The sequence below is a fragment of the Malus sylvestris genome, chromosome 16, assembly GCF_916048215.2.
Source record: "Malus sylvestris chromosome 16, drMalSylv7.2, whole genome shotgun sequence".
Lineage (NCBI taxonomy): Eukaryota > Viridiplantae > Streptophyta > Magnoliopsida > Rosales > Rosaceae > Malus > Malus sylvestris.
In genome coordinates this window covers 6,703,014-6,971,596 of record NC_062275.1, presented here as the reverse complement: position 1 = coordinate 6,971,596, position 268,583 = coordinate 6,703,014, and the positions used below count along the sequence as shown (strand labels likewise).

At 38.0% G+C, this 268,583-nt stretch overlaps 23 protein-coding genes, 4 long non-coding RNA genes and 1 pseudogene across 38 annotated transcripts; 14 read left to right on the top strand and 14 right to left on the bottom strand.

The window, feature by feature from the left end:
- Window positions 1–4,577: 4,577 nt before the first annotated feature.
- On the bottom strand, window positions 4,578–17,427 carry LOC126608066 (glycosyl hydrolase 5 family protein-like). The gene is made up of 4 exons (XM_050275827.1): window positions 16,963–17,427; window positions 6,413–6,660; window positions 5,711–6,231; window positions 4,578–5,368 (listed from the first exon to the last, which is right to left on the bottom strand). The coding sequence occupies exons 1-4, from the start codon at window positions 17,410–17,412 to the stop codon at window positions 5,271–5,273; spliced, it is 1,317 nt and encodes a 438-aa protein (XP_050131784.1). The 5' UTR covers window positions 17,413–17,427; the 3' UTR covers window positions 4,578–5,270.
- A 7,832-nt stretch (window positions 17,428–25,259) lies between these two features.
- LOC126608065 (E3 ubiquitin-protein ligase RGLG5-like) lies at window positions 25,260–28,448 on the bottom strand. Its single transcript, XM_050275826.1, has 12 exons — window positions 28,381–28,448; window positions 27,919–28,282; window positions 27,687–27,771; window positions 27,447–27,587; window positions 27,245–27,358; window positions 27,062–27,159; window positions 26,858–26,937; window positions 26,661–26,766; window positions 26,432–26,559; window positions 26,119–26,344; window positions 25,822–25,878; window positions 25,260–25,699 (listed from the first exon to the last, which is right to left on the bottom strand). The coding sequence occupies exons 2-12, from the start codon at window positions 28,174–28,176 to the stop codon at window positions 25,619–25,621; spliced, it is 1,374 nt and encodes a 457-aa protein (XP_050131783.1). The 5' UTR covers window positions 28,177–28,282; window positions 28,381–28,448; the 3' UTR covers window positions 25,260–25,618.
- A 4,733-nt stretch (window positions 28,449–33,181) lies between these two features.
- On the top strand, window positions 33,182–36,820 carry LOC126607718 (uncharacterized). Its single transcript, XM_050275435.1, has 5 exons — window positions 33,182–35,009; window positions 35,113–35,189; window positions 35,356–35,467; window positions 35,567–35,683; window positions 36,364–36,820. The coding sequence occupies exons 1-5, from the start codon at window positions 33,609–33,611 to the stop codon at window positions 36,718–36,720; spliced, it is 2,064 nt and encodes a 687-aa protein (XP_050131392.1). The 5' UTR covers window positions 33,182–33,608; the 3' UTR covers window positions 36,721–36,820.
- A 566-nt stretch (window positions 36,821–37,386) lies between these two features.
- Window positions 37,387–41,173, bottom strand: LOC126607865 (cytochrome P450 71B26-like; annotated as a pseudogene).
- A 9,985-nt stretch (window positions 41,174–51,158) lies between these two features.
- Window positions 51,159–77,401, bottom strand: LOC126607864 (cytochrome P450 71B34-like). Its single transcript, XM_050275569.1, has 4 exons — window positions 77,028–77,401; window positions 76,476–76,659; window positions 59,982–60,288; window positions 51,159–51,499 (listed from the first exon to the last, which is right to left on the bottom strand). The coding sequence occupies exons 1-4, from the start codon at window positions 77,399–77,401 to the stop codon at window positions 51,159–51,161; spliced, it is 1,206 nt and encodes a 401-aa protein (XP_050131526.1).
- LOC126607719 (uncharacterized) lies at window positions 67,031–68,549 on the bottom strand. Its single transcript, XR_007617693.1, has 2 exons — window positions 68,406–68,549; window positions 67,031–67,962 (listed from the first exon to the last, which is right to left on the bottom strand). It is a non-coding gene; the product is annotated as an uncharacterized LOC126607719 (long non-coding RNA).
- Window positions 77,402–82,443: 5,042 nt separating the features above from the next.
- LOC126606508 (uncharacterized) lies at window positions 82,444–85,304 on the bottom strand. 2 transcript variants are annotated; one of them, XR_007617230.1, is made up of 4 exons: window positions 84,715–85,304; window positions 84,173–84,512; window positions 83,284–83,515; window positions 82,444–83,137 (listed from the first exon to the last, which is right to left on the bottom strand). It is a non-coding gene; the product is annotated as an uncharacterized LOC126606508 (long non-coding RNA). The 2 variants fall into 2 exon arrangements; XR_007617229.1 differs by having other exon boundaries at window positions 84,173–85,299.
- Window positions 85,305–95,942: 10,638 nt separating this feature from the next.
- Window positions 95,943–98,058, bottom strand: LOC126606620 (cytochrome P450 71B37-like). The gene is made up of 2 exons (XM_050274001.1): window positions 97,007–98,058; window positions 95,943–96,593 (listed from the first exon to the last, which is right to left on the bottom strand). Exons 1-2 carry the CDS (start codon window positions 97,934–97,936, stop codon window positions 95,973–95,975), a joined length of 1,551 nt encoding a protein of 516 aa, XP_050129958.1. The 5' UTR covers window positions 97,937–98,058; the 3' UTR covers window positions 95,943–95,972.
- Window positions 98,059–109,316: 11,258 nt separating this feature from the next.
- On the top strand, window positions 109,317–113,196 carry LOC126608711 (serine/threonine-protein kinase AFC1-like). Of its 6 annotated transcripts, none has more exons than XM_050276696.1 (12): window positions 109,317–109,515; window positions 110,109–110,295; window positions 110,731–110,757; window positions 110,849–111,002; window positions 111,098–111,146; window positions 111,237–111,351; window positions 111,600–111,691; window positions 111,835–111,991; window positions 112,095–112,159; window positions 112,262–112,359; window positions 112,465–112,567; window positions 112,700–113,196. In XM_050276696.1, exons 1-12 carry the CDS (start codon window positions 109,414–109,416, stop codon window positions 112,700–112,702), a joined length of 1,152 nt encoding a protein of 383 aa, XP_050132653.1. In that variant the 5' UTR covers window positions 109,317–109,413; the 3' UTR covers window positions 112,703–113,196. The 6 variants fall into 6 exon arrangements, with proteins under 6 accessions (XP_050132653.1, XP_050132652.1, XP_050132654.1 ...); XM_050276695.1 differs by having other exon boundaries at window positions 109,319–109,515; window positions 112,693–113,196; XM_050276697.1 differs by lacking the exon at window positions 110,109–110,295 and having other exon boundaries at window positions 109,359–109,515; window positions 112,693–113,196.
- Window positions 113,197–114,245: 1,049 nt separating this feature from the next.
- Window positions 114,246–115,641, bottom strand: LOC126608932 (uncharacterized). The gene has a single exon (XM_050276943.1). It carries the CDS (start codon window positions 115,607–115,609, stop codon window positions 114,407–114,409), a length of 1,203 nt encoding a protein of 400 aa, XP_050132900.1. The 5' UTR covers window positions 115,610–115,641; the 3' UTR covers window positions 114,246–114,406.
- Window positions 115,642–115,785: 144 nt separating this feature from the next.
- Window positions 115,786–119,767, bottom strand: LOC126608931 (pentatricopeptide repeat-containing protein At1g13040, mitochondrial-like). The gene is made up of 5 exons (XM_050276942.1): window positions 117,910–119,767; window positions 117,613–117,702; window positions 117,002–117,197; window positions 116,360–116,472; window positions 115,786–116,217 (listed from the first exon to the last, which is right to left on the bottom strand). Exon 1 carries the CDS (start codon window positions 119,467–119,469, stop codon window positions 117,922–117,924), a length of 1,548 nt encoding a protein of 515 aa, XP_050132899.1. The 5' UTR covers window positions 119,470–119,767; the 3' UTR covers window positions 115,786–116,217; window positions 116,360–116,472; window positions 117,002–117,197; window positions 117,613–117,702; window positions 117,910–117,921.
- Window positions 119,768–123,864: 4,097 nt separating this feature from the next.
- LOC126607574 (protein-tyrosine-phosphatase MKP1-like) lies at window positions 123,865–127,538 on the top strand. The gene is made up of 3 exons (XM_050275218.1): window positions 123,865–124,107; window positions 124,213–126,959; window positions 127,092–127,538. The coding sequence occupies exons 2-3, from the start codon at window positions 124,485–124,487 to the stop codon at window positions 127,161–127,163; spliced, it is 2,547 nt and encodes an 848-aa protein (XP_050131175.1). The 5' UTR covers window positions 123,865–124,107; window positions 124,213–124,484; the 3' UTR covers window positions 127,164–127,538.
- LOC126607575 (coilin-like) lies at window positions 127,387–131,976 on the bottom strand. The gene is made up of 13 exons (XM_050275219.1): window positions 131,678–131,976; window positions 131,536–131,600; window positions 131,155–131,436; window positions 130,589–130,825; window positions 130,318–130,387; window positions 130,131–130,208; window positions 129,531–129,798; window positions 129,287–129,327; window positions 128,899–129,096; window positions 128,525–128,596; window positions 128,298–128,444; window positions 127,931–128,072; window positions 127,387–127,850 (listed from the first exon to the last, which is right to left on the bottom strand). The coding sequence occupies exons 1-13, from the start codon at window positions 131,882–131,884 to the stop codon at window positions 127,663–127,665; spliced, it is 1,995 nt and encodes a 664-aa protein (XP_050131176.1). The 5' UTR covers window positions 131,885–131,976; the 3' UTR covers window positions 127,387–127,662.
- Window positions 131,977–132,849: 873 nt separating this feature from the next.
- LOC126608014 (glutamate--glyoxylate aminotransferase 2) lies at window positions 132,850–138,491 on the top strand. Of its 3 annotated transcripts, none has more exons than XM_050275753.1 (14): window positions 132,851–133,086; window positions 134,032–134,229; window positions 134,436–134,501; window positions 134,626–134,743; window positions 135,329–135,410; window positions 135,535–135,622; window positions 135,751–135,909; window positions 136,254–136,427; window positions 136,526–136,657; window positions 137,064–137,129; window positions 137,230–137,294; window positions 137,594–137,685; window positions 137,770–137,926; window positions 138,083–138,491. In XM_050275753.1, exons 2-14 carry the CDS (start codon window positions 134,113–134,115, stop codon window positions 138,210–138,212), a joined length of 1,446 nt encoding a protein of 481 aa, XP_050131710.1. In that variant the 5' UTR covers window positions 132,851–133,086; window positions 134,032–134,112; the 3' UTR covers window positions 138,213–138,491. The 3 variants fall into 3 exon arrangements, with proteins under 3 accessions (XP_050131711.1, XP_050131710.1, XP_050131709.1); XM_050275752.1 differs by having other exon boundaries at window positions 132,851–133,198; XM_050275754.1 differs by lacking the exon at window positions 138,083–138,491 and having other exon boundaries at window positions 132,850–133,198; window positions 137,770–137,930.
- Window positions 138,492–149,519: 11,028 nt separating this feature from the next.
- Window positions 149,520–150,444, top strand: LOC126608013 (cyclin-dependent protein kinase inhibitor SMR6-like). The gene has a single exon (XM_050275751.1). The coding sequence runs from the start codon at window positions 149,927–149,929 to the stop codon at window positions 150,254–150,256; it is 330 nt and encodes a 109-aa protein (XP_050131708.1). The 5' UTR covers window positions 149,520–149,926; the 3' UTR covers window positions 150,257–150,444.
- Window positions 150,445–155,913: 5,469 nt separating this feature from the next.
- On the bottom strand, window positions 155,914–158,310 carry LOC126608012 (uncharacterized). The gene has a single exon (XM_050275750.1). The coding sequence runs from the start codon at window positions 158,074–158,076 to the stop codon at window positions 156,208–156,210; it is 1,869 nt and encodes a 622-aa protein (XP_050131707.1). The 5' UTR covers window positions 158,077–158,310; the 3' UTR covers window positions 155,914–156,207.
- A 7,670-nt stretch (window positions 158,311–165,980) lies between these two features.
- Window positions 165,981–176,138, top strand: LOC126608007 (protein DETOXIFICATION 29-like). The gene is made up of 7 exons (XM_050275746.1): window positions 165,981–166,438; window positions 166,949–167,490; window positions 168,350–168,436; window positions 174,956–175,012; window positions 175,125–175,482; window positions 175,576–175,662; window positions 175,745–176,138. The coding sequence occupies exons 1-7, from the start codon at window positions 166,127–166,129 to the stop codon at window positions 175,904–175,906; spliced, it is 1,605 nt and encodes a 534-aa protein (XP_050131703.1). The 5' UTR covers window positions 165,981–166,126; the 3' UTR covers window positions 175,907–176,138.
- A 12,075-nt stretch (window positions 176,139–188,213) lies between these two features.
- On the top strand, window positions 188,214–193,496 carry LOC126608006 (protein DETOXIFICATION 29-like). Its single transcript, XM_050275745.1, has 7 exons — window positions 188,214–188,705; window positions 189,224–189,765; window positions 190,626–190,712; window positions 192,294–192,350; window positions 192,462–192,819; window positions 192,913–192,999; window positions 193,082–193,496. The coding sequence occupies exons 1-7, from the start codon at window positions 188,394–188,396 to the stop codon at window positions 193,241–193,243; spliced, it is 1,605 nt and encodes a 534-aa protein (XP_050131702.1). The 5' UTR covers window positions 188,214–188,393; the 3' UTR covers window positions 193,244–193,496.
- Window positions 193,497–199,074: 5,578 nt separating this feature from the next.
- On the bottom strand, window positions 199,075–199,752 carry LOC126608010 (60S ribosomal protein L27a-3-like). The gene has a single exon (XM_050275748.1). The coding sequence runs from the start codon at window positions 199,668–199,670 to the stop codon at window positions 199,230–199,232; it is 441 nt and encodes a 146-aa protein (XP_050131705.1). The 5' UTR covers window positions 199,671–199,752; the 3' UTR covers window positions 199,075–199,229.
- Window positions 199,753–200,255: 503 nt separating this feature from the next.
- Window positions 200,256–202,576, bottom strand: LOC126608009 (uncharacterized). The gene is made up of 4 exons (XM_050275747.1): window positions 201,971–202,576; window positions 201,449–201,601; window positions 201,137–201,342; window positions 200,256–200,561 (listed from the first exon to the last, which is right to left on the bottom strand). The coding sequence occupies exons 1-4, from the start codon at window positions 202,454–202,456 to the stop codon at window positions 200,354–200,356; spliced, it is 1,053 nt and encodes a 350-aa protein (XP_050131704.1). The 5' UTR covers window positions 202,457–202,576; the 3' UTR covers window positions 200,256–200,353.
- A 30-nt stretch (window positions 202,577–202,606) lies between these two features.
- LOC126608011 (uncharacterized) lies at window positions 202,607–203,782 on the top strand. Its single transcript, XR_007617741.1, has 2 exons — window positions 202,607–202,787; window positions 203,213–203,782. It is a non-coding gene; the product is annotated as an uncharacterized LOC126608011 (long non-coding RNA).
- A 1,151-nt stretch (window positions 203,783–204,933) lies between these two features.
- Window positions 204,934–206,064, top strand: LOC126607862 (uncharacterized). The gene is made up of 4 exons (XM_050275566.1): window positions 204,934–205,006; window positions 205,229–205,435; window positions 205,615–205,669; window positions 205,878–206,064. Exons 1-4 carry the CDS (start codon window positions 204,934–204,936, stop codon window positions 206,062–206,064), a joined length of 522 nt encoding a protein of 173 aa, XP_050131523.1.
- Window positions 206,065–206,566: 502 nt separating this feature from the next.
- On the top strand, window positions 206,567–213,397 carry LOC126608004 (uncharacterized). 4 transcript variants are annotated; one of them, XM_050275742.1, is made up of 12 exons: window positions 206,567–207,093; window positions 207,321–207,360; window positions 207,642–208,064; window positions 209,188–209,495; window positions 209,578–209,754; window positions 209,843–210,031; window positions 210,213–210,287; window positions 210,365–210,431; window positions 210,538–210,894; window positions 210,976–211,546; window positions 211,628–211,684; window positions 212,701–213,397. In XM_050275742.1, the coding sequence occupies exons 1-12, from the start codon at window positions 206,758–206,760 to the stop codon at window positions 212,849–212,851; spliced, it is 2,751 nt and encodes a 916-aa protein (XP_050131699.1). In that variant the 5' UTR covers window positions 206,567–206,757; the 3' UTR covers window positions 212,852–213,397. The 4 variants fall into 4 exon arrangements, with proteins under 4 accessions (XP_050131699.1, XP_050131698.1, XP_050131697.1 ...); XM_050275741.1 differs by having other exon boundaries at window positions 206,568–207,093; window positions 210,538–211,546; window positions 212,701–212,775; window positions 212,924–213,397; XM_050275740.1 differs by having other exon boundaries at window positions 206,568–207,093; window positions 210,538–211,546.
- Window positions 213,398–220,313: 6,916 nt separating this feature from the next.
- LOC126608005 (uncharacterized) lies at window positions 220,314–221,838 on the top strand. The gene has a single exon (XM_050275744.1). It carries the CDS (start codon window positions 220,792–220,794, stop codon window positions 221,446–221,448), a length of 657 nt encoding a protein of 218 aa, XP_050131701.1. The 5' UTR covers window positions 220,314–220,791; the 3' UTR covers window positions 221,449–221,838.
- A 554-nt stretch (window positions 221,839–222,392) lies between these two features.
- LOC126608003 (inorganic phosphate transporter 2-1, chloroplastic-like) lies at window positions 222,393–225,729 on the bottom strand. The gene is made up of 3 exons (XM_050275739.1): window positions 224,750–225,729; window positions 223,671–223,862; window positions 222,393–223,292 (listed from the first exon to the last, which is right to left on the bottom strand). The coding sequence occupies exons 1-3, from the start codon at window positions 225,500–225,502 to the stop codon at window positions 222,468–222,470; spliced, it is 1,770 nt and encodes a 589-aa protein (XP_050131696.1). The 5' UTR covers window positions 225,503–225,729; the 3' UTR covers window positions 222,393–222,467.
- A 13,281-nt stretch (window positions 225,730–239,010) lies between these two features.
- On the top strand, window positions 239,011–240,128 carry LOC126608002 (uncharacterized). The gene is made up of 2 exons (XM_050275737.1): window positions 239,011–239,258; window positions 239,352–240,128. The coding sequence occupies exons 1-2, from the start codon at window positions 239,102–239,104 to the stop codon at window positions 239,891–239,893; spliced, it is 699 nt and encodes a 232-aa protein (XP_050131694.1). The 5' UTR covers window positions 239,011–239,101; the 3' UTR covers window positions 239,894–240,128.
- Window positions 240,129–251,769: 11,641 nt separating this feature from the next.
- LOC126608001 (uncharacterized) lies at window positions 251,770–253,180 on the top strand. The gene is made up of 2 exons (XR_007617740.1): window positions 251,770–252,066; window positions 252,299–253,180. It is a non-coding gene; the product is annotated as an uncharacterized LOC126608001 (long non-coding RNA).
- A 947-nt stretch (window positions 253,181–254,127) lies between these two features.
- On the top strand, window positions 254,128–256,732 carry LOC126608000 (non-functional NADPH-dependent codeinone reductase 2-like). Its single transcript, XM_050275736.1, has 4 exons — window positions 254,128–254,556; window positions 255,424–255,661; window positions 255,769–255,948; window positions 256,339–256,732. The coding sequence occupies exons 1-4, from the start codon at window positions 254,231–254,233 to the stop codon at window positions 256,567–256,569; spliced, it is 975 nt and encodes a 324-aa protein (XP_050131693.1). The 5' UTR covers window positions 254,128–254,230; the 3' UTR covers window positions 256,570–256,732.
- Window positions 256,733–268,583: the final 11,851 nt, after the last annotated feature.

Here is a 268,583-nt window from a genome sequence, read left to right as displayed (position 1 = left end):
ACCTCCAAGAAATTCAAGTTGGCAAGAGAAGGGGAGAAAGTGCCTTTCATGTAATCAGGTTCAGAAGCTGGGCGCTGCAACTGCAATACAGTAACCCTACCACCTGGGTTGCACTCAACACCTTCCCAGCCAACGACGCAGCAGTCTCTACCCATCCACAAAGACAACATTTGTGTTGTGTCCTTGAAAATTCTGAATTTGAAGCTGAGAAATGAGGCTCTATCTACTTCTGAGCAAACAGCCGGAGATAACGACGACACTGAGGATGTAGAACACAATAGGATTGACAAAAACATGAGCAACAATAGGTTGGAATTGGAAATATGAACCCATCGCCATCGCCATCTTCATATGAGGAGGATGAGGAAGATGAGGAGGATCGACATCCTCATTTTTGGGGAATGAGGAGGAGGTCTAAGTCATAGCCTTTCCGATGGATGTGCGGAAGGTGACGACGAAGATCTCGTAGGCGTTGAGTCAGAGGTCCGAGTCGCTGAGTTGGGCTGAAAGCTGGCCGAGCGGGGATGAAAGATTGGTAAGGGCACTGGCGCCGGAGCTGAAACTTAAACCTGAATTCGCCTGGTGTGTGCCAAAAATCCAAGCAAGTCTCGAAGTCGAGATTATCCATGGAGAAGATGACCTTAGATTCTTGAAACTCGTAGTCGGCCATGGCTAGATTCTTAGAGCTAGAACTTTTATCGTCTATTCTGAAGATCAATTTCTTTGTTCTGGATTGACAAAACCAACTCCAGGTTCCGTCATAGACCAGCTTCTTCAAGATCGTGATTGGGTTCTCTCAGCTCGTGTTTTTCAGCTCATTTAACTTCAATCATGTCTTGCGGTTCAGTCTCTTTCTTTGAGAGATTAATACACTGCATTTTGGAAGGTCTTGGGAGCGCTCCAAGACTCTTCTGCTTTCTCTTTTTGTTCTTTGATCGTTGCGCTTTAGGGGTGGCTTCGGAGCCGGCCATTGTTGAACTCTTCTGTCAGTCATTGTGGTTTTTTTGGTTTTTTGGGTTGTGCAGATTCACGATGGTGAGATGAAAAATTGAAAGAGAACCTACACAGCTTTTCGTGTCGTTTCCCACAGACGGCGCCAAATGTTGATGCACAAAACCGGAAGGGTTTGGAATAATATAAATCCGACCATGAATTTGCAAGAAAGTAAAAAACACAAAATGTATCGTGGTTCACCCCAATGTTTGGGCTACGTCCACACTTAATGTTGATTGTATTTCTCTGTATGAATGTATAGATTACAAGTGTGAGGAGGAGTCCCTTAGAGAAAGAGAGTTTAAGAGAGTTTCTCTGTTTGTGAAAAGGTTGCTCTAAATATGAGAGCCTCTGTTTGGGGATGTGAGGCCTTAGGATTATGAGGGTGAGGAGTCCCTTTTATAGACTAAAAGCTCCTCCCATTTTACATAAATCATGGGCTCAATGTTGGGAAGCCCAACGAGGCCCAATATAATATGGTACCAACAAATTTAAATAAAAAAGCACACTTACCGATATCTCCTTCATCCTCACCTCATGCACCTTGTGGGCGAGCTTTCTCCATGTAAAGGCGAGCATAGATCATTTGGTACGGATGATGGCTTCCATGTCTTAGGTCAACAGGCTATTGACTTTGACTTTTGCTCGCCTATGTTGTGGTTTGTAAACAATCAGGATCTTGGCTTGCCTTATATATGCGAGCGATATGGTTCGAGGACAAGCCTCTACAGATCCCTCTCATTTTCAGTTTCTTCCCAAATTCGACTACGTTCTCCGTCTCTTGCCAGGCGCATTGTTGCCTAATTTACATTAGCCTATGTGGCTTCACCAGCGGGGGCTGAGGTTAGCACAGTGCCGTGCCCCTTTTGGTTGTGCATTCACCAGGCATATCAGGGTTCCCAAACGAGGAAAGCAGATGTAACGGGCCCAACCACCGACTCGGTGGCCACCTAGGTACTGTTGGTCTCCGCCGGTGGAATATCTGCCATCTCTGTCTCATGGTCGTTTTGACTCGAACTGGAGGCAAAGCAACAACTGCTGGTGACCTACCGGGGTGACATTTGTGTAAAAATAATCACAATAAAGAAACACTAATTTACAAAATATTTAAATTAATTCTAATAAATCATTGAATTTTTTAAAATTTTGTTAAATGCCATTATTTAAAAAAAGTAAAAAAAAATACAAAAAAATTATAAAAATTCTGATATTCCTAAAAATTAAATAATTCCTAAAATTTCTAATATTTCCTAAAAATCTCTAATCTAACATTATCTCATAAATTTCTACAAAATTAAAAAAAAATTCTAAAAATTCTATGATTCCTAAAAAATAAATAATTCCTATAACATTTTCATATTTCTAAAAATTTTCTTAAATTTTCTAATATATAAAATATTTCCTAAAAAAAATAATTGTTAAAAAATTTCCTAAAAATTTCTAATGTGACATTATATAAAAAAAAATTACAAAACATTTCCTAACCAGTTTGTCGAGGAAAGATTATACAGTAATATCTGCCTAGTTTAATTTTTTGGTGACATAAAATGGTGGGAAAATACCTTTGCCCAACGAATTTTACATTGTTTCGTTGGGCAAACCCTTTAATCTAGAGGAAAATTTGATGTTTTTGGAAAAAAAAAGTGAGAGAAATTTGAAAGTTTGCCCGTCAAATTTATAAATATGGCTCGACGAAATGTGTAAGTTGGCCGAACGAAATTTACCAATTTTGCCTTGCAAGGACTAAAAACTCAAAATTTCCCTAATTATTTATTTATTTTCAAACAATTAAAAGATCATCGAATTTGATGATCATGTCGATTCAGTGTATGATTTTGCCCTCGATTAAAGTCCTTGCAAAAAATTATCAAAATTAAAAGTGATATATCTGTTAAATCGTGATGATACGTTTGTAACCATCGAACCTTTCATCATGTTACCTAATCCTTGAAAGTTTGTTTTTGGTAAATTTTGGCATATGCGATATCATACTATATTCAAACAAGTTTGACGGTTGGATCGTTGAAATTAGTTTCGTAGACTTCCTATACCGTCAAAACAATAGATTCAACAAACTCTTAGAGTTCATTCTATGGTTCTATTAAGTAGAATGTAAGATTTTGCAGTAACCACTAGTGCAAATATTTTTAAATTGATGATCGAGTCCATTTATTGTATTAATCTAGATTAAAGGATTGTAATTGTAAAAAATGATCAAAATCATAACTAAAATAACCGATAAATCGTGATGATACGTTTTTAACCGTCGAGGGATTTGTCTCGTTACCTAATCCCTGAAAGTTCTTTTTGGTGATTTTTTATGTATGCGATTTCGTATTATATTTAAACAAGTTAGATGGTTGGATTGTGAAAATTAGTTTTGTACAACTTGTATATCATCAAAACAATATAGATTCAACAAATACTTGGAGTTTATTATATGGTTCTATTAAGTAGAACGTAAAATTTTGTAGTAACCACTAGTGTAAATATTTTAAATTGATGATCAGGTTTATTCATTGTATTCTTCTAGGGTCAAGCAGTGGAGTTGTAAAAAATCATCAAAATCAGAGCTAAAATGACTATTAAATTGTGATTTTTTTGTTTCTTACCGTCGAATGATTTCTTCCAGTTACCTAATTTCCAAAGTGTTTGTTTTTGGTATTTTGGGCATATGAGATCTTGAATTATATACAAACAAGTTTGACGGTTGGATCGTTGACACTGGTTTCGTAGAATACGTATCTCGTCAAAATAGTATATTCAACAAACACTTAGTTTATTCTATACATAAAATTTTGTGGTATCCACTAGTGTAAATATTTTAAATTTGATCGGGTTCCTTCATTGTATGGTTGTAGGATCGAGGAGTAGTAAAAAAAATCATCAAAATCATAACTAAAATGACCGTTAAATCATTATTATTTTTGTTTGAAACCGTCCAAGGATTTCGTCTCGTCACCTAATCTCCGAAAATTTATTTTTGGAATTTTTTGGCGTATGAAATCTAGGAGTATATACCAACTAGATTAACGGTTCGGATTGTTAAAATTAATTTCTTAGACTATGAAAATCATCAAAGGAATTGAATATGCGAAAAATCATTCATTTTTGCCCAATGAAATATTATATTTGGCCCGACCAACTGTAATCCCTAAATCATAAAGTAGACCTCTACCCTACGGAATTTGGAAGATTCGTCCGTGGGGTGAGGTTAATTTTTTTGAGTTCTTAATTTAATTTAATTTTTCATTAACTTAAAGAATTGGGGTTTTTCTGACGACATCCGTGGGGTGAGGTTAATTTTTTTTGAGTTCTTAATTTAATTTAATTTTTCATTAACTTAAAGAATTGGGGTTTGCCTGACGACGTATTTGTTGGTCCATCGGGCAAATTTGGCATAATGCTCGCCGATTTGTCCCTTGCCATGATCACTTTACCCGTCTAAATTATTCGTCGCCTAAAGTATCTGAAAATAAACTAAAGCAATGACCAATTTTGCCTGACCAAATTTTTATTTTTGTCGAGCAAATTAACTTTACCCGATTGTTCGTCGGACAAAGTTTAGTCGGGCAAATGGTAAGTTCTTGTAGTGAAAGCGAACTCTGACTTCAGAATTACATTACTTTCCAATCATCCTTTTTACGTCAACTAATGAATTTCATAATTTTACATAGCAACCTTAATTACTTGACCAACCCTATCACGTAATTAGTTTCTTAATCTGACATGACCAAACAGCTAGTTATTTCCTTACAAATATATATATATATATATATATATATATATATATATATATATATATATATATATATGCGTCATTTGATATTTATTAAGGAGCCTACATGATTTCCTACGATTGCCAGTCCGTTCTTCAGTAGCTTCAGTCTTTAGTTAGTTGCCTCAATCATATGCACGACTGAGGTGATCTCGAGAATGGGGCTTGTAGGTGTCGAATTTATCGTGCTGTCGACAAGTTTGAACCACTGGCTTGCTGGGTCGCAAGAATTATCTCTGCTCAAGCATTTGCAGGAACTTGTGACAACTGTATTGCTAGAGTCTACATCAAGGCAAACTTCAGTGCCATCCGTGGTCTTAGATTGAAGGTGCAACTTAGAATCCGAAATGATATCCCATTGCGAATTCGTGGTAGTACAAAGTATACCCACTGCTGCCGGCTTATTCAGTTCGTCAGCTTGTATGCAGAAATACGTTCCTTTCAGCGTTAGGACCTTCCTGGATGAATAGGTCCAGGCTCCAGACTGAGAGCATGGACCTCACTTCAAAGGGCCAAGGAATCCAACTTTTAGGAGGCAGAGGCCTGTGGCTGGATGAAATATGATCTTGTGCATTCTGGATTGAGATAAGCCTGGCCCTACAAACAACACAAACACACAATAAACCTTTCTGACACGAGCGATATTCTATCTTAAACTAATTTAAACTCCAAGGAGAAAGATTTGAATTCCTGTGTATATTGGGGTCTAGCTAATGTGGCTGCGGCACTGCACCATGTTTGTCACAAGCAAATTAGCGTTAGCCCTCCAAAAATGAAGTATATGATTCAGATCTCTCAATAAAACAAAGATTATGTGTTGCACTCAGTCAGCTATGTGGGCATGCAAGGTCGACGTCTCATCAACCGTTAGAAATCACTTGAGTGCATAGGCGACGGATATTAGCAAAATCAAACGAGGAAATTGAAACACGCTATTACCTTGCAAAGGCGATTGAAGGACAGAAAGTCTCTGAGTTAGGCTTGAATTCCTGATATCACTCCAATCCCAGTTCAAGATTCCATAATACTCTTCCATACCCACCACCCCTTCCCTAAAGTAATAACTCCCAACCAGAGTCCACAAAGCAAAATCCACATCAAGTTCAGCAGCAGCCGCCATGAAGCAGTTTAAGTACCTGTTATCATTTACATTGGTTCCCCTTTGGTCCGCCCCAAACTCACTCACAAACAATGGGAACCCTTCTTCAAGTAAAAATCCCGACTTTCTCTTCACGTTATTGTATACTTGGCCGCACACTTGGTTGGGATTGCCGCTCTGCCATGCCTGCCCGTCTGAAAATCCATACCAGTGCACTTCAAATACTGTTTTCTCGGCAAATGTGAGGTTCACCGGCCGTTTGGCGAGGAAAGATAAGTCCGTGTCAAAACTCAAGCCAGAGAGAATGACAAGCACGTCTGCGTTTGCCGAGTGCACTGCCTCAGCTCCTCTTTGCATGTACCTATAAAACGGATGGTTAATAAAAGTTTAAGGTAATTTTAGTATTAGTTCGTATTGATCAGTCGTTTGTACAGCTGGTTTTGGTTCGGTACTGGCCCAATGATTCACAATTTTGCTGCTCTCACTTTATATATAGAAATAAATGAATTCGTTCTCAGCTTGAAATGAAATAACGCACTTACTTGTACCAATCGTTAACATTCTGTTTGGGGCCTCGCAGCTCATTCCTCAAGCTCATGCCGACCACATTGCTGACGCCTTTGAACAATGTGGCCATTCGAGTTAGGCCAGTGATCCAAAGGTCAGGGTTGAAATACTGGTCGCCAAAGAAACCATTGCCGTCGGTGTTGCTGCAACACCACCCAGGCTTGCTTAAGTGATTGTCCAGTATAACCATCACATTGTTGCTCCCAAGGCTAGAAACCACTGCCTAAACATATGATAATAAAATTAGTCATTATCTTTTGTGAATATTTGGAAAAAATAATATGAAGGAGCTGTTATCGTATAAAATGAAATATTTAAAACCATATAATGTATAAAACCTAAATGTATTTCACATAGTTGAGAAAAACTTAGATTAACATACCGGCACGGTTATACACCCCTCTTAAACAGTGTGTATTTATGAGTTTGACGCTTGTAGTTTAGGTAGAACTCCACTTTAGCACTACTTAAGTTTTTGTAATTTACTAATTCTTGCAATTTGACTTGGTAAATTACATTTTGTGTAGTGAAATGATCTATGAATAGAGGATCGACAGATGCGAAACTCGAAATCACACCATTAGTAATAGGTCCAAGCACTCCTCTTTTGTGTAGTTGAGATTTAAGTATGTAATTTACCGATTCTTGCAATTTAAAGACAACAATTTAATTGTCAATTTATTTGACAAAATTAACAGGTGTGAGACATAGTGAGGAAAATTTGTTCCTGCTAGGTGTAAAAAATCATACATTCATCTCAATTGATAATTTAATACAACAACAACAACAAAGCCTTTTCCCACTAAGTGGGGTCGGCTATATGAATCCTAGAACGCCATTGCGCTCGGTTTTGTGTCATGCCCTCCGTTAGATCCAAGTACTCTAAGTCTTTTCTTAGAGTCTCTTCCAAAGTTTTCCTAGGTCTTCCTCTACCCCTTCGGCCCTGAACCTCTGTCCCGTAGTCACATCTTCGAACCGGACCGTCAGTCGGCCTTCTTTGCACATGTCCAAATCACCAGAGCCGATTTTCTCTCATCTTTCCTACAATTTCGGCTACTCCTACTTTACCTCGGATATCCTCATTCCCAATCTTATCCTTTCTCGTGTGCCCACACATCCCACGAAGCATCCTCATCTCCGCTACACCCATTTTGTGTACGTGTTGATGCTTCACCACCCAACATTCTCTGCCATACAACATCGCTGGCCTTATTGCCGTCCTATAAAATTTTCCCTTGAGCTTCAGTGGCCTACGACGGTCACACAACACGCCGGATGCACTCTTTCCATCCAGCTCGTATTCTATGGTTGAGATCTCCATCTAATTCTCCGTTCTCTTGCAAGATAGATCCTAGGTAACGAAAACGGTCGCTTTTTGTGATCCTCGCTAGATTGCTCCGGTCATTAGTGTGGATAAGTATATAAATGGATAGAGATAGGAAAGCAAACACAAGATGTACGTGGTTCACCCAGATTGGCTACGCCCACGGAATAGAAGAGTTCTCATTAATTGTGAAGGGTTTACACAAGTACATAGGTTCAAGCTCTCCTTTAGTGAGTACGAGTGAATGATTTAGTACAAATGACATTAGGAAATATTGTGGGATAATGATCTCGTAATCACGAAACTTCTAAGTATCGGAGTGTGGTGTCGTCTTGACTTGCCTTATCTGTCTCATAGGTAGATGTGGCATCTTCTCTGGAAGTACTCTTCCTCCATCCAGGGGTGGTATCTTTAACTGGTGGAGATGCACAAGGTAATGTATCAATTTCACTTGAAGCTTACTTGTAGTTTCAGGCTTGGTCAAGCGCGATACAAACCATGTAGTAGGAGTCCCCCAAGTCGCCGAGCTAGGGGGTCTGCTGAAAGAGGTGACAGACAAGGTAAGCAATCAGAGCTCCGACTGATTGTTCACCTTCTCCCCATCTTGCAGCAGCATGAAGGATAAAGAGAAGAAAAATGAGAAGAGATGATATGAGATACTTTTGCTTTTGAAGAAGTAACTTTCCACAGGCTTATTCTTGAACTGAGCTGGAGGGTTTTCTGGTTTCCTCCAGAGTATAAGGCCGACTGAAGAATTTGAGGGTCAAAACAAGTCCATCAAATCTAGAGTACGTTCCACCCTGCTGATATGGGATACTTTTGCTTTTGACAGAGTAATGGATGTATCGGCACGTGTGCTGTTACGCTTGTCTCCACATGCTTCCTTGTATCCTTCGCACTTGCCCTATCTGTTCCTCAAGCAGATGCGGAATCTTCCCTGGAAACATAAGATGATGAAGATGAGTACTCGAGAGCAACGCCAGGTAAGTAATCAGGTAAGGGGTTCCAGGCAGTCAGTTCCTGGCTGGAAGCTTGATTCCAAGTACTGACTGATTGCTCTCTTTCTCCTTGTCTTGCAGGTAAAAACAAGGCCAAAAGAAAAAACAGGGAAAAAGCATGATATGGGATACTCTTGCTTTTAACCCTGATGATATGAGATATTCTTGCTCTAGTATAGCTTGTTTGCAGAGGTATTATCGGGGGGAAAGAAAGCTGAATATTTCGAAAGGCTTTGTTGGGAGTGCCCTCTCAGATATGATGAAGGGTTGAGCATTTTTGCAGGTCTGCCTGTCCGTTGGGGATGGAGGTCGACATATATAGGAGTCTCCCTAACAACAAGTAGTAATGCTATTCCTTTACCCTGCTTGGTCATAGCACGGTAGTGGGAGCTGCCAGTTTCACATGTTTTAACTCTGTCAGAGCACTTTGAAAAAGTGGTCTGTGGTATCTGGCTCTCGAGATTCGGAGAACGATGCCTCTTCGATTTTTGAGAAAGCAATCATGCTGGGGGTCTGACTCTCGAGATTCGGAGAGCAGTGTCTCTTCGATTTTTGAGGAAGTAATCATGTTGGGAGTCTGGCTCTCGAGATTCGGAAGGCGGTGCCTCTTCGATTTTGGAGCAAGCAATCTTGTTGGGAGTGTTGTCTCGAATGTGAGTAAAGGTTGGACATGTTTGCTAGTCTACCTTGCCACGAAGCACAAAGGTTGACACACAGGGACTTTCCAATTATCCAGCAATGGTACTGTTCCTTTACCCTCTCTTCGATTTTGAGAAAGTAGTCATGTTGGGAGTCTGGCTCTCGAGATTCGGAGGACGGTGCCTCTTCGATTTTGGAGCAAGCAATCTTGTTGGGACTGTTTTCTCGAATGTGAGTAAAGGTTGGGCATGTTTGCTAGTCTACCTTGCCACGAAGCACAGAGGTTGACACACAGGGACTTTCCAATTATCCAGCAGTGGTACTGTTCCTTTACCCTTGTGGGTAATAATATGGTAGCTAGACCTTCAAAATTTATGTGTCTAAACTTTGTTAGTGCTGTTTCTTTGCTATTCTTTTACCTTTCTTGGTCAAAGCGATGTAGTGGGAGCTGCAAGCTTCACGTGCTCAACTTTGGCAGAGAACTTTGGCAAAGTGATCTGTGGTACCCATGAGTTATTGTTGCGTGTGGGAAGTGGGTGATTGAACAGTAAGATTCATGTGCTTTCTACTTCACCAGAAGTCTTCGACAAAATGCCCATAATTTCTGCAAAGCTGAGTGTGCGTGTGACAGGTGCTGACAAGGCTAGAAAAGTAGGTGCCTCTTCGATTTCTGAGATCGGCCCTCGTGGTCTCTGAGCAGCCCAGCTTTTGAGAAAGCGAGCGCCTCTTCGATTGATTCGGAGAACGGTGCCTCACCGATTTTTGAGAAAGCAATCATGCTGGGGGTCTGGCTCTCGAGATTCGGGGAGCAGTGTCTCTTCGATTTTTGAGAAAGTAATCATGTTGGGAGAGTGGCTCTCGAGATTCGGAGGGTGGTGCCTCTTCGATTTTGGAGCAAGCAATCTTGTTGGGAGTGTTTTCTCGAATGTGAGTAAAGGTTGGGCATGTTTGCTAGTCTACCTTGCCACAAAGCACAGAGGTTGACACACAGGGAAGTGGGTGATTGAACAGTAAGATTCATGTGTTTTCTACTTCCCCAGAAGTCTTTGACAGAATGCCCATAATTTCCGCAAAGCTGAGTGTGCGTGTGACAGGTGCTGACAAGGCTAGAAAAGTAGGTGCCTCTTCGATTTCTGAGATCGGCCCTCGTGGTCTCTAGGGAGCCCAGCTTTTGAGAAAGCGAGCGCCTCTTCGATTTCTGAGATCGGCCTTCGTGGTCTTTGAGCAGCCCAACTTTTGAGAAAGCAAACGGCTCTTCGATTTCTGAGATCAACCATCGTGATCTCTAAGCAGCCCAACTTTTGAGAAAGCAAACGCCTCTTCGATTTCTGAGCAGGCGCCTCTTTGATTTCTGAAGCTCCGTCGAGTGCAGATTTTTATAGAGGCTGGCATTAAGTTCCAAAGCACACTTGAATCTCCACCAGTAGAAGCTTCATTCTTGCACTTCTAATATCTTGATTTGTCCGACCTCTTCTCTCTTCAACACCTTTGAAAATGTCTGGCCCCTCCGACCGTCGTTTTGACTTGAACCTTGTTGAAGAGGCAGCCCCGCCTTCTCCAGACAACATATGGCGCCCATCCTTCGTCTCCCCAACTGGTCCTCTTACCGTTGGGGATTCCGTGATGAAGAATGATATGACCGCTGCGGTGGTGGCCAGGAACCTTCTCACTCCCAAAGATAACAGACTACTTTCCAAACGGTCTGATGAGTTAGCTGTTAAGGATTCGCTGGCTCTCAGTGTTCAGTGTGCAGGTTCTGTGTCTAATATGGCCCAACGCCTATTTGCTCGAACCCGCCAAGTTGAATCATTGGCGGCTGAAGTGATGAGTCTCAAACAGGAGATTAGAGGGCTCAAGCATGAGAATAAACAGTTGCACCGGCTCGCACATGACTATGCTACAAACATGAAGAGGAAGCTTGACCAGATGAAGGAAACTGATGGTCAGGTTTTACTTGATCATCAGAGATTTGTGGGTTTGTTCCAAAGGCATTTATTGCCTTCGTCTTCTGGGGCTGTACCGCGTAATGAAGCTCCAAATGATCAACCTCTGATGCCTCCTCCTCCTAGGGTTCTGTCCAGTACTGAGGCTCCAAATGATCCCCCTCCGGTGCCTTCTCTTTCTGGGGCTCTACCGACTGCTGAGACTTCTCCTAAGCAACCTTTGTGAAGGCTCCCTCTTGTGTGTTTATTTTGACTCATGTATATGTACATATTTGTAGCTTATCGGGGATATCAATAAATAAGCTTTCCTTCATTTCAACGTATTGTGTTAAATACACCAAAGCCTTCTTCGCTAAGTTCTTTGAATTTTCTTTTGTTGAAGCTTGTATGTTGAAGCTTTCTGAGTGGAGCATGTAGGTTGGGGTAGTGTTCCCTTAATTTCCCGTGTGAGGAAAACTTCTTGGTTGGAGACTTGGAAAATCCAAGTCACTGAGTGGGATCGGCTATATGAATCTTAGAACGCTATTGTGCTCGATCCTGTGTCATGTCCTTCGTTAGATCCAAGTACTCTAAGTCTTTTCTTAGAGTCTCTTCCAAAGTTTTCCTAGGTCTTCCTCTACCCCTTCGGCCCTGAACCTCTGTCCCATAGTCGCATCTTCTAATCGGAGCGTCAGTAGGCCTTCTTTGCACATGTCCAAACCACCGTAACCGATTTTCTCTCATCTTTCCTTCAATTTCGGCTACTCCTACTTTACCCCGGATATCCTCATTCCTAATCTTATCCTTTCTCGTGTGCCCACACATCCAACGAAGCATCCTCATCTCCGCTACACCCATTTTGTGTACGTGTTGATGTTTCACCGCCCAACATTCTGTGCCATACAGCATCGCCGGCCTTATTGTCGTCCTATAAAATTTTCCCTTGAGCTTCAGTGGCATACGGCGGTCACACAACACGCCGGATGCACTCTTCCACTTCATCCATCCAGCTTGTATTCTATGGTTGAGATCTCCATCTAATTCTCCGTTCTTTTGCAAGATAGATCCTAGGTAACGAAAACGGTCGCTCTTTGGTATTTCTTGATCTCCGATCCTCACCCCTAACTCGTTTTGGCCTCCATTTGCACTGAACTTGCACTCCATATATTCTGTCTTTGATCGGCTTAGGCGAAGACCTTTAGATTCCAACACTTCTCTCCAAAGGTTAAGCTTTGCATTTACCCCTTCCTGAGTTTCATCTATCAACACTATATCGTCTGCGAAAAGCATACACCAAGGAATATCATCTTGAATATGTCCTGTTAACTCATCCATTACCAACGCAAAAAGGTAAGGACTTAAGGATGAGCCTTGATGTAATCCTACAGTTATGGGAAAGCTTTCGGTTTGTCCTTCATGAGTTCTTACGGCAGTCTTTGCTCCTTCATACATATCCTTTATAGCTTGGATATATGCTACTCGTACTCCTTTCTTCTCTAAAATCCTCCAAAGAATGTCTCTTGGGACCCTATCATACGCTTTTTCCAAATCTATAAAGACCATGTGTAAATCCTTTTTCCCATCTCTATATCTTTCCATCAATCTTCGTAAGAGATAGATTGCCTCCATGGTTGAGCGCCCTGGCATGAACCCGAATTGGTTGTCCGAAACCCGTGTCTTTTGCCTCAATCTATGCTCAATGACTCTCTCCCAGAGCTTCATTGTATGACTCATTAGCTTAATACCCCTATAGTTCATGCAATTTTGTACGTCGCCCTTATTCTTGTAGATAGGCACCAAAGTGCTCGTTCGCCACTCATTTGGCATCTTCTTCGTTTTCAAAATCCTATTGAAAAGGTCAGTGAGCCATGTTATACCTGTCTCTCCCAAAACTTTCCACACTTCGATTGGTATATCGTCTGGGCCTATTGCTTTTCTATGCTTCATCTTCTTCAAAGCTACAACCACTTCTTCCTTCCGGATTCGACGATAAAATGAGTAGTTTCTACACTCTTCTGAGTTACTCAACTCCCCTAAAGAAGCACTCCTTTCATGTCCTTCATTGAAAAGATTATGAAAATAACCTCTCCATCTGTCTTTAACCGCGTTCTCTGTAGCAAGAACCTTTCCATCCTCATCCTTGATGCACCTCACTTGGTTTAGGTCCCTTGTCTTCTTTTCCCTTGCTCTAGCTAGTTTATAGATATCCAACTCTCCTTCTTTGGTATCTAGTCGTTTATACATATCGTCGTAAGCCGCTAACTTAGCTTCTCTGACAGCTTTCTTCGCCTCTTGCTTCGCTTTTCTATACCTTTCACCATTTTCATCGGTCCTCTCCTTGTATAAGGCTTTACAACATTCCTTCTTAGCCTTCACCTTTGTTTGTACCTCCTCATTCCACCACCAAGATTCCTTTTGGTGTGGGGCAAAGCCCTTGGACTCTCCTAATACCTCTTTTGCTACTTTTCGGATACAACTAGCCATGGAATCCCACATTTGGCTAGCTTCCCCCTCTCTATCCCACACACATTGGGTGATTACCTTCTCTTTGAAAATGGCTTGTTTTTCTTCTTTTAGATTCCACCATCTAGTTCTTGGGCACTTCCAAGTCTTGTTCTTTTGTCTTACTCTTTTGATATGTACATCCATCACCAACAAGCGATGTTGATTAGCCACGCTCTCTCCTGGTATAACTTTGCAATCCTTACAAGTTATACGATCCCCTTTCCTCATTAGAAGAAAATCTATTTGTGTTTTTGACGACCCACTCTTGTAGGTGATCACATGTTCTTCTCTCTTCTTAAAGAAGGTGTTGGCTAAGAAGAGATCATATGCCATTGCAAAATCCAAGATAGCTTCCCCATCCTCGTTTCTCTCCCCAAAACCATGGCCACCATGAAAACCTCCATAGTTGCCTGTCTCCCTGCCCACGTGTCCATTTAAATCTCCTCCTATAAATAACTTCTCCGTCTGAGCAATTCCTTGCACCAAGTCTCCAAGATCTTCCCAAAATTTCTCTTTCGAACTCGTATCCAACCCTACTTGAGGTGCGTACGCACTAATCACATTGATAAGTTCTTGTCCTATTACAATCTTGATTGCCATGATTCTATCTCCTACCCTCTTGATATGTACAACATCTTGTACCAAGGTCTTGTCCACGATGATGCCAACACCGTTTCTCGTTCTATTTGTGCCCGAATACCAAAGTTTAAACCCTGAGTTTTCTAGATCCTTTGCCTTACTACCAACACACTTAGTTTCTTGTAGGCACATAATATTTATCCTTCTCCTCACCATAACTTCCACTACTTCCATAGATTTTCCCGTTAAGGTTCCTATATTCCACGTTCCTAAACGCATTTTGCTCTCTTGAACTCTACCCTTCTGTCCTAGCTTCTTCACCCTCCCCCGTCTAATAGGATCAAAGTACTTCTTTTGTGTGTCCCGGGTAAAGTTGATAGGAGCATATGCTCCCAAACAACTTTGAGTGGAGTCGTTCGAAAAGAAGTTTCTATGGCCCCCTTGCTCATTTAACACTGCATCCGGGTGCCGATGGAGATACAGCGACCCTTGCTCACTTATCACTGTGCTCAGGCCACACAGCGCGCCACTTACGGGTGACGCCCTAGCTTTAGCGCGATTTTGTTCTGGATTCATTTTCATAAGGATTCGACGTGATCATGGAGTGCCGGCTGTCGACTACCTGACGCCCTCCCCCTCCTCCTTTATCCGGGCTTGGGACCGGCCATGTAAGACATAGGCGGAGTTTCAATTGATAATTTAATAATTTAATAAAATAAAACATAAAATTATCTCACTAGAATCATAGTCGTTGACAACATCTAATACTGTATGTACTACATCCATAATTGAGAGAGTTTTGAAGTATTTCAGGAACACGACTCAATACAATACAATTGATTAGAAATGAGAACTTATTCCCGGCACATTAAAAGATTTCTCTATATCTAAAACTATATGGACTAAAGTGTATCTTATCCAAAACTACAAGGACATAAAATCATACTTTTGGTTGTATTAATCTATTCTAAATCATGATATGTTATACCTAGATTAGTAATACTAGTACCACAAGATATTAATATTAATTATTAAGAGCTTGGGTTATGTAGTGGACCCACTTAAGTTCTAAGGGTTGCTAAGGCCATCTCCAACCATAGGTCCAAAAATAGCCCGAAATAACACGAAAATCGTTTCCAACTGAAAGTTAGGCTAAAGGGCTTGTGGCCCCATCGGACGAAAACCAGCCAATCAAGCCAGCGGGCTGGCCATCTCCAACCAGCTAGCTAGCTTGATAAGCCAGCCCTTTTTTTTTTTCTTTCTTTTTTTTGGAGGATCTTTTTTGCCCAACTTTTTTTTTTTAATTTCTAATTTTTTTCATACACCATTTCTCACATACTTTTCACCATTCCACACTATCTTACCTCATTTTATTTCAATTATTCACATTTCCTACCATGGTCCTTTGGCCCCCTCGATTGGAGATGATTTTTTGTCACATGACCCTTTGGTCTCTCGGTTGGAAATGGTATGAAATATGACATAACACTGTTTATTAAAATATTAATTTCTTGGAGAGCTATGGGTCTAAAACGAGTCATCTGGCCCTCCTTCGGTTGGAGATGGCCTAAGTGGCAGGTAGAATGGTGGTGTATAATTTGGGTCACCATCATACTAATTACTGTGTAATTTATTTGATTTTAGTAATTAAAAAAAACTATTCTTGATATTTCCATCATTAACTAAAGCAATAATATTTTGGAACAAGGATCCTCTCTAGATTCTCTTTGTAAGGATCCGAAGAATCAATCAATCTTGTCCATTCATTATATATCGTGCAGTTAGTTTTCGTTAGGTATTATTTATAGTCAATTTTAAATTTTAAATTTAAAATGATTTCTAACCGTACGATGTATGATGAACATATAAGATTGATTGATCATCCGGATCCCCACAAAGAGGATCTCAAGAGGATCCTTGTTCTAACTGTTCCATGAAGTTGAAAATTGATACATATCAGTAATTTTTTTATTGTGTTGAAAATATAGACCAATCACCAAATGTAATAACACAAGTGATTGAATTTTTTTTTTAAGGTTTCTAACTATTATATTATTACACATACTGTATTTGACCGTATTTTCATTACGCGAAAAAAATCTCTGGATAGCCGGGGGTGGACTGACATCCGACAGATAATCCATGCACAATAATTTACATATTCGATGATCATGAGTCAGGTACGTATATCAGATGTCGGTCATTTCACTGGAAAGTTACCCTTAGCTTAGCTTATACGTTAAACTAATCCATAAAATTAACTTAGAGAAAACCTAATTTTTGTGGGGTCCATACATATTATAATAAGAATAGAACTTAGCTGCTAGAAGAATCAGCCGCATATCACCAAACACTGCTAGACATGTGTCCAAATTGTATTAAAAAAATTAACAATTTAAATATGCATTTAGTTGTGATTGGTTATTAGCAAGTGCTGCTGACAGCAGCTAAGTCCCATTCATATAATAATTAAGCAAATGATATAAATAAATAAAATAACCAGCATAGTTTCTTTTCCTATTCTCTGTTTGTTTCACGGGAAGATCAGAGACTTGTACCTGGTAAGCTTTCAAGAGGGGGAGATCGACGAGGGCGGGATTGTTGGACTGGATACCGGATATAGAATCGAGCAGTCCGAGGCTCTGAAACGACTGCCGAACAGTGACAGCCGCCAGCGTCTCATTGGTGGCCAGGAAAAGCGGCCACGTGAGCCTGACGCAGTTGAATCCCAGCGACACGATGAGCTTGGCGATTGCGTCCACCGGCTGCTTGCTGAGGCCTTCGGCTACGACGGTGTCGAGATGCGACACCCAATTCACGCAGGCCAGCTTCACGCGCTGCCCGCTCTCGTCGACGATCCATCGGGAGGAGGTGGAGAGTGGGAGAGCTGAGACTGCGGGCGTGAGTGTGAGAAGGGAAAGGATCGAGAGAAAGGAGAAAAATGAGATGATTGACCTTGCCATGTTGGGAGGAGGAATATTGAGAGTATATGGAAACTCAATCTTCATTTTATATACTAGTGATTCAAAGGCTCACCACAAATTTAATTACAAAATGCTATTTTTACTATCTAGTTGTACCATTATTTGTATTATCTTGCTAATAGAGATGAGATTCACGTGCATTGGCGGACCCAACCTCTATTAGAAAGATGGTACAAATAGTGTTACAAATAGATAGTAAGTATAACACTACTCATTTAATTAATCATGAAGATATAAATTATTGAGGAAATTTTAGCAATGGTCCTTTAATTTAAACCCAATTGGAGTAATGGTCCATCAACTAATAATTTGTGACCATTAGTCTCTTAGCTCATCAAAAAGTGCAACTATGACATTTTTCGTTAACTCTGTTAGAATTTCCGTCAAAATAAGTCATGAGTCATGCACATAAGGCTAAATCAAGGGGCAAATATGAAACCAAATAAGAAAAATTGTATCAATGATCCCTCAACTTTAACCCAATTGGAGAGATGGTCCATCAACTCTAACCCAATTGGAGCAGTGATCCCTCAACTTTAACATAATTGTAGCAATTGTCAATCCAACATAACTCATTTTGATAGAAATTTTGATGGTGACGAAAAAGGCCATAACTAAACATTTTGATGAGTTAAGGGATCAATGATTGTGAATTTTTAGTTGATGGACTATTGTTCCAATTGGATTAAAATTGAGAAACCATTGCTACAATTTTTTATAAATTATTACAAGGCTTTATAAACTTAATAAACATCTTATTATGCTAAGTAACATGAAAAATAATTGTGTATTTATGAGAGGTCTTAGGTTCGATTCTTGCCAATGATGTATTTGAACTATATTATTGCTAGCTTATTGTAAGAATTAGCCCAATCTACCGCCTCCTTAGCGTAGATAATATCGTTTGTTCAAAAATCTTAATTTATTCGTGTTATGACATGTATTTAAGTATTAGTATTTTTCTTCAGGTTTATAAAATATAATTAGAACGCCGTCCACGTATATTATAAGACTTGAATTAGTAAAAAATATGACAATGCGATCATATATACTATAAGACGTCAATTAATAAGAATATGTGACGGGACAACCATCACAATTATTCTCTAGTTTCATCATTTTAATAGTTTGCATTACTTTATTTTATTTTTATTTTGATAATTAAGTAAATATGATGTAGATCAGTTGTCTGAATACGAAACTATATGAAGTAAAGTGGAGGTAGTTGAGATGAAGAATATTGTAAGTTGCCTATTGTGCGTAGGGCATTGAGAGATCACGATTGATGTGTTATCGGCTCCGTCCATGTTGGATTTGGAAACACGCCAAGTAATGAAAGTGGTCACGTTTGAGCAAGCAGTCACAAAAGCAAAAAGCAACGACAGGAAAAGGTAACAAGACAAAAACCCTTAACTTAACTTATGATATGACATATTTCCAATGGTGCTTGGACTTTTTGGTCTTTGACACACTTGCAAGGCATTCCACACATAATGCTTAGTATTCCATTCAAGATATCAAATTCTCGAATGAATTATCTTGGAATTTCTTCAACTGTGTGAGTGAGGTCTATCTCTATTGGTGGAGAAAGTATTCAATGAGTTTACGACATTAAACACAAAGAGTAAGGATCACGAGTAAGCAACATGATACATGAAGTGAGAGGGTTAGTTTTTTGTGCTTAGAGTCAAATGATACATGTGATTTATCGACTCACACAAAAAAATTCTTTGAATTTTAAATGGTATGCAAGGTAGAAAGTGAAATGTGGTACAAGTGTATTATTGTTTCACATTACACTATGCTTACCTTCTTGGAATGCGAGAAGACAATGCTTTGTTACCTTCTCCAAATCCAAAGCATGAAATATATTAGGTTAGGGGTGTGATATTTACATACCACTTTTTACTTCTCATGTACCCTTCTAATTTTCAGCCGTCGAATCGGATGAATTGAAGAAGATCAAATGACATAAATTAACAAATGATGTGGGAAAAATAAAAATGAGTGTGTAGTTAACACACCCCATAGATTATCTTCATCAAAGAAGGATAATGTTTTCCCGATAATTGAGATCTCTTGCTCGTAGGGATTTTGAGTACTTCCAATGTGATACAAGCTTTTCCAGTTAAACGACCTCAAACCTGTTAAACCCGAAAGAAAGGTGGAAACGAAGCTTAAGCATATTGCATTCCTTCAGATGATGTTATGTGACCAAAGAATTTCTTTGAATTAAGACAAGACTAACCCGTCCACTCATTGCTCTTTGTGAAGCCAATACCAACAAACAGATTAGAAGACTCTAGGCGAGTTTGTGCAAAAGCAGAAGTAACCTGTCAATAATATTTGGGAAAGTTAATAACGCAAATAAAACTAGTTACAAACTTTTAGCAAAAAAAATAGAACTAGATGGACAGTAAACAAAGAGGGGACGCTAAACCGTCATTATTATATACGAAGATGTTGAAAGCAGGCAGAAGCAGAACAAAGCCCTCATCCAAGGAACAGTATGCAAAATCCTATAAGAAACTGTATGGGGCACTGGTTCAGGTTTGACTCTACGATCTTACTGCTTGGATTTTTAATGTTTTCTTGGTATCTTTAAGTTAGGGTCACTATGATCATGTTTTGCTGCTATATTTGTTGAAAGTACAACACCAGCCCATAACTTAAAGTCCAGCCCATTATGAAATCTTGATGTTCTAGATGAATTATACATGGAATTTTGGTGGAAAGCTCTAGCAAGCATGTCGGTGGATCACTAGCTAGAAAGATCTAGCTATTTGTACAATTGTGAGGTTGTCATGCAAAGCCCATGTCGGTGAGCTGGTTGTAGAAAAGCCTAGAATAATGCTAGGATGAAATGAGCCATGTTAACCGACTTAGTAAGTCGGTAAATATCAACTATAAATATGTATGCATGTGTGTTCGTAAGCAATCAAGAAGAACCAACGAACCAAGTGAGAGTGAGAACTAAGAGTAGTCTTGTGAGGAGTGTGAGTGGTCTAGAGTTTGTCTCTAGAAAGTGAGTGAGTGTCATTGCTTCTACAGTGTCTTTGAGAGTTTTGAGTGTGTGTAATACAAGTAATTTGTTTACTTGTGTTGTCTCTCCAACACTTGTGTTAGAGTTGTGTACTCTAAATTTTTCCCAACAATTGGTATCAGAGGGGTACGATTAGGGACCGTCTCTAGTGAAGCTTCCAAGAATCATGAGAAGTTTAGTACTTTGCAAGATTGTTGACTAATCTTGTTCGGCTTATCGAAGTTCTGCTGACACGACGGGAGATCTTCAAGTTGTTGGAGCAATAAAAAAGTTGAACAACAAAAATTACAACACATGGGCGACGTGTATGGAGTCTTACCTACAAGGCCAAAATCTTTGGGATGTCGTCAGCAGTAATGAAATTACGCAATGAGAAGAAGACACCAGTGACATTTTGAGGAAGTGGAAGATCAAGGTAGGTAAGACCATGTTTGCCTTAAAAACCATAGTTGAAGATGACATGTTGGAGCACATACAGAAGGCCAAAACACCAAAAGAACCGTGGGACACCTTCGCCACACTCTTTTCAAAGAGGAACGATACAAGATTGCAGCTTCTTGAGAATAAGCTGTTATCGGTGGCCCAAGGGAACATGACAATTGCCCAGTATTTCCACAAGGTAAAGTCTATTTGTTGTGAAATTTCTGAGTTAAATCCTAGTGCTGCCATTGTAGAATCCAGGATAAAAAGAATAATTATCCATGGATTGAGACTCGAATATCAAGGCTTCGTTGCTGTTGTACAAGGATGGCCGACCTAACCATCACTTGTTGAGTTTGAGAATTTGCTTGTCAATCAAGAAGATTTGGCAAAGCAAATGGGAGGGGTCTCGTTAAGAGGTGATAAGGAAGCACTCTACACCAAAAGTAAAGGCAGCTTGAAGCAGCATGCTGATGAAGGATCGAAAAGAAATGGTGACAAGGAGAAAGGTCACCAGAAGGAAGGGAGTTCTTAACGAGGGGGAGTTCCAATGTATCATGGCAACCGTGGTCAGTCTCAGAACAATAAAAGGTTTGAGGGAAAATGTTACAATTATGGAAAGAAGAACCACATGGTGAATGAGTGTTGGTTAAAAAAACCCACAGTCACTAACTCAGAGAAGAAAAGTGAAGATAACTGGGACCCCGTAGCGTCTCTAGCTTTGGAGGAAGAATGAGACGCAGAAGCATCATCTTGTTGGTGCTTAGAAAATGAGGCATTGCACGATTCGAAAGAGATTGAAGATACGTTGCAGGGAAATTGGGAGACCAAGCTGCCCAAATCCAATCAAGTCCAGATGAGTCTGAAGATTTGCTTGCTGGAGACGATGTAAAGCAAGAAGTATCAACAAACAGGTCTGTGAAGTGGAATAATCAACTCCACAATCACAATTGAGGAGGTTAACAAGAGTACAAAAGCCAAATCCTAAATATGTCAATGCTACTATAGTTGATGAAGCAGTAAAAGAACCTGAGACGTTTGAAGATGCATCACAAAGTTCTGAATGGATAGGAGCTATGAAAGAAGAAATCATTGCACTTAAGCAGAATCAGAATTGGGATTTGGTGCCAAAGCCAAGGGATATGAAACCCATATCCTGCAAATGGGTGTACAAGGTAAAACATCGTCTTGATGGTTCAGTTGAAAGGTACAAGGCTCGGTTGGTGGCTCGAGGCTTCTCTCAGCAGTATGGACTAGACTATGATGAAACGTTTAGTCCAGTAGCAAAGCTTACAACTGTACAAGTCCTACTTGCATTTGCAGTTAACAAAGTTTGGAATCTATACCAGATGGATGTGAAGAATGCTTTCTTGCATGAAGAGTTAGATCGGGAGATCTACATGATGCAGCCAATGGGCTTTGAAAACAAAGCTCATTCCGAGTATGTGTGCAAGTTAAAGAAAGCACTCTATGGTCTGAAACAAGCACCAAGAGCGTGGTATGGTAATATTGCAAAGTTTCTCACACAAAGTGGTTACTTAGTGGCGCATGCAGACTCCAGCTTGTTCATTAAAGCTAATGGAGGAAAGTTAGTTGTTGTACTGGTGTACGTGGATAACCTAATCATCACAGGCGATGATGATACAGAAGTTCATCGAACAAAAGAGAATTTGGTAGTTCGGTTCAAGATGAAAGAACTTGGACAACTCAAGCACTTTCTTAGATTAGAGGTTGATCGCACACAAGAAAGGATATTTTTGTGTCAGCAAAAGTATGCAAAAGACTTGTTGCAGAAGTTTGGGATGCTTGAAGGCAAACCAGTCTCGACACCAATTGAACCTAATGCCAAGATGTGTGCACATGAAGGCAGAGACTTGGAAGATGCATCAATGTATCGACAATTGGTAGGTAGTCTGATCTATTTGACTCTGACTCGACCTGACATTTCTTATGCAGTTGGTGTGATGAGTCGGTACATACAAAATCCAAAGAAGCCTCATCTAGAAGCGATTCGATGAATATTGATATATGTAAAGAGTACAATTGACTATGGTCTCTTGTACAAGAAAGGTGAAGACGGTAAGTTGGTTGGCTATTGTGACGCAGATTTTGCAGGAGATCTAACACCAGGAGATCGACCACTGGGTATGTCTTTAGAATTGGTTCTGGAGTAATTTCGTGGTGCAGCAAAAGACAACCAACGGTGTCTTTGTTAACCACAGAAGCAGAGTATAGAGCAGCAGCAATGGCAGCTCAAGAGAATGCATGGCTGGTACTGTTGATGAGTGATCTATATCAACCAGTAGATTATCTAGTACCATTGTACTACGATAACCAATCGGCAATTCGCTTGGCGGAAAATCCAGTCTTTCATGCAAGAACTAAACATGTGGAGGTACATTATCATTTCATTAGAGAGAATGTCTTGCAAGAAGAGATTGAGATAAGATAAATCAATACAGATGAACAAGTTGCAGACTTGTTCACTAAAGGTTTGAGTACCGGCAAGTTTGAAAAGTTTCGTCGTCAACTCAGCATGGAGGAAAGAATGAGCTGGTGTTGAGGGGGAATGTTGAAGGTACAACACCATCCCATAACTTAAAGTCCAGCCCATTATGAAGTTTTGATGTTCTAGATGAATTATACATGGGATTTTGCTAGAAAGCTCTAGCAAGCATGTCGGTGGATCACTAGCTAGAAAGATCTAGCTATTTGTACAATTGTGAGGTTGTCATGCAAAACCCATGTCGGTGGGCTAATTGTAGAAAAGCCTAGAATAATGCTAGGATGAAATGAGTCATGTTAACCAACTTAGTAAGTCGGTAAATATCAACTATAAATATGTATGCATGTGTGTTGGTAAGCAATCAAGAAGAACCAACCAACCAAGTGAGTGAGAACTAAGAGTAGTCTTGTGAGGAGTAAGGGCTGGTTTGGTATTGCTGTGCTTTGAAAAAAAGCTGCTGTGAGAATAAGCGGCTGTGCTGTGAGAATAAGCGGCTGTGAAATAAAGCCAGTAGAGTGTTTGGTAAACTTTTTTGTGAAAGTGCTTTTGGAAAAAAAATCAGGATGATAGTGTGTCTTTTCATTAAAGGAGCACTGTAGCTCCGTGTGCTTTGAAAAAACTGGCTTTTTTTCAAAGCAGCAAATAGCAGCTTCAGTTTTTCCTTTGATTTTCAGCTTATTCTCACAGCAGCTTCCAAAATAAGCCCTTTTTTTTCAGTTTACCAAACACAAAAATGACCCTCAGCTTTTTTTCACAGTGGCTTTTTTTAAAATCACCTCAATCCCAAACGGGGCCTAAGAGTGGTCTAGAGTTTGTCTCTAGAAAGTGAGTGGGTGGCATTGCTTCTAAAAGTGTCTTTGAGAGATTTGAGTGTTGTAATATTTTGTATGTGTAATACAAGTAATTTGTTTACTTGTGTTGTCTCTCCAACACTTGTGTTAGAGTTGTGTACTCTAAATTTTTTTCCCAACAATATTTGCTTAGCATCTAACTCGGAAATGATTTTGCAGACGGAAATTTCTAGGGTCCAAAATGCGCAGGCCCAAAAGAAGGTTGTGCATGGCTGGCGAGGTTTTTAAATGCTCTCCCTGCCAACAGATACGCTGCTCTTGCGCTTACAGCATTCCTATATGTAAGTTGTTACAGAAGTTAAAATCTTTGTAGAAAAGAAATAGGAGAAAAATCGGAAGATGCTGAATATCATCTCAGACAACCTCCTGAAGGCACTAAAAGAACGACAAGATTCAAATCTGAACTCGGTCATTGCAGAAATCGAGGCCTACATAAAGGACAAAGAATTCGATCGTGAGCCTGAGGAAGGACCCTGTTGGGCTCTTTGGAATCAGATACTTACGTTCCTGAAGTTGATTACCAACATTCAAATCATTGTTTGCACGGCGGGTGCCGCTACTGATTGTATTTTTATGTGTTCTAGGTTTACTGTCTTCTGTGATTCCTGGAGAATCTGTTCAAGAATGTGTTGCCATCATACATGCTATAAGTCAAGCTATTTGTATTCTTGGTAGTTATGAAAAGTGTATAGGGAAAAGTGAATTTTGACGAAGGAAAGCATGATTTGCCGCAACATTCTGCGAATTTTGAACAGGATTTCAATCAGGGATTTGAATTTGGGTGTTTCTGAATTGACTCCTTTACTGATGGCTACCCCATCTTATTCTGAGCCAAGAACAAATAAAAAAGGACAGCCGCCTCCTCCACATCCCGGAAATCTTGGGATGACGCTGACCATCATTTCGGAACATTTCATTCCAGCACTAAAAGAATTAGGTTTGAAGATGAACCCAATCACGTGAATGAATGGGGGTTGGATGTGTGGCCAACGATCTTGGTTATACTATACACCAATGCATACTAGAAAACCGTCTCCAAACATCAATGGTATCTCACCACTGTCATCTAATCATTAATTAGGAAAAATATTGCAGAGATTCAACATTAAGTATCAAACGCTCAATCTCTTTCGGATCTCAAAATTACCGTCATACATACTACAAAACCTGAAGTTCCCCATATAAACAAGGCCATCAAGCATGGCGAATCAATCGGTTCATACACACAGAGGCTTCCAGGTGCAAGAGCACAAATCAACTGAGGTTGTCAGCTCCTGCACATCACATAAGTTTCCGGTTCAAACCCTATACATTAGAAAAACTCTTGATAGATGACGCCACGCCCGGAGTATATACAACTGAACATTTGATCCAGATTACAAATCTCAGAGATGTCCATCAAATACATGGCTAGTAGAGTCTTATTCTGGTTTGGATATTGCTCCGGCAAATCGGGCACGATTCAAGGTCCTTTCCGCAGTCACAACAAGTCTGCCACACAAAAACGAAGGCAGAAGAAGAAAAGTCTAGAATGTCAGTGCAACGGTTTACTTGTAACTTGCATGGATAGATCAAGGTCCTGAAAGATTGGATTCACAAAGGAAATGGTCTACCTGGTGCCCACAACCAAAGGCCATGTCCTTTGGATTAGTAAGACAAATAGGGCAAACCTGTACAAAAAATGAGAATAAGTTGAATGTATACAGAGGAGAAAGTAAACAAAATGCAAACTTAAAAGAGTAGGAGCTTTTTGGAAAAGCGCTAGAAAGCACTTGAATTTTAGTAAAAGTTTTGTCGTGCTTTTAAGTTTTTACAAAAAAAATTCCAACAAAAACGTTTACGAACAGTAGTGCTTCCTACATAAACATTCCCAAAACGTGAACTTGATTTCATGGAAACATAGTTGATACCTGACTATCATATCCTGTGTAAGGAGGTTTGCTGGCTTCTGCATTATATCGAGCATATCCTGTATGAGAAGGTGTGCTACCTCCTGTATTATATCCAGCATAAGGAGTCGACCTCTGCTGAAAACTATCGCTCGAGCCGAACTGCCTCGTGTTGCTGCCTACTGAGACTGCAACATTGTGGGGTGGGGGAAGGGGAACCCTATTTGGACAATTCCCACTGCGTCCTCTGCTTTTTCAGGCAAATGATTTTCATGTTATTAAAATGCTCCGGCGTAACTGGTATAAGTTAAAATATTAAGCTGCAAGTTTTTACCCCAATATTCCAAGCTCTAGGGTTGCTTTGTATTGAGAAGGTATTTCCATCAAGGCTGCAAGAGAAAACTCTGTCTGCTTTCTGGATAGATTCACATTCTTCGACATGATTTCCGTAAAATTCACAAACTGCATAGGTAAAGAAAACCGGTTCATTCAGAATCAAGTAAGCAAACTTCTAGCCAACGATGTTTTGGAGAACTAATTGATATTGAAATGTGTCTGATCACCTGAAAATTATCAAATGCTCGAGCAGGAATATTGTCGTCGAATTCCCTCATCATGTCCCAAGGGCCATCTCCGATTCCCACCAAGACTATAGACAATGGGTACTCGCTACAAACAAACAAGGTCAGAAACCAAATAAAAACAAAGTACAAAATATTCGCTGAAGCGTGTAAAATAATGTGTTTCTGTTAAAATTTACCTTGCTTTTACAATTGCATCAACTGTCCTTTGTTCTTGTGAGCTCAGATGACCACGTTGTGTATTGACACTTCTTGTCACCTAGGATAGGAAAAGATGGTCCATTATTTTAACAAAGAAACATGCTGCAGATTGGTTTCTTGATAATCTTGCTCATTTTCTCTGGGGATTCATCTTGTAATGAAATAGGTTAAAACCAAATTACCTGCCCATCGGCAATGATCAGTAAAACATGGTACTGGCCTCCGCTTTGCTCAACGACAGTCATCGCCATCTCAATAATGGGGGCAAAAGAAGTAGGTCCTGCAACAAGGAACCAAAAATTCAGACGAACCAAATATTGAAGCATATTTGGGAAAGCCCCTGTAATGACTAGAGGCTGCAGTACCTGCAAGTCGAAGATGGGGAACGATATCTCTGTATCGCGCCAATACTTCCTCAAATCCATTACAGTGTTGCTCATCCTCATAGAAGCTGAAGACATCTTGATCATGTGTAGATGCTACAAGAATATACATGAAAGTTGTCATTCACATCATCCAAATGGTAGTTCCACATAGAAATAATGCAGAAGACAATGATTTGTTTACCATCTCCGAATCCAAAGCATGGAATTAGGTTATCTTCATCAAAGACGGATAATGTTTTCCCGATAATTGAGATCGCTTGTTCGTAGGGATTTTGAGTATTTCCAATGTGATGCAAGCTTTTTTGTTTAAATGACATCGAACCTGTTAACAAGAAAGGTGGAAACAAAGCTTAAGCATATTGCATTCCTTCAAATGATGTTATGTGACCAAAGAATTTCTTTGAATTAAGACAAGACTAACCTGTCCACTCATTGCTCTTTGTGAAGTCAATACCAACAATCAGATTAGAAGACTCTAGGCCAGCTTGTGCAAGAGCAGAAGTAACCTGTCATCAATTATTATTCGGGAAAAATTAATAACGCAAATAAAACTGGTTACAAGCTTTTAGTAAAAAAAAATAGAAATGAACAAACAAGGGACACTAAACCGTCGTTTATATATGAATATGTTGAAAGCAGGGCAGAACAAACACCTCATCCAAGGAACAGTAATTATCAGCTATCCTTGAGTAACTTTTATGCCAACTACGTCGTTGCTGGGGAACTCTAACTGGCCGAGACACACCGTTAAAAGATGGCGAAGGAGTGTACCGATGCTGTGGTACTGTATGATACAGGTTTTGTGGAGGGTGTGGTTCTGAGTAGCCATGTTGGTTCCATGAAGAAGAAGCAGTTGATCCGCTGTGCGAAAACTGTCTCTCACTCCAATCTTTCGAGCTTTTTCCTCCCATCAGAAAGTAGTATAATCTGCAAAACGAAAAACCCTTTTGAATAATACAGCGAACTCTGTATTCTTCTTTCTTCCTCCAAACCTGAGGCAGTAGTTCAAATGTCAACCTGCATATGTATATATAGATATACATGAATAAAAAACCATGAGGACCCTGACATTAATATAATAGCCTCGTAAAAAGAAAAAAAGGCTTCTATTTTACCAATAATTGTGTAAAGCTGCTATCTCTTTGTTAATTTTTTTTTTCTTTTTTCTTTCTTTCTGAAAACTGAAAACTGAGTAATGCTTAAAAATTCCACAACTTTATAAAGTACATATGTAAATAAACTGTAAGGACGAGAATGTAGCGCGAAAATCCCCTAGGGAGAATAATCAAAAGAAATAAACAAAGACCAAAAACATTAGTATCATTAGGCAACAAAAGGGGACTTATTCAAACAAACGCCGACCATTTAGATCATTAAAAAAATCGACGTAAAGAAAATTATCGTTTACTTTTAATTTTCCACCAAAACCTACAGTCAAGTCTCAAGTTAGCTGCAGGAAGCCCATCAAGAGACTCCGAGGCAGTTCGTGGAAGAATGAATGAAAACCAAGGTTCTGATTTCTGATAGATGAACTATACACACACACACACACACACACACACATATATATATATATATATCAGAGTCCGATTCTTAATAAATAAGAATAAAATTTTCTTTTGCAAAGAAGTAACGCATAATGTATGAACTACATGTATTTACATAACCTGACCAGCAAGGAAACCGGATAAGGTCAGTCAACTTTTTTTTTCTTTTTATTTTAGACAAATTGATGTTCTATTTTATTCGAATTTATTAGTTTGTGTACGGTGGGCTCGATTTATTCTCTTCATATAATGTAAACTGGATTATTCAATTGTTAGAGACGAATTTCAGACTCGTATTCCGCATGAAGCGTTTTGAATTTGATTACTGACGCTGATGAATCATACGATGATGATGAGAAGAGATTGAAATGCTTGTCTTGATCTCCCAAAAAATAGACTGCCAGGACGGTTTAAAAAGATGTAAATATAACATTGTTTTAAAAAGTAAAATTACTCAAACTTAGGAGACGGATCATTACCGTCCCAACTCTTCCCAGCCACCAACTACTCTTTTATTCACTTTTTCCTTTTGGAACTTGAAATTAAATTATTATAATTGGGGAATGGGCAGGATTCTAGTGTCGTTGTCTTAATTTACTAAATTAATTACTAGCTGTTTGAACTAGGATACATGTGGAAGTGCCACCTAATTTTGCTAAACCCTGTGAAATTGTATAATAAATCAGAATGTGTCACGATTTTAAAAGTTAATTTCATTATTCTACTTGGAATTATGATTGATAATTTGATTCTAGTACACTGACCTATAAAGGTAAAATATGTAGGACGGAATAGTGACGTTTTTCCCTTGTGTGAAAGCACAACACTACGTCGGATTTACATTATATTTTTGGGAGCTTTAATGAAAAGAGCTTGGGTCAACATATATTTAACCAAAAATCATCCTAAAATGTTATTTACCAAAATGGCTCAAAATTTAATAAAAAACCATAAAAAAAACTATTGTCTACCTTTTTCATGCCTTTTTCCTCCTCTTCCTCGTCATCGTCCTCATCTTCTTATCTGCACCGCGAACAATTTATAGTGTTAGTATTTTATTCCAATCAGATCCAATAAGGACCTACGGTCCCAGTGATGTACGTACATGTCAAGCGTTTGTAAATAGGAAAGAAAAAAAAACCAAAACATAAAACTGTTTCTGGAGAACCCAAAACATAACACTATTTCTGAAGAAAAAAATCAGATACGGTGTTTGTTTTTTCTGTGCACAAACAAACACTATATCTAGAAAGAAAAGAACCAAAATCTAGAAACAGTGACTTAAATTCCAGAAACAGTGACTCAAATTCCATAAACAGTGACTTAAATTCCAGAATCAGTTTATATTTTAACCTTTGATTGTTTCTTTTTTTTTTCATGCATCGGTTGATTATATTTAAGAAACATGATGCTTATTTTGCTTTGAATCTAAATACAATGAATTTCATTATTTATTTTATAGCTTACATTTAAGAAACAGTGTGTCTATTTCATTTGGATCCAGAAACAGTGACTTAGATTCCAGAAACAGTGTTACTTCAAATCCAGAAGCAGTTTATTTTTACTGTCCAGAAACAGTGACCCATCGTTATTGTTGAATAACATGCAGATCTCAAATTTATTTTCTGGATAAAAAAACAATGAACTCTATTAACGAAGAAAAATTGAAAAACAGTACCTCGAATACTTTATGAATAATAATGACGATCACGTTTCAACAAAATAATACAAAATATAAATTAAATAGCATGATGATCTATATTTTTGTTTCAAAGAAAAAGAAGAAGGTCTGCAAAACAACGATGAACTCCATTAACGACGAAAATCTGGAACTCAACCTAAAAAAGTTAGGGGTAAAATCGACAAATCATAATTTATTATAATTAGGCCATTTTTAGTTGGATTACTTTAATATGGGCATTGTACTAATCATTAAATAAAACTTATAACATGGTTTTTTTATTAAAACTAAAACTTTTCAAGTCATTTTCATTAGTTTTCCTTATATTTTTTCATATGAAAGACATGATTAGTGAGGGTGACAAAAATTGTAGATATCTTACGATTGTCACACTGTCACGTTGCTTTTCAAATACTCCTTTTTATCTCTTTCACACTCTTGTTAATTTATTTTGTTGATCTTCTTCGATTCATTCAATCCGACAGCAGAAAAGAGATATGTGAGCCGTAAAATTGAATGTGTGGATCTCACAACTCTTACTAAATATACAATTTATCGTTTATTTATATCATAATATATATTAGTTATATTGTACGACGGTATGACAATCATTCATTCATATAACCGTCAATGATGATATTGTAGGCGTAGAATATTTATCTACTGATACTTGTGGAAAAAAAGGTTAAGAGTGTGGGAACATGAAGTTACGATTTGAACGAGTTATCGGGTAGTTTGGTCGGGGTCCCAGGTCGTTGAAGCGTGAGGTCAAACTCCTTTAAAAGTCTATTAACTTGGGGATTACGACCATTAAGAGTTTCGAAATTATAGAATTCCACACATCACAACTCTCGCTATCAAAATTAATATAAAAAAAAGGCGAAAAAGTTGCTTCTCCTGAAAAAAAATATGGGGGCCTTATTAAAAGTCTAGGTTTTTTTTATTAGCACCCTATTAAGTGTTGAATAAACCTCATATCATATTTTATTACTAAATAACTTGTTTGCCCTAATACAATTACTATTTAGGCCATATATGAATTAAAAAACAATAATTATTTTCTGAATACACCCCAACTATTTGTCAATATGTATTCTAAGATTGTTTTCTTTCAAGCTCTTGAAGATACTCTCACCTCCATTCTAAAACAAAACCTTAACTAAAAGCACAACATAGTTAATGAAAAAAGAGGTTAATTTTGACGAATGAAACATGAAATCAATGTTTTGGAGGCTTTGACGTCGTCCGTAGCTCTGTCACTTGGGTATTGACTACAACATCTGTATCATTTGTAACTTCGACATTGGTTCCAACATCTATATCATCTGTAAGTTTGAAACTAAAATGTCATCTCCAACTTTTGTATTATTAGAATTATAAAAAAAAAATGCACGTGCTTATATATTTCTTCATAAATACATCTATTGACATACAGTTTCTTTTGCATGAAAATCATTTAAAATCTCTAATTGATATGCAAAGGGAACTTTTGGGTGGAGCTTTAGATACCAGGCATGAATCGTAACATTAAAATTTCTTCTTTGATCCTACAGTTGCCCAGAAATATTCAAACATAAAATAAGCAAGAAAGACAATATGGGCATATACTTCTTCTCATAACGTGGTCCACATATTTGAGAAATCTATGACTATCTTCTCCCCCAAAACTCTAGCAAGTTCTTTGCAGAAAAACAAAACATCAAAAACTATTTGAATAATGTAATTAACGAAGAGTTTGATTGTAGGGTTTAAGTAGGGTGTTAGGTGTATGTAGAGGGGTGTGGGGTGTAAGGTAGTATTGGAAAATAAGTGGGGTGTATTAAGATAAATTTTTAGTTAAAAAGTAGATGTAGGGTGTATTAAGTATGTGGGGGTATAGTCAACAAAATATGGGATGTTAATAAAACAAGCCAAAGTCTATTAACTTGTTCTATCTACAGAATATATTGGGCCTCATTAAAAGAGACCAAGCAATATGGACCCAGTAATTGCTGAGCCCATTTCACTGTACTCTTACTCAAAACTGGCCCAACATGCAGGGGTAGGCAGTTTGGTGGATTCACCAATCAACCCAACCAATGGGTTAAGGGATTGTTATTTTTTTATTTCAAATAATGGGAGTAATTGTCAAGCTCACACTACATCAAACCTAAATAATCTAAACAATTTATTTTTTAAGTAGCATTTCACAGACTATCTTTGTAAAATATTAGCCAAATTAAAAAAATTTGAGACATCTAATTGAGTTCAAAGAAATTGACGAACATTTTGTTCTATAAAAAACAATAAAATTTCATCATGATGATTAAGTGAGAGGTGTTCGATTCTTGCCAAAAATGAATTTGAAATACATTATTGTTTGTCTATTGTGAGGCTTAACCTCATCTTCACTATTTATTATAAATAATATTGTTTGTTTAAAAGAAAAAAATAACATAGCACAAGCTAGAGATTATAAGTGATGTATTTTTCTTGTCGAATAAGTTAGATATTCTAACTCTTTCCAATCTCAATAATTTTTTAGACAAAAATATCGCATTTAGAAAAATAAGCGCCACTTATACTATAGTTTGAAGGTATTCATTTTCACATTAGGTTAGATTATTGCTAAAAATACATTTGTTTAATCCTAATCCTAATCCTAGATTGCATCAAACAAAAATTAAAAATAATTTTGACAAATAAAAGTAAAAAATAAAAATTCTTCCGGGAAAAGAAGAGAGGGAGACTGGTTGGTGGTCTCGTTGTCGTCACTGATACGCACCGTCGCTGGTACTCTCTCTCTGTCTCCTCCTCCTCCTCCTCCTCCATCTCGTTTTCAGGTACGAAATCCCTTTCCCAAATCCATCTCTTCGGATTAAGTTAACTTACAATTCCCACTTTCTTAATCTTTCTTCCACAAAGTTACCGCCCAAAATTCCCACCTTTCCAATCGCGTGAACTCGCCAATTCCCTTTCCAATCCGGTTAATCCTTGGGATTTCAAATTTTTTTTGTTCACGAATTACGAATTGTCGTTAAAATCGGTGATTTGATCGTACTCGGAATTACTCGGAATGAGAATTTGCTTGCACAATCGGCGATAGAAAGAGTTCGGCGATTGGCGTATATACTAAATGGCAAGCGCCGGCGACGAGGACAACGATGCGGTGCTCAGTGACGTGGAGAGCGATGATCCGGTGCCGATCGCGACAAAGACTCCGTCGCCCGACGAGATTTCACCGGAGCGGTTCCGCGAGCTGATCGCCGAGCTGGACCGCGAGCGGCAAGCTCGCGAGGTGGTGGAGAATTCGAAGTCGGATTTGCAGGTTCAGTTTAACCGGCTGAAGGCTCTGGCGCACGAGGCGATAAAGAAGCGGGAAGAGTGGGGGAGGCAGAGGGACGAGGCGCTGCGTGAAAAGGAAGAAGCTTGTAGAACCAACGAGCAGGTCACGGCGGAGTTGGCGGAGTCGAATAGGGCGAAAGAGGAGGCGTTACAGCAGAGGGAGGAGATTGCGAAGCAATTCGAGGAGGCGGTGAAGGAGAGGGACGGTTTGAGGGCTGAGATTGGGAATTCGACTCATATGCTCATGTCTGGAATGGACAAGATATCGGGGAAAGTTAGCAATTTCAAGAATTTTGGGGGTGCGGGATTGCCAAGGTCGCACAAATACACGGGATTTCCCGCGGTTGCCTACGGAGTGATTAAGCGGGCGAATGAGATTGTGGAAGAGCTTGTGAGGCAGATTGATACTGCAGTGAAGTCTAGGAATGAAACTAGAGAGCAGATGGATCAGAGAAATTATGAAATTGCCATTGAAATTTCTCAGCTGGAGGCCACGATCGGCGGTTTGAGAGATGAGGTTGCGAAGAAGGCATCCGCAGTTGAGAATTTGGAGAAGAGCATTGCGGAAAAGAGTGGGAAAGTTTCGGATATTGAGAAGGAGATGGTGGAAAAGTTGAGTAAGGCTGAGAGTGAGGTTTCCCAGTTGAAGCAGTTGGTTGGAGAGTATGATGATAAGTTGATGGATTTGGACTCAAAAACAGAAGTGCAGAGGGGGTTACTCTTTGATCAGTTGAATCTGGTTTCAAAAATACATGACCGGCTATATAATGTTATCGGAATCGTTGATGCCCATAATTTGGATCAGTCAGAGTTTTCCGAGTCCCTGTTTGTTCCTCAGGAAACGGACATAGAGGAGAACATACGTGCAACTTTGGCTGGGATGGAATCCATTTATGAATTAAGCAGGATTGTTGTCGAGAAGACAAGGGATTTGTCTGAGGAAAAGAATCGTGAGATAAAGCATTTGGATGAAACAGTGAATCGGTTAGTTGAAGAGAAAGAACAAATTGGATCGTTACTTAGGAGTGCATTGTCCAAGAGGATCACATCCAGTCCATCATCTAAGACAAATGAATTGTTTCAGGCTGCAGAAAATGGTTTAAGGGAGGCTGGGATAGATTTCAAGTTTAGTAAGCATGCTGGGGATGACAATGTGGATATCGAGACGGAGGAGGATGAAATATACGCATTAGTAAGTACCCTTACTGTTAGTTGTGTTGATTCTTATTTTGAATTTGTTTCGGTTTGAAACCCTATTTTTTCATTGCTGATGTAATTGGTAATATCTTATATAGGCGGGGGCTTTGGAGAACATTGTTAAGGCAGCTCAGCTTGAGATCATTGACCTGCAACATGCTTTGGAGGAATTAAGGTACTCTGTTTTGCCCAAACTTATTCAATTTCAAATCAGTTTTGGCGTTTGCATACACCTTAACTTGAAGTTTCGTTTGCACTAAATCAAATACTTGTGCTTTTATACTGTTAACTTTGTCCTGACACGGTATTGTTATGTTACATTTACTGTTTACCGTATTAAGGGCAGAGTTGAGTCTACTCAAACAGCATGTTGAGGCTCAAGCTAAGGAGCTCGACCACAGAATGCACAGAATCGAGGAACTTGAAGAGAAGGAGAGAATAGCAAATGAAAGTGTATGTTATACCTGTTCTATTTACAAATCAATGATCTATTGTAGCACTTACTGTTCGTAAACCAATTTGGGGACTTATGTAAAACCATTCTGTGTGTAGGTTGAAGGGCTAATGATGGACATTGCTGCCGCTGAAGAAGAAATTGCAAGATGGAAAGCTGCAGCAGAGCAAGAAGCTGCTGCGGGCACAGGTGTAGAACAAGAATTTGTGGCACAGGTAATCTTGCAAGTTTGACATGATGTCATTTTCTGCACTTGGTTTCCCAGTTTTTTGCATTCAAATGATATATATCTCAGTGGAAGAAATAAATATTTAGGGTCTGAGCTCATATAATTGTATAAAACAGATAGATTTGTCCTGCAGTCCTTTTTGGGGAGTAAAGGGACTATGGTGGGATTTGACTGAGTTATAGGTCCAACTTGTTACAGTGTCTGGCTGCGGCCTGATTGCGAAGGGAAAGATAGGATCATATCGTAAAGGAACAGATACTTGTGGCAGGGTGAAATATATTGTTAGTAATAGCTTTACTATTCAAAATCTTCAGACTGCATTCATTTCAAGTAAATAACTGATTCAAACACCTAAAAGTGACCCAGAATTTTTCATGGTATAACAAATAATTTGGAATCCATGTATTTCTTCTTTCCTCCCATACGAACAAGGACTTATGTTTCGGTAATATCCATTCAAGATCACTTTGGCATTTGGCTTTAACGAAAGATAATAAGTTTGAAATATCACACTCCAATGGACCCAAAGGTTTATCCTAACAACCAGGGCTTGATAGTTTGCATAAAAAAGTTTACGAAGCTCATTTCATATCACATATTCCATCTTCATTGTTCAACTAGCATGCTTCTAAGTCGTAGTTCATAATGACTGGTTGGAACATGCAGTTGTTGACACTTAAGAAGGAACTTGAAGAGGCTAAGCAGGCAATTGTGGAATCAGAGAAGAAACTCAAGTTCAAAGAAGAGACAGCCAATGCTGCCATGGCAGCTAGAGATGCTGCTGAGAAATCATTGAAATTGGCAGACTTGAGGGCAACCAGGCTCCGGGATAGATTAGAGGAGCTTACACGTCAGCTTGAAGAAATTGAAAATCGGGAAGACTCAAGAAGGGGACTGAGTGGACCTAGATATGTATGCTGGCCGTGGCAGTGGCTTGGGCTGGACTTTGTAGGTGTCAGTCGCACCGACACACAACAAGAGAGTACTTCAAATGAAATGGAGCTCTCCGAACCTCTTCTATGATTCACACCCTTTTTATCCTTTTCCTTTTGCTTACAGTTTTCTTTTGTGTATTTATTGTGATATTTCAAAATTAGAACAGTAAAAAAATGGCTTCTTTTAACTCTCTTACTTTTCAATGCCCTCTTGTTTGCAGTGGACATGTAATTGCTTGTTTTCGCATAGTAGCTACTTGCAGCGCAAGGTAACCTTTCGTATTCATGCTTTTCTTCCCCCGGGGGGGGGGGGGGGGGTGAGGTTTCTATAATTTTCTCACTGTGATGTATTTTCTGATAGAAACTTTTCGTGGAACTTTTTCTTTTCATTTTGTAACCCTACTAACTTACATTACTTATACCAAGGTTCGATTGAAGTTCAAATAAAAAGGAAAATTACTTCCAAGATTATATATTTGATGCGGTATCATGTTTTATTTACGATGTTATTTTTTCCTTTTACTCGTATCTTGTACTAGTTTCTAGAGTTGTATAATGCAAGAACATCCAGAAACACAAGAACTTGAACAAGCAGAGACATCGTATCACCAATCCACTCAACCTCACTCTGTAAAACTTTGTCATAATCTGTCATAACAAGAAAACTATACAATATGTAGAGCAGTTCTGTTTTTTATTCGGGCGATATTTATCGGGGAGTGGAAACTCACTATTCTACCTAGCTTGACTATGCCTAGGACAGCTCATAGAGAAGAACCTCTTTACTCTTTCTGAGAGAATTTGAGAGGTTGAGAGGAGTTTTCTTAGAGACAGTGAGGGAAGGGGAGCCGCTTGTTTCTTCCATGTCGAGATCTTCCACAATTCCATCAGGTAATTTCCAGTCGAACCAGTAGACAAGATTTGCAAGTCCAAGCTTCACCGTTGTCGTTCCCATATATATTCCTGGACAAACTCTTCGACCAGCTCCGAACGGCAGAAACTCAAAATGTTGTCCTTGGTAATCAACCGAGCTTCCATCAAACCTTTCAGGGATGAACTCTTCTGGGTCCTTCCAAAACCCGGGGTTGCGTGCGATTGCCCATGCATTAACAAGAACTAGGGTTTTGGGGTCAATGTCATAACCCTGGATTTTGCAACGGGACGTGGTTTCCCTGGGAAGGATCATTGGAGCTAGAGGATGCAGTCCTAGGGTTTCTTTGATTACCATCTTGAGGTATTGGAGCTGATCTGTTTCAGTTTCTGTGACTTTTCCTTTGTTTCCGATGTATTTTCTGACTTCTTCTTGTGCTTTCTTCATCAGTCCAGGGTTGTTAGCCAGCTCTGCCATCGCCCACACCATTGTAATTGCGCCTGTGTCTATTCCACCTAAAAATAGATTCTGGTTCACAATTGTAACATCATAGTAAGAAAAAAAAAATGATGGATACAAAATTAATTTATGAATTTCGCACTATTTTTCTCTTTTTGCCTACCTATATTTACTTTTGTTCTTTTATTCTCGTTTGTTTTCTTCTACCCAATTATCAAAAAGAATAAATGGTGTGCGAGTCTAAAAGAATGTGCGGAAATCACACCCCTCAACAAAATGGGACATGAACTATTTTTTCCTTCCATTTTTAACAAAACTAGACAATTATTATTTCCGGGGTTATAAAATAATAACTTTTAGTGTTTTGTGATTCAAACTTGTGTCTTCGTATAAAATAACTCTCTAACAAATAACAAATTAATCACAAAATCAATAACCACAAGAGGGGTTTTCTGAGAGATTAATTACCAAGAGGACTGCCTTGATATTGTTGTGACCAAGATGATTAGAAGCTCTTAACTCACTACGCTCCTTCACTATGTTCAGCAGGACGTCAACAATATCTTCATGAGTTTGTTCGTCAACTCTCCTCCTAGGTTTCAGATGATCGTCAATCACCTGCTGGAAAAAACCATCCAACTCCTTCGAAATCCTATCCAACTCCTTGTGCATACAGGAAACCCTGTCGATAACCCACCAGATCCAAGACGGAAAGTAGTCAGCTCCGTACATGCCTCCGAGCATGGCCTCAGTATCCTGAATCAACTCATAAATACTTTTAGCATGCTCAAATTTACTCCCTCGGTAACTTGTCCCCTACGCAATCCTAAAAATTATAATAGCTGCGAAAGCAAACAACTTTTCCGTGAGATCAACAGGAACACCAGAAGATGAAGGGGCAGAGATTGAATTGACCATTTTATCCACTTCTTCTTCCCGGATTGTCCCGTATGACTGGACTCTCTTCACACTGAAAAGCTCGCGCACGCATATTTTTCTCATCTCTCTCCAGTAATCACCGTAAGGCGAAAATCCAATGTCTAGGTAGTTGTAGGTGAGCCTGCGAGCACCGGTGGAGGAGGGTCTGCTGCAGCAGTAGAGATCATTGGTTTTTAAGACATCTTTGGCTGCTTCGGCGGAAGAGATTATGATCGTGGGGATGCGGCCGAGGTGGAGGAGCATGACTGGTCCGTACTTTTTGGAGAGCTGCCATAGAGATTGGTGTAATGAGGAGCCAAGTCGGTGTAAGTTGCCTATGAGGGGAAGTTTGGGAGGGCTTGATGGGAGGGGGTTTTGCTTTTGTGGCTTGTTAGGGAGATGTTGCTTCTTTTTGAGCTGAAGTAGAGGGATGAGGAGGAGGAGAAATGGAAGCCATATGAAGAAGGGAGCGATGAGAGCCACTTGAAGCTTTTATGATCAATGAATTTCCTAGCTAGATTTTGTCCATCTTATATAAGCTGTGGTGTTCTCTAAATATCTGCAGGCTGTACTACTGAAAGCCTACTTTTAAAATATTATGAATGCAGTTGGTCCTTATCCAACATTTAAAAAAAAAATATTATGAATGCAGCTAAATTGGTAATCTTGTTTGGGTTAAAACTTAAACTTTGGGCTTAGAAGGGAGTTGGCCCAAAAAGTTAGGAAAGCCCGAAACACAGCTCAAGTCCAGAAGGCAGAAAAGGCCTTTCCCGACTAGCTGCATATCATTTGCACCACTTGCTCACCTACCCAAGGGCCAAGTGGTATAGACCAGCCAGCTAATCAGCCCAAAAGTACTTTATGGTGGCAGTACAAGTAAATAGCTGATGAGTCACTATCCTTCAAACTGCATTCGGGCAAGATTATTGCTACAGGAGGCCAAGCCAAGGTGTCTATAAAAGGAGAAAGAGAAGTCAGAGTCAAGGACACTCAAACAAACAAATACAAGCACAAACTCTGCTCAAAGCCAGATTTGCCTTTAAAACGAAGCTGTAGTCAGCCCAAGCCTTTATCCCTTTCGGGATAAACCTTATTGTAATAGCTCCGCTACCCTGTTCAACTCTTGATGTAGTATCGATTTCTTTCTGTAAACTCACCTCCCAACCCCTGTTCTAAGCTTTCAAATCTTCTGATAAACCACAAAGATAGGAAGTTGCAAGACGATCAGCCTTGCCCGACCCTCTTTGTTTTTGTCTTTTCATTCATTAGCCTAGCAATATGTTGTATACTACAAGTTGTATCCAAGTTATTTATAGTAATATGGCTATTAAAAGGACTCTCTCTCAGCGCTTGAATCTGATTTGACTATGTCTTCACAGTTTAAGCCAGATCTAAGTTCTAAGCCCTCGGGCATATAAGATTTGATCATTCTAAAAAGTCCTTGGCCTCAAGGCATAAAAAAAGAACCTGATGTGGACTTAACCCATCCACGACAAGCTTTGATAACAAGAAGTCCGAAGTTACTTGAGGCGCAAGTAATTGACCTGTCACTTAGTTTTATTTCTATTATATTATGATTACCAGATAACATTCGAGTACGGGATGAATTCTGATGGGAAGCCTCAAGGCCTATTCAAGGCCCCACAAAGGCACCTATTTGGATTCATCCTATTTCTCGGGCGAGAACATTGAGTATAGAAGGAGTTCTGATGGGAAGCCTCAAGGCCTATTCAAGGCCCCACAAAGGCACCTATTTGGATTCATTCTGCTCTTTGGGCTCAGGTAATCAGAAGTATGATGGTTATAAGACTTATATAACCAAGAAAAGGAACCTATGTGTTCGAGTACTAAGTTAGTTATTTATGGGAAGCCTCAAGGCCTACACCTAAGGCCCCACAAAGGCACCTGTCAATAACTAACATAGTCTCTCGAATATATATAATTAAAACTCAAACATCCGTTCTACATCTGCCATGCTGAAGATGGCAGTGGCACGCCTAAGCACTTAAAAGTTAATCTTGATTGTGAGTCTCAAGGCCTACACCTAAGGCTTCACAAAGGCACCTTTCAAAGTTAACTCTGTCCTTCTCTTTCAGCCTTGCCCGACAGGCTTTGCCCAACAAGCCTTGCCCGACAGGCTTTGCCTGACAAGCCCGCCAGTAAAGCAGAAGCCCGACAGAAAGCATCAACCGGTGCTGACCTCTCGGGGAGCTGTGTGCTCGTCGGCCAGGAAGCATCCCCCACGGAAATTCCTGCCACGAACATAGTTTTGGCACGCTCGGTGGGACTTCATTTGTGTGGATCTTGCATGTCCAAGAAGAAAGGCCATAAACTGTGCAGAAAGAATACGAAGGACGGTTCTTCTCAACTTTTGCTACCAATGACAGATCAATCAGGAAATCATTCTTCCCCATCAGGAAAAGTGGTCCTAGAAAGCCCATCTTCATCCGGGAAGTCGGAAGGAAAAGGAACTAATGAGGAATTACAGGCTACCATGATACAAGTATTGAGAAGTATGGAAAAAATCTATTTGGAGACCAAGGGGGAAGTTAGTAGACTGTGTACTTTAACAGGGAATTTACAGATAAGGCTAGATCTGGAGTTTTCCACTCTAAAAGGTGCTCAAGAGAGTGGGATGAGCCAGGTTACCATCAGAAGTGAGCCAGTCATTCCCCTATTTCCACTATTAGAAGAAGAAACGGATAGGGGAAAGAAGAAAGCAGTTCCTGAAGGAAGTTAACCCGTGGTAGAGCCGGTCCTGGGGAAAGAGCTTCCTAGCTTCCTATTATTATCCTTTAATAACAGGAAGCAAGGCGAGTAGGAAATGACAATGTATGGGATGCCCATAATAACAGGAGAGTCCAGCAAAAAAGAAAGCTCCGCAACGTCGGACAAACCTCTTCCTTATAGGCCACCCCATTGGCTCATAAAGGAGGGGGAACCAACTGGAGAAAGCCTGAATCAAAGAAAGAAACATTCACAGGCAATGACCGAAGCCCGAAGAATGAGTCCGTTCTTCTCTTCCAGAATAATACAGCTACTCAACAACTAATGGATGAGTTGGCTGAATTGAGGAGGGCAGTGGTTCAAAATGCTCAACCACGAGCCCACCCGGGGTTTAGGATTACTTATCAAAAGCCAGATCCTGAATACATTGATGAACAAAATCCATTTCCTCTCAACTTCAAGATGCCCGCATTCCCAACATTCACAGGTGAAGATAGCAGTGTGTCATCCAGATATCACATTTTCAAATTCTCTAATCACTGTGTGGCATATGAAGACAACCCAAACTACAAGTTAAGGTTATTTGGGAATTCGTTGGCAGGACTTGCATCCTAGTGGTATTCTCTATTACCCCTTAACTCTATTGCCAACTGGGGGCAGATGGAGATGGCTTTCCATGAACAATTTTACAGAATAGAACCAGAAATGACTATTAATGATCTGGTTGAGGTCAAACAATACGAGCATGAGTCCACAGAAGACTTTATGATGAGGTTCAGGAAGACAAGGATGAGGTGCCAATTCCCTTTTAACCAAGCTCAACTCATATCAATTGCTCAAAGGGCTCTGAGATTACCTTTGAGGAAAAGATTTTATGATACATAATTTAATAAACTACAGGAATTAGTCATTGCTGCCACAAAATATGAAAGGCTATTGCTAGAAGAACAACAAGTGAATCATACTTTCAAAACTCCTCCCATTTACAAAAACAAAGCTGCAATTCATCATGTGGAGGTAGGAGAAATTGGACCAGAGCGGGAGGATGACCATGACAGAGAGGAAATCGAGGTGTGTGCTACTGAGATGACTACTCCTTTCAAACCATTGACGGTGAAAGGATTAGTTCAACCCATCAAAGACCAGAAGATTGTGATGAACGATGGAGGCTTTGTTCCGATGAAACATCCCAAGTACCAGAGCTATTCGTTCGATCTAGCCAAAGCACCTGAGATTTATGAAGAGCTAGTACGGTCGAGAGTGATTGTGCCCGACAATACGAAAAAGATGCCCAAACCAGAAGAGCTGAAGGGAAAGAAGTATTGCAAGTTACACTATACCTTCAACCATTCTATAACCAATTGTGTCCAGTTTAGGGACTGGGTACAAGACCTTATAGTGAAGGGAAAATTGTTACTTGACAAGCCACAAGCTAGTATGATGGTTGATACCAATCCTTTCACGGAAGCTCCTATCAACGCGATCCATCTGGTTTAGATGGAGAAGCCAGTGTCATCAGTTGGTATGACAAATGGGAAAGATGGATCTCAGGTCGTCACAACACCCTCGCTCAAATAAAGAGGAAAGTAAACAAGGGGGCAAAGAGTTGCCTGAAAGAAGTTCAGACAAGGGCCAGAAGCAAAGCAAGCAAAAGACCAAGTACATGTTCATTCCACTAAAAGAGGGATTACAAGTAATCCTAGTCTAATAATTTTACATCTTCACTCAGGGTGATATTCGGGAGTGATATGTCTGCATGATTGTAAAAATCCTACTAGGTTCAGCCAGAACGGTGTGGCTATTTGCAAGCTGAGATCTAGAATGCTTCAACTCCGAGTTTGTCTTCTTCACTTCTTCGATTTGATTTTCGAGGGTGTTAAGAAGAGTTGCTTGCTCAGCCTTGAGAACAACCAGTTGTTCCTCTAGTTTTTGGATTTCAGAAGTCACCACTCCAATTCTTTCTTTCGTTAATGACCCATCATTCATCAACTTGTCTACCTGAGCAGAAGTACTCGATTCCTTCTCCTGGAAACATCTTACACGATTGGCTTGTCTTTCTGCTCTCTTATATTGGTCCCGAAGAGCCCTCAAATTCTCAAAGAAAGAGAGAAAAGAATCATGTTGGGTTTTTGACAGCTGGCCGGCTTTGAAAGCTCACTCGTAACCTTTTCCAGATCATAAAGAGCCTTAAGGCTAAATGAAGCAGAGAAATCCTTCCTTGCCCATTCTTGGAAAACTTGTTTTTGCTCTGGAAAACTTGAAGGTGAAGAATGCTTCGAAGATTTCAGCCTTGTTTTTAGCTGCCCGAATTTTTCAAACAGTTCGGGCAACTTAGCAATTTTTGAAAATGGAGAAGCAGGAGGGGGATTTCGCACTTCAGTTTCCTCTAATGAAGTAGCACCTACTGATGAGGCAGTTTTTTAGCTCTCCGGCCTTCTCCATTCCAGGATGAACTATCCCGGCACTCCCAATAGTTAAATGAGGTCGGGGGAGCTTTGGCTTACGAACCAAGCGAGGAAGAGAGGTTTCTTCAAGAACTTGCTGCAAAGATCAAAAGAGATCAAATTGTTAAATATACAGTTTGAAGTGAAGGGAAGTTTTGGGAGGACATAAATATACCTAACTAAGCCTTGGAGTCTCACAAGGAAGAGTACCAATTCCTGGTTGAGGAGAAGACTCCCTACCACTGACAGGGGAAGAAAAAACTGCACCTGAACCTTCACCAATACCCTGGAAGTACCCAGGAATGGCAGCAATTGTTAGTAAGCAGATGGTAAGAAAAGAACAAGAAATATCTCCTTACCATAGTTCGACCCTGAGGAGATGAAGGAGGTTTATCAAGGGTAACTGTCGGGCAAGCAAACACCTGCAGAGTAGTTTCTTCTGAAGTCACAGAAATCTCAGGGACTATGGGTTCGTCACTTGTTGCTACTGATGGATGTTGTATTGAAGAAGGCTGAAGAGGAGGTAAATCGAAGTTAATATCAAAACAATGTACGGGAAATCACTGTAAGGATGGTTACTCACCAAATTACTGTCCTTATCCACGAAGTGCAACATTACTCCCGTGGATGGATCAAATTGAGAAGATGAAGTTGCCTCCAGGACAGAAGGAGAAATCAAAGGAGAACCTTGACTAGGTAAGGGGGCAGATACCCCGACCTGGATAAAGTCAGAAGAAGAAAAAGATCAGGCATTACCCCCAGAAATTATAAAAGTTACCTAAGGTTTAAGAAGAAAGGGAGTATACCTCCGAAGGATTAACCCGGAGGGGGAGAGAGGTTTGTTTCTTGGGCAAGTGGTGAAAAGACCTCGGGCGGATGGAGCTTTTCGCTTCTTGCAGCCTGACTCAAGTAACCATGCTCAGGGTTTTTGTGAAAACAGGAAAGACTATGCAGACATGAAAGTAAACCGTACCTCAAGTTCTTTAAGGGTGAGGTTTCGCAATTCTTCAGCCTTTTTATACATTTCAGCTCCTAAGGGTTCATCATTGGAAGCGATGGTTGGTTTCTTTGATGCTTGAGGTCCTGTGTTCAAGAAAAACATAGGTAACTAGATAAAGAAGAAAGGTGGCAACCTGACAAAAAAGGAACATAACTCACTTGAAGATTTTTGCTTCTTTCTGCCCGCCTCAGCAACTGGAGCAAGAGGATCTGGAAACTTGAGATTTTGGACGGTTCTGGTTCTCTTACTATTTCTAGTAGAGGTAGGAATTCGTCGTTTGGTCTTAGGTGGGGATGCAGGATCAGAATCTGAGTTCTCAATCACAACTGCTTTCCTTCGCTTAGTCACTTGGATGGTGGCTTCAGGCACTTCTTTTTCAGCTCCTGAATCTTCTGAAACATCCCCACCTTCTCCAGCTTCCCGCCTTTCAGCCTCTGCTGCAACTCTATGAAGAACTGTTGCATCAGCTGAGCCATCCTCGGACTCAGTAGGTACTGATTCAACATCCACTTGGGTTGCATGATTAAGTAGGGAAAAAGTTAAAAGGGTTTAAAAGAAGGGTTATGGAATCAAGACAAGAAGAAGAAATACCTATTAGAAGAACCCGATTCTTCTCTTGAATCATCTCCTTCCAATTTTCAAGTTCGCCCAAACTGGGGTATGATTTAAGAGAAAGTTGACTGAACAGGCGATCATGAGTCTCTCTCAAGTCTCCTCCATATTTCTTAGTCCATTTGTCTTCCCACCAAGAAGAGAAGAGTGAAGTGCATTCAAAATTAAGGATGATGGACTTTCGGGCAGCCTGACTCATGACTTCAAGACTGCGTCGGGCAGCTCTAAAGGTCTCCTCAGAGGGAGATACTAAACGAAAAGAAGTGCCACAATGAACAGAGTCAAAAAATAGGATAGGGATGGTTTGCCTAAAGCCTAATTGCCTGCCACAAAAGTTAGGGTGATAAACCTCCAACCCTCGATCGTATCGATTGCCCCGAACTCCCCAGGCCATGTCTCTCGATTGAATGCAACTAATAAATTTTTCCCTAGGAGGTGGCATCTTCTCCAGGAGCATTTTGAAAGGCTTGGTCAGAGAACCAATGACATCTTATCAAGACCGATGCACCCCATTCCAGGTCTGATCTAGTCCTACAAACCTTGAAGAAATAAAAGCAGGCAAATGTGGAGTGATCAGTAGGAGCAGCTTCAGTTAGAATTCGGGCAGGGGCCACACCTTCTGGGAACTCTAAGTTGGCAGCCCGAAACTCTGGAAAGTACCATTGGAGCCATGTTTGTATCATCCATATGGGTCCATTCAGGTTAGTCTCAAATGGCTCGCCCTGAGTCATTTTGAAGAGAAGATGGTAAAGATGAGAAAGAAAGAATGGACCTGTTGCTACATCATCGAAGTTATGAAGAGCTTCCACCAAGAGAATCCATTCAACCTTCACCCCTTTAGATTTATTGGGGAAGATATGTTTGTTGAGCCAGTATAAAAGGAAATACATGTGCTATTGATCTTTATCAGCATGGGAAGAACCTGCTCCAAAATTTTCTTTTACAAAATGGATGAATCCCTTGAACGAGGTCCCATAACTCTTGAAGGTTGCAGAGTTATATTCCAGGGAGAGGAAGGATGTGGATGAACCTGAGCTTTCAGCAATTGATGAGAGAGCCCAGTCTTGGGTAACGTCTACTATCCTGCCCGACGGCCTTAGCCCGAAGACTTGAGCCATATCTAGAATAGTCGGAGACATGGGACCCATGCGAAAGTCAAAAGTATTTGTGCCCGAATTCCAGAAAAGAAGAGAGGAAGCAAGCAGTTCGGGCTTGGGAATAATGGTGGTTTTTTAGAGCATTATCAACTCGTAAATACCATTATTCATCCATTTCTTCTTAAAAGTTGGCTCTAGTTCGTCAATCCATTGAGCCCAAGCTGGATCATTCATTAATGGAAAGCCTCGGCGATATGACGACCACTTAGATAAGGAAATGCCCGACTTAGCCAAATAGGGATTTGGAGAAAACCAGTTATCCTTGGGCATATTATCTTCTATCACTGCAGGGACCCAAGAAATCCACGCAGGACCTAAAGATTGTACTCCATGTGCTTCAAAGAAAAGCTCAGAATACAAACCTGCTCGAGGACGATGCATGCCGTTGAGTAAACGGCGCAAAGTGGCGATGCCTTCGCCAGATTCGTATGATAGTTGGATTTAGCTGGATCATGAAGCCATTTGATGAAGTTTGGAAATAAAACAACAAGGAAGAAACGACTGGAGGGTTAGGAAGTTTTCGATTACAGAGATAAGAAGAATGCAGGAGATTCGGAAGTGATGGGATTAACCGAAGAAAGGCGGTGATTGCTTTTGAAAAATGTGCAAATCCCGAGAATGAAAGGCGTGGGTATTAATAGAGACCTATTCAATCAATATTGGCGCCTGGAATTCCAGTATGAATATTGATTGAATGGGGCACTGTTTGGGTTAAAACTTAAACTTTGGGCTGAGAAGAGAGTTGGCCCAAAAAGAGGAGAAAAGCCCGAAGCACAGCCCAAGTCCAGAAGGCAGAAAAGGCCTTTCCCGACTAGGTGCAGATCATTTGCACCACTTGCTCACCTACCCAAAGGTCAAGTGGTATAGACCAGCCAGCTAATCAGCCCAAAAGTACTTTATGGTGGCAGTACAAGTAAATAGCTGATGAGTCACTATCCTTCAAACTGCATTCGGGTAAGATTATTGCTACATGAGGCCAAGCCAAGGTGTCTATAAAAGGAGAAAGAGAAGTCAGAGTCAATGACACTCAAACAAACAAATACAAGCACAAACTCTGCTCAAAGCCAGATTTGCCTTTAAAACGAAGCTGTAGTCAGCCCAAGCCTTCATCCCTTTCGGGATAAACCTTATTGTAATAGCTCTGCTACCCTGTTCAACTCTTGATGTAGTATCGATTTCTTTCTGTAAACTCACCTCCCAACCCATGTTCTAAGCTTTCAAATCTTCTGATAAACCACAAAGATAGGAAGTTGCAAGATGATCAGCCTTGCCCGACCCTCTTTGTTTTTGTCTTTTCATTCATTAGCCTAGCAATATGTTGTATACTACAAGTTGTATCCAAGTTATTTATAGTAATATGGCTATTAAAAGGACTCTCTCTCAGCGCTTGAATCCGATTTGAATATGTCTTCACAGTTTAAGCCAGATCTAAGTTCTAAGCCCTCGGGCATATAAGATTTGATCATTCTAAAAAGTCCTTGGCCTTAAGGCATAAAAAAAGAACCTGATGTGGACTTAACCCATCCACGACAAGCTTTGATAACAAGAAGTCCGAAGTTACTTGAGGCGTAAGTAATCGACCTGTCACTTAGTTTTATTTCTGTTATATTATGATTACCATATAACGTTCGCGTACGGGATGAATTCTGATGGGAAGCCTCAAGGCCTATTCAAGGCCCCACAAAGGCACCTATTTGGATTCATCCTATTTCTCGGGCGAGAACATTGAGTATAGAAAGAGTTCTGATGGGAAGCCTCAAAGCCTATTCAAGGCCCCACAAAGGCACCTATTTGGATTCATTCTGCTCTTTGGGCTTAGGTAATCAGAAGTATGATGGTTATAAGACTCATATAACCAAGAAAAGGAACCTATGTGTTTGAGTACTAAGTTAGTTATTTATGGGAAGCCTCAAGGCCTACACCTAAGGCCTCACAAAGGCACCTGTCAATAACTAACATAGTCTCTCGAATATATATAATTAAAACTCAAACATCCGTTCTACATCTACCATGCTGAAGATGGCAGTGGCACGCCTGAGCACTTAAAAGTTAATCTTGATTGTGAGCCTCAAGGCCTACACCTAAGGCCCCACAAAGGCACATTTCAAAGTTAACTCTGTCCTTCTCTTTCAGCCTTACCCGACAGGCTTTGCCCGACAAGCCCGCCAGTAAAGCAGAAGCTTGACAGAAAGCATCAACCGGCGCCGACCTCTCGGGGAGCTGTGTGCTCGTCGGCCAGGAAGCATCCCCCACGGAAATTCCTGCCATGAACAAATCTCATCATTTTAGTTAAAAATAAAAATTTAGATCCAAGAAGGATAAAACATATGGGATATATGTTCCCACTTAGGGAACGAGCTCATTCTTGGACTAGCAAATGATGTATCTTCACTGTATAAATTTTATTATCGGAACTATTCAATTTTTTAAGATTCATTTGAAGATCATTCGAACCGAAGTTTGTTTAGTTATCCGAATGTATTAAGCAAATCAATGATGTAGGTACAAAGTAATATTCTTGATGAACTATATATTTATTTGATATATTAGATGACTAAATGAATTCTGATTTGAATGCTTTTTTCTAGTAGTCATCTTTAAATGAATTTTAAGAAAATCAGTCGGTTTTTTTTGCAAATGAAGGATTAAGTTCATTCCCCGAAAGAGGAGCACAAGTATTAGGCACATTGTTACATATCCAGGCAACTTTGTGTTTATGCTTCATTGGATACTTGTTGGACAAACTCATGAATTTTATTGATCGGTTGTTGGACAAAGTCTTGCTTGGCAATGAACCTTGCTATCCAAGTTACATGCACTTCCACGTGAAGACAAAGATTTTTATTAAAGAAAAAATATTATCATAGTACTGGTGATTATCTGAAGGAGCTCGATCAATTGATAAATTTCAAGACCAACAAGTAAAAACGAAATCAAAGATATTTCTGTTAGATGCATACAAACTTGAAACAGCGATTGTTTATTACAAGTCTTGTCCAACACCTGTGACTCCATACCCTATGGCCTATGCCAAAAGATCTCAAAAGCTTTTCAAATTCTCTGCGGTTCTTTATGTTGTTCTTACTTTTTTGTTTGATTGAATGAGTTCTGGGTTCGCACAGTACTGCAGGAAAAGGAGAGGGACTGGCGATGAGATCGACCTATTTTTCTCTTGGATGACGACCGAGTCGATATCATGGCCAACAAATTTTGGGGTGTCGTCATCTGATGCGAGGTTAAGTTGCTTTAAACGGGAATTACACTTTTGGCCCCTCATGTTCTATGAACGTGTGTCCTTTTTACTGATAATTCAACGAATTATCTTGAATTATTCCTAAACACAAGAATCAATTCGCCAAAATGAAATCACGGATTAAATTTGCTGATTGGACGAAATACATGGACTAGTTTGATATTTAAAACAAAAATAAAATAAAACAAAGAATATGATTCATGTATTAATATCAGAGTGATTTATGCGCACTCCCTTTTAATTCTAGCCCTTATTTTTTCTTTGTTTTCTTACATGTCGATATCTTTGTCCTTCATTCCATCAGGAAATTTCCAATCGAATCAGTAGAGAAGATTTGCTAGTCCAAGCTCCACCGTTGTTGTTCCCATCTATATTCCAGGACAAACAATTAAAAACAGAACTAGTTATAAATGAACTTTTAGTATTTTCTAAATAAGCTCTACAAGAAAATGGATTCAAAGTTTCGCATAAAATAACAACTTTCAAACAAACAACAAATTAATTAGTTTAAAATATGTGTCAATTGTTGACTCGATATGGATGGAAGCATATTAAGAGGAGATCGACTTCTTGAAGAAGGGGTTGAGTTATTTTTCTTGTCAGTTGCAACGACGCAAAGGTAACATGGTGGCTCATGAATTTGCTAAACATGGACTCTATAATGGAGTTTTTAATACATGGATGGAGGAGGAACCACTTTGGCTATCCCCCTTCCTTCGGTTTGATTTGGAGAATGACACTAATTGTAAGTGGTGAGCAAGTTGGTGAAGCACTCTTTTTCCCTCTTCTTTGAGGTTTTTAATGAAGCTTCCCTTGCTCCCCCAAAACTCTTGTACTCTGTTTATTTAACAGTAATGAAAATATCAGTTATGATAAAAAAGAAAAAAGAAAAAAAAAAGAATGTGTCAATTGTGACTTGTAGTATTGTATTTAATATTTAATTTAGGATTAGAAGAGAGTAGAAGACTAGTAGTACACACATTCACACAGGGCTATACAATAATTAATTATATATCATAAAAACATGATATTAGACCAACTCAATTTTGTCCAATTGTAATCATAACAAGAAAACAAGGTCTTCCCTAATCCTCAATTAAATTATTTTCTAAATTTTGAGAAATTTTCTCGGGAATAAGGTTGAGAGGAGTTCTCTTAGAAACGGTGAGGGAAAGGGTGCCGCTTGTTTCCTCCATGTCGAGATCTTCCTCCTTCATTCCATCAGGCAATTTCCAATCGAACCAGTAGAGAAGATTTGCAAGTCCAAGCTCCACCGTTGTCGTTCCCATATATATTCCAGGACAAACTCTTCGACCAGCTCCAAACGACAAAAACTCAAAATGTTGTCCTTTGTAATCAACTGAGCTTCCATCAAATCTTTCAGGGATGAACTCTTCTGGGTCCTTCCAAAACTCGGGGTCCGTGCGATTGCTGTCATATTTTGTCCATGCCCCCACTACATTCTGAGTTCGATTCCACCATAGCACGATATTGTCCGCTTTGGGCCCCAACGACGCCCTCACGGTTTTGTCTCTGGGAACTCACACGAGAATTTCCCAGTGGGTCACCCATCCTGGGATTGCTCTCACGCGAACTCGTTTAACTTCGGAATTCCGATGGAACCTAAGGGCAGTGAACTCCCAAAAAACCTTGTGCTAAGTAGAGATGGGAATATAGGTTACATGATCCACTTCCTTGAACGATGTGGGATGTTACAACAAGTTTAATAGGCAAATCTCCTACTCAATCCTATGAAAATTCCAAGTCGCCAAATTATGAAACTCTCACTTTCCCTTTTTCCATTGTCTTCACCTTTTCTTTATACATATATCACCAAGAATGAATAATTGTGATTTTCATTCTCTCTAGGTCCTTTACTCTTTATTTTCCTCACCAAGCATCCTAAACAAAAAAAAATTCCTATTTCTTCCATGGATAATACCTTACTTCTTCCAGTTTTAGCACAACTATCATCTTTACTTTTTTTTTTTCAAGTCTAATTGTCAATATACAGTCTACAGTTTCAAGATCTTTGACGATTTCTTTTGAATTCCTTGACATTCAAACATGAATATAGGTACTCTCAAATTCTTTTGATCAGTATATCCACATACATGTTCAAACTTAGATATTATACGTAATCACATACTCTTGCATCAAAGTCCATGACTAACAAAATCTAAGCATAGTATCTGACTCTATAATCTAAATCCTTTACACAAAAATCCTTCTTACTATTCCACTACTCAAGATCAAGACAATACCATAACTTATGAAACTCTATATCATTTCAAAATTCTCGTCTCATTCAATTTTAACTCTAAAATAATTTATAATTCCTCAACAACTGATCAACTTTCTATATCCTTTATACCATAGAAATAAAAGGTCTCATATTCCCCTTCACTCTTAAAAAATCCAACTCCTTCTATATTAGATGCCAACTCCCATTATCTAGTCAATGGAGATAGCTGGCAACACAACAAATAATCTTATCTCTCTCTTTCCTTGGCGATTGATAACCACTGTCACACCATTCTAGTAATAGTTCAGCTTTGGTCTCCTATAATTCCTTTATGCACCAATTTCACTAAAAGAAGTCAGTCAAACACAAGTTTACATATACACACATTATTATTTTATTTTTATTTTTAGCAAGTTCCTTTGAAAGCATATATCATAATAAGTTGACTTTTACGTTCGAAACGACACCCAAAAAAAAATTATAAGTAATTCCCAAAATCCCGATTCTCCTTTTCATTATGGAAAACTTAACCAAAATTGTTCATCCACTCTTCAATCCCTACATCCATTCTCCATCACTTTAACTTCCTTCAGATTTCCCAAAGCATATTATATAACATAACCTTTCAAAGTACCCAGCATATATAAACGTAACTGCTAAGACCATGTGCAAAAACTGAATTCAAGAGCATTCCATAAACTCCACATATATCCACTTCTAAAAATCCACATGTCACAAACCTTTTCAAATTTCAACCCTATCTCATGACTCATCTCCCACACTTTCTTCTCAAGGGTGTCTAATTCCTATACTCTGATACCATTCTGTCACGCCCCGGACCAGGGGTCGGTAGTAAAAACTTGAACCCGAATCCGAAACGTGAGTTAGAAACTAAATAATTAAAGTAAAACTGAAATAATGGAGTGAAAAATAAAATTCCTCTTATAAAAAGAAATCCAGAATTCTTTACAAGACTAAAATAAATAAATACAAAATTCTATCCTTACACTTAATCCGATCTCATCTTGTCTACCCTCTTAGACTGTTTAGTTTGTAAACTCGCATAACAAGAGAGGGGTGAGCTTTTCCAAAGCTCAGTATGGACATAACCTTATCACAATAATTGACAATCCTAAATTATGTGTTATAAAATCATGTAATCAGGTACCAAATCATTATCAATAACAATGCATGAGTGCAATGCAATACTCTTCATCTCTACCCGTTAATTCATATAATAAAACATGCGGACCTGTACGTCCCATACTATGCATTTTACCTCTGCAGTGGTGGTTCGAATGTTTTAATATACAAATTAACCCCCTGTAACTCAATCATCCCAATTTCCCCTTTTGTTAGTCATCTTGCCAAAACCCTTCGTCGCCAATCCCGAATTACCCAAAAGAAACTGTGCACTGTGGGCTCGCCTGAGACTTGGTACCTACTAAGAGTTTGGCTCAACTACACAAAAGATATTTCCAACTACCCTCATTTCTAGAATTTCTTCCTCAATACCGAACTTCCAACTATTCTCACACATGAGTGATGCACAAATATTCTTATTTCATCATTCACATGTACCACAACATATTCTCAGCAAATAGCATTTCACCAATAATTCCATAACCAATAACAAGTAAACACCCAAGATAAACATTTATTCAATGACCATCAGATCACATTAATCAACCAATAAGATCGATAATGATAATATCACACTTCACGAAATTTAATAAAGCCAATCTCCGTAAAGGTTTGCCGTATTTCCCCTACCTAGACTCCAAAGCATTGCTCCAACTCTCTATTACAAGAGTTCACCACCTTGATAAAATCCTATTCACAAGTATAAGCAAATCACTATATGCAAGACATAGACTCTAACTAATCAAAGTACTTGGGTTACTAATTTACTACCACTCAAATCAAATATCAAATTGGTTGACCTATAATACTATGCAAAATAGTTTTGTGCACAGTAAACATATTATGGATACCAAAAGAAAGAATAAACTTAGATAGTCCTCTGCCTTCAAAACCTTATGTAATTTGTATAAAATAACCATACATAAAACCATTTACCAACATTGTTTATACCATACTTAGGGCCTCCGTATTTAGACCTCGTATAAATACTCGGGGGAATTAAATGTAATTATGTAATAAAGGAAGGGGCAAATATGTAATAAGTGAGGAGCCCTTATTCTATAAAAGGACTCCTCACCCTCACAATTAGGGGAGGCCATTTTCTTAGGCCATGGGAAGAGTTCTCTCACCCTCAGAAGCTCTCACCCTCACTCCCCTCACTTCTAAGAGAAATACAATATCAGTGTGAACGTAGCCCAAACCTTGGGGTGAACCACGATACATCTTGTGTTATTTACATTTCTTGTAGATTCACTGTCGAATTTACATTGTTCCAAGATCTTCGGTTTTGTGCATCAACATTTGGCGCCGTTTGTGGGAAATGATACGAAAAGTTGTGTCGGTTCTCTTTCATTTTTTCACCTCCGCCGTGATTCTGCAAAACCCAACTGAGAAATAAGGAGATACAAGGAGGAGAATGAGGGATAAGAAAATCCAAGATCCAAAACCCAAATCCGAAAAAAGTCTACTATTCCAGTAATTCACGACAACAATTTGCGGGGCTTCGCTTTTGGCTGCGTGTGATATCTTCCATGTCAGTGTCGCATTGTGAGAGTGGGACCACAGGGTTGCATGCGGGTGGTTGCGCATCTACAAGGTCGTACTTGATTTTGGGCTCGGCGACGGAGCCATGGCGGTTAAGAAGGCTTGCGCGTAGTTCTCAAAGAGCTTGTTCGACGAGGTGCAGAGATGGGGCTATATGAAGCAGAGTTCGGGTCCCGGCCCGTGCAGTGGAATTTCATAATCTTGGCACAGTTTTTGCATAAGGAGCTCCCCATTCGGATTGCTAGGCTGGCGACTGAGCTCGAGAGCCTACCTTACAGCTTGTCTGAGAAACCTGCCATTTTGAAAAGTAACTGCGAGCGATTTGCTTGCGGTTGATTATTCTTGTTGCAACCTGCTATGTGTTCGAGATTTGAAGAAGGGAGGAACATCAAATTTGAGACCACCGACAAATTTGAGGTCCGGTCGTCGAGACCACTGACAAATCTAAAGATTTGTGTGTCTTAGCCTCGAACACTCCTTCACCAGGCACAAGTTTCCACAGGTCTCCAGTGCATAGAACCAGCTATAGAAAGGGATAAGTGCCACGTCCATTAGGCCAAAACTCTCACCCCCAAAGTAAGTCTCGTCCCATAGCTCGTTTTCCATCAGCTTAAAGCACTCTATCAGTTCCTTCTTTGTTGCCTCTTGGACTTCACCTGTGGTTACCCACACCAACTTCCCTGTTGAATAAATCTACAACGACGAAAACCCGTCAGCCCAGAACCTTGGATGGGCTCTAGGGTAAGGATTAGAAAGCAGCAGCATCAGCAGCTCCATCACGTTTGTGGTTAGAGCTGCAGAAGGCGCCGTGGGTTATTCGTTGGCCAGTTACTACACATTCCTGGGTCTCTTCATCATCTCTGTTCCTGGCCTTTGGTCCCTCATCAAACGGTCTGTTGAATCCAAGGTAGTTCAAAAAACATTTATAGGTGAAGAGAAGAAGGCACCAAGCCAAGTCGCTGGTGAAATCTTATCCTTTTTCACTCGCAACAATTTTGTGGTCACTAACAGAGGGGAGACCATTACAAAGGCACCTCGAAGCTGCAGTGAGTGAAGTAGGTAAACAACAACTCAACCTTGCTCTACCTCATCTCCGGCTTCCTCTGGCCATGCCTTGGTACGGTGCTCTTCCAACTGTTTCTGAGTACATGGGTGAAAATGGTTGGGCAAAGTGCTTTGGTTCAAAATTCCAGGATCATGCGGAGAGCTTCAGCTTTTTTGTCTCTTTTGTCTCTCCAGGGGTTTAAAGGTAGTGGGAACATAATAGAAAAAGAAAAAGAAAAAGGGAGGAAAAGAATAGAAAAAAGGAAAAGGAAAATATGCTTTTACAAATAATATCGTTTTGCTTTTACAAACGAGAAGTGGATAAGCTGGCTACTTTCCAAAGTGGAAAGAAACAACGTCACCAAGTGGAAGCCAGATCTCTGGCAAGTCGGTACAGCCCGGCAATAAGATTCTGCAACAAACTGTAAAAAAGATATTAATGCTTAAGTGGTGCACCATGCATTACAGCAGCGCAGAGACAGAGAGAGAGATGCAGCAGAAAAGAGAAAAGAAAGAAAACAAAAGCAAAGCAAAAAAAATCGAGAAAAAGCAGAAAGCAAAAGAGAGGCACATGGGGACACTAGCAAGGAATAAACATCCCACCAGAATGATGTGATTTACTCTTCTTGTTTTTTAACGATGTAATTTATTTTTCGTATCTTTCGGAGACATCTGTATAAACCCCATCAGAGGGTAATAAAAAAAATAAAAAAAAAGGGCAAAGCCCAAAATAAATGGGTTGGAGTGTTGTGTGGAGGGCGAAAGCCCATAAACCCAAAATAGCACTAACCAGGTGATCAAAAGTACGCCAGTACTCCAAAAATTATTCGGCAACTTGCCGCTATTACCACCAACCAGGTGATCAAAAGTACGCCCAGTACTCCAAAATTATTCAGCAACCTGCCGCTATTACCACCAACCAGGTGATCAAAAGTACGCCTAGTACTTCAAATTATACATGAGCATTACTAATGTCAATCATACATAAACATTCATGAGCATCACTCATATCAATCATACATAAACATTCATGAGCATCACTCATGACAACATCCATGAGCATCACTCATGTCAATCAACATAAACATTTATGAGCATCACTCATGTCAATCAGCTTCAAAAGCTTCATTTACAGAGCTCTAGCTTCAAAGCTTCACTTGCAAAGCTTCACCTACAAAGCTTTAGTGCAGGGTATACAAATACCGCCTCCGAACAAACCGCCACTTCGGCCCATACATGGATTCAATTTGAAGTCTCCAGCCAACAGACTCTATTGACTGAAGACTTGGGGGACTACACTATACACCATATATTGGGCCTCAACTGGGCCTTATGAAAAATACTTGGGGGACTTAGCCCATTATTTATGTACTGAGGAGCGAGCCCTTATCTTATAAAAGGGACTCCCTCACTTTCATTAGAGAGCACCTATTATTCATGTACTAAGGAGCGAGTCCTTATTTTATAAAAGGGACTCCCTCACCTTCATTAGAGAGCATCGCCACCAGCTGAGCAACCGGCTCGCCGCGAGCATCAACTCTAGCCCATATTTATGTATTGAGGAGTGAGCCCTTATTTTATAAAAGGGACTCCCTCACCTCCAACGCCACAAGCCGAGCCAACCAAGGCAACATAAGCCACAAGCAGAGTAGCTTCGCAACATGTGCTACTTTTGGTTGAACATCATTTCGGATTGGGCACCGCCTCATAACGAGTATCAGTCCTAGACGACATCTAGTTACTTCGGCCCACACATGGACTGAATTTCAAGTCTCCAGCCAAAAGACTCTCTTGACTGAAGACTTAGGGACTACTGTTGATGTGGTTTTGTTCTAGTATATACTAATGTATATAAAAATAGCTATACATATACATCTACATATATTGATAGCGTAGCATATGTGTATATATATAAACTTCATTCTATTCTCAATCAAATTAACATAATATTGTATAAATATAAAGTAGTTTTGGAAAAGGAAATTGAATTGGATTTGTCAAACTAGGGTTTATCATAGTTCTTTCATATTTTATAATAAGACAGCCAAATCAAAGATATATACAGATTTGAACCCAAATTACATTAGATTTGATCAAGCGAAGAATTTGTATAAACTAACTTCGAATAGAAACTCCACGACAGATATAAACAAGGAAAATATATAATAGTTATGAAAAGATGAACAAGGTATAGAAATTGTTACTCATACAAAGAAAGCTACTAACTCCACAGTACTCCCTCCCTCACTCAATCGATCTCTTTCTCACTCTCAACTCTCTCTCTCTCTCTCTCTCATTATTTTTCCCTTCTTCCGTCTGTTTTCCTCTTTCAAATGAATGAAAAACACTCCTATTTATAGGAGGTTAAGAGATGGTTATAGCTATTCTCTTATTGGAAGGTGTAGCGGCAAGAGATAAGTTGAACCTATCTCCGTACTCCCATAATCTGCTACGGGTGTGTGTAAATAGGGAGGTGTTGTAAACAATAGCATTGACCTTGACCAGCCAATTATTTTAGACCAAAATAATTATAGTAAAGCTAAAATCAATAAATAAGGGTAAATTACATAGTAGCCCCTCAGGTTTGAGGTCTATTGCAATCTTATACAACATCTTTAAAACATTTCACTTTCATACCTCAACTACCATTTTATTTCAAAATAATACATCCGTTAGATTTTCCGTCCATTAATCCGTTAAATGCTGACGTGGCTGCCACATTTGTGCCACGTGGCTGCCAAATGTGAGCCACATGGCAAAAATAATAATTTTTTAATTTTTTTTAGAAACCTGTCTGCCACATATATTTTTTTTTTCTTTTTTTTTTTTCTTCTTCTCCTCCTCTTTCTTCTTCTCTTCCTCTTCTTCCTCATTCTTCTTCCTCCCATCTCCTCGCCCCCATACCTGCACCTTCAACCCAAAACCCAGAAAAAAAGAAAAAGAAGAAGAACCCCAATCCCATATCCCCCCCACACCCAAATCCCATTAACCCCCCTCCTTATCCTCTCCCCGTGAAACCCAGAATCCGCCCCTCCCCCCGCGCGAACCCAGATCCCCCCCTCCTACCCCTGCGCGAACCAAGATCTCATGCATCGTCTACCATCCTCCACCCCCGTGAACCCCCCAACCCAGAAAGAAAAAATCCACCCCTGCCCCTGCGAACCCCCCCAAACCCAGAAAGAAAAAACCCCCTCCCTCCCCTCGCGACTCAGCCCCCCTCCGCACCCACCCTCTTCCCTCCTCTATACACCCCCCACTCCTTAAATCCACACCCATTCCTCCCACCTCACGAACCCGGCGATGACGGGATCTGAGTTTTTTTTTTTTCCTGGGTTGCAGGTAGGGGGTCGGGGGAAGAATATGAAAATGGGGGAGAAGACAGGATGAGGATGAGGGGTGGGGAAGACAAACTGAAGGGCTTTTTTTTTTTCTTTCTTTCTCTCTCTCCTGGGTTGCAGGGAAAAAGATGAAGATGGTGGGGTTGAGGGGAAAAGAGAGTAGGAAGAGGAGGGATAAAGTTTCAGTTTTTTTTTTTTTTTTTTTTTTTTTAATTTAGAAGATTTAGGTTTAAAAAAAAATAAAAAATTATTATTTTTGCCACGTGGCTCACATTTGGCAGCCACATGGCACAAATGTGGCAGCCACGTCAGCATTTAACAGATTAATGAACTGAAAATCTAACGGATGTATTATTTTGAAATAAAATGGTACTTGAGGTATGAAAGTGAAATGTTTTAAAGATGTTGTATAAGATTGCAATAGACCTCAAACCTGAGGGGCTACTATGTAATTTACCCATAAAATAAATATAAACAGGTAATTAGACAAGGTTAATATATGGTAAACAAATAAATAATTAAATAAATACAAGGAACCCAAATATTATAATTATAGACGGTCTTATAAATATATTTTCTAAATTACAGGTTCACAATTGCCCGCTCATTAACAAGAACTAGCGCTTTGGAGTCAATGTCATAACCCTGGATTTTGCAATGGGACATGGTTTCCATGGGAAGAATCATTGGAGCTGGAGGATGGAGGCTTAGGGTTTCTTTGATTACCATCTTGAGGTATTGGAGCCGATCTGTTTCAGTTTCTGTGACTTTTCCTTTGTTTCCAACGCATTTTCTGACTTCTTCTTGTGCTTTCTTCATCAGTCTAGGGTTCTTAGATAGCTCTGTCATCGCCCACACCATTGTAATTGCGTCACTGTCTATTCCAGCTAAAAATAGATCCTAACTCACAATTGAAACATCATAGTAAGAAAAATAATTAAAAATTAAAATTAAAATATGATGCATAAACAAAGGGTGATTTTGTATAAAATCAATAAAAAGTTACAATATAACAATATATCAACTATAGTTATGTTACTAAATATGTCAATTATGTATTATGATATTTAAATGCATTAAAATAAACAAAAATTATAAAATCTGCCACTATAGCTGGCACCCACCTCAACCGACACATCCTTCTCATATTTTTTATATTTTAGAATAGGTCAATACGGATGAACGCAATATCTGTTTCCTGTTTCTGTTTTTATTTTTATTTTTAAATTTGGATTTAGACGCTGCGTTACAGTGTCCATTTCCCAGTTTTGTTTTTTTCTATCACTCACACGCCTCTTCCATTTTTACATTTGGAATTGGATTCAAATAATGGAATGCAATGTTCGTTTCCTGGTTCTATTTTTACTTTTGGCTTTAAGTTGCGTAGCAATGTCCGTATTTTGGTTTTTTTTTTTTTCATCACTTACATGCTTCCTACGCTTCACACCTCACGCAATTGCGACTCTTGATTTTACATTTGGAACTAGATACTGCGGTGTAGTAACTGTTTCCAGGTTTTGTTTTTTACATTTGAATTTAAACGCTGCAACGCAGTGTTTGTTTCTTAGTTCTATTTTTTTACATTTGGATTCAGACGCTACAACACGGTGTCTGTTTCCTAGTTTTGAATTGCTAACCGTAGAAATACGTGCTTTCTCATATCAACGTATCTCTCTCGGCAAGCTTTTATGATTAACTTGACCAGCTCTCATATTATCGTCTTTCTTTATCAATTTTATTTCACTGAAAACTTTGACTACTGGGTTTTGTGTTTTCATTTAAAGCTTGAAGCCTTCTTCAATGGATGGTAATTAGAGAGAGAAGAGAAGGCGAAAAGAAGAAAGCTAGGGGCTAGTGAGCCTAACTTGTTTAATATATAAATAAAATAAAAACCCTGTTTGATTTGAATGACCAAAATTAATTGATCCCTACAGTCTCACAAAAAGATTCAAAGAGAATCATGGTCTGAGAAAATAATAGAATAGTCAAATTCTAACTATTTAGGGTTTGGGTTCCTCGAAATAAGGAGATCTAGGGTTTGGGTTGCGACGAACTTCGGTGACCAAGGTTTTTGATGATTTTAAGTGTGATCTCAATTATTTGTCAAGTGTTGTGTAGCACTGGTGTGATCTGACACAGGCTTTGGCTTAGTTGTGCGAGTGAGTGTTTGTTATGCAGTGTTAAAGAGTTGTGTTTGTACTAGGGGAAGACTAGGGTTTTGGTGGAGTGTGGTTGGCTTAGAAAGGGTAAGACTTTGAGAAGGGCGTAACATGGATGAGTGTTCAGAGGGTTACGATTTCGTTGGCTTGGGAATGAGGTTTGGTGCTAAACTCTCCCTGTCAGAGAAGGCGTGGGAGAGGGTTACTGTTGGCCGAAGGGAAGTCGATGAGGCTTTGTTGGGGTTCCACCATTACTTGGTGGTGGAAGTCTTAACAGACAATGAAGTGAATAGAGATGCCTTCATTGGTTTTACTTCATTATGGAGATGAATGGAGGATGGCCCCATTAGAGAACTCGGTGATCGAAGGTTTTTGGCGAGATTTGTAGGGAAGCAGGATTTGCATCGAGTGTTGGAGATTGATATTCCATGGACGTTTAAGGGTGATCTGGTCATGATTGCGGACCGTACGACAAGGGGAAATCATTGTTGGGATTCCTTATCGTTAATGATGTTTTGGGTACAGTTCCACAATGTTCCCCCGTTGTGCATGACGAAAAGGGTGGCGTTAGCAATTGGTAGATGTATGGGAACTGTAATGAGAGTGGATAAATATTCCAATAGTGACACACCCCGATCGAAGTTGAGACGTGTTGGCCGTCATGTGAGTATGACGTAGCCTTGTGCGCAAAGCGGAAGCGATAAAGGGTAAGGAAATACGGACAATTAAAACCAAGCAACTAGCAATCCTAGATAAGAAAGGATGCTAGTGAGAGTCTAAGTGTATAAATACACTTTCAGAGCTATAAGAAAGTCTAGCTGCAGTCAAGTAGGACAATTACTAAGATATAACACCCGAAGGTGAATCCTACTTTTTCAGAATCTGTCAGAACACCGTTGGATTCCTCGTGGCCACCAAACTCTGCTACCTAAAACCTGGAGGGGCGAAAAACAAAGTTGAGTGGGTCAGTAAAAACATTCTTACACGAAAACCTTATTTTTTTTCTTTGAATATATTAACTCCTCGTCGTAAAACAAGTATATAGGTACTTTCCCAGAAAATAGAATACATAAATATGTATATATCTCAAATCATACTCAAATCATGCGTATGCCATGCCTAATAACATAAAAATACGAAAGTAAGCCAGGTGGTGCAATTCACAATAACCATCTGCTAGCCGAAGTCACCTGATGTGATCTATACGGTGGAATCTAGAGCTCATCTCAATCACAACATCAATCTCATATCTCATCATATAAATCATTATGTGTATAAGCCACATATCTCATCATGTATACACATATCTGCACACGAGTCGGAACCACCTCACGTGGTCTGGTTTACAAGACTGGGTGTAAAATAATAGTATGCTCTAATGTTACGATCACGTGAAGACTGTGTAATAAATCGCGGGTCACCTACGAGTCGGACCCACTCAAAGTGGTCTATACGACAGGACTATGCACCTAACTTGGATCCAAGATGAGCATGTGGTGCGGGATGTGAACATCAAGTGAAGGACTATGCCCCTAACTCTGGGCGGGAGCACTAACACCGAGGTACAGACTAATGAGCTCTAATATACATCTCAACATCATCATCATCATATCTCATAACCATTACCAACATAATGTACTCACCTGTAGCTTACCTGGGCCTTCACAACACCATGCAACAATATGCATAATTATGATAATGCATATACTAAAATATGAGGCATGCATGACATGGCATTTAAATCACATTTCCTTTAAATACGTTTTCTGGGAAAAACATCAAGTGTGTGTGTGTGTGTGTATATATATATATATATTGAAAATAACTGCCCACTTATAGATATGCAGCTGGGTCGTAACCCCCATGCCTAGCCTGGCTATGCTCGTCCTCCGGATAGGTCTCGCCTATAGGAGAAGTACTGAAATAATGTTATTTAAGCACATATACCAAACTATGTAATAACTTTTTATACATAGCTCAAAATGGGTATATGAATATACCAACGTGATCTACACAACTCCACGAACATCCCCATATTTTTAGATTAATTTTTGGAAGCTTCACGTGCCCACACGTGCCGGCAATGGCATGGCCAGACGCGCCCCCACACTCGGCCATGTGCCAGGCACATTGACGGTGTCAGTTGACACCGTCAGTCATATTCTGGAGAATATTCTGTTTAAACTGACGGATTCTGTTAAACTTAACCAACACCGTTGGAATATTCCATCCGACTGACGGAATATTCTGTCTTCGTCTACCTCTGAACTTCGGCGACCGTCGCCGTCGTCGGAAAACTAGGAAAACTTCTAACCGTCTATTCTCACTCATTTTTCAACCATTTTCTTCGAAATTTGAATCAAATGAAAGCTTAGAGTAAGAAGAATGGCGTTATACCTATTTGAAGCTTCAAATCTCACGAAATCACGTCGGAGAAAGTTCGAAAATCCGATGACCTCTGCAACTTCTCGTATTTGGGCTTCCTGACGTCCAATTTTTACCAACGATGCACTCCGAGCATTGTGGGAATGTCTTTAAGCTTGCTATGGTTCTGAAAATTAAAGAAACTCACGGGTTTAAAAGTTGGTGAACAGTGCCACCCTCGAAGGTTCGATTTCTATGGTTTCCTTACGTCTACGCTTAGTCAAAACTCATCCAGAACACTTAGGAGGGAGAGAATATACCTTTAGGAGTCTTGATATGGCTTGAAACCTTGAAAATCACCTCGGTGGTACTGTACCTCGACGGACCTCTCGGGTCTAGGGTTTTTCTATGGTTTCAAGGTCAAAAATGACATGGTTGAGTTCCTTGACCTTCAAGGATCTCAGATATGGTGACTGCAAGTTCGATCTATGAGAAATGGTTGGTTTTGGGGTGTGATCCGTACAATTGCAGAGAAAGGGAGAGTGTCTAACGGGAGAGAGAGAGTGTGTGTTGACTTGTGTGTGTGTGTGGTCCAAATTGTCCACTCAACCAACCAAAACAAAACCAAATCTCCTTTTTAGTTCACTTAGGTCCAAAACTTAGGGATTAATTCAATTATATAATCACTTAGTTCCCATCACATATACACCACAACACAAAATAACTCAACCTGTCCAAAGGCAAAACCGTCAATTCATGTCATCGAGAATAAAATAATACATATCTCCGGAACAGGCTGTGACAAATATGTGGATTATTGGGCCATGCAACACGGGTGTGCGAGGACAAACATATGGGTGTGAATGAATAAGGGAACCATGGTCGTAGGGATGAGTTTTATGCTTTTAAAAATTTGGATGCTGTAATTGATCTTAAAGGTAAGCATATGGATGTGGCTACTCGAAGATACGGTTCATCAGGATCTAATGGGGTGCGTGGAAATACAAAAAGATAAAGATTTGGAGGCATTGGGCAGAGAGATGGAAAAAAGTGTTATGAAGGGGTGAGATGGACTATGGGAATGCACAAGAATGTTCTGATACTCAGGAAGAATGGCAGCGTAAGGATATGGATGTGCAAGTTTTAGTGGGGACGGGAGAGCTCGAGGATACGGCGGTTTCACCGAGTAAACCAAGGAGGCAAGTGGGTGGGTGAGGGAGCAGATTGTTATGGTTATCTCGTTGAGAGACTCCGACTGCAGAAGGAGAGGGAAGATAATGAGCATCGAGCTTGGGATATGGCTTTTGATGCGGGTTTGATCGGCCCATGGGGTGTAGTTGCGGAATGTGTGAAGAATGTAGTCTTAAATGTGCATGTTGAGGAGGAAGATGGAGGTAAGACGGTTTGTGTATCACAGGAAAGTGGTGAGGCGATTGACTTAAACATTACAATGCCTGGAATGGATGAGACTACGTTACGGAATAGGGGGTTTGGGCAAGATAATGAACAAGATTCAAATCCATTTGATTTGGCTTTGATTATTGAATCCATTTTGAAGAAAATTAAAGGGAAAAAATGGATGAACACGGAGATAGAATGCGAGATAGGGGTGGTGGGAATAGCAAAAGTGGAGGAAAGACGAATGCGCTCACGGAATGTGACTTTGTATAATGAGGCGGATGAGACTTGCCTAGAGGGGTCTCCCAGGGCACTATGAGAATTATATGCTGGAACTATCAGGGAATTAGGTTCACCTGACAGTTGACGATCTTCTGGAGCAGAATAGGCTCCATACCCTTGACTAGGCCTGGTAAACGGGTTGTGTCTGTCGTGTTCGTGTTGTTTTCGTGTAACACCTGTTATCTTAGGGGGTCGTGTCGTGTCACACCCGTTATCTTAACAGGTCCTTAATAGGTCGGGTCACTTTACCCAACGGGTAAAGTGACCCAACCCGTTATGACCCGTTAAGAAAAATATTTTTTTTTCTTAAATTTGCACATACCACACATTACCACATAAATATTAGTTCAAAACATTAAAACACATTTGTCGTTTAAGTACTACATCTACACTCGTAAATAAGTGCCTAATAAAAAAAAAATACATACACTACTAATCTATTACAAATATTAAATGTGCAACGATATGCAAAATGAAAAAGTTTTTGTTTTCAAGGTTGTGAAGTCTTTCTCAAAAGTTAAAACCTCAATTTACAAAATTCTCGATTTACATCGATCATCGTGAAATTGTATTGGAACTTTGGCTTGATCTCAGCCGCTCCAATGGTCATCAATTTTTTAAATTTAATTTAATATATATATATATAATTATATAATTATTATAGTTTTTAGGGGTATAAAATTGTTAAATTAATATATATAATTATTATAGTTTAGATTTTGTGATATCCACTAGTGTAAATATTTTAAATTGAAGATCGAATTCATTCTTTGTATTCATATAGGGTCAAGGAGTGTACCTGTAAAAATTCATCAAAATCGGAGTTAAAATAACCGTTAAATCATGAATTTTCGTTTTATAACCGTCGAAAAGTTTTGTCCCGTTACTTGATCTCTGAATGTTTGTTTTTTGCAATTTTTGGCATATGCGATCTCAAAGTATAAACAAACATGTTTGACGGTTGGATCGTTGAAACTTGTTTCGTAGAATGCGTGTATCTCATCAAAACAATAGATTCACTAACACTTAAAAGTTTATTCATACTTTCATTAAGTATAACATAAGATTTTTTTGTATCCACTAGTGTAAATATTTTAAATTGAAGATTGAATTCAATCATTGTATTCATATAGGGTCAAGGAGTGTAGATGCAAAAAACCATCAAAATCGGAGTTAAAATGACCGTTAAATCGTGATTTTTCTTTTTATAACCGTCGAAAAGTTTTGTCCTGTTCCTTGATCTCTGAATGCTTGTTTTTTGCAATTTTTGGCGTATGCGATCTCGAAGTATATACAAACATTTTTTACGGTTGGATCATTGAAACTAGTTTCGTAGAATGAGTATCCCATCAAAACAATAGATTCACTAATACTTAAGAGTTTATTCATACTTTCATTAAGTATAAAATAAGATTTTGTGGTATCCACTAGTGTAAATATTTTAAATTGAAGATCAAATTCATTCATTGTATTCATATAGGGTCAAGGAGTGTAGCTGTAAAAAATTTGACTCTACACATACATAACTATCTCATTTCCATTAACTTTTAAATAGTCCTTAAACAGTTCATAATCTTTTCTTAAAGGACCTCGAGTTTTGTAGAAAAAAAAAAACATTTAAGTTTAGCAACATTTTTCACCTTAGGTTTAAGATGGTTAGATCCTCTAGAGGTTTCAAATATCTTAGCAGAAATACCAGTCTTATCAGAAGGTTTAAGGTACCTAAAGATCTTACCTGGATTGTTTCCAGCATTGTTGAACTTCTTTCTTTTCCCTCATTGCATAAGGTTCACAATTTCAGTGTATTTGCCCTTCTCTTGCCTCTGTCGAGTTTCTTGTGTGTTGTAGGACATCTTCAATTGAGAATACTTGTTTAGGAGCGCTTGCAAAATCATGGAAACCAACTGTCTTTCACCAATGTTGACATCCATGGAGTTTAACTTTTCTGCATCAACAGTTATCTTCATAATATGATCCCTAATTGAACCAGCATTATCAATTTTGTAGGTTATCAAAAGTGACATGTATTGACTGATCTCTGCTTTCTCTAACTCCTTGAACTTTTTCTCTATCGTATTCAAATATTCTGCTGCCAACTCATGCCTTTTAATCCCTCCACGAACTGTATCAATCATCCTACTTTCAAGAATAGAAAGTGCAACTTCATTTGCTCTTGTCCACCTCTCATAATCTTCCTTTTCTGTTATAGTGCTTTGTTCTGTGATCACTGGTCTTAGAGTATCAATGGCTATATCATACTCATTGATTGTCAACAGTAATCCAATCTCTCTCCTCCATTTCTTGTAGTTACTCGCTCCAGTGAGAATTGGTATATTGGCTGAGTTCAAAGTCTTGAGAGATATTGCAGATGCTGCAGATGAAATCACAAACATGAACCTATTAGGTTCTTGATTTCGCTTTGCAGTTTGCACATCACAACTTGCATCAATAATTCATACATATAGACTTAACAACATATAGTTGATAAGTATACATAGAAAAATCGACTTATCAATACCAAGATATGCAACAACAAACAACATAAATGTCTCATGCATGGTTACCATCATCCATTGTTCAATCAGAAAACACAAAGATGCATTAGAATTTGTCGATCACAAAATAATTGCATATTCGAACATGATCGAGCAATTATGGTATGAGATTACTAATCAATAGTTTCAATTAGATTTGATCTGTGCATATTTTGTTATCGTAATCTTATATCTAAAATCCAGCATAAATCTTCAACTCAATCTATGCATCGAAACATTAAGCAAACAAGGATAAAGCTGTGCAATTTTTCAAACATACCTTATACAGATCCTATTTTTGAAACAACGCAGCGGAAAAATCATTCAAATCGATCATATCAATCGCAAGGTTGATGAATTCATAACCCAGAAGCATATTTTGATGAGTGATGTTCTTAATCGAAAAGCCCCAATTTGGAAAGAAAACCCTTACCAATGGATTTGCAGGAAATCTAACGGTAACTAGCTTTTAAAACTCAACGGTTATATTTTCTTCAGGTTTTGTCGTTATTTGCAAAACCTATATGCCATAACCCGTGTTCGATTCCCCAACCCCGCAACAAGGGTATATTTTCTTAAATATTATTAATGCTTTTGAACCTATTGGTTTTAATCACAGAACTCATAAACTTATAATCTTAGCTCTGATACCACATGTTAGAATAAACATAAAACCAAGATCAAGCAATACGAATTTCTGTAATCAAAACACAAAACCATAATTCATCAATCAAAGCACAAAGAAGAACCATACATGTAGATGAACTTGAACCGGAAGCCATGCCTGATTTCTGCAAGAACTTTGCAGTGCACCTTCTCATCTCTTTAGTGTTCAAGGTTCTCAACTAATAATAGGTCTTAGTTTTGAGTAAAGCACACACACTGTGAGAGCAGAGGCCACCATATATATACTACATAATCCTAGCCAAATTCTATAAGGATTTCCCTTTTAAAATCCATATAGAAAACCAATTCCTTCTAAATAGTAGTTCAGTTACAATATGGATTCACAAATCCATTCTCAACAAGACTTCCTATTCGATCTCTAGTCCTATAACCAAGTTCACAGGTTCATACTCATGCTCATATTCTTACAATTACGAAAATTAGATGCTTGAAACAAATCCAAGAAAAAAAATGATAGGAAACGGATAGAATTCCAAACGCTAGCAGCTAGCCTAGTGTTTTGTCTTGCATTTTCTAGTCACCAGAACTCCATCAGGAGGTCTAGTGAACACAACTCTGCAGTCATCATGCCCGGAAGTACCCATTCACCTCAAATTCCACTCGATTGTTCTCCATCTGCTTCTTAAGCCTTTGGCTTTCCAACACTTCGAGACGAACCTAGCTAGCAACCATATGAACATTTGCAAACATAGACTGACTCCTTTCTACCAAGAAGGGTTCTACGTACTAGGTGGCAATTAGGGTATTTCCGTTATATAGATAAATGATCAAGTAGCTAAAGTCAACTCTCTACTCTACTCTTCAATGAACAGTAAAAATGGCTTCTTTTAACTCTCTACTCTTCAATACCCTCTTATTTGCAGTGGACATGCGTAGTAGCTACTTGCAGCGCAAGGTAACGTTTCGTATTCATGCTTCTTAGGGGGAAGGTTTCTATAATTTTCTCACTGTGATGTAGTTTCCGATCGAAATTTTTCGGGTAACTTTTTCTTTTCATTTTGTACCCCTACTAACTTACATTATTCATACCAAGGCTCGATTGAAGTTCAAATAAAAAGGAAAATTACTTCGAGATTATACATTTGATGTTGTATCATTTTTTATTTACGGTGTTGGTTCATTTTTTTCTTTTACTCGTATCTTGTATTAGTTTCTGGGGTTGTATAATGCAAGAACATCCAGAAACACGAGAACATGAACAAGCACAAACATTGTATAATCAATCCACTCAACCTCACTTTGTAAAACTTTGTCATAATCTGTCATAACAAGAAAAATATGTAATATGTAGAGCAGTTCCATATTTTATTCGAGCGATATTTACTAGGGATGAGAAACACACTACTCTAGCTAACTTGATATTTGCAAGTCCAAGCTCCACTGTTGTTGTTCCCATATATATTCCAGGACAAACTCTTCAACCAGCTCCAAACGGCAAATACTCAAAATGTTGTCATTTGCAATCAACTAAGCTTCCATCAAATCTTTCAGGGATGAACTTTTCTCGGTCCTTCCAAAGCCCAGGGTCACGTGCGGTTGCCCACGCATTAAAAAGAACTAGGGTTTTGGGATCAATGTCTTAATCCTAGATTTTGCAATGGGACGTGGTTTCCCTGGGAAGAATCATTGAAGCTGGAGGATGCAGTCTTAGGGTTTCTTTGGTTACCATCTTGAGGTATTAAGACCATCTCCAACCCTGGGCTAAAAGCCAAATTACCCCCCAAATTACCCCCCCCAAACACTCTCCAACCCATGCTAAAATTTTAGGCTAAATGTCAAATGCTATTTCTGGGCCAAATACCCCACAGCTTTCCCCCCGGGCTAAATGCGAAATGTTTATCGGAATTTAAATTTTTTTAGATCAAAATGTTCATAAAATTAATTTACAATAATCTACATATTTATTTTTAAAAAAAAAATTGATTTAAGAAAAAAATTTAGGCTAATTTCATTCTTTAATAATTCCGGGCTAAAATTTTAGGGTAGAAGGGTTGGAGCAGAAAATATGTTTCTGGGCTAAAAGCTAAATTTTCCGGGCTAAAAAATTTGGCTTTTAGCCCAAGGGTTGGAGATGGTCTAAAGCTGATATGTTTCAGTTTCTGTGACTTTTCCTTTGTTCCCGATGCATTTTCTGACTTCTTCCTATGCTTTCTTCATCAGTCTAAGGTTATTAGTTAGCTCTGCCATCACCCACACCATTGTAATTGCACCATTATCTGTGACAACCCGTCTTGATTAATGTTACGGATTTTAGAACGGAAGGGTATTTTGGTAATTCCATTGGGATTGGGCTAGATATTTTAAATGGTTTGTTTTTGGTCTTAATTGGTAAGCAATGTGGGGTCCACCCTAACAAGTTTGTCCCCCGACCTATTTTTCCATTTCCCTTTCTTTCTTCCCTCTCCCATGAAAACTCACAACTCTCTCTCTCTCAAAACTCTCTCAGCTCACCCTCTCTAACCTTCTCTTCATCTCCTGGAGCCACACACACCCACCCACCCACACATCAATGACAACAAACCCCCTTAACCCACCACCAGGGATGAGCTTCCTCTCTCCCTCCTTCTCTGTGAAGCACAGAGACGACACAAAAATCCCCTCTGACGAGTTCGATTTCGAGATCGACGATTCGAGGTAAACTTTATTTGATTCAAACCTATTATAGTCTCTCGTTATCTTCCCTAGCCTTGTGGGGTTTTTTTCGAACAAAAAATCGACAAACTTAACCTTGCTTTTCGATCCTTCGTTTTTCCAGTGAGCACCATGGGTTTCAAACTGTTTTTTGGCCAACTCCGGCCACTACTCGGGAAACCAAAGGTATAATCCTAATCTACTCTTGTTTATCTTCAATTTGGTGGGTAGATCGTAGGTTGTGGTTAAGGTTCGAGGTTGACCGGAGCTTGGGAAGCTCCGGCTTTCTTGTTCGTCGAAACCAGCCTGAAACCAAGTCGACCCGACCCCGTAATGTAACGACCCATCCCCAAAATTTAAGGTTTTTATAATTTTAAAATGTGAAATTACAAAAATGCCCTTTGAGGCAAATGAGTTGACTATGTTTGACCGCTTAGTCGTGTCACGTAAGATCCATTTTCTTGAAGTATTTTCGTAGTACTCATCACTACGAATGCATAGGTGCAAGCGAAATCGAAATTGGAGTTATAACGAAGAAGTTATAAACGAACAAATTTGAGGGCGAAATGGTTATTTGACCATTTTCTAGAAGGCTCTAGATTTTTAAAGAAAAAATCTAGGAAGCCACATATGTGGCTGTGATGGAAAGGTAAAAAGAGAAAGAAGAGAGATGGACGGTGGAGAGAAGGTAAAAGGAGAGAAATGAGGGGAGGATTGCCTAATCGGGGGGGGGGGGAGAGAAAAAGAGTGAACCAATGAGGATGAGAAGAAAGGAGGGGAAATGAGGGAAGAGAGAAGGAAGGGAACCCAGTCCCTTCCCTTCGACCCGTTTGCCTATCATGACCCGGCTCTCGGGTGATAAAATATATGTGAGTGGACCCCTTCTTAACTTATATGTTTTTATAAAATATTAGCCTAGCATGCATTCATATTTCATGCATTGAATATGTTTTATATTATGTGTTTTGGATTTCTATGATTATGGGTTACATAACATTCATGATTTAAATAAATTGTTTTACTAAATATTTATGATTTATCGAATTTACGTTTTAATAAAGGTTATTAATTATTGGATTTGCATATATGAATTTCTATGGCTCTCAAGTATGATTTACATTATGGATTTACGAGTATGATCTATCATGGGTTTACGAGATGACTTTTAGCTTTTGAGCTACGAATTGGATATGAGATTTTGAGGTATGTCTTCAGTACTTATCTAGTGGATTATCATACAACACATACACACAACACGGGTATATAGATGTCTATGGCCATAAGACACAATTGAGGATAATGATGTTATATATTTGCTTCTCCGGTGTAACCTGGAGTCGTACAGCTTCACCTTTGGGTGATAGGGCCTACCATGATTCTTCACCGGCGTAATACAATGTCGTACAACTTCACCTTCAGGCGATGGATAGAATTTTCCTTCGGGCGGATGAAGAGTTGGTGATATTTATGACATACCCCCAGCTTCACTGCCGAAAGCAGTGTCGGACAGCTTCATTAGCCACGACTAGTGTCAGTGTGTGATGTTATGCATTTCCTTCTCCGGTGTAATCCGGAGTCGTACAGCTTCACATTTGGGTGATGGGGCCTACCATGATTCTTCCCTAGCGTAACCCAGTGTCGTACAGCTTCACCTTCGAGTGATGGACAGGTACTGCTTTCGGACGACTATGATGATACCCCCAGCTTCACTAGCCCGAGGCTAGTGTCGGTGTGTGATGTTAAGCATTTCCTTCTCCGGCGTAACCTGGAGTCGTATAACTTCACTTTCGGGTGATGAGGCCTACCATGATTCTTCACTAGCGTAACCCAATGTCGTATAGCTTCACCTTTGGGTGATAGACAGGTACTGCCTTCGAGCGATTATGATACCCCTAGTTGAATACCTCACTAATGAGATTTACGAATTTACCTTTGGGTGTTATTACCATTTTCTAGCACTGGTTTTACATACATGTTTTACAGATGTTTTACATGACATGCTAGGGTTTTTCATAAAGCCTATATGTAGTATTATATATGTGTTTTCAAAACAGGGGGTTACTATGTTCAAAAAATAAAATGTTTATGAACTTTGGTCCACTCACCTTTTTTGTTTTTACACCCCCTTAGCAGTTAAATTTGAGGCACATGATCTCAGCGTCAGGACTCTACGATATAGGTATCCTCGGGTCTTCTTAGTATAGGTATCATTTCCTTGTTCGCATCTTTTTTTTAGTAATTCTTCCATATCATTCTTAGTAGTTGTATGCTCTAAAAACGTTCCTATAATGGCATATTCTTTATTTATATGCATGTTTAAAATGGCTTCATCACCCTCGGATGTCAGCCAACACGTGCCTACCCTGGTATGTGGGGATATCAGGGTTGGGGCATGTCAGGTAACCCAAAACCCAAACCCATTAACCTAAAGTTCAAACCCGATAAACCAGGAACCCAATCCAAGCCTTTGGGCCATGGAACCTAGCCCAAATTTTAGGCCCAAGACCCTAGGCCCAACCTTGCAACCCAGAGTCTCAGACTCTAAAACCTTACAGCCCATCCCAGAACCAAGCCCAGACCCAGACCTAGATCCGACCCGACCCGGTTGAATCCCAGAACCTTGGCTAGCGCGTGGGTGCTTGCCTTGGCCAGCGCGTGGAGCATCGGAGGTACTATGCTCCGTCGCCACCCATGGAAACACTGGCAACTGTTCCTGCCAACTTTCCGGTGACCTAAATCGGCGCGTGGTGGGGCGTACGGTGGCGTGCGGTGACGCATGGCAGTCCGACCGTTATCCAGTGACAGCGCATACGGCGACGCATATGGGTACCCGAGGTCACCCCCTATGATTTTCGACGTCCTAAATCTGTTTATGATGTCTGTTTCCCAAAATTCAATCGTTATAATATAGTTTTATTCATTTGTACCTTTATGTGCTTAAGTAATATTGTTTATGGCGTTTCCATCCTCTCTAGTTTGCACGGCTCTTTGACGACGAAGTATCTGTGAGTGAACCCCTTCCAAAACGCATGATTTTACTATTAGAAATGCATACATGAAAAACATGATTTAATGGCTACGTTTTATGAAACGTTTATGAGTAAATTGGTTTCACGCTACTGAATTTTTATGCTTTAACGGATTTACGTTCTTTGATGTATATATGATTGATAACTATATACATACTTATGAACGCAGTTTTACGATATGAAGTTTTAGTTACTGAGCTCCGATTTGAGATATATATATTAGAAATATTATGTTAATGTTTTTAGTACTTAGTGGTTATTCATACGGTCCTGCCTACGGGCGAATGGTTGTTATGCATTTAGAAACCTAAATATTAAGCTACTAATTGCACGTTTAAACTCACAAGTGCACAAGATCAAACACATAGTATAGAAAGCAAGTACAAGATCATTCCCACGAGGATTGCACTAAAATGTATCTAGAGTATGATTCCTAACAATTTAAATTAATTAGTTCACAAAACTAGCAAATATGCAAGTAAGGGTTTAACAAAATAGTTTGAGATGCGTTAAGTTTAAGTATAAAAACACATTATAAAGAACGTAGGCAAATAAAAGTAATTGGCAATAAGGGTTTTGAAAACGATGTTTGAATGATTAGGACTTTGACTTCCATCTCTAACCTTTTTCACCTAAGCAACTGATACACACTATGATACAAAACAAATTTTTTATGTTTTACATTTGTCAACCTAAAAGCATGGTATCTACTCTTTAAGCTATTGATTTCCCTAAACAATGAATTAGGCATGGGTGTCTACACTAACTCTTTCATTCTCGAAGTATTTAGCATGGTATCTACTAAGTTGCACTCCGAGAAAGCATAATACAATGGAAATCGACAAACACACGAATCCTAGAATATGGTATCTGTTCCAGTTATTCGTGATAATTAATTCCAAGAACCGTAACTATTCTCTTGTTACTCGGCATAGGTACAAGACTCGATCATCCAAATTTACCCATGTAACGAACTCAATTACAAAGCTATTCTATGGTGATCAATTATAAAATAACTCAATAAGATTGGAATTAAAACTTGAATTAATCACTAAAGCATCAACAAATTGTCTTGTAACAAAAGTGTGTCGAAAATACTCAAGGAAACATGATTAGGACTTCAACCAAGTCCCAACTATGAAATTTAGTTACTCATAATGTAAATAAACAAAACAGGAAGTAAAAGGAGAAGAAGAAACTCTTCGATGACGAATTGCAAAACGCTGCTCTGGTCCTTCCTTTTTCTCCCTTCTACCGTGGGTTGTTCTTTCTCTGTTTTTTATCTCTCACGCCCCATACTGGTCTGATTAGGGATCCCCCGTCATTCTCCTTCTAGTTGTAACCGACAAGGCAATTAGCCTTCTTTTTTCATTCTAATTCAATGGGCTTTAAAGTCCCATCTTATTAGTCTTCTTATTTATTTCCTTCCAGACTTTTTGGCTTCTTCCAACTGGTTAAAACTCCTAATAAATAGGAATTTTAACCCTCCCTTAATCTGCCAAGTTGATAACAATTGTAGAAAACTTTGTATTCACGGGTAGCCCGACATTCATGTACTAAAACTTCCATAACTCTCTCAAGAGAAATGATAGTCAAGAACCGTAAAATTCTACGGAAAATAGACATCTGTAGCTTTCCAAACATATATGGCACATCTCCTGGTTCTTCCCGAGTCAATACAGTTTAATCCACGAACTCGACTGCTTTGCAGAGGCTATGCTGATGACATAGGATTGTAAAAAGAATAAATGGTGAGCTAAGTCTAAAAAAATGCCCACCTCTCAACAAAATGGGACATGAATTAATGTTTTCTTTTCATTTTTAATAAAACAAGACAAATATTTTTTTGGTGTTATAAAAGAATTATCTTTTAGTGTTTTCTAAATTAATACCAAGGGGAAAGGGAAAAACTTTATGTCTCCATAGAAAATAACTCTCAAACAAATAACAAATTAATCACAAAATTAATATCCGCAAGAGGGGTTTTTTGAGAGATTAATTACCAAGAGGACTGCCTTGATGTTGTTGTGACCAAGATGAGAAGCTCCAAACTCACTTTGCTCCTTCACTATCTTAAGCAGAACGTCAACTATATCTTCATGAGCTTGTTCATCGTCAACTCTCCTCCCAGGGTTCAGATGATTATCAATCACCTGCTGGAAAAAATCATCCAACTCCTTCGAAATCCTATGGAACTCCTTGTGCACACCGGAAAACCTATCGATAACCCACCCAATCCAAGACGGAAAGTAGTCAGCTGCGGACATGTCTCCGAGCATGGCCTCAGTATCCTGAATCAATTCATCAATATTTTTAGCATGCTCAAATTTACTCCCTCGGAAACTTGTCCCGTACGCAATCCTAAATATAATACTAGCCGTGAGAGCAAACAACTTTTCTGTGAGATCAGGTTCACCAGAAGATGAAGAGGCCGAGATTGAATTACCATTTTATCTACTTCTTCTTCTCTGATTGACCTGTATGAATGGACCCTCTTCACGCTGAAAAGCTCGAGCACGCACACTTTTCAAATCTCTCTCCAGTAATCGCCGTACGGAGAAAAGGCAATATCAAGATAGTTGTACGTGAGCCTGCGGGCCCCGGCTGAGGAGGGTCTGCTGCAGCAGTGGAGGTCGTTGGTTTTTAATGCATCTTTGGCTGCTTCGGCGGAAGAGATGACGAGGGCGGGAACGTGACCGAAGTGGAGGAGCATGACTGGTCCGTACTTTTTAGAGAGTTGGCAGAGAGATTGGTGGGGTGGGGTGCCGAGTTGGTGCAAATTGCCCATGAGGAGAAGCTTGGGAGGGCTTGGTGGAAATTTCTTTAGCTGTGGGTTCTTATAGACATTTTTCTTCTTTTGGAGTAGAAGGAATAGGGGGAGAAGAAGGAGAAATGGAAGACATATGAGCAAGGAGGTGATGAGAGCCATTGGAGGTTTTATCAGTGATATGTTTAATTATTTCTCTGGAGATTTTGTCCATCTTATATAAGTTCTGGTGATCTGAATAACTGGCTATAGCGTATAATTGCGAGCCGACTTTGGAAAGAAACGACAGAGTACTACACTTCTCAACGTTCGATGAAAATTATTAAGGGCCCTATAGTTCAATGCCCTTTATTTATTTAGTTTTATAGGACAGTTATTTGCTGCTCGCCAAAAGTCTTAATACGCGTCTTCATAACATCAAAATGACACTGTATATATGTCCTGGAAGTATTCGTTCTCTCTCTCATCCATATTGTCACATACATGCGTACACAACATTCTATTTATGTCTCAAATCTATTGAATTCTGTTTTGACAAACTCATGATAATACTGTTATTGATTTTGATTGGTTGATAGATAAGCATTACGCATGCTGTGGTTGCGATTACTCACCATGATATAGCTAATGAAATACCAACACATGCTCAAAGACCACAGTATCTGGCTTTTGCAAGTTGGCAAGGCATAGTCTTTGCTTATTTTTCAACGTGATTGCGATTATCGTCTGTTGGATTAGAGGCGTAGGTGTTAAAATATTTTTGCTTGCAACGATCTATTATTCTTTATTGGGATGCCCTCTTTCATATGTCATTCGATACAGGCCTCTCTATCGTGCTATGAGAGCAGATGGTGCCCAGAAGTTTGGTTGATTTTTCATTTCCTACATGCTCCACATTGGATTTTGTATTTTTGCGTGGGAAATCATTGACGGGCATTCTTCCGGCAATTGATATTTTCTCTGACCATGTGATGGGGGAACAAGTGAGATTTGATCGTGGGATCGTGATTCGATTTGGATTCACAGTTGCACTACCTTTCTAGAGTACTGGTTTTAGTATACTCTTCTGGGGCCTATTATGTTTACCATTTCGTCGCGATAATTGCATTGCATGAGTTAGTAAAGAATGGTCAGAAAGCTATATATAAATGATTATGTATTGTTCTCTCAAAAAAAAAAAAAAAAAAAAGAAGAAAGATAATACTCTTATTGATCGGTTGATAGTAAGCATTATGCATGTTGTTCGGCTCAAACAACTTTCTATTTATGCCTCTAAACCATTAGATCATGTTTTGACAAATTCATGATAGTACTCTTCTTGATCGACATGTTGATGGCGTGGAGCCAAAAATAATCAAAAAAATTATGGAGGCGACATGTGGACTTTTGGGTAAAATGACAAAATTACCCTCGAGGCACTCTGGGATTCCCACTTGCAAGCAGCGAACAATAACAGCTCAATCAAGGTCAAAGGTGACCTATATGGTATTTATTCAAAACATATTTCATCAATCATCATCAAATCCTCCCCACAAGGTAACTCCTAATTATTCTTTTCAAATTGGGATTAATTAGTAAATTAATTGATTAATTACCCAATTAATTAATTGACTTATTGCCAATTACCACCATAAGTGGCCGGTCCCCATTTCTCCAAATCGGGCCGGCCACACCCGTATAAATACCTCCACATTTCTCCAAAAACTTGAGTCGAATTCCCTTCTAAAATTCTCCCAATTTCTCCACACACTTTCTCCCTCAAATTCTAACTTTGGCATTGTAGGTGCTTCAACCAAAGTCCCCTCCCAGTCATCGTGGGCACGTGAGGCTCTTGGCCTTGACCTAAAGTGTTAATTGTTTTGCGTGTGCATTTTCGTCCAAGAAGAAGACGGCGGAAATTTGCATCCACAAATTGGTGCTTTCATTGAGAGTCTTGATTCACACGCTCGAATAAGACTCTCACATTCAAGGTTTTTTGTTTTCTTGTTCATTTGTAGATTTTTCTTATGTTCTTATTCTTGGAATTTTTGTTTATAAAAATTCTTTGATAAAACGTAAAAGAAAAGTACAATGACTAGAAATTCAGAAACCACAACAAACGGAACTTCCAACATTCAAGAATTTGGACCACGGTGATCTACGAGGCTCAACACAATTACGAGTGGAGCGGCACCACCCCCATAGAGCACCACCATGACAACCACCATGGTAGTAGCCACGACAACAACTCTCAGCAAGCCCACTATCAACTGTGAGCAAGTCATTTCGCAGCAGCAAGCCTAAGCCCGTGCCACAAGGCAGCTAGCCCATATTCAAGCCCACGGTGCTGCACTGGCAGCTGACGCCTAAGCAGCTCCAACAATTGGAGCAACCCAGCACTCGCGAGCCCAAGGCCAACGCGAGCCCAACAAGCTCCAAACCCAAGACCAAGACTCGCAGACCCAAGTTGCACCAAGGACAACTCAGCACCCCGCGTCACACCAAACCACACGGGCTTAAGCCCAAAGCGAGCCGGCCCAAGCCGCGACCTGGTGCGAGCCCAAGACGATCCCGAGCTGATTTCAGGCCTAACACGCATGCGCGCCACACATGGAACAGCCCACTCCCGTGGCCTTCCAAGCTACTCAAATTAATCCAATATCAGTTCAACTGTCCCGGCTTCAGATTTCTAGACCGACGATTAAACCGGGGGTATTTTCACCCTAAGTTTCTTCGGATTTGACCTATCTCGGCTCAAATTTCGAACCCAGAGTCAACTACACCTCAACTGCCTATGGAGAACCCTACCATCCAAGCCATTTCATCTCTCATGGCGAACAACACTTTTCCCGACAAGTCATAGAGTTGACAAACGCCCTCGTGCAGCAAACGGCCTTGGTGAATCAGCTTTTGCAATGTACCGAGATGCAGTGTGCCCCAGACGAGGTGTCCCGAAGCAAGACAAGGGCAGCTGACGAACCTCTCTAGTAGCATCCCAGCAAGCAGCCCCTCAACTAGCCACGATTCGGGCATTCTGGCAGTTTACACTCCCGCTTGGGTCCTTGGGATAGCATATACTCTTGTCTTAGAGCGCGGAGAAGCGTGCACTTCCTATCAAACCCACAAACGAGCATACATTCAGAGTTGAGCCCACACTCCAATTATCAACATAGACAACCTTCTAGGCTAAGTATTCATTCACAACTAGGCTCGCAATGAGCATTTTCCACCTCATATCGGAGTAGGCAACACGGCAGATGGAGAGAAGCAGTCACTCAATCCGACTCAAGTTCAACCGACAGCCTGCGAACAGCCCGTTCGCTTGCTAAGAACAGGTCATATGCACCACAACCGCGGTGTAGATGAGTCGAGCATAGAGAAGAGCGACATAAACCAACAGGGCACAACCGAGGGCAGCCGAACGTTCCACTGCCCCAGCAGAGGCAAATTCAATAAGAAGTTGAGAGGTTCCCGACTGAACGAATGCGCAATTTCTAACGCAACGAGACTACTAACGATGCACTTTGACGAGACATGACCAACATAAGCATATCACCATTCACGGATGAGATCGAACGAATAGATCCACCTCGCGAGTTTACTATGTCTCACTTCATTCTATATAAGGGAGACGAAGATCCGGATCGACATCTCAAGCACTACCGTAGTACCATGATCCTCTATAGGAACAACAATGCTTTTATGTGCAAAAAAAAAAATTTCACAACTCTGCAAAATGACATCTGACCATCTATTCAGCATGGTAAAAGGACAAAATTATGGAGGCAAACATAATCAAGAAAATTATGGAGGCGACACGTAGACTTTTGGGTTAAAAGGACAAAATTACCCTCGAGGCACATCGGGATTCCCACGCGCAAGCAGCAAACAATAACGACTCAATCAAGGTCAAAGGTGACCTATATGGTATTTATTCAAAACCTATTTCATCAATCATCATCAAATCCTCCCCACAAGGTAACTCCCAATTATTCTTTTCAAATTGGGATTAATTAGTAAAGTAAATTAATTGATTAATTACCCAATTAATTAATTAATTGTCTAATTAATTGATTAATTGTCTAATTAATTGATTTATTGTCTAATTAATTGATTTATTGCCAATTACCACCATAAGTGGCCGGTCCCCATTTCTCCAAATAAGGCCGACCAAATTCTCCAAATTTCTTCAAACATTTTCTCCCTCAAATTCTAACTTTGGCATCGAAGGTTCTTCAGCCAAAGTCCCCTCCCCCCTCATTCATCGTAGGCGTGTGAGGCTCTTGGCCTTAACCTAAGGTGTTAATTGCTTTGCAGGTGCATTTTCATTCATGAAGAAGAAGTCGGAAATTTGCATCCACAGATTGCGCAAACAATTTCCTATTTATGTCTCCAATCTTCTAAATCTCGTTCTGACAAACTCATGATAATACTTATATTAATCAGTTGATAGATAAACAATATGCATGCATTGTTCTGTAAGAATCAGTTTTTCGAAATCCACAAGCTTTTTTTTCTTTGTGCACACATCTTTTATTAAAGTGGCATATGAGGGAATGTTCTTGATTGTATCAATTAACGGTAGATTAATCTAAACTTTAGCCAATGTCTTCATGAAATTTGTTAACTGATTATTCTTTGGTTAGGCTCTATCCTTTCGGGATATGGCATTGGGGGCACATAAACATGTTCTGAATTTTCTACAGTTTCTACATCAGGTAATGCAGTTTTTTTCGGATCTATCCAATGCCTGGGCAGATTCTGCAGAAATTTCAGAATCTGTTTGTGGCTGCACAGGTGCTGACAGCAAATTTTCAGTACTATTTTCTGCATTTTCTGCATCTCGGTTGTCATAACTTTTACCATAACGCAATGTTCTGACAGCATTACAATCTACGTTTCCGCGTGGATTCGGGACAGTTTGGCTGTGAAATTTTCCTAGTTCTCTGCCCGAACACTGAAGTGCAATCTACCCCATTTGCTGCTATAAATCTTTCTGGTTGCTTGCATGTTCTGAATATTTTGATTGGTTGCATCAAAACTTGACCAAGTGTGTTCTATCAATTTCTCAATTGCGACCTCCTAAGATGCTTTAGCTGGTGTAGCAAGTTGCTGTAATAACTGTTGAAATTGTGGTTTAGTATGTTGGTCTTTATCCCACTTAAGGTTTAGGTGATCTCTTCATTCGATGTTGTAAAAATTTGAATACGGATCATTCCTAGGCCTCTAATAATTATCAAATGCATTATCTTGTTCCGTATACACGTCCCTATATGGGCAGCCTATGAAATCATGCGTTGTGATGCCACAAATGGTACAAGCTGTTGCAGTAAGCTGTTGGACCTCAACCTACTGCACATGTGTTGTCATTCTTTGTAAAAGCATATCAAATTTTGCATCAAAAGTTTCTAACTTTTTCTCCATCTTTTCTATTTGTGGAGATCCACTAAACATCTCAAAAACACCCCTAGTCTGAGGTAGATCAATCGCCCATTGTTGAGATTATGTTGCCATTTTCTCAAATAATTGATACGCTTGCAGAGCATGTTTGTCTGAATACGTTCCTCCATAAGAAGCATTTACAAAAGTCTTAGTTGCCAAATTTAGCCCTCTGTAAAATAAATTCATTTGAGTGTCACCATTAATGCCTGAATGCAGACATTTCCGGAGCAAATCTTTGTAACGTTCCCATGCTTCATGAATTGCTTCATTAGGTTTCTGGGAAAATGTTAAATTTGTGTACTCATATCAAGCATCTTTGATGTTGGGTAATACTTGCTTAAAAACGCGAGTTAGGCCCACGAAGTAATGCTTCCGGATGGAAGTGTAAGTAACCATCTCATTGCCTCATCCTTCAAAGTGTAAGGAAAATGTATAAGTTTGATAAATTCGGCTGAAAATCCTTTTACCAAGATATTTCTGCATCCCATCAAAAATTCAGTAAGATGCATGTTAGGATCATCAGTTGATAAACCATGAAAAGAAGGTAAAATCTCCAACATGTGATGCCAAATTTCAAATGTGGACCCTTCCTCAACTTCAGAATAACTAATGCAACTAGGTACCTCGGTGGCATGAGCTACCAATGGCTCCTTCAACGATTATCCTGTTGTTGGTAGAACAAAAGCCATAGCCTCTTCGCTTTCCAAAAACCCAATAAACAGATTATGCAAAATTATTCCCTGCCGTGAGGGTTCCCACTGCAGATTCTGCTCCTTACTATTCGTTCAAGTTCTGGATCAAAATTTGTCAATTGCTACTTTTGTGATCTGGTACAGACCATGCAGTGCTCACAATCTGCAGAAATTAAAAAAAAAACGAAAATTAATGTTTTTTATAAATATATACGGGAATAATTAATTGAGAATATGATAAACAAAAATCTATTTAAAATCAATCTCTGGCAGGGGCGTCAATTTCTTGATATGTTTTTTACCACATGCACATAAATGGTTAAAAACACCTAAAATACTTGAAAAAGAAACAAGATTATCATAGTATAGTTGGCTCAAGTAAGGTCGTTCTCCATAGTGGTTAATTTAAATAAATTTACGCAAACCAAATCTCAACTAGTTAATTTAAATAAATTTACACAAACCAAATCTCAACTAATTATTAAGAACAAAGTTTTGGAAAAAGGTGATTTAGTGACCTAACTTAAGAAAAATGAATTCAAGTAAAAGGTTAACTAAAATCTGCAATTTCAAAGAAAGAGAAAGAAACAATTTTTTAGAATTCAAAGTGATAAAGCACTAGGGTTCCGCCGTCACCTTAACAATCCTATGTAGTTCTTCCAATTACTTATGAATTACACATGCATATTTTGAAGATTAGGTTTTCCTAATATATATCCTACTTGGAACCTCCAACATATAACGTATATCTAACATGCAACCCGTCCATGGTGTCCAGATAGAATGTGAACATGTAAGACTCATTAAGTTTTGTGAAAACCTTTTGAAAAACCATATAACCCTTAAGACGTGTCGTCCATCCTAAGAAGTTACATATATTAACCACAAGAAGCCTTAGTCAATTTCAGGGACAACCCTCCAGAAGGCTACGAACCCATCTAAGATCATCTTGGGCTCCAAAAACTGCAATTAAGCCCAAAAATGTCACTTTCCAACAACGCACACTGCTTCTTTATTTAATCACCAGAAAATAATCGCTTGGTAAAAATTACTGAAATTTTGATATGAACAAGCTAAGGAACACACGAACATCCTCCAATTTGAATTACTCCAAAATTCGTCCGTTTGATCACGTTTCGCTCCAGAGGAAGTCAAATGTCCTATGTTGAAAATATAAAGCAAAGTATCAACATTCTACCAAAATAATTATCAAATTATACTAAGAACAGGGTAAAATATATAAATATGAAATCAACTCATCACCAATCCTTCTATATTCTGCAATCTCATGTGCACACAATTGATGAGTTTGGCAAATGGTATAAGTGTTAGTCGAGAGCTATTAGGGGGCGTTTGTTTCACCTCTTTAGGAGGGACTGGACTGGACTGGACTGGACTGGACTACAGTCCCATGTTTGATAGGTGCTGGGACTAAGTTAAGTGGGACTAAAGGGGACTCGTGTGGACTAAAAGCCTCCCCAAACCACAGGACTTGCTAAGACCTGCTTCTTCCTCCTCCTTACGAGCCCATCTGTGAGTTCTGGGCTTCTTCCTCTGCTCCTATGTTTTCACAAACGCCAAGAGCCACCATCATTCCCCCTCGCCAATTCTGCATTCCCCTCTTCCTCTCTCCTCGCTTTCTTCTCTTTCTGCTCTACCGAGATCCGAGCTCGGCTCGAACTCGACCGCGTTTCAATTCGAACCTCCGAGATCATGCGGTGCAAAATCCATTGCAGGAAGAAGCTGCGATCGCAGTTTTGGATCTAATGGTTTCAGTGTGAGTCTGCGACTCTGTGTAGGTGTGGAGGAATTGTCGTTGCTTTTATAGACTTGGAGGTCTCTTAGCCTCATTGGTTAATCTTGTTATTCTTAATTGTTTTTGGCAGTTAATCAGAAAAAAAGAGGAAAGGGAAGGAGAGTGTGGGACAGAGAGAACGAGGAAGAAAAGGATGGAGGCTTCCAGAGAGAGAAGGAGAGTATTATTAGAAAGAAAGAAAAAATGATAGAATTATTAATATAATATTATTAGATATGAATTAAAAAATATAAAATATTGTAGTTTGTTATTATCCTTCTTTTTAGTCCGATACTGCACCAAACGCTTCACTAAATTAGTCTAGCTTAGTCTAGTCTAAGCCAGTCCAGCTTAGTCCATGAAGCTAATCTAGTCCGAGATAATCCGGTGCAACAAACGCACCCTTAAGGTTTTAGCCATAATGAGCGTAGGATAAACAAAGGGTGATGCTAGGGTCTAATTATTGTGTGTGAATTTATTGATAAATTTGAGTTTTATTATTAATTTCATTTTGTACTTAATAGTAATTACGCAATAGGGTAAAATAGACAACTAACATTTAAAATTTAAGTTGAGTATAGTAAGAAATTATATGGGTTCAAATAAAATTTCACTAGTCCATTCATCTGATTGATAGATAAGCATCATGCATGTTGTTGGCCTAAATAACTTTCTATACGTCTCCTTGCTTTCTAACTACTTGTGATATATTTCTTTGAAATCAGGATAGCAAGCGAAAAGGAAATCCATATAGGCCATAGCTAATCAAGCTGATAACGAAACGTTCCTGCCAAGATTTTCTTCGATCAATGATCATGACGTCCTTGCTTACCTTTTTCTTTACAAAAATCTTATCTGGAGGAGCTCTATATATATTGCCTTAGGTCGGCAAATATGTTAAATCCAATGATGAAACTTCAAGCCAACAACTCCCACTAGCGTAGTAAAAAATGTGGAAGAATAGTATGCACGAAAGTTGAAAGAGTGGTGTTATCCGCACATTTATATTTACCTCTCATACATTTTCTTAATTTTAAATTATCAGGTTGAATGAATCGAAAAATATCAAAAAATAAAAGTTTACAAAAAATGTGAAAAATAAAAATAAAAATAAATGTATAAATAGCACCACCAAAATTGAAATGGGAAACAAACATAGGTTTTGTCGTATCTGTAAACGCGTGGAAGAAAATATGCAGAACACTTGGGCACAGAAAAATCCGCATACTTTTAACCTTTTGATCATGCTAATTAAGCTTGGACCAAATTAAGGTCATGTCAAATCTAAATTCATTAAAAAACAAAGGCAATTACCGCTTTTCTTCTTACATTTTTAGCCTTTTCTTATCTAAACAAATAAATGGTGCATGCATGAATCACGATTATTAATAGTTGTCATGAATGGTTTGAATCATATTATTACTATCTGATTGTGAGTCCATCTTCTTTTCTTATTATATATTAGCATATGGGCACACATAAAGTGTGTGAGAAAATTTTTTATTTTTGTTTTTGAAATAGAAGGAGAGAGGAAGAGAGTGATAGAGAATGTGGGAGAGGGAAGGCTTTTTTTTTTTTTTAAATTAAAGATATGTTATGATTACATGTAGGTGAGGCTTTGAAAAAAAAAACAGCAAAATTTGGTTGTGTGAAACTACATTTATGTCCCATATTTCTTATTCAAATTTTTTTTTAATTAGAGGGTTAAACTAGTAATTTTATAGGATTTTGGTTAACAATGAGTATTTTATCAATTAGTAGAGATAATATCGTTTGTTTAAAAAAAAAATTTATCATGTACTACATCATTATTAATTAAAAAATATATCACATAACTCAAGTGAAAATAGCAATTTTATCTTTAAAAGTAAATGATTATTTTCAAATATGAACTTTTTTTAAGTCAAAGTGACCATCATTTATTAGTATCTAGATAATAAAAAATAAAATGCTGCTAAATAAATTAAATATATGATGCTTTTCTTGCCAAAAAAAAAATAATATACACTAATTTTTAGACATTTTAATTCACAAGGTAATATACAAAGAAAAATATAGTGAAAATTACATAAAAAAATTAAAGCTAAATACGGAATGTAATAGCTGACTTGGACATGAATAAAAAAACTGAATTAGTTTATTATCTTAGTGAAGGTTTTAGTTTGGGAGCTTTATATATAGAGACAAAAACATAAAAACAACTAAAGTCCAGCTAAAAAACATGGAGACAATGTTTTAAAATATCAGTTATACCCCTAAGGCTGGCTGTTAATAGAACCCAACTCTCACAACTTCAACAAAATTAATATGTGTCATAAGCTCAACTCATCCTTACCTATTTTTGCAGAATCAATTTTGAAACTATATACAGAATCAGTTCAACCCGCCCTCGACCATTTTGACAGAATCAGTTCAATCAGTCCTAGACCAATTTTTGCATAATCAATTCAACCCGTCTTCGACAATTTTTGCAGAATCAGTTCAATCTGTCCTCAACCATTTCTGCAGAATTAGTTCAACCTGTCCTCAACAATTTTTGCAGAATCAGTTCAATCAGTCTTCGACCATTGTTGCAGATCAATTCAACCCGTCATCAATCATTTTTGTAGGATTAGTTTAACCCATCTTTGACCATTTTTGCAGAATCAGTTTCAAATACATGTAGAATAAGTTTTGTATACTTTTTTAGTAGAATTAGTTTATAACAACATAATACCGACATGATTTGGAGAGTGAACAATATCAAGGGGAGAGTTCATTGCTTCCCATTGTGATTCTATCAAACTTAAGGTACATTGTGATGCAAAAAAGAAAACAAGGTGTCTCGAAAAGACAGGGGATAGAAACATGGGAATCGCTCAACTAGGGGCAACAGAACTCACTTGACGTTGCTAATTGTGGATTCGCTTACACGACCAAGTCAAATGCTTGATTTTAGAAGAAGAAACAACTTCAATTGCACAAAGCAAATAATATTTTAATTCATTCAAGTCTGCCAAATTGTTGTATTACATCATAATTTAAAGCAAAGATAAAGGAAGCATATATGAATTACAACTTCCTAAAAGCGTCTCACTATATTCTAAATGGACTTAACAAATTTATAAGTAATTAAAAGTGCATTGTCATTATTATTCCAATTCCAATGCATGTGAGCAATTTCTAAGGTGTATGCTTGCTCCCGCATCATTATACCTTTCTCGAAGAAAATTCGTCCTCGAATTTCATTTGGTCTTCCAAGATCTTTCGGATGCCCAACCAATGTTTCCCATAGTAGAGATTTTAGTAAGATAATCACAATTCGTACAACATTCCAAAGAGCACAAAATTCATAATACATTTTCTATTTCCATCGTGTATAGACTGATCCCCTTTTTCTTCCAAAAGAATTGTGATGCATATAGGCTTCCAAACTTATTGCTTCTGGGAGACTGTAAATACTCATGAACGAGAAAATAAAATAGGAAAATAGAGTCTAATCCTTGAATAAGATTAACTTTTGATGAATACCCGGTATAAGATTAAGAATTGAATTTAGTCCTTTGATCCGGTTTACATGTCATCATACATATTCCATGTCATATTTACCCATTTTACATTGATTTTATGGTTTTCTTTCTTCCAATTATATCCTTGTGAACAATAATTGATTTTATGAGGAATGTTGCAAAATTTATTACTCATTTGAAATCCAAATGTTTGCATTTAATTTAGTACTCATTTGAGAAATGTTGCAGAATTTGATATAAGGTGATGATCCTCTCTCTCTCGATCTCTCTCTCCCTCTCCCTCCCTCCCTCCTACCTGACAGCCACCCATAGTGCTCCATGGTGAATCGGTGATCACCACTCCTCTCCATGGCATCGGCCAAAGGCTCACATTATCTCCATCAGAAACACTCTCTTTCAGTCTCCGAAATAAAAACTTGGACTTTATGAATTTTGATTTTGCATCTTCTAGTTTGAATTGCCTCAAAAAATTCTATTAATCTGAATGGAACTTTCCATTTGGTGATTGTTATACCTAAATATATGAAGCCTTTTTTCCATTTGGTTTTCCATTTCACAACAATAGTGATCTCAACAAGAAGCATTTCAGTACATTTATATGCTTCGGTACACATACTTCGATGCACATCTTTGATGCACATACTTCGGTACACATACTTCGATACATATATTTAGGTACAATCATTTTATAATTATTTGGTATATACTCATGACTTTGCAACTTGCATAATGATAGACCATGGATTTTGCATTTTTTTTCTTAACGTTTCACTAATATTTTTTTGTTATGGTTTTCCATTCAACTGCATTTATTAATAAAGGAAGTCAAGGATGATGGCGAAAAATCTGAATCAAATCAATAAATCAAAATTTTTAGTTTGACAAAAAAAATCAAGTATTTAGGTCATCTCAAACCGAAGGGTCCAGAGGGCCAGAGGGCCGAAAATAGCCCTAAAACCGTCTCCAACCGAGGGCTAGGCCAGAGGGCTCTGGAATCTGGGAGGGCCCCACGGGATCGGAGAGGGCTGGAGGGCTGGCTGCTTTCAGCCAGCCAGCCAGCCCCGGGCTGGCTTATTTTTTTTTTATTGTTTTCTATTGCTGTCGGTTAAAACCGACAGCATTAAAGAGGTTTTATTTTTTTTTTAATAGTTCTACTATTAGTGTCGGTTATAACCGACACTAATAGTTTGAATGTTTTTTAATATAACGGCTAGTAGCCGTTGTATTATTAGGCTTTTTTTTTTTTTAATGAATTTAAACTTTTTTTTTCCCTTTTTTTTTCCTTTTCATATTAATCAAATTTTGTTTCATATTTTTTTTCAATTCTATTTTACAAAATTTGTTTCAATTTTTTTTTAAATTCTATTTTTTTTCCTATAACTTCTATTTTACAAAATTTGATTCATATTTTTTTTTCTATAACTTCTATTTCACAAAATTTGTTTCATAATTTTTTTCAATTCTATTTTTTTCCTAGGCCATTTATACAACATTAAATTAAATTAAGTAACATGAAACAACATTAAACAATATGAAATAACATTAAATAACATTAACCAACATACAAATTATACAACATAAAAAAACATTTAACAACATGAAACTAGTGTAGTTTTTAAATAATAAATTATGTTTGGCCCTATGGCCCTTTGGCCCTCGGTTGGAGACGGTTTTTTGTGACAGGGCTAAAACGAGCCATTTGGCCATCTGGCCCTCGGTTGGAGACGGAGGCAAATATGGCCCTGTACTGTTCATTAAAATATTAATATCTTGGGGAATCTTGGAGGGCCAGAGGGCTCAAACGAGCCCTCTGGCCAGCCCTCGGTTGGAGATAGCCTTAATATGGGCATTTTAGGAATGAAAAAAAACGTATTTAAGTATCTAATAACAATTAATTATGAATTTAAATATAAATGCTGATGTGGATATCTAGTCAAAGGACTATAATTAAAATTTGATCTTACATTAGATTTTAATTGAATTCCAATCTTATCAAAGGATTAAAATTCAATTGTTTCAAAAGAAAACTCCAATAATGAGCAAAAGGTAGTTCCTTCTCCAAGCATTTTCTCTTAACCAAAGCACGATCAATGAATACATCCCAAATATAATCATGAAAACAGAATGCAAGAGACTTCACATTCTTTATAAGTTGTCCACATCGTTGTTCAACCCATGAACTCTTACCTGCGTCTTCATTGGCAGTCAACAAAAATTGGGGAAGAATCCCAATATGGAGAACAAATGACCTCAAGCTGCTTACAACAATCTTGATTAGCCACCTTAATCACATACTTGTAATAATCATTTTTCTCGTCAAAGATTGGTGTAGAACTCCAATCAACAAAGTTCTCATTGACTTCTTCGTCGTCATCAACGTACTTGTCATAAATTGGTGGGGAATTCCAATCGACTGAGCTAGGCTCTTCAACCAATTGATTTTCAAACGGATGGAAAATCTCATCCATGATCTTCATACGCAACGGAAAACCTGTTCTGATGCCACTTGATGTAGAAAAGACCCAGGGGAGTCTCGGGGAGACGGGGACCTGGGAATCACTCAACCAGGGGCAAGGGAATCACTCATGTCGCTAATTGTGGAATCGCTCAACACAACCAAGTCTCACACTTGATTTTAAGGAGGAGATAACTCACACTCTTCAAATGCACAAGGCAAATAAACTATTTTTCATTAATCATGTCTACCCAAAGGCTTCTAATACATCAATATTTAAAGGAACTAAAAATAAAGAAACATAAATAGACTACAACTTCCTAAGAAACTCTCTAAAACTGACTTAACAAGTTCATGTGTCATTAAAAATAAATTACAATGCCTTTATTATTTGAATTCCAATGCCAACGAGAAGTTTTCAATTTGTTTTTTTTTTTAAGCCTTGGCTCTCACATCATTCTCCCATTCTCGAAGAAAACTCGTCTTTGAGTTTCATTCGATCTTCCTCAATCTTTGGGATGAACTTGCAGATTCTTCCACAACAACCACAATAATAAAATGACATTCACAGTGATCAAAGTGTTCCAAGCCAAAAAATATTCATGGAAACACCATTTCCCCATTCTTTCAAATGTTGTAGGCCCTAGTTCCTTCTTCTCGTTAGAATGTTTTCTGTGATAGATCTATAAATCCAACCTAGCTCTAAACCCCATTCAGTTTTGTCTTCATAACCACAACTTACCACATGAGTGGCCTCTTTAAGGATCACTGCTGGGCTTGAGGAATGAGGGACACCGCCTTGTTCCATCCATGTTGAAGTCACAAAAATTGTAAACTGTCTGAAATTCTTTTCAAAATTCATTTGGTAAATCAGTAGCACTTTGCCATCATCCATTTCTTGTAGGTTTGAAGCATCTCCATTTGCATCAAGCTTGGAGTACTTTGAAAGATTCTTGTAGCATCCAAAAGACGAATAGTAGTCACAGCTTACCATCTGACGCATGGAGGCTTGCTGCCATCCTCATTAACTTCATTCACAAAATGATATTGACTTCGTCTTCATCAACGTACTCATCGTAAATTGGTGGTAAATTCCAATCGACAAAACTAATTTCTTCGATAGTGTGCTCTTCAAACAGATTGTAAATCATAGCTATAGCCTCCAACTGCAGCGGAAAACCTACTCTGGTGCCATTTGACGCAAGAGAAGAGTCTCAAGGGATGATAACCTGGGAATCGCTCAACCAGGGACAACAGAACTCGCTCGACATTGCTAATCATGGATTCGCTCACACGACCAAGCCAAACGCTTGATTTTAGAAGGAGAAACAACTCACTTCAATTGCACAAAACAAATAATATTTTAATTCATTCAAGTTTGCCAAATTGTTGTATTACATCATAATATAAAGCAAAGATAAAGGAAGCGTAAATGAATTACAACTTCTTAAAAGACTCACCATATTCTAAATGGAGTTAAAAAAATTTCTAAGTAATTAAAAGTGCACTGTCATTATTATTCCAATTTCAATGCATGTGAGCAATTTCTAAGGTGTATGCTTGCTCCCGCATCACATTGGATCTTTTTTCTTGAAAGTAACTATAAACTCACGTGAATTGTGTCATTTTCCCCGTTATTAGAGCAAGTGGTCGAAGATTTTTTTTTTTCCTACTAAGGCTCTTCAACCACTTAAGGTGCCTTATAAAGAGGGAAATGATTTCAACTTGTGTATGCATATATCATTCCTTCCATGAAGAATAACGGTTTCTCTATTATGAAATGAAGATGTGAAGAACCTATACATCAAATTTTAAAATTCAATCAATTCAACAATAAAAAAAATAAATAAATAAATAAAACCTTGAAGATGCAGAACTATCTTAAAAAACACCGCAACACTTTAGAAGTGTGGATAAAAATGTCCCAAAAAACTGTCTACTTGCGTATCATTCGATCAAGTCAAAACCAAATAAAATATGAAATGTTTCTTCGAATACTTGCTACTCCCTTGAAATCCCTCTCCTTTGGAGCACGCTCTCAAGATATATACAATAACACAAGCACATCTTTGCCCTCCTCATCATTAACTACCATAACGAGAATTTTATCATTAATCCCCAAAATGTATGCAGTTTGACGAAAGTGCAGAGCAAATTCTTGGTCGTGTCCTATGTTTTCTTTAATCTATCTTACTTATGCAAGATTTTCATTATAAACTGGGAAGCAATTGTCGACAAAAATTCTTGCTCACCCAAAAGATTCATAAAATAATAACTACAAAATGAAGCAATTTGATATGGGTCTTTGTATTTTCAGATTTGGGATGAGGCTTTTGTTGCCAAACAATCATCTAAAATAAACTAACACATCCCAACCGAAGTGTGTCTTCCCTCCTTAGTCATTTCTTTGATATTAGCCTTTGGGGCCTCGTTTGGCAGCTCGGACTGTACTGACTATTTCTGTCGGATAGGATAAATAGCCACCGGATAGTACTGACTAAATTAGTCGGGCGTTTGGTGCAGTATCGGATTAATGACCGTATTATTTATACTGTGTTTAGTTTTATACCGGATAGGCTAAATCAAACTTAAAATTAAATTAAACTTATAAAAATAAAAATAAAATCTGAAACCATCCCTTCTTCTTCCCTGTTCTCTCCGCCGAACCCCTCAAACGCCCTCCTTCTCTCTCCCTTCTTCTTCCCCGCCTGCCTACACATTTGGTGAGCAACCATGAGTCATCAGATCCACATCAACCCAAATCAAGATGCAACAAACGAAACAAACTAACGATTTGTTGACAAGGTTACCTCCTGCACTGCAGCATCGCAAGTGGAATGGACTGGCGGCGGTTTGACAGAGAGAAGGAGAGTAGTTTGTTGGCGTTTTGAGAAGAGAGGTTTCCCAGACACCATGCCGGGCAAGAGAGTGCATGCTTCTTTGCAAGACCCAGTTGCAGGGGAGGACGACGACGGCGACGGGGAGGACGACGATGGTGAGAGAAGGTGACGGGGGGGGGGAGGACAACGACGCCTAGAGAGAGAGAGAGAGAGAGAGAGAGAGAGAAGGCCGAGAGAAGGCGAGAGAGAGAGAGGGCCGACTAATAATCCGGGCCTTTTGGTTGGTTTTATTAGTCCGGTGTATACCGTACTAAATAAGCACACCGGTTAATTTAATCCGGCGCTTATTTAGTACGAGTGAACGCCAAACACCCGCGTCCGTATAATTAGTCCTATCCGATCCTCTATCCGATCTGCCAAACAGGGCCTGGAGGTTTAAGATAACTAGACACACAAAGAGAGAAAGATAGGACATATAGAAAAATTAAGGCACTGAGAATGTGCGAGTCTCTCTGGGTTAGGCATATATGCTTAAAATGCCAGAAAACCAATTAACGAATCTATTTTTCGAATGACTCTATGTCTTTGTCTTGTACTTTAGAAAAATATGGTTATTAGATATAAGGGTATTTTTGTAACTTAAACTCCAGAGAAAAAAAAGGGAATAATGTCATCTTTCACATGTATAAAACTTTTGTCTCTCTTTGTAATGTTTAAAAAGTATTGTCTCAATATAAAATTAAGTAATTAAAGTGTATCTACGTGTAATTTTTCCTTTTAGTTTACAAGCGATGTTTTTCAAGGACTGAAATGTAGTTTTCTAATTATTTGATGCTAATGATTTCTACATTTCCTTCTTTTGTTATGGTCTTTTGTTAAACAAATCAACCGATAAAAACAATGAAACTGAATGTAGCAAAGGAGTATAAAAAGTATGAAAATCATTTTTTTTAAGAGAAATTAGGTTCACATCCTTTTTTTTACTACTCCATTGATTAAAATCCTATTCATTTTCAATTTTTGATCAAGGTCCTTGGTATTAATAACATCATTAATTATTTGAATAATAAAATATTTTTATTTTTAAATATATTCCTTTAGTGTTAAAAATGTTACAAATAGTATATTTATATTTATGGCTAAATTTTTATCATATATTTACCTATTTTTAATTTGTACCAATTTTTCTTTCATTTTTAATTTGTACACATATATTAGTTTCTTTTTGTACCCATCTTTTTAAAAAAAAAATATTTTTGTTTGTAACCATGTGCATACCATCACGTGACATTGTATATTTTATCAATGATAGAAAAATTACATATGGTATATTTATTATTTATGCCTAAACTTTGTATCATTTATTTATATTTTTAATTTATACCCACTTTTAATTTGCAAATTTTTTTTAAATTTGTAGTATTTTCTTTTTAGTTTTATTTTGTACCCATGTATTAATTTTTTTTAGCGCCTATATTTTTTAAAAATTCATTTGTACTCATAATTTTTTAATATTTTATTTGTACCCTAATTTATTTATAATGTACCCATTCTTCTTTATTAATGTACCGCTTTATTATATGTGAAATGTACTAATTTTTTTTGTAAAATGTACCAATTTTTTTAACACTATGGATATATTCTTTTGCCATTAATTATTTCTTATTTTTACATAGTTTTTATCCATTTATTCAATCAAAATATTTGAATTTTTTATTATAACCGTTTCTAATAGTATTATAATGAGGGATTTTAAATTTATAGGATTATAAATCTCATAAAGTATCTCAAAACTATAAAAATATAAATATTAATTGTAATATAATGAGGTGTACAAAGTTTGATCAAACTTTGAATATCATTAAGGTTTTAGTCAAAGAATGTTAAGGATTAGGGACAGCATCCAAAGTATCTCTTTTTTTTATTTAATTATAACATAAGAAGATGAAAACATATCAGTTTAACTCAATTCAATCTTAATCGTAAATTCATCTTCCCAAATCCTAATGATATTAGGATTCTTAATTCTGATAAAATTTCTGGGGTACAAGTAAGAGATGATTTTTCATAGGCACGGTGAGAGAAGCGTCAGCTGATTCTTCCATGTCCAAATCTTCCACCTTCATCCCATTAGGCAATTTCCAATCAAACCAGTAGAGAAGATTTGCAAGTCCAAACTGTAGTGTCGTTGTCGCCATGTATATCCCTGGACACATTCTTCGACCAGCTCCAAATGGCAAATATTCATAATGTTGTCCTTTAAAATCAACCGAGCTTCCATCAAACCTTTCTGGGAAAAACTCTTCTGGGTCGTTCCAAATCTTAGGGTCTCGTGCGATTGCCCCTTCATTCACAAGGATGAGTGTTTTGGGGTCCACATCATAGCCTTGGATTTTGAAGTGGGACATGGCTTCTCTTGGAAGAATCATTGGAGCTGGAGGATGCAGTCTTAGAGTTTCTTTAATTATCTTCTTTAGGTATTCAAGCTGCTCCGTATCACTTTCACTGACTAATCCTTTGTTTCCAATGCAATTTCTGACTTCTTGTTGCGCTTTCTTCATCACTCTAGGGTTCTTAACTATCTCTGCCATTGCCCACCACATTGTAATTGCACCAGTGTCTATTCCACCTAAAAATAAGTTCTGATTCACAAAAGATTTTTCAATGTGATTGGTATACGGAGTGGTACACCATGTATTACTATACAAATTGTGGAATATGTGTACTGAAAAGTTAATAATTTAAAAAAATAAAATTTTTCACCACTTCTATAAAAAACATGAAGTATCACTTGTGCTCCCATCACAATGAAATTTTTTTCCTGATTCACAAGTCTCGTAGTCAGCAACATAAAAGGGTATGCGTTTGAAAAAATTAGTAATTAAAAAATGTTGTTTAAAGTGATAAACACAACTTATTTTTATTAAATAGCATTGATATTGTCTTTTCTTTTAAAATAACTCAATATTGTCGGTGACTGATAAATAGCAGTTTTTATGAAAATTACTACAAAAAAAATTAATCATTCATTGGTCTGAATGAGTTTAATAATTACCATGAGGACAGCCTTGACGCTAGCATGACCAAGTTGTGCAACTCCAACCACGCCAGTTTGCTCCTTCAATGTTCTAAGCAACACATCAATTATGTCTTCATGTTCTTGTTTCCTCCCAGGCGTCAAATGATCATCAACGAGCTGCTGAAAAAACACATCCAACTCACTCGTAATCCGATCAAACTTCTTTTGCACACCAGTAACCCTGTCGGTAATCCACCCGATCCATGCCGGAAAGTACTCGGCTCCCGACATGCCTCCTAGCATGGTTTCGATGTCGTGAATGATCTTGTGAATAGCCTTACCGCTCTTGTAATTGCTGCTCTGCAAGCTCGTCCCAAACCCTACTCTAAACAGTATGCTTGCAACTAGGGCAAACAACATTTCGCTGACATCGACGGGAGCGACAGAGGATGAAGAGTGATCAGAGATTGATTTTACCATTTTAGCCACTTCTTCTTCACGGATTGACCGGTAAGACTGGACCCTTTTCACGCTGAAAAACTCGACCACGCATATTTTTCTAATCTCTCTCCAGTAGTCGCTGTAAGGTGAAAATGCCACGTCGAGATAGTTGTACGTGAGCCGACGGGACCCGGCGTAGGTGGGTCGGCTGCAGCAGTGGAGGTCATTGGTTTTGAAGACGTCTTTGGCGGCTTCGGCGGATGAGACTACGACGGTGGGGATGCGGCCGAGGTGGAGGAGCATGACGGGCCCGTATTTTTGGGAGAGTTGGAGGAGGGATCGGTGGGGTGCTGAGCCGAGTTGGTGTAAGTTGCCTATGAGGGGGAGCTTGGGAGGGCTTGGTGGAAGGTGCTTTTGCTTATTTTGTGGGGTTTTATTGACATGTTGCTTCTTTTTAAGCAGAAGAAGTAGAGGGATAAGTAGGAGAAGTAGAGGCCAGAAGATTTGGGGGGTCATGGTAGCCATTGTTGGAGCTTTCTATCAATGATATAATTTTTCTGAGGTCTTCGTCTATATATAAGAAGAGCTAGAGATTTCGAAAGGGGAGTCAAAATCCTAAAGGGGATGCATCATGTGTATGCCTTTCAATGCATATGAATATTTTAATCACATTATTGGCTATTATAGTAATTAATTGTAGAAAAGGAATTAGCTATCCAGGCCGCTGGAGAAAATAAAAAAAAATTATAACACTAGATATATTTCTGTTTTTTATTCTAACCCATCACAGTTGGAGAAGCATTACTGTCTACCTTTAGCCTTTAGGCCCTCTTTTCTTTTATTTTTGAGCTTTTATATTGGATCACTTCATGTTAAAATTCTGGAATTTGAAGCCTGGAATCTTGGCTAGTTTTTTTGGATAAAAAAATAATAAGTTTGTAAATTTGACAAAGCAACCAAATTCTTGCAAGCTTACCATGTTGCTGGTGCTTGTGGGTTTTAAGATGCTTCAAATTCTATAAAACTAATCTAAATTCCCATATGTTGTGTTGTACAAGAAATTTTTCATTGCAACCAGAACATGAGTGTTACACCACATGTTTTTATATAAGTAGTGAAATTTTTTATTTTTGAAGTTATTAACTTTTTAACACACATATCGCATCGTTTGTATAGTGACACGTGGTGTATCACCCCGTATTCCGGTCACACTGAAAAATCTCTCATGTTGTACAAGAAGAGGAGAAAAAGAAAAGGAAAAAGACGGGAGGAAGAGAATGCAGGAACATAGAAGAAGGGAGAGGGAGGGGGAAGATGAAAATGTAGGAAATTAATGTTAGAAAGTTAAAAAAGGAAGGTAAATGCTAGGGAGATTATGTTTTTAGACGTGACTGTTGATGATTGATTTCTTTCTTTAATGGTTTACAAAAGAAAGAGGAAATTATAGCAATGATCCCTCAACTTTAATCTTGTTTGTACCATACTTGACCAATCCCGAAACTACCGAGCACCGGCCAACGCTATACTGTCAAGGACCCAGAAGAGTTCCCCTCCGACCAGGAGGCCAATCACTACTCGACACGTGTCAAGATTAGAAGCCAATCAGAGCGCAGCACGTGTCGACATCAAGAACCAATCACAACATGACACATGTCAATGTGACAAAGCTACAAGTTTTTCTATAAATAGGGGTCATTCCCCCACAATATGGCCTAATGCCATTTTGTGTTAAATCATTCACAAGAACTCACTAAATTGAGAGCTTGATCCTTTGTACTTGTGTAAGCCCTTCACTACTAATAAGAACTCCTCTACTCCGTGGACGTAGCCAATCTGGGTGAACCACGTACATCCTGTGTTTGCTTCTCTGTCTCTATTCATTTACGTACTTATCCTCACTAGTGACTGAAGCAACCAAGCAACCAAGCGAAGGTCACAAAACCCTGACACTTTATGTTGTACCAAAGTCTTCGCTGATTTTGTGCATCAACATTTGGCGCCGTCTGTGGGAAACGACACTTATTCCTACTCTCTTCAGCTGTGTCAAGCTGGTTTCTATCATTCGTACACTTTCTTTTGATCAGGCATCCCTCTCCAGCATGGGAAGCGAAGGAAGCCATAGCACACAGAATGACACCCCCCTTGCACATAGTGCGAAACAACGAAAGAAGGAAGGAAAACGAGTTCTTCTTCAAGCTAAAGTCGATGAGTTGGAAGCTCAGAACAACAAGATAGCAATGAGGAATGAGGTCCTCCAGGAGCAATATGAGAAGCTCTTCGAGACACTCCACGAAGCTAGGCAAGCTCAGACACGCGAGCTTGTTGCCCCCGTGGAAGTCAACCATCAACTGGGTGCCCTCCAACATGGAGGGTCACATGCATTCGACATAGATATCCCTGATAGGGAACAGATTACCCCTCGACTTGATAATCAACATGAGGCTTCTCTTAACCCAGTTGCTTCGACCCGAACCATGAGAAGTGGAGGGAGACACCTCTTTGCTGAAGGGGCAAAAGGATCGAAAGCCGTCTTTCGCGATTGTCGGGATTTCCTGAAGCAACGTCGAGAGAATTCCATCCATATAAGCTCAAAGATTAATGACCCAAGGATTTCTGAGAGACTCGGTCCCCTGCCACGGCCCAAGCCGGCCACCAATTTGGGGAAGGGGCAACAAGTCCCAGAGAGACATGAGGGTACAGGGGACTCAGAGGTGTTCCGACAGACATACCCTGGAAGCCAGTACAGCGAGTCTAGGGAAAAATCACATGCCCTTGATCAAACCTTCCTAATTCCAAGAGGAGATGGAGATTTACGAAAGAAAGCTCCAGTGGCACATAATTCCGCTCAGGACCCCCTTGTCCTACAACTTATTGAGGAAGTAAACAAGTTGAAGGCTGAACGTCAGGCTGAAATACCTGACTGGAACCAACCCAGGCCTGGCCCTCTTACAAGGAGGATCCTCAACACCCCCCTTCAAGCAAAGACAAAGCAAAAGCTTGGCTTGCAACTTTATACTGGAAAAGAGGACCCGATTGAGCACCTTAACCTCTTTGAGTCCACCATGGCATACCGGATGCACACCGACGAAGAGCGATGTCTTCTCTTCCCCTCCACCCTCTCTGGCGGAGCTCTAAATTGGTATTGTCGTCTTACACCTGAGACGGTAGACTCATTTGAGGAATTGAGGAAACTATTTGTTTCCCAACACATTTTCCAAACCGATCGCTTGCACTCTGCAGATGACTTGTACACTATCCGCCAGAAGCCAGACGAGTCATTACGTATGTATGTTGGCCGCTTCAGCCATGAATACTCCCGGTGTGCCGAGGCAGACGACAAGACTGCCCTCAAAGCCTTCACGGCAGGCCTACGTGATTGTTTCTTTAAATACATGATCAATGCCAATACTTGGAAGACTTACTCTGAGGTGATGGCGCAGGCTTATAACCATGCCTCCGCCGAGGCAAAGACATATCAGGAGAAACCCCCTACAACCATCCTTTATCAACAAGTGGGAGGTGGAAGCCAGACTCACCTAAATGAGAAGACCTCGACTTTCCAAACAGCAGTGGCACCTCCCCATGCCTTGCATAATGCTTCACCGAATCAACAGACATATCAATTTCAAGGCAAGAGGAAGGATTTCCATCCTCACCACTCTCCTTTCAGTAAAAAGAGTAAGGGACATTATCCCGATAACCAAGGGTATCGCCACAATAGCGCTCGCCCCCAGGCAGTCAATGCAGTGGGTCAAACCCGCGTCAAGGGTATCGCCACAATAGCGAGGTTTTAGCCTGCCATACTTAAGGTGTCTTACGCCTGCCGAGGCGGAAATCGTCCTTCGGGAAATACATGAGGGAGTCTGTGGAGATCATGCTGGATCTCGGTCCCTAGCACACAAGACTTTTCGCCAAGGATATTACTGGCCAACACTCCACCAGGATGCCATCAAAGTATCCCGCTCATGTGACAAATGTCAACGATATGCGGCTATTCCTCATTCCCCTCCAGAGCCTCTTACTCCTATGATCAGCCCTTGGCCCTTCGCCCAGTGGGGACTTGATTTGATCGGCCCAATGCCGGCAGGGAAGGGCAAAGTCTGTTACGCAGTCGTTGCAGTGGACTACTTCACAAAGTGGGCCGAAGTAGAACCCTTGGCAACCATTACTGAGGCAAAGATAGAGGACTTCGTGTGGAAGAACATCCTTTGTAGATTCGGCATTCCCAATGCGATAGTCACTGACAATGGGCGACAGTTTGACAACAAGAGGTTCAGGTTGTTCTGCTCTAAGTTCAACATCAACTTATGCTTTGCCTCTCCAGCTCATCCCCAGTCTAATGGACAAGTTGAGGCCATCAACAAAATAATCAAGCGCACTTTGAAAACCAGCTTGGACAAAGCTAAAGGCTGTTGGCCAGAATTTGTACCCCAAGTTCTTTGGTCATATCGCACTTCATATCGGACTTCAACAGGAGAAACTCCATTCTCACTTGCCTTTGGCACAGAGGCGGTTGTCCCTGTTGAGCTCGAGCAAGCAACATTCTGAGTCCAGAACTACATTCAAAGTGAAAATGACAAACAACTCACCCTCAACTTGGATTTAGTCGAGGAACACAGAAACCAAGCTCACTTGAGGAATGTCGCCTACAAGCAGCGCATCTCCAACTATTATGACTCTAGGGTCAAGCCTCGTTCTTTCAAAATAGGAGACTGGGTCTTAAAGAAAAGATTACTCTGCGACAGAGTCCCGAGTGAAGGCACACTTAGTCCAAACTGGGATGGACCGTATGAAGTCATTGGCATCAGTCGCCCTGGCTCTTACACACTTAGAAGCTCCGATGGCAAGACCCTTGGCCATCCATGGAACGCTGATCACTTGAAGTACTACTACAAATAGACTCACGATGTACAAGTGTTGAGCTATAGCCGTTCGGCATCCTATGTAATGAAGGCCATTTGGCAATGAATTCAATAAAGAGGTAATTTAGCCAACTCAGCCCTCACTCTTTTACATTCATAGCAAGCGATGCCGGAACCCTTCTCAATCAGAAAGCAATCCGTCTTCCACAGTCACTACAAAACAAGCAAATGAAGACCGTGTCAAGCGCCAAAAAAAAAAAAAAAAAAAAAAAAAAACAGCTTCATCCAAAAAGCTTCACCCGAAAAGCTTCACCTCCAAAGCTTCACCCACAAAGCTTCACCTAAAAAGCTTCACCCAAAAAGCTTCACCCGAAAAGCTTCACCTCCAAAGCTTCACCCACAAAGCTTCACCTAAAAAGCTTCACCCACAAAGCTTCACCCAAAAAAAAAACTTCACCCGAAAAGCTTCACTTAAAAAAGCTTCACCTACAAAGCTTCACCTAAAAAAGCTTCACCTAGAAAGCTCCCTCTACATACTTTCACCATCAAAGCTTCACCATCAAAGCTTCACCTAGAAAGCTTCATCTACAAAGCTTCATCTACAAAGCTTCACCATCAAAGCTTCACCTAGAAAGCTTCAACACCAAAGCTTCACCTACAAAGCTTCAACATAAAACCTTGCTCCAAATAAACAAATTTTGTTCACAAAACCCAAGATGCCCTTGAACTTGTACAAAAACACTTGGGTAAACATAAACATTTTTTGTTTTACACCCACAAGGGCCCAAAATTTTCCTTCTTATTTATTCACTTATATATGTTCCCAAACATATTATAATAGATCCAACAACAAGCCAAAGTCCCAAGTTTCATAATGGACAAAAGTACAAGCAATTCATCAATAATGAAGGTGCTACAAAAATTGGAATCTGCCCCAAAATAGAAATCCAACCCAAGAGACTTTTTCTCTCTCTCCCTCTTCCGCCTCCTTTCATCTATCAAATTTCTGCAACCTCTGCTCTTCTCCAATGGAGCTGAATTTTGGACACCCTATAGTTCTTGAGCATATGAACAACTTTCAAGAAGGAACCATTTCTGTTTGAGCGACAGAAATTAAAGTGTTGAAGCTCCAAACATGATAGTCGGCTTCTTGCAGATTTCGAAGCTGTTGTGATGTTTCGAAGATCTGGAAATATTTAACCGTTAGTTCATCCTGAATTTTTGATATGTTATGAAAGAGTCGATGAGGAACAACTTCAATGAAGAAAGCATACCGATCTGAACAAGAGAAAATGGAGTTTCGAAGCTCACAACAAATCTGACGGGTTGACAGAAAAATAATAACCAGTCATTCATCATACCTGAGTTTCTTGAGTTATACAGCTCCGAGGGATCTCAAATTTGGATATGTTGTAGTTCACAAGCTGAGGAACAACTTCAATGAAGAAAGCATACCGATCTGAACAAGAGAAAATGGAGTTTCGAAGCTCACAACAAATCTGACGGGTTGACAGAAAAATAATAACCAGTCATTCATCATACCTGAGTTTCTTGAGTTATACAGCTCCGAGGGATCTCAAATTTGGATATGTTGTAGTTCACAAGCTGAGGAACAACTTCAATGAAGAAAGCATACCGATCTGAACAAGAGAAAATGGAGTTTCGAAGCTCACAACAAATCTGACGGGTTGACAGAAAAATAATAACCAGTCATTCATCATACCTGAGTTTCTTGAGTTATACAGCTCCGAGGGATCTCAAATTTGGATATGTTGTAGTTCACAAGCTGAGGAACAACTTCAATGAAGAAAGCATGCTGATCTGAGCAAGAGAAAATAGAGTTTCAAAGCTCACAACAAATCTGACGGGTTGACAGACAAATGATAAACAGTCACTCATCATACCTGGATTTCTGGAGTTGTACTGCTCCGATGGCTCTCCAATTTGGATATGTTGTAGTTAAGGAATTAACGAACAACTTTCATGAAGACAACTTTGTGATTCGACCTACAGATGATGGTGTTATGTTGAAAAACAATTCCGGTTGTTAGGGGAAATGAAAAACAATTCCACCAAAGAAACATCATTATGATGTTTCATCATTATGGTGTTTTCATCATTATGATGCTTTCATCATTGTGATGCTTCCATCATTGTGATGCTTCCATTATGATGTTAATGCACCAACGGTTACACCTTCTGCAATTCCACTTATTCGGGCCTAGCAACCTTCATCAACAAAATCTATGAAGAAAAAGTCCGGGGCTACCACTTAGAAAACAAAAGAATGAAGTTTTGGTACTTACGACATGGACTATTAGCAAGACACCTCATTCGTCAACTCCCTCGACTAGAGACTTGGGGGACTCCCACCATATGCTACTACGCCTTGGTACTCAAAAGTTCGTGACTACTCAGTGACTTGGATTTTTCAAGTCTCCAACCGAGAAGTTTTCCTCACTCGGGAAATTAAGGGAACACTACCTCAAACTACATGCTTCACTCACAAAGCTTCAACAATACAGGTTTCAACAAAAGCAAAAATTCAAAGAACTTTATGAAGAAGGCTTTGGTGTATTTAACACAATATGTTGAAATGAAGCAAAGCTTATTTATTAATATTTTCGATAAGCCACAAATATGTACATATACATGAGTCAAAATAAACAAACAAAAGGGAGCCTTCACAAAGGTTGCTTAGGGGAAGTCTCAGCAGTCGGTAGAGCCCCAGAAAGAGAAAGCACCGGAGGGTGGTTATCCGGAGCCTCAGTACTTGACAAAACCCCAGAAGGAGGAGGCATTGGAGGTTCATCATTTGAAGCTTCATTACCAGGTACAGCCCCAGAGGACGAAGGCAATAAATGCCTTTGGAACAAACCCACAAACCGCTGATGATCAAGTAAAACCTTACCATCAGATTCCTTCATCTGGTCAAGCTTCCTCTTCATGTTTGTAGCATAGTCATGGGCGAGCCGGTGCAACTGCTTATTCTCATGCTTGAGCCCTCTAATCTCCTGTTTGAGACTCATCACTTCAGCAGCCAATGATTCAACTTGGCGGGTTCTAGCAAATAGGCGTTGGGCCATATTAGACACAGAACCTGCACACTGAACACTAAGAGCCAGAGAGTCCTTAACAGCCAACTCATCAGACCGTTTGGAAAGTAGTCTATTATCTTTGGGAGTGAGAAGGTTCCTGGCCACCACTGCAGCGGTCATATCATTCTTCATCACAGAATCCCCAACGGTAAGAGGACCAGTAGGGGATATGAAGGATGGGCGCCATATGTTGTCTGGAGAAGGCGTGGCTGTCTCTTCTCCAAGGTTCAAGTCAAAACGACGGTCGGAGGGTCCAGACATTTTCAAATGTGTTGAAGAAGGAAGAGGTCAGACAAATCAAGATCTTAGAAGTGCAAGAAATGAGCTTCTACTGGTAGAGATTCAAGTGTGCTGTGGAACTTAATGCCAGCCTCTATAAAAATCTGCACTCGACGGAGCTTCAGAAATCGAAGAGGCGTTTGCTTTCTCAAAAGCTGGGCTGCTCAGAGACCACGAGGGCCGATCTCAGAAATCGAAGAGGCGTTTGCTTTCTCAAAAGCTGGGCTGCTCAGAGACCACGAGGGCCGATCTCAGAAATCGAAGAGGCGTTTGCTTTCTCAAAAGCTGGGCTGCTCAGAGACCACGAGGGCCGATCTCAGAAATCGAAGAGGCGTTTGCTTTCTCAAAAGCTGGGCTGCTCAGAGACCACGAGGGCCGATCTCAGAAATCGAAGAAGCACCTGCTTTTTCAGCCTCGTCAGCACCTGTCACATGCACACTCAGCTTTGCGGAAATTACGGGCAATCTGTCGAAGATTTCTGGTGAAGTAGAAAGCACGTGAATCTTACTGTTCAATCACCGCTCTCCATATGCACCATAAACTCCTCGGGTACCACATATAACTTTGTTAAAGATCTCTGACAAAGTTTAGGCACGAGAATTTCGAAAGTTCCAGCTACCCTACTATTACCCATAAGGGTAAAGGAACAGCACCACTGCTTGACAACTGGAAAGTCCCTATGTGTGTCGACCTCCGGGTTTTGCGGCAAGACAGGTTGGCAAGAACGTCCAACCTTTACTCACATTCGAGAAAAGACTCCCAACATAATTACTTTCTAAAAAACCGGAGTAGCACCGCTTTCCGAATCTCGAGAGTCAGATCCTCGACGGGATTACTTGTTCGAAAACCGAAGAGGCACAACTCTCAGAACTTCGAGAGCCAGATTTCCTTAGATAAAGCTTGTCTGTAATCTTCACACGTAACATCAGCTTTCCAGATACCACATACCACTTTTTCAAAGTGCTCTGACAAAATTAAAACACGTGAAGCTGGCAGCTCCCACTACATTGATGTGACCAAGAAGGGTAAAGGAATAGCATTACTACTTGTTATTGGGAAATCCCTATATACATTGACCTCCCTCCTCAACGGACAGGCAAACCTGCAAAAATGCTCAACCCTTTCTCGCATTCGAAAAGGCACCCTCAACATAACCTCTCGAAATACTCAGCTTTATTTCCCCCCGATAATACCTCAGCAAATAAGCCACACCAAGAACAAGAGTATCTCATATCATCAGGGTCGAAAGCAAGAGTATCCCATATCATGCTTTCTCCCTGTCTTTGTCTTTGTCCTTGTCCACACCTGCAGGACAAGGAGAAAGAAAGCAGTCAGTCGGAACCTGAAATCAAACCTCCAATTTGGAACTGACTGCCTGGAGCCTTTGCCTGGTTGCTTACTTAGCATTGCTCTCGAGTACTCATCCTCAACTGCTGTCAAGGTCACGAATTCCACCGGCAAATACCTCATGACAGTTGATCAGATATTGGCTCTTTACACTGAAGCTGCCAAGCGTGGATGAGTCACTATGAAGGAATGTTCTGAAGGACCATTTAAATGCAAAGGTTGCACACCACTTCTGCCATGCAAAAGATTGAAGCAGAAGGTTCAGCGGTGAGCTGAAACAGATCACTACAGCACGACACCTTTCCATACCACATTCATTATTCCGTCAACAGCAAAAGTATCCCATATCATCAAGGTCGAACGTACTCTAGATTTGATGGACTTGTTTTGACCCTCAAATTTTTGAGTCGGCCTTATACTCTGAAGGGCACCAGAAAACCCTCCAGCACAGTTCAAGAATAAGCCTGTGGAAAGTTACTTCTTCAAAAGCAAAAGTATCTCATATCATCTCTTATCCATTTGCTTCTCCTTATCCTGGCAGTTGAATGAGAGACAAGGAGAATGAGAACAATCAACCGGAAGCCGACGTCAAACCTCTGATCCTGGGTTGCTTACTTGGAAGTTTGACTGCTTACCTTGTCTGTCACCTCTTTCGGCAGATCTCCTAGCTCGGCGACTTGGGGGACTCCTACTATAGGGTTTGTATCACACTTGACTAAGCCCGAAACTACAACTAAGCTTCAAGTGAAATTGATACATTACCTTGTGCGTCAACATCAGCTAAGTACACCATTCCCGGATGGAGGAAAGGTACTTCCAGAGAAGGGCAGATGAAGATCAGACCACACTTCGGTACTTAGAAGTTTCGTGATTACTCAAGGGATTGGATCTTGCAAGTCCCCAACCGAGGAGTTTCCCTCACTCGGGAACTTAGGGGAGCACTGTTTGTACCATACTTGACCAATCCCGAAACTACCGAGCACCGGCCAACGCTATACTGTCAAGGACCCAGAAGAGTTCCCCTCCGACCAGGAGGCCAATCACTACTCGACACGTGTCAAGATTAGAAGCCAATCAGAGCGCAGCACGTGTCGACATCAAGAACCAATCACAACATGACACATGTCAATGTGACAAAGCTACAAGTTTTTCTATAAATAGGGGTCATTCCCCCACAATATGGCCTAATGCCATTTTGTGTTAAATCATTCACAAGAACTCACTAAATTGAGAGCTTGATCCTTTGTACTTGTGTAAGCCCTTCACTACTAATAAGAACTCCTCTACTCCGTGGACGTAGCCAATCTGGGTGAACCACGTACATCCTGTGTTTGCTTCTCTGTCTCTATTCATTTACGTACTTATCCTCACTAGTGACTGAAGCAACCAAGCAACCAAGCGAAGGTCACAAAACCCTGACACTTTATGTTGTACCAAAGTCTTCGCTGATTTTGTGCATCAACAAATCTAATTAGAAATGGTCCTTAAACTAAGGGAATTTTAACGAAAAGCACCTGGTACTGTTCACTTTAACAAAAAACCACATTTTTACACTAAAAAGTCAATCCTGGTACTATTCACTTTACCCTTTATTTTGTCCTTATCATTAAAACTCAAAGTTTTCAAGCCCTTTTCATTAGTTTTCCTTTAAACTAAACATTCATGATCAAATTTGCAAACCAAATGGGTTATTACATAATTATTTATTGATGTGCTTATGTGCTATTGGTGACATATCACTTGATTTGTAAATTTAAGTTAAAATTTAATCTCCCTAGCATTATCCAAATTGGATTATAGAGGCAATGATTAGGAAATGACACCACCTATGTGTAACTGACTCTCCACCTCCACGTACCTTAAAGAAACGATAGACTAACCATCTCCAAATATGCCACATCCTAATAATAGAGTTCAAATATTTTCTATGTGGCCTTTATTATTGTTTGATATGTTAATAGCGCTCCCTAAATTCATTACCGCAAATGTAACATATATCAACCAACAATAAAAGCCATAGAAAAGATACATACAAAATAAGCGCAGAAGATTTGATGTCGACTTGTTCACACGACATTACCCTACTTGCGCATCTTTTCACATTTGCATAAATTCCAAACCGACCCAAGTCCAATTACGGCCCACTTTTTTGGGCTGATGGGTAAAAAACACCCAACTCAACCAGGGTTTAAATCCTACACAATTAATATTGTGTGGTCAACGTAACAGCTCCACTTACCAACCAACCGTCCAGATTAATCCTCCCAATCACATCCGACGGTTCGCGGTGGCTCACAAAGAACAGGGGTTACTGGGTTAGGCCGTTTTCTCCGTATCTCGCGATCTCTTTTGTTTAATCAGAGCGAGCTCTGTTTCAATCGATGAATTTAGGGTTAGGGTTAGGGTTTTGAATTGTATGGAAATGGATTACGTGTCGGAGTTCCCTCTTTGGCACATTGATCGGCGTCCAAGAAAGCGCCCCAGGTTTGCTTGGGATCCCCCTCAGCCTCATCCAAAGGTACAATTTTTACGCTTTATTTCATCAAATTTCTCAAAATTGTGGATTTTTTTTTTTTTTTTTGTTTATTTAGGCTTTAATTTGTATACTTTTCATTAAAATTAGCTTTTCAATTTGAATTCATCCCAATTTACCTTCTTATGTGTGGTAAATTCGACTGGGTAGGATATAATGTTAAATTTTTAGGTAATCTGAAGGTAGAAATCGAAATGATTTCATTTTCCAAATTTCATGATCTACCAGTGTTCAGAAAATTTTGATCTTGTCCAAAATATTGCCTTAAACATGAAATTATATTTCTTGAGGAAATTCAGTTGTATATTAATAGTATATAAATAATTTGGAAGACTTGAATAACTGAATTGTTAGTATTTTGATGACCCCTTGGATATATCATAGGTGAGGCATATCGAAGCTGGATATGTTCAGTATTCGGGTGTTACATTTGTATGATTTATTTAATCTGCATACATTGATTTTGTATTTGGTTAATTAGAAAAGATAAGGGAAAATATGGAATGATAGATGGGTAAGGGGTGAAGTTTTTGTATTAATGTTTGTATAGTGGAGTATGAATAAATGGCTGTGTGTAGGCTCAGTCAGGAATATATTCCGAGCAAGATGTTGGAAGTGGGACAAGCTTTGGACCTATGAGAGCACTCCCAGACCGTCCTAGTCTTTTTTTAAAGGGGTTGACTCAAAAAGGATCTTCCCCGCGGCGAGATGATGACAAAGATGGACATTACATGTTTGTGCTTGGAGAAAATTTAACATCTCGCTGTAATTACGTTCATTCATCATTGAAGAGTTTTTTCTTTTACATTCTTCATGTGTCTTTCAATGCTGTATTTTAAACTCCCACAATCTAATAAATCACACCGATGTACTTCCAACTTTTTTTTTTTTTTTTGTTTGCTCGATGGTGTACTTCCAATGAATTTTTATATAAAGAAAATCTCCTTACAAGTAAAAACTTCTAGGACCTTATCTTTGGACTTTAGGGTTGCTCGAGAATTTAAAATATATATCTAGAGTGTTGAAAGTTTTATTTTTAGTTCATTTTTTTCGTTACAGTGTGCCTTCAAAATAATTTAGTCTGAGTAGTTCAGAATATTTATTTTCATTTAACACACACGCACATAGTTCTTTCTTGATATTTTAGGTTTGTAAAATATTTGTAGTTTTCTGCTCAAACTATTGTTTCTGTACTTGCAGATAAGATCCACAGAAAAATTGGTGAAGGTTAGGTTTTCACGGGATTTAGACCTATGTCTACATGGATTCCTGTACCTTTGATCTGTTTTCTCATATTTCTGCTCTTTGCATTGTGTAGGAACTTTTGGTCAGGTTTTGGAATGTTGGGATAGGGAAGCAAAAGAAATGGTAGCTATAAAAGTTGTCAGGAGTATCAAGAAATACCGTGAAGCAGCAATGATTGAAGTTGATGTGCTACAGTTGCTTGGGAAGTATGACAGAAATGGAAGTCGGTGAGTATACTTTTCCTGTCATGGTCATTTCTTTTGCTTCTTAGCAGTTGTAAAATGAAATTTGGGTCATTGTTAAGTGGCTTTATTCTTTGCAGTTGTGTTCAAATACGGAACTGGTTTGACTATCGTAACCATATATGTATAGTAAGTATAAGCTTGATTTTTGATAAAAATGATTCCCCAACTTCACATTTTGGGGGTTAAGACATTTTTGAATTTAAATGGTCTTAACAGGTATTTGAGATGCTTGGACCAAGCTTATACGATTTCCTCAGGAAAAATAATTATCGCGCATTTCCGGTTGATCTTGTCCGCGAACTTGGCAGGCAACTGTTGGAATGTGTAGCATGTGTGTAGTTGGACTTCTGTTGTTTCTCTTACCTCATTCAAAGTTTATAGCGGCAGTTGTACTATTCCATAAGTTTTTACCTTTCCTTCTTAAAAATTTACTGGTAGTTTCTGCTTTTTTTCTTTTTGGTAAAGCTTATTCCCATGACATGTGTGAATATATTCTGAGCATCTTTTCTTGGGTTGGACAATGACTTTAAAGTGAACACTAGTAGTTCTTATGTTTTCTGTGGCATGTAACTTTTGCAGTCATGCATGATATGCGTCTCATACATACCGACCTGAAGCCTGAGAACATACTTTTTGTTTCTTCAGAATACATTAAAGTACCTGACTACAAGGTATTTCTTCCTGTGATTATAGTTATATTGTTCTGCAGTTTGCCCTTTCAAATGAGACAGTTCACTTATTCTCTTTGCCTCTTACCTGCATCCAGTTCACTTATTGAAAATTGTCATTTTTTTTTATTTCTTTGCCGTCACAGTTTACATCCCGGCCGCCAAAAGATGGAACTGGTTATAAAAGGTTGCCAAAGTCTAGCGCTATCAAGGTTATTGATTTTGGTAGCACAGCCTATGAGCATCAAGAGCACAACTACATTGTGTCGACAAGGCACTACCGGGCACCTGAGGTTATTCTGGGTATGCTAATACTATGCTCTCTTTTCTCTTGCAAATCACTTGCATTTTGAATATTTGGTATCAATTTATATTTTAACATTCATAAGATTGTTAATATTTATAGGACTTGGATGGAGTTATCCATGTGACATATGGAGTGTTGGTTGCATCTTGATAGAGTTGTGTTCGGTATGTCTCTGAATTATACGGGTCCATCAGTCTCTGCCAGATTTCTGGATTTGGACTAACTGTATAGATTCTTACAAAAAAATAAAATAAAATTCTTTACAGGGAGAGGCTTTGTTTCAGACACACGAGAACTTGGAACACCTAGCTATGATGGAGAGGGTTTTAGGTCCAATGCCACAGCACATGTTGAAAAGAGCAGAGTATGTGCTTTCCTTAGGAATTTCATCGTATTTTAAGGTTCAGATCACATTTGTTTGCCTGTATTCATCACTGTCTCCTTTGCCACTTCTGTATTCTTGGTTCAGCCGTCATGCTGAGAAGTATGTCAGACGGGGTAGATTGGATTGGCCAGAAGGTGCAACTTCTCGAGAAAGTATTAAAGCCGTTTTAAAGCTACATCGTCTCCAGGTATATGGAATACCGTACTTTTACTCTTCTGTTTTGAAATACGTTCAGAAACATTGTTTAAATAAAACTTTATTAATTCAACCAAAAAAAAAAAAAACTTTATTAAATTATATCATCTTTGTCAGAATATAGTGATGCAGCATGTAGATCATTCAGCTGGTGATCTCATCGACCTCCTGCAAGGTCTCCTTAAATTTGACCCGTCCAGCAGGCTAACAGCTCCCGAAGCCCTTAGGCATCCCTTCTTTACCAGGGATCATTACAGGAGGTTTTAGCCAGTTGGAAAATTCATTCTTGTGTTGTTAGTAGGTTTTGGTTGGAGTGCATTACGGGGCATTAGCGTGCTGAAGAGCGGTGTTTGCTTGCTTTCCTAGATGTCATTTCTTGGCAATGGCATACACAAACATGAAGGGGCTCAACGGGAACCCTGGATTTCTGTAACTTCACTGTCTGCTGTTCGCATAAGTTTCTCCTTGTTCGATTTTGTACCATGAAATGAAATGTAACATGTTTTCAATACAATGAGTCGATACAATAAGGTGTGATGCGCTTTCTGAACAAGTTTAGCCTTCGCCCTGTGTATTTGTTTGTTTATGTTTTCTCAGATGAATGAATATGGCTGTTACAGACGTGCAACTGAGTAATATACTATTATTGTGTAACATATTTCACATATTGCAGTAAATTTCAGTCTTGTTGTCTCATAGATTTGTCAAAAAGTTGGGTTGGTTTTATTTTCTGCTGCATGAGAAATTACAGTGCATTACAACAAAAGATCAAACTCCGTCGTGATTGAGGCTACTTCTGTTCATAAGCTCTTTGGTTAGAAGTTTCACATATTAAATGGATGAAGGGCCACTTTGTGATTGACGTGCTTTTTGAAGGAAAAAAAAATGTTTTTGTTCTAATGATCATTTGTAAAATTGAAGCTGTTGAGCGTTGATAAACTGAGAGTATGAAAAGCAAGGAAAAGGCGTCGGTAAATTTTAATGTAAAAACGATATAATTGTATATAATGACAAATGGGCATGGGAGAGGGGATGGTGGTGATGGAGGGGCAGTGGTGGTTATAGCAGTGGCTGTGGTGGTAATTGTAGCATAAATGGTGGGGTATGGTGGTGGTGCCAATAGTTGAGTGTGGTGGTTGGGGTGCAGAGTTAACAATGGTGGTTGGGGTGCAGAGTTAACAATGGTGGTAGGGGCGTTAGTGGTGACGGTTGTGGTTGTGGTTGTGGTCGTGGTGGCAACGATGGTGGTGATCATGGCGGTTGTGGCAATGGTGACGGTCATTTTATTCTGCTAGGAATAAATATATGTAGAAAGACAAATAATGTGATTTCTAAACACTAAGCATATTAAAGAAATTGAAAGAAAAAAAAAATTGTAAATGGAATTAAAATTATTTTTTAAAAGTTCAACCCTGCATTTTATGAAAGTGGCTTTTAAAAGTTGTATGAAGGTCATTACTATTAAAAAAAAAAAAGGTCGTACCCAGTGCACAAGGCTCCCGCTTTACGCAGGGTCTAGGAAAGGTGAATGTCGGCTAGCCTTACCCCCATTTATGGAGAGGCTGCTCCCAAGTCTCGAACCCGAGACCTACCGCTCATGGACGAAGGCACTTGCTATCGCACCAAGTGCGACCTCTTATTTTTTATTGCTAAATTTTGAAGTGAAACAGTTTCTGGTGAAAAGAAACAATGCCCGATCAAGGTCTCAATATGAATACGAAAGTCAATGAAACAAATTTGGAAGTAACTTGCGAAAATTCGATGCTTGAAACACAATCCAAGAAAAAACAAAAGATGGAAAAAGAAAAAGGATGGAATTCCAAATGCTAGCTTAGTGTTTTGTCTTGCATTTTCTGGTCACCAGAACTCCATCAGGAGGTCTAGTGAGCACAACTCTGCAGTCACCGTGCAACCAGTACGAGTATCGGAGGATCTTTCCGAAGTTAGCTCGTGCCCGGAAATACCCCTTCACCTCAAACTCCGCCCGATTGTTCTCCATCTGCTTCTTAAGCCTTTGCCTTTCCAGCACTCCGAGACGCACCTGGCTGGCCACCATATGAACATTTGCAAACATGGACCGACTCCTCTCTGCCGAGAAGGGCTCGACGTACTGGGTGGCCATGAGGGTATTTCCGTAATATAGATCAATGATCAGGTAGCTAAAGTCGACGCTTACCTTCTTGTTTGGGTTGGTGAAGTTTGCCAGCACTGTAACGTCGGCATTGAGAAGATATCCCATGTCAAGATACGCTGCGTTGAGCGTGGCGGAAGAGACGTCGAATTTCGGAGTCCGGGGACGGAAAACAAGATAGATTATGAGAACCACTAGGCCGGTTATGATTATGAGAACCCAAAAAATTGCGCAGCAAATGGCTCCGGACCATGTGAAGACGTTGGTTTGTTGAGGGCGTGGTATGAGCAAGCCCTGCGGGTGAGTACGTCGGCTATGCGGCTGCCCTTGTGAACCGTGTGGCCAGGGATATTGTTTGTCTTCACGGTCATGGTACGGGGCAGGCCCGGTTGGAACTATAGGCGGGGTTTTCCGGCCTTTTTGCTTTTTCTTAGGATGTCGTTCGTCTTCTTGATCATGGTATGGAGCTGCCACGGGTGGAACTACAGGCTGGGTTTTCCGGCTTTGATGCTTTTTCCGAGGACGGTGGTCTTCATGATCAGGGTGCGGGGTTGGCACTGATGGAACTAGTGGTAGGGTTTGCTGGTCTGTCAGCGGATGTTGTTCTTCGAATTGTGGATGGAATGACACCAATGGACCCGCTGGGTTGGAATGCCGCCATTGATGCTTAGACCGGGGCCGGCGAACTTGCTCAAATTGTATTGGTTCTGGCTCGACTTCTGGTGGTTCAGGGTGATGCGGTCCAGGCCAGTCTGGTCTGAGGTTGGGTGGCGCGGGGTGTTGGCCATGGTGCTGTGGGAGTGGCACCAATGGACCGTGTGGAGATGTTTGGGGAAGTTGTTCTGGAGTTTGTGACGGATATGGCCGGACAAAATGTGGGTTGGTGTCACCAGGGCGAGGCATGGCGGTACGGAGTAGTACTGAGAAATGAAGAAGTGAAGCATGGAGGAGCGGATGCGGATGCGGAATAATAATACTCAGGAATTGGTGTTAGAGAATAACTTGAAGAGAACTTCAAGGATGATTTTATGAAAGGGAAAAGAATCAACGTGTAGGTGGCACAGGAGGCAAGCAATCTCTGGTGGCAACTTTTTGTCCAAGTGCTTCTGTGTATTTTAGAGTGGCAGGAAAATTACATATTTGCCCCTATATCCAGCTTGCCTAAAGCTAAATGCTACAGAAGATGCAGACTTCAACTGGATATAAACACTTTCTGCCAGATATACCATTCAACACTAACTTGCTCATGCCCAGAGAACATCTTTAACCGTTACCGGAGATGTTATGTGACTCGGAGTCTGGCTTATAACAAATGCCGCAAGTATTTGAAAAGCACCTTGTCAGCAGTTGTGTTATACTTGTGAAAACTAGCGGTGATTCCTTGGAAGTTCTCTTCGTTTTCTTCCATCCTCAAGACTCCGGCATGGCAAAGGAAACCCGGTCTTCATATTCTTTAATCTGCTTTTCTTCGGGACATGGCCAAAACATTTTGTTGTTCTTTCTGTTAGTCTCTACATGCAAAGGAAAAATACAAATAGCATCAATCAAAATTCTGCTAGAATATAATCCAATGCAAGTAAAAGAAAAAAAAGAGGGCAAGAGAATAGTGGCAGTAGATCCAAAAATCACTGCATTTCGAATAAGAAGTCATACTTCAGTAATTTTAATGCCCAAATTTGATTGATAGTACTCTCACGCTGGCGTTCTTGAAATAGATCTGCAGCCTCTGCATGTGAGCTATATGCCCATGAAGGTCATGGTGAACCCTAAGAAAATTTTTATAAAAAAAATTGTTGTAAGGGATTTAATGTAATTACTAATTAGCATAGAGTTATTCTCAAAATAAACAAATAACAACAACAACAACAACAACAATCACTGAGAGAGAGAGAGAGAGAGAGAGAGAGAGAGAGAGAGAGAGCTTGGTCAAACAGCTTATTCATATAAGGAATGCAGCAAAGATCTCAAGCAGAGACAACAGAAAACATGCGGTATTGTGCCCCATAAACGACATACTCAAATTAATAAAACATGAAGTCGAAAGCAAATTCTTGAGCAATCAGTTATCATCAATCACTTACATCATCTCATCTCACATCGAAAAAGAAAACAAGAATCAAAACTCTCAGCCACGCTTAATGTTGAATTCATTAGTCCAGAAACTAATAGGGAACCAAATCAATATGCAGTTCTGAAATCTTCATTAGGTTTCTCTTTAGTTTACCTTCCTTAGACAATTGGGGGTGATAGTCAATAATAATGTTCTCTGAGAAAAGAGTAAAGGTACGCAATTACCGTTAAGCAGTCTGGTTCTTGCAAAGCCCACTTGCATTACCTGTTGTTCCCCGGGTCAAAGAAAAGAACAAGGTAGGCTAAAGTACTTTTTGGCATTTTAAGCGGACTGCATGCATCAAGTTAGGGAGACAAATCATATATGGATAAGCATTGCCCTCTTAAAAACGTTGGGCTGAACAAATCCAAGGTCCCAATCCTGCATTAAATGAACACAAAGAACATTATTGACCAATGACAAGAATATGGTGAGAAGACATTGAAAACAATTATGAAGGCCATAGAAATTTAGAAACAAATAATAATGAAGCAACAATTCCTTCAAAGCTTGTGCCTAAAATACAGCATTGTACCAATGATTTTATTAATCAACCACCACAATACTCACATCCTTCTACTTTGATAGTTTCACTGTCAGTTTTTCATGACGGTGAAATATTGTCATAAGCACTGAACAAATGAATATATCCTGGGTATCTAATACTTATCCTGCCAAATCCCCTCATACGCACCCTGTATATTGTTTGACGACATTCACAAGCAGCAGAATACATGTACTTGTATTCACATCAAATGGAAATATATATACATAAATGAATCCTACAAGCTTGTACCTGAGTTGTTTGTAGCTTGCCAGAAAGAGGATAATGGACCAGGCTTGATGAGGTGAAATACTCGCTAAGAAGTGCCTCTAACTATGGACTCTGCAATAGACCATAGTCCATAAGTAAGATAGCATAATCATCACAACCAATAAACCATACTTAAAAATAAAAACAGGTCAGTAGCATCACAGGTTTAACAGTTTATCGATAATAAGCACCAAAACTTATACAACTGAACAATAAAACTGCAGCGACATTTATTGGTACATAAACATAAAAACTAAAGGGTTTGTATTCTATACTAACCATTTAGCATTTTCATGCAGCATCTTTTGAATTGATGGCATTAACCAGAGTCTCGGAGAAAGCTCCATCAAGAGTAAAGCCCTTTTCCATCATCTGATCCCATACCCTACAAGCGACTGAAACCTTATTCTCCCTTATGAGACCCCCAATTATCAATTTAAAAGTTACCTCGTCAGCGCTACATCCTCTAGTCTGCATTTCCTCATAAAGATGCATAGCGTCGCTCACTTTAGAAGCCTTGAGCAGCCCGTTAATGAGAGCATTATATGAAATCACATCAGGGGTGATTCCCTTCTCTAACATTTCACTGAAAACACTACAAGCCATTTCAATATTCCCACTCTTACATAAGTGATCAACTATTGTGGTGTAAAATATACGGTCAGGCAACAGACCCATTGCTGTCATCTGATCAAGAAGCTTCTTGACTATATCTGAACTACCTTCTCTTAAAAAGGCATTTATAAGAATAGTGAATGTAACCAAATCTGGCACAGTGCCCTTGTGACACATTTCCTCAAACAGTTTGTGAGCACTTCCAGTACGGCTTGCCTTGCAAAATGCTGTAATGATGGTATTATATGACACAACATTACACAACCCTTTTGGCTCCATCCTAGTTCGCATCAACAAATATGCCTTATCCGGTCTATTAGCTTTACAAAGGCCCATGAGAAGCTGATTATAACTATACACATCTGGTTCCATCCCACCCCTCTCCATTTTCTTCATCAACTTCTCAGCCTCCTCCAACATGAACGCATTACAGCAATAATTCAACAATACATTGTGAGAAACCAAATCCGGCTCGCACCCATTTCTCTTCATAAATGACTTGATTGCCTGTGCCTTATCAATCCTACCAGCACGACAAAACCCGCTAATCAACGCATTATAAATCAAACTACTGAAATTGACTCTACCCTTCATTTCATCAATGACAAGGTCATAAGCCAAATCAACCTTCCCACCCTTGCACAACCCAACAACCAGCGCTGTGCACGCAATGTTATCCGGCCTAAACCCTTTCCTAATCATACCATTCCAAATATCAACTGCCATATCAAATTGTCCAGCTTTACACAACCCATCGATAATTATAGTATACGATACAACATCCGGCTCTCTTCCTTTATCAACCATCCTATGAAACAATTCCAAAGCAAAATCCGTCCCGTTTTCTTGGCACAGAAGATTCAAATATATATTGAAAGCCCAGATGTCAGGCAATGCCCCAATCCTATCCATGTCTCGAAGAAGCTTCTCAATGAGGGTGAAATTTCTAATCTTACACAGGCCAGAAATGAACCTGGAGTAAGTAAAGGGGTCCAATGAGAATCCCTTCGGCACCATTTCGTAGTAGTAGTGCTCGGCGAGATCGTAACGCGAGTGCTTGACGAGTACGCCGATGAAGCGGTTGTAGTCGACGCTGAAAACGCGGCAGTCCGAGTGGGTCATTTCGTCGAACACCTGGAGTGCTTGATCGATGAGGCCAGTTTTCGCGTAGTACGCTATGCGGCTCCTGTATATGAGGCGGTGAACGCCAAGACTTCGATACATATCAGAGTGAATGCATAGCAGAGACGGTCGAGGAACCTAGTGCGTCGGAATGTATGGCATCCGGCGGAGAGGGAAATGGGAGGTTAGAACCCCAGAAATGGAGACGGAGGAAGGAAGAGTGGGTTTAGGTGTAGCCGCAGGTGAAACGACGTCGGTTCCAGAAAATGGTGGTATAGCTATAGCCATTCGATAGGAGGTACAGCTATGGCAGCTGCCAATGCCAAGGCCACCTGGTTTCAACAATGGCGATGACGAACGCAATGCGGCGCGGGGAAGGAGAGGGTGGGTGGATTTGGGTTTGGGTTTGTTCGGTTTAAGGATTTTTTGTTGGGCTTTGTATTTGGGCTGGGCTTACTTGGAAGTTAATTATGTTTCTGTTGGGTTTTAGTTGGGCTTTGAGTTTTGAAGACTAGGTTGTGTTGGCCCAATCTCATTTGCATGCGGACTTGTTAATAATAAATAAGTATGACATGACTACTTGCTTGGCATGAACATCATTTGGTGAAGTGAGTTTGCTATTCACAGACCTACTTTTATTTCTCATACATTGTTGTTATCTTCTGCTATTTGTTCAATCAAACGATCAAAAGTTAAGAGGATATGTGAGAAGTATAAGCGGATGTGTGTATAGCACTACCCATGATATAATCATGAATAAAGAAAGAAGGAATCGGAATGAGAGGAGTTCTTCCTCTAATAATTTTCTCAGGTATTGAACTACAAGTTGTAATATGAGTGCCACGTGTTTGTTGATTTCGTGTGTATTAGTAAGTAAATACATAAGAAGCCATAAATTCGACTGATTCTAATTTTTATACATGTTGAAATAACGCAAGAAGAATGTGAATTCATTGTGGAAATTCTAAATAAGTAAACACATCGATAATGTTAGGCAAAACTTCGGGAGCATGATCCTGTTTTTGGAACGTGATGTGAGACAACTATACGACCAATGGTGCATGTCAATCGTGTCGTTGTCTCATAAAAATATTCCAAAAAAAAAAAACATGCGAGTAATTGTATGAGTCTCTAGACATTTGCATCTACAAACTTTAGTCGTATCTCTTTTTATAATTAAAGTTCGACTCTTGCTTTCCATCCTCTAGATCGGAAAAATATATCGGCAATACGACACAAACAATTTCAAGTGTCTTAGAAAGTCTCATTAAGTTAGCTTACAAACATAAGAGGTCGTGCATGATTAGGAATCAGGATGTGTAAGTTGTATTCCAACTCACACACAAGTGGAAAACCGAGCTTTCACCTTATCCATGGTTTGAACATTTTTCAAATACTTTTGCTTAAGGACAAAGTAGTGAAATTATTGAGAGATAAACATAAAATTTGTTTTAAGTGACTAATTTATAGGAATTTAGATCATCTGTCTAAGTTCAATAATTCGTAATTACGGTGTTGTAATTAATTTTTGAGAAAAATTATAGAAATAGTGAGTTAAATTTAAGAGATCATTGCTCTAATAATTAAAATTGAGGGATCATTTCTTCCATTGAGTTAAAGTTGAGGAATCATTGGACAATTTTTTCCATTGGGTTTTTTTATATTTGCCCCTTGATTTAGCCTCATATGTGTGGCACGTGACTCATTTTGATGGAATTCTTGACGGAGTTGACGAAAATGACCATAATTGCACATTTTGATGAATTAAGGGATCAGTGGTCACATATTTTTAGTTAAGAGACCATTACTACAATTAGGTTAAAATCAAGCAACCATTGCTACAATTTCCTTTCAATTTTTTTTTTTGGCTCGTAAAATAAATATTATGTTTTCAAATTTTTTTTTAATGCAAACAAAACCTAAAAAGAAGGCGAATCAATAGTTTTTGGTTCATTATCATTTTGTGTATTCGGGTACATTTCTTCCACTTTCTTTGCGTACGCCGTTATTTCTCGATGTTTTCTTTTCTCTTAAAAATTTTAACAAAATAATGAATATTAAAAATAAAATAATTATCAGCATACCTTAAAGATGTTATAAGTTTCTAAATTACATCAGCAAACATTTATCTTATTAAATTGACTCTGCATTTTCTAAGAGCTCCGGCGATAGTTTCATTTGTCCCTCATAACCTTCATGTATAAAATACAACTTTATGTTGGGTAGGGGGACCGGAGAAGAAAACCAATTTGATTTTTTCCTTAGCCACCTTTCTTGACCCAATATTTTCTATTTCTGCCAAAATTTATTCTTTCTTCTTTTCTATTGGTGCAACGGACGTTGACTACAACGGAAAAGGTCTTAGACTCTTACTTGTTCATATAAAATAATGCACGTCCATTTCTCACCAAAACAAAAATATAACGTCCACTATTTGTGTATAAAATCCAACAAACATGCTATTGGAATAAAAAATTTGAAATGTCATATGAACTTAATACATTTTTTTAAAAATTTGTCATATGATTAAAATGGTAAGCGATTTGTCATACCAATTTTACGAAATTATTAATTTGTCATCTTAATCTAACTCCATTAAGTTTTCAGTCCAAAATAAATCATGTGCAAGACACTTGTATTTTATTTTAGATATTTCAATATCTCACTATCCAAGTTGCCTTCAACAAAAATAATTCAGAGGCTTATCAAAAAATCAAGAAAAGGGTTGATCTGGTATATGAGAATTTGAGGGTTTGCCCTTCGGAAAAAAAGAACTACTTGCACTCACTTCTTTCTATTTCAAAGTAAATATGACTACAAATGTAGAATCATTACGGATCCTCCAAAACTATGGACCTATGGTAAAGTTGGATAATATTCCTTATGTTGAAATGTCTGAAATAACCCTTAAGTCATGTACACAACACGTGATTTATTTTGGACGGAAAACTTAATGAAGTCAAGGTCAGATGACAAATTGCTTAAAATTTAAGTAAATATAACAAATTGAAAAAGGTGTATAAGTTCATATGACATTTTAAATAAGGGAGTTTTAACGAAACACTCCCGGGACTGTTTACTTTAACGAAAAATGATATTTTTACTCTAAAAAACCATTCATTGTACTATTCACTTACAACATTTTTTTTGTCATTTTAATTAAAACTCAAAATTTTCAAACATTTTTTTATTAGTTTTCCATTAAAATAAAATTCCATTATTGGACAGTATATTGGAGGAATCGACCCCTAACTTACTATAGTAGGCGAAGTTTTGAAACTTCATCTTTAATCTTTTCCTAATTTAGTAGCATATAAAATTAAAGAAAAACTAATGAAAATAGTTTGAAAACTTTAAGTTTTAACGATAAGGACAAAATAAAAGGTAAAGTGAATAATATCATAATTGATTTTTTAGTATAAAAATGTAGTCATGCATTGTTTAAAAAAAAAAAAATCAAAGCATGCATTATGCACTGAAGTATTTGTTATTCTCGCCTTAATTTGGAAATTTGATCAAATTTTGAACCGCTGATCAAACCCTTTAGTTTGGAAATTTGAACAAATCGTGGTTGACCAACAAGGCAATTTTGTCGATTTCTGGTGACATATTTTTGTTTAATTGGAACTATGATATATGCAAAATACCAATTGCCATGGGAAACTGAGAATAACCACTTGGCACCTCCCAGCAACTTGGATTAATGGAGTTTGGTGGGGATTATGCTTGTTGGCTGCTCGATTCTGACCGGGAAGTAGAATTTCCGACTCTGCCGTCCCTGACCTTTCTTTCTCTATCGCTGTTTGTGTGACGGTGTGACGGTGTGACGGTTTATCTTCCTCGTTAAGTATTAGGGTTTCGAAATCTTTCAACAGTTTGAGGCCTGCACGACCAAGTAAAAAAAGAAAGCACCTCTTCAAATACCAACGAGCCAGCCGTGTTTAGTTTCTGACATTCTTTACTTGGAGGTTCAAACATTGATCAAGTTGCTAGAATCCATGACCACGAATTAGTGTTTTTATAATATTTGGCTGAGTGCTTAAATTTTGGCGTCTCTCGTTTCCAACGCCCAACGCCATAGCCATCCATGAATTGACATGCTTTGAAATTGAGAACCATGTTAATTATCTTGTATGGTGGGAAAAAGAGCAGGTGCCGCAATTAAAGATACGAAGAGAGAAAATTGATTAAAGTGGTTTGGACACATGAACGAAAGATATATAAATATTTTGGTTAGAATATACGATTATGAGACAAAAGATCAAGATAAAAAAGGTAGAAGAAAACCTAAAAAGACTTGAAAATAAACTTTACCAAAAATATGGAGTGATTGGAGCTAACGACAGACTTACGCCTTTAGCATTGTAAAATTCATACATTTACCCACACTGGTATGGAAATTACATAAAAGCTCCCACTTTTGTAGGGACTGTCTTACGAGTCACGTAATTTGAGTGCTGTATTCCTGCACAAGATTTTATCGGGGGTCCGAACCATCCCTTTACAAATGACATCACAAAACTCGGCATGCATTGCTTGTTAGATCATGGACGACGTGGCAGTTTGACTCATTCCCCTCCAGTCTATAAGCAACCACCAAGTGACTCAGTCCAACTCGTTCTCCCAAAACTCAGTCTCCTCCCTCCTTTCCCCTTCTTCTCCACTGGATTTCAAAGTTTGTCCCACACACCAACCGATTCTTCAGCTGGAAAAGATAATTTCCATTTTTCCAATTTCCAAGTAAGTCTCTCTTCAAAAATTCCGACTTTAATTTAGTAGATAAAATAAAAATCCCAATTAACATTTTTCCTCCTTCCAACTTTCTGCTTGTCTCTACTGGTTTAGGGTTTTACTCGGTCGTTTTCGTGTTTGAATTTTGCTTCTGAATCAACTTTCTACGTTGAAAAGCTCTAATCTTTAGAGAGAGAAAGTGAGGAGAGAGAGAGAGAGGCGGTCAAGGGTTTTAGGTGAGAAAAAGAGCAGAGAGAGAGGGGTTGAAATTTCAATACCAACTGTTTACGCCAAAAATTTCAACTTGATTGGTTCTATGTTATTTCCTGGAAGTATCCTTCAATGGGTATCAATTAGTTTTTAGAATTTTTGTCAGAAACTTTGAGATGTTAGGGGAAGAAGAGAAGGACCGGCTCGCCGGAAATACTACCCGGAAAACCTATCTGCGGTCGGTTTCGTGGTCTGACCGGTCACCGTCTAAGCCCAACAATCCATATCCGAGGCCACAACTGAATACTAAGGTGAGGTCTTGCCTACCTCCACTTCAGCCCCTTTCAATAGCCAGAAATACCGTTAAGGAGTGGCCACGGGCAGGTTCTGATGATCTCGGGGTCTGGCCTCAACCGCAGACCCCGAGAGGGTCAGCTAAACCGCTTCCGAACTCGAATCCAGAAGAACCTGGGAGAGAATTTGAGTTTAAGAAGGATAAGCTTGCTTTTTTCGATAAAGAGTGCTCGAGAATTGCTGATCATATATACTTGGGAAGTGATGCGGTGGCTAAGAACCGCGAGGTTTTGAGGCAGAATGGGATCACTCATGTGCTGAACTGTGTTGGGTTTGTTTCTCCCGAGTATTTCAGAAATGATCTTGTGTACAAGACACTTTGGTTGCGAGATAGCACATCGGAGGACATTACGAGTATACTATATGATGTGTTTGATTATTTTGAAGATGTTCGAAAGCAAGGCGGTCGAGTGTTTGTGCATTGTTGTCAGGGAGTGTCTCGGTCCAACTCTCTGGTCATTGCATACCTCATGTGGAGGGAGGGCCACAGCTTTGAAGATGCGTTCCAGTATGTGAAGGCAGCACGAGGGGTGACTAACCCGAATATAGGTTTTGCTTGTCAACTCCTTCAGTGCCAGAAGAGGGTACATGCTGTGCCTGCAAGCCCAAATTCCATGTTAAGGATGTATCGGATGGCCCCACATTCACCATATGATCCTCTTCATCTGGTGCCAAAGACGTTGGGACATCCAGGTTCACAAGGACTCGACTCTCGTGGGGCGTTCGTTGTGCATGTTCCATCTGCTATATACGTCTGGATTGGAAAGGATTGCAACACAAGGATGTCAGATAATGCCAGGGCAGCTGCCTTTCAGGTCATCCGGTATGAGAGGGCAAGGGGTCCAATTGTGGACATCAATGAAGGTGAAGAACCGTTGGAGTTTTGGGATGCTCTTTCCAGTAGAATATTAGCAGAAGATTCCAGCAAGATAGATGCCAAAAAGGTAGAAACTTTTTCTTCCGCAGGTGATAAGGTTTCTGCAGCGAGCTGTGTTCCAGTGGGTGAAAGGAAGGTTGCTGAATATGATTTGGATTTCGAAATTTTCCATAAGGCACTTGCAGGTGGGGTTGTTCCACCTTTTTCAGTATCAAATACCGAATCAGAAACTTGCCTTCCAGCCAGAGAAAATGGATGGGGTAGATTGCGTCAAAAGTTTGCCAGCGGAATTATGAAAGAATTGATCACATCTGAGGTGAACCGTAACCCTACCCCATCTGATGTATCTGATATGGTTGTGGAAATTCATAAAGAAGCAGAAACCTCTGTTTCCCCGATTGAGCCTTCATCGCCATTATCAGCATCACGTCATTTTTGTGGTTCACCAGATTCCTTTGAATGTTATCCAAATAAAAGCCCACGTAGGGTAACAGATACTTTTAGAGAGGTAGAATGCTTCGTTCCTCTAACCGATAAGTTACTGTTACCTGCAACTCTTTGTGGTTCACCAGATTCTTTTTCTTGTTTTCCTGACAGAAGTCCTAAGTTTAGCTCCAAATCCCCAACACTCTCTCCTTCAACCTCTGATTACTCCAGTTCATTTACCTTTTCACCCTCATCTTCTAATTGGTCGGACTTGTCATATTTGTCTTCTCGACAGCCTTCACCTTCTGGCTTCGATTCCACAGATCCATCTCATGTTAAGAATATTTCTTTGGCAGATAACTCAAGCTTACTTTTCAAAAAATCTCCCTCTTCGCCTACAGAGGCCTTTTCGCCTAATTGTACTTTGGAAGTGACAAATACAGGCTTGCCATGTAAGGGGATTTCCCCCTCTATTGCGGAGCGTAGAGGCAGTAATCCTCCACCTCGAATGTTGGTACCTCCGGTAGATGAATCACCGAAAGTTCCGAGTAATCTGGTACGCTCATGGTCCTTCTCCTTACCTGACTTGGGTGATGATGCAATGGACACTGATTGCAACCAATCTGAAAATGGGAACAACGGAGAAGAGCTTATGTTAGATGTGGACAATAGTCATCATGGAAATGATTTGAAATGTGAAAGGATCACGCAAGCTGCAGAAGCGATCAACCCAGTTTTGTACCAGTGGCCTTCTTTGAATAAAGTGGAGATGCATCGGTCTCACAAACTTCATTCTGGATCAGCGTATCTTTTGCCAGCTCCAGATATGAGTGCAGGCGCAAGTAATCCTGGTATCTTATTTGTCTGGTTGGGACGCGAAGTTTTGCATGAGGAAGGGCAAAGTCCGACATGTGAGGATAGACATCTTCACTGGGAGGCCACAGGACACAACTTCCTTGATCGCATGGGTTTGCCGATGAATGCCCCTGTACAGGTAATTACCATACAGTTTTTGTTTTCCTTGTTCCTCTGTGTTACATTATTGCTACTGTAATTTCAAATCGTGTTATGATTAATGCACATTAACATATCTAATCTTGCCCGTGAATGCCTATGGTATCTGCAGATAGTAAGAGAAGGTGAGGAGCCAGAGCAGTTCCTGATCCATCTCAGCCGTATATCAATACAGGAAACGTAATCGTGACTAGAAGAATTGGAAGAATCGGGTTTTATGAAGGTTGTGGATTCGTGGTCCTCAAAGCTAATGGGGTTTCGGGATGAATCAGTTGCGGATCATGAGGGGAGTTGGCATCCTGGGCAGTGTAAGTGCCTCTTTACCTGCTTGAGCGATGTATGGAGTGGTAACAGAAACATGTACAGAGAACAAGTCGGCGTTACGCCGATAGAAATTATTAGTAAAGTTTTGTTTTCAAGGCAGATAAATAGTATCAATTGAAATAAGCGAATCAAGTATGTACATTTTTCCCCCTGTAAAGCACCAAAGGTGTTGCCATTCAAGACACTCCGATGAAAGTAGATACACTATACAATAAACGGCCTTGAATTGCACCAACGACCTCGCATTACACACACCGGAAATACTATTTTTAAGGCGAAAAGTCGGATTCTATTTCTTCTAAGTTCACAAAACTATGGACAACAGTTGATCTAGGAGACATTTACCCGCTGTTAGGTCCTTAGTGCCCTTGCGCTCTCAAACGAGCCACTACTGGACCTAACGCGCTACCTCTCAAGCCCCTATACGACCATGAGCTCCTCACCGAACCATCGTTTTTACTCCAACCGTTCTCCTCCTGCGACAGCTCCGCCTTCTTCGCATTAAATGCCTGGCTGATTTCATCCCATGCACTTGCCTTTCCATTTTCTACATGTGTAAACAAGAATATCGAATCATATTCAAATTCTTCGTGTAAGAGGGACGGAACGTGGAAATCTAATTTGTACCTTTCGTAGCAGCGTGAGTTTCCATGTCTTTGTCGAGCTGCCTGGATCCTGATGCAACATTTTGATCTCCAGTGACTGGTTTTGCTGTGTTGAGGTTGCCGTGCTTAACAATGCGGACATCAAAAAGTGAAGAATAATCTACCTGCACAGGATCAAAACTTGTCAGATGCTAGCAATCAAAGACTATGAAGCAATAGATCACAGCCACTGCTAGACTGATAAAAGATGGGTGAATATAACTACAAAAAGGTCGTAGGATGACGGTACCGGCATCAATATAACTCGATCATACAAATATTGGTCATAAAAACAGTAAATGGATGTATCGCACTTTGCAACACACTATGAAAGGTGGTAGTTCAAGTACCTCTAGAGAGCGATCTTGCCCGTAAAGGGATGTATCTGGCACTACATCAGATCCCTCATCCGTCCCCGCAAAAACAATGGGATACTCTGGAACCTGTACTAGCATAATCTTATTTGATTGAGGGTCATACCGTGACACTTCTCCAATCTACAGGGACAAGGAAACCTCTGATGGTAAAAATTTATGTTCACAAACGTTAGGCAGAAATTTAAGATAAAGAGTCATACTCGGTATGAGGAAACTTCAGGAGTCCAGCACGATGTTAATTCAATCAAACAATATGCAATTTGATCACCTTCCTGCAACACATTTGAATGCAAATTATCACCTTAATTCCTCAATACTAAAATAACTGCAATATAAAGGATTAAATTGACTTGATGTGAAAAGCACTTTCACATGGTCAAGAATATTCTCGACTCGTGAATATTAACTACATGTGCAAAAGATGTACTACCAGATATAAGAAAGGATAGCAACTGAAAGGTTTTTATAGTACAAAGCCAACTGCAAATAACTCTTATTTTTATTATATTTTTTTGCTATGATGAGGGAAACTAATGTTCATGGAAGCGACATGAAAAGAAGGAAAGCACCAAACCTTAGGTAAAGTAGTACAGAGCTCAAGCTTATTGAAGTCTATGTGATCATTCACAGGGATCTCTTTTTCAATATCCGGTACTCCAGGTGACTCTTGATTCAGATCGTTGTAGTCGCTTGTTCTTGAATGTGATGTTTTCTCCATACCCCATATTTGACCCCTCTTCTTGCTGGTTATTCCATTCCACCGAAAAGTTTCCTGAAGCAGGCAGGACATACAAATATAAAGAAATCACATATCTCAATAGATAAAGTCATGATGTAAAATAAAAAAAGTCAGAAGAAATTAAGAAGTATCTTACTTTTCAAGAAAGAAATTTTTTGAGCGTTTCAAAGTAGCCCCTACAGAAGAAGAAAAGTCTATAATGATCTAAAGAAGAGAAACATACCACTGGAGTTGTATTCTGCTGAATAGGCTGATCTTTGTCCACTGAAACAAGTACACACCTCAGATAATTGTAGTAACAAGTTATCCATAACATGAAGTATAAAGGTCGTACCCAGTGCACAAGGCTCCCGCTTTACGCAGGGTCTGGGAGAGGATCCATAACATGAAGTATGTACCCAAAAAATCAATTGATAAACTCAAATGCCACAAGTAATTGTCTATTCAAAGATCCGACCCATACATACCTTTTGCTAGAGGTTCAAATCGAATATGTCCTGGTCTAATTACTACAGGAACAATATCATCCTCTTTATCATTATCTGTGTATGGTTGCTTAACTACTTCATTGTTATCTATTTTCATTTGCTCATCCTCTCCGTCACTATCTGTGTCCGATTGTTCCTCCTCTTCTTCATTGTTTGTGTTTGGTTGCTGGTGTTCTTCAGGACATTTCTGATTATCTTTACCCGTTGATTGCTGATTATTTGTTTTGAGCAATTGCGTCTGATGCAACTGCAAATTGGAACATTATAGGTCAATTTTATTTCTGGAGAAAAAAGTGGTCCCTCTTGCAAAAAGCAGATATAGGTACTTCAGAGAACCAACTTAAGCGGAAGGACCAAATACTCCCTCTCGTAAGGACATATAGGTACTTCAAATACCAATTTATGATGCCAGCCCTCAAATTTACACACATATGCACAACATTCAAAACGGTAAGCTAAATATTTTGCGTAACATCCTCACTATTTTGAGGTGTGTACACAAGTGTATTTGTGGTGCATATGTGTGAAAGAGGAATCTTTATCTATTTATCACCTTATACACCAGTAACACCACATTACCTCTTCCTTCTCAGCTTTCATTTTTTCCCTCAACCATTGCCTTTTGGCCTTTTTACGTCGAGCACTTCTACTAGGAAGCTGGCACAAAAAAAGATAAAAGGAGCTCACACATTTAAACTTGTAGCTGATATAAAAAAAATGTATGACAAACAGCATGTACATCTAAGATTATAGTGATAACTACTACCTTTTTACTTTCACCAGGCGTTTCAGATGAAACCACACCCTTTTTTTCGTTCTCTTGAAGCTGACAGGATCTATCAAACAAAATTAGGAAAAGAAAAAATGGTGAGTACTAGATGTTTACGGTCTTACAGAAATTTGGTAACATAAATTTCTAAAAACCTGGCTCTATAGGGTTAGCTAGCAGACCAAACCTAGACTCAAGTGCGGGACATATGAAACTGGAATAGAATTTTTTGCCTTTCATCATAATTACAAAAAGGCCAGAAAGCTACCTCTTTCCATTGGGCATTGATTTACTTATTCCATCAATTCTTTCATCAGTCTTACGGGTGCTTGAATTATCCAGTCCATCCTCAACAGTAAATGACTTGTCCATCTTGGAATGTCTCTTTTTGGCGAGAACACGAGACTGATGAGAACTTTTTGTCTTCTCTGCACGGACATCATTCTGAAGGCCTTCAGGTAAACCAGAACATTCTTCGGTAGCGGAAGATTTAATTCTCTTCCTCCTGAGATATATAAAGGCAAGTCACATGCCTCAGTAATTGCGTATAATATCATAAAAGCCTTAACCAAAAACGTAATAACATATAGGATCCAGTTAAATTGTCCAAAATATCACTGATATATATTGCAATGAAAGAAATAACCATTTCAGTTTAATTCTGTTTAAAGCACAACTATGCAAGTCACAATTAAAACGAAGTTCTAGTGATGATATCTCCAATACAAACATGTACAGCAACTCATAGTACACTTTTTCAATCAGATAAACAAAAGATACATTCCGCGCATGCCATTGCAAATAAGTCTTCAGAAATGGAGTAAAAATACATACTTTGAACTCTGAGGTTTATCTGAAAGCTTCCTTTTCTTGGACCGTCTGTTTGAACCGTTGTCAGGTGGATTCTCAACAGGAAATAAATCCTCCAATTGGTCAGATCCATCCTCTTCCGAATCACTATCATATCCTCCAGTCTCCTTTTCGAATTCTTCATTAGCCAGAAGCTTCATACGCGTATTCATCGGTTGCCTCTCCACAATTTCCTCCACCTCAATAGCGTCTGTTCCATCATCAAGCAGTGCAATTTCAGACAATGTGCCCTCTTTCCTATTCACACTGTTCAAATAAAAAATCAATACACAAACCCAAATATAAAAAATTATAAAAAATTTGAAAAAACCCCCACATTTTCCGATAATACAAGCAAAAATTGACCTGATAATATCTTCATCCTTGAAAATGGAGGTGGATTCGAAAGGCGGAAGCACAAACCCATCCATCTGCGAAAAAAATATAAAATTGCTTTGAAATTTCAATTTTTTGTTCAGGAATTAGGTTATGGGAAGGGGATGCTTACGGAGATGAGGAGGCCATCGGGGCAAGAACCGTGGAGGTCGAAAGCGTGGAGGAGATAGGCGGCGAGGTTGGAGATGGTGCGGTGGTGAGGTTTGAGTAGAATCCAGCTCCGCCTGAGTCCTTGTGTCCTCTGTGACTTGCTCAGAATGTGACGCTCCTTAAATGCCACCCGAAGCCTCACGCCGTCCGTCGTCGTCGTCGTCATCATCGGAAGATGAGAGAGAGAGCGCGCGCGGAAGGAATCGCTCGACTTCTTAAACCCTCGCTGGGGTTTTCTCAGAGCTCTCCGTTGAGCAGTAAGCTGACAGTTGTTCTGCTACTGTTAACTGGGTATGGGCCTGGGCTTAGGAAGCTGGATCATCGACTACTATTAATTTATGGGCCCCTTGGGCTTGAATTGAACTGTCCTCGTAGATTTTCCGCCTTATTTTTTGCTATGCTGCTTCACTCCACTTTACTCTACTTTGATTTCTAAAACTCAAGTTGTGCCACTTTGTCAATTCCGTCAAAAATTTTGTTAAGTCGGCTGATGTGGCATGATTGGGCCCACTTATTTTTGCTTTTGATTGCCACGTGTAGAGGCCAGCAACAATTAAGCTTAACTGCTGTATTTGAACCTAACAGTCAAAGAACTTGTTCTTGAAACCTAATTAGGGATGAAAATTAATGTGTGGGAGATGTTTTTCTCATGCCTTCATGTTTTAAGTATGTTATAATTTTATTACTCAAGTGCGTCGTACATAAAATCAGTGAGACTTCTTATACCTATGCAACTAAGAGCTCGTTTATAAGTGGTTTTAAAATAACTGAAAACGCTTTTAGAAAAAATATTTTTATATTTCAAAACATTTGAAGTGCTTTATGCAGAAAGCAATAGACAATGTACTTATTATAAGAAAGCATTTTTAGAATTCACTTGCATATTTATCAATAATTAGTTCTAAAAATATTTTCATAAAAAAAAAATTGTACTTATTTTAAAATCACTTACAAACGAGCCATAAAACCCGTTAATCTTTTTCTCATGCTTTTAGAGTCGTGAACCGTAGGACACCCCATTTAATACGACATCTCATCATAAATTACAGTGTCGTTTAAAAATTTGCCCAATTGAGAGACAGATGGCAAATATCAACCACTACATTCTTGTCTTCTATGTCAATTAGTCAGATTGCGAGCCCGACGACAGCGGCACCCAATGACAATGCCAGAAAAAGGAAGATGAATGCCAACAGGCCCTCGTTATCTGCCAAAGGAATGATGAGATGAGAGTGTTAAAGCTGCACCACATTTCTGACACGAGATTTATCCTCTCCCTTGGCAAAATTATACCAATAATCCGTTTATAAATTTTCAGTGGCTCTGCTGCAGCTGCCATTGCAGTCACTTCATGTACTGCCACAAAATAATGTACGTTTTTTTCTCTCTGATCCACACCCCAATAAAATAATAATAAACCCTTCAGTTTTTATACTGCCTACCTTGCTTTTCTCTGCAATTTCCACAGACCAAAAGCTCACAGGTACGGCGGCTGTACCCTTCTGATTTTCCTTCTTCTTTCTGTTTTGAGCTTTTCGGTGAATTGGGTTATTATCCGTGTTAATCTGCTAACTGGGTTTGCTTTTTGGTTGGTGTTTTACTTAAAGTTTTGGTTTTTGGTGAAGATCTGTGATCGGTGCCTCGTTGGTTCTCTGTAATTTTACTATTTGCCGACTCCAGTCGTTTCTTTTTTGGTTTTCTGCATTTGGGGTGTCGTTTTTTTGGCGATTCTGAACTAAATATTGCATCTTTTCCAGGTTTTATAGGATTCATCTGTTGAGATATAATTGTTTAGGCTTTCGGTTCGATACTTGTGATTGCGGTTGCTCATATTAATGCTGGTGTTTGATTTTAGTTTGTTAATCGGGATGATTAGTCCATTCAATGAATTAGTTTATTATTAATGTGAAATTTTAATTTTTGGTTTAAATGACACTGAAAAAACTGGAGGCCATACAGAATTTAGTTGAATAAATAATGAGTTCTGGGATTTAAGTTGACTGGTGACTGGGCCGATATTCAAGCTGCCATCTTCACACCATAATATTTGTTTCCGTCTTTCGTTCTGCATTTCACTCAATGAGTGCAGTCTTCCTGAGAACTGATAATCTTAGTGAGAAATGCCTAAAAGAATCAAACTAATGGGGAAAAAATGCAATAACAATCTGGTGCAATAATGGAGGGGTCCAGGGTTCGTTTTTCTTTAAAATAGGGTTATTGATTATGGAATGGAGTTACTTTTCAAGGGATTATTCGTGAAGAACCCTTTTAGTTTTTCATTTGATCGTTTTTGTTAACTTACTCCAAAATCTGCAGGTTAGGGAGTGAGTACATAAATTGGCTGCTGTGCCTTCTCATTGCGTTGGGTAAAACTTTTTAGAACATAAAACTATCATCATGCCCCTTAAGGCATTGGACTATGAGTCACTGAATGAGAACGTGAAGAAGGTTCAGTATGCTGTTAGAGGCGAGCTGTATCTTCGAGCTTCTGAGCTTCAGAAGGAAGGAAAGAAGGTACAGATACCACTTCTTTTTTGGTTTTGTCTGGCAATGCTGTTTTTCTTGGATTTCACCCTTGTAAAATTGCCTTGCATGTCTTCTTAACTGCAATCAACTTAACATATATATGGCAACAGAACAGAGTTTAAGTGGATTAGTAGTCCCAATGACAATTCTATCAGATTTTCGCGCTGTCTCATTATTCAACTTCTTGTCTGCAGATTATTTTCACAAATGTTGGGAATCCTCATGCTCTAGGACAGAAGCCACTGACTTTCCCTCGCCAGGTTCTTCATATTCTCATATAGTTTTTTTCGTTGCTAAGCTGATACTCACTTTTTTTTAGTTTGAATTGTTTGAGTTGCTCACTTAAATTGTCCGTTGTTCTGACCAAGTAATCTTTTATTGCAGGTGGTTGCTTTATGCCAAGCTCCATTCCTTTTAGATGACCCTAATGTAGGGTTGCTTTTTCCTGCTGATGCAATTTCAAGAGCTAAACATTATCTTTCAATTACTTCGGGTGGTCTAGGTATCCACTTTACCTTACCTGCCCTTCATGTGATGTTATCATGGGAAAAGAACTTGACTATATCCAATGCACCGAAGAATGATTTTTCGTGTATTAAACTCCCAAAAGCTGATTACACACACTCGCACACCTGCTAAATAATTTAACTGGTGTTGCCATCTTAACTTTTTGAAAGACATATTCAGTTTATTTCAAAATTTAGCATATCTTATAAGATCTATTTCCTTTCGTTTCTCCACAATGATCTGCCCTACTGATCACCAATCCATTTCATGTTCATGTGTCGATGATCAAATTTTTTCAGTATCTGACCGAATCATGTTAACTGGAACTTTTATTTTGTATTTAAAAGCTAGATAAACATCTTATCTTGTCATTAGTTGGTGCTATTATCATGTTATATCTCCATCAATTTCGTCCTACCTGCTAACTTGCTCCGGTTATTATAAACATGAAATTGCTTGATCCCCATTATCTGCAATAAGCATAGCTGAGAAGTTGTTTCTGGGGTCGCCAAAGTTTAAGAGCTCCTTTTATCAACTGTAAGTCTGTAAATGAATAATTTTCTTCACGTTGTATGTGTAGGTGCTTATAGTGATTCCCGAGGTATTCCAGGGGTTAGGAAGGAAGTGGCAGAGTTCATTGAGAAACGTGATGGATATCCAAGGTGATGGTTGCTAGATATCAATCCTTTTACTTTACTTTTATTTTTCCCAGAGGCAATAAAGTTGTTAATTTGGTTCTGAAGTTGTCACTTAAGGTATTTGTTAATTTTTGGGGCCATATTACAGTGACCCAGAGCTCATATATCTCACCGATGGTGCCAGCAAGGGTGTGATGCAGATCTTGAATGCTATCATCCGTGGTGAAGGGGATGGGGTAATGTATCTTCCTAAATGACGATAGATAACAGATTACTTAAATATAAATGCTCTCTTTTTGTTATGTTTTTCTTCTTGACACCTCAATACTATCTCCATACATATTCTTATTTGGGATGCTGGCAGATTCTGGTTCCAGTCCCACAATACCCACTCTATTCGGCTGCGATATCTCTGTTTGGCGGTTCTCTTGTTCCTTATTACCTAGAGGAAACAGCAAATTGGGGTCTTGATGTTAATAATCTTCGCCAGTCAGTTGCACAGGCTCGTGCAAATGGAATCACTGTTAGTATGCTTTTTCCCTGGCTTATTTATCGAAGAATGCAGGAAATGTGTTTTCAAACTAAGAGTAAACTACATAAATGGGTGAATAGGATCAACCTGCAATATGCAGGCTGATTAATTTTTCAATACGGATTTCATACAGTACAGACTTTTGTTCGCATGCCTTTAGGAGGAATTTCCTCTCCAACGTTTTCCTGTTTACCTCCTGGATGCTAATCCTAATATCTACTCCCTTTTGAATATAGTAGTAAATGTCAATTTCTTCTATTGTTTGCAATTCAATAACAGAGTTGAGCTTTCTGTCATGGTTTTTACTACCAACTAAATATTTGCAATACAATCAGGTAAGAGCAATGGTGATTATAAACCCCGGAAACCCGACTGGTCAGTGTCTTAGTGAAGCTAATTTAAGAGAAATATTGAACTTCTGTTACCATGAAAGCCTAGTCTTGCTTGGGGATGAAGTTTATCAGCAGAATATATACCAGGACGAGCGCCCCTTTATTAGTTCTAGAAAGGTAAATACTTTTAGCTACCAGAGTTAGCTGCTTGTGCCTTTCGTTGTAGTTTCAGCTCAAATCGATAAGTAATTCTGTAATTCTGATAATATTTGTAGGTATTGATGGGTATGGGGCTACCTATAAGCAAGGAAGTCCAGCTTGTTTCTTTCCACACCGTCTCCAAAGGATACTGGGGTGAATGTGGACAGAGGGGTGGATACTTTGAGATGACAAACATTCCTCCAAAGGTTTGTGCCTCCTCTATGTTGCCTATTTGCATCACATACTCGAGTTTCCAACGCACTTGACATTTTGATTGCCAAAAGAGGATATGCAGAGTATGCCTCCAGAAGCATGTAGGATTTAGACTTAACGGAAATACAAGAATGCTATAAAATTTCTGAAAGGTAGGGATTATAACAAGTTTAAGATTTGATCAACTAGAAGCCTCCCCAGTTTCAGGTTACATCTCAGCTAATACTAGAACAATTTAAGGTTTTTTTTTGTTTCGTACTCTGAAAAAGTGTTTTTATGGCGTGTTGAATTAATCAGGCAAACTTCTTGTAGAATGGAATGAATTCAAGCATTCTTCAATTCGGTATATATAAGCTCCAACGCTCATTGAGTGTTTGTTTTCTTGATATCATGTTGCAGACAGTTGATGAGATATATAAGATTGCATCAATAGCACTCAGTCCAAATGTTCCTGCACAAATATTTGTGAGTGAAACTACAATATTTCGATGTGCTATTCTATTTAGAACTCATCTCTGTCCAAAACTGTTTATCTAAATTAGGGAATTACTTGGTCTATATACAGATGGGGCTGATGGTCAACCCTCCCAAACCTGGAGATATTTCATATGAGCAGTTTATTAGGGAAAGGTATGCCCTCTAAAAGTATACTTGAAGGCCTTTGGTATTTAACTAAACGGAAACTGAACGGTAAAAGCTGTTCTGCTTTTCCATGGTCAGTAATAGTCTACTGAGATAGGTCTAAAGCTTTAAAACAGCTTTTAAACATCATTTCATGTAAAGGATGTGAAATGGATAACTATCGGTATTTCTTGTTAATGTGAAATTATCAATAATATTATATGGGATTTGGAACACTTGATGAGTGGTATCAATAGATGTCCTCTCGAAGCTGTAAATAATGGTGGTTTCTGAATTACTAATTGCAGCAAAGGGATCCTTGAATCTCTGAGGAGAAGAGCCAGGATAATGACTGATGGATTCAACAGCTGCAGAAATGTTGTTTGTAATTTCACGGAAGGTAAAAAGTTGCTTACAACTCCTTGAAGTTTACCTCAAAAATTTTATGGCTGTTTTTGTTAGTTGTTAAAAAAATTGGTTTTAGGTGCAATGTATTCATTCCCACAAATACGCTTGCCACCAAGAGCGATAGAGGCTGCTCAACGGGCTGGAAAAGTTGCCGATGTTTTCTACTGTCTCAAGCTCTTGGAAGCCACTGGCATTTCCACCGTCCCTGGATCAGGGTTCGGACAGAAAGAAGGGTAATTAATAACTTTTAGCAATCTTCAGTTCTGGAGTATATACTATATACCAAACAATGACCTCGCCTACTGTAATAAGTTACGCATATGTATGAAACTGCAATACAAAAAACCAGTTTCTAATTTGTTTTTACTTTTTTCCTTTTTGCCGTATAGGGTGTTCCACTTGAGGACAACCATCTTACCGGCTGAGGAAGACATGCCGGCCATCATGGATAGCTTCAAGAAGTTCAACGACGAGTTCATGGATCAATACGAAGATCAGAGGGGATATTCGAGGATGTAAAGATCCAGCAAATCAAAAGGTTTCTTATGATCTCCAGCTTATGCAAAGCTGTCCACTCTAAAGTGTCTTACTTTTCACATTAGGCTGTATAAACGATATAAACTTCCTTCTTCTGTCCACAATTACTGTCACTTCTTACATATTAAATATGTATTCGTAATTCTGCTTTCCAGCCTCCACTATAAATTGCAGAGCACTAAATTCCAGCTTTAAGTTAAATGGGGACCAACAGTGATGGGATACTTCAATAAAGCTTGCTATACTGCTCATTCGGGTCTATTAGCTTTGTCTTTCTTTTCCTTTTAGCTTGGGAAGTAAGGGCTCGTTTGATATTCGGATCAGATTGGATCGTTGAGCTTGACTACAACAGTAATCCTGAAACAACGAATGCTTCGATTATAAGTATATATACGTGTTAATTTATGTCATTTGACACTCTTAAATTTAATTGAACCGCCAAACCCAAAACAAAACTACTTGCTATGTTGGTGATTCTCTCATGCAACTAAAGTTTAGTATTAACGGTGTTATCGTTCAATAAACACTTGCTACCTGTTCAAAAGATTCACTATCCGCTCACTGGACAATTGCCACTGATGAGTTATTGACCTGGGAGATTCTCTTCCCACACTATCCTTTTTTGTTCACACTTTCACTTTGGTGTAGCGTTATCCCCTCTAGCCTTGTCTTCTTCTCATGATTTTCCAGCACGCTTTGTTGAAAAAGTCAAACAATCATATAAGATGTTTGCCTAAATTAGCATCCAATCAACGTTGATTGAGCAAAAACATATGTTGGAATGATTACCTTCTTACTTGGTGCTGATTGTATCAATTAGCTAAATATTACTTTCGTGCTTTGTTTCAATTATATCAATCATAGGAGTCAACTATAGGATTCTTTTGGATTAAAAAAAAAAAAAAAAAAAACAAACAAACAAACAAACTATAGGATTTTTTCCTATAACTATATTTGTATATTGTAATTTTGGAAATTATCAATCATGAAAATATTCAGAAATACTAAAACTATAACATGCAATTCGCTTTTTACATGTTAACCACAAGATTATTTTAATTTAAATTCAAATGCTTAAAATATTAGTTTACTAAAAAACGTTACAAAATTCTAGAGACAATAAAGAATATTACACTTAAAAGTTAAAGGGTTAAGTAAAAATGGATTCCTGTTTTTTTTGGCAAGTAATAAGCCACTTGACACATAAGTTTGAGTAATGTTACACTTAATATATTTTCTATACCGTATTTGTACATAGTATAAAGATACAATCATGATCTTAGGTATTAATTTGCAGAAAGATAGAAACAGGGGGCGTGAACTATCGTGGTCTTTACTTCTAAAAAGAAACAATCATTATCATAGGTTAGAAGGTCAACGAAAAAAAATTAATGGGAAAAAAATCAAGCGAATAACTAATCAATCAAAGCAATTAACTAAACAAGGTGATAAAATTGAAGTCAACAAAAAGACCCCAATAGGCAAACCAAATCCCTCGTGAAAGCCCCAAAATCAAATACAAGAGAGGCAAGTAATCAAACATCTTCATTTTTTTCTTCATGAAGACTTTTTGCATTAATGCATGCAGAATATCTGCAGAGTGCTTTTTTCTTCTTACCAATCAAGGTCGCAAGCATAAGAACTATAGCATAAGTAGGGAGACAAATGCAAACCAAATTAGAGTCAAGCGTGTGCTAATATTCTCTTAAACACATATAGAAAAAGCTTAAGGGAATAATCATAAAATAAAAAATGAAGTCAGTAGGAATCACGTTTATATTGTTTTTTGTTTCCACTGCATGGCTGATCATCAAATGGGCCAAATCAAAATAGCGGAAGCCACCATCAGTCGCTTGCCATTATTCGTCACCACCAAACATGCTTCTGTAGATGCTGCTGCTGATATTCATGTCGATCGTACGTGTTTCTTATAATTTTCTCACTCTTGAGGGTTTAGGGTTCCGAGTGCTCTCCTCTCTTCTTTCAAGTGTTTGTAATTACACTTTACTTTGTTTATTTTGATTGGATGCATGGACTAATATTGGTTACGATTGTACGTGAATCTGCAGTTTTCGACAGGCAGTGTCCCGAAAACGAGGTTTGCTGCAATTGCGACGGTAGCAAAGTTCCACCCTTCTGCCTCCAGTGTTGCCATCGGGGGCACTGATTAAACACACATGAAAAACATATTGGATTCTGATCCAATATATTTCTAGCTACCCTTTCAATTTTCAATTTCAATAATATTGTTTCTTGTTAAATAATGTGAAATTTTAATGAATATAAGTGTTCCTTGAACCTTAGTTAATTACATATTTACTCTTCGAGTTAAGTGGTTTGTTCGCAAATATGTCTTAATCTTATCAGGGTTCGAACAGAAACAAGGGTTAGCAATATTCAGTAGTAGATTAACACAGTTAACCTAATGATGGAGGCAATATATAATATGTACCTATTATATATAAAAATAGTTCAAAAAAAATTCATATTCCATACCTACAACATAGATTAACACAGTAAACCTAATGATGGAGGTAAAGAAAAATTGAAATACAACTTAGGAGCACAAAAAGGAGAAACAATATTTAATTATTATATTTAAGCCTAAATTTAAGTTAGAAAATTAGATTTTAATCCTTAAATAAGATGAAGTTTAGTAAAATGTCTTATACAAGATTAAAATTTGATTTTAGTCCCTAGACTCTATTTAATGCTAGCACATGTATTGAATGTCTCTCTTTTTTATTTATAATTTTATAGTGTTCATAAATTAAATTTTATGAAAATATTATAAATTTCAATTCTTGATATGGTAAGTATTTTATATAAGAAAATATTTTCGTAGAGATTTTTCGGTGCACTTATGTTTTTGCATATTTTCTTATGTGTCACTAATTCATTACAATATATTTAGGTACGAATATTTCGGTACACTAAGTTAGTATATTATGTTTAGGTACGGACATTTTGGTACACTAGTTTAGTATAATATATTTAGGTAGCAACATTTTGGTACACTAGTTTAGTATCATATATTTAGGTATTGAATTTTTCAGTACACTTATGTTTTTGCATATTGTCTTATGTGCCACTAATTCGCTACAATATATTTAGGTACAAACATTTTAGTACACTAATTAGTAAAATATATTATGATACGGACGTTTAGGTACACTAATTAGAGGAAGTAAAATAAAATTAATGAATTAAAATGTGTATAATAATAAATTTAATTTTTAATGTAATGACATTAAATAAAATATCTATTAAATATTAAAACAAAAATATAATATGAATTTGAATTAAGTACACATTAGAAGGCTAAAATCAATATTCAATCCAACAATAGGTTTTTATTGAATTTTAATCTTCTTGAAGGATTAAAGTTCAAAAACCCCAAAGATAAACCTATAAATAAGGAATGACATTTATAACAATTTAATAAAAAGATAATAAAAAAAAATAGGGATAAGGGAAATTTTATTTGAACTCATACAACCTCTTTCTACATCCAACTTACTTTTTACATCTATATTATTTTTAAAGAATCAGTCTCTCTTTAAACCCAAAATTACTATCTAAACTACCCTCACAAACTCAATTCAATATATAAAAATTCATCTTTACACCCATTTAGAAAATAAAATCTCAAATGAGTTAATGAAGAATTAAGATTTTGTCATGGCAACCATTTGTTATAGATGAATTGATCAGCATCATCAATTTGTTTTTTTAACCTTGTTAGGAAATGATCTTCGCCAAGCTCTTAATAGAGTAGTCCAAGTAGCTAGCCTGAATGTGATTTGTGGAACTGAGTGATGAATTTGTAATTCAAGATGAAACAGTTCAGTAGCTGCTAGGTAAGCAATTGAACTAGTACTTTTAGAATTTGAATCATGTAAAATTATGTGGACACCTTAGTGAAAGTAAATTTCAATAGAACTTCTCATCACGTTTTCTTGAAGGATCATGGCAGTAATTTTCATTGGAGCAATATATGTTGCTTTTACAGGCATACATAGTTGAATTGGAAGCAAAACTGAACAAATAACGAGAAGAGAACTCACACTTTAAACATGCACTCGTAATGACATGGAAAACATTTTTATGTGTTGAAAGCTTTCTAACTCTTTTGTTTCTTGTGGTGATATTGCTTGAAATTATTGCTCTTCCTGAACGAGTTAACATGAAGCTAGAGAGGAAACGAAAAGCAACCGGATTTGATTATTAGGTGATCGTAGGGTTTTATGGCAGCTCTTAGGAATTTAGTCAGAATCAACGTAGGATAAAGATTGTATGATGGTAGAACTTGATTATTGAGTATGGGTTTATTGATAAATTTTAGTTTTATTCTTAATTTCATATTGTACTTGATGGTAATTATGCAATAGGATAAAATAGACAATTCACATTTAGAATTTAAGTTGGATGTAGAAAAAATATTATATGAGTTCAAATAAAATTTCCCTATGAATAATCACGGCCCAACCCAAAAAGTGGACTAAACCCGATAATCACTCACAAAATTGAACTCATATCAACTTACTCAATGCAGTATGGTAGCACGCAAAAGAATTGAGGCTATAAATAGAGAAACAAATGCAAACCAAATTATAGTTAAGCGTGTGGTAATTAATATTCTCTTAAACTAACATATAATAAGATTAAGGGAATAATCTGGTGTGAGTTGAAGATTTTCCTATAAATATGGCTTGAGCCATCTTTCACAAAAAAATTGTTAAAGCAACTGGAGGGGGAGTGTTAATTAGGTTCATTGAACAATTTGGCTGATTAAATCTTATACATTGGTTCATTGGCCGTTCTACATTATATTCATTGTATGAAGAGTAAGTGGTGTGTATTTGTATTTAATCCATTCATTGCATTTTCTATAAATTTGTACATTTGAGGATGTATGAAATCAAAAAAACTAAACCCAAAATTAGCATAATCATCAAGAAAAATGGAGTCAGTGGCAGCAATCACCTTTGTGTTGTTTTGTTTCCTCTGCATGGCTGACCATCAAATGGGCGGAATCAAATTAGCAGAAGCCAACAGCAGTCGGATGCCATTAATGGTCAGCACCAAACATGCTTCTGTAGCTCCTGCTCCTGATATTCATATCGATCGTACGTGTTTCTTATAATTTTCTCACACTTTAGGGTTTAGAGTTTCGAATAATTTTTTTTTCAATTGTTGGTAATTACATTTTACTTTCTTTATTTTTAGGGAACTTTAACGAAAAACACCTGGTACTATTCACTTTAACGAAAAACCATATTTTACACTAAAAAGTCAATCATGGTACTATTCACTTTACCCTTTATTTTGTCCTTATCATTAAAACTCAAAGTTTTCAAGCCCTTTACATTAGTTTTCCTTTATTATTGGATGCATGGACATTAATTTGGTTGCGATTGTACGTGAATCTGCAGTTTGCCACAGGCAGTGTAACGAAAACGAGGTTTGCTGCGATTGCGACGGTAGCAAAGTTCCACCCTTCTGCCTACAGTGTTGCCATCGGGGGCATTGATTAAACACATGAAAATCATATTGGATTCTGATCCAATATATTGCTAGCTACCCTTTTGCTTTTCAATTTCAACATAATGTTTCTTGTTAAATAATGTGAAATTTTAATGAATAAAAATGTTCCTTGGACCTTAGTTAATTGCAAATTTACTATTCGAGTTAAGTGGTTTGTTCACAAATATGTTTGAAATTTATAAGTGAAAGAATCACAAGTTGCATAAGTGGTGGGTGCGACTCAATCTAATTAGCTTTTTCAAACAGGGTTCGAACAGAAACAAGGGTTAGCAATATTCAGTTTTAGCTTGTGACACAAATCTTATGATGCGCATTACTGAGTCTACTGTAATAAGTTGCACAGCCATACTAGATGGACGCCGTAAATTCAGTTTACACTAGCTGCAAATATACAACGACAGTTTCTGTTTGTTTCATTTACCTTACTGCTAAGGAAGACATGCATGGCATCATCAGAGCCCATTACCATGGGTTGATAAAGGACATTTAACATGTGATAGAGGCATCTACGAAAATAAATAAAAATAATCTACCTATTATATATGAAAATAGTTAAAAAAACATTTCATATTCCATATACCTACACTATTTAGATTAACACAGTTAACCTAATGATGGAGGTAAAGAAAAAATTGATATACAACTTAGGAGCACAAAAAGGAGAAATAATTTTAATTCTTATATTTAAGTCTAAATTTAAGTAAAAGATAAACCTAAAAATAAGGAATAACATTTATCACACAATTTAATAAAAAAGATAATAAAAAAAGCTGATGTAGATAATCAGGTCCTAACCCAAAAAGTGGACTAAACCTGATAATGAGTCACAAAATTGAACTTATATCAACTTTACTCAATGCAGTATGGTAGCACGCAAAAGAATTAATTGTGGCTATAAATAAAGAAACAAATGCAAACCAAATTATAGTTAAGCATGTGCTAATCTAAAACTACATTAATGAAACCCTCTTTGTCAACCAAAAGATGGTGAAAATACATCTTTGTTTTCTATCACAACAAAAAAATTAAGGACAGTAACGAAATTTCACAGATCAAAATTTTGTTTTTTTTTAAACCTCACATACATGTAAGTTTATCATCTCTAATTTAAAAAAAAATTAAAAAAACCTCTCTTCCTCTCTCCCTCCCTTCTCACTCTCACGTTCTCTCACTCTCTTTCTCTCTCCTTCAATTTTAACAACCAAAGTAAAAAATTTCACACTTTATGTGTGGGCATATACTAGTATTCTCTTAAACTACATATAAAAAGATTAAGAGATTAATCTGTTGGTGTGAGTTGAAGATTTTCCTATTTTGAGCCATCTTTCACACAAAAAATTGTTAAAGCAAATGGAAGGGGAGTGTTAATTAGGTTCAATGAATAATTTGACTCATTAAGTCTTATACATAGGTTCATTGGCCCTTCTACACTATTCATTGTATGAAGAGTAAATGGTGTGTATCTGTATTTTAATCCATGTATTTGTGTTTTCTATATATTTGTACATTTGAGGATGAATGAAATAAAAAATAATTAAACCCAAAATTAGCATAATCATCAAGAAAAATGAAGTCAGTGGCAGCAATCATCTTTGCGTTGTTTTGTTTCCTCTGCATGGCTGACCATCAAATGGGCAAAATCAAATTAGCGGAAGCGAACAGCAGTCGGATGCCATTAATGTTCAGCACCAAACATGCTTCTTTAGCTCCTGCTCCTGATGTTCATATCGATCCTACGTGTTTATTATAATTTACTCACAATTTAGGGTTTAGGGTTTCAAATATTTTTTTTTCTTTTCAATTATTGGTAATTAATTACATTTTACTTTCTTTATTTTGATTGGAAGCATGGACTAATATTGGTTGCGATTGTACGTCAATCTGCAGCTTGCCACAGGCAGTGTAACGAAAACGAGGTTTGCTGCGATTGCGACCGTAGCAAAGTTCCACCCTTCTGCCTACAGTCCTGCCATCGGAGGCACTGATTAAACACATATGAAAAACATATTGGATTCTGATCCAATATATTCCTAGCTACCCCTTCAATTTTCAATTTCAATAATATTGTTTCTTGTTAACGAATGTGAAATTTTAATGAATAAAAGTGTTCCTTGGATCTTAGTTAATTGCAAATTTACTCTGAGCCAAGTGGTTGTTTATCTTAAATTTTTTTGTCGCAGATATGTCTTAAACTTGTAAGTGAAAGAATCACAAGTTACATTAGTGGTGGGTCCGACTCAATCTAATTAGCTTTTTTCGGTCGGGGTTCGAAGAGAAACAAAGGTTAACAATCTTAGTTGTAGCGAGTGACACAAATTTTATGATGCGCATTACTGAGTCTATTGTAATAAGTTGCACAACCGTATTAGATGGACACCGTAAATTCTGTTTATCCTAGCTGCAAATATACACGGTTTCTAATTGTTTCATTTATCTTGAGGAAGACATGCTAGCCATCATCAGAGCCCCCTCTGATGGTGTGCAGGTGGTGCCACTGCACATGGTCCCTAGTTCGGTAGGTCCTTTGGTTTACAGTTTTACTTTACCTGTATATAAAGTGTGTGTGTATATATATATATATATATATATATATATATATATATATATATAGTTAATGCTCGTTTAAGAAGTGTTTTTAAATAACTGAAAGCATGTTTAGAAAAACTACTTTTGAAACAAATTCTTTGTAAAAATGCAAGTTTCCCTTGCAGAAGCACTTAAAGTGCTTCTTCAAACTTCTTGCAAGAAGCACTAAGTGCTTTTGGAACACAAAAACATTTTTTTTTCTAAAAGTGCTTTTAATTATTTAAAAGCACTTCCCAAACGAGTCTTTAAAGGTCAAATAATCAAGTTAAGCTCTTAGCCTAAGTGTTATCTAGCTTCTTATCTCTGTCCAACTGGATTCGATTACTTTTTTTTTTTTTTTGGTATTTAAAAGTAAGGAACTTCGAATCCAAAAACATAGAGGACACGGCTAGATAGTCACCACATCATGCATCGTTTTTATTTATTTTCTATTACATTATATCAATTTATACACAATAATAAAAATATAAAATATAAAAGAAAATACATCAATCAAAATTTTAAATTTTCTAAGGACTTCTGTTTGAGTCTTGCACAAAATTTCTAAAATCTCAAGACCGGCCTTGACCATCATGGATAACTTCAAAAAGTTCAATGACCAGTTCACGGATCAATACTAAGATCAGAGAGGTTATTCGAGCAAATGAAAGGGTGTCTTATAATCTCCACTTATGCAAACATGTCCACTGTAAAGTGTCTACTTTTCGTATTAGGCTTTATAACCGATAAACTTCCTTCTTCTGTCCAAAATTACTTTCATCTCTTACGTATAAATATTGCATATATTTATAATTCTGCTTTCCAACCTCAACTGTAAATTGCAGAACTAAATTCCAACTTTAAGTTAGATGGGGACTAACAGTGATGTGAGACTTCATTAAAGCCTTGCTTTACTTCTTATTCGGGTCCCTTAACTTTGTCCTACCCTTTTTCTTTAGCTTCGTGAAGAGAACTTACGTAGAATCAATTTGCCATCACGGTGTGACATATCAATTCAATAACAAAATATTATGTGTATATTTTCACATGACATTTTATTATTGCATGCAATGGTGAAATCATTTCATGCAAGTTTTTCTTCTAAAAATGGCTTGTTTGGTACCTAAGATTGGATTAGATTGGATTGAATTATAAGAGTCTAGGAATACTGAAGTAAGAATTGAAAGTGAAGGTGAAGTATTTTTCAGTTTGGGGGAGTATTTATGGGCATTGAGATAGATAAATTCTCTTCACAAGTATTTCAAATGATCCTTCGTATGGTTTCTCTCCTTACATAATAGGACTTTGACACAATGCACGTTGTTTTTTATTGAATTTTTGGTGAAAGTTGAGTTTAATTAGTGTATTACCCTATCTCACTCAATACATGAGTACAAATCTATCTCACTTATCATGTAAACATCATATTATCGGGTGATGAGATATACGTCGGATCACATGTAAGACTCGCCCTATTTTGAGGTAAAGCATAGTGGCTAGATTTACTTGCTAAGTTGCATTACTTTGAGAAATATGACTTGTCACTTTTCTTGTGCGGGAGGAGTACTGGTGTTTTGTATTTGTGTGAAAGAAATCGGGAAGGTGGCCAGACTATTAAAGGCATGGAGGAATGGGGGGCTCTGACATTTGCATAATCTGGTGACGTAGAACTTGATCTGTCCCTACTGCCCTTATGGACAAGTCTGAAGAGCATCGAATTCGGAACATGGAAAAGGTCGATTTTGGATGTCAAAGCACTTGTTTCTTCTCCTCTTTTTGCTTTTCTTCTTTTTGCCATTAACAATCACTTTGATGCTCAAACTTCTTTTGATTATCACAAACATGCTCTGCATGTGTAAGTGGAATGGAAGGAATTCGAATCAAATCATAGATCGAAAATATGATTTATTTTCCTTTACATAAGATATCAATGCCGCGTGTAATTTCATATTATTCTTCATTCTTGCACTTATCAAGCAGAGAAACAAGTACGGTTTATGTTTTGATACAGATGTTATCATTAAATTTGGGATGACTGAAAATCTATAAAGAGTACTCTTCAAAATTTCGCATTAGCGCTTTTCAAAAATTAAAAAATTAAAAAGAGAAGGAAAAGGTGCACACACGCAACCAGAGATAAAAATAGAAATGGGAAGAAAGGGTGGGACTAGGATCCTCTCCTGAGCTGAGGATGAGGATCCTCCTCATCAAAGGATGTGGGCCGTTGGATGAAAATCTAACGGTTACAATTATTATAACTTTAAAAGGACCTTCCTGTTTGTAACAGTTGGATTTTTATCCAACAGCCTACAAGCATTGATGAGGAAGATCCTCATCCTTAGTTCAGGAGAGGATCCTGGTCCGAAAGGGCGAGCATCTATAAAAAGAAGGGAATATATGAGTAGTATTGCCGATCCAAGGCCCCAAATCTTGGCGCCAAAATCCAAGTCATTCTCCCTCTTCCCTCCCTCCCTTCTGGAGCACGTTATCCCCTGCTCTCGGCTGCAATCCCACCGTGGACCCCACCCATGTTAGTAGCGGTTCACCACCTTCGGAAACAATTTCTCAATGTCTCAATGCAACGATCACCCCTCACTTTCACACACCTACAATAATACAGAAATTGACATGCATTGTGCTTGATTTTGTGTTAAATTTTTTGTTAATTCTAAGTATTTATACCTTTTTTTATAGTCTTTTTTAAAGTTTTCTTATTTTTTATTCTATTGTTTCTATGGGCAATAAACATTTTTAAATTTTCAACCAACCGCAAGAAAAAATTGAAGATATAGAAAAGAGAAATGCTAAGGAAATTCTCTAAAAATAAGACTTTCCATTAATTTTTTGTCACCTCACAGCTTAATATTAAACTTCGTTGCAATATTATAAAATATTATGTGAAAAACATGAGATAACAGATAGTCTCAATTTTATAGAATCTCCTTAACATTTCTCTATTGAAAAACAGCTTTAACCCTACCATCTAATTTGTAAGATTTAAAAATAATAATTCAGTTAGTTTTCCTATTACCATCTAGTTTTGAATGCACATTAAATTTTTTAAGTAACACCGCGACGATATAACAAACGAGCACTAGACATTTGTCCGTCTACGAAAGCGGTCAGCTACTTCCCCGGTCATCACCTCCCCCTCTCTGCTATTTATTTCTTTCTTTAATTATCTCCGTCTTTGCTTATGTCACGAGTTTCCTCGGGTTCTTTATCTCTCTCTCTCTCTCTCTCTATATTTCTGTGAGTCCCGTCTCTGAAGTCTCTGACTGATCGGTATAAACAGGACATGAACTCTTCCCACATTTAAAGCGCAATCTTTCCTCTTCCCCTTTCCCTTTCACTGAGAATACAGAAAGAAAACCAAATCCAAACCTCTTTTCCACCTCTCTCTCTCTCTCCTTTCATCTTTTCCCCCTCACTTTCCCGCTGGTTTCCATTTTATTCCCTGCCTCCTCCTCCTCCGTTTTCATCACTCAAAAGGGAAGAAAAAAGAACCCATCTTTTTTTTTATTCCACCCTTTATTCCCTGCTATATTTATCTCACCGATTCCGCTGCAATTTCCCAGAGAGAAATGGGATTTTCCGGGAAATCTCAGCCGGTGGATCACATGGGTTTCGATTCCGACCCTAAAAAATCATGGGTCGTCGCCGGAATCTCACTACGTGCGCCGTTAAAGCCGTTGTATACAAATCCGGTAGAGCAAGTTGACGGGGAAGAGTGCTCGACGACTCCCACGGCGGAAGAAGCCAGGATTCCGGCGAGGCTGACGTGTCCGCCTCCTCCCAGAAAACGTAAAGCTGCTGCTGCTTCGAAATGCAAATTTAATGGTGCTCGGGAGTTCTTCACTCCTCCAGATTTAGAAACCGTGTTTATACGACGCCATGTTGAAAGGGCCAACTGACTTTTGAAAGTTTCGAATTTAAGATGCACTTCTGGCTCCAATTTCTTTGCCTTTTTTTAGTTTTTGTTGCATTTTTTTTTTAGTCTGAAGTGATGGTCTTTAGGATCTTTGTATTCGGAAGGTAGCTAGGAGATCATTATGTATAGGGTAATTATTATAAATAAATAAAACTTCAGATCTTAGCTTAATTGCTTCATGAATTTTTGCTCTGTTTCTGCTCTGTGAGATTGCTGAAATTTCTTGCTTTTGCTCCTCTTCTTTTTTTGGGCTTTTCACTCAGATCAAACTTGGTGCAAAAAGAAAGACGCAATGATTGATTAGCTGACCTAACTCACATCAACATTACGTTTTTCTTAGTCCTCGTCCAATTGTGATCTCTTTTGCTTTAATAATTCTCTGTTCATGATCATGCGTAGGACTGGCGAGTGACAAATTCCAAGTCGAATCTTGGTAAGCATCCAAAAAAGTCGTCAAACGCCGAATCTACTGGGCAAGAAATCCCTTTCAATGGATTACACGAAGTGGGACTGTTTTTAGACTTGCATGCTAAAATGACGGTATTTTAAACCTATCACAATGTGTCTTAACTTGTTCACATTTCATCACTTAATTAATTTGAGACACCATAATCTCTACCTCTCTCACGCTTTGCATCGCTATTTTACATAGAGTTAAATAATTGATTTGTAAAACCATCATCTTAGCAAGCCCTTTTCCTGTTCGACTAGACTGACCGACTGAAGGAAGCCCCACAGAACCCCTTGAGCCATGGCCCCAGGCGGCTGAGAAAGCCTTTCATCTCTGCCATGATACCATCATCGTATATGTTACTTAAGTCTTGAGAGTCTGGTCATAGTGTCCCACACGCCATGAGTGGTGACCCCCCACCCACCTCGGACTCATAGCTCAAGTCATGCCCAGATGAAAAAGGACAAATCACATGTGGGGTGGGAGGGGAGGATTTGGAATCCTATGTGAGTTTGAATGGCCTTATTTTGCACTTTCTTTCAAACTTAAGTTTTGGAGTACCAATAATTGAGGATCCCACTTATCTTTGCAGTTTGTAGTTTACTTTGATTAAAGTTTCCGTTTTGCAATAGACTATGGAATGTTCATGGAAAACGCGAAGCCTAGTTGTTTATAGGAAACTTTAATGAAGACTTCCGGTATTATTCATTTTAACAAAAAATCACATTTTTATACTAAAAAGTCAATCATGATACTATTCACTTTACCCTTTATTTTATTCTTATTGTTAAAACTCAAAGTTTTCAAGTCATTTTCATTAGTTTTTCTTTGTTTATATACTCATGGCAGAGTTTATATATTATATACAATTTGGCTCGGTTTAGTTCGCTCTTAAAAATATGACGTGTTGGAAAAAACTCACTTTGAGTTCAATTTTTTTTTTTTTTTTAAAGTTTGTCTTCTCATACTTGTTAATTTCCTCAATTTTAGGTTGTAACAAGTACTTAAGAGCGAAACTCTAACACTATGTTTGAACGAGAGAAATAAACTTGAAATTTTGGTAAAAGTCAGAATTTATAAATTGACATGCACCAGTTCCTTTGTTTGGATTCATAAACATAGAAATTTAGAATTTCCGCATGGAAAAAAAAACTTGGAATTTGGGACCTCCAATTCCCAAGTTCAAATTCCATGTAAATATGTGTCATTTCCCAATTTCTATGATTGAGAGTTTAAAAATAACAAATTCCGTATTCAATTTCAATGTTCTTTTAGATTAACTAAACAAAAAAATTTACAAATTCTAGAAAATAAAATCTTGTCATTTCAATTTCCGTCATTTTAAAATTCCTTAGTAATCTTAAATTTCTTCATCCAAACATAGTGTAAATGACCATTATCAACTCAATCAACGTTAACAAAAATTGGGCACAATAAGTTTTTCTCAACACGTCTAGTTTTTAAAGAGAAGACTTACATGAAACGACTTCATTGCGACTATAACTTCTCGGTCTAATAATACAATGTCAGGTTTAACTTTTTTCTTCACTCAACATTGCATTATTGGATCAAAATATCATAGTAATTGTGAATTCATTTCATATAAATCATTCACATCTTCAATACGTCTTGCGTAGATAATCTAATATATGTATATCCAAAAATTCTATAATACTTCAAAATATAGGTCGGCCTTTTAGACTTTTACATTTTGACCATTATATTTTTTAATATAGACCTAACCGTTAAAAAACTTAAAATATCTTATACTTCGAAGTACCATTAAAAATCGGATGCATGATATATATCGAGAATATCCTATAAAAGAATAAGTGAAAATGGTGGTTCCGTTCAGTTCACCTGACCTAGATTTCTTGTGGTATATTAAACGAAGGTTCTTGGGATCGAGCAGTCTCTCGTACAATAAGGTTGCAACGTCTGGCCCGGACAGCAAATGGTAATATTTGCAGGTATCTAGGCATGCTATTGCTACTTTGCTAGGGTTAATTTCTTAATATTATTGGATAATTAGATTCCATATTATTTTGCTAATCCACATTATTGGGGATCACGTGGATGAGGCGATCAAGACTACGTATACAAATCCAAGTAACAAAAAAAAAGCATAAGAAATTGCAAATTTGCAAATAAACCTTTGGTTGTGTTTAGTTCTATGATTGAAAAACGACAAGGGAACAAAGAGTTTTTAATCTGTGGTTATGCTAGAATATGTCATACCACCACCAAATACGGGTTTGGATTACCACATTATGCTTAGCTTAATCCACATAGTGATTAATAATTGGTAATACACTCAACTAATCACGATTTCACATAGTACAAAATTTCAGTCTAGTCATTCCAGTCTAATCATGATTTTCAAATAAATTTTCTCTTTTAGTGAATGCATGAGTACTGTAACTAAAGAGAGATTCTCTTGTATAATCAAGATTCAGTTTTAATAGGATCATCGTTTAATAACAATTTGACACGTGTAAAAAAAAATACATTTATCCATCTAATAAATGACAAAGACGTGATAAATTGGTGATACTAAATAATGTCTCCTAACTAAAGCACCACCATATTAAAGATACGTTTGTGTTGTAACATACATGTGGATGCCCACGTATTGAAAGGAGAAGAAAAAACAAGTTGCATTTTCATCCATTGAAGACTTTTGCTCCACACCATTGAATGCTAATATCGCTATATATGTGAGACTAAGAGGGCCACTCGAGGCCATAAAATAGCGAGCTACTTTAGTGAGATTATATACACTAAAAAAGGTGTTATTTTATTCTCTTATTATTTCATATAAGGAAATAAATTATTGTCGCAGACAATGTAAACATACTTGCTAAATCTCATAAATATTATATCTTATTTACTGTATATGCTGCTACACATATATTACCTATTTTACAACAATTTGCATGTTTGAAGTGTTTCCTCATACATGCATATATATATATATATATATATAAAGCCCTTAAGGAAATGGATTCTCATTTTTTTTATAAAATTGGGGATTAATTGTGGGGCCTATACCATGTCGAATTTTAACGATCTGAACCATTTATTTTGAAAGTTGCATCTCATAGATCATTCTTGCAAAATATTAGTCAAATTAGAAATATTTAAGACATCTAATGGGTTAAAAAAAATTAACGAATACTTTATTATATAAGAAATAATAAAATTTTATCTTGATCATTAAATAGGCAAATAATCTCGGATTGAATTGAATTTTTGTAAAGATGATTTATGAATCGAGACTTACAATATACACGGCTTGGATCATTGAAGTTCGATGTAGAATGGATCCTACACTTAATCCCTATTTTTTGAAAATAAAAATAAAAATCCATTTACATAAAGGACATATATATATATATATATATATATATATATATATATATCTCTCTCTCTCTCTCCAGGTGTCCACCACTCCATGAACATTGAACTGGAAAGCTCGAAATCTTGTTTTATTTTCTCGTGGGGGCAACATGTTACTATGAGTAGTGCAAGCAATCCATTTCCTCGAACTTTACAACTAGTTTTGTGATGAACTGAAGTGTGATTAACATGCCACATTTTGTCATTTGCATATATACAAAATTAGAAAGAAACTGATCAGCGATTGGGCGGCATGTGGGGGGCCATTTTACTGACAGTGGGAGGGTTCATGCTTCAAAAATCTATGCAACCACTTTGGTAGTGGGGTTTTGGGAGCCACCGCCATGCACCACCATACAAAATATGGAATGCTCGTGGCAGTGCCTCCACCGCCAAGTTTGACTGTCTCCCCACGTCAATTCAAGTCTTTGGTCCGACTTTGAATATTATGAGTCAATACTTGTTACTATGTTGTTGGAGCTCAACCAAGTTTGAATCACCATTAAGTAGTAACAATACCCCACCTTCCACCAAAGGAAATTAAATCAGAAAGTGTCTAATGGTAGATTTCTAGACACAACGTTACAGTTTAATAATATTTTTCTTTATTTTCAAATGCGAGGTTTTAAATTTAATTATCATGAATAGTGAGTTCAATATCTAGTTATGGCTTAATTATTTTGTAATTTAGTCTAAATTTTTTCCTAATATAATTGTAAAGAAAAAGTGGCTTATTCAAACGAGAATATCTTGCATTGGTCATTCCAAACAAACACTAAGCGGGTTGTTGAACTTTCAAATTATTAGAGAGACTAAACCATGATAAGTAGGAAACTAAAACACAAGTCTTCATTCTTTTGACTTTGTTCAATCAACTAAGTTTTAATCTAGTGTTCCTCACAATGATGGAAGAAGTCTCAAGTTCAATTTCTTCCTCTAATGCTATAAAAAGAAAATGGCAATAGTAAGAATGATCACTTTTTAACATTTGGTTGCAGAAATAATCACGTGTCGTTGCGTCATCGTTGTGTGGTCGTTATCAAATAATGATCATTTCTACAATCAAATGTCAAGAAATGATCATTCATGCTAATTGCCAAAAGAAAATTGTTCCAAAACAAAAATAAAACCCTAATTGGAAAAGTGGGATTAGGATAGTGGCTAAGTGGGCCGCCGTTGAATGAATTTTGCTTATTCCATGATGTCCATTTCAAACACTGTGGGCCTGCTTGAACTGAAGCTCAAACTCAAATAGTCACCAACCCGCCAATCGTCAGAGTGCACTACAGATTGGCCCATGATTAAAAATAAATAAATATAAAAAATCAGCTATGGGCCAATCCGTAGATGTCCCTAAATAGTTGGGGTTAAGTCGAATTCCTACTGAAAATGTAAACCATTATTTGGTATTTTTGTTTGTATGAGAAAGTTGCAAGTAAATTAGAGTTGACCTCAAAATTTGGCTCTTTTTTTTTGTGAGGGGCAAAAGTATGCTGATGTTGTATGGTTAAAATTGTTCTTCGATCATCATGCCAGTTTGTTACGGGGGCGACAGCCATTGTTCTTCATAACCAAGAATCACCGGATTCGAACCCTACACGTCGAACAATTGACCGGTTCACGAGAGGAATTTTGGCATGACTGTCTGGCTAGAACAACTCGAACACTCAGTGTGATCAACATGATCACGGAGTTCCAATGCCCAATTTGCCGATTCACTAATTTTGAACGGCCAGATTCGGGTGTATCAAGAACACCTATCCATAGTTTCAAGCAGGTCGAAACTCAGATAAAATAGAGATGACCCTAATCCCTAAACCCTTTTTCATATAAACAAGTCATCCACATCCACTACAATGTTAAAAAGCTAATAAGTAATTTGAACCAATTTACACCATCAAACTATTGCATTTGCATCCCTGCATTTACTATTTGCACTTTTTATCTTAAAATTCAACGATCTTTCTGTGAGCCGTGTGTTCCTTCCATTCGAAAAGTATCAAACTGATGATCCTACTACTACTGCACAGCACGATCATATCACACAAAAAACACATCGGTCTTCTACCTTCGAGAATTTGTACTCACGGCACAAATGTCAACCTTTGCGAGTGACCTCCAGTGTGGTACAAATTGAGGTGATATATCGCCTTGGACACCAACTCTCTCAACTCGGGATGTTGGGGGAGTGCACTGCGGTCGGCCCCTTCAAGGGCAGTCAACACCCTAGTCGGTTCCAAAGAGTTGGTATTGCCAGAGTGTAATGCAAGGTAGCAAAGGAAAACCAATCCGTGTAGCTGCGAGTGCTCGTTGCCCCTTAGCAGTTTCATCAGAGGCAGAATAGCATTGAACTCAATTATTGTCTTCGAATGCTCCATACAGAGAAAATTATCCGGACAAGCAAACTTCCCAAGTGAAATTGCTGCTTCCGTAGCCATGTCTAGATCTTTGTGACTAAGTTGAGTCACTAGCGGACCAATGACCCACGTCTCTCGAGCAGGGAATGTCCTGGCCAACGAACCAATCGATTTAATGGCAGGTATTTGCAATGTTGGGCTATCCACCTCTTTGATCAGTCTCAAGAGCTGATCCACAACCGCCTTGGCAGCCGGCGAATTGGTCTTGAATGCAGCTCGTCTAAGGTCAGCATTGGATTCAGCTGCGGCTGATATCTCCATTATAGTCATCAAACAATTGTATTGCAACTCGCCCTGCTCCTTCTCCACCAACTTGGCCAAACAAAGCAGACCTTTGGTCTCAGTTATCCTCCTACTATTCAAAACACTGCCTCTAGCAAGCATCCACAACGCGGCGGCACAGCTAACTTTCAGCTGAAGCTTTACATGAGGTTTCTCATTCTCCCTCTCCTTCCTATAATGCCCGCCTCGACTACTACCCTCCGAATAATAAGAATACGAAGAACTTGAATACGTATTTGAATAATTACAGTCACGACTACTGCTACTGCTACTCCGTTTCGGTTTTGCTAATGTGCTCTTCTCCATTTCCTTACTAATCTGAATCAGAGAGTGAATGCTTTGCTTACCCAATTGATGATTATTCTGGTCCTCCCCGAACATCTCGAACGACAGCAGCGTCACCAGCGGCCTGATCACATTCTCTCTGGCAAAATCCTCCTGGGCAATGCTGTCATACTCTGCCATTCGCGCCACCAGGGTCGCCACCCGGCTCTGAACCCTCATCGGTGAGTCGCCCAGAACCTGCACAATAATGGGCACCCCAACCTCATTCACAATAGTGCTCACCTTCTCCTGATCACAAGCCAGATTATACAGCGCCGTAGCCGCCGCAATTTGGGCATCCGGCGACGAGCCCTCTTTCAACAGTTTCAGCAGCGGCGAGACTCCGCCTTCGTCGACGATAATCTTCTTGTTCCTGTCGTTGTCATCCGCCAGCGAGGCGAGCTCGTTGGCGGCCTCGATACGATACGGCAGCTGACCCATTTGGACGGTGGCGATGAATGACCAGACCCACGAGAGAATCGGGTCGTTGCTGGCAATCGGGGCCAGGGAGAGTTCAATTCCGTTGTTGCCCGCGGTGTCCGGGTCGAGTATGCTCAGCAGCCACTTCATGTCGCCGACGGAGGACTCGAGGAAGTTGAAGAGCTTCCGGAAGTCGGTGGCCCTCGTGATCGTAACGACACGTCGTAGGACGCTCCGGCGCTTGCACTTGCGCACCAGGGTTAGGACCCGCTCCAAATTCTTCGACACCTCGGCGATAATGCACCGAATCGGACGCTCGTACAGAACCGGCGCCGACGTCGCGAACCGGACCACGGTTCGGAGATTTTGCGAGAGGCGATCCACCTGCTTCCCGACCTCTGAGCACTCCAGCTTGAACGACTTTGCCTCGTCGACGGCGGTCCGAACCCGCTCCGACAGCAGAATCGGGTACGACAATTCGTCCTCGATTCGCCTCTCCTCCGAAGCCATCGCCCACTTGGATTTCTACTGTGTTTTTGTTTGTCTGAGGCCGAGTCAACTGAGTCGACGACGAGTCAGCGGACGAGTTAAAAAAGCGTGGGAAGTAAAAGAGTAAGGGTTTTTTGTCCGTTTTATTCTCCTCGGCATGTTTGCGTGCGGGTTTGCGTGCGGGTTTGGTGACTGCTCTGTCCTGATGAAATTCTTTCTCTTTTTCCTTGGTGGGAGTGTAAATCCACTCCCCGGAAAGGCGCGTGGATTGGAAATTCGGGGTGAGCCGAGTCAGTTAGTCTTTTCTGTAACCGTTGTTTACCTTGCTTTCTACTTTTCATGTTTTAATTGACATTTCCAAAGCGTGTGGGGTCCAGTTGGAGTGGGGAGTGTTCAGTAAACGCGGAGTTTGGAGCGTGGAGTAGGGGATCTTTTCAACTGTTGACTTCAATTTCCATTTCGAGACTCGTCCATTTCTCCTCATGTTGAATTCATTCTTTGAAGCGAGCCAACTACTAAAAATGTTAAAGTTGCCCCTATGTCAATAAAAAAAAAAATATACGTGGCGATGGGTTAATTGAAGGCCATACTTTCTGCGGTCAAATTCATTTAATAATGTTTTATTTGATTTGATGTAATATATAATAAATATTGTTGTGTGTTCCGGTATTTGATTAGATTTTTTCTGAAAGCCAACCCTATATATTTTGAGCACCACATTATGTATTCAAAAGGCGACAAATGTAAAGTTGAATCATATTATTGAGAACAACTTATTAGGTTTAGTTTATCAATTTTTTTTAATGTAGATAATATCGTTTGTTAAAAAAATAGGACGACAAAGAAGTTTATGATTAGCGGAGCATCATCTACCTTAAAAATAATTAGGTGCTCATAACCACGCCACATTATATTAAAATAGTATATGGATTTTTTTTGTATTTAAACAAATTATATTATCTATACTATAGGGTGGGGAAGTGAGTCATAATAATGTGCTTAAGATATTTCAGTTACAAATAAAGAAGAATACCACTAGATTGTAGTACTAAGTGACAAATATATGAACCGCATAAATAGCCATTATTTGAATACGGATGGGTACGTAGAATCTCTTCCCTTGATTCGTAGGTACGTCGTCCTATCAGAGCTTAGCGAGTAACCCGTTCTGAATAGGTTTTGCAGCCATCCCATTGTCCTTGAGGTCCAAATCGCATGAGATGAAATTCTTGCAAATTCTTGCACTTTGGAGGTGCAAATTCTTGCAAATATACATGCCTTTGATTCCATTAAGTACTGATTTCAAGTTTTACACTATCGATAGTAGGGCTGGTTTCGATTTGGTAACCAAACTGAAAATGCCAAACAAAAAATCGATTCGAAATTTCAGTTAATTAAAAAACCAAATCCAAAATGAACCGAAATTTTCGGTAAACCGAATTGGATTGGTTTTTGTTTGTTAGGCCGAATTTTTTGGGCCCTTCCAATTTTAGCCTGTATTTAAGTGACCATTTGGTGTAATTTTTATGTGAGTTTTGAGGATTTGGATTTGAGTATGAAATTTTATGTAACTTCAAAATTCAAATGGCACAATAAGTTGAGTTCAAGTTGAAAGTTGAAACGGAAAGCAACTAGTTAATGAGTCGAGAGGGAGAGGGAATGAGTCGAGGAGGAGATATAGAGAATGAGTCGAGAGGAAAGAGGAAGAATGACTTAATGAATTTGTATGGTCTCAATAAAATACACTATTATATTATATATTTTTAATAATAATAAATTTTGGTTTGGTTTGGTAAAACTGAACTGAAAAGTTCGATAATTGTCAGTTCCAGTAATTTCGGTTTCAATTAATTCGGTTTTGGTATGCGGTTCATAAAATTCCAGCCCTAGTCGATAGCATCATATGTTGAATAAAACCGTCCTAAGAAAGAGGTATAATGTAACAAAATATAAAGACAAGTCAACAATTACGAAGAAGTTGAACAAAAACAATAAATTGCGTACCATGAGAGTAAAACCAGTCTTCCAGTCGAGGAATGTGTGTCACTCCAAATACATACCTGTAACATTTGGACATCAATCAGATCATAGAAGTCTTAAGCGAACAAACACTGGAATTCGAATCACAGCAAGACAAGGCTATTTGGTCCCTCGAATCGCTTGCAATAGCTATCGATATAAACAACGAAAGTGCTGATGCACGGGTACATATAAGTCCGGGTGCAATAGTTGTACCATACGTTCGGGTTTCTCCTGGTTGCAGTGCACCTACGCTTAGTATTCCTGTAAGTTTCACCTCAGCTTCAATATGCCCATCCTACAGAACGAGAAAGTTGATAAGCATCACCATCGCTTTATTTTCTCATCTCGAGCGACAAAATCATAACCAAAAGAAAGGGAGCAGGCCACGGTAGGTCAACTGGAGAAGAAGCACACAGATCGTCTAACTTCTGCTAAACTTGTTCTCCAATCCTGATGCTTCCATAAGATTCCGTGATCATCCTCATGCAAGCAAACACAATTTTCAATTGTTTCAACACCTGCGGTGAAATTTGTTAAGTTCGCATCAAAGTACTTGATATAGCCTAAACAATCGCAACCTCCGGCCTCGACTACCATCAATATACGCGACGGAATAGATAACCAAGCCTTCCTTGGAGGTAAAACCAACGCAGAAATTCCACTGCCAACCGGAAATAAAAAGAAAATACGAATCAATATGACATGCTGATGTGAGACAATCCAATGGTGCAGTTCCAAAAAATAATCAAGAATATTTCAGCCATAATTACTTGACGAAAAACCTAACACAAGTATAACGTACAGTGGAAGAAAATCAAACTAAAGGTATGACTGCGAGACGCCATTATTTTATGTTATTTTGTTTTAATTAAGCTGATTCGTGAAATGGGCTTTCAGCCTTTTCTTTATGATGTATCTGGGCTGGGCCTATTTTTATGTTCACTAATGTGCCTTGCTAAATGCTCAAATGAGGTTCCAGCTCAACATTGATCACATAAACTTAAAAAAAAAAAAAATGACAGTGTACATGTAACGTGCTTGTCCATAATTGATTTGGATTGGCCCCAAATGACCCAGGAGGATCCCGAGGATCCTCTTTGTGAGGACTATATGGATCATTCAATTACATCCGTTTATCGTATATTGCTCAGTCAGAAATCATTGTAAATATTTCTTATTTAAAATTGAATATAAACAATACCTGACAAAAATTGGTCGCAATATACGATAAACGAAGGTAATTAGAGGATCCGACGAGGATCCTCTTTCCCAAATGACATGAAAAATTATGGACCTTACAATTATTGTACATTTAGAATTGGCCAAATCGGATAAATGATCCTTGTGGTTATAAGGTATTCAGAAGATAGTCATGTGCTAAAAAAATTCGGATGTAAACCCATGTTGTGTATGTTAACAAATTTAGTGCAAAAGTGATTTTTTTGTTAACTATCGGTAAAATTGTACTTTGATTTAACCTTTTGGATTTCTGGGTTTCTATCAAGACTTCACCATTTTTGAGAGAGAATCGAGAAAATGGCCAATGGGGTAGGGAGAGAAAGTGGGTTGGTGCTATTTAGCGATGATGAGCTGAGAGAGATGAGCAGGGTGAATAGAGGGTCGGACCATATAGAGGTCACGTGTGGCTGCACCAACCACATATACGATGATGCAATCGGGAGGCTTAGGGTTTTCGTCAATGGTGACCTCGAAGTCACCTGCGAGTGCACCCCTGGCTGTCAGGAAGGTCTTTCTTTTTGCCGTTTTGATCTTTCTCACTTTGTTGCTTTTTGGGAAAAAAAGGTTTTTATTTTTAATGCATGTTGTTTGCGTTTTGAGCTGCTTTGAGTTCATCGTGGACTGGGTTTTGACGTTGATGGCTGCAGTCTGTCAGTCCCTTTCCGGTCTGCCGAATCTGCTGGGTTTGTATTTGATGACGACGAGCGTTTGCTTTTGCTTTGCAAGTTGTTCAATGTATTTTTGCTAGGTATACAGCTGATGTGTATGTTGTTTTGTCTCACTGAATGCCTTCTCCTTGCTGGGTATACAGTAGCTATATGTTTGCCTACTCTTCATATGGTGGAGTCCAGATGGTTTTTGGCTTGTTTGTGGAGTAAAGAGCTTTTCTTTAAGTTGGTGTGTTAAGAATGAAACCTACATTGCCAGTTTCGCGGCTAAACTGCACCAACCTACTTTCTCTGTCTACCATTCGCCATTTTCTCGATTCTCTCTCTAAAAAGGTAAAAAAGGTGAAGTCTTGATAGAAACCCACAAATCCCAGAAGGTTAAATCAAAGTAAAATTTTACCCATGTATTAACAGATAGTTAATAGAAAATTTATTTTTGAACTAAATTTGCTAACGGAGTACACTACAAGGGTTTAAATCCGAGTTTTTTTAGCATATGGACTATCTTCCGAATACCTTATGATCACATGGATCATTTATCCGATTTGGCCTTTAGAATTTTAGACACATCCTAGATCCACAAGATGAACAAACTTCTAAGCGTGGACGATTGAATCATGTGACTGTGTTAATACATACAAAAACAACTGACTTCTCATACTTTGATGTCATCCCTATGTAATATTATATTATTGAATTAGAATATCATAAACAATATTTAAAATTTCTTCGATACGATTGATATTTTCATGAAGATATAAAAAAATCAAAGAAATATATGAAAATAGAAGGTGAAGTCTTAATTTTATCTCATATTAGATAAACTCTTAAGTTTATGTTAAAACTTAAAATCGACATATATTGTCGATATTTCTTACGCATCTTTTAAATATTGGAGAAACTCGTATTTTGTCCAAATCAATGTTTTACAGTCCTAAAGTTTTTTTTAATTATCATTATTTATATAAAAAACAACTAATATCGATATTTCAATGCATTCATCGATATTTCTACAAATTTTCATATCAATATTTTAAATACTAATCATAAATGACGCTAAAATGTTTCGTACAAGTCATTTTACATGACCACGTAAGTATATCATTGATTGTCAGCTGCTTTTAAAAATACAAACAGCCATGATATGTACATCGGTAGACTAGTAGCTTCTGTTCTAACAAGACTGACAAATTATCCGGTGAGGTGCAAGGACATTGGAGAAAGTGGCCACTCATAATCTGGCAGCCAAATCGATCAAATGAAAAGAAAGATGTGGAATTAACTCCGTGTTGTCCACCCGCCCACATGGTTCCAAATTAGTTAACGGGGATAAACAAACAAGGCAGTCTCCTACTGCCGGCACACGTCAATTTTAACCACGTCAACCAAAAAAATATCATCTAATGGTCTTCGAGAGCTGAATTTTTGAAAGGGGGAGAGTGATTTTTTTGACAATATTTTTCGTTTCTGCATGGTCTTTTGTAATTTGGGTAAGGTTTTAAAAGATATTAGACGCTAATTGGATGATGAATTAGAGTTTAATGTTTAGGCAGGACGTAGGTGGAATAGACGAATTTAAGTAAATTTATTATTATATATATGTATAAATACCTACTTATACTTTAAAAAAACACATAATTGTATTATGATACACATAAATTGCAAAATAAAATGACATATAAATTATAAAGTATTAGAACATATTGAAAACACGGAAAAGAAGCATATAATGAGTACTCATCTAAATATTCAACAAGTGTCTAACATTTTATAATTGACTAAATAAAATATAAAATGAAAGTTAAAAATTACTTGACGAAAAACCTAACACAAGTATAACGTACAGTGGAAGAAAATCAAACTAAATGTATGAATGCGAGAAGCCTTTATTTTATGTTAGTTTATTTTAATTAAGCTGATTAGTGAAATGGGCTTTCAGCCTTTTCTGTATGATGTATCTGGGCTGGGCCTATTTTTATGTTCACTAGTGTGCCTTGCTAACTGCTCAAATGAGGCTCCAGCTCAACCCTGATTACACAAACTTAATAAATAAATAAATAAATAAATAAAAGCAAATGATAGCGTATGTGTAACGTGCTTGTGAGGATTCTGGGGATCATTCAATTACATCTATTTATCGTACATCTTGTGGTCAGATATCATTGTAAATTTTTTTATTTAAAATTGAATATAAACAGTACCTGATAAAAACCGACTGCACGATGTACGATAAACAGATATGATTAGAGGATCCGGTGAGGATCCTCTCTCCCAAATGACATGAAAAATTATGGACGTTTCAATTATTGTACATTTAGAATTTAAGACACACCTTAGATCCACAAGATGAACAAACTTCTAAGTGTGGACGATTGAATCCTGTGACTGTGTTATACATAAAAAAACAACCGACTTCTCATACTTTGATCTCATCTCTGTATAATATTATATTATTGAATTAGAATATCATAAAAAATATTTAAAATTTCTTCGATACGATTGATATTTTCATGAAGATATAAAAAATCAAAGAAATATATGAAAATAGAATGTGAAGTCTAAACTTCATCTCATATCAGATAAACTCTTAAGTTTGGGTTAAAACTTAAAATTGACATATATTGTTGATATTTCTTACGCATCTGTTAAATATCGGAGAAACTCTTATATTGTCCAAATCAATGTTTTACAATCCTAAAGTTTTTTTTTTTTTGAAATTATCATTATTTCCATAAAAAACAACTGATATCAATATTTCAATGAATCCATCTATATTTCTACAAATTTTCATATCAATATTTTAAATACTAATCATAAATGACGCTAAAATGTTTTGTACAAGTCATTTTACATGACCACGTAAGTATATCATTGATTGTCAGCCGCTTTTAAAAATACAAACAGCAATGATATGTACATCGGTTGACCAGTAGCTTCTGTTCTAACAAGACTGACAAATTATCCGGTGAGGTGCAAGGACATTGGAGAAAGTGGCCACTCATAATCTGGCAGCCAAATCGATCAAATCAAAAGAAAGTTGTGGAATTAGCTCCGTGTTGTCTACCCACCCACATGGTTCCAATTAGTTAACGGGGACAAACAAACAAGCAAGGTCTAAAATATCGATATTATCCTGATATTTTCGTTGAAATTTCTGTGTTTTTGGACTACTGATATTTCCGATATCATCGATATTTTAGACCTTGATAGGAACTCTATGTGGTACTAAGTCACTCAAGTATCTTACCATGCAATGTATAAAGTGTAAAATATTGTATTAATTCATTATATATAAATGATTATGGTGTATTTAAACTTCTTTCATTAATTACTACATATTTTCTACACTCACAATGTTTGTCAGCTCGCTATATAATCAACTTAAATCAGTTAAATCCATCATGCAATGCATTTCCTTCCAATTTTTTTGTGATAAACTAATAGATAATTGATTAAATAAACATCCTGCAAAGTTTCAATAAAAATTTCCAAGTTTTTCTTATAATTTCCGTGGTTTTTATTCAATTTTTATGGATATCGATAATATCCTAATATTTTCATCGAAATTTCTGTGTTTTTAGACTACTGATATTTCCGATATCATCGATATTTTATACCTTGCAAACAAGAGAGTCCTACTGCCGGCACACGTCAAAATTGTATAAAATATTATACATCGATATTTTATATGGGTAAAAAATATTATATAAAAAAGCAATGCGACAAATCCGCCTCCAAAAAAATTTCTTGTAAACATCTTTCACAAACTCATATCTTATGCAAACGAAAAAAAACCTTCACATTGGATAAAACACAAGAAAGAAAATATATAAGCAATGAAGTCCAATTCTTTCATACTGGCAAATAAGTTAGTTCAAAGTCATGTTTCTAATGCCCACAACCGCCTGTATTGTATAGAGATGTAAACCAAATACGAAGAGTACATATCCCAAACCTTTTATATCTTGTGGGAGGGCCACAAGTATTATTCTTCTACGAAATCATTTCCTAAAACTTACGGTTTAGCTTTGGCTCCGCCAGTGATTAAGACTAAGCAACATCACTCAAAGATTTTATATATGTGGGACGCCGAATTTGATTCCAACAACATATATAGAGCTTAAGATGGCATATATTATAATATGATATTAGGCAGGTGGTGGTGTCTGTGCATGCCGACAACATCCCGGATGGCAATTGTCCAAGAGGATGATCCGGTGGTGGTGCATGCCGGCGACATCCCTCCCATCGTCAGCTTCCGCGGCTTCTCCCGCCAGTTCTACAAAGAAACCAAAAAGCTATGGTACCTTGCTGGCCCAGCCATCTTCACTTCCCTTAGCCAATATTCCATAGGCGCCATCACACAGATCTTCGCCGGCCATGTGGGCACCTTAGAGCTTGCCACCGTATCTGTCGAAAACTCTGTCATAGCCGGTTTCTCTTTCGGTTTTATGGTTCGTACCCTCACCATGCTACCATAATCAACATATATACATTTATTTGGAATTGTTATTAACACTTCATAAAATATATTTTATATTTATTGGCATTCAAAAAAAATTATTTTACACTTCATATTTTCTATGATTAAAAAGTAAAATACACTTGTAGAGTGTAAAATGAGATTTTTAAAATGCTAATAACAATTCTCATATTCCTTCTATTTTGTTGAATATATACTTATAAAATACTAGTCACATACCAAATATGATAAATTTACAATATAACGTTAGGATACTGCTAAGGAGACCAACTTTTTAAACTAAATTTCTAAACCAAATTTGATGTCACCAATAAAAAAGCAAACACGTTAATCAATAGTTGAGTAGTAATCTACCATCAACTACCATTCATTTGGTTTTAAAGGTCTCCCTACCATTACGGTCGTGTAAAATTATCTTAAGTTTGCATCTATTTTTTTTATTAAAAAACATAATGACTTGTATATTGAAATTTTATTGAAGTATGGAATGGGGAGTGCGCTTGAGACGTTGTGCGGGCAAGCGTTCGGAGCTGGGCAGCTGGACATGTTAGGAATCTACATGCAGAGGTCGTGGGTGATCCTCAACGCCACCGCCGTACTGCTCTCCTTTCTTTACATTTTTGCAGAGCAGCTACTCAAAATGATAGGGCAGCCCGATGACATATCGAAGGCGGCGGGACAGTTCGCGATATGGATGATACCACAACTGTTCGCCTACGCCATGAACTTCCCGCTAGCCAAGTTCTTGCAGTCGCAGAGCAAGATCATGGTCATGGCAGCGATATCCGCAGTGGCTTTGGTCTTGCACACGTTGTTCAGCTGGCTTTTGACGCTCAAACTCGGGTGGGGACTGTTGGGCGCCGCCGTCGTGCTCAACACGTCCTGGTGGTTCATAGTTTTGGCTCAGTTGGTTTATATATTTTCTGGGACATGTGGTCGAGCTTGGGCTGGGTTCTCGTGGAAGGCCTTTCATAATCTTTGGGATTTTGTTAAGTTGTCTATGGCTTCTGGAATCATGCTCTGGTAGACTAGCTAAATTCAATTATAAATTATTTTTGACAATTATTTCAAAATGCTGAGATATATTAATTTTTCATAAAAAATAAAGGAGATATGATCAAAATTGTTCATTATATACTCATTATGTAAAGATTATTTCTACAAAAAATCAATTAAAACCAAAGTTGTTTAGTCAATCAATTATAGCAAATAAATAGACGATTCGTAATAAGTTTGTTATTATAAGGATAATTCAAATTTAAATGCAAAAAATATGCACTGCTCTAACTAACTTGATTATACTTACATCTGCAAATCTCATATAAAGTTGTTAGTCAAAGGTTGAGATCATGATTGACGTAACATTATGGCTTAAGCTATACGTGTTTAGTGTCAAATTGACCTTTGTCTTTTTGGTTTTACATTGAATATAGAATCTATATATATATAAAGGAATATATCAAAAACATTGCATATAGATTCTTGTCCAATTGCTCTTTTTGTTTGGTAAAGAAATGTTATTTCCATTATTTGTATGCAAAATATTATTTCCAAAGTTAAATGCTCTTTCAGGAATAATGTAAAGCTTTTGCACAAATTTTATTCATGATACTATATTATATATGTAATCAACCCTAAAAGTAATAATTTGTGGTATAATTTATAGGGGTGTGATATCCACACACCTCATTTTACTTCTCACACATTTTTTTAATTTTCGACCATCGGATCAGATGAATTGAAGAAAATCAACGGACATAAATTATCAAGGAGTGTGTGAGAAGTAAAATGGAGTGTGTGGATAGCACACCCCTAATTTATATTCAAGGGTTTTACAAATTGAATAAGCTCATTTGATTTTATTTTGTTAAATCTTGTGCAGTTTGGAATTTTGGTACTTTATGGCACTAGTTCTTTTTGCTGGGTATCTGAAGAATGCGAGGGTTTCTGTGGATGGCATGTCCATATGGTGAGTAGTTTCTTCTTCTGCTATTTTGTTACGCATTCGGGTTAGTTTTAAGACACATTGGCAAGCCTTGTTTGCATGGCATATATGGTAAAAATATAGAAATCTTGAACTATGTTTTGAAACTTTTGAGATAACTGTTAGAGATAATGTACACATAGGATTGTGACACTTGTAAACAGATTAAGAGAGTTAGTTATAGTTGTTAAGAATATGCAAATGTAAGTAGGGTGTAGTATATATACTCTTATAGTGTAATAGCTTGGTGATTAAGAAAAGAAATAGAAATATCTTTCTCTCTCTATAAATCTCTTTCTCTGACTTCTCTCTAAGACTACTATCTGTGATTCTCTTCTTCTTAGTTTACATGGTATCAATCGCCATTTTCGCTCTTGCTGTTTTCTTCGATCCTTCGGCTGCTTCCGCTCATCTTCTCACTCTGTGATTCTTTCTCGTCCTTGACGTCGCTTCATTTCTGTATGCTTGGACGCCTTCTGGTATTCTTCTTCTCCTTCTGTGATTTCTAAGGTTCTTGGTGTTTCTTGTTCTTCTTGCATTGGTGTTTCCAGAGTGTGCACACCAGGTGTTTGTGATATTTCCTCTCTTGGATTTCTATCTTCTTTCTGCATAAATGGTGTCTGCATCTCAATTACAACTCCTTCAGTCGCCTATTACTGCTCTCATTTCTACTCTTTCAACATCTATCAATGTTAAGCTTGATGATTCGAATTATCTTAATTGGCATTTCCAAATGCAATTGTTACTGGAAAGTAATGGAATCATGGGGTTTGTTGATGGTTCAACACCCTGTCCTGCTCGGTTTGCTCCTAATTCTGGTGATTCTGGAGTTAATTCTGCTACTTCCTCCTCTGGTTTAGAAACAGATGAATATACTGTTTGGAAATTACATGATCGGGCACTTATGCAACTTGTTACTGCCACCTTGTCCCCAGTAGCTATGTCATGTGCAATTGGTAGTGCTAGTTCTAGGGAGTTGTGGACTCGGCTTAAGGAACAGTTTTCTACTGTTTCCAAGACAAGTATTTTTCAGATGAAGTCAAATCTTCAAACCATTAAAAAGGGGTCCGATTCGGTCACTCGGTATTTACAGAAGATCAAAGAAGCAAGGGATTATTTGTCTGCTGCTAGTGTGTTTCTTGATGATGAAGACATTATAATTTTGGCTCTTAATGGTTTGCCTCCAGAGTATAATACATTCCGCACGGTTGTTCGAGGCCGAGAAAGTGTTATGACTATGAAAGAGTTTCGGACTCAACTCCTTGCTGAAGAAGAAATTGTTGATAGTCATTCTCATGTTCCTTTTCTGTCTGCGATGGTTGTCAATAATAACTCATCCACTGTGCACAAAGGTTCTAATCAGGCATTTAACTCTGGCGGTGGTCATTCCTTTCATCATACTGGGGGTCAATCCTATGGTGTTTCAGGAGGTTTCAAGCCGTATGTTCACAAGAACAAAGGGAAGGGCAAGTTCAATGGAGGTCAGCGATACTACACTCCTCGGCCAATGTATCATACACAAACCCATGTCTTCCCTACACCTACTCCTGGTGTTCTTGGTTCGTCGCCCTCCGCACCTCTATTGCCGACTTGTCAATTGTGTAATGCTGAAGGTCACACTGCTCCTTATTGTTACAATAAGTCTTCTGATCGCCAACAGTGTCAAATCTGTGGCAAGTTCAATCATACAACTTGGTATTGTTTTTACAATGAAAAAGGGCCTTCCTATATGGGACCTCAGTATTCTCAACGGGCAGGTACTCCAATGCAGGGATACTCTTACAATGTGCCTCCGGTGTTGCATGGCTCTCACCCCTCTTCCCTGCAAGCTATGAATACTGTATTTTCTCCCACATCACCATCTTCTCATATGGGCTCTGTGGCATCTCCTTCTCAATCACCACAAGTCTGGTTGACAGATTCCGGTGCTACTACACATATGACAGCTGATCTTAACAATTTGTCCTTAGCTTCTCCATATCCAAGCAATGAAGTTGTTCAAACTGCCAATGGTGAAGGTTTGCGAGTTTCTCACATTGGCAGTTCTATTCTTAACACTTCTAAAAATCCTATCACATTAAATTCCATTCTCTATGTTCCTAAATTGACACAGAATTTATTGTCAGTTCATAAGTTGTGTTTGGACAACAATTGCTGGCTAATCTTTGATGCATTTTACTTCTGGATTCAGGACAAGGTCACAGGGAGAATCATGTACAAGGGCCCGTGCAGTAATGGACTCTATCCTATCCACTCACTCTCTACTAGCTTCCTACCTTCTCATTCTTCACATGTTGCTTTTCTTGGACATCTTGTTGGTTCCAGCCTATGGCATACTAGGTTCGGACATCCATCCAATAATGTAGTTTCTTTACTTCTTAAACAAGCAAATATTCCATGTAATCAGGATGTTGTCTCTCATATGTGTCAAAGTTGTCTCAAGGGCAAATTCACACAGTTACCATTTCCTTCCACTCATGTCAAGTCTGTCATACCATTTCAAATTGTTCACAGTGACCTTTGGGGTCCTGCACCATGTACATCCATTGATGGCTATAAATACTATGTTACTCTCATTGATGAGTGCACTCGGTTTTGTTGGTTGTTTCCCTTATCCAATAAATCTGATTTCACTGATGTTTTTGTTACCTTTTGTGCATTTGTCTCCACTCAATTCTCTACTTCTGTGAAAATACTACAAACTGATGGGGGGGGTGAATATATTAGTACTAAGCTCTACACTTTTCTGAAATCTAAAGGTATTGTACATCATAAATCTTGTCCCTATACACCTGAACAGAATGGATTAGCTGAGAGGAAACATAGGCATATCATTGAAACTACTGTCACTTTGTTACAACATGCCACACTGCCTTCTCAATTCTGGACCTTTGCTTGTCAAACAGCAATTTACTTAATCAATAGGATGCCAACTCCAGTTTTACAGAATCAATCTCCTTTTCAAGTTTTGTATGGTCAAAATCCTGTCATTACTCACCTCCGTGTCTTTGGTTGTTCTTGCTATCCTTTACTTAGACCCTACAACACTTCCAAACTTCAAGCTAAGACCACCAAGTGTGTTTTTCTGGGGTATGCTTCCCAATATAAGGGTTATATTTGTTATGAGGTGTCCAAAGCCAAGTTCTTTATCTCCAGACATGTTATCTTTAATGAGACTGAATATCCTTATCTTAGTCTTCTTCAATTGTCCAAACAAAATAGTGTGGCCCATGTCCCTTATTCACCTTCATCTTTTACACCTGTTCCTAACCATCAGAATGTTTTGGTGGTGCCTCTTCCTCCGGTTTCTTCCTCAACCTCTCCACCTGTCCCTCCATCCCCTGACTCTAGTGTTGCTGTTCATTCTCCACATATGGTTGCTTCACCTCCATTCTCCTCCTTACCTTCTTATTCCTCCATTACTGCTCCATCAAGTACTACTCATTCTCTCCCTGTGGATCATGAGTTCAGCCCCGATCGGTTACAAGTGGTGTTACCTATTGCACCATTGAATATGCATCCTATGCAGACCAGGAGTAAAAATGGTATAGTCAAACCCAAAGTGTTTTTCAGTTCTTTAGCGCCATCTGGAGATGTTGATATGTCTCTCATTGAGCCAGTTTCTTATAAGACTGCTATGAAATCCTCTGTGTGGTTGGCTGCTATGAAGGAAGAGATTGCTGCCCTGCACTCTCAAGGTACTTGGTCTCTTGTATCTCTGCCCTCTCAGAAAAACTTAGTCGGCTGTAAATGGATCTTTAAAATAAAGAAGAACTCGGATGGTTCTATTGCAAGACATAAAGCTCGCTTAGTTGCAAAGGGCTTCAGTCAAGAGGAAGGATTAGACTATGGGGAGACATTCAGTCCAGTGGTTAAGCCTACCACAGTAAGGCTTGTCCTGGCATTAGCTGCTCAGTTTCATTGGTCTCTACGGCAACTTGATGTCAAGAATGCATTTTTGCATGGCATACTGCAGGAGGAGGTTTACATGGCACAACCTCCTGGTTTTGCAGACCCTGTGCATCCTCATTTTGTTTGCAAGTTACATAAATCTCTGTATGGATTGAAGCAAGCCCCCCGGGCATGGAATGAGAGATTCACAGCTTTTCTTCCTTCTCTCGGGTTCATCTCCACCTATTCTGATTCGTCTCTATTTGTGAAGCATGTTGGTTCTGAGATAGTGATTTTACTGCTTTACGTGGATGACATTATCTTAACAGGGAATGCTACAGCTGCTATACAACATGTCATCCAGTCCCTTACTACTGAGTTTGACATCAAGGATTTGGGCACACTTCATTATTTTTTGGGCATTCAAATATCCTGCACAGCAACTGGGATGTTTTTATCACAAACCAAGTACATTCAAGACTTGTTACACAAGACTGAAATGCGTGATTGCAAACCTTGTGACACTCCATGCTTACCTTATAATCGTTTACTGAAGGATGATGGAGTTCCATTTTCAGAACCTGGTACATACAGGAGTATCGTTGGTGCCCTGCAGTACCTCACTTTCACTCGTCCTGACATTGCATTCTCAGTCCATCAAGTATCTCAATTTCTGCAAAACCCTATGGTGTCTCACTTCACTGCTGTCAAACGCATTCTGCGTTATTTGAAAGGCACCTTGTCTTCTGGCATTACTTATACTGCTGGTGAAGTTGGTCTCAAAGCTTTTAGTGATGCCGACTGGGCTGGTGATCCGAATGACAGACGCTCTACAACTGGGTTCGTTGTTTTCTTGGGCTCCAATCCCATCTCGTGGTCTTCTAAGAAACAACAAACAGTTTCTCGTTCGTCAACTGAAGCCGAATATCGAGCCATGTCCTCCACTGCTGCTGAACTTGATTGGATTCAGCAACTTCTTACATTTCTCCACATTCCTCTGTCTTGTGCTCCTGTGCTTTTCTGTGATAACCTGTCCGCCATTGCTCTTTCGTTCAATCCCGTTCAACATCAACGGACCAAGCATATTGAAATTGATGTTCATTTTGTTCGTGAACGGATTGCTCAAAAGAAGTTACTTGTGCAGTTTGTATCTTCCGGAGAGCAGTTTGCCGATATCCTTACCAAAGGTCTTAGTGCTCCTCTCTTTCGGACTCATTGTACCAATCTCATGCTTGGTTCTTCTCCCATGCATGAGTTTGCGGGGGGATGTTAGAGATAATGTACACATAGGATTGTGACACTTGTAAACAGATTAAGAGAGTTAGTTATAGTTGTTAAGAATATGCAAATGTAAGTAGGGTGTAGTATATATACTCTTATAGTGTAATAGCTTGGTGATTAAGAAAAGAAATAGAAATATCTTTCTCTCTCTATAAATCTCTTTCTCTGACTTCTCTCTAAGACTACTATCTGTGATTCTCTTCTTCTTAGTTTACAATAACACCAACTCCAAAAATTCCGAGAACTCCAAGATTTTGATTAATTCACAATTAGAAATAAATTTTGTTTCAGAAATTTAACAGATTAGAATCGGAGATCATGCTCTCGATTCCATCAGTTTGAAATCACCCCGTACTGAGACTCTTAGAAATAGATCATGGATCAACCACCAGCAAAAAATCCCAATTAGGACCTGCATATTGTAAGCATTATGTAATTCTTTAAGCAAGTGCATATTCTAGAAAATGAGAGATCTAAAGAAGTTATGAATCCAAATCCTCTTTCCCTAGCCCAATCAGTGAGTCGTGAGCGCTAAAAAGTTAAATTGGCTCAACCGAAATGTGGTGAAACGTACTTGGTGCATAAACATATTTCTTCCGGGTTTTTTTTTTTTTTTTGGCCAAATGTTTCATTTTGGTATATACGTTGTTCATTATCTTAAATTTCAGATAGACGGGCCATGAGCCCACTCTAACAACACCGATATTGTCCCCACTTGGTCACCTGCTCAATCTGTCAGGTGTGGGGCTTTAATACAAAAAGTCTCCCCTAAATCCGTAAGGTGTGGGGTTTTAATACAAAAAGTCTCGGTGTTAGTTAGAGTGAGATAATTATATTTAAAGGACTTGTTCTCAAGCCTTTTGGCCGATGTGGGATAGAAGAATTCTAACACTCCCCCACACGTAAGACCCCATTTTATGGGTCACACGTGAAATTCCACACATCGGCAACCATGTGAAGCCAAGCCGGGGCTCACCCATTCGAGCGGGGAATGGGGACCCACCCATTCACATGGCATCTCTTGGCTTACGTGGAGCCAAGTTAGGGCTCACCCATTCACGCAGGGTCAAAAGGGACTCACTCGTTCATGTGGCAGTACGGGCCCGTCCCCTGGCTTTGATACCATCTTAAATTTCAGGTAGACGGGCCATGGGCCCACTCCAACAACACCGATATTGTCCCCACTTGGCCACTTGCTCAATCCGTCAGGTGTGGGGTTTTAATACAAAAGGCATCAGTGTTAGTTAGAGTGGGTAATTCTATTTAAAGGGCTTATTCTCAAGCCTTCTGGGTGATGTGGGACAGAGGAATTCTAACACATTAATTATGCAGTTTGAACATATTCGGATGGACGTTCATGGCAGCTCTTGGCATGACCACAGCTATAAGGTCAGTCGTTCAGTCCCACATCCATACTAATACATATCAAACCGATCTTCCTAACTTAAAAAAAAAAACATAAAAAAACATAATATGAAATGCAATCTTTATCACTTTGTAGTGTGAGAGTGTCTAATGAACTAGGCGCAGCTCACCCAAGAACGGCAAAGTTCTCGTTAGTAGTGGCCGTGGTGACTTCGTTTTTTATTGGCGTTGCTCTCTCACTAGCACTCATCATCACCCGGGACATATATCCGTCTTTGTTTTCAAGCGATCTGGCGGTGAAAGCTCTCGTGAAGCATCTCACCCCATTGCTGGCGACCTGCATTGTTATAAACAGCATTCAACCAGTTCTCTCCGGGGTTGCCATTGGAGCAGGATGGCAAGCTGTAGTGGGTTATGTGAACATAGTATGCTACTACGTATTTGGGGTTCCCTTGGGCCTAATCATGGGTTACAAGCTTCACGGGGGTGTTAAGGTGAGTTTTCGCAAACTGACCTAACCAACAGCTGCTTCCATTCTAGTTTTTATATTTCAAGTGGTAAAGTAAATATATATTGATAATTTCCAGGGTATTTGGACTGGAATGCTGTTGGGGACAGTCCTTCAAACTTGTATCCTTTTTTCGATGATTTGTAAAACCAGCTGGAACAAAGAGGTAACTATGGAGGTTGATCGAATATTCTGGTCTGTCCAGTAATAAAAACATAAGTTGAGAGTAATTTGTAATTATATTGCAGGCATCCATAGCTGAAGACAGGATAAGGAAATGGGGAGGGCAAATAGAATCGAAAAAGAACAGAGGAGGCTATACAGATTCACAAAACAACAACGGTGGTCATAAAGATTTGGAAAAGAACGGAGACCATACAGATTCGAAAGGAAACGGCATAGAAAATTGAAGTTAAAAGATCAAACAACATTCAGAAATTGATAAAGATCACACGCAATCATGAAGGAAAGACAAGAGAGTCATTCCCAGAGATTGAGTTATAAATAAAAGGGGTTTTTTAACTTTCAGCCTTGAAGGAGATTAAAATTCAATAAAAATCTGTTGGTAGATTGAATATTGATTTTAGTCCTCTAATGTGTATTTAATTCAAATTTATATTATATTTTTGTTTTAATATTTAATAGATATCTTATTTAATGTCATTACATTAATGGTGTGTTTACATAACCGCAATGAAAATAGGAGGAATTGAATTGAGAAGGAGTTGGAATAAGGAGAAGTCAGAATCAGATTCCTCTTTAAACTATTTACTTAAATGTTCTGGAATTGAAATAGAAATGACACTAATTTCATAAAATTGTTTACTAATTCAACAGAATCGGAATATAAACTAGTATGATTACTCAAATGCCCTTATCCCAAATCAAATATTTTATATAATTTTTTTAATAAAATTTGATATAATATATAATAGTAAGAAAAAAAATTAAATTGCTTTTTTATTTCATAGACAGATTAAAATGCTTTTGTTTATTTATTTTTATAAATTTAAGTATTTACTTTAATATTTAAATTTTCTTGCTCAAATTGTAGTTTCTTCTCTTCGGCATATGCATAGAGTTGTGCATAATGTGAATGTGGGCATAATAGGAAGAAAAAATGCATTCCTGATTCCTTCACCCTCCTGGAGGCTGGAATTCAAATACCTCATCTATCCAGGGAATCCCACTCCTCCAATTTCAGGTGGGGTCCACCCACTATTGATTCTCCAGTATTTAGTAAACACCAGAGTAATCCGTAATCGGAATTTAATTCCTTTTTTTTAGTCATATTACCCTTACATAAATGCGCTCTAAAATTTAAATTTATTATTATACACATTTTAATTCATTAATTTAATTTTACTTCTTCTAATTAGTGTACTTAAACTTCCGTATCATGATATATTTTACTAAATTTGTGTACCGAAATGTTTGTAGCTAAATATATTGTAGTGAATTAGTGGCACATAAGACAATATGCAAAAACATAAGTGTACCGAAAAATTCAGTACCTAAATATATGATACTAAATTAGTGTACCAAAATATCGGTACCTAAATATATTATACTAAACTAGTGTACCAAAATGTCTGTACCTAAACATAATATACTAACCTAGTGTACCGAAATATTCGTACCTAAATATATTGTAATGAATTAGTGACACATAAGAAAATATGCAAAAACATAAGTGTACCGAAAAATCTGTACGAAAATATTTTCTTATATAAAATACTTACCATACTAAGAAAGGAAAACTAATGAAAAGGGTTTGAAAACTTTAAGTTTTAATGATAAGGACAAAATAAAGGGTAAAGTGAATAGTATCAGGATTGACTTTTTAGTGTAAAAATGTGGTTTTTCGTTAAAGTGAACAGTACCGGGTGCTTTTCGTTAAAGTTCCCCATTAAATAGAGTCTATGAACTAAAATAAATTTTTAATCTTGTATAAGACATTTTACTAAACTTCATCTTATTGAAAGATTAAAATTTAGTTTTCTATAAATAAAATCGAGTTATGTATATGCCTATGCCAGCCTCATACAGTATAAAGAAAGATTGAACTCAAATAGTGTTTGGATGCCAGGTGGCATTCTTCTATTGGTCCGTCAATAGTAGATACTTTTACTTGTATTTTCCTTACTGTGGGTCAATCATTTGTGAAATTTGTGAAATTTGTAACCTTAGTTAGTTGTTAGTTGGGTTATTGTAAATCGTGGTTAGTTGTTTGTCGTCAATCGGTTGGATGAGTTGAGAGATAAGCTTTATAGCTATCCATTGTAACTTTGCTCATTAGTGAAAGAATTTGCATCTATTTTTCTTGTTCAATAAAAGTTGAAGTTTCTTGTAATTAGAGTCAAGGTTGATTTAGGTCTTATCAAGAAGGAGGGCTACATATGGGGAAAGGTTGTGATTATGTGAATCCTGTATGGCAATGGAAGTCGACAATGAAAACATATAAAGAAGAATATTACTAGACTGTAGTATTAAGTGGCAAATATTTGAATCGCTTAAATAGCCATTATTTGAATACGGATGGGTACGTAGAATCTCTTCCCTTGATTCGTAGGTACGTCGTCTTTTCAGAGCTTAGCGAGTAACCCGTTCTGAATAGGTTTTGCAGCCATCCCATTGTCCTTGAGGTCCAAATCGCATGTGCTCGGAGGGACATCAACCGTGCGGCTGCATTACAAATAATAAGGTCAATCAGAATCGTGAACATTTTATCAAATGTATGTGCACTTTGGAGGTAGCAGCTCAGAAGTGTCAGAGGTGCAATTTCATGCAAATATATATGCTTTTGATCCCATTAAGTACCGATTTCAAGTTTTACACTATCGATAGTAGGGCTGCTCTCGGTTTGGTAGCCAAACTGAAAATGCCAAACAAAAAACCGAATCGAAATTTCAGTTAACTAAAAAACCAAACCCAAAATGAACCGAAATATTGGATTGGTTTTTGTTTGGTAGGCCAAATTATTTGGGCTCTCCCAATTTTAGCCCATATTTAAGTGACCATTGGAAAATTTTATGTAACTTCAAAATTCAAATGGCACAATAAGTTGAGTTCAAGTTGAAAGTTGAAACAGAAAGCAACTAGTTAATGAATCGAGAGGGAGAGGGAATGAGTCGAGGGGGAGATATAGAGAATGAGTCGAGAGGAAAGAGGAAGAATGACTGAATGAATTTGTCTTTATCAACCAATGGTCTCAATAAAATACATTAATATATTATATATTTTTAATAATAATAAATTTTCGTTCGGTTTGGTAAAACCAAACTGAAAAGTTCAATAATTGTCGGTTCTAGTAATTTTGGTTTTGGTATGCGGTTCATAAAATTCCAGCCCTAGTCGACATCATCATATGTTGACTAAAACTGTCCTAGGAAAGAGGTATAGGGGTGGTTTGGGAGTGAGGTGCTTAAAAAACAAAGCACCCATGAAAAAAAGCTGTGAGGGTTTTAGGTGTTTGGTAAACTGAAAAAAAATGGCTTATTTTGGAAGCTGCTATGAGAATAAGCTGAAATCAAAGGAAAAAGCTCAAGCTGCTATTTGCAGCTTTAGAAAACTGGCTTTTTTTCAAAGCACACAGAGCTACAGTGCTGCTTTAATGAAAAGACTCACTATCAGACTGTTTTTTTTTTCCAAAAGCACTTTTACTAAAAAGTTTACCAAACACTCTGCTGATTTATTTCACAACCGCTTATTCTCACAGCACAGTCGCTTATTCTTACAGCAACGTTTTTTCAAAATACAACAATACCAAACCAGTCTATAATGTAACAAAATATAAAGACAAGTCAACAATTACGAAGAAGTTGAACAAAAACAATAAATTGCGTACCATGAGAGTAAAGCCAGTCTTCCAGTCGAGGAGTGTGTGTCATTCCAAATACATACCTGTAACATTTGGACATCAATCAGATCATAGAAGTCTTAAGCGAACAAACACTGGAATTCGAATCACAGCAAGACAAGGCTATTTGGTCCCTCGAATCGCTTGCAATAGCTATCGATATAAACAACGAAAGTGCTGATGCACGGGTACATATAAGTCCGGGTGCAATAGTTGTACCATACGTTCGGGTTTCTCCTGGTTGCAGTGCACCAACGCTTAGTAGAAGTTTCACCTCAGCTTCAATATGCCCATCCTACAGAAAGAGAAAGTTGATAAGCATCACCATCGCTTTATTTTCTCATCTCGAGCGACAAAATCATAACCAAAAGAAAGGGAGCAGGCCAGGGTAGGTCAACTAGAGAAGAAGCACACAGATCGTCTAACTTCTGCTAAACTCGTTCTCCAATCCTGATGCTTCCATAAGATTCCGTGATCCTCCTCATGCAAGCAAACACAATTTTCAATTGTTTCAACACCTGCGGTGAAATTTGTTAAGTTCGCATCAAAGTACTTGATATAGCCTAAACAATCGCAACCTCCGGCCTCGACTACCGTCAATATACGCGACGGAATAGATAACCAAGCCTTCCTTGGAGGTAAAACCAACGCGGAAATTCCACTGCCAACTGGAAATAAAAAGAAAATACGAATCAATATGACATGCTGATGTGAGGCAATCCAATGGTGCAGTTGCAAAAAATAATCAAGAATATTCTGCCATAATTACTTGACGAAAAACCTAACACAAGTATAACGTACAGTGGAAGAAAATCAAACTAAAGGTATGACTGCGAGACGTCATTATTTTATGTTATTTTGTTTTAATTAAGCTGATTAGTGAAATGGGCTTTCAGCCTTTTCTTTATGATGTATCTGGGCTGGGCCTATTTTTATGTTCACTAGTGTGCCTTGCTAAATGCTCAAATAAGGTTCCAGTTTAATCCTGATCACATAAACTTATAAAAAAAAAAAAAAAGCAAATGACAACGTACATGTAACGTGCTTGTCCATAATTGATTTGGATTGGCCCCAAATGACCCAGGAGGATCCCGAGGATCCTCTTTGTGAGGATTATATAAGAGGGTTTTTATTTTTAATGCATGTTGTTTGCTTTTTGAGCTTCTTTGAGTTCGTCGTGGACTGGGTTTTGATGTTGGTGGCTGCAGTCTGTCAGTGTCTTTCCGGTCTGCCTAATCTGTTGGGTTTGTATTTGATGACGACGAGCGTTTGCTTTTGCTTTGCAAGTTGTTCACTGTATTTTTGCTAGGTATACAGTTGAGGTGTATGTTGTTTTGTCTCACTGAATGCCTTCTCCTTGTTGGGTATACAGTAGCTATATGTTTGCCTACTCTTCATATGGTGGAGTCCAGATGGTTTCTAGCTTGTTTGTGGAGTAAAGAGCTTTTCTTTAAGTTGGTGTGTTAAGAATGAAACCTACATTGCCAGTTTCGTGGCTAAACTGCACCAACCCACTTTCTCTGTCTACCCTATTCGCCATTTTCTCGATTCTCTTTCTAAAAAGGTGAAGTCTTAATAATAACCCATAAATCCCTGAAGGTTAAATCAAAATAAAATTTTACCCATGTATTAACAGATAGTTAATAGAAAAATCACTTTTGCTAACGGAGTACACCACAGGGGTTTAAATCCGATTTTTTTAGCACAGAGACTATCTTCCAAATACCTTATGACCACATGGATCATTTATCTGATTTGGCCTTTAGAATTTAAGACACACCTTAGATCCACAAGATGAACAAACTTCTAAGCACGGACGATTGAATCATGTGACTATGTTAATACATACAAAAACAACCGACTTCTCATACTTTGATCTCATCCCTATATAATATTATATTATTGAATTAAAATATCATAAACAATATTTAAAATTTCTTCGATACGATTGATATTTTCATGAAGATATAAAAAAAATCAGAGAAATATATGAAAATAGAAGGTGAAGTCTTAACTTTATCTTATATCAGATAAACTCTTAAGTTTGGGTTAAAACTTAAAATCGACATATATTGTTGATATTTCTTACGCATCTTTTAAATATTGGAGAAACTTGTATTTTGTCCAAATCAATGTTTTACAATCCTAAAGTTTTTTTTAAAATTATCATTATTTCTATCGAAAACAACTGATATCGATATTTCAATGCATCCATCGATATTTCTACAAATTTTCATATCAATATTTTAAATACTAATCATAAATGATGCTAAAATGTTTCGTATAAGTCATTTTACATGACCACGTAAGTATATCATTGATTGTCAGCTGCTTTTAAAAATACAAACAGCCATGATTAGGGATAGGCAACGGTTATGGCGGGCGGGTAACCGCGGTTATTTAGCCATAACCGTTTATGCTCATACCCACATAACCGTTTAGCCGTTGGGTAATTGTCTAAACGGTTATATTCATACCCATAACCGTTTATAAACGGTTAACCATATCCATAACCGCATACCCATTTAACCGTAACCGTTTAATACCCGTTTACCCATTTATCCTTTTTAACCCGTTTATCTTTTTTTTTATGTTTTATTTTACCATTACTCCTTTTTCACCCGTCTACATGTTTTTTAACAACTTGAAAATTAAAAAAATTGTCATAATTTTCTCTTTTTTTTTGACAATTTAACACCGTTATAGATACATTCATCATACATTTCCATATTTTAATTTTTTAAGTCCTTATACCATTCTAATAATTGAAATAATAGTTTACGGACGATATTTTTAACTGTTACCAATGAAGGTAAAAATAATATTTGCTAAGTATTATTGGGTTACAAAAATTGTTTAGAAGACATTTTTGTCAAAGCATTTATGTCAATTTCACGGTTGCCCGCAAGAAATTTAAATTAATTTGACCAATTCCTTGATGATGAGAATCATTATTCCTGTAGTAGTGTTATTAAGAGAAGGACCAATGAATTCCTTGCTAATTTATTGGGTGCTAAGTATTATTGGACCGAGAACATGGTTTGTGTTAGTTTTACATATATATAAAATAAATGGGTAAACGGTTACCCGTTTATAACCGCGGTTAGTACCCATAACCGTCCATTTAAATTTCGCGGGTAAATGGTTATATCCATAATCGTTTATTTATCTAAATGGTTACTCATAACCGTAACTGTTTAATTTAAATGGACGAGTAATCGCGGTTACCCATAACCAATGGGTATTTGCCCATCCCTAGCCATGATATGTACATCGGTTGACTAGTAGCTTCTGTTCTAACAAGACTGACAAATTATCCGGTGAGGTGCAAGGACATTGGAGAAAGTGGCCACTAATAATCTGGTAGCCAAAACGATCAAATCAAAAGAAAGCTGTGGAATTAACTCCGTGTTGTCTACCCGCCCACATGGTTCCAAATTAGTTAACGGGGATAAACAAACAAGACAGTCCTACTGCCGGCACACGTCAATTTTAACCACGTCAACCAAAAAAACATCATCTAATGGTCTTCGAGAGCTGAAATTTTGAAAGGGGGAGAGTGATTTTTTTGACAATATTTTTCGTTTCTTCATGGTCTTTTGTAATTTTGGTAAGGTTTTAAAAGATATTAGGCATTAGTCGGATGACGAATTAGAGTTTAATGTTTAGGCAGGACATATGTGGAATAGACGAATTTAAGTAAATTTATTACTATATATATGTTTATATATGTATAAATACCTATTTATACTTAAAAAACACATAATTGTATTATGATACACATAAATTGTAAAATAAAATGACATATAGATTATAAAATATTAGAATATATTAAAAACACGGGGAAGAAGCATTTAATAAGTGATCATCCAAATATCCAACAAGTGTCTTACATTTTTTAATTGATAAAAGAAAATATAAAATGAAAGTTAAAAATTACTTGACGAAAAACCTAACACAAGTATAACGTACAGTGGAAGAAAATCAAACTAAAGGTATGAATGCGAGAAGCCTTTATTTTATGTTATTTTGTTTTAATTAAGCTGATTAGTGAAATGGGCTTTCAGCCTTTTCTTTATGATGTATCTGGGCTGGGCCTATTTTTATGTTCACTAGTGTGCCTTGCTGAATGCTTAAATGATGTTCCAGCTCAACCCTAATCACACAAACTTAATAAATAAATAAATAAATAAAAGCAAATGACAGCGTACGTGTAACGTGCTTGTCCATAATTGATTTGGATTGGCCCCAAATGACCCAAGAGATCCTCTTTGTGAGGATTCTGGGGATCATTCAATTACATCTATTTATCGTACATCTTGCGGTCAGAAATCATTGTAAATTTTTTTATTTAAAATTGAATATAAACAGTACCTGATAAAAATCGGCTACACGATGTATGATAAACAGCTGTGATTAGAGGATTCGGTGAGGATCCTCTCTCCCAAATAACATGAAAAATTATGGACGTTACAATTATTGTACATTTAGAATTTAAGACACACCTTAGATCCACAAGATGAACAAACTTCTAAGTGCGGACGATTGAATCCTGTGACTATGTTAATACATAAAAAAACAACCAACTTCTCATACCTTGATCTCATCCCTGTATAATATTATATTATTGAATTAGAATATCATAAACAATATTTAAAATTTCTTCGATATGATTGATATTTTCATGAAGATATAAAAAAATCAAAGAAATATATGAAAATAGAAGGTGAAGTCTAAATTTCATCTCATATTAGATAAACTCATAAGTTTGGGTTAAAACTTAAAATTGACATATATTGTTGATATTTCCTACGCATCTGTTAAATATTGGAGAAACTCTTATATTGTTCAAATCAATGTTTTACAATCCTAAAGTTTTTTTTTTTTAAATTATCATTATTTCCATCGAAAACAACTGATATCGATATTTTAACATCGATATTTTAAATACTAATCATGAATGACGCTAAAATTATTCGTACAAGTCATTTTACATGACCACGTGATCACTCATATATTTCATGCATTTATACCATCCATTTCTAAAGTCTTTGTGATGTTTTTGTGTTAAAATGGTTGCCTTTTACCTTACCTTGTGTTAGTGTGCAGTTAAATTTGCTTTAGGATCAATTTCAAGCAAAAAGGAGAAAATGAAATAATAAAAACAAACAAAAGAATTGGAAATGAGGCTTGTCTTCCAATTGTGGCCTTAGTGACTTGGAAAAGAGCTGCCTTTTGGTTAAAGGCAAGGAAAACACACGGAAGTGGAGGTGGGGAAGACAGAGAGGACACGACAGAGAGTGAATGGAGCAGCAGAAAAGTAGGAAAAGAGAGAGCAAAAGAGGAGGAGCACACACGGAAGTGGGAAAGAAAATATGGTAGAAAATAGGAGATCATGGGGTACCCACTATGAAGTGGAGTTTGGTTGGTCTTCCAGTTGTAGCTTTGGTTGGTTTTGGCAATGATGGCCTTTTGTTGAAGGCAATAACGAGGGGAAAACGGAGGAAAGGCAGAGGAAAGAAGTGAAGAGCAATTGAAAGGCAGAGGGGAGGAAGTCAGGAGCAGAGGAGAGCAAAGGAACGGAGAGCTCGTCTTGTAAAAAAGGGTGTCTTCTTTCTTTGTTTTTTCATGGATAATTTCTTATGTATTAATACAAGTATGTGTAACTAATTTCCTTTCGCTAGAGTGAGGCCATGAGCCGCAACATGATTACGTAGATTTCTCTTTCAATTGCTTAAGTGTTGTTACATGCTTGCTTTGATATTTTCAATCTCTAAATTAAATTATCTATGTGTCTTGATTATTGATCACCATTAGGATGCTTAGAAAAGTCATTGGATGCAATTTTGAACGAATGTCACGTTAAAATTGGTTATGCTTCTTGTGATTGAGGATTGTAATTTCTTCTAAGGTAAATATCATACTCTTAGGGATTACATGGTTTAACAAAATGATTTTCATCAAGATTAATGAATCATTCATGTTTATATTTAATCCAAATGTTATGGATAAATTGCATGTAGTGGTATACGTTTTAACTTGAATATCACAAGTAAAACATACACAAGGAAAACCCAACCTTCAAAGCATATATGTTTTTTATTACTTAAGCAATTGGAAGAGCTACGTAGGAGTGTTGTTGGTAAAGGTTGAACTCTAGCATATTGTCAATCTATTTTTCTTCAATCATTTATTTTATCTTGAATTTCCTCATTTACTTGTTTTGTTTAGTTGAATCATTATTTCTATAAGCCATTTCCCTTTTTAAATGTTTGTTTAAGTCACGTACAATAGTATTTAGTTTTGTTGAATTAGTGTAATTCTTAGAGTTAACTAAGTTAAATACACAAAAACTCATAAATTGTTTATACCAGTTCATGAGGAGATTGACCTTGCTTGAGTCATTCTATACTACAACACTTGTTCTCTTGCAAGAATTTTCTATGGTTTAAACCTTTGTTTTACAAGTGGTAAAAATCACCATCACCACGTAAGTATATCATTGATTGTCAGCCGCTTTAAAAAATACAAACAGCAATGATATGTACATCGGTTGACCAGTAGCTTCTGTTCTAACAAGACTGACAAGTTATCCGATGAGGTGCAAGGACATTGGAGAAAGTGGCCACTCATAATCTGGCAGCCAAATCGATCAAATCAAAAGAAAGCTGTGGAATTAGCTCTTTGTTGTCTACCCACCCACATGGTTTCAAATTAGTTAATGGGGACAAACAAACAAGAGAGTCCTACTGCTGGCACACGTCAATTTTAACCAGTTCAACTAGATAAACATCATCTAATGGTCTTCGAGAGCTGAAATTTTGAAAGGGGGAGAGTGATTTTTTTGACAATATTTTTCGTTTCTGCATGGTCTTTTGTGATTTTGGTAAGGTGGAGGTGGATTGTCTGCCCTCCCATTTCCATACTCTTCTCATGCTATCTTGTTATGTGTGGTCACGATTAAGCCACGTCAATATTTTATATTAATTTTTTATAAAAATAATAAAACAAAAAGCAATAGGAATATAAAATGTTGACATGGCTTAACCGTAACCACACAAAAAGGAGGGGATGGGGAGAGTATGGAAATGGGAAGGCAGACAATCCACCTCCTTAAAAGATATTAGGCGCTAGTCGGATGGCGAATTAGGGTACGGACTAGACGAATTTAAGTAAATTTATTATTATATATGTGTGTGTGTGTGTGTATACCTAGTTATACTTAAAAAACACATAATTGTATTATGATACACATAAATTGCAAAATAAAATGACATATAGATTATAAAGTATTAGAACATATTGAAAACATGGGGAAGAAGCATATAATGAGTGCTCATCCAAATATCCAACAAGTATCTTACATTTTATAATTGACGAAATAAAATATAAAATGAAAGTTCAAATTTTTTGTCGAACTAATAGTCACGACCTAGGCAAGTTTAAGCGGGTTAGGCGGGCTAGGTGGGTGCCCATACGGGCTAGGTAGACGTCTAAGCGGATCTAGTCACACTTTCTTAGTTTCAAACGTTTAAGGACTAATCGAAACGGTGGCCAGCTATTTAGCACTTAAGCGAAACCTAGACCACGGTAGACATGATTTTTAGCAGAACGGGGTCATACAAACAAATAGATTGCTTTCAAAACCACTTGGCACTGACATATTTTCAAATTTCAACAGAGCATCTGATCTTCTTCGCACTACATGCTCCACAAATGCAAATAGAATGACAGTATATGATTCCGTCTAACCATAAGGGCTGACAGAGAGAATATGATCCCCCAGCAGCATATAGCATTTCTATTACATTGGCCGATCAATGCCAGAACTAGTCATAATTTAATTGTTCCAAACCCTACTTGTTGTTCTATATAACAGAGATACACTCACCCACAAATGCAGTTAAGTACCATACTTAATTACAAACAAATGTATATTTGGTTATCTCATTTACGAGAGTCAAACTCTAACATTGTCTAACCAATTAAAAACACTACCGGGCTTAACTAAATCTAGTTGTTTGTGGTTGTTGATTTTACCTTACTATGACCATCTGGGCTATATTTGAGGGAGAAGCTTCCAAGTCTCAAGGAAGGAGAGGAGTCATGAATTTATGTGTGGGAGGGCCAACATAGAAACAAAAAACAAATCATTAACCTTAAAAATGTATGGTAAAAATTTGAAAGACAGAAAATGATTATATTTTTAATCATGTAACAAAATAAAGATTGCATCTGAAATTAACCAAAGTTTGGAGGTAGATATGTGGCACCAATTTTTTTACACAATTTTTAACACACGTTTGGAGTTCATTCCGTAATATATTTAATGATTGGAACCGTCCATTTTTTAGAACATCATTCATAGATCATCCTAAAATTAGACAAATCTAAAACCATTTAGACATTTTGTAGTGAAGAAAATAGGCGGATACAACTTTACAAAGAAACAATAAACACTTAATCCAATGGTCATATAATTTTAGATTTGAATGATTTTTGGTAGACATGGTCTTGGAGGAAAGACCTAAAAGGTAGACAGTCTGGATTGTTGAAATACAATACTAACTGGCCCCCCAAATATATGGGTAAAAAATATTATATAAAAAAGCAATGCGACAAATCCGCCTCCAAAAAATTTTGTTGTAAACATCTTTCACAAACTCATATCTTATGCAAACGAAAAAAAACCTTCATATTGGATAAAACACAAGAAAGAAAATATATAAGCAATGAATTCCAATTCTTTCATTCAGGCAAATAAGTTAGTTCAAAGTCACGTTTCTAATGCCCACAAGCGCCTGTATTGTATAGAGATGTAAACCAAATACGAAGAGTACATATCCCCAACCTTTTATATCTTGTGGGAGGGCCACAAGTATTATTCTTCTACGAAATCATTTCCTAAAACTTACGGTTTAGCTTTGGCTCCGCCAGTGATTAAGACTAAGCAACATCACTCAAAGATTTTATATATGTGGGACGCCGAATTTGATTCCAACAATATATATAGAGCTTAAGCTAGCATATATTATAATATGATATTAGGCAGGTGGTGGTGTCTGTGCATGCCGACAACATCCCGGATGGCAATTGTCCAAGAGGATGATCCGGTGGTGGTGCATGCCGGCGACATCCCTCCCATCGTCAGCTTCCGCGGCTTCTCCCGCCAGTTCTACAAAGAAACCAAAAAGCTATGGTACCTTGCTGGCCCAGCCATCTTCACTTCCCTTAGCCAATATTCCATAGGCGCCATCACACAGATCTTCGCCGGCCATGTGGGCACCTTAGAGCTTGCCACCGTATCTGTCGAAAACTCTGTCATAGCCGGTTTCTCTTTCGGTTTTATGGTTCGTACCCTCACCATGCATCCATTATACCATAATCAACATATATACATTTATTTGGAATTGTTATTAACACTTCAAAAAATATATTTTATATTTATTGGCATTCAAAAAAATTATTTTACACTTCATACTTTCTATGATTAAAAAGTAAAATACACTTGTAGAGTGTAGAATATGATTTTTAAAATGCTAATAACAATTCTCATATTCCTTCTATTTTGTTGAATATATACTTATAAAATACTAGTCACATACCAAATATGATAAATTTACAATATAACGTTAGGATACTGCTAAGGAGACCAACTTTTTAAACTAAATTTCTAAACCAAATTTGATGTCACCAATAAAAAAACAAACACGTTAATCAATAGTTGAGTAGTAATCTAATCATCAACTACCATTCATTTGGTTTTAAAGGTCTCCCTACCATTACCGTCGTGTAAAATTATCTTAAGTTTGTATCTATTTTTTTTATTAAAAAACATATTGACTTGTATATTGAAATTTTATTGAAGTATGGCATGGGGAGTGCGCTTGAGACGTTGTGCGGGCAAGCGTTCGGAGCAGGGCAGCTGGACATGTTAGGAATCTACATGCAGAGGTCGTGGGTGATCCTCAACGCCACCGCCGTACTGCTCTCCTTTCTTTACATTTTTGCAGAGCAACTACTCAAAATGATAGGGCAGCCCGATGACATATCGAAGGCGGCGGGACAGTTCGCGATATGGATGATACCACAACTGTTCGCCTACGCCATGAACTTCCCGCTAGCCAAGTTCTTGCAGTCGCAGAGCAAGATCATGGTCATGGCAGCGATATCCGCAGTGGCTTTGGTCTTGCACACGTTGTTCAGCTGGCTTTTGACGCTCAAACTCGGGTGGGGACTGGTGGGCGCCGCCGTCGTGCTCAACACGTCCTGGTGGTTCATAGTTTTGGCTCAGTTGGTTTATATATTTTCTGGGACATGTGGTCGAGCTTGGGCTGGGTTCTCGTGGAAGGCCTTTCATAATCTTTGGGATTTTGTTAAGTTGTCTATGGCTTCTGGAATCATGCTCTGGTAGACTAGCTAAATTCAATTCTAAATTATTTTTGACAATTATTTCAAAATGCTGAGATATATTAATTTTTCATAAAAAATAAAGGAGATATGATCAAAATTGTTCATTATATACTCACTATGTAAAGATTATTTCTACAAAAAATCAATTAAAACCGAAGTTGTTTAGTCAATCAATTATAGCAAATAAATAGACGGTTCGTAATAAGTTTGTTATTATGAGGGTGATTCAAATTTAAAATGCAAAAAATATGCACTGCTCTAACTAACTTGATTATACTTACATATGCAAATCTCATATAAAGTTGTTAGTCAAAGGTTGAGATCATGATTGACGTAACATTATGGCTTAAGCTATACGTGTTTAGTGTCAAATTGACCTTTGTCTTTTTGGTATTACATTGAATATAGAATCTATATATATATAAAGGAATATATCAAAAACATTGCATATAGATTCTTGTCCAATTGCTCTTTTTGTTTGGTAAAGAAATGTTGTTTCCATTATTTGTATGCAAAATATTATTTCCAAAGTTAAATGCTCTTTCAGGAATAATGTAAAGCTTTTGCACAAATTTTATTCATGATACTATATTATATATGTAATCAACCCTAAAAGTAATAATTTGTGGTATAATTTATAGGGGTGTAATATCCACACACTCCATTTTACTTCTCACACATTTTTTTAATTTTCGGCCGTCGGATCAGATGAATTGAAGAAAATCAACGGACAGAAATTATCAAGGGGTGTGTGAGAAGTAAAATGGAGTGTGTGGATAGCACACCCCTAATTTATATTCAAGGGTTTTACAAATTGAATAAGCTCATTTGATTTTATTTTGTTAAATCTTGTGCAGTTTGGAATGTTGGTACTTTATGGCACTAGTTCTTTTTGCTGGGTATCTGAAGAATGCGAGGGTTTCTGTGGATGGCATGTCCATATGGTGAGTAGTTTCTTCTTCTGCTATTTTGTTACGCATTCGGGTTAGTTTTAAGACACATTGGCAAGCCTTGTTTGCATAGCATATATGGTAAAAATATAGAAATCTTGAACTATGTTTTGAAACTTTTGAGATAACACCAACTCCAAAAATTCCGAGAACTCCAAAGATTTTGATTAATTCACAATTAGAAAGAAATTTTGTTTCAGAAATTTAACAGATTAGAATCGGAGATCATGCTCTCGATTCCATCAGTTTGAAATCACCCCGTACTGAGACTCTTAGAAATAGATCATGGACCAACCACCAGCAAAAAATCCCAATTAGGACCTGCATATTGTAAGCATTATGTAAATTCTTTAAGCAAGTGCATATTCTAGAAAATGAGAGATCTAAAGAAGTTATGAATCCAAATCCTCTTTCCCTAGCCCAATCAGTGAGTCGTGAGCGCTAAAAAGTTATATTGGCTCAACCGAAATGTGGTGAAAAGGACTTGGTGCATAAACATATTTCCTTTTTGTTTTAATATTTCTTCAGGTTTTTTTTTTTTGGCCAAATGTTTCATTTTGGCATATACGTTGTTCATTATCTTAAATTTCAAGTAGACGGGCCATGGACCCACTCCAACAACACCGATATTGTCCCCACTTGGTCACCTGCTCAATCCGTCAGGTGTGGGGCTTTAATACAAAAAGTCTCCCCTAAATTCGTAAGGTGTGGGGTTTTAATACAAAAAGTCTCGGTGTTAGTTAGAGTGGGGTAATTCTATTTAAAAGGCTTGTTCTCAAGCCTTTTGGCCGATATGGGACAAAGGAATTCTAACACTCCCCCACACGTGAGACCCCATTTTATGGGTCACACTTGAAGTTCCACACATCGGCAACCATGTGGAGCCAAGCCGGGGCTCACCCATTCGAGTGGGGAATGAGGACCCATCCATTCACATGGCATCTCTTGGCTTACGTGGAGTCAAGTTGGGGCTCACCCATTCACGCAGGGTCAAAGGGGACCCACTCGTTCATGTGGCAGTGCGGCCCGTCCCCTGGCTTTGATACCATCTAAAATTTCAGGTAGAGTGGGGTAATTCTATTTAAAAGGCTTGTTCTCAAGCCTTTTGGCCGATATGGGACAAAGGAATTCTAACACTCCCCCACACGTGAGACCCCATTTTATGGGTCACACTTAAAGTTCCACACATCAGCAACCATGTGGAGCCAAGCCGGTGCTCACCCATTCGAGCGGGGAATGAGGACCCACCCATTCACATGGCATCTCTTGGCTTACGTGGAGCTAAGTTGGGGCTCACCCATTCACGCAGGGTCAAAGGGGACCCACTCGTTCATGTGGCAGTACGGCCCGTCCCCTGGCTTTGATACCATTTAAAATTTCAGGTAGACGGGTCATGGGCCACTCTAACAACACCGATACTGTCTCCACTTGACCACCTGCTCAATCCGTTAGGTGTGGGGTTTTAATACAAAAGGCATCAGTGTTAGTTAGAGTGGGTAATTCTATTTAAAGGACTTATTCTCAAACCTTCTGGGTGATGTGGAACAGAGGAATTCTAACACATTAATTATGCAGTTTGAACATATTCGGATGGACGTTCATGGCAGCTCTTGGCATGACCACAGCTATAAGGTCAGTCGTTCAGTCCCACATCCACACTAAATACATATCAAACCGATCTTCCTAACTTTTAAAAAAACATAAAAAATCTTAATATGAAATGCAATCTTTATCACTTTGTAGTGTGAGAGTGTCTAATGAACTAGGCGCAGCTCACCCAAGAACGGCAAAGTTCTCGTTAGTAGTGGCCGTGGTGACTTCGTTTTTTATTGGCGTTGCTCTCTCACTAGCACTCATCATCACCCGGGACATATATCCGTCTTTGTTTTCAAGCGATCTGGCGGTGAAAGCTCTCGTGAAGCATCTCACCCCATTGCTGGCGACCTGCATTGTTATAAACAGCATTCAACCAGTTCTCTCCGGGGTTGCCATTGGAGCAGGATGGCAAGCTGTAGTGGGTTATGTGAACATAGTATGCTACTATGTATTTGGGGTTCCCTTGGGCCTAATCATGGGTTACAAGCTTCACGGGGGTGTTAAGGTGAGTTTTCGCAAACTGACCTAACCAACAGCTGCTTCCATTCTAGTTTTTATATTTCAAGTGGTAAGGTAAATATATATTGATAATTTCCAGGGTATTTGGACTGGAATGCTGTTGGGGACAGTCCTTCAAACTTGTATCCTTTTTTCGATGATTTGTAAAACCAGCTGGAACAAAGAGGTAACTATGGAGGTTGATCGAATATTCTGGTCTGTCCAGTAATAAAAACATAAGTTGAGAGTAATTTGTAATTATATTGCAGGCATCCATAGCTGAAGACAGGATAAGGAAATGGGGAGGGCAAATAGAATCGAAAGAGAACAGAGGAGGCTATACAGATTCACAAAACAACAACGGTGGTCATAAAGATTTGGAAAAGAACGGAGACCATACAGATTCGAAAGGAAACGGCATAGAAAATTGAAGTTAAAAGATCAAACAACATTCAGAAATTGATAAAGATCACTCGCAATCATGAAGGAAAGACAAGAGAGCCATTCCCAGAGATTGAGTTATAAATAAAAGGGGTTTTTTAACTTTCGGCCTTCAAGGAGATTAAAATTCAATAAAAATCTGTTGGTAGATTGAATATTGATTTTAGTCATCTAATGTGTATTTAATTCAAATTTATATTATATTTTTGTTTTAATATTTTATAGATATCTTATTTAATGTCATTACATTAATGGCGTGTTTACATAACCGCAATGAAAATATGAAGAATTGAATTGAGGAGGAGTTGGAATAAAGAGAAGTCAGAATCAGATTCCTCTTTAAACTGTTTACTTAAATGTTCTGGAATTGAAATAGAAATTACACTAATTTCATAAAATTGTTTGTTAATTCAACATAATCGGAATATAAACTAGTATGATTACTCAAATACCCTTATCCCAAATCAAATATTTTATATAATTTTTTTAATAAAATTTGATATAATATATAATAGTAAGAAAAAAAATTAAATTGCTTTTTTATTTCATAGACAGATTAAAATGCTTTTGTTTATTTATTTTTATAAATTTAAGTATTTACTTTAATATTTAAATTTTCTTGCTCAAATTGTAGTTTCTTCTCTTCGGCATATGCATTCCTGATTCCTTCACCCTCATGGAGGCTGGAATTCAAATACCTCATCTATTCAGGGAATCCCACTCCTCCAATTTCAGGTGGGGTCCACCACACTATTGATTCCCCTGTATTTAGTAAACACCAGAGTAATCTGTAATCGGAATTTAATTCCCTTTTTTGAGTCACATTACCCTTACATAAATGCGCTCTAAAATTTAAATTTATTATTATACACATTTTAATTCATTAATTTAATTTTACTTCTTCTAATTAGTGTACTTAAACTTCCGTATCATAATATATTTTACTAAATTAGTGTACCGAAATGTCTGTAGCTAAATATATTGTAGTGAATTAGTGGCACATAAGATAATATGCAAAAACATAAGTGTACCGAAAAATTCAGTACCTAAATATATGATACTAAACTAGTGTACCAAAATATCGGTACCTAAATATATTATACTAAACTAGTGTACTGAAATGTCTGTACCTAAACATAATATACTAACCTAGTGTACCGAAATATTCGTACCTAAATATATTGTAATGAATTAGTGACACATGAGAAAATATGCAAAAACATAAGTGTACCGAAAAATTTGTACGAAAATATTTTCTTATATAAAATACTTACCATATTAAGAATTGAAATTTATAATATTTTCATAAAATTATAAATAAAAAAGAGAGACGTTCTCAATACATACGCTGACATTAAATAGAGTCTATGAACTAAAATAAATTTTTAATCTTGTATAAGACATTTTACTAAACTTCATCTTATTGAAATATTAAAATTTAGTTTTCTATAAATAAAATCGAGTTATGTATATGCCAGCCTCATACAGTATAAAGAAAGAATGAACTCAAAGAGTGTTTGGATGCCAGGTGGCATTCTTCTATTGGTCCGTCAATAGCAGATACTTTTACTTGTATTTTCCTTACTGTGGGTCAATCATTTGTGAAATTTGTGAAATTTGTAACCTTAGTTAGTTGTTAGTTGGGTTATTGTAAATCGTGGTTAGTTGTTTGTCGTCAATCGGTTGGATGAGCTGAGAGATAAGCTTTATAGCTATCCATTGTAACTTTGCTCATTAGTGAAAGAATTTGCATCTATTTTTCTTGTTCAATAAAAGTTGAAGTTTCTTGTAATTAGAGTCAAGGTTGATTTAGGTCTTATCAAGAAGGAGGGCTACATATGGGGAAAGGTTGTGATTCTGTGAATCCTATATGGCAATGGAAGTCGACAATGAAAACAGTTGATAAATGAAATCTTATGTTAATATTCTTTATAGTTTTATGTCTTTGGATGAACTAGGGCTCCAATATGGCGATAGCCCAACCATAGCATTTGTTTTGTCCACATGAAATTGTGTAATTAGGACTAGGGACTTAATCCAAACAAAAAAATTGAAATAATAATTTCAGTAAAGGGAAAATTAATAGAAAATCGAACTGATTTTTTCGGTTAACGAAAATTCGAGAAAGCTAAAAAAGTTTCGGTATTCAGTCGGTTTTGGTTAACCAATTTTTGCATATTTCTTGTCCAATGTCGCCAGTCCACCACCCCAAGACGCTAGCCATTTTTCTAGATCGAGCGTGTCACATTCTGGTCCGGGTCCCCACCACATCTCGGGCTCAACTCCGCCGTAGCACGATATTGTCCGATTTGGGCCTTGACCACGCCTTCACGGTTTTGTTTCTAGAAACTCACACGAGAACTTCCCAGCGGGTCACCCATCTTAGGATTACTCTCGCGCGAACTCGCTTAACTTCGGAGTTCCAATGGAATCCGAAGCTAGTGAGTTCCCAAAAGGCCTTGTGCTAGGTAGATATGAGAATATACATATAAGGCTTACATGATCCACTCCCCTGGGCGATGTGGGATGTAATAAAACGTCAGTTCTAGTCTGAAGCAGGTGGTGTCACACCCCCGATCCCGAAGTACGTCCAGGTTCGACACGTGATGTCACCAAATACCCGTATCTCTAACATACCCCGCCTCTAGGAAATGGCAAAACACAACTTAAGATCCAACTGCGCAACAATTCTTCATAGACTTTATGGCTGCATCTAACATCCTCGTTAGACTGCCTACGCACCCTAAATAGGGATCAAACCATTCGTAGTTCATTATTCACTACATTAGAACATTCATCACATAACTCGTTATGTCCCAACAATATACCACAATGCATATCATGCAATATTTCAAAGAACAAACGACGAAGCACAATCATACTCTCTAGCCATATTTATCGACAAGTCTAATCATAACAATAACAATGATATCTAACAAAAGCCATAATTCAGTTCTCATCCAAGTGATCCAATGATGTACGCATTCAACAAGAGTAATCAACCATGAGATAAATAATATAACATTCCATGATGTTAAATACAATCAATCTATGTCATATTTCCCCTACTTGGATTCCTAAGCATTGTTCTTAGTTACTAACACCCATTGCAGCCAAATTCTGTTTCACAATTGTAAGATATTACTAAATGCATGACATGAATTTTAATCCTAGTTAAAGTACTTCGAATTACTAATGTAACAGTATCCAAATTCAATGCCCTTTTGGTTGATCTAAAATAAATAATTGTAAATACATGAATAGGAATAATTTTCGACCATTAGTAATGATGTGTTTCAGTAGGTATAAAAATGCACCAAAACAATAAAATAATGGAGCTTATAATTATATCATAGCTTTACTCAAATTTATCTTATCAGCCAAGGGATGGAATCATATAGTGCACACTTATCAGCCAAAGGATGGAATCATATAGTGCACACCTATATAATATACATTGTTTCTGACTTTAAAGAAATGCTTTGATCGATAAAGTTGGAACTACACAACAGCTACAGAAAAAAAACAGTCTTAGTCAACCAAGATTAAGCTCGATTTTGAACACCCATAACCATACCAAATGATGCAAACTTACATGAGATTGGAAGCTTGTTTTGAGTACATTAAAAGCATATAAGATTTGTAGGAAACGGGGTTCTGAGTTGAAAGTTATGCAAGATACAGAATAGATCCCCGAAACTAGAAATCCAGTATTTGCTATTGTTTGGCAGCTTCAGGACTCAAATTTGTTTTTGTGTACAATTTGATGACCAAATGATCTCATAGTTAATTAATTTTTTGTAGAGATAATTTTTATGTAGTGATTTATAATATGAATGATTCGGATTATAAGCATGAGGTTCCGTAAATTGGCTACATAGTGAATTGAAGAGGAACTCCTCATTCATTGAGGAGCCAAGTTAATTCCAAAATAAAGTTAATTTAATTTTGTGAATAATGGCAAGTGAGGAAAAATATATTCTATGCTAAATTTATCTAAAAGTTATGAGGAGGGTGATTTGAACTTCAGTACAAGAGAAAAAACACTACTCTAACTAATTTGAATAAGAATATTTTTATAAACTTATTATTATTAAGGGTGGGGAAAGGGTTGAAACTATTACAACAATTTCACGAACGAAATTTCAAATTTGAAACGTATGGGTAGAAGGCTAACACCCTATCCATTATGATATAGACCAAATGAAACGTATCGGAAATCTTTGAAAAAAAATTAACAAGGCGCATCTCACCCAAGAACGGCAAAGTTTTCGTTAGTAGTGGCCGTGGTGACTTCATTTCTGATCGGCGTTGCGCTCTGGCTAGCACTCATCATCACCCGGGACATATATCCGTCTTTGTTTTCAAGTGATTCGGAGGTGAAAGCTCTAGTGAAGCAACTCACTCCGTTGCTGGCTACCTGTATTGTTATAAACAACGCTCAAACACTTCTCTCTGGGGTCGCCGTTGGAGCAGGATGGCAAGCTGTAGTGGGTTATATGAACATAATATGCTACTATGCATTTGGGGTTCCCTTGGGCCTAATCATGGGTTACAAGCTTCATGGGGGTGCAAAGGTGAGTTCGCACTAACTGACCTAGCCAACGTCTGCTTCCATTTCAATTTTTATATTTACTCTAGTGGTAAAGTAAATATATTTTGATAACTTCCAGGGTATTTGGACCGGATTGCCGCTGGGGACTGTCCTTCAAACTGGTACCTTTTTTCGATGATTTGTTAAACCAGCTGGAACAAAGAGGTTACGGTGGTGGTGGTCGATCGATATCGAATATTCTGGTCTGTCCAAATATAAAAACATAAGCTGAGACTTAATCTGTAATAATATTGCAGGCATCCATGGCTGAAGACAGGATAAGGAAATGGGGAGGGGAAATAGAATCGAAAGAGAACGGAGGGCATACAGATTCACAGAACAACGGTGGACATAGAGATTTGGAAAAGAACAACGATTTAGGTCTTATCAGGAAGGAGGGCTATATGCTGTAAGAAGTAACATAGATCTTGTGAATCCTATATGGCAATGGAACTCGACAATGAAAACAGTTGATAAATAAAATCGTGTTATTATTCTTTATGGTTAAGTACCGCTCGGGTCATGTTCAGTTTTTTCGGTTTTCTTCCTTTTCAGCCCTAATTAGGACACCGCCCCAGTTGCATGTAAGTTCTTCTCCCAAACAGCAGCACTAAAAATTTATTACATCTTGCATCATATGCTTGTACAGCCTAACAGAACAAACTAGCAAATGCAGCTATATGTAGTGCTTAAGAACATCTGCTTTTGATAGTTACTAAATACTTAACTGAATGGATTAACAAGAAGGACAGAAGATCAATTCAATTTGACTCTGCCTCTATAACATCTGTTCAACTTGTAACCAACCAAGAACACATCACAAATGCAAATGAATGTGAATCTTAAGAGGGTCTAATATGCAAAACAATCATAAACTGTTAAGCAGTCGGATGGCCTCTACCCTAAACACACCGGCTAAAAGCATTTCCGGCCATACATCCTTTGCAGTGGAGGACTAACAAGATACAGTTATGGCCTACGCCCAGCCAGCACATATGTTGTCGAAAAGAGATGAAATGCACAAATGCAAAAACTCGATTTCACAAGTGCAAGTGGCGTCGAATCAACATGAATTTCAATGCTGCATTCGGAAAGCATACATAGCAATGCCCACGAGCTTTCGAAAATGGATAATCATAATGCCAAACAAATTGTAACAAACACAAAATCGAAACAAAACCGTCACGATACCACAACATAATCATACATCCACAGCAAAACCATTCATTTGGAAAAGCAGAAATGCATATAAATATCCGCTAATTAAACTTCCAAAATATAACATAAACTGTAGCTCTGCAGTCTAAACAGAAATTCCAAATCCAAAAGACAGCAACTTTAATCGAAAACCCTAGTGCACAAAATTCCAAAACAACCCAAACCTAAGCGGTGAGCACGACGGCGCCACCGGCCTCCTTAATCTTCTTCTCAGCGGTCTTGGAAATGAGCTTGGCCTTGACCACGACGGGCTGGTTCTGAGGCAACACGCCCTTGCCGAGGACCTTAAAGAAGCCGTACTGGGTCACGTCGATGAGCGGCGTGTTTTCCTTGGTGGCCTTGTCCTTGGCCTCCTGGGGGAGGAGCGACCAGAGCTTGTCGACGTTCACGATGGGGCAGTAGAACTTGTTGCGAAGCTTGTGAAAGTACCTCATACCGACTTTACCGAAATACCCCGGATGGTACTTGTCGAAGAGGATCCGGTGGTGGTGCATGCCTCCGGCGTTACCGCGACCTCCGGGATGCTTTCGGTGCTTGCCGATACGACCGTGACCGGCACTGACGTGGCCTCTCTTCTTGCGGTTCTTCTTGAATCGGGTCGTCATTTCTCTCTCTCTGTCTGCGCCTCCTGCTCTCACTCACCTAGCTAGGGTTTCGGCGGCACAGAAGATTGGGTGGCGGGCAGGGATTTGGGGTATTTATCGGGTGGGAATTCGTGTGGATTTACGCTTTTACCCTGAGGATTGAGGATTCGAGAGGCGTTTCAAGTAGGGCTAACTGTGGTATTTTAAAGCCAGGCCATATCTGTACTCTTTGTCATAGCCCAATCATCCGGCCCACACCAGAAATAATTTTAGACCTAAAGAACCCCACAATGTGAAAATTAACATTTCAGATGTCTGGAATCATGGAATGCCACACAATCAAATTTGAAGGTAGGAAGAAACTTTAACCGATATGCAATCCTACGTGGATTGACATATGAATTTTTTAAAACGGGCTCAGCTCACTTCTAGATTGTATAGAGGCCACACTAAAATCATTGGGTGATTCATTGTCATTTCAGAATACAATTCGTTGTCAGTTCGGAATACGGTTCAATGATTGTGACCTATTTGATAATATTTGCTTTCTAAGTTGTTAAAATCAGGTTACTCAAACAAAAAGGAGTTGGAAATGAAAATGCAACCTTGAGAAAGTAGAGAGATTCAACATTTTTGCCATGAAATGTACATATATTACAAGAACAACCAATAATTACATGAATAAGAAGAAGGATTTGTATAATTCAGTTTTGAATAAAGAGCGCAGCTCCAACTAAACCCAACCACAATGCCAAACCTATCCAGAACGCTTGGTTTTTCTCCAGTCCGATTGGAGGTCGCCATACCATAAAGTCTCCGAAATAGTCTCTAGACGAAGAGAGCTGATTGGTCACTGTCCCGCTGCTAGTCGGTTCTTTGCCTTTGTATTTATCACTCCACGTTCCAGCATAGCTGCATTGCTCAAGCATCATAAACCACATTGGTCAGGGAAGATTTGAGAAGAATTGCAGGAAATGAGAAAAAACTGAGACATAAACGGGTGTTAACCAAGTGTTTTTGTGAAAAACTAAAAGCGATGTGGTTATCAAACGACCTCCAAATTATTCAAAACAAAGCTACTGAATTGTGATACAGCCTTAGTTCAATATGTTTATTTGCATTTGCAGCCCTACTTCTCAAGAATTAGTAGAGACTAAGGGTGACACCAACTCAAAGCATTGATTTCAGACAGACTCCAAATGTTAATTAAATTCAAGATTATCAAACATCCGTCAAGAGGTTAATTTTCAGTATGACCATCTTAAACAAAGATTTAGGGATCAATAATGTCTCCATTACAAGTTGGAAGGACCTTAATGCTCGACGAGGAGGGCATCAAATGTTTTAGCTTTGTAATTGATAGACCGAGAACTGAAAAGCACAATGCAGGTGATTCAGGGATTCCTCTATGCAGATCGAAACACATGCACTTTAACCATTGGCTAATTACAATTAGCATGATATGCTTGAGTGAGAAGGGCCAATACCTGTCATAACTAGAACCAATGAGTGGTATGGTTACCATCTCTTCTTGTGTTATCTTGAGCTTTGGTGCTTGCAAAATGTACCGAAGCTCTGCTGCTTGGCGCCGGATGCTGGCACTCGGGTGCTTCTTCTCCAATTGATGGTAAAGTTCAATGCAATCGGTATGGCGGTTGTTAGCCTCGTAGGCCATAGCAAGCCAAATTTGTATCTGAAAACAACACAAAAAGTTTCCATTAGCAACTGAACAAACATGTACTGGCATTAACACAATTGTCCGAAGAAGTTCCACATGGTCCATGGGAAATTAAACCAACCTCACCACCGAATAACGTGGGCCTAGGAATGATCGTGAGCGCGCCTTCTAAAAACTCAATGGCACGGCCGTACATGCCCCTTCCATACGCCTTCTGTCCCAAATCAAACATCAACTGCGCCGTGGCTCTCCGCTCCGCCTGCTCCTTAGCCACCTGCCCTCATACCACAAAAACAAATTAAACCAATCAATCTCATTATAACTACAATTGAGCCTACCCGTAATTTCACAACCAACCATGAAATCAAACACATATTACATGCGCCTAAAGCAATAAGCACTTCAAGAATCGAGCTTCAATTTGCTATATAAATCAATCGGGAAATAATTTCCGCACAGCCCCTTTATCCTTCTGCACACCTTGTTCACGCGTATACTTGTGTCACGCAAAGTTACGTGCCTCCTTTTTATTCAATGTGTGCAAGTGAGAAAGGGTGTGCGCAAATCACTTGTCAACGCAAAATCGAAAACTTTTACTCTGTTTTCCGAGGAACCAAACAGTAAATTAGCTCAAAAGACTGACCTTTTCGAGCTCTTTCCTCACTCTCATCCGCTTCTCCTGCTCCGTCTCTTCCCTGCCGTCGTCTTCGAAATCCTCCTCCATCCGGTTCTGTATCTCCTCCGCCTTCTTCTCCAACTCCCTCCTCTCCTCGATCTCCTTCACCCTCTTCCGCATTTCCTTCTCCCAATCCAACGGCTCCTGATCGTCCCCGTCCCCGTACCCATTCCCGTTCCCCTCCTCGTCCCTGTCGAAGTCCACGCCGTTTACCTTCGAATTCGCTTTTCCCCGAGCCACGACTCGCTGGCTCCGAGTCTCCCCGTCCGAGTCAAACCCCTTGACCGCGATAAACCCGTTGTGTGCGTGACTCTGCGGGTCCCGCTTCGGCAAGGTCAGGTTCATGTTCAAAAGCGCGTCGAGCGCCACCGGACGAGTCTTCCGATCAGGAATTATGGTCCTCGGCGACGTGACGTCTAGTAGCAGAGCTAGGTTTCCGATAACCACGGCCATCGTGTTCCGGAAAGAGCCAGAGAAGAGGAGAGAAGAGTAAGATATGGGGTTCCCGCTGAAAAGCCAGTGGGAGAGAGATTTGGGTCGTTGATTTATATAGACGGAAATACCCTTAATTTGATACGTAATTACGTTAATAATCTGGGCGCTCTGGTTCATAGATTCTGAGTTTGGCTAGGGCAATAGTCTTGGAAAGCATGTGAACGTGGCGCGTCACAGACGAGAGACGTGTGGCAACTGTAGCAGCCTCGACTTGTCTCGGGAAAACACGTTTCTTACGCCGTCGTTTTACGAGTAGGCGTACACGCGTCAGTATTTTTTTTTTTTTGCGGTAACTTCAGATATGCCCAAAAAGTTTTGCCTTCAAATTTTTTTTATTTTGTACACATTTCTCTTAATTTTTAACCGTTTAATTAAATTATTGAAGTTCGGTTGCTTGAAGTAGGTACCCACCAAACCAGGAGGCTTAGTATCTTTTGTACCTGCTAATCTCTCTTCCTTTTCATTTCTTCTTATTTGAACGATTATGATTAAACTACGTCAACATTCTATATTGATTTTTTATAAGGAACTTTAACGAAAAGCTTCCGGTACTGTTCACTTTAATGAAAAACCATATTTTTACATTAAAAAATCAATTATATTACTATTCATTTTACTTATTATTTTGTTCTTATCGTTAAAACTCAAAATTTTCAATCACTTTTCGTTACTTTTTCTTTTTTATAATTTGAATACAACTTTTGTGTTACACAGACTGGGAGTCACAGGGTGGTTCTCTTTGGGGATGGCCTCTATGCACGACTGACGAGAAGACAAGCCGATGCTGTGGCACGATCTAAAGAGGATCATAACAACACAAGTTTAACTCGTATTTATTCGATTATTTTTTGTTTATGAGATGCATCATGGATCATGGAGGTGCAACCAAATTTCATACTGCTGACACATACAATACGTGGAAACGAGAACTCGCAGTGGGTGTAAAGTTGTGAAGCAAGGTCCTCTATAGATCATGCAGCACCAGAAGCCGCTGTTATAGTGATGCCATTGCCAACTCCACAAGTTATACAAATGCTGCTACAAACGGAATCTGCAGCGTCGTACTCCCTTTTTTTTTTTATGCCTGAAACTGTATGGATTCAATCCAGTGACAGGAAATATACTTGTACGTATGGCTTCGGAAATATACTTGTACACCAAAGTTTTTATAGAATTTGTGTATATACTCACTGTTGTATTTATGTAAAACGAACAAACACAATTATAGAAAAAAATTTGAGTGATTGATTATGATTTAATTAGCTTGTTTGGCTCTTGGTTGAATTGCTTAATCCTACCACAATTTTGTGACTCACTTACTTTCTTTGTACATTTCTTTTTTTTTTCCTCCTTTTGGAACCGATATTGGAGGACTTGAACACAGGATCTTAATAGTAAATGCTTTTAAATATTCACACTTATGTTTAATCTTGTCTAATCATAAAAAATAAAAAGAATGTAAGAAAGTAAAAGTAAGATGTGAAAAATCAGAACTGCAAAATATAGTGAAATTCTTAAATAAACCCCCACGGCCCAAAGGCCCAAGTTAGAGCAAGTCCACCGAGGACTTTTAGGCCGGCACCTAGCCCAAGTTGGTCTTCAGGCCAGCCCAAAATCGACAAACCCATAGGACGGTCCATCTAACGTTATGCTGATGCCAGCGTGACGTCGGAGGCCATTTTAATATTTTTTTTTACGCCAGGCGCGTGTCGCCGACAAGAAATTAGAGGCGGGCTCACTTGCGCAGGTGCACTAAACCAAACTGATGGGAGGCCATGTGGCCCGTCCTGGGCCGTTGGATTTCCAACGGTAAAAAATTTTTGAATTTGACATCCAATGGCTAGTGATGTGGCTTGATCTGGACTGTCCGATCCAGAGATCAACAATCCACGTTTTTCCCCCACAAATTTTAAAAAAAAAAGGCACAACAGTCATAATTATGACCTTTGGCCACGTGTCAACGTATAGGTTGTTGGATTTGAATTTTTTTCAAATCCAACGGTCTAGATTAATTACCTAAATTAAAATTTATAAAAGTTAATTAAAAATTATTAAAAATTATTAAAAATTATTAAAAATTGTTAAAAAATACATTAAAAAATTAAAAATTAAAAATATTTTTCCTATAAATACCTAACCCTCATCTTCCACCTTACACCATATTTCAATATTTTCAACACTTCCTACCAAAACTTTCATATACTTTTTGTGCGAAAAAAATACCAAGACCCTCATCCTTTATGTTTTTGTTCATATAAACTCTACATCCCTACATCCCTACATCCATCTTTATTGTTTTCAAATCTTGAGTTTTTACAATGTCTTCTTCAAGGAGAGTGTATAAACAGTTTGAAGAGTAACAGAAAAGAGTGTTGGCACAACAGGAAGAATTGGTCAATCTCGAGGAAGGTGGAGGTGGAGGTGAGGCTTTCGCAATGAAGGAGGATGAGGATGATAACCATAGAAAGCAGATGGCCTCACATTCTCGCCGTGTCATGGAAGTTGTGGGTTAAATATCCAAACCCAGACGTGCTACAAACTTCGAAAGAAAGAGGGAAAAAAGAGGTACAAATCTCTTGAAAGATTATTTTATCCCCAACTGTATATTCCCTTATCATGTTTTTAAACGTCGTATTAGAATGCAATGAAGTTTGTTCGACAAAATCATGAGTGCTATTTGCAACCATGATCAATACTTTGTGCAAAAAAATGATGCTTTTTATGTTTTAGGTTTTCTTCCTGAGCAAAAAGTTACTACTGCCTTACGGATGCTTGCATATGGAGTATCTGTAGATCAAGTGGATAAGATAATGAGGATGGAAAAATCAACTGTTCTGGAGTCCCTGATGCAGTTTTGCTCCGCAATCAAAGCCCTCTATATGAAGGAGTACCTCCATAAACAGACACTTAGGGATTTGCAAAGGCTACTAAGGAAGGGTGAGATGCGATGCTTCCCTTGCATGATTGGAAGCATCAACTGTATGCACTGGACCTGGAAAAACTGTTAAAGTGTGTGGCAAAGAGCGTATGGCGACATAAAATGAGCCAAAAATATCATTTTGGAAACGGTGGCTTCATTTGATACATGAATTTGGCATGCATTTTTTATGTTCCAGGAGCTAAGAATGACCTAAATGTCCTTGCCCAATCTCCAGTATTCGACGAAGTGCTGTAAGGAAAACACCCAGAGTCATATATTCAGTTAATGGCCATACATACAAAATGTCGTACTACCTTGCATATGAGATTTACCCAAGGTGGACACAGTCCCACATCCACAAAGTGAAAAAGAAAAACACTTTGCAAAATGTCAAAAAAGGTGTAGGAAGGATATTGAACGTTGTTTTGTTATCTTGTAAGCTCGTTAGGCAATTGTCAGGTCAGCTGCCAGAATGTTTGATGTCGAGGCACTTCGATCCATTATGATGACGTGTATCGTTCTCCACAACATGATTGTGGAAGATGATTATGATTATGATGCCGTCGACGGATACGAATCGGACACAATGAACAACTCAAGAACGCGTATCTATTGTGCTCATGACGGCACCGAAGATCCTGTGTAACACGAGCCATTGGAACGAGATGAACGTTACAATCAATTGATCACTAAGCGGTACACTTCATTGCAAGAGCCATACTAGCACTGTACCCGTCAAAGTGACTTGATTGAGCACCAATGGGAATTGCAACAAGGTCAAGATAATTAAAAGGAGCTTGTGGTGGAACAATAAAGTTCTTAGTTTATTTAGTGTATTTTTAAAGTTTATTTGATGAGTTTATGTAATTTTATTATGATAATGACATATGACGTGACAAGATTGGTTAAAAATCGTATCCGAAATTTAAACTATTTATTTATTTATTATTTTATAAAAAATTTAATAATATTTTAAATGGGCTGGATGCCAGCGTATTTTGTAGGAGTAGAGATTATTTCTGTCAACGTATTTTTTAAAGGTGAAGATGTTTTTGGCCTATTACTATTTATTGGGATTATCACTGTCACTGAACGGATTAAATGAGTTTGAATCTGACGCATTTTTTTTTAGGGTGGACTTGCTCTTGTAGAAACCCACCGCGGCCCCGCGGGAGTGGAAACATAGAAACGAAATCAGAGGGCCCCTTTCTTCCTCCTCTGTCTTCATTCAATTGCACAACACTTGTGCAAACCCTCGCTACAAACAACCAAAAAAAAAAACGAAAAAAAAAAAGAAAAAAAACAGGAAAAAGAGCCAAAAATCCAAAGGGAAATCGCCATGGATTCGTACCAAGCGCAGCAGCGGTACCTGAGACCGCCCCCGCCGCCGCAACCACCGGTCACGTCGGATCCCTATCACTACCAGCAGCAGCAACAGCAACCAAGGCCAGAGTGGTACCCCAACCAGTACCAGTACCAGTACCCACCACCTCCGCCGTACGCTGAACATCTCCCTCCCCCGGGTTCTTATCCTCCGCTCCCTCACCCTTATCCTGCGCAACCCCAAAATCACGCCCACTTTCCTCCTCCCCCTCCCCCTCCTCATCAATCTCGCCCTCACCTGCCTCCCCCTCCGCCTCGCCCTCCTCCACCTCATTCTTATCAGCACGCCCAGGCATTCCCTAAACTCTCTCTCTCTCTCTCTCTCTCTCTCTCTATATATATATATATATATGTATATTTATATGTATATCAGTACATGTATATGTATGCATGTGCACCTGGTGTTGATAAATTGATTTTTGGGTGCATTGAACTCGTTGTTTCTCCTTGAATCTTGATGTGAGGGTTAACATAAAGTTGGAATGCTGATGTTCTAACGCAAAGCATAAACCTTTGCAGGAGTGGGGAGCTGCTCCTCCGAGTTGGCCGAATTACGCAGGTGAGTTCTCTCCGCATCACATTTCATGTAAACCACAACTTTATTTGTTGAATTCATATGCAGTAAAACACTATGTTCCCCGTTATATCTTTGTTGTCCACTTAATCTGTTCGGTGGAATTAGTTCCCTTGTGAAGTAAAACAAACTCAGGTCCTATTAGTGCAACTATCCAATTGCTTATTTGATCTACTGTATAGATTAAATGCTGCTAGGAATAGGATTTTCTGCTTTTTGTGGGTTAATGGCAATGAATTAAATTTGATTGTTTTATGAAATGGTAGCCCCAAATAATCAAGATTGGGAAGCAAAGGCTAAGGCGTGGGCAGATGCCAGAACGGCAATGGAGACTCAACATCAACAGGTGCAGTTTCCACCGGCGGGGGGATTAGAAGAACAGAGTCACTATCAGGAACAGTATCCCCACAACGGTGACCCGCACTATTCTGGTAGTCACCATCAGTCATTTTCTGCATCTAGCTATCAACAGGTTCCAGATTCAGGTGCTCCAACACACTACCCACCGGGAATTCATTCCCAGGAGACTTCATCAATCGGCTCTGAACTATCTTCTTATGCTCATCACGCTGTTAGAGATGGAACGCCAGCTGGGGACTCAAATGCTCTGTTTCACCGTCAAGGAATCTTATCTACAAGTCCATCTGTCCATCAGCAGGAGGTACCTTATAGTTATTCTTCTGTTACAGGTAATAATTCAAATGGTATTGGCTTTGCATGTGAAGCTTGTGTTCCACAACTGCTGTTATGGAACTCAATTTTACTCCTTAGTTTGACATTCTGGATTTTTTCAATTATACCAAATATAGGACCTTCCATACGGATTATTAAAGTATCTTGATTATCTATTTCAAATGGATGCTCAGTTTCTTTTTCGCAATCCTAATACCATTTTTTGCAGGTTGGTTATAGATGTAATGCAATGAAATGCATAAACTTGACACTCTTTCTGCATATGTAGGCCTCCATCTGGATTTTTTAAAATAATAATTATAACAATGAGAATGAGAGTATATTATTCCCAACTCCCTTGCAAGACATAGTACTACCTCTCTAATATTTATTATGACTACGAATTGGTAGAATACAATAAAGCTCGTTATGGGTGAACCGTGCAAGCCTTAGAAATTTACGAATTTTACACGTTGGTTAAGCAAGAAGTGGGGTGAGACCCACATTAGTCGGGGAGTGTTGGAGTATAAAATATTTGTTTGCAAACATCCTAATAACTTTGTTTTATGGGAATAGTTGTAAATTAAATTTCTTTTAATTGCAAGAGACACCTTAGCAAGCAATTGGTGCAAAGTTCAAAGGAGGTTAGAGTAATTGACTCATACCCAATCAGATATGCTGATTTTGTTACTCTGCGAATTAAATTATCTTATTTTTTTAAGCTGAAGGAGTTGTACCATTCACACAAAGAATACATTTTCCATTTGATTGAGTGGCGACCATCTCCCTTAAAAGAGCAATATTAATTGTCAAGAACTCCATCTCCCCTGTTCAGATGCTCCGAGTTGGATTCGTGGAAATATAAATGGGTTTTTGGAAATAACATGCCTATGCAGAGATTAGAAAGAGAATAAGTATCCAGCTCTAATACTTTTAGTTGAAATGGAATATTTAGAGTCTGTTTACATCTTTGTTCTCACGTTTACATCGGATATTTATGGTCCATGTAGGAATTCATGCAAAAGAGATGAGCTTTAATGATCGAATTCCTAGTAGCGAATTTGTACCCTTATTTGTGCCAATGATATTTCCCCTAAAAAGCCTTTTGATTTGCTGTTTGACTATTTACTTGAATGGCAGGCAATGAAGGGACTGCAGCTCAAGAAGGACAACATCACATGCAGCCATCGCAGCCCTTTCCTTTTGCCTATGGCAGTCAGTCTGCTGATCCAACAACCAATCTTGCTGACCAGCCTTTAGAATTTGCACCTGGGTTTAGCTTTGATCATGGTCCACACATGCAGTCCAGCTATACTTATCATGATTCACATGGAACTATAAGAGGTGTCGACCCAGTGACCACAGCACCCTCCGTGAATACCTGGCCTAGTTCTGTTGCACCTGGTGTAGGTTATCCTCATAATGTTCCAGTTCCATCAGGACTACAGGTGTTAATTCTGGTGTCATGTGTCTATCTTCAGTTCTAAGTCCTTTGTATGAATGTGTGCTGACATTTGTTTAATTCTGCAGCATGATCCCTGCAATGCAATACCATCTCCTGTTCCTGGCCATTCTCCACATTCGTTTGGAAGTTTCCCATCTGCTGCAATGCCCTTTGGTCTCACTGCAGGAACCACAGTTCACTCTACTGCAGCCTTCCCTGGTGATGCATACGGAGTTTCTACAGTTACTGAGCGCCCCAAAAAGGTAAACTATGCCATTGTTAACATATGTTTATACTTGATGGTGAGCTACATGATTGTTATTAAATCTGTTCTACTGAAATTTCTGCCAGGCTCCAGTGCCTAGTTGGCTTAGAGACGAAATTAAGAAAGCAGTCATCACAAGTTCTTCTATGGACCATCCTAAGGAGGAAACTCAATCTTTTGAGGATGAAGGTTTTGACAGATCTTTTGGGAAAGGTGATCAAGCAGACAGCAAGAGCGTCGATTCTTCTAGACCAACAGAAGAAGAGGATGACGAGGTTTTGTACTATCACCTGAAGATGATTCATTTTGCATCTGACTGACTCGCCTCTAGTGAACTGCACTTTCTATAAAATTGCATATTTTTTCTTTGTCCATATATTCACCTCATAATAATAGGTATTTCATGCATTTCATTTTCATTGGGAGATCGACAGGCCATATCTTTTTGTTTTGTAGGATCAAGTGGAAGCTGCTAGGACTGCAGCAATTAACCAAGAAATAAAGCGTATCCTAACTGAAGTTTTCTTGAAGGTTGTAGTGTTCAGGAGTGTGGATTGCCTTATTTAACTCCATTATACTGTATCTTTAACTTCTATGTTTCTATGCAGGTTACTGATGAGCTGTTTGATGAAATTGCTACAAAAGTTCTTACTGAAGATGATCTGACAGTTGAAGGTAACTTATATATTTACATGTTGTTTGTTTAGTCTAGCACTCTTTCTTTGTATTTTTTTAATAACAAAGAAGGAAAGAATTTAATCAATTGTGTCATTTGGTACAGTGGAACAGAGCGCACTCATTTCAAACCATAAGGTTTTGCCATCTCCACCAGCAGTTACAACTCCCAAGGCTTCTGCAAAAGTTCTAATTGCGGCCAAGTCTAAGGAATATGAGACTGGAGATGTAAAATCCAGTTCTACTTTACCTGGTGATGTATTGGGTCTTGCAAATTATGCTACAGATGACGAAGATGGAGATAGTGATATTCAGAGTTCTGGTGTGCCAAATTCTGGGAAAGATGCTAAGCTTCAGCAGTTAACTGTCAGAACGCCTTCAAATGATAGGCATAATGCCACTGTAAATGACCGTTCTTCTGTAGAGCTTCAAGAGCATAGTAAAAGTCAGACAATTTTGGAGAGTGGACGGGGCAAAACCAGTTCACTTGAGTCTAATAATAGAAACAAGAATGATGATAGTAATGGTGATAGAATTTTGCCAGATGGAACTACTGCCTCTAGGTTGAAGGATACTGTAGGGATATTCAAACCTGAACTACCTAAAGAAACTGTCAATGTGAAAAACACATCAAAAGATGACCCACAAGTTATGGAGTCCAGGATGAAACCTGATAAGCATGATCGAGATGAGAATAAAAAGAGTTATGTAAAAGATATCAATAAGGAGATAGAAAGTGGTAAGATTAGGACAGATGAGAAGGGTGACGAGAATCATAAGGGACATTATCCGAGAAAGGAAAGGACATATGATCGGAATGGCTCAAAAGAAAAGGTGAAAGAGCAAAGTGTTAAGGAATCTGAGTCAAGAAAAAGGTCTTCCCATGCTGATGCCAAGGAGGGCAGAAGAGAAACAGAGCAACTCCATAGGGCTAATGCTAAAGAAGACAAGGACAGGAAAAGAGGACGGACAAAGGAAAAGGAGGGTGATAGATCAAGACATAAACATTCTACTGACTCAAGCAGGCACAAGGGAAGGCGCTCCTCTTCTGTTGGCAGTAGAGGAAGAAACAGCAAGGATGATTCAAGCGATGAAGCTTCTGATGATTCTAAAAGGTTCTTCATTGTGGTCATCTGACTATATCTATTTCAGTTCAACTTATATTACACTGTGATTCATATAATATAATGTGGCAGGAAGCGCCATTCAAGGAGATGTAACTTATCACCATCACCCGTCAGGTCCAGGAGAAGGTACCATTTATCAGTAATTTTTTTTCTTCATTTTTTCTTCCCAGCTGCATTATAAGGTTCATCCCAATGAGTTTTACAAAGCTCCTGTAAATCGAAATTGATTATATGTTTTGGACTGTTGTCCTCTTATATCAAAGTTTTATACAGAGAAATCAAAATAAACCAAAGGTAATGTCATTAGCAGGTTAATGCAAAAAGTAAAAGATACAAAATGAACTGATTTTAAATCTGTTTATCTGAGGTTCTTTTGTGGCTCCAATGTGACTGTTGCACGAGATTGGAACTTTTTTGTGATGGTTCATGTTTTATACTTTGCAGTAAATCAGTGTATATTCTTTTCTCAATTACATTGCATTTTTCTTTTCCGTTTTTTTGTATTAGAATTTGTAAATCTTTCAGCTTTCTCTTTCCTTTTGTGAATGATTTTACTGCCTTAACATTTTGAGGTTACGAAATGTCGGGTATAATATGTTTAGCTCTTTATTTTGAATTGATTCACAAGATCAGAAATAAAAACTAAAATTCGGGATGAAGACTGAAAAGGTATACATGGTTTCATTGTTTGTATATTGTCAAGTAACCGTGTTGAAATTGATTTCATTTGGATATTGGTGTATTGCCTATATGAATAGAGATCAATCATCTGGATCTTGGTAACCTTGTATGCAATGCTGCAGCAAAAACATAATTGTGGTGGTGGGGGGGGGGGGGGGGTGGTTTATCCTGGACCTCACTGTATGTTGTCTTTGTCGGTTTTACCATTTGGAACTTGTTTTATGTCTGGTTTAAGTTGACATGTAGTAGTGTGCAGAGAAAGGCTTAAACCTTTTGTTTTCTCAACCCTTTTGAGAATTATGACTTGCTCATGTATGTTCTTTACATAGTCATCAGAAGCCGAAAAATATGTTCTAACGGGTCACTTATCAAGTATGACTCTGCAAAAGGCTGAGCATTTCTCTTCTGAACCATGCATGTTTAATTCACCAAATAAGTATCATGGATGTTTTCATTTCTAGACAAGTTTTGCGGTCTCCACATAGCAAGCATTCTCAGCGCAGGCATTCTCCTTATTCTTCTCTTGAGACGAGCAGGTATGTTGCCATGAAATCTTTGTTGTGTATTGTTTTTCAGACATATACAGGTATCAATAAGCAACTAATCAGGTGATATTGCAAGGCATCCGCTTCTACAACTCTAATCGCTCTCTGGTCTGTTTTAACTATACTAATTAACATACAGGGGAAGAAGGTCAAGATCCAGATCACCTGTGCGGCGGCAGAGATGATTGGAGGAAGGATCCTATAGCCATAGAGAGCCAGAGTAATGTCCATTACTAGTCTGAATGTCAGATAAGTGCTGGAACTGAGTTTCGCAACAAAGCCAGTGCACCATATGCAGCTACGGCAGTCGAGTACTGCTCCAAATATGAAATCGGTGTACATTGTCAAATGTTCCATTAAGTCCCAAGGATAACGGAAGTGTGGCACGTCATGCACGACGGCTTGAAGCTGGCCGCTGATGGTGGTTTTGGAGGAATTATAATCCGGTTTCGTGGCATCACGATTTATAGTTGCAGAGTCTTGTGACCCAACATAATTTCTCTCTTGCCTCCAATGTTCCTACAGTGTTCGTTCATATCAACATCGCTGATTTTTCCCCCTTGGTTTGTGTCTAAAGGATCAGAAATATGATGTCTATTTATTATTCTACCCAGTGATGATGTGTAATCTGTTTTTTTTTTTTTTTTTTTTCTGAAGAAATTAAATTCATTAGGACGTTGACAAGGAATTGCAAATGCACAATTTCTTTCTACGATAAATATGGTTGACTCTTATAAGTTCAAGATTCAAAGAAGCACATCAAATGGAGATTTTTTTGTGGGACTAGAACACGAAGTGTTAGATCACGTGTTATTATACAAATAATGAAATATATGTGTTCAAAAATTAATAACTTAAAAAATAAAATTTCTCACCATTTATATAAAAACATGTGTACGATTTAGATAATTTCTCTATCATACGAAGAAAGGTGACAGGGAACGGAATCTGACGTGCGGAAGACGACAAGTCGTAAAACTCACATGGATCCCGCACGGCCTTCGTCCTTGGTGCGAGCAACGCTGCTGCCTGCCTGGTTCTTTCATTTTCTTACGTCGTTGTCGATAACTCCACGTCAAATGAAGATCACTAACTCCCCTGCTTCTAACAATCTTTTGTTTCTCTCAGCCATTGTTCCACAAACAAAAAGACAGAATCTTGTTTTTGTTCTTGGGTTTTGCAGGCATTTAAGGTGGGATTATGGAGTTTATGGTCAATTTGGCTAACTGGGTTGGCGCTAACTACCCTCTCCCTGTATGCCACCCAATGCTTTCCTTACCTCAAAGATGAGATCATGAGGCCCCAGCTTGGTCAACGAGCTGTCGGCGGTTCGGACACTCGGAGGACTACTATATTCTCCATTGATCAGCCAGCCATTCAGGACACCTCCATTGACCATTGATATTGTGCTCTCTTCCTTGAGTTGCAGGAGATTTTTGTTCAGAGGTGGCCGTGGACTCCCCGTGAAGTGAACTAGGGAAGTTGCTTATGGCATGGAATAACGGAGATCTGCCCCTACATTCGGGAGTCCTTCCTCCTTTCTTGTACAGTAGAGGGGTGCACAACAGTTGGATCGTTAATGAGGCCTTGTCGTCTGAGCTGAGGTTTGTATTTGATGCCAGCTGGACAGTCTCAAGCTGCTATCCGATTCTTGACTTTCTCAACTGTTGGAGTATGTGGCCAAGTGCCAACTTTTGACTATAAAAAATTATAAAGAAAAAGGTATACAAAATAATTATGTCTCTTCCTTATTTTGGGGAAAAGAAAAGGGATATTTGTCTAAAGTTTTCTTGGTCCATGGGAAGTCACGGGGTGACTTGAATGAAGGCTATGTTATGATGAGGGAGCTGCTGCCCTTTTGTTTTTTAAGAAATCAGAAAAATTGGTGAGCCGAAGAGAAGAGAGGGAGAGAAAGAAGGTACTGCTGCAGTACCATTTTGAGAGAAGGAGTTGTTGTTCCTTTCATTGGATAGTTCTCACTCCATCAAAGTGATATTGTTGTAATAGCTTTGAGCTTTGTATAGAGAAGAAATTAATCACTATATTTCTTTCTCTATTTGTTTCTTTAGAGTGTGAGAGTTATTGGGTGTATTGGGTTATTTGGGTTGTGAGATTGCCAACACTTTGTAAACTCCCATTTGGTTGATAATGGATTATTGGGTGAGCTCCTACTGCTCCGAGGACGTACTCCAGTTACACTGACTGTTGAGGAACCTCGTTAAAATCTTGGTGTTCTTTTATGTTTTGTTCTTGCATTTTCATTTGATAAATTTCCTGTGGGTTAGCTTGAGTTGGTTCCAACGGGTTTGGTGCTATCCTAGCACAACAATTGGTATCAGAGCACTGGTTGCTCTTGGGTACTGTCTAGTTGCCAAAGATGTCAGACGGGCAAGATGAGAATCCTTTTGGAAGCAGCTCCGGGTTTGCAAGAACTACGGTGCAAAATGCAAAGTTCGAAGTGGAAAAGTTTGATGGCACAAACAACTTCGGGATGTGGCAATGTGAGGTCAAAGATGTGTTGGCTCAACAAGATCTACTTGCCGCTTTGGGAGAGAAGCCGGAAGCCATGTCGAAGTCAGAATGGGAGAAATTAAATTTGTGGGCTTGCTCTTCAATTCGGTTGTGCCTTGCAAAAACTCAAAAGTATTTTGTGATGCAGGAGACATTAGCAAGTGTGTTGTGGCAAAAATTGGAAGACAAGTATATGACAAAGAGTGCAGAGAACCGGCTACACTTGAAAAAAAAGCTCTACCGCTTCCAATACAAAGAAGGTACAAAAATGATTAGACACCTTGATGCTTTTAATAAGTTGATTGCCGACTTGTTAAATTTAGATGAGGATATTAAGGATGAAGATAAGGCCTTAATATTGTTGAATTCCTTGCCGGACTCTTATGAGCATTTTGTTACCACTATTATGCATGGTAAAGAAACCGTGAAATTTGAAGATGTGTCAAATGCCTTGATGAATTATGAAATGAGGCATAGAGATAAAAATCATGATAGTACCTCTGAAGCTTTATTTGTTAGAGGTAGATCATCGGAGATGAGATCATCTTCTAGTAGGAAAAAATCACAGTCTCGACCTAGAGGAAACTCTAAAGGTAGAAAACCTTTGGAAAGGGATGAATGTGCCTTTTGTCGTAATAAGGGCCATTGGAAGAAAGATTGTCCTAAATTGAAGACCAAAAGCAAAGAAAGTTCTGAAGCTAATGTTGCTGAGGTTGAAACAGATTTTTCTGATTTTGCTTTAACCACTTCCTCATCATTTGATTGTGCTACTAAGTGGGTGTTGGATACGGGTTGTACTCATCATATGACTCCTCACAAGGATTGGTTTTCAAGCTTGAAAGAGTTTGATGGTGGCGTTGTGTTCATGGGAGATGACAATCCTTGCACAACAAAAGGGATTGGTACAGTTCGTTTGAAGTTGCATGATGGCATGGTTAAAGAGTTGACAGGTGTTCGGTATGTACCGAATTTGAAGAAAAATCTTATTTCTTTGGGTACTTTGGAATCCAAGGGTTTCAGGTTTCATTCAGATGGACAGACATTGAAAGTTACTTATGGTGCACTTGTTGTGATGAAAGCTCATAGATGTGGCCATTTGTATTTATTGCAGGGAAGCACTGTGACAGGTGAAGCATCTGTAGTCTCTGAAAATATGGGCACATCTGATTCAGATACTACTAGATTGTGGCATATGAGATTAGGCCATGCCGGTGAGAAAGCTCTACAAGGGCTTGTGAAACAAGGTCTTCTAAAAGGTGCCACGACTTGTAAGCTTGATTTCTGCGAGCATTGTGTCTTGGGGAAGCAAACTAGAGTGAAGTTTGGTACTGCTGTACATCAGACGAAGGGCATTCTTGATTATGTGCATTCGGATGTTTGGGGTCCTACAAAGACTCCCTCTTTGAGTGGTAGACATTGGTTCGTGACCTTTGTTGATGATTATTCAAGAAGGTCTTGGGTCTACACTATGAAGCACAAGAGTGAGGTGTTAAGCATTTTCTTGGGTTGGAAGAAAATGGTTGAGAACCAGACTGGGAGAAAGATTAAGATTTTGAGATCGGATAATGGTGGTGAATACACATCCGATCCTTTCTTTAAAGTTTGCAAAGAAGAAGGAATTGTGAGACATTTCAGTGTTCGGGGAACTCCACAACAAAATGGAGTTGCAGAAAGATTGAATCGAACCTTGCTTGAGAAGGTTAGATGTATGTTGTCTCAATCGGGTTCAAGCAAGTCATTTTGGGCAGATGCAGTTAATTATGCATGTCACATCATCAACCGGTTACCCTCAGCTGCTATTCAGGGTAAAACACCAATGAAGGTATGGACTGGAAAACCTTCTTCTGACTATGACTATATCCGTATTTTTGGTTCACCTGCTTATTTTCATGTGACTGAAAATAAACTTGATCCTAGAGCCAAAAAGGCTATCTTTCTTGGTTTTAGTAGTGGTGTCAAAGGTTACAGGTTGTGGTGCCCAGAGATGAAAAAACTTGTAATCAGCAGAAATGTGACATTTGATGAAGAAAGTATGTACAAAGTCTCTGAGAAGAATGTGAAAGATGTCCAACAGGTGGAGCTTGAGAAAGTTGCCGCTGGTACTTCAAATCCTATTTCCGCTGATGTCGAAGCCACTACAAGTGAAGAAGTTGGAAACCATGAGGATGTTGAAGAAGTTGAACTTGAAGATTCTATTCAAGTTGAAGAGGAAGTTTCACCTCAAGAGTCTATTGTCAAGAATAGAGGAAAGAGACAAATTACCAAGCCAGCTCGGTATAGTGACTATGTTTCTTTTGCTCTTCCTATTATCACTGATGAGATTCCATCTAATTTCGAGGAAGCCATTGAGAGTGAGGAGAAGAAGAGGTGGTGCAATGCCATGGGTGATAAGATGAATTCTCTCTTGAAGAACAAGACTTGGGAGTTAGCTAAATTGCCTAAGGGCAAGAAAGCTATCGGTTGCAAATGGGTGTATGCCAAGAAAGAAGATGCTGATGAGAAAAGCAATGTGAGATTCAAAGCAAGATTAGTTGCTAAATGGTATGCACAAAAGGAGGGCATTGACTACAATGAAATATTTTCTCCGGTTGTGAAGCACTCCTCAATTCGTATTATGTTAGCTCTTGTTGCACAATATGATCTTGAGCTTGTGCAACTCGATGTGAAGACGGCTTTCCTACATGGTGATTTGAATGAAGAGATCTATATGTGTCAACCGGATGGGTATATAGTGAAAGGGAAGGAAAATTTGTTTTGCAAATTGAAGAAATCGCTTTATGGCTTGAAGCAATCTCCAAGGCAATGGTATTTGAGGTTTGATAAATTTATGAGAGGCCAAAATTATTCTAGAAGTCAATATGATCATTGTGTGTACTTCAAGAAGTTGCAAGATGGATCTTTCATTTACTTGTTGATATATGTTGATGATATGTTGATTGCCTCAAAGAATGTTGAAGAGATTGAGAAATTGAAGAAACAAATGAAGAATGAGTTTGAGATGAAGGATCTTGGTGAAGCAAAGAAGATCCTTGGCATGGAGATCACTAGAGATAGAGAGAAGGGTTTGGTCAGTTTGAATCAAAGACAATACCTTGAGAAGTTGATTCGAAAGTTTGGAGTTCATGATTCAACCAAACTGGTTAGTACCCCTTTGGCTCCTCATTTTAAATTGAGTTCTCTACAATGTCCTAAAACTGATAAAGAGAAGCTGCAAATGAAAAATATACCATATGCAAATTTGGTTGGTAGTTTGATGTATGCAATGGTATGCTCTAGACCGGATATTGCTCATGCAGTTGGCATGGTGAGTCGATATATGCATAATCCAGGTAAAGAGCATTGGCAAGCAGCTAAGTGGATATTGAGGTATCTTCATGGTACTCGAGATGTTGGTTTATGCTTTGAGAGAGATGACCCTGATATTGGTCATTTTGCAGTTGGTTATGTTGATTCAGATTATGCAGGTGATCTGGATGGAAGGAAGTCTACTACAGGCTATGTGTTTACTATGGCTAAAGGGCCAGTTTGTTGGAGGTCCATTTTGCAGTCGTCTGTTGCATTGTCTACTACAGAGGCTGAATATATGGCAGTTGCTGAAGCTATAAAGGAGGCCATTTGGATACATGGGCTTATTAGAGATTTGGGGGTTGATCAGAAGCAGGTGGAGGTACATTGTGATAGTCAGAGTGCCATTTATTTGGCTAAGTATCAGGTTCATCATGCGAGGACCAAACACATAGATGTGCGTTATCACTTTGTTCGTGAAATTGTTGGTGAAGGGGAAATCATTCTCCAGAAGATTCCAACTAAAGACAACCCCGCTGATATGTTGACTAAGGTTGTTGGTGTAGCCAAGTTTGTTCACTGTTTGAACTTGGTTCACATTTTGCCTATATAAAGAAGGCGTTGAGCAGTAGGAGTTTTGGAGCATTTGGCTCGGCATGAGTTGTTCTCTTGCTAGTGTTTGGGAGTGATGTTGTGTGTTAATTGTGTTGGTTGGCTTATCATGGCGTTTTTCGGAACTTGGCCAAGGTGGAGATTGTTGGAGTATGTGGCCAAGTGGCCAACTTTTGACTATAAAAAATTATAAAGAAAAAGGTAGACAAAATAATTATGTCTCTTCCTTATTTTGGGGAAAAGAAAAGGGATATTTGTCTAAAGTTTTCTTGGTCCATGGGAAGTCACGGGGTGACTTGAATGAAGGCTATGTTATGATGAGGGAGTTGCTGCCCTTTTGTTTTTTAAGAAAGCAGAAAAATTGGTGAGCCGAAGAGAAGAGAGGGAGAGAAAGAAGGTACTGCTGCAGTACCATTTTGAGAGAAGGAGTTGTTGTTCCTTTCATTGGATAGTTCTCACTCCATCAAAGTGATATTGTTGTAATAGCTTTGAGCTTTGTATAGAGAAGAAATTAATCACTATATTTCTTTCTCTATTTGTTTCTTTAGAGTGTGAGAGTTATTGGGTGTATTGGGTTATTTGGGTTGTGAGATTGCCAACACTTTGTAAACTCCCATTTGGTTGATAGTGGATTATTGGGTTAGCTCCTACTGCTCCGAGGACGTACTCCAGTTACACTGACTGTTGAGGAACCTCATTAAAATCTTGGTGTTCTTTTATGTTTTGTTCTTGCATTTTCATTTGATAAATTTCCTGTGGGTTAGCTTGAGTTGGTTCCAACGGGTTTGGTGCTATCCTAGCACAACATCAACAAAAGTGAAGTCCCTAATGGTTTTGAAGATACTGACGCTGGGTTACAACGTGCTTCTTAGCAATGTGGATGTATATTGGTTTGGAAATCCGCTGCCATTGCTCTACTCTTTTGGCCCTGCTATTCTTGTCGTTCAATCTGATGAATTCAACACGACAGGTGCTTTTCTTGCGGATATCCTGTGTACATGATCACTCTTCTTTTCTAATGCTATATAAACACTTGGTACAAACGTAGAGTGGAGGAGAAAAACAAAATTGATGCAATTGATCCCCATCAGTACGACAATTTATCTATCGCCTTAAAAATCTCTCTGTGGTACTTTTCTGTGGCAGAGGAAAAACGTGAGAGCTGCCTGTGCGAAGCGGGGTTGTTTGGTTCTCCATAACAACTGGATCAGCGGAAGACTGAAGAAGTTGGGAAGGCAGGTTTCTTCAGGCCTATGGGAATATGATACCAGCACAAGGATATGTCGGCACGAGTTCAAACTAGTAAACAAAATTTGAGTCCTATTTGGTGGTTTATTATATTCATTAGCATCCTCTTTGGTTTTCACATCCGACAGTGACAACGAAATTGTTCCTTCCTGATGTTTGCAACTATGAGAGCCTTGGTTTCATCACAGCTCCCTGTGGAAGAGAATACTATCTGAAGGAAAGCCAGCCACGAAAAACCAGGAACTATGCGGTGTGGTCAATGCTCAATAATATCAAGGCAATAGAATGCTCACACTTCCCACCAATGGAGTATGCTGAAGGGTTTCGATCAGGCTACTGCTAACTGAGGCTATGCTGAAGCCGTGCATCCAGTTGTTAGGCCTAGCTCGGAATCCTGATAGTCGATCTAAACGAAACAAGCAGTTGACAGCACCTTTCGTGGATGACAGATCCGAAGTTAAGGAAGTAGATGCTGCTTCCATATCATTAGACTTGAGATGGTGCTCGAAGGATGTATTTCTTCTGAGGATAGTTCATGCAGGCGGTCGAGAGGAGCTGTACCAGAATGTAGTTCCTGCATCTCAGTTGATGGAAAAGTATCCTGGTATGTGTGTCGCCCGCCCAGAAGTGTTCAAAAATCCGCAGGAGGCCCTTTTAAGGCCAGAGGAGAGTCTGTTGGTTGGTCAGAAGTATTATATGATACCATCTACGACAGCACACAAAATTAAGAAAAAACACCAAAAGAAATTGATGGCCGAAGAAGCTGCTGAACGCAAAGAGGAGGCTCCGGATGCGAAGATCACCGTGGATTCAGGACGTTCCGACACAGATGATTCTGTTTGCTCCGCTAAAGAATATTATGGCTCCAAAGAAAGATGGTCAAAATGCAAACGGAGAAAAAATTTCAGAGGAAAGAAGCCTTTCGTTCCCCCACTCCCGAGGACAAGCTCATGTAGAGGAATAAATTGGGAGCCAAGTCTCACTTCTGTGCAAGAGCTTTCTCCGTGACTTTCTGTATGCTGTTAACCTGGTGTTCGGATTCTGGTACGTGATTGTATTGCTACTGCCAAGTATGTCGTCAGTTCCATTAAAATTCTGAGAGAGATGTATTGAAAAATTTATACACCGTAATAAGTAATGTACCGTTTTTCCAGCAATTTATTCTATTTTCTAGATCGGATCACTCGTGTACAAGCTATAAAATATCGATATTATCCCGATATTTTCATCGAAATTTTCGTGTTTTTGGACTACTGATATTTCCGATATCATCGATATTTTAGACCTTGATAGGAACTCTATGTGGTACTAAGTTACTCATATATCTTACCATGTAATGTATGAAGTGTAAAATATTATATTAATTCATTATATATAAATGATTATGGTGTGTTTAAACTTCTTTCATTAATTACTACATATTTTCGACACTTACAATGTTTGCCAGCTCGCTATATAATCAACTTAAATAAGTTAAGTCCATCATGCACTGCATTTCCTTCCAATTTTTTGTGATAAACTAATAGATAATTGACTAAATAAACATCCTACAAAGTTTCAATAAAAATTTCCAAGTTTTTCTTATAATTTCCGTGGTTTTTATTCAATTTTTATGGATATCGATAATATCCCGATATTTCCATCGAAATTTTCGTGTTTTTGAACTACCGATATTTCTAATATCATCGATATTTCTAATATCATCGATATTTTATACCTTGCTCATGTACGATAATTATAGCAGTTTCTTTGAACAACTTTCCACTGTCAGATTTGCCGAAAGACTGATTTTTCCCTGGAAATAGAAGATCACTTCTGTCATAAGAGCTTTAGTATAGGTGGATTCTGCCACAAAATAACATACATTTATTTAGCAGTTCTCCAAAGAAATGCCCAATGAAGGAAATTCGAGTAGAATAAGGCTTTTGAGAACATTAGTTCGACAAATCAAATTCAGAAAAAAAGTGATTGTTTTCTTAATTAATAACTTACATCAGGTTTCATCACTTCAATCTTCAAATGTAGTCTCACAAAATATAAGATAAAAGCTTGGTAAAGATCCATGTGTATAAAACCGAAAAGAAAGCACCAGCAGGAATTGTCACAACCCAAGAAGTCACAATTTCCCTCACAGTTTCTGCTCTAACACTATTGAGCCCCCTTGCAAATCCCACCCCCATGACTGCACCCACCAGAGTATGTGTGGCGGAGATGGGCAGTCCCAGCTTTGATGCAAACAGAACCACCGAGGCTCCTGCAAACTCAGCCGCAAATCCTCTTGTAGGTGTCAGTTCTGTAATCTTCTTCCCAATGGTTGCTATCACCCTATACCCCCACATTGTGATACCTGCTACAATTCCAAACCCTCCCCATGCTAGAACATCAGTTGGAATAACAATCTCCGCTCCACCAGTGCCGCCATGAAGAATAGATAATGCACCAGCCAAAGGGCCTATTGCGTTGGAGACATCATTCCCGCCGTGAGCAAATGACATGAAGCATGCTGAGAGGACTTGCATGTATCCGAAAACCCCATATACTATTTCCAACTGTGTACCGGTTGGACCTGAAATATCAGTGAGAAATCCGATGTTTTTTTGCTGGATGGTACCCTCCGTTTGCTCTGCTTCCGATGACATGGCCTTGACGAGGAGATGACCTAGCTGCCTGTGGATAATTCTGTACACGAGGACTGCACCTGCAACTCCACAGGCTAGAGCCTTGGCCAGAGCCAAAGGCAAGCTTTTCCCGAGAGGAAAGACTGCGAATGAGATTCCGGTTACGCCGACTAGTACAGCAATTGGTGCTGCTGCAGCTGCGGCTTGTCCAGGATTTGGAGCGCTGTACACATACTGAACGGAATAGAGAAGAAGAAGGGTGGTAAGAAGTAAGAACTAAGAAGTGTATCCAAATTCAAACATAAAACCAGGTTATAAGCTCTAAGTGACGATTCTAAGCCCTAAAACAATCAATCATGTCAATAGACGAGATCAAGTTGAAGAAAACTGAGTAGAAGTGACGATTTCTCATTGCATTGTGTCCTTCATAAAACAAGACGTCCTGCACAGAGTCGGACTACAATAAGATGGATTAAAGGTTACAAGTGCAACACATATTGGTGAGCTCAATTTCTGATATGGTATCAGAATTCATAAGCCAACGGCATACCCATATATGATAAAAGGCAGAGGATCATTTGACAGTTGCATCTCCAAGGAAGTAGAACATACCCTACGAATGCATTTGTACACAAGAAAAGACACCAGTGCTCCCATGAACGGAGAGATCACCCACGACGAAGTCACCCTCGCCAACGAACTCCAGAAGACAGCATCTGGACCGCCATAGACAAGCCCGAATCCGACCATGGATCCAACTATACAGTGCGTTGTCGAGACCGGCCAGCCATAATATGATGCAACCTGACTAGCAGAAAACAATTACTCATGGATGGAAGAAAGAACATGGCAATGTACCACATAAAACCTTATGAAACGAATAATAAATCATTTCATATCAACTTATAAACTTATGAATACTAATTATTTGAATTTCATGTCTCCCCAGAGGCTATAAGATTTGTACCAAGTCCGCAAAAGCTTCTTGTTACTATCTCCCCTTTTGTCGCATGGGAATTTTTAGTAATTTAATCCCATAAGTTGGGAAACCAAAAGGAGGAATTTTGAAAACAATGAAGACAACAACATGCTATGATGCTAACTTCAAAAGTACTAATACTCTATTAGGGAAAATTTAGCAACTCCCTTAAGTTGTAGACCTCGTTCACTTTACCCTTTGAACTTCCAATTTTTTGAGCCCTCTAAATTTTTACGCCGATGTTCCCTTAACTATCAATTTTGTTAGAATAGCACAACAGATCAGTCGACTATGTGGTTCTATTTATTTTATTTCAAATATTGAGTTTCTTCTCATGCAATGATGCAATGCATGTGAGTAAATTTTTGGGGCATATACGTCCACAAAATGTTTTTACTTAGTGAATTAATAATTATTTGAAATTATGATAATCGAGTTGTGACAAACAAATTCAGAAGAATCGTAAACTTATACATTTGCAGTAATTCAAACTAACGTCGGGGGTAAATTGACACGAATTAAAAGTATAGCGAGGTTCAAACTAAATTGAAACTTGAGGCAATACGAACTGTCATATAGAGGCATTAGCCTTAATTTGCATTACCATGCACTTTTGGATGCTGAATTGAAATTCCAATAAAATGTCACGCAATCAATTAGGATATATGGAATTAATCTATAAAACGAAAACAAAGGAAGAACAGAAGTACACCTGCAACCAAGTACCAGCAGCAGCAAGAGAAGCTAGCAACCCAGCAAAAAGCAGAGTATCCTTCCCCTGAAACACATTAGCAACAAGGATCCCCTTTTGCATTGTGCTCGTCACGTGAGTCCCCATTAGAAACGCCCCTGAGAATTCCAAAACCGCCGCCGTCAGCACTGCCTGCCGCAGCGACAGCGCTCCCGAGCCCACCGAAGTCCCCATGGCATTGGCCACGTCGTTGGCTCCGATGTTCCACGCCATGTAAAACCCGAAAAGCAGAGTAACATAAGACAGCATCTTGGTCTTAACGGCCAGGCCTTGCCCCAGAGACTTCATGAAAAACGGAAGGCTCAGAGCCGCAAACGCTATGCAGATGGAAATGGCGGAGGCGGTGCTGGAAGATATGTGGAAGGCCTGGGCCATTCCCGGCGACTTGGTTCGTTCCCCTGTTTCTGCTATTTCGTGATGTTGTGCGGCTTTGACATCTTGGTTTTGTTCTTCGTTTTCACCTTCGGCATCGGCGAAAGAGGATAAACTGGCAAAAGGGTGTGTGAGTTTGGAGGTGTTGAGCCTCAAAGTGGGGAGAAAAGACTTGGGTAATGGTGTTTGGGAGCTGAGAAAGTTTGTGACTTTCTTGGGAAAGTGGGGTTCTGTTGGGAGGAAAATGGAGCGGTGCTTTGGGAGGTAGAGGTGGGAATTGTGGAGGAATGATTTTGGTGTGGAGGTGGTTCTTGCAGAAGATAAGCAGTAGGAAGGAGTCATGTCTTAGGTGAAGAGAGGTGGCGGCGGCTGAGAGGGCGAGGAGGAGGAGGAGGAGGAGGAGGAGGAAGAGAAAGGGTGGAAAATCCAGAGGGAATTATTCAGGTGGATTCTTGGCATCCATGGAATTTGGTGAGGGAGAGGAACAGTATGCAACTGAGGAGTGTGCATTTTTTTAATTGGATATAATAATTATTTTCTTTTTTAAATTTTCTTGGTGGAAAGAAAGGGATGTGGGAGTGGATTTGGCTGCTTCCTTTGGTTCGGTTGATACGCGTGGTGGTGGTAGTTCTAGAGAGACTTCCCACCTTTCATTCATATATTCCACTGGCCAAAACAGAGAATATACCAAGCACCATATCTAACAGAATGATGATTTTTCTTCCAGAGAAAATGATTTATATAAAACGAGTTGACCGTTATCATAACTTTTTATTTTAATAAAACATTGACATGTATAAGTTGCTCTCTTCTATATAACGTAATGAGACAAAGTGATGGGGAACTTGATTAGCTACACAATTTTGTATACTTTGGAATGAGGAAAGGTCGAGTTACTATTCACTTAAGTAGTTATTGATATACTATTTTTCCTAACTGAATGCCGCTAATATACACTATGGCCACGTTTGTTTTAGAATGATTGAATTGGATAATTCATTAGATTTCATATATGATGAGCAAATAAATGAATGTCAACTTTTAAATTTTGTTCAAGTTGAAGCTAAAAGGAGGAGGCACATATGTGGCCACTAGGTTCCATCCATTTTAATAAGATTTGAAGAGATAAAGTTTCTCTCATGAACTAATTCATCTTTTACCTTCAACGTGGACAAAATTTAAAAGTTTGTCTTAAGTTCTTCCTTTAATGTACATCGGATATAGTAAGTTGTCCAATACAATCTCCTAGGCACCAATGATGGCTTTTAAAACATAGTAGTCTCAAACCCTAAGGTAGGGGTTGCGTGGCAAAACAACTCATTGGATTGTTAATGGTTAACCATTAAGACCATTTAGTTAATTTCCCATTGCACCATCATCACCATTAGCAATCTCACCAACATATTATGTTGAAATCAAAAGCAACGGATCTTAATAGTTATCCATAAACTATCTAACAGGTTGATTTCTCACCTCTACTGACCATCATAATGAATCAAGTCGAAAGAGTTCAATTTAACCGAACCAATTCGGATCTCAATTTTGCCATTCAAAAACCGAACCAGATACATTAACTACCCATATATTGATATATATACCATTTTACCTCATGGATCTAACACCAAAATCCTAGTCTCTCTCATCTCTGCCCATAAATCTGTCGGGGCCGAGCCCACACAAGAGCTCATGTGAACAAACGATAACTGGGTCGGGGAGCAAATTAAATAAATCTGTATCAACCACAGGAGGAAAGCCCATTTTTTCTGTCCTAGGCTTTAGTTGGGCCTCAAACTACTGACAGCGCCAGCCCATCGGCTTCAATTATTCCATAATTTCCTTTCCTTTTGTTCTGTCCTAAATGTCAGGATATTTAGTTTTTAAAAAAAAAAAAAATGTCAGGATATCTTTTCATTAAAGGTAGGAATTTTTGGCCAAGCCATACAAGAAGTGAGCTGAAAGTTCTAGCATCTTACTCGCTGTCTACGAGAGTCTAATATCAAAATTTTCCATTTAAATTAATAGTGAAAAAAAATACTCTTAAGCGGTAGTACTTATTAAGGCTACAAGTGTAATACTATTAGTAATACAGTTAGTAAGTTTGTTTAAGTTTGTTTGTATTTGGTTAAAGTAGTTAGGATTTCTCTTATAAAAACAGAGTGTGTAATATTCATTTGTCAGTTAATATAAATTCTATTTCTCTCTCTAAACTCTCTCTTTCTCAAACTCCTGTGTTCATCTTTCTTCTCTTCATCTTTCTTCTTAATTTTCTCTTCAATTCCCAAACACTATAATGTAGTTAACATGGTATCAAAGCCACCAGGCTCACGCCTTTGATTCTGGTGGTTCCATTTCCCATTATTTTTCATCTATTTCTAGCTTAGTTTCTTTCCAAATTTTCATTAGATTTTCGGTGCTTCCGCGATTGTTCTTGGGTTGATTTTCCTGCGATTGTTGGGATCGCGATTGTTACGATTGTTGGGTTGATTATTCTGGTTTGAAGTTACTGGGTCGTGTTTTTTATGAAGTTTCGAGGTCGAAATTGGGTTCTTGGGTGGTGCTGATCGGAAGTGCTTTTTGGTTTTCTGGTGGTGGTATTTTCAGAAGGTGTTGCAGTGTGTTTTGGAAATCTCGATCTCAGGTGAAAAGTTCTGAATTTTTCCCTTTCTGCATCTGCTGTGATCAATTCTTGAACACTTAAGCCAAATGGAATCTTTGTTTCTAGGTTCTTTCTTGAAATTTTTCTCTTTGGTAGTCTATTGTTTGATTTAGCTAGATAAATAGTTGTTGGGCACGAAGCCATTAGTAGCTAAAGATTTTGGGCACGAAGCCATTTCTGTGAATTTCTTTGAAGAGTTGTTCAAATTTGAGGGCATGAAGCCATTAGTAGCTAAAGATTGTGGGCACGAAGCCATTCTTTGTAAAGTAGCTTGAAATTTGTGGGCACGAAGCCATTTCTGTAAATTTCTTTGAAGAGTTGTTGAAATTTGAGGGCACGAAGCCATTGCTGTGAATTTTTGTGAAGATTAGTTCAATTCCTGTGGACATTGTTAGTTGAAATTTGAAGCATTTCTGATGAGGCTGTTCTTTGACGAATTCAGTGGGATCCATAAATCTTGGACCATCTTTCTTTTGCTCTGTATGTAGCAGGGGATACCATGGCTTTAGCTAATCAAGTTGAATAACTGCTCCCTGGGTTTATGGATTGTAAAGCAATATTTTACATCATAGCTCTCTACTACTATGGAGCAGGTTTTGATATTTTGCAAAAGTGATGTGTGATGATAATGGGATGAAATTGCACCGTTCTTGAGTATGGATTTAAGTTCTCAATACCTGTCAGTTTAGTGAGCAAGTAGCATCTGTACAAGTAGCATGTTTGAGTATGGATACCTGTCAGTTTAAGTATGGTTTTAGGTTCATGTTTGTGGGATCGTAGTTGAGAAGAACATGAGGAGCAAAAGCAAAACACTAACACCACCTTGAGCGTAGTTTGTACTGCTCTCATGAGGTTCAGCCTTGGTAATCATGGCTACAGATCCATGTTTTGCCACTTCAAGGGCATAACAGAGTCATCTTTCAAGCTCGATGAAGTGATTGTTCTTAAGGTCTTTGAGTTCTCGTTAATTGGAGACGGGGAAAAGTTACATCTTTGGATCTGCAAGAACTTTGATACCACTTGCGACCATGAAAAGTCTTTATGTATGCATTCACTAAATGCAACACTGGCAATCCAAGAAGTCCTTCTACAACCTTGTCCCTTGATGTCTCTCACCCTACAGTGGAGTCTGCCACTTCCAGCGGTTATACAAGTTGCCATTGCAATCCTCTTGTGGGTTTAAGAGATTGTTCTGACCAAGTATTTCAGCCACTCGTTTCTGAATCTGGGCATTGCTGGTTTTCAATGAATGAACATTCAGTGATTGCAGATATGTTCTTCCAATCTCAAACTGGCTTTCCCCAGTTGAGATTGAGGGGGAGTATTAAGGGTACAAGTGTAATACTTGATGAAATTGAGGTTCCACCATAAAACCAATTGGCAATATGGGGAGTAGCCCAAAACCATATAAGCACATATCAAACTTTATCCCTCACCAATGTGGGACAACTCTCAACACGCCCCCGCACGTGTGGCGGATTTTCAAGCCTACAGGTGGACAACAACTGGGTGACGTGGAGCACGTGTGGCCATTTGGCTTCACACGAGGACAACCTGCTCTGATACCATGATAAAATTGAGGTTCCACCATAAAACCAATTGGCAATATGGGGAGTAGCCCAAAACCATATAAGCACATATCAAACTTTGTCCCTCACCAATGTGGGACAACTCTCAGCAATACTATTAGTAATACAGTTAGTAAGTTTGTTTGTATTTGGTTAAAGTAGTTAGGATTTTTCTTATAAAAACAGAGTATGTAATATTCATTTGTCAGTCAATATAAATCATATTTCTCTCTCTAAACTCTCTCTCTCTCAAACTCCCTGTGTTCATCTTTCTTCTTGATTTTCTCTTCAATTCCCAAACACTACAATGTAGTTAACAGTACTAAGTGATTCAACACAACATACTTTTACGTGCATTCACATGATACAAGGATATGCCAAGCATATTGTATACTGGACAATTAGGTCGGTCTCTTGTGTCAAAAAAGTCGGGAATCCAATCATGTAGAGAGCTTCCTAGATTGTGGACGGTTTTGGACCCTTTATGCTATTGTCATCTTACACTTTCTGCACTCTCTTATTCCAACTTCAAAGTTTGAATGTAGTAGTTTCCTTTACGAAACTAGATTCCTCGTCGACCTCAACTTACATATATTCCCAACGCTTTTACATTGTATTGAAGATAATACTAGCATAAGAGCATTCAATCTAAAACTAATGTTTTGTAGGCATCGACGCAACCGTTATATTATGTAGGGCCTAGATCTCACAAGATAGATAAGCTTCTTTTCTTTTGAACTTACAATGCATACCAAAACATCATATAGATTAACTTATTTCTAAATATTATTATGCAATTATTTACCACTACTCATGTAACAAAAACTAGTTTGGGGTAACATATAATATATAATCAATTGCATCCAATCGTGTGTTTATCTAGTCCAACGTGAGCCTTCGAAGCTTGGTCCATTTGTACATCAACTTCTCAAAATTTAATCAACCATTTGGCAAACCATTAATCAAGCATAATTCATTATATAGGTTGGTGGAAGAGAAATCTAATTAGGAGGAGGCAACCTTTCTAGACTTGGCAGTACAAAACTAGCATAACACTACCAACCCTAACAAAAACACATGGCTTCTAGAAATAATAAATTAAAAGAATGGCGAAAAAATCTTTTTGATAATATCATATCAATAAATTTTCTTTGTACTAGCGATATTTAAAAAAATAATAAGAATCTTTTTGGTAATATTCTTCTCCATTGAACTTTGTATCCGTTCAATAATACTTTCAGTTCAGAGTTCTCAACCTTCAAGGCATCAAATTCTCAAAAGTCCAATAGGGAGTGGAGGACCATCCACACATCACTGAACCCTCAGGTCCCCCACTGAGCTCAGAAATTATAAGAAAGTTCCAAAGCTTCAAGACTTACAGCTCAAGGTCCACTGGGTTCCAATCAACGACGTCCCAGCCCCCGTCCATCACTTTTACCAATTTCACATCTTTGGGAGAGTGCCAAAACCCTGCACAGTGCATGCAGCCAATCCATGTCATCATCTGGCATATTAGGAGTCCAAGAATATATATCGATTTCACTCCTCAGAGGGATTCCCTTCTCTATTTTTATGGCTCTATCCCCTTTTCTCCATAAAACTTGGAAGGCTTCTTCTTAATTCCCAGTCAGTACTATCAAATTGTTACACCGTGATCCTCCGTAACCATTGTTTTAGTGGGAATTTGATAGATTTATTTAATTTTGCATGCACAGTACTACATATTGTTTTAAGACACTTATTTGTTGTTCATATAGCATACAATAACTCACGTGCATATGTAAGGAAAAAAAAGTTTAATTGTGTTACATCTTACAAAAACAAAGATTAATAGCTAGCTTGATGGTTAGATTATTTGTACTGATTGGTAACCTAAATGTTCGTTTTGCAATTTTTGAATGACATGAACTAAATTGTCATGGATCTCAAACTAGGAAATTGTAAACTGTTTGGCGACGGCAAATATTAGTAAATTAGAAAGAAAAAAAAAATATCATGTAAACTATAAGTTTTCTATGAAAGCACTTGTGCTATGTTTGGAAGAGGAATTTTAAATTACTAAGGAACTTTAACTCATTCTTGTTAAATGTGTCTTACACGAAGACTAACAATGAACTACTTAAACTAGAAAAACTAATACTACAAATACTACAAATGCACTACAAATACCACTACATGCACTACAAAGGCACTAAATTGGCATCCGAAGTTCTCTCAAATGTGTTGTTTCTAGTCGTTTTCATGTCGTTCTATCAAGTTTTTAAGGTATACCTACTACATTTGGTCTAAGTTTTGCTAAACTTTTACCCTCATCGAAATGTGCCACATAAAAGAGCACAATTGGCACGAAAAACTTCTTCTCCATCCATTTTTCGTTTGGTGTCATTCTCTCGTTACAAAGTGAGAACAATATTTTTTTGGAAGTGTACTTAAACTTAAAAGAGTAATAGCCATCAACTTTTTGTATGTTAAAAATTCTACCCATGTGAATCAATTTTAATGGTAAGTTGGTAAGTAGGGTCCAATATGGGTTATATCCTATATCAATATGCCGGCACAAAATTGTATAAGGTGATGATCATTCATCGTGCATGTATTGAGAGCTCACTTAACAAATTGTTAGGTACATATATCATACACAACAAAGTTTCCACAACATATCTGCTCTACTGATCATTTCATCAGTCACGGTCCTTCCCCAATATTAGTGTCTATTAAGAATATCGATCCTACATCGAAAAAAATGGATTGATACTCTCAATATTGTCCCATTGAAGATGGGTCAAGTTTGAAGATGACAAAAGTGACTCACACACTTTAGAAAATTGATACAAACGACAACCAACTAGGTATCTTTTTTTTTTTTTTTTTTTGAATTGAGTGATATTAGCAACTGGCGTGGTTCGAACTTAAGCTATCATGCAAGGACCTCATCCCTCTTCACCATTGTAGTAGAGGGCCACCTGCCCGACTAGGTATCTTAAAACTCCAAGTTGGATGGTTACTTGTTAGGGTTAGACAACAAGAAGGCTTCAGCATCCCATTTACAAGTGTCCTAGGTGGGTCCTTGCCAAGGGTAAAAAGAGATTTGCAAGGGCAGGATATTTTAGTTGTGTTTATATGAATATCCGATCCCAAATGTATACCACAAAAGGCAAATAAAAATTGTGTAACTAACGGAATAAGGAAAAGGTGAAAACAGCATCACAAAAGAACAGGAAAATGCTTATTATTTATTCTTCACAAGGGTATTGCTAAATCCACACCAGAATGACTGTATGAAATGCAAAAATGGAATTGCAAGGAATTGCGTTTCTAGGGTTCGTTATGTCCTCCACTTTGTAAATGGGAGTTGGGACCTACTTATACTATATTAATATGCAAGTGGCTTAAGTTTGATGTATGTGAATAATCCAAGCAAAGTGCATGATTCTCTCTCGTACAGGATAAGGAGATAAAGGTGGATATGCTCACCATTTGAAATGTTGTGCAAATAATTATGGGTGGAGTTTATTCACATGCTTTTATATTTATTTTTTACAGACTCCTTGAAATTTTTTGTTATAGATCATCTTTAGTTTATTCAATCCGACAATAAAAAAATGAGAGAGGTATATGGAAGTTAAAAAAGAGTGTGTAGATAACAACACCCATAATTATTATAAGACTAGTTGCACCACTAGAAATCTCATCAATACACATCGTTTTTAAAGTGTGCGCATTGATGCTTAGACACAGCTCATCCGCGCGCAATGTTGTTTAGGCAACAAAACAATATTAAAGGAAATTGAGGCTCTACCATAAATACAATTGACAATATGATGAATAACCAAATACTTTATAAGTACATGCAAAGAATAACCAAATACATTTGACAATATGAAGAATAACCAAATATGAGGGGTATACTTACCATTTGAAAATTTCATTAAATGGGTACTGTTCACTATGCTTTAAAAAAATATTTTTTTAGAAGCTTGGTAGACCCTTCTTTTACTTTTCTACTGTCATTGACAACATTTTTTTTTGGAACTTTCATGAAAATAGCTTGGGCTAAATATATTTTAACCAAAAACCATGTTATAACTTTATTTAATAAAAAATAATTAAATTTTATTGAAAAATCCTTAAATTTTAATAAAAATGATAAAAGAACTTAAATTTAAATGAAAATGATCCAATTTTAATATATATATATATATATATATATATATATATAAGAAAAAACCTGACGTGCGAGACCCGTGCGTCCATCATAGACACCGTTTATGAAACTGAACACTATTTATGAAACTAAATAGTAATAAAGTATTTATTGGTCCAATTTCATAAATACTGCCTAGTTTTTTTGTCCACTTTCATAGATAGGGTCTAATTCTTGGTCATGTTTCATAAATAATGCTTAGTTATTGTGTCCATTTCATAAATAATGTATGGTAATTAGTACAATTTCATAAATAATGTCTCTTTCTTGGTCCGGTTTCTTAAATAGTGTCTAGTTATTGATCAACTTTCATAAATGGTGCCTAGTTCTTGGTCACGTTTCATAAATATTGTCTAGTTCTTACTCCAGTTTCATAAATAGTGTATAGTCCAGTTTCATAAATAGTTTCCACCTATTGGTGTAGTTTTGGAAATAATGCCTAATTCTTGTTTCCGTTTAATAAATAGTATCTACTTATTGGTACAGTTTCATAAATAGTGTCTACTTAGTGGTCTAGTTTCATGAATAGTATATACTTATTGGTCAAGTTTTGTAAATTGTGTTTAATTCTTGGTTCAGTTCTATTTGAAACTTAGACCCTTTTTGGTTTTGTAAAAGCACCAATTGCGTTGAAAACGATGAACCCAGAAGTGACCCTTTGGATCAAAACGTTGAGAAGATTATGTTCTCAATAATTATATTTAAAAAGTTGTTTTCAATTACCAAATTAAAATTTCCTCACATTTTTTACATACCTACAATAATAAATGTAGCTCTCCATCCAATTTCTTGAGCTTGGGTGTCATCTTGGAGAATTTTTTTCTTTGTGCCTGTGACACAAGTGGTACACCACGTGTTATTATGCAAGTGATGGAAAATTTTATTTTTTTATGTTATTAATTTTGTAACACAAGAATCTCACAACTTGTATAGAGATATGTGGTGTACCACCCCATGTTCCAAGCATATTGAAAAATCTCTTGTCATCATGACTACTATTGGGAAACAACACTACAAAAATAAAATTGGGGAATGTAATTCAATTTGAAGTCTTTTTCTTATTCTAAGCATAAAAAAGAAAAAAGAAAGAAAGAAATCTATTAATGTAGCTGGCAATGGAAGAAAATAGTGGAGTGTGGAAAGAGGGGGGGGGGGGTGGACGCGCCCAGCGCAAGTTGGGTTTTTTTATGGTTTTTTTTTATAGTTTTTATTCTTTTGTTCTTATTATTAAATAAAGCTAGTAAATGATTTTTGATTAAAATGTAAAGATTTGAAGCCATTTTTATTAGTTTTCCTTTTTTTTTATCAAACACATTTGATGTTCTAAATTTTTGTAATAAATTGCTTTTTTAAAAAGTACCACAATCCCAAACCAGCCCTCATACTCTCAATAGATACACTTAATGGTTCTTAGTAATAGTTTTGCATGTACAAAGTCAATTTTCATATGAATAGTTTTGCATGCGTCTGATATTTTTGTAAACCAGACGCATGCAAAACTGTTCATATTAAAATTACAACCAAAACAATTTATACATGCATATGTAAATAGCCAAGCATAAAGCCTTTACTATTGATTATAATTTGGAGACAAATAGGATAAAGGGGATGTATAAAGTTAGAGGGAAGGTGCGCGCGAGATAGGATTTGATCGATCCTTGGCTAAAGTACGACCCCATTGGGGCATTGACATGTTCATCTTTTCATCGGTGGATAATTGATTGACATCATCGAGGAAAATGACAAAGGATTAGAGGAAGTTTAATTTTTAGTGTTGAGAGAAGTTATCCTAAAAGAAGAGATAGAGCTTCGGATAAGGAATTGCATGACCTATTGGTCGAGTTGTCACTTGTCAATGATGCATATCTTTTGGACTTGCCATTAACATTTTCATAATCCGCGCTTACTTTGATCATGACTTTTTTTTAAGTAAAGATCAACCCAAATGTGATGATCTCATACGCATGTTAATTGGTTTTCCAGTCACCTTACTCTAAACCAGTGGCGGATGGACTAAGGGGTTAGAGGGTCAGCTGAACTTCCCCCCCCCCCCTTTCTGGGCCCCGCGCGGGTGAACTTCAATGAATGTCCATAGAGAATTTGGGTGTTGCCTTTTTGAAGATTGGAGTTGACTTCATACAAACTCTCCGGCTGTTTGATAAAATACCTAAAAGAAGAGTTATTACCTAACCAAGACGACGTCATTTTAGGCCAAGTTAGTTTAATAAAATAAAAACACCAACAGCCAAAAAAATAATAATAATCATGTGTATTTGCTAATTACATTGCTTTAGTTTTACCGGTTGCTACTACTTCAGTGGCGAGAGCCATTTCCGCTATGAAAATTGTGAAGAGTCCATTGCGTAACCGAATATGAGATCAATGATTGAGTGATAGCATAATGGTTTATATTAAAAGCAATGTTTTTTCTTCCGTTGATAATGAAGCTATAATGATACGTTTTCATGAAAACTTATCATTGACTATTGCAACTTGTATTATTATTTGTTCTATAAGTTATGAATAATGAAACTATGGTTTAAAATTATTATGTGTATAAAAAATATTTGTGAACTTTAACATGTGACCCTCCAAATAATTTTTCTTGGATCCACCACTGCTCTAAACTGCTAGGAGATTAAAGTTTATACATGATTCTGTGGAGTAGCTTGCAATTGGTTGGTATAATAAATTGCTTATTAGAAGGGATGTTTAGTAATTCGTGTCTAGCTAGAAGACCCAAAGATTGTTCGAACAACCTTAATTAATAACGAGGCAGCCTTATTTCAATACAACACTTTATTTGTTTGGTAATTTTGAGATGCGTCCTTCCCCTCCCTCATTTGTTTGTTTGTTTATGCTACTATATTGTTAGTCTCAAGAAACCCTGAAATTGCTCTTCTCCGAGAATTTGGTGGGGCTTGGACTCTTTGATAGACCAAGATTTAGGTAAAGTTTGGCTATTGACAATTTTTATTTTTATTTTTTATGAGCGATATGTAAAAATTAAAAATGGGCTAAGACTCCCTATATAAGGTCATCTTCAACCGAATGAGGGTCAGATGACTCTCTTTAGCCCTATAGCTACCATCTCCAACCAAGATGGCCAAAGGACCATAAGCCAAACATAGCCCGTGACAAAAAACCATTTCCAACCGAGGAGGCCAAGGGTCATAGACCAAACATAATTTATTATTATAATTTAAAGACTACAACAACTTAAATTTAAAAACTACAACTTAAATATTAAAGACTATAACAACTTAAATTTAAAGGCTTAGGTATTTATGAGAAATGACTGGCTGGCTCCTTTGGGCCAGCCTTGGCCTGATTTGGTGGTTTTGGTTCAGTGGGGCCCACGAGCTCTTTGGCCTAGCCCTCGGTTGGAGATGGTTTTTGTGTCATTTCGAGCTATTTTTAGCTCTATAGCCCTTTAGTCGGGTTAGTTGGAGATGACCTAAGTTCTCAAAGAGACTTGCAGTATATCCTGATCCTGAGACAAGGTAGCCTCCCCTCCCTTAAATTTTTCTTGACAAAGCACAATTAAACTGATGGAATATAGTGATTAAATGCCACAATTTAGGGGTATTTTACTCCAATTATAAGTAGAAGAGACCTGGATTGATTTTTTTTACATGATGAACTCGTTATTTAATTCCACAAAAGAAATATATTTTTTTATCAGATTACTATAGCTAACATAATGTATGATTTGTACTTAAAAAAGCGTAATGTATGATTTATCTTAAATCTTTCACTACTTAATATAAATATATAATGTTGTAATTGGTATTAGAAGAAACCGTTGGAATAGTAAGTGGCCAAGCTACTTAGTATTACGGTTTAGTAGTATACCTCTTCATTCTTGTAAGTAAGAAGTCTTACGTTCGATTCTCGTCAAAATTTTTTTTTAACAAATGATATTTAATCAAATTAAATAACTTAAAGAAGATATGCATGCAGTGAGTCATGACTCATGAGTGAGAGCTACTTATTTGTGTGTATATGCTAGTGCATGACTTACTAAATCCAAAGCATCTCAGTCGACCAAACCCAAAGCATCTCAGTCGACTTCTCCTCCAAAAAGTAAAAGCGAAACAATGGCTTGTGGATCCCATCCCATATGGCTTTGCCTGCCCGGCTGCTTCACCATGCCGCCATGTTAATGACTATGAACTTGGCTACTTATGCATCACGAACAAAAATAGTTTAAGCATTAATTATTATTATTTTCAATAATTCTTCCGAACTGGTATTGTCTCTTTTAACAAACAATAAGATTATTACAATCTAAACTACAAAGAGGAAGATCTGAACTTGGACGCCAATGGTAACAAACAATGCTCCAACCAACTTAATTAAATTCGTGTAGAAAGATGGAGATTTGAACTTGGACACCAAAGATAAAAAACAACGCTCTAACCAACTTGATTAAATTCGTGTTAACATCTGAAGCGGTACTTAAAAAGTTAAGCAAGGTATAAAATTCCAGATACAGTCTTGAAAGGGTTAAACGTATGAATTTCAGGTAGAGTCGTTATCAAAATATGTACTTTTTGGTTGGAATCAAGATAAAGTTTGTGCAAAAATATCTAATTCTTTTGTTCACACATACGATAATTCATTTCCTGATTTTGCAATTAGCTAGCTAGTGGCCATGATTTGAACTTTCGCTTTCCCAGTAATAGCGTATAGTCTAGTAATACTGGTCTATGTTCACATACGAGGTAACAAAAGCGAGATATAGAATGTTCACAGTCCATACAAACAGAAGTAAGATGGAAAAGAGAAAATAAAAGCACAAGGAAAAGAGAGAGAAAAGAAAAATGAGAACTTAGTTTTGAAATAAATTGAAGAAAGTTGATTAATTCATCATAAAACTAATTGGTAATATGAGATTTAACCCAATGACTTATAAGCATATGTAATATCCCTTTTTTCGTCTATGTGAGAAACATTCTCAACACACTTCTCACTTGTGGAAAATATTCAAGTTAAATACGTGAAAAACACAAACGGTGCGACGAGGAGCACGTGTGGCCATTAAGCTTCATCCGTAGAACAACCTTTTCTGATATTAGAAAGAAAGTTAAGATTCTACCATCAAACTAATTGAAAATATAAGAAGTAGCTTAACCAACTTACTTATAAGCTTATAAAGACTGGAAGTCTCTCCTCTTATCAATGTAATATTCATGGGTAAGTAAGTAGACTTCTACTCAAGTTTAAACTCACAAAAGAGACTAAGAGAGTAGTTTAGAAATGTCTTTCGGAGAAAAATAAACATAAGGTTTACAGTTTACTCCGGGGGGTATGGGAATCTAAGTGCCGACGTAAGCTGACCAACCAAATCAATTCTAGTTGGCTCCACTTACCCTGTCCCTTCCCTTTGAAGACTCCAAGTCTATAAATTAAAGCCAGAGGGTACCATACATAGGCTTGAGCACACAACTCCAACCCCATCTTCAACTCCTCATCTCCTAGTTACTAGTCAAAGCAAAACCCTAGTAAGCATGGCCGAACCCTCGCCTGACCTCACCAAGGTCATCAACATCAAGTTACTCTGCAGCCACGGCGGCAAAATCCTCCCCCGTTACCCCGACGGCAAGCTCCGTTACCTCGGCGGGGAAACCCGTGTCCTTGCCGTTCCCCGCTCTATTTCCTTTTCCGGTCAGTTTGTATATAAATTCCCCCATTTTTTGTAGTCTTTTGTTTGGACTTGGAGGATGTTTTATTGAATTTAGCTGCACCGTTGTGTAACAGAACTGTCGTCCAAGCTGACTGAGTTGTGTGGGCCATCCGTGACGGCCGTCAGTTTGCGCTGTCAACTGCCCACCGAGGATCTCGACGCCCTCGTATCCATCAAGTCCGATGAGGATCTCGTTAATCTCATTGAGGAATACGACAGAGCAGCCTCTTCCGCTAATCTGAAGATCAGAGCCTTCCTCTCACTCATCCCCACCGGCAGGACACCCAAAAGCATTTCATCCCCTTCTTCCTCCTCGGCCTCTGCCGCCTCCACGACTTCGTCCTCCGGCACCTCCTCGTCGTCAAATAACTACTTCGGCGCCGCTTCCGGTTCCACCCCAAGATTCCCCTTGCCGTCTTCCACCCTAGTTGATCGTTGCCTTCGTCAAATGCCGCCGCAGCCATCCCCGTCGACGGTGCCGTTTCAGAGACCCCCCTCCAAGGTTCCTCACTGTGCTAATATTTACCATGCTCGTCACGGCCACAGAAACAACAACCCTACTGGTACTACCGGTAGTCGTCTCTACCTGGTTCACAACGGCAATCACTGGCAATAACATCGTTTGCCACACGGTCGGAGTTCCGGACTACAAAATTACAAATATGCCACGGCCGATTAAAACAAGTTAATACTACAAACCCTAAAATTAAAAAAACACAAAAAATATCAGTTATATAGTATATCTGATCAGTTATGTAATGGGAAATATGGAGCTGTAATCGTTCATCAGGTGGATTGCTATTGAATATCAGTGGCGATTAATGAATTTCAGTCCTAATTCGTTTTTTCAATGTGCATACATATAAAGACATGGTGAGTGCTTTTTTTTGCAATCCTTCCCTGTCTCTCTCATTTTCCCTTTTTTTTTTTTTTTTTTTTGTTGTTGTTGTTGTTGCAGTCTGTCCATAGCCATTGTTTCTGCACTAGGGCAGAGCTTTTTCCATGTCTGTTTTCCGTTAGCGTCCCGTTAAACGCTGTTGGGCGTTGTGCGTTGCACTGTCAGTAAGCGCATAACATCTGTTAGGTTTCTGTCAGATTCCCTGTACTGCGTGAGACGTGGCATTTGGTGTGATCAGAGTGTCTGCCGTGTTTGTTATGTGTCACTCTGTTATGCGTTATGCCTTTACGTGGGATAAACAAACCTCATCCCATCTGACATTCTGACTCATGTCTCTTCGTTCGTCGTAAATTCCACTTCTTTTGTACCTCTTATTTTTTCCTTTTTCCAAGAGTAGCTTATTAATCGAGTGTATTTAATCAATATTGTTAACATTGTAGACGTACCTCAGGTTTGTGAAGAGAGTAAAATGAAACAAGCAGGATGATGATCTGGAAGGCCGCAGAGAGAGATCAACTTCTGAGAGTATATCTAGAACTGATGAGCTAGCGGCATGTAAGTACCATTAATTCATTCCTCATGAATTAATTGTGTTAGTTTAGGTCTAGGGCAATTGCATTTGCAGAAGTGAAGGTATTAGCTTTTGGTTATTTATCTTCAAACTTCAATCCTTTATGCACTAAATAGATTTTCTCGAAAATTTTTATGGTGTTCCGCCATGTGGGATCTTCTCATATATTTATGATCATTAAGAAACACATGGCTAGCTTCAACAATGACCAATGAGCTATGTACGCGCCGTCTTTTATTTTTAATTATTTTTTTGTTACATTCGTGGGATTCTAACCACCCCTAGCCTATTTATCCACCGCCTTATTTACACTCACCACTAAACTAAATTGGGTAACTCATTTGAAAGATGAGAATGTTAGACCCTCTTGGTGACACTCTCTTGCACGTGTAAGGTCTTACGTTACAATATTAAGACTATCATGATATTTAGACACAATAATTAACAAGTTTTAGAAAATTAGTTATTTATTTTATTATTTGGGTTTGGGCCTAGCTTATTTGGATTAGGGTTTCTTAAGTTCTGCTTTCTATAAATATAACTTGTAGTTTAGTACGAGAATTAAGTTAGTCAAGCTGTAGCAATTTGTAGTTGTCTGATCATCAATCTCATTTATTTGTTTTCCGTTTAATAAAACAATGTTCATAGTTTATCTTGCGTTTGTTCGATCGTTATGAGTACTCTAATTTTCAACTTGTAGGTCCTAAGATTGTATGTAAGACCTACATGTATAAGAAAATGTTAGCAATTATGAATGCGCCGTTTGTGTTTTAAATAGCATTACCCACGTAAGACCTATTTTTATCAAAATCTGTCAATAAGTGTTTCAGTTTTGTGGGTATTACGATTAAGGAAGTAGCACTCTTGCTACGTTCTTACCTGCCCATATTTTTAGAACTTAAAATCAGGATATTTATTACATTCTCACTTCTTGGCTTCCTTCGTCGTCGTCGGCATTTCTAATTTCAGATATTAATATGCTTTGACATTTTAACCTTTACGAAAAATGGAGTTTTATGATGGTTACACATATTGTCCATACATGCATGATCTTCATGACATAAAAATTTCTTGACCAAATTCGATGTATGGCTTGCTGCGATCGGATGGTAGGGATGGGAAGGCATTTTTAACCCTTACGAAAAATGGAGTTTTATGATGGTTATAACGTAGTCCATACATGCATGATCGCCATGACAAAAGTAAGTTCTTGGCTATATTCGATCGGTGGCTTGCTGCGATTGGATGCTATAGGGATGGGAAGGCAGTAGGAGTACTGGAGAATTTAAGAGATCAGATGGATGATGCATGGTGATTTCATATCAAATCAAATCAAATAAACATATATGAATCCAACATCCAATAGTGATATAATTTGGAAGCATCGGGGGATCATACATTATATTCATTTAGGTATCGAATCACAACTGGACAATGAACTTATCTATATATTAATACCTACATATTTATTGAATGTGAAATAAAATGGGACTAAACCATAAAAAATAGGGATAGTTTAGTTGCGGTCTTTGGTCCCTAATTATTATAGACTCAAACCTTATGCATTTTATACTTTTGATTAAAGTCCCTCTCCTATTACATAAATGACATAATAATAAAAGAGATGCAATAATATCAATAAAGACTCAACCGTTTTTTTTTTTAACTTTCATTTACACTACCAATTTAATTATTCAAAATTGCTTATGGTTTTTGATAAAAACAAAAAATAATAATAATTGCTTATGGGTGCATTCTAGATTATATATATAAAAAAGGGGTTTTATTTTATTTTTTTTATTTTTATAAAATGAGTACATTTATATAATAAAATTTGGCTACATTTTATATATAAAAAATTGGTACATTTACATAAAAACATGGGTACACTTTATATTTAAAAAAAAAACAATGGTACATTTTAGATTAAAAAATAAATAGATTTTACATTAAAAAATGGTACTTACCAAAAAAAAAAAATAAGGATACATTTTACATATACCAAAGTGGTACATTTGTAAAAAATGGGTACATTATAAATATATTATGGGTACAAATAAAAGGTTAAAAAATTATGAGTACAAATAAAAGTTTAAAAAATAAGGGACAAAAAGAAATTAATATATGGATACAAATTAAAATTTAAAAGAAAATTGGTACAATTTAAAAAATGGTTGCAAATTAAAAATGGGTACAAACTAGAAATAGAAATATATGATAAAAAATTTAGCCATAAATATAATATATCAAATGTAACGTTTCTAATACTAAATGAATATATTTAAAAATGAAACTTAATTATCTTGACATGTAAATATTTTATTTTTGAATAATTAATGTCGTTTATTAAAATCGAAGGACCTTGATCAAAATTTAGAAAAGAATAAAGTTTTAATCAATGGAGTAAAAAAAACTAAGAATGTAAACCTAATGTCTCAAAATATATATTTGTTCCATACATGCCAGCTGGAGATTGTAACATAGCTACACTGGTTCATGAAGCTGCACGTAATTAGTTTAAATCCAGTATTTTAAAACTATATATATACTACAAGAAAAAGGATGACAGATCGATGATGGAGATGGAGACATTCTCTTTGAAAAGGGAAAATAAAAAAAAATATTGATAAAGAAGGCCCTCCCTAATTCACTCCACTCGCGTAGCATTCAGGGGATGAGATTCGCCGGCCCCACTCACAAAAAAACACAAAAATATTATGAAGTTCCATTAATTCTATACTTGGAGAATTTTGAGAATATAAGATTTGAAGAATGTAATTATATATCGAAAGTTTGACAAAATAATTTATAGCGAATGATTACATTGTAATTATACCAATATTTTTGTAATAAAATACAACGTTTGTTAAGTTATGTAGATAGTTAAGTTGTAATAACATCGATTTGATTAGTATTAATCGGATGGCCGACTCTAAAACATTATTGACATAAAGATAATCAGTGAACTAATATTTATTTAGTTGTTTAGGAATAGGAGCAACACGATTGATTTATCTTGGGAATAGGAACAACACGATTGATTTATCTTGGGAATAGGAACAACACGATTGATTTATCTTCAGATCATTGATCCTCAGATCTTCACAAAGAGGATCTGGAGATCATCGTCTGTTATCTTGAATATCTTGTGGATAAATTAATCAGAGCGATATTATCGTTAAGTTAGAAATTTAACCTGCCATTGGCAGGGTTCGAACCCACGCCGTCATGCAAGGGTGTCACTCATCTTCATCACTGTGGTAGAGGACCACCTGCAAATCCGTCCTTGTTAAAAAGTAGAAATGTGGCAGTAGAGAGTAGAGACCATCATTATTGAATCAACTTTTTTTTTTTTTTGAATAAATGATATTACTTACATCGAGGGAGGGGGTGAGCTTAGCCTCATAATGTGTTAGCAATAATATGGTTCAAATTCGCTTTTAGTGTGAATCGAACCTACGACCTCTCACTTACAAATAAATAGAAATACTACTAAACCATAGTAGTAAGTGGCTATTGAATCAACTTTTGACAAAGAGAGAGGGGGGGGTGCAGAAAAAGTGGTAATGTATTGTGTTGGATCCCGAGGACAACACCTGCGAGCTCTGGTTGATCCGTGTTTCGGAATCTGCATTCTGAAATGTATGTAATTGTAATGTTTCTTGTAAAAAAAAAATGATTTTTAACTAAAATGATTTCTGAGATTGACATAATTCTTTATTTTGGATCCTGAGATTTGAAATCGATAGATTGATCTTGAGTTTGTCAATCATTAATTATTTTAGTCATTCCATAACAAATCTCCATTAACTAATAATAAAACGAAAAAAATACTCTCAATTTTTGTCAAAACATTTTGTCCCATTATTTATTAAATTGAAGGTATTTTTGTCATTTTAATTCTTATTTAATAGAATTTTTCACGGAATGCCCAAAATGATTGATGATGAACAAACTCATAAACCACTTCTATTGATTTCAAATATTAGAGACCAAAGTGAGGAGTTATGTCAATCCTGGATAGCATTTTGGATAAAAAGTCTAAAAAAATAAAGGTAATTCTCCTTTTACTACTCTTAAGTATCATGAAATTTATACTTTTAAATATGAAGTTTTTTTGGTCCCATTTTCATACCTAAAGTTAAGTTTTTCTCCCAGATTCATAAATCCGTTAGATTGGTCGTCAGGAGCTCCATTAAAGAGTGAAGTGACGCCCACGTGGATGATGATTATGCAGTAGCACTGTGACACCATGTGGACGATATCTGTGCAGAATTTTCTTTTTGAAAAAATAAAATAAAAAACAATTATCGTCTTGGGATGGGGCATGCCCAAAAATTTGAAGTTTCTTCCCTTAGTAACCCACCTCCAAAGTAGAAGAGATTTTTCAGTGTGCTAAAAACACAAACATATACGCTATATATGTTCACATAAGTTTCCCGTTAATCAACACGAGCAGCCTTTTGAATTTTCACGAAAGTATATTTACCCAAAGCTTCTATAGTTTTGTTGTTCTTCTTAATTAGAAGAGTTTACTTACATTTCTACCTATACTGATATCAACAAATTCGTTCCTACACTCCCAGAAATGCGGATAATGTTCTCATATGTTATGTTAGTGCCTGTAGGAGTCTTCTATCCATATATGAAAACTATAGTTCGACAAAAAAAAAAGAAATATATATATATATATGAAAACTATGGAAAGAACTCAAATGTCAAAAAAATTGTAGGAGAGAGTTAAGTTGCCCAGAAATTATAGGAAGCACTTGAAATAACTGACAAGCATCTGGTATTGAGAATCTGGATCCTCTTTCAACTGTTACTGATTAGTACGTACTAGCTTTCTTAGAGCAAGAGCTTCTTCAAAGTGGTTGATCAACATGACCTTTTCCGAATTGGCAGATGCATTGCCTAAGTTTCTTGTACACAAAACAAAGCAACGGTTGATTAAAATGCGGATACGCGTAAGGAAGCTTGCCTTCAAAACAAGGTTTGTATAATGATTTTTCTTATGCTTCGGATCGATGTCCAGTCATCTCATAATTGTGGTTTCACTACCTTTCTGATGTTGATATTAACAAAGTTGTTTTGAGTCGTTGTATCATGACAATTTACTGTGCTATATGTTTTAACAGGGAGAAAATAATGACAAAACCACGAAAAAAGATAAAGAGAGAGGGTAGAAGAGAGGAAAATCTGGAAGGGCTGCAGTGACGGAGAAGGTTATAGTTTATGCTCATAGATGAAGCCAGGATTTACGTGCTACTCAGTCGTGAGTTAAAAAAAAAAAAGGTTTATGAGGCAAGGCTAACTCGTGTATAAAATCATGGGAAAAAGTGTGTACTTGTGTTGTCATATGTAACTTTTCGCTCCAATGTGAATCTATTCCTTTAAATTTCAGGTGGAGTATGAAGATGGTGGTGTTAGGCAAAAGGCAGTACACTGACAGCTTCTGCTTATTTCACTAGTAAAAAAGGAGATTTGATATCTGAGTGTTTTTATTACCGTAGAAAGACAATTGATTTTTCGATTATTTCAAAACCAAGGTTACTTACCAGCAGGGCTGGCCTAGGCCAGTGCAAGCAGGGCGACCGTTCAGAGGCAAAAAAAGTTGGGAGCACCAAAATTATTCGGATGATATATTTATATATGTTTTTATAAGAGTATAAATTTTAAAAGGAGAAATTAGGTTCACATCCTTCTTTTTGCTACTCTATTGATTAAAATCCTATTCATTTTCAATTTTTGATCAAGGTCCTTGGGTATTAATAACATCATTAATTATTTGAATAATAAAATATTTTTATTTTAAAATATATTCTTTTAGTGTTAAAAATGTTACAATTAGTATATTTATATTTATGACTAAATTTTTTATCATATATTTTTATTTTTAGTTTGTGCCTATTTTTAATTTGTACCAATTTTTGTTTTATTTTTAATTTGTATCCATATATTAGTTTCTTTTTGTGCCCATATTTTTAAAAATTTTATTTGTGTTTGTACCCATATGTATACTGTCCGTGACATTATATATTTAATCAATGATAGAAAAATTACAAATGGTATATTTATGTTTTATACCTAAACTTTGTATCATATATTTATATTTTTAGTTTGTACCCACTTTTAATTTGCAACATTTTTTTTTTAAATTTGTAGTATTTTCTTTTTAGTTTTATTTTGTACCCATGTATAAATTTCTTTTAGCACCTATATTTTAAAAAAAAACATTTGTAGTCATAATGTTTTAATCTTTTATCTGTACCCTAATTTATTTACAATGTACCCATTCTTCTTTATTAATGTACCACCTTGTTATATGTGAAATGTACCAATTTTTTTTAACACTATGGATACATTCTTTTGCCATTTATTATTTCTTATTTTTACATAGTTTTTATCCATTTATTCAATCAAAATGTTTGAATTTTTTTATTGTAACAGTTTCTAATAGTATTATAATGAGGGATTTTAAATTTATAGGATTATAAATCTCATAAAATATCAAACAATTAATGTCAAAACTATAAAAATATAAATATTTATTGTAATATAATGAGGTGTACAAAGTCAAGGGATTTTGATCAAACTTTGAATACCATTAAGGTTTTAGTCAAAGAATGTTAAAGATTAGGGACCACATCCAAAGTATCCCATTTTAAAAAGTTGGTTTAATGATAAAGGAATTTAACTAGAGGTGGTGGTTTTGTAATTTGAAATTAATGAGAAGGTCTTGGGTTTAAGACACCACGTGTGCATATTTACTTTCCAATTTTTACAATTTTTTTTTCATAAGAGTATAAATTTATAAAATTTGGTTAAATACTTAAGAAGTTTAATTAAAAGCAATGATTTTTGTTGTTTAAAATTAACGAGAGGTCCTAAGTTTGAAATGCTATGTGCGTGTTTATTCTTTTCAGTTTTAACAAATTTTTGTTTGGTTGTTAATTTATTTTTAGTTACTAGCTAGTAGCTATATGGGTTGCTATTTTTAAATATTCGTTCAAATTCAAGTCTAATATTCAACAAACAGTAATGCGTAGACCACATTTTTAGAGCAAATTTACAAATCATATGACGTGTCATCATAAGGTTTAAGTTAGTGCCCATTCATTACTTATGCATATCAATTAAAGACTCGAAAACATTATTATTTTTTTAGTCCCATATTTACAAGGTTAGTAAATAAGAAAAAACATCTCACGATTTATACAAAAATACTTTAAAAGTTCAGATGGAAAACAAAACTCATTTATCTACTTGTAAGCCGGGTGTTTTTTGGTTTCCTTCTCTTGATACAAAATAAATTAGTCTTTCTGTGTTTCAAAATTATTGAGTTCGAAATGTTTTTCTAAGTATAATTTTATCGATGTCTTTTATGTGAAAATAAATAATTTTCTTATGTGAAGTTAAGGCATATTTTTTAGCGTCATCCCGGGCCTAAAAAATCTCTAGACCGGCCCTGCTTACCAGCCCATTGTTATGGTTTTAATTGTCGACAAAACTATAAATTATAGCACACAATGTCATACACCAGAGCATAGTAGAATTTTTAGAAAATTGTAACTTCAATGATTCTTTCTTTGAAGTTGACTATGCCAACTAACTAAAATAACACATTGCATATATGTAAAGTTAGAGAATGACTTCAATGGCAAAAGTAGATGCTACCAATAACAAATTATGCGTAAATGTTTCTTCATGTGTTGTAACGTTGGTACAAGATGTTAATCATGCTACAATGGTCATTCATCCATGAAAGTTTCTCTTGTGAATTGGATTAGTTACTCGAGGCAGTATGCACATCCACTTGCACTGACTTCAATCCCTAACCTATGAATTAGTTCGGTTGGCTGCGTGCGCATGACACCCAACTACCCCAATGCTCAACGACCCACAACCGTGTCCTTGTCCGTACAACAGTTCCATTTAGATCACCTCATCAAACTCAAACAATCTTCATCCTCAAAAGATGGCATCCTTCCAAATGGCGAAAGACACCACTCCTCTATCCCTCTCTCCAAACTTCATTCTCCCAGAGAATCACAGGCCACACCTCTCAAATGTTTCAGCTCTGGAATCAATCCCCACCATTGATTTGAACGACTTGTTAAGATAGTTGAAGAAGAAGATAGAAGAAAGAAAGAAATGAGAGGGAGAGAGAACAATATGTATATTGTTATTCCTATTTCTGAATAATGAGCACTCTGCTCTACAACTTCAGTTTTATAACTCAATACCCCAATCTCGTCAATCTAATCAATATAGCTAACTAACTAATCTAGGATTGTGACAAGTGTCTACAACCCAATACATCACATTCTTCATTATACTCCTAACATCCCCCCTCAAACTCAAGATTGGGGCACCCAATCATGAGGTTAAAGCATTCAAGTTGTCAAAAAAAAAAAAAAAATCAATGCAGAGTGTAGACAATTCATGGATGAAGATTTGTTATTCTTACTGCAGCCACTAGTAGAAACTTAAAAAAATATGGCTTTTAGCATGAACCATGAGATTTGGCAATCTAAACTCTTTTTGGATAGTATTCCTTGCAATTGGAGAGTGGAGTATCTGATCACTGCTTCACACATAGTCTGCAATAAGAAAACCTCCTAGCATCTGGAGCTTGTATTTTACCACCATTATATCGTGTATACCATAGTACCCAAATCAACATAGACTTGGTGCCCCCACCCTTATAAAAAATTCTCATATGGTAGCCTAACTGAATATCAAATATACTTCCACCATTGCATAACCGAAGTACATAAAATCCTCGGAACTAATGTACAACAGTTTGAGTAGGAACACCAATTTTCGCCTTGTTGTCAAAGTTAAGAATTGGAAATGTCACTTGAATACACGGTTGTAAACCCACTGAAATCAACTGAGATCTGCACTTTCCTTGTCAATACATTCCAAAACTTGTTTTTCTGCATCAGTTAAAAACATTTCATCTTCTGAAATAATGAAGTGAGAGAGAGAACCAAACTTGCGATCATAAGCTGTGTGAATGTCAACATTATAATTGCTCAGTAAAGGTGTTTCATGATTTTGCAGGATGACTGGACACACTAGTTTAAGTTGTTGATCCAATGTGCATTGACATAATTCAGGAGTTGAAACTAAAGATTGAGTAGCATCAAAATGATCTTTCTGTGAACAAATTTGATGTGTAGGAAATTCAGGTGGTAGAGAATTAAGATATGGAGATGGAGGTGAGCCAAGAACTCTTAGTGAAAATTGAGGAAAAGACTTGTAGATATTAAATCTTTCACCATTATTATAACGAAACCGACCTTTACCACAATTCTTGGACTGAAAATTCCTATAAGCACCATTATAACCACCGGCATTTTTACCATTGCTCGACTGACCAAAAATATAACCATTGTAAGCCCCATTATCATAGCTAGATTGGCCTAAATTACAATTGGATTGAGCATGATAGCCACCATTGTAACCAGTAACACTATTACCATTTATATTACTTGATTGACCAGCATGAAAATGAGAGCTAGAGAGAGGAAAGGAAGAACCTTTTGTCTCAGATTTAGATACCATAGCAGACAAGAAATGTGGCACAGGAACACAATCCACAATGGCTTCCTCAGTGAGCAGATGTGCACGAAAATCCTCGAGTGAAATGACATTCTCACGCCTTTTTATTACACATTTAAATGTGTTGTATCTACATGGAGTTTATTCAAGGCAATGATCACAATGTCTTCATTAGGAAATGTAACACCAAGAATAGAAAGTGCATCTCTTGCTTTTTTTAATTCTTCGAAGATACTGGGAAATTGAATCAAATCCTTTCTTAATGTTATACAAATCAGACTTTAACTTGATGATACTAGTTCTTGTGATTGGTAAGAAAAATTCGTTTTGAAGACGAACCCACATCTCTTGAGAACTCTTGTTACCAATCACACAAGAAATTGCAGATGAAGAAAGTGTTGCAGTAAGTAACAACATCAAAGCTTAATCATGCATTTTCCACACTTTAAATTCATCTAATTCTGGTCTGGCAGATGACTAATATGTGATTACAGAATGTGTAAAGGTTGCTGAATACTGAGGAGGACAAGGATTCGATCCATCAATGAATCCCATAATGCCATGACCTTGTAGCATCATCTTCATCAGAAAATGCCACTGCAAGTAGTTGGTGTCATCTAATTTTACACAAACAGAGAAAGAAACAGACGTAAGCAACGATACAATTAAGGGTTGCAAAAGTTGCAATTGTGCAGCTGTAACCATAACTTTTGTTGTAGAAATGAACAACCCAAACAGAGATTTAGAAGAGAAACCCCAAATTTGTTGCAGACAAATCAAACTGAGGGAACCGATCAGAAAAATCGAGAAGTTATTGCAAATACAGCAGAGAAAAAAAATTGAATCTTGATCAAGAATCAAGAAATCAAACAAGAAATCGATTGAAGTATAGAAGAAACGAGCGGAACCATGTTGTCGGTATTTAGCTCATTCAACTTGACTGAAACCGATGTTGAAACGGATGAAAAAATAAACACCTGGTTGATCAGTTTTCTTTGAGAACAAAAAACAAACACCTGGTGCGCAAGAACTTGCAGAATACAGAACGTAGGAATTGGTAAGAATCACAACCCAGAAAATCAGAAAGAAATCACAGAGAGATCGTAGAAGAAAGAAATAGGTAGCGGAAGCAAAGAACCAATGATCGAAAAAGCTTGCAAGGAAGCTTATTCGGCGATGATACCATGTTAAGATAGTTGAAGAAGAAGGTAGAAGAGACAAAGAAGCGAGAGGGAGAGAGAACAATCTGTATTTTGTTATTCCTATTTAGAATAATAAGCACTCTGCTCTACAACTTCAGTTTTATATCTCAATACCCCAATCTCATCAATCTAATCAATATAGCTAACTAACTAATCTAGGATTGTGACAAGTGTCAACAACCCAATACATCACATTCTCCATTATACTCCTAACACGACCAAGGCAGCAGCAATAACTGCGATGGACCATCCCCATTGGTTCAGAAGATCTCACGAGCTTGTGAGGAGTATGGATTTTTCCAGATCATCAACCATGGAGTACCTGAGGAACTCTGCAATAGAATGATGACTGCCATGGCCCAGTTCTTCAAATTGCCTCCTGAAGAAAGGGCAAAATACTTCACCACTGATCACTCCAAGCAAGTAAAGCTTTTCAATTTCTACCTCAAAGTTGAAGGGCAAGAGCAAAAGGTCACTATGTGGAGTGAAACCTTCTCACATCTTTGGCATCCTCTTAATTCCTTGCCTGAAAATCCTCCCCAATACCGGTACCAGGATAATTTTTTTTCCTTTTTAATATGAGCGATATATTCTACTTTAAACTAATCTAAATTATAGGAAATAGAGTACTAAGATGTCAATAAATGAGCACTAAACCATAATTCATACACATCTTATAGTCCCTTCAGTGCCGTCGAGTTCTATATTTAATTAAAAGTTTGTAACTTTATTCTAATTCTGTGTATTAATTTCCCTTTTGTTTGTCGTTTTGTTACTGAGGTTTTTGCTGAATATGCAAAGGAGAATGGCAGATTGATGAAAACGCTCTTGGGATTGCTATCCCAGGGGCTTGGACTAGAGAAGGACTGCTTACAAAAGAAGCTGGATGATAATCCTACTCTGAAAGCACAGGGAAACTACCATCCACCATGTCCAGACCCTGAGGTCACACTTGGACTAGCTATCCATACTGATCTCAATGCACTCACAGTACTCAAGCAGACAGAGGGAGTGACTGGCCTTCAAGTGATCAAAGATGGGAAATGGGTTGCTGTCGATTCTCTCCCCCAATGCCTTTGTTATCAATCTTAAAGACCAAATTCAGATGCTTTCATAAAACCGGCTACAAATTTTTATAAACAAAAACAACGATACTAAACAGAAAATAAATGGGTAATTAACCGTGATTTATATGCTATTTATACTCTATTTGTATGTATTTCACAGTTGCTTTATGGGTTATATTGATTCATATTTAAATTGAATTCTCTCTCCTTTTTTATGTACGTTTTGAGTAATGGACGGTATAAGAGTGTGCACCACAGCCCACAGGGCAGTGACCAACAAAATTCAGCCACGTCTGTCATTGGCAATGTTTTATGGACCCAACAGGGACACTGTGATTGGCCCAATTAAGGATTTGATTGATGAGCAACACTCTACATTGTATCGGAGCTACAAGTATGCAGAGTTTTTGAAGAGTTCTACAGGCAAGAAGGAGCAAGAAGGAACAAGAAGGTTTGTCAAGGAAGTTTTTGAGTTGCAGAATTGAAAAATTACCTTGACTCATATGATTGGCTATGTTGTATTCCAAACATTATTGTCATCATCTAAAAAATTTCGCAACGTTGTTATTTATTTATTTTTAAATCGTCACGGCAACTTACATTTCAGGGTAAGAAAGATTCACAAAAGCATTTTAATCTCTCCATGACTATCGTCATATGATTCACAAGCGTTAGGAATTGAACAAAAAACGTACCATATAAAATACTGGCATGGAATTCATTCCAAACCACTAAGTCACCGAGTGATTATTAATAATAAAAAATGTGGGCATCAATTTATAATGAGAACTATTAGACCCACCTCATTATCTTATTTCTCCACCCATGTTATAATCTTACCCACCTTAAAAAGTTAAAAAATTAAAATACTATTTAACCTCCCACTATTGTTCCCAAAATAACCTTTAAATATGCATACATATAAAATTATAAAACAGCATATAATTTTCATAATGCATCTCGGACGTGGTGTTTCAACTAGCTCTCGTGCCAGGGTGTTGCAGATTCATTTCAAGCGTTCTCAAACGTCAATGAAACAGCAAAAAAGGAAATGATTGTTTGATTTGCTTAAAGATTTTCGTAGGTGAAATTTGTGTTTCTCAACATATATTGGCCAAATTCAAATGGTCGTACCCAGTGCACAAGGCTCCCGCTTTACGCAGGGTAATAATAATGTTGGCCAAATCCTTTTTTCTGATCTTGAAGTCACAGGTATGCAAATTCAATTTGAAAACACCAAGGTATCAAAATCCAAAAGGAAAACTTCGACAATAACGTATATACGATGTGGGAAATTCAAATGATTCTACTTCTTCAATGGAAAAGATTTTTTTTTTTTTTCTGCTTTATCTGAATGAAAGGAAATGAAAAAATGAGTTAGAGTTTAAAATAGACTAAGTGTGCAACCCAACCCTTTTATTTAGAGGATAATTAATGTTCTTGAAGTCATTTTACAAATTTACAAATTTGTAATTAAAAAATTTAATAAAAAGTGAATGAGAAGATAGGATGTTGAGAGTTACATAACCAATGACGATTGCAGACCGACAAATACAAGAAACTTTTGCGGTTTAAAAGCAAACTTCACTTGGAATGAAAAATCAAAAAAGCAAACTTCAAATCAATACTCGAGTCTTGATCAAAGATGGCAGCGGCAAGCCAAATCCCGGAAGTGGTGCTCGGCTCCTCCGCCGGCCCCAAGAGCATGCCCGTCCTCGCCTTCGGCACGGCGGCCGACAACTTACAGCCTGACGCGTTGAAAACGGCGGTGATTGAGGCCATCAAGCTAGGCTACAGGCATTTTGATACAGCTTCCATATATGGCTCCGAGCAGACTCTTGGTGACGCCATTAAAGAAGCTCTAGAACTTGGCCTTGTTGATTCCAGAGACAAACTATTCATCACTTCAAAGCTGTGGAGTAATGATGCTCACCCTGATCTCGTCCTTCCAGCTCTCAAGAAATCACTTCAGTAAGTATTAGGTAGTTACTTTGGAAAATTACTACTTACCTATATCTGACTACTCAAGCTAATAGTTTAATCAAACTGTTTACGAGTGAAAGTTGTATATAGTTGGTTTGAAATAAAGCCACCGTGGCATCTATGTGTAGGCAAGTTTTTGTGTCTCACAGTCGGATTAGGTCGACTGTCTAACCCTCTTTATAAGAGGGGAACCTTGCATAAGTTTTGCACTTGGGACCAAGACCTCCCTACATATAGACTAGAGAATCTTGGATTTGTAGGACTATCCAGTAAGAAGATGTCGCATTGATACAATTGGAGCCAGATTAACCAAAATCAAAGGAATACGTGTTTGGCGACAGTCAAATTACTTAGTGGTTGAACATTCCCTCTTAGTAAATTGACTGTCACATATGTGGATTTTCTAGCTTTAAGTTTCAATGTATTTCACATGTTTGTATTGTACAAGAGACAAGGTGTATATGAGAGAGGAAGGAAAGAAGAGGTCCAGGTAGTTAGCTGCAACAAGCAGCTAACTAGTAGGAAGAAAAGAGGGCTGTCTATCACAGCCAACTAGAGCTAACCTACGTCACCCAATCAGTCACCTCCCTTGGATTAAGGAAGGGCTTTATTTACTTTACACTAATCAGTCACTTCCCTTAAATTAAGGAAAAACAGATTTACAACAAGTATGGGCTTAAGCTTACCCTAGAGATACACCCATAGTAGCTTACCCTAGAAGCTAACCCCAAACCCATCGGGACACACTTCATTCCTTCAACAGGACATAAGAATTTCTTCTCAAAATATGACATTTATGAAATGGAGTTTATTTTGTATGGAATCTGGATGATTTGATTGTGTGATTGTGTGCAGGAATCTTCAACTGGAGTACCTTGACTTGTATCTGATTCACTGGCCTATCAGTGGCAAGCCAGGAAAATTGGTGGACCCATTAGTTGACCTTATGCCTATGGACTTCAAAGGGGTGTGGGCAGCCATGGAAGAATCTCAAAGACTTGGCCTCACCAAATCCATTGGAGTCAGCAACTTCTCTAGCAAAAAGATTGAAACTTTACTCTCTTTTGCTTCCATTCCTCCCTCAGTAAATCAAGTATGTCCATTTTTCAACCTACAATATTGCTTAAATTTGTATCTAAAAGTTGTACTTGTTTTCCTTTTTCCAATCTCTAATTTGTTAGTGTGTGCGTGTAAATACAGGTCGAGATGAGTCCATTCTGGCAACAGAAGAAGCTGAGAGACTTCTGCAAGGCCAATGGTATAGTTGTGATTGCATTCTCTCCTCTGGGTGCAATTGGTTCCAGTTGGGGCACCAATCATGTTTTGGAAAGCAAAGTGCTTCAGGATATAGCAGAGGCTCGGGGAAAGACTATTGCTCAGGTTTTGTCACATTTCGTTTTTCTTGATGATATTTTTGTGTTGGGGTAGTGTGGCTCGATACAAGTTAAAACAATGTGGTTATCCATTAACATCATCGATATTTTTTTAGATAAAACTACACGCCAGTATATGTTCATTGAGCCTAATCCAACTTAGTATTAGACTTAGAGTGATTAAATTGGTGTCAATATCGGTGTTGGCCCTATTGGGTAAGACTTAATGGTCGTTTTCACATAACAGTCATGAAATTTATGTAGTTCACACCAGGAAATATCTGATTGGGAATAATAAGCAGAAACAAACATGATTAACGATTTTTCAACCAAAATTAGAATTAGTACCCACTAATCAATGGACTGAAACTTGGTGAGTTTGTGGTAAATTTGGCAGGTTTGCATTAGATGGGTATACCAGGTAGGGGCAACTCTGGCTGTGAAGAGCTACAACAAGGAGAGGTTGAAGCAGAATCTGCTTGTGTTTGACTGGGATCTATCAGAAGATGATCTTGCCAAGATCAATCAAATCCCACAGAAGAAGATGATGCTTAAAGAAAACCTGGTTTCAGCTGATGGATCATCTCCGTACAAGTCTGTTGAAGAATTATGGGATGGAGAGATTTAAGCCCTTCTTACCTTCTTGTGTTTGTGTGCATCAAAATAAAGGCGCCAGCGTGTGGATGTGCCTAATTTTCCAACATCATAAGAAAACCGTATTGTTCCTGTTATTGCCAATTGATTTTAGAATGTTGAACATCAAATTCCTTTAACGAGAATGATTTCTTATACCCCATTGCTTCCTTGGATCTAGGGAATGATATTTGATACGAGGAGGGGAGGCCCTCCACTTTTAATTCCTTTTTCTCTAGTATGTATGGACACCAAAAGGTTTTACCGTTAAATATTCATTCATTGAATCTTTCACCGCACATTCAACGGCGTGTTCCGCCAACATGCATGCATATACCGGAATATAATAGAAATTTCAAAATTTCCCCACAATCAGCTCAGCAGCAACTGCAAGTTTGTAAAACCCAATCTGTTATTTCGAAGCCCACATGTCCAATATAGACTTTCCATTAGGCCTTTCATCTTTTAGACCCAGTGGTCCAAAATCCAACATTTCTATTGTTAAAAGAACTGTTATAATTTGGAATATGATATATACATTCGCATTTTCTTTTCTTGCATACTTTTCCTTTCACTTTTTCTAGTCTTTTGATTAAAAGTCAAAACAAAATTAAAGAAGATAAACAAGGAGGGAAATGTAGAAGGAGAAAATGAGAGCATAAAAATTACAGCTCTTAAACTCGTTTGATAACCATTTTATTTTGCATTTTCAATTTTCAATTTTTTTTTCTTTTTCTTATTAGATATAGAGAGAGTAGATGAAAAATGCATGAATCAATACTGTGGAGGGTTTGTGTTAATAGGGAGAGATGACCACAAAATTGATAACAATGGAAAAACCTTAGAAGCTAAGAAAACAAGAGATAGAAAGTAGAGAGGGAAATTTGTTTACAACTGAATGAATTCTTTTTATTCAACACACTTAGAATAATTACAACTCTTGGTATTTATACATCTCTCTACTAATACCACCACCAATAATACATAGACATTTGTCATAATCCTAAGCACTCATCATATCATTAACTCTAACATCCCCCCTCAAGCTCATGTGGCATACTGCCAAGCATGAGATTGAAGCAATTCCGAGTGAACTGAGGTGAACACAACCCTTTAGTAAACATATCTGCATATTGATCTGCAGAAGCAACAAATTGCAGAACAATTGTCCCTTGTTGAACACGTTCATGAACGAAGTGACAATCAATCTCAATATGTTTGGCTTTGGAGTGCAAAACAGGATTAGTGGCAAGAGCCATTGCGGCAATATTGTCACAGTGAAGGACGGGAGCAGAGGAACAAGCAACACGCAAATCTCGAAGAAGTTGTTGTATCTAGATAACCTCAACAGTGGTTGTGGCCATTGCTCTGTATTCCGCTTCAGTAGACGATCGACTCACAGTATGCTGCTTTTTAGAACTCCACGAAATGGGAGTATCACCCAGAAGAATAACAAACCCCGTGGTTGATCGTCGATTATTGGGATCGCCTGCCCAATCGGCATCTATGTAAACGTTTAACAGAGAGGATCCGGACTTAAAACTCAAGCATACTGTCATAGTACCTTTAAGATATCTCATAATACGCTTCACAGTAGCAAAATGAGTAGCTAATGGAGAATGCATAAACTGACACACCTGATTGACAGAAAATGAGATATCGGGTCGTGTAAATGTAAGGTACTGTAGAGCCCCAACAATGCTTCTGTAGGTACTAGGATCCGACACAGGTTCACTACCATGATTCAGAAGCTTCTGATTAGGATGACAAGGTGTGGAACAAGGCTTACACTCCAGCATATTCATCTTTTGGAGCAATTCTTTGACATATTTGGATTGATGTACAAAGATGCCCTGAGACTGATACTCAATCTGTAGACCAAGGAAAAAAATGCAAAAGACCCATGTCTGTCATTTCAAACTCACGGATTAACTGAGTAATGACATGCTAAACTTTCGCAACATCACTTCCAATTAGGATAATATCATCAACATAAAGGAGGAGAACGATAATGGAAGACTCATCACACTTCACAAACAAAGAGGGATCTGCATATGAAGCTTTAAACCCAAGTTTAAGTAGATAGCCCGAGAACCTGTCATTCCAGGCTCAAGAAGCCTGCTTAAGACCATATAAAGATCTTTCCAACTTGCAGACATAATCAGGACACGTAGAATCCACAAACCCTTGTGACTGAGACATGTAGACTTCTTCCTCAAGGAAACCATGCAGAAAGCATTCTTGACGTCTAATTGTTTAAGTTTCCAATTGTAAGAAGCAGCTAATGACAGGATTAACCTAACTGTGGTTGGTTTAACCACAGGGCTAAAGGTCTCATAGTAGTCAATACCAGCCTCTTGAGAATACCATTTAGCAACAAGACGAGCTTTGTATCAAGCCACTGAACCATCTGAATTTTTCTTAACCTTGTAAATCCACTTGCAGCCTACAAGATTCTTGCCAGGTGGTAAAGGAACCAGTTTCCAAGTTTGTTGTTGAGTTAAAGCATCCATCTCTTCTTTCATGGCAATTTGCCATTGAACACACTTGACTGCACTAGAGAAAGACTGAGGTTCCTTGATATCAAAGGCCTGACCAATCTGAGCAGAAAAGACTTTCTTTTTGACAATTCCAGATTTAGACCTGGTTTGCATAGGATGGCAATTCTGAGCAGGTAGACACACTTGTTGCAGATCCTCAATCTGAGACACAGTAATATTTGGATGTTTGTCGGAAGACACAGAGGAAAGAACCGGTGAAGCATCCTCAGCAAGAGTGAATGAAGGAACAAGATCACCAGAAATATTGTGTTGAGAAGCAGTTGACTGAGTAACATGCTGTGGCCTAGATGAAACAGAAGTGGAGTGTGGTGAACCAAGAAAGGAACAAGTGGTTAGAAGACTAGTGGAATGTGTAAATGTATTGGGATGTATAACAGGTATAGGTAATGAAGGATGCTCAAAGACAACCTTGGGAGGCACAAACACATCATCAGAGAATGAAGGAAAACTGGATTCATCAAAGACAACATGTCAAGATACCAACAACTTTTGATCTGTGAGAGAGAAACAAATATACCTTTTCTGTTGGGAAGCATACCCCAGAAAAATACATGCATTAGTTTTTGGTGCAAGTTTATGAACTCTGTAAGGTTTCAAAGAAGGATAGCACAAGCACCCAAAAATCCGCAAATACTCTAGTTTAGGTGGAAAGGTATATAGTAATTCAAAGGGAGACTTCATATGAAGAACGGGTGTAGGCATCCTGTTTATAAGAAAGACTGCAGTAGCACATGCATGAAACCATAATTTGGAAGGTAAAGAAGCTTGCTGTAAAAGTGTAATAGCTGTCTCAACAATATGCCGATTTTTTCTCTCAGCCAACCCATTTTGTTTTGGGGTATAAGGACAGGATTTGTGATGAACAATGCCTTTGGAAAGAAGAAAACTTTGAAATTAAGTACTAATATACTTCATACCCCCATCACTTTGTAAAATTTTTACATGGCCAGCAAACTGATTTGAAATAAAAGCAAAAAAATGGACAAACACAGAGAACACTGCAGCTTTATTAGTCAATGGAAAAATCCATGTATATCTTGTACACTCATGAATGAAGGAAACATAATACTTGTAACCTTCAAGAGACATACTAGGTGAGGGACCCCACACATCAGTGTGAATTACTTCAAATGGAGTGATGGATTTGGAAGCAATTACAGGAAAAGGTAGTTTGGTAAACTTGCCTTGCAAGCAAGCTTTACACATGTGAGACTGAGCATTACAAGCAAAAGGAATATGAGATTTACTAAGTGCCGCAATGACTATAGACTGTGTAGGATGACCTAATCGACAATGTCACAATAGAGAAGAAATTTGTTTTTGACCCACATAAGAAACTGGAGTAGAGCCATGAGAAAGAGACCTATGTGGTTTGAACATAAGTATTGGATAAACAGCATTATTACTCAGCCCTTGGAATAGCATTCTCTCGGTGACCTTGTCCTGTATACAAAGAGAAACATCATCAACTATACAACGACATTTATTATCTTTGCACGATTGATTCATAGATAACAAATGCTGAAACAATTTCGGAACATGCAACACATAAGGTAACTTGAAATTATGGGACTTAGTAGGAAGAAAAGAAGGACCAATGTGTTTGATCAATAAACCTTCACCACTAGCACTGGTCACAATATCATTGGAAGGATATGATGTTGCCATGTGCAGATTTGATACATCGGAGGTCATATGGTTGGTGGCTCCAGAGTCAAGTAGCCAAAAATCTTATTAATGAGCTGAGGAAGATGAACCAAAACCAGTGTGCATAGCAAGTGAAGCATGGGACTGAGGCATAGCAGACGAAGGAAACTGAGAACCATGATTCGGTGAAACCATAGGTTGTGGAGGACAAAATGGATTCCACATAGGAACCTGACCATAGTGACCATTATGTTGCGGAGTAGGCAGAGAGGAAGGTACACCAGGAGAAAAATGACTTGAGAATCCAGAAGAGGTCTTGTTTCGATCAAAACATGTAGCCGCCACATGACCAACGCGATGACATATCTGACATCCATGTTGAAAACAATTCAAGGCAGAATGACCTTTACGATCATAGATTTGACAGATTTGACTTGGATTATAAGTCGAGGATATAGATTGTGGTGTGGCATTGTGCTAAAAAGATTGAGATACATTATAATATTGAGGCTGAGCATACCCTCCAGAACCATTATACTGTCTTCCAAGACCATTATACTGTCCACCAGAGTTGTGACCACCATTATACTGTCCTCCAGGACCATTATACTGTCCATCAGAGTTGTGACCATGAAATTTCTTCCCTTGTCCTTTTCCTTTGTAATTATTGCCCCTAAAGTTATTTCCCCTAAAATTATTGTATGAACCAGAACTTTGTTGAGTGACAAATGCCATGGAAACATTAGTCATATGAGGTAAAGGCAATTGTTAAAACCCGGGAAACCCCTAAAGAGACGTATTTGATACTGGCATAAAAGGCGGCATGAAGTTAGGATAACCAGAAAAACCTTGAACGATTGGAGGTACAGATTTTGTCCCTGATGGCTCTCCATGATCAAAAGGAGAACCAGAAGCTTGAGTATACAGAGCAGACATTAAAGGAATATGTTTAGTAGCTTCATCCAAGGTGGATTCTTCTGCCTTCAACTGAGATCGCAATTCCTTTAGAGAGACAAGATTTTCCCGTCCACGAATGACTGCCTTAATGGTGTTATATTCACTGGGTAGACCTCGCAATGCCACAATAACAATATCCTCATCAGAAATAGCTACATCAGCAGCAGCTAGTTGATCTCTAGACTCCTTGATCCGCTGAAGATAGACATCAACATATTCAGGTCCTTTCTTGATATTCTGCAAGTCAATCTTTAGTTGAACAATACTAGTTATAGTGACACTGGAGAAACGTTCCCGAAGATTCATCCACATCTCTTTGGAACTCTGACAACCAATTATGCATGACAAGGCAGAAGAAGACAATGTAGCAGAAATCAATGTCATTAAAGCTTTGTCATGAACTTTCCATACTTGATAAGCATCAGAGACATGGTGATTATTCTCAACAGTTTCATCATCAGAATCAGAATCATCAAACTAAGCAGGACAAGGAATAGAACCATTTACAAACCCAACAATTCCATTTCCTTCCAGTAGGAGTTGCATTTGAAAATTCCAAGTAACATAATTGGAATCATCAAGTTTCACCGTGACAGTATTCCCAACACTTGGAATTAAAGACGAAATAGGTGATTGTGTAAGAGCTAATTGCATAGGAGTCACCATAATTGCGCAGCAAGATTCGATACAAATGAAAGACTACAACAACCAGTAATTGCAATACAACTGCAATAAAAGCCACTAGCAACCACAACAACTAGTATGAGCACGACACCAACACGTTCGAGTAGACAAAACACGAAACCCCCAAATCTTAGGGCAGAAAAATGGAATTCGCACTGCTCAGAACAAATATGCGCAGTAATCAAATGCAAAAGAATCGACAGCACCTGATACACGAAGACGATTACGACTGTAGCAAATCAACCGACACACAAACTCCGATCAAGAAATCACCGACAATCGATCACAATCAGCAAGCCAAAACACCAAAATCGCAGCCAACGAAAACGAAATAGCTAGTCAGAGAAGTCACCAAACACCAATCACTGACGGAAAAAGACGGCTGAAGCACTAGGATCGTCAACCGGAGGCGTGAGCCGCACCCAGCGAAGATACCATGATAACAATGGAAAAACCTTAGAAGCTAAGAAAACAAGAGAGAGGAAGTAGAGAGGGAAATTTGTTTACAACTGAATGAATTTTTTTTATTCAATACACTTAGAATAATTACAACTCTTGGTATTTATACATCTCTCTACTAATACCACCACCAATAATGCATAGACACTTGTCATAATCCTAAGCACTCATCATATCATTAACTCTAACAAAAATGACATACAAAATTATAACAATACTAGAAAATAAACTCTATTTAAAATTGTTTTTAATTTTTAGGTTTCATGTTAAAATCATTCAATATGCATTCCTTCCACATCCTTCATTCCTTTTTACCACCTTCCCTCTGTCTCTATTTATCTTTGTATTTCATTTTATTTATAACTCGAAATTTGAAACTAAAACTAAGATCGTAATATTATAAAAATCACTCTTCTATTTTAAGAGTTAGCATGTTTTTAATTACAGGTTTAGGCAAACCAATGAAATTCATATTTTTTGACTTCGAGTCTCATTCTTTTCAAACTCCTCATCGTTTTAATACTGTCAATCGTTAATTGATCTAAACCCAAACCAACCCAACCCAACCCTACCCTAAAATTTGTGGCGGAGTTTTTGTGAACAACATATGTCCTATCCTATGAAACACTTGTGAATTGCTCATTTTCCTCGTGGTCTAATTTGCATAGGCTCATAGGACTGGACCACTCTCACATAGTCATCCTAGGATTTATCTCAAATCTTTTACTTCCACGGCCTCGGCCCTTGGTTGTCCGTCTTAGACAACAAAAATCTTTCAAGTTTCAAAGACAACGAATTTTGCGTAATTGATGAGCTAAATAATTACATTCAAAACAATGGCTATGTTAGTACTTATTACTACGGTATAGTACTATTTATTTTCATTTATAAATAAGAAGTCTTAAGTTTAATGATCGCTAAAAGTGAATTTGAAGAAAATTAATATAGTTAGCTAATTGTGAGGTTTTGGCTAAAAATTATAAGATAAAAATAAATATCATTAAGCCATAATAATTCTTGGTAAACGATGAATTACCAATTACCTAACGCTTAAGGCCAGTGCATTGAACCACTGTGTCCCCCTGTAGTGAAAATTAAAATAATAATAATATTTATTTCTTAACATAAAACCTAGAAGGAAGGGGAAAATTTAGGAAAACATAAACATGCATGCGTAGCATAGAATTGAGATGGAGAACGGAGATGATCATGTGTGAGATTTTGTGTAAGAGTGGTGTATCCACAATCATTTTTATCCGTTATATATATTTTTAATATTCAACCGTCAAATTGAATAAATTGAAGAAAATTAAATAGCAAAAATGAACAACAGTGGCTAGCACTATTCATGTTTAAAAGAGAAGAGGTCACTCAATATTACGGTCTGGTAGTATTCCTCTTCACTTGGAAGCGAGAGGTCTTAGGTTCAAATCATGTAGATGGCGAATTCAATACTAAATTAGACTGTGTATTGTGTGACTTGGCCAAATTTTTTCTCTTCTTAGTGTAAAAATATTGATATACTAAAAAAAAAGGAAAGGGGACATAATAGGTGACCATATGGTCTAATTCTTCTTCTTCTTAATATAAAAATATCAATGTACTAAAAAAAAAGGACACAATAGGTGACCATATGGTCTAATTCTTTTTCTTCTTAATATAAAAATATCGATATACTAAAAAAAAAAAAAAAAAAAAGGACATAATAGGTGACCATATGGTTATTGATATACTAAAAAAAAAGGAAAGGGAACACAATAGGTAATCATATGATCTAATTCTTTTTTTCTTAATGTAAAAATATCGATGTACCAAAAAAAAAACCCACAGAAAGGAACACAATAGGTGACCATATCAACATTTTATATTACTATTTATTTTTGTTTTATTATATTTATAAAAAAACAATATAAAATGTTGACGTGGCTTAACCGTGACCATACAAAATAGGAAGACACGAAAAAAGCAACGGAAGTGGAGAGCAGACAATCCTTGTCTGTCCAATTCATCATAGAACTTCTAAAAAAGCACCGCCTCTAGTACATAAAGGACGACAACTTAACATGTAAGTATGCATGCAGTAAACAGTTGCATCGACCATGCATACAGCATTGTACGCTGGGACTCAATAGAACCCCTAAACCCTAATATGGATCAGGATCCTCTCCTACGCAAATGAAGAGGATCCTCCTGATCAGGCTCATCTGGCTGTTCAAATTTTATCCAACGGTTACAATTATTATAACTTTTAGATGATCCTCTGTTTATAACCGTTGGATAAAATTTGAATGACCTGATGGACCTGGTCAGAAGAATCCTCTCCATTTGCTCAGGAGAGGATCCTGATCCACCCTAATATCTCATGCATGCGTACATAGAACTGGTACAAAGTCCGTCAAAAGCAAAAAGCGCCTTGTGCCTTGTGTTGCGCCTTGCACGCTTGTCCTCTTCCCCTCCCGTCTAATTTGGAGTTAAAAAAAATAGTCAACGGATATTTGCTAACAATTTTTCTTACTTTTCATATGACTTATAAAAGATAAAAGTACATTTTGCGGTTAAATAAGATGTGTCATGTCATATCATTTAGTATTATAATATAACGACAACTAATGAAAAATGCTTGAAAACTTTGAGTTTTAATGATAAGGACAAAATAAAGGGTAAAGTGAATAGTACCAGGATTGACTTTTTAGTGTAAAAATGTGGTTTTTCGTTAAAGTGAACAGTACCGGGTGCTTTTCGTTAAAGTTCCCTATAATATATTGATATTTTTCTTTACTTATAAATTAAAGTTCTTATATTCGATTATATTCAAAAACGAATTTGAATCACATTATTATTAGCTTATTGTATGGTTAAACTCACAATATTCCTCTTCAACGTAAATAATATCGTTTGTAAAAAATAAAAATAAAAAGATTTGTCATGTCTTCTTCTCTTTCCTTTTGCACACTTCTATTAATTTAAATTTCTTAGTTTCTTTTAATTATTCAATTTAAAGGCTAATCCTACAGAAACTTGTGTAAGAAAAAAAGAAGTTGAAAAAGAGTGAAAATTATTTCTCGGAAGTATATTAACCATCCTCAACATGGTACACTTGACACTTCCCACGAGCCGCATGGCCGATGAGTCTCATAATTCCATAATTACTAAGGTGAGAGTCAGCTTTTTTTATTTCTTTATCTTTTTTCAAAGAAAACTTCGGCGATACGACAAAATTTTTATTGACATGAAAGAAAATATATATCTAATCAGGGAAGATATAAAACCTAATCCCTCATGATACAAGAATAAAGAATTAAAAAATAAATGAAAAAAGAAAAAGGACATAAACTTTATCTCTCTAGAAACAAAAATAACAAAGATCCAATTAAAAAAGAGGGGAACATGAAACCTAACTCATTTTAAAACCAAACCTAAAAGATTAAACCTGCAAAACAAAATAAGCAACATCACAAGGTTAAGAAAAAATAAGAAATTGAAACAAACATGCATACCGAAATGCACTTTAAGTTGAGAAGCAGAAGACAAAAATACTATATAGTCTGAAAATAAAGCAGTAAGAACCACTAACGGAAGGGAATCATATCCTACCAAAGTTGGTTTAGAATGTTAGCTAATTCTAATTAATTTAGTGAAAATCCTCTTTTGGTACTAAAACAAAATTAAAAAAATTAAGGAGAAGTCAACTACTGCGGGTGCAGGGCATGCAGCCGCCATATTAATAAAGAGCAATAGGGGCACCATGAGTACTCTACGTGTACCACCTCCTACCATGCTACATGCTCTGCATGAAAAGTTTGGCCTCTTTTATCGAACAACCCCAGTTATTGGTAGCACGTGTATGGAAAGGCATGCATGATTATTCAATTTGTGCACACGTGGCGCGTGATTGCTGGTGATTTACAAGAGGCAATATCCTGACAGTAAATCTATAAGACAGCAACTTCTCACCACAGGTCCGACATTACATTTGCATCAATTTTTTCATCTCACACGTTTTTTTTTCTCCTGTGTGAATTCTTGTTCTTCAAATCAAGATACAGTACAAGACAGACAGTGAAGTAATTCAATTTAAGTACTTGATGCAGAACTGGATTTATAACATGAGTTGAAGATTCAAACAAACGACTCAATGAATTCAAAATTGCACATGCATTATTATTCTACTCCATCAAAGCTGCCTAAACATAGTAATTATCATTTAGGTGCGTCTCTCGATTGGTAAATGAGGACTCGGCACAAAACTGAGCAAAATAATATTATGATATTCATACAATCGATCTCATTTAGTAGGATAAGATTTGACTGTCGTTGTAGGTGCTTCTTGTTGAATATATCATTCTAGCTCAACAATAGTTAGTTAGACAGTTGAGAATGTGGCTATATAAACTGTTGTCTCATAGTTGTAAATATTCATTCAATCAATACAATTCCTATTCTTTCTAAACACTCTCTCTCTCTCTAGAATCTCTCTTGTTTCTCTCTGCCTTCTTCCTCTTTCTCTGTACAAATCCTTCATCTTTGCAATGTAGTTAACATGGTATCAGAGCCACCAAGGCTCACGCCATGGATCTTGGTGGTTGATTTCCGCTTCTATCTTTCTTCATTACTTTCTTTCATTTCCGCGTATTCATAGTTCTTATCTTTTGTTTGGTCTCTGGATTTTTTCTTCTGGGTTTTCTTAAATGGGTTTTCTTCTGGGTTCTCTAGTTGGTCGATGGTTCTTTATTCCCTATATCCATGGAGTGGATTCGCGGTAAAGAAATCGGCCGGGGGAAGCTTCGTCACCATCTACACAGCAAAACCCACCAACCCATTCGTCACCATTTACACAGCAAAACCCACCAACCCATATTCTCATCTTCAGCCGCTGGTGGCCGTGAAGGCGTCTACTCTGATTCGCTCAAGAACGAAAAGCAAGTCTTCGACCAAATCGGCTCCTGCCCACAAATCATCCGCTGCTTCGCTGGATTCGGTGTTTTCCTCAGAATCTTCTGCTGCTTCGCTGGACTCTGGGTTTTCCCCAGAATACGGTGCTTCTTCTTCCGCAAAACTTGGTGCTGTTTGTTCATCGGAATCGGGCATAAGCACCTCTACTGTTGTCTCGAAGCTGGATGACGAAGATGGACGGATTGTGTTTAAGGCTCAGTTGGCGATTTTGCTGGGAAAGGCTGAAAAACTCGAGGAGACCGCAGTTCCTGTGGCTGCAGCGTGATGGCATATATGATCAGCAGAGTTTGCTTTCTTTGCACTGTTGATTATCTACTTCTTCATTCATCTTGGTGGTGTTTTCAGAGCAGTTTTCTGAATTCGATTTTCTGTGATTTTGATCCGTGCTCTGTTTTCTGGTATGGCAGAACGTTTAGACTATGTGCAGCCTAAGTGTTTGACGAATTGCCCATATTTTCTTCATCTGGATTCTTTTCTCGAATTTGATTTGGAATTTTGGTTATGTGTTCTTCTGAATTGTAAGAAAATGTTTGATTTCTGATCGAAACAGAGGTGAATATCTTCGTTCATATCTTCTCTAGTTGGGGTACAGATTCAAGGTTCGCAGAATGTCAGGTTTCTTTATCTTGCACTCTATGTGTTTGATGGAATGTCGCAGTCAAAGTTCTTTGCTTCAAATTGCATAATTGTTAGAAGCCGATAGCCATAAGTGTTGAAATCATGAAAATTGTAGATAAATGAGGTGTTT

What these genes read in the sequence shown, in the direction of transcription:
- LOC126608066 (XM_050275827.1), bottom strand. Translation starts at nt 17,412, where the DNA reads ATGAAGATTGAGTTTCCATATACTCTCAATATTCCTCCTCCCAACATG. An exon ending in AATGTTAACGATTGGTACAA is followed by an intron (nt 6,232 to 6,412) that starts GTAAGTGCGTTA and finishes TCCGTTTTATAG; the next exon opens with GTACATGCAAAGAGGAGCTG. An exon ending in CCTTCAATCGCCTTTGCAAG is followed by an intron (nt 5,369 to 5,710) that starts GTAATAGCGTGT and finishes TGTTGTTTGTAG; the next exon opens with GGCCAGGCTTATCTCAATCC.
- LOC126608065 (XM_050275826.1), bottom strand. Translation starts at nt 28,176, where the DNA reads ATGGGAGGAAAAAGCTCGAAAGATTGGAGTGAGAGACAGTTTTCGCAC. An exon ending in TCCCCATCTTCGACTTGCAG is followed by an intron (nt 27,160 to 27,244) that starts GTACTGCAGCCT and finishes TCCTTGTTGCAG; the next exon opens with GACCTACTTCTTTTGCCCCC. An exon ending in GAGCATTTGATAATTTTCAG is followed by an intron (nt 26,560 to 26,660) that starts GTGATCAGACAC and finishes TTACCTATGCAG; the next exon opens with TTTGTGAATTTTACGGAAAT.
- LOC126607718 (XM_050275435.1), top strand. Translation starts at nt 33,609, where the DNA reads ATGGCAAGCGCCGGCGACGAGGACAACGATGCGGTGCTCAGTGACGTG. An exon ending in CATGCTTTGGAGGAATTAAG is followed by an intron (nt 35,190 to 35,355) that starts GTACTCTGTTTT and finishes TACCGTATTAAG; the next exon opens with GGCAGAGTTGAGTCTACTCA. An exon ending in AGAGAATAGCAAATGAAAGT is followed by an intron (nt 35,468 to 35,566) that starts GTATGTTATACC and finishes TTCTGTGTGTAG; the next exon opens with GTTGAAGGGCTAATGATGGA.
- LOC126607864 (XM_050275569.1), bottom strand. Translation starts at nt 77,401, where the DNA reads ATGGCTCTCATCACCTCCTTGCTCATATGTCTTCCATTTCTCCTTCTT. An exon ending in ACATCAAGGCAGTCCTCTTG is followed by an intron (nt 60,289 to 76,475) that starts GTAATTAATCTC and finishes ATTGTGAGTTAG; the next exon opens with GATCTATTTTTAGCTGGAAT. An exon ending in TGTTAATGAGCGGGCAATTG is followed by an intron (nt 51,500 to 59,981) that starts TGAACCTGTAAT and finishes ATGACAGCAATC; the next exon opens with GCACGGACCCCGAGTTTTGG.
- LOC126606620 (XM_050274001.1), bottom strand. Translation starts at nt 97,936, where the DNA reads ATGGCTACCATGACCCCCCAAATCTTCTGGCCTCTACTTCTCCTACTT. An exon ending in GCGTCAAGGCTGTCCTCATG is followed by an intron (nt 96,594 to 97,006) that starts GTAATTATTAAA and finishes TTTGTGAATCAG; the next exon opens with AACTTATTTTTAGGTGGAAT.
- LOC126608711 (XM_050276695.1), top strand. Translation starts at nt 109,414, where the DNA reads ATGGAAATGGATTACGTGTCGGAGTTCCCTCTTTGGCACATTGATCGG. An exon ending in TCTTGATAGAGTTGTGTTCG is followed by an intron (nt 112,160 to 112,261) that starts GTATGTCTCTGA and finishes AATTCTTTACAG; the next exon opens with GGAGAGGCTTTGTTTCAGAC. An exon ending in TAAAGCTACATCGTCTCCAG is followed by an intron (nt 112,568 to 112,692) that starts GTATATGGAATA and finishes CATCTTTGTCAG; the next exon opens with AATATAGTGATGCAGCATGT.
- LOC126608932 (XM_050276943.1), bottom strand. Translation starts at nt 115,609, where the DNA reads ATGCCTCGCCCTGGTGACACCAACCCACATTTTGTCCGGCCATATCCG.
- LOC126608931 (XM_050276942.1), bottom strand. Translation starts at nt 119,469, where the DNA reads ATGTATCGAAGTCTTGGCGTTCACCGCCTCATATACAGGAGCCGCATA.
- LOC126607574 (XM_050275218.1), top strand. Translation starts at nt 124,485, where the DNA reads ATGTTAGGGGAAGAAGAGAAGGACCGGCTCGCCGGAAATACTACCCGG. An exon ending in CGATGAATGCCCCTGTACAG is followed by an intron (nt 126,960 to 127,091) that starts GTAATTACCATA and finishes TGGTATCTGCAG; the next exon opens with ATAGTAAGAGAAGGTGAGGA.
- LOC126607575 (XM_050275219.1), bottom strand. Translation starts at nt 131,884, where the DNA reads ATGATGACGACGACGACGACGGACGGCGTGAGGCTTCGGGTGGCATTT. An exon ending in GATAAACCTCAGAGTTCAAA is followed by an intron (nt 130,826 to 131,154) that starts GTATGTATTTTT and finishes TATATATCTCAG; the next exon opens with GAGGAAGAGAATTAAATCTT. An exon ending in CTGAAGTTTCCTCATACCGA is followed by an intron (nt 128,445 to 128,524) that starts GTATGACTCTTT and finishes TTGTCCCTGTAG; the next exon opens with ATTGGAGAAGTGTCACGGTA.
- LOC126608014 (XM_050275753.1), top strand. Translation starts at nt 134,113, where the DNA reads ATGCCCCTTAAGGCATTGGACTATGAGTCACTGAATGAGAACGTGAAG. An exon ending in TTCAGAAGGAAGGAAAGAAG is followed by an intron (nt 134,230 to 134,435) that starts GTACAGATACCA and finishes TCTTGTCTGCAG; the next exon opens with ATTATTTTCACAAATGTTGG. An exon ending in TGACAAACATTCCTCCAAAG is followed by an intron (nt 136,658 to 137,063) that starts GTTTGTGCCTCC and finishes ATCATGTTGCAG; the next exon opens with ACAGTTGATGAGATATATAA.
- LOC126608013 (XM_050275751.1), top strand. Translation starts at nt 149,927, where the DNA reads ATGGGATTTTCCGGGAAATCTCAGCCGGTGGATCACATGGGTTTCGAT.
- LOC126608012 (XM_050275750.1), bottom strand. Translation starts at nt 158,076, where the DNA reads ATGGCTTCGGAGGAGAGGCGAATCGAGGACGAATTGTCGTACCCGATT.
- LOC126608007 (XM_050275746.1), top strand. Translation starts at nt 166,127, where the DNA reads ATGATATTAGGCAGGTGGTGGTGTCTGTGCATGCCGACAACATCCCGG. An exon ending in GCTTCTGGAATCATGCTCTG is followed by an intron (nt 167,491 to 168,349) that starts GTAGACTAGCTA and finishes AATCTTGTGCAG; the next exon opens with TTTGGAATTTTGGTACTTTA. An exon ending in GTGGATGGCATGTCCATATG is followed by an intron (nt 168,437 to 174,955) that starts GTGAGTAGTTTC and finishes TTAATTATGCAG; the next exon opens with TTTGAACATATTCGGATGGA.
- LOC126608006 (XM_050275745.1), top strand. Translation starts at nt 188,394, where the DNA reads ATGATATTAGGCAGGTGGTGGTGTCTGTGCATGCCGACAACATCCCGG. An exon ending in GTGGATGGCATGTCCATATG is followed by an intron (nt 190,713 to 192,293) that starts GTGAGTAGTTTC and finishes TTAATTATGCAG; the next exon opens with TTTGAACATATTCGGATGGA. An exon ending in GGCATGACCACAGCTATAAG is followed by an intron (nt 192,351 to 192,461) that starts GTCAGTCGTTCA and finishes ATCACTTTGTAG; the next exon opens with TGTGAGAGTGTCTAATGAAC.
- LOC126608010 (XM_050275748.1), bottom strand. Translation starts at nt 199,670, where the DNA reads ATGACGACCCGATTCAAGAAGAACCGCAAGAAGAGAGGCCACGTCAGT.
- LOC126608009 (XM_050275747.1), bottom strand. Translation starts at nt 202,456, where the DNA reads ATGGCCGTGGTTATCGGAAACCTAGCTCTGCTACTAGACGTCACGTCG. An exon ending in CCACGTTATTCGGTGGTGAG is followed by an intron (nt 201,343 to 201,448) that starts GTTGGTTTAATT and finishes TGTTGTTTTCAG; the next exon opens with ATACAAATTTGGCTTGCTAT. An exon ending in ATTGGTTCTAGTTATGACAG is followed by an intron (nt 200,562 to 201,136) that starts GTATTGGCCCTT and finishes TGAGCAATGCAG; the next exon opens with CTATGCTGGAACGTGGAGTG.
- LOC126607862 (XM_050275566.1), top strand. Translation starts at nt 204,934, where the DNA reads ATGAAGGAGGATGAGGATGATAACCATAGAAAGCAGATGGCCTCACAT. An exon ending in GCAAAGGCTACTAAGGAAGG is followed by an intron (nt 205,436 to 205,614) that starts GTGAGATGCGAT and finishes TTTATGTTCCAG; the next exon opens with GAGCTAAGAATGACCTAAAT. An exon ending in CCAGTATTCGACGAAGTGCT is followed by an intron (nt 205,670 to 205,877) that starts GTAAGGAAAACA and finishes GGCAATTGTCAG; the next exon opens with GTCAGCTGCCAGAATGTTTG.
- LOC126608004 (XM_050275740.1), top strand. Translation starts at nt 206,758, where the DNA reads ATGGATTCGTACCAAGCGCAGCAGCGGTACCTGAGACCGCCCCCGCCG. An exon ending in TAACTGAAGTTTTCTTGAAG is followed by an intron (nt 210,288 to 210,364) that starts GTTGTAGTGTTC and finishes GTTTCTATGCAG; the next exon opens with GTTACTGATGAGCTGTTTGA. An exon ending in AGATGATCTGACAGTTGAAG is followed by an intron (nt 210,432 to 210,537) that starts GTAACTTATATA and finishes CATTTGGTACAG; the next exon opens with TGGAACAGAGCGCACTCATT.
- LOC126608005 (XM_050275744.1), top strand. Translation starts at nt 220,792, where the DNA reads ATGCTGAAGCCGTGCATCCAGTTGTTAGGCCTAGCTCGGAATCCTGAT.
- LOC126608003 (XM_050275739.1), bottom strand. Translation starts at nt 225,502, where the DNA reads ATGACTCCTTCCTACTGCTTATCTTCTGCAAGAACCACCTCCACACCA. An exon ending in CTGCTGGTACTTGGTTGCAG is followed by an intron (nt 223,863 to 224,749) that starts GTGTACTTCTGT and finishes TCTGCTAGTCAG; the next exon opens with GTTGCATCATATTATGGCTG. An exon ending in TGTACAAATGCATTCGTAGG is followed by an intron (nt 223,293 to 223,670) that starts GTATGTTCTACT and finishes TATTCCGTTCAG; the next exon opens with TATGTGTACAGCGCTCCAAA.
- LOC126608002 (XM_050275737.1), top strand. Translation starts at nt 239,102, where the DNA reads ATGGCCGAACCCTCGCCTGACCTCACCAAGGTCATCAACATCAAGTTA. An exon ending in CCGCTCTATTTCCTTTTCCG is followed by an intron (nt 239,259 to 239,351) that starts GTCAGTTTGTAT and finishes GTTGTGTAACAG; the next exon opens with AACTGTCGTCCAAGCTGACT.
- LOC126608000 (XM_050275736.1), top strand. Translation starts at nt 254,231, where the DNA reads ATGGCAGCGGCAAGCCAAATCCCGGAAGTGGTGCTCGGCTCCTCCGCC. An exon ending in GCTCTCAAGAAATCACTTCA is followed by an intron (nt 254,557 to 255,423) that starts GTAAGTATTAGG and finishes GATTGTGTGCAG; the next exon opens with GAATCTTCAACTGGAGTACC. An exon ending in TTCCTCCCTCAGTAAATCAA is followed by an intron (nt 255,662 to 255,768) that starts GTATGTCCATTT and finishes GTGTAAATACAG; the next exon opens with GTCGAGATGAGTCCATTCTG.